Below are 276547 nucleotides of genomic sequence, written 5' to 3'. Positions count from 1 at the left end.
GGGTATCATAATTCCTTGGTGCGTTATCCTGGTTTGTAGCATTGGGAATCACTGCATCCCATTGGAAAAAAAACAGCTTTATTTGTCACATGTACATCTAAACATTGAAACGTACATTGAAATTCATCATTTGTGTCAGCGACCAACACAGTCCGAGAACGTGCTGGGGGCAGCCTGCAAGTGTGCTATTCTTCTGGTGCCCAACATAGCATGCCTGCAACTTACTAGCCCGAACCCGTACATCATCAGAATGTGGGAGCAAACCCACACGGTCACAGGATGAACATACAGACTCTTTCCCGACAGCGGTGGAATTGAATAGGGATCTCGGGTGCTGTAAAGCATTGCACTAACCCAACATGCTACCGTACATCCTATTGCTATCTGTCCACGAATTCCAGAATCAGAATCTGGTTTATTATCATCTGGCGTACCCTTGAAAGAAGTATTGGGCTAAAGCACAGACTTCCAAAGGGCACTGCATTCTCACTATGCAAGAAAGGTTCAGGGGTTATTGCACAACATCTTCCTTTCCTCACTATGCTTGTCATACTAAATCTCCATAAAGCTACAAAGAATAAGTGAGATACCCACCTTCCCTAGACTGCACCTGCTTAATGGCATCCATAACATTATACCCCACGTATAAAGATGAATAGACAACATGGTGCTCTTCCCTCACTGTCCCAGTATTCCCTAAGCCATTGGTGCATGGTTTAGAACGATAGGTATTGCCAGTACCATCTCCATAAGAAACACTTTACATTAGCCAACATTGGTAGAGCATAATACACCAGTCCCCAGTGTTGGCAACTGATCAGACTGTTGGGGTCTGAGGTCAATCACTGCTGATCCACAAGGTAACCCCCCCCCCCCCACCTTCACAGTGGAGCAGCCTCTGGATTTTCCAAGTCTATTGAACCTTGTGGAGCAGGTATAATTTTTCGCTGTGTTTGTTCAGAAGTAATCTATTTCATGGAGTGTCCTTGCAGGATCCCCCAAAAGTCAGCAACAGCACAATCCAATTTACCCATTTCCCAGCATTCCAGGGCCCTCCTGCGGGGGCGTGACCGTTGGCCTGTTTTGGTCAGACAAACCCACCCTCACACCGCTCGGTCCTCTCTGCTTCTGGGTCAGGAGAGCTGGAGTGGCTTCAGAACCCCAAAGGCATGTCTTAACCATCCAGTAAGGACCAATCTGATTCCTGGCCAGCTGTTGGCTTCTTTTATATCCCTGTATTTCATTCCATTTCCTTTCCTGCATCATCCTTTCAAAAAGGCACAAAGTTTTACCAAGTGTAAACAGGCCCTTTGGTCCAAGTCGTCTATGCTGACCAAGTTGCCAACCTGAGCTGGTCCCATTTGGCCCATCTCCATCCAAATCAGGGGTTCCCAACTTGGGGTCCACAGACCCCTTGGTTAATGGTAGGAGTCCATGACATTAAAAAGGTTCAGGACCCCTTTCTAAATCTTTCTTATCCATCTACCTGTCTAAATGTTACTTAAACATTCTGATTTTACCCACCTCTACCACTTCCTCTGGCAGTTCCTTCAAAATACTTGCCATCCTCTTTGTGATAAAGTTGCCCCTCGGGTCCCTTTTAAACCCTTTCCCTCTCACCTTAAACCGTGCCCTCTTATTTCAGACACCCCGGGTTGGAGGGAAGCCCCAGAAATGGAACTTTGTTCTGCCCAGGCTGAGCTTGCCCCAGAGCTCCTCATCAGCAATGGAGGCAGGAGCTCCCTCAGCAGATCCAAAAGTAAGCCCTAGGTACCTGAGAACAATGAACAGGTGGCCTACATACACTGGCTGGGAGAAAGAGGCCCCTTCAGCCCCTGCTCTTCATTGCCGAAATATGCAGAGAATTTCAGGGCAGACGTATCCACAAGTATTGCTGGCTTCTAAGGCAGAATGTGGAACAGGAGCATAAAGGCCCTTGTTTTTTGATTAGAACCTGTTCGATATGTCTAGTAGTTTTGCTTCATTGAATATTGCTGGTTCAAACTTCTTGAGTCGCCCTTGCAGAGGTGATGGTAGAGGTAAATAGATTAGGGTTACACATGGATGTATGAAAATGGAGAGCGACATAAGAACGAAGGGTTAGATTGATCTTGGAGTAGGTTAAAAGATCAGCACAATATCATGGGCCAAAGGGCCTGTATTGTACAGTCCTGTTCTATGTTCTGTGTTCTGTGAAAAACGCAGAGCTGTGGACCATGTTGGGCAGGTCAGGTTGTGCTAATGGAAAAAGGGAAACTTTGCCTATTGCACAGGTGGACTGTCCAGTTCTGATACTGGCAGAGCAAGCGGGTTAGCTGAAATTGATATTGAATCCAGAGGACTGAAGTATGCCCAGATGGGTGATGAAGTTTTCCTCAAGCCTACATTTGGCTTTGTTGTAACAGGAAGCTCAGGGTCACTCCTGCACACCAAATGTAAGTGCTCTGGAAAATGGTCACCTAATATGGGTTTTATTTCTCCAGTGTAGAGGAGACCACTTTGTGAACACCAAATGCAGTACACTAGACTTGGGAGAAATGCAAGTAAATCTCCTTGTTACCTATTGTTTAGTATGCTCTTGCACTCTTGAACTTATTTCTTCCTGACCTGACTCTGTTCATTCTCCCCCAGTCCAGAGTCTAAAACAGATAAACTGGGTCGTAAGGTGACTGCAGTCTGCTCCCATGAGATTGGCTCTTCTTCTGACACCCCAAACCCTTTCCAGCATCTTCAAGGAACTTGCCACTACCCAGAGCAATCAGTCTTTCACCTCTACTAAACACTCACTCTTCCCACTATCTGCATGCACTTGCTGTGCAGTTACTGTCAACAAAGGGGGGGAGGAACACACAGAAATTCTTCAAGGTTTCTTTAATAACACCTCTCAAGTGCAGGAATGACATTGCTAATCAAGGATAGCAAGCAAGAACACCTCCACTGTGAGCTCCTCTCAAGGTTCATTTTACCCAATATAGAATCGTATCATTCTGTCTCCATCATCTCTGGATCTGGTCCAGAAACTATTGATTTATCAGGGATGTGCTGGTGCTAGGGTTGTGGTAATTCAGGAAGATAGCTCATCTGCAAAGGTGCTATCAGCAAAGTCCATAAAATAAACAAAAACTTTACATTTATTTCCTTGAAGAATTACTTATACAACTACAGGTAAGAGCATCTGTTTCTTGAAACCATAATGGTGAACCCCAAGAACTGTTTTTTAAAATAGAACTACTGTTAGTCAACAGAAGGCAACGGTGTAAGGCTCACTTGTCTGTGGGAAGACTAGCACTTTGATGTGCAAAACATTTCATTCTATAAAGCCAAGATTAGGCTAGAAATGAGTTTCTTGATCGTTAGGTACAACTCTATAGTTTGTGGTTGTGCAGCAGTGCACAATGCGTTTGCATGGAACTGAAGAGAGACCTGCAGAGAGTGTGTATTGTTTAGTCAAAGTTAGGCACTGACTGCAAAAGTTTTGTTTGAAGTATGAATTCATTTTCACTATTTATAGGGCTTGTGTGTCGCTAACCTGATATATTTTGTTTTCTGTGAGTTCAGCATGAAAAGAATTAAGTGTTAAGACTTTGTATACTTTTTCACTTCGAGCTCTCAGAAGCATTCTACATCAGTAATTTGGCACTTCTCTAGGCCATCAAAGCGACTTCCACCACACTTAGAAAAGAATTTTCTGCTAAACAAATGAATGCTATTTGCATTTCCACTCCAGCCTGTCAAGGGCTGTTTACTTCTTAAATGCATTCAAAATGTGACTTACACAGCCTTCTGTGATAGAGAATTCCAAACATTCACCACCCTCTCTCAGTGAAGAAATTGCTCCTCATTTCATCCTTAAATATCTTACCCAGTATCCTGTATTGTTAACACTCCAGCCATGGGAAAAACCTTCATCAATTCTCGTCCATCTATCCCTGTCGGAATTTTGAAAATTTCAATGAAGTGCCTTTTCGTTCTTCTAAACTCAAGTGACTATGGGTCATCAATTTAATCTCTCCTCATACAACATTCCTGCTATCCCAGCATCTGTCCAAGATATTATTGCTGTATCCCCTATGAGAAATGCACTCATTGGCCACTTAATTAGATAGACCTGCTGGTTAATGCAAGTATTTAATTAGCCAACCATGTGGCAGCAACTCAATGCATAAAAACATGCAGATATGGTCAAGTGATTCAGTTGTTGTTCAGACCAAACATCAGAATGGGGAAGAAATGTGACCTAAGTGACTGATGGTGGAATGATTGTTGGTCCCAGAGTATCTGAGAAACTGCTGAGCTCCTGGGATTTTCATGCACAGCAGTCTCTAGAGCTTACAGCAAGTGGTATGAAAAGCAAAAAATAAAATCCATTGAGTGGCAGTTCTGTATGCAAAAATGCCTTGTTAATGAGCGAGATCAGAGGAGTGTGGCCAGACTTGTTCAAGCTGACAGGAAGGTTACAGTAACTCAAATAACCTTGTGTAACAACAGTGGTGTGCAGAAGAATAGACCACACGTTGAAGCTTGAAGCAGATGGGCTGCAGCAGCAGAAGAGCATGTGTGTCCTCCTCTCCTCCTTTTATTTTTCGTCTTTATCCTCCTCTCTGCATACTTTCCTCCTCTTCTTCAAATATATAACAGAGAACAGTACAGCACAAGAACAGGCCCTGTGGGCATGGTGTCTGCACTAATAAGACCATAAGACATAGGAGCAGAATTAGGCCATTTGGCCCATCGAGTCTGCTCTGCCATTCAATCATGAAGAAGAAGAAAAAGAAGAAAGCCCTTATCTCTGAGTGGAGTCATTGGAACGCCGTCATGACGGCGTTTTTTTTTAGCAGGCTTTCTTATTTTTACCATCAACCCAGCACGATGGAAAGCGTGCAAGGGAGCCGGCTGGATTCGAACTCGGGAACCTTCACTTCGATGTCCGGCGCTGATGCCACTATGCCACCAGATGGCACATTCAATCATGGCTGATCCCTTTCTTTTCTCCTCCTCAACCCCATTTCCCAGCCTTCTCCCCGTAACTTTTGATGCCATGTTCATCAAGAACCTATCAATCTCTGCCTTAAATACACCAAACGGCCTGGCTGCCACAGCTGCATGTGGCAACAAAATCTACAAATTCACCACCCTCCGGCTAAAGAAATTTCTCTGCATCTCTTTTTTGAAAGGGCGCCCCTCTATCCTGAGGCTGTGCCCTCTTGTCATAGACTCTCCCAGCATCTACTCTGTCTAGGCCTTTCAACATTCAAAAGTTTTCAATGAGATTCCCCCCACCCACAATCCTTCTGAATTCCAGCAAGTACAGACCTAGAGCTATCAAATGTTCCTCATACGATAACCCTTTCATAACTAGAATCATCCTTGTGAACCTCCTCTGGACCCTCTCCAAAGCCGGCACATCTCTTCTAAGATGAACCCAAAACTATTCATAATACTCAAGATGAGGCCTTATCAGAGCCTTATAAAGCCTCAGCGTAACATCCCTGCTCTTGTATTCTAGACCTCTTGAAATATTGCACTTCCCTTCCTCACCACTGACTCAACCTGCAAGTTAACCTTTAGGGTGTTCTGCACAAGGACTTCCAAGTCCCTTTGCACCTAAAACTTTTGGATTTTGATGCCAATTTACACTAATCACATCTGCCTGCAAAAGGTCCATATCCTTCAATTCCTTACTTTTCATGTGATATGTATCTACTTCTTAAATGTAGCTATCATATCTGTTTCTATCCCTTTGCCCGATAGCTTGTTCCAAGCATTTACCACTTTCTGTGTAAAAACAAACTTGCATTGTAAATCTCCATTAAGCTTCCCCACTCTCTTGGGTGGTGGGGTGGAGCTACATCTCTGCCAAAGGAGGTGTAAGACGCTTCTTCCCTCCACTCGCTTGCTGGTCACCATTGGTCAAGGTGTAGCATCTGCTTAGATCATCTCCGATCAGGGTCAGAGGAAACCATGGGAGCAGGAGGTGAATGGTTGCATGAGCAGCTGGTGCATATCACAAGTCCTGGTTACATGACCACTGACGCCAGGCAGACAATCTCTGAAGAGTATTGATAATGGCTGGGGTCACCCATATTGCAAAGACACTGCCCAGAAGAAGGCAAAGGCAATTTTTTTCTGCAGAAAAAATTTGCCAGGAACAATCATGATCATGGAAAGACCTCTGTCTCTGATGCTGTAATGAAAGCAATTCAATTTTTTCCAATCTCTCCTTGTAGCTAGTGCTTTCCAATTCAGACAACATCCTGGTGGACCTCTTCTGCAGTCTTCCTGTAATCCGTCCTGTAATGTGACAACCAAGATTGCACAAAAAATTCCAAAGGTGGTATAACCAAAATGTTATGCAGCCGCAAATTGATTTGCCAACTTTTATACTCGATGCCCCTACCAAAGGTGGCAAGACTTCTTTGCATCCCTTGTGCTGTCATTTTCAGGAAGCTCTAGACATGTACTCAAGCCCTCTCTGTAAATTAATGTTCCTATGCATCCTACCATTTACTTTCTTCTTGTATTTGACCTACCAAAGTGAACCACCTTGCACTTGTGCAAATTAAACTCTATCTGCTACTTCTCCACCCATATCTGCAGCTTATCTTTATCCTACTGTATCCCCGGACAATCTCTCATATCATCTGCAATTCTGTGTCCTCTGCAAATTTGCAATTAGACCACCTTTTCATCCAAGTCATTAGAAGTTACAGAGATCCCAGCATCAATCCTTGTGAAATACCACTGGTCACAGACCTCTAGTTCGAATAACCCTCATCAAGCACCTTCACTCCATCGGCAAAAAACAGGATCTCCTGGTGGCTAACCATTTTAAGGCCAATCACCATTCCCATTCTGACAGGTCAGTCCATGATCACAATGAGGCCATTGTCAGGTTGGAGAAGCAACACAGATTATCTTGGCTGAATAGCCTCCAACCAGATGCCATGAACAGCGATATCCCTAACTTATGGTAACTTGCCCCTCCAGCCCCTCTCTCTTCTTTCATTCCTCATTCTTGCTCCCCTCTCATCTCTTCACTGTACCTCGCCATCGCCTCCCTCTGCCACCCCTCATCCTTCCCTTTCTCCCATGGTCCACTACCCTCTATTATCAGATTCCTTCTCCAACCCTTTACATTTTCCACCTATCACCTCCCAGCTTATCACTTCACCCCCTTCTACATCCACCTACCTTCACCTATCACCTTTTGCTTTTACACCTTTCCCTCCTCACACCTTCTTATACTGGCTATGTTCCTCTTTCTTTCTAGTCCTGACGAATGGTTTCAGCCTGAAATGCTCACTCTTTAATACAATCCATAGATGCTGCCTGACCTGCAGTGCTACTCCAGCATTTTGTGTGTTATTCCTCCACACTACCTGCCGTCTTTCTTAGAGCACAGCAATTTTGAGCCCAATATAGTAAAGCCACTAGATTCCATGTGAGTTGATCTTCTGGATCATCCTACCATGAGAGATATTGTCAAAATCTTTACTGAAAACCACGTAGACAACATCCTCTATACTACCCTCAACAATCACTTCTGTTAGCTCCTCAAAAAAAAAATCAAGATTCATGATTATTTATTGTCATTGCTTACAAGTGTAAAAGGAAAAGAAATAATTGTCACTCTGGAGCACCAAAACACCCACTAAAGATATAGAACACAGTAATAATAAAATTAATAAAAACACAAATAATAGAAATACAGAACATATCTTATATACATAGATTGATTGTATATCCACAAAGTGGTAATAGGCACAGGAGTGCATGCATTTTCCCACCATTTAGAAAATAGTCAACCCTTTCATTTCTTCAGTCGATGCACATGACCATACACTTCCCAACACAAAGTTTGGCAGCTTTGGGCCTGTATTCACTAGAATTTAGAAGAATGCTTGGGGATCTCATCGAAACCTACTGAATGTTGAAAGGACTAGATAGGATGGATGTGGAGAGTACGTTTCGTATGGTGGGCGTATCCAGAACTAGAGGGCATAGCTTCAAAATTGAGAGACAACCCCTTTGAACAGAGAATGATAAGTCTGTGGAATGCTCTGCCACAGACTGCGGTGGAGGCCAAGTCTGTGTGTATATTTAAGGCAGAAGTTGATTGTTCACTGATCAGTCAGGGCATCAAAGGATCTGGTGAAAAGGCAAGTGTATGGGTTTGGTTGGGAGCCGGGATCAGCCATGATGGAATGGTGGAGCAGATTCGATGGGATGAACAGCCTAATTCTGCTCCTATATCCTATGGTCTTATCGTATTCCATCTGCCACTTCTTTGCCCATTCTCCCAATCTGTCTAAGACCTTCTGTAGCCTCTCTTAGCCCTCAAATCTACCTGCCCCTCCACACATCTTCATACCATCTGCAAAACTTTGCAACAAAGCCATCAATTCCGTCATCCAAATTATTGACATTTTAAGTAGAAAGAAGAGGTCCCAACACAGACCCTATGCAACACCTCTAGTTAGGAGGCAGCCAACCAGAAAAGGCTCCTTTTATTCTCACTCTTTGCATCTTGTCAATCAGCCACTGCTTTAGCCATACTAAAATGCTATAATATCATGGTCTCGTAACTTGTTAAGCAGCCTCAATTGTAGCATCCTATCAAAGGCCCTCTGAAAGTCTAAGTACACAACAACTGATTCTCCTTTGTCTACCCTGCTTGTTATTTTTTCAAAGAATTCCAACAGATTTATCAGACAGGATTTTCCCTTGAGGAAACCATGCTGACTACAGCTATTTTATCATGGGCCTCCAAGTACCTGAAACCACATCCTTAACAATCAACTCCAACATCTTCCCAACCGCTAAGGTCAGACTATCTGGCCTATAATTTCCTTTCTTCTGCCTCTCTCCCTTCCTGAAAAGTCAAGAGGCATTTGCAATTTTCCAGTTTTCCAGAACCATTCCAGAATCTAATGATCCTTGAAAGATCACTACTAATGCCTCCACAATCTCTTCAGCCACCTCTTTCAGAACCCTGCGATGTAGTCCATCTGGTCTAGGTGACTTATCTACCTTCAGACCTTTCAGTTTCCCAAGAAATGTCTCCTAGTAATTGCAAATTCACACACTTCTGTCCACTGACAGTCTCAAACTTTGGGGATAGACAATAGACAATAGGTGCAGGAGTAGGCCATTCAGCCCTTTGAGCCAGCACCACCATTCACTGTGATCATGGCTGATCATCCCCTTTCCTGCCTTCTCCCCATATCCCTTCACTCCACTATCTTTAAGAGCTCTATCTAACTCTTTTTTGAAAGAATCCAGACAATTGGCCTCCACTGCCTTCTGAGGCAGAGCATTCCACTGAACCAGAACCCTCTGTGTGAAAAAGTTTTTCCTCAACTCCGTTCTAAATTGTCTACCCCTTATTCTTAAACTGTGGCCCTGGTTCTGGAATCCCCCAACATCGGGAACATGTTTCCTGCCTCAAGCATGTCCAATCCCTTAATAATCTTATAAGCTTCAATCAGATCCCCTCTCATCCTTCTAAATTCCAGTGTATACAACCCCAGTCGTTCCAATCTTTCAACATATGACAGTCCTGCCATCCCGGGAAATAACCTCGTGAACCTATGCTGCACTCCCTCAATAGCTAGAATGTCCTTCTTCAAATTTGGAGACCAAAATTGTACACAATATTCCAGGTTGTTCTCACCAGGGCCCTGCACAACTGCAGAAGGACCTCTTTGCTCCTATACTCAATTCCCCTTGTTATGAAGGCCAGCACGCCATTAGCTTTCTTCACTGCCTGCTGTTCCTGCATGCTTACTTTCAGTGACTGATGAACAAGGACACCTAGATCTTGTTGTACTTCCCCTTTTCCTAACTTGACACCATTCAGATAGTAATCTGCCTTCCTGTTCTTGCCACCAAAGTGGATAACCCCACATTTATCCACATTAAACTGCATCTGCCATGCATCTGCCCACTCACCCAACCTGTCCAAGTCACCCTCCATTCTCTTAACATCCTCCTCACATTTCACACTGCCACCCAGCTTTGTGTCATCTGCAAATTTGCTAATACTGCTAGAGTCTTCCATAGTGAAGATAAATGCAAAATACTTACTCAGTTCATCCACCATTTCTTTGTCTCCAATTATCACCTCTCCAGCATCATTTTCCCACTCTCCAATATCCACTCTCACTTCTCTTTTACACTTTATGATTCTGAAGAAACTTCTGGTATCCTGTTTAATGTTATTGGCTAGCTTACTTTTCTCTTCAATCTTTACTATATGAATTACTTTACAGTTGCCTCCTGCTGGTTTTTAAAAGCTTCCCAATCCTCTAACTTCCCACTAATTTTTGCCCTATTATATGCCCTCTTGTTGGCTTTTATGTTGACTTTGACTTCTCTTGTTAGCCAAAGTCGTGCCATCTTGCTTTTAGAATAATTCTTCCTCTTTGGGATGCATGTATCCTGTGCCTTCTGAATTGCTTACAAAAATTTCAGCCATTGCTGCTCTGTCATCATCCTTGACAGCACTCTTTTCCAACCAATTCTGGCCATCTCCTCTCTCTCTCATGCCTCTGTAATTTCCTATACTTCACTGTATTACTGATATTATACATCTGAGTTTAGCTTCTCCTTCTCAATTTTCAGGGTGAATTCAATCATATGATCACTGGCCCATAAGAGTTTCTCGATCTTATCAATTCTGGTTTATTGCACAACACCCAATCCAGAATAGGTGATCCCCCTAGTGGACTCAACTACAGGTTGCTCTAATAAGCCATCTCGTCAGCATTCTAGAAATTTCCGCCTCTTGGGATCCAACGCCAACCCGATTTTTCCGATCTACTCGGCCTTTTTTCCTTGGAGCGACAGAGGATGAGAGGTGACCTGATAGAGGTGTATAAGATGATGAGAGGCATTGATCGTGTGGATAGTCAGAGGCTTTTTCCCAGGGCTGAAGTGGCACCAGAGGGCACAGTTTTAAGGTGTTTGGGAGTAGGTACAGAGGAGATGTCAGGGGTAAGTTTTTTTACGCAGAGAGTGGTGAGTGCATGAAGTGGGCTGCCAGCGTCGGTGGTGGAGGCGGATACAATAGGGTCTTTTAAGGCACTCCTGGATAGGTACATAGAGCTCAGAAAAATAGAGTTCAATGAGTACCCTAGGTAATTTCTAAGGTAAGGTCATGTTCGGCACAGCTTTGTGGGCCGAAGGGCCTGTATTGTGCTGTAGGTTTTCTATGTTTCTATACTGAAGTCCCCCATGACTATTGTAACACGACCCCTTTGGCATATATTTTCTATCTCCTGTTGTAATTTGTAAACCACATCCTTTCTACTTTTAAGGTTTGGTATACAACTCCCATCAGGTTTTTTTACCCTTGCAGTCCCTTAGCTCTATCCATAATGATTCAACACTTTCCAAACCTATGTCACCTCTTTCTAATGATTTGATTTCACTTTTTACCAACAGAGCAATGCCACCCCATCTGCCTTCCTGCCTGTCCTTTTGATACAATGTGTATCCTTGGACACTAAACTACCAGCTATTATCTTCTTTTAGCCCTGATTCAGTAATGCCTACAACATCATACATGCCAATCTGTAACTGTGCCAAAAGTTCATCTACATTATTCTGAATACTGTGCGCATTCAAATATAACACCTTCAGTCCTGTATTCAGACTTTTCAATTTTGTCTGTCTTTTACGATGCATCTCATCCTGTTTACTGTAATTTTACCCTATCATCAACCTCTCCTTGCTAGGAGTCTCAGTACACATTGCCTCTGTTTGTAACCCAACCACCTCATCTTCAGCCCTATCACTCCGGTTCCAATCCCCCTGACAAATTAGTGTAAACCCACCTGAACATCTAGCGAACCTGCCCTCAAGGATATTAGACCCCCTCCAGTTCAGGTGTAACCCGTCCCTTTTGTACAAGTCATATCTTCCCCAGAAGAGATCGCAATGATCCATAAATCTAACCCCCTGCCCCCTGCACCAGTTCCTTAGCCATGCATTCACCTGCCAGATCATCGTATTCTTACCCTCACTGGCACGTGGCACAGGCAGCAGTCCAGAGATTACTAACCTGAAGGTCCTGTTTATCAGCTTCATTCCTAGCTCCATAAAATCTCTCTTCAGGACCTCCTCTCCTTGTCTACCTATCTCATTGGTACCAAGATGCACCAAGACTTCTGGCTGTTCTCCCTCACTCTTGAGAAGGGCATGAACCCAGTCTGAAACATACCTGACCCTGGCACCTGGGAGGCAACATACCATCCAGGTGCCCAAGAAGAATAATGTGAGCTGCCTTAATGGCTATCGCCCGGTGGCACTCACATCTACAGTGTTGAAATACTTTGAGAGGTTGGTCATGACTAGACTGAACTCTTGTCTCAGCAAGGACCTGGACCCATTGCAATGTGCCTACCGACACAATAGGTCAATGGCAGACACAATCTCAATGGCTCTTCACACAGCCTAAGACCACCTGGAGAATACAAACACCCATGTCAGGATGCAGTTCATCGACTATAGCTCAGCATTTAACACCATCATTCCCACAATCCTGACTGAGATGTTACAGAACCTGGGCCTCTGCACCTCCCTCTGCAATTGGATCCTTGACTTCCTAACTGGAAGACCACAATCTGTGTGGATTGGTGATAACATCTCCTCCTCACTGATGATCAACACTGGTGCACCTCAGGAGTGTGTGCTTAGCCCACTGCTCTACTCTCTATATACACATGACTCTGTGGCTGGGCATAGCTCAAATACCATCTGTAAACTTGCTGATGATACAACCATTGTTGGTAGAATCTCAGGTGGTAACGAGAGGACGTACAAGTGTGAGATATGCCAACTAATGGAATAGTGGCACAGCAACAACCTGGCACTCAACATCAGTAAGGCAAAAGAGCTGATTGTGGACTTCAGGAAGGGTAAGACGAAGGAACACATACCAATCCTCAGAGGGATCAGAAGTGGAAAGAGTGAGCAGTTTCAAGTTCCTGGGTGTAAAAATCTCTGGGGACCTAACCTGGTCCCAACATATCAATGCAGTTATAAAGAAGGCAAGATGGCAACTATACGTCATTAGGAATTTGAAGAGATTTGGTATGTCAACAAATACACTCAAAAACTTCTATAGTTGTACTGAGGAGAGCATTCTGACAGGCTGCATCACCTTCTGGTATGGAGGGGCTAATGCACAGGACCGAAAGATGCTGCAGAAGGTTGTAAATCTAATCAGCTCCATCTTGGGCACTAGTCTACAAAGTACCCAGGACATCTTCAGGGAGCTGTGTCTCAGAAAGGCAGCTTCCATTCTTAAGGACCTCCAGCACCCAGGGCATGCCCTTTTCTCACTGTTACCATCAGGTAGGAGATACAGAAGCCTGAAGGCACACACTCAGTGATCAAGAACAGCTCCATCCCCTTGACCATCAGATTCCTAAATGAACATTGAACCTATGAACACTACCTCACTTTTTAATATATATTATTTCTGTTTTTTGTACGATTTTTAATGTATTCAATATACGTATACAGTAATTGATTGACTATTTATTATTATTTTTCTTCTTCTATATTATGTATTGCATTGAACTGCTGCTGCTAAGTTAACAAATTTCAGGTTGCATGCCGGTGATAATAAACCTGATTCTGACTCTGGTTCTGAGGTGTCTCTATCACGCCCACAGAACCTCGTCTCTGTTCCTCTGACTAAGGAACCTCCTATTAACACTGCGGTCTTCTTCACCTCTCTTCTCTTCTGAGCAACAGCACCAGACTCAGGTGTGGCTCCCCTCTGTAGGTCATCCCCCTCAATATATTTAAGTTGTATATCTACTGTACTGGCTGTGCATTTCCTCTTCTTCTCCTGACAGTCACCCAGTCACCTAGGAAGCAAAAATGATGACTGGGTTTCATTCCCTTTTCATGGGAATGTACCTATGTTGCACATCGGAGGGAATGAAAGATTGTTGTGTTCCATATTTGACCAAGACATGGCTTATTCCCAGCATGCCAGATGCAATGATCAGACCCTATGGTTTCAGATGGACCGCACTGCTGATTCAGAAAAGGCAATAGGTGGAAGTGTGTGTTTCATGAAAATCTCAGTGGCCCTCCAATGTGGTGGCTTTGTCGCACTCGTGTTCCCCTGACCTTGAACATCTAATGGTCAAATGCTGTGCATTCTATTTAGTTAGGGAGTTCTCCTCCATAATCCTGACCACAGTTCACATACCACCAGTGGCAGACCATAATCAAGTGCTTGAAATGCTGCATGAAGCTGTCTCCAAACAAGAAACCGTCCATCCAGACGCATTTCAAATGACAGTTGGGGACTTCAGACTGGCTTGTTTGAAGAAAACGCTGCCCAATTACGATCAGAGATTCCTCAGGCAACATCTTCCAGAAGGTCAATCATTTCAGTTTTTCTATGTCTTCTACTTATTCTTTATCGGAATTTTGATTGTGGAACTGGTGAAGCCTGTGACTTGCAGTTTGAGCGAATGAGCTAGCACTCTGCTGTCCCTGAGAAAACTCCAGATGAGAAATGCAAGCATGAGCTACCATGTAGAGAAGCTCAAAGATGAGATGAGGGGCAATATTCGACTACATTTTTTGCAGGTTAAAGCACTGAGGAAAATTGAAACATTGATGGAAATGCGGAAGAGAGCGAGCGGTTTTCGGAGGGGCCGCTGGGTTCGAGTCGCTGCCCTCAGAGAGGCCACTGGTTCGTGAATCACTGCCCTTGGATGGGCTGCTGGGTCCCGATGCTCTCAGATACTATCGAAATTCTGAAATTTATAGATTAAACTGCAGTTCATATTGGCCTCTTTCAGTTCTGCGTTTTTTGTGTTCTCGTCCATTCTTTCTTGTCGCCAACTGGTGGGCTGGGGATTTGGGGTTTGATGTTCTTGTTGTTTCTCCATGTGGGTGATCTGTTAGTTTTTGTGTGTGTGTGCGGGGGGTGTTGTTGGAGGTTTTTGGGGTTTGCAAGTTTTTGTTTCTTTTTCTTTTCATACGGGGGAAGGGAGTTTACAACTAAAGGGAGACAGAGGGATTGATGTCTTTCTTTCAACTATCTCTGTGGTTTTCTGTAATTTACGGCTAACTGGAGAACTCAAACATCTGAGTTGTATTCTGCATACTCCACCATCATGATCATCATCATCTTCGGTGATCACTCGTAGTCAAGTATGCTTCTTCTCCTGGTGGTTGATCTGGGTCTTGGGATGACTGAAGAGGCCGATTCGTGATCCACAAGTCCTATTGCAGTACTGGCAGGTGTAGGCCAAGGTGGATGTAGCTGGTCGGGCATTTCCCAGTCTTTACGTTGAAGCCACTTAGTCTCAGCAGCAGTGTTGAGGTATTGTTTGAGCTGTGTGGTCCCCTCATAGACAGTCTTTCTTCACCTTTCCCTATCCTGTGCTAATTTCTCCCATTCATTCAGGTTGTTGCAGCACTTCCTCCGGTAGGTCTTGATATTGTCCTTGAACCACTTTTCCTGCCCTCCAAGAGTGCACTTTGAGTTGGCTAAATAGGGGTAGTTAGGGAGGCGGGAGTTAGGCAGGTGGATGATGTGGCCGACCTATCAGAACTGGTGTTGAGTCATGATTGTGGCTATGGAGTTAATGATAGCTTCCTCCAGGATGCTGGAGTTAGTACGCCTGTTCTTCCAGCTAACTCTCAGAATCTTTCGGAGGCATTTTTGATGGGAAGTTTCTAGGATTTTATGTGCCTGCTGTATGTTGTCCATGACTCTGCTCCATATAGCAAGGATTGGGGGGGGAGGGGGGGGACAATAGCTTTATAGACCAGAAGCTTAGTGTTGGTCTTGATATCCTGATCTTCAAAAACCCTCTGTGCTGACCTGGCAAAAGCTGCACTCGCACAGCCTGTTCTGCAATTTATTTCAAGGGCAATGTTAGCTTTTGAAGAAAGACGGCTGCCAAGATATGGGAAATGATCAGTGTTCTCCAGAGGGATGTTGTCAACTTGAATGGTTGGAGTTTGATCTGGAGCAGGTTGATGCAGGACTTGTATGCTCTGGGAAGAAGTGTCTGTTATGCACTGCTGATCCTCCTCAGAGTGAGCTATGATGGCATTGTCATCTGCATATTGGAGCTCCATGATAGAAGCAGTTGACACCTTACTCTTTGCCTTGAACCCTGTTGAGGTTAAAGACCACCCCCCCCCCCACCCCCATCTGTCCTATAGAGAATCTGGACTCCTTGTGGGAGGTCTTGGCCTGTGAGATGAAGAATGGTTGCACTGAAAATGGCAAACAGAGTTGGGGCACCCCCGTTTGACCCTTAAAAGGTGCTGTTACAGAGCCGCTGTTGCACTCGTATCATTGTCTAAGAACTGCAGGTTCTTGAGGTATTTCTCCGAGTTCCTGATTTTGGACAGTACCTGCCAAAGGGCAGGATGATTAACAGAGTCAATTGCTTTTGTAAGGTCTATGAAAGCCATATGAAGTGGGAAATTTTGTTCCCGGGCTTTCTCTTGCTGTAAAAGTCATGTTAGATGTTCCTCTGGCTGGACGGAAGCCATACTGAGACTCAGGCAGGAGATCTTCTGCTAAAGGTGAAAGCTGGTCACATAAAATTCAGCTGAGTACCTTTCCTGTTGTAGAGAGGAGGGAGATGCCTTTATAATTTCCACAGTCAGCTTTATCACCCTTTTTGAAGAGTGTGACAATCAGGGCATCCCTAAGTTTAGCTGGAAGTTTCTCCTGATCCCAGATATTGACAAGCAGGTCATGAATATGATTTAAGAGTTCAGTGCCACCTTCCTTGCTGGAATTCCATCAGGCCCAGTGGCCTTGTTGTTCCTCAATTTCTTGCAAGCTATCTGCACCTCTTTGATACTTAGAGGCTTATTCATGTCCTCCTTCATGGGTTGTTGTGGGAGCTGATTGATGACTTCAATGTCAACAGTGGTGTTACGATTAAGTAGCTCCTGCAAGTGTTCCTTCCACTGAAAATTGATGGCACCATTGTTCTTTAGCAGCCTTTGTCCATCTTTGGAGTGAAGGGGGTTTAGGCCACGATGGTTTGGGCTATGCACTGCCTTGGTGGCAATAAAGAAACCCCTGATATCACCAGAGTCAGCAAGCTGCTGTATTTCCATGGCTCTCTCAGTCCACCACTCATTCTTTATTTCCCTTGCTCTATGCTGAACTATGGCCTTAGCTTTGGAGTGGGCTTCTCTTTTTGCCTTGGAGCTGACATCATTCTGCCAGGAACAGAACACTTTCCATTTGTTGTTGATTAGCTCTCCTAGCTCATTGTCATTTTCATCAAAACAATCTTTGTTTTTCCTGGTCTTGTATCCAATGATGTTTTTTTACCAGTATCAAGGACAATGGTCTTCAGTGTGGTCTAGTGTGCTTCAGTGTCCTCCATATACTGCATTGGAGTTGGGAGTCTTTCGGAAAGGGCAGCCTAGCGATGTTGTACCTTTGCTCTGTCTTTTAGGCTCTCGATGTTGAACCTGGGGCGTCCCAGCTTCTTATGCACTGTTCTGGGTCCACAGTTTCGATTCCTGTGGATGTCACGTGATATTAGTTTCATTTACTAAGTGTGATGTACCTATAGTCTTGTTTTGCTTGAAGCTTGTGGTTTCGATTCCTGGGGGCACCACGTGGATTACTGGGAATCCATGACTTTGCTTCTGTGAGAGTCACGTGATGACATTTCCCCGACGGTATAAAAAGAGTCGCAGTCGTTTAGTGGGCAGTCGCTCATTAGAGAGTCACTCGGTAAGGAGTCGTTAAGGAATCAACAGGAAGGGAGAGTGAGAGTGAAAACTGCAGGCTTCGAACGAACCCAAAAGATTTGGTTAGCCGGCAGCACTCTGTGCATTTCGAATGTGACTGACATTTTGTATAATCCATACGTGGATTGTGGCACACACTTTTGGTAAACCCCTGCATGGTCTTGGGTGTTATGTGGTGATCATTTTGGTGAAAGGGACATTCCCTGTCAGTTACTCTGTGAAATCTCGCTCTTCTTGGACTCTTCGAAAAAGGTACTTCACGGCTGCAAACTCTAGTAACTGTTTCTTCAAGATCGCCTCTCCACTGTATTGCGAATCTCCAAGATCATCTCTTCATTGCATGGTGAATATACAAGTCTCTCCTCTCACTTATTTCATGAATCACCTGGACTTCCTAAACTGCCACTCTAAGACTGTTTGAGTAAGAATTTGTTAAGAATTGTTTCTAAGTTTGACTGTTTGGGAACTATAGATGCATAATGCCGTTAACTTCTGTTTAAGTTTGTCGTCCGTTTACTTTTCTATATTTCTGCGTAAATGTTAATAAATCTGGTTGTTTTGCATTAACTCCCCGACTTCATTCTACATCTATTGTTGCTGGTCCGTAACAGCACTCTACTCTTCTACATAATTTTGATGGTCATTTGTGAGTGAATAAGCCGATGGTCTGTCCAGCCAATATCAGCACTGATCACGGCTCTTGTATTCCTTATGTCTCTCCAATCCCTCCTCCGAACAACAACATAATCTATAAGATGCCAAGTCTTTGAATAGGGATGCATCCACAAAGGTTTTGCGTTATGTTTCTGGCAAAACAGGGTGTTGGTGATGGCCAGACCATGTTCAGCACACTTGGAAAGTATGAGCACTCCACTGGAGTTGATGTTGCCAACACCTTCCTTCCCAATTGTGCCTTTCCAGGAGTCGCTGTCCCTGCTAACTCTAGCATTAAAGTCTCCAAGAAGAATGACCCTAGCTTCCTTGGGAATATCTGATAGTATACGGTCTAGGTCAGTGTAGAATCTCTCCTTAACATTGTCTGGTGAGTCTCGGGTTGGAACTTAGGCTCTCGCAGCTGTAGCTGAATCTTCCTCTATAAGCTTCCGGAACCAGTTCATACGCCTTCAGTATATGCTGCTTCACAATATCATAATCAAGTGCTTGTTCAGCAGTTAAAGCTGTATAAACTTGTTGTGCTTTACCTTTAGTTACGCTTTGTAACAGCACTGGCCATTTTTCTTTCAGCCACTCTGAAATCCGAGCCACTGTCTCAAAATGCTGGAAGTATTTATCAACTTCTGCCTCGTTAAATGAAGGAGCCAGTTTAACTTCCTGACTAGCAACAAACGGTTTCCTAGAACCAGAAGCTTGATTCTCGGATCTTAATTTTGCTATCACTAGCTCAAATTCCCTCTGTTTACCTGCTGCTCTAGCTTCAAATTCCCTCAGTTTATCTGCTGCTCTAGCTTCAAATTCCCTCAGTTTATCTGCTGTTCTTTCGGCTACCTCTGCCTTATATTGCTCTAAGTCAGCTTCGAATTGTTTTTGTTTTAACTCAGCTTCTACTCTAAGCTTCTCTCACGCTACCTGTTCCAGGTGTAAGTGGATTGCTTCTTTACTTACAGGGAACCTATTTAACTCCGCTTCATCAAAAACTCCTGAATTTATATAGCGTTCCATGATTTTCCTCTGAATTACTGGCTTAGTTGTAACCGTCGATATTCCTTTAAGGTCCAACCTTCTAGCAATCTCTAATACATCACCCTTTTTCACTTTCGCTAATGCTGCCAGGGTAGGCGATGCCAGAAAGTTGCCAATATGAATTGCTGCTGATTACCACACACACCAATCAAACAAAGAGGAATCGAATATATCCCTTTTTCAAATCAGATCGATAATTAAACAAGCACTTCAGCTCAAAATCGGAACAAATCGCAGACGAGCCCCCAATTTCTGTTACAAAGCAGCAGCAATGAATATAGAATTGAGTCAGGATTTTTATAAACAAACCACAATATTTATTAACCTCTACTCAAAACATAGAAAAGTAAACAAACAATGAACTTAACCAGAAGTTAACAGCTATATGGCAATTTAACAAACAGCCAAACTCTGGAACAGTTCTTAAAGTGGTAAATTTAAAAGTCCAAGTGATTTATGATGTATGCAAGAAGAGAGGAAGACTTCCTGAAGCAATCACTTAAGCGATTTCTTTGAAGAAATGACGTTTCTGCCGATGCAGAGTACAGCCGAGAAATACCTTCTCTGAGGCGATCACGAAGAAATAAAGTTTCTTAAAATAACTGACCATTCAAGGGAGTGATCATCGCACAAACTTCCCAACCTTTCAGGGGTTAATTCAAACGTGTGTGCCACTATTCCCGAATGACTCCAAAATGTCAGTTATGTCAAAGATGAACCAGACATCATTGACTTTGCTCAAATCCTTTTGCCTCAGGTAATGCTGGTAATGTCTTCACTCTCCGATCCTAGACTGTAAAGGTAAAACGAAGGTGCAACAAACAAAAACTGGCAGCGATTGGCGAAACTGCTGGCAACAACGTGTTTGCACCTTAAAATAGAAATTAAAACTGCGTCACACTTTGGCGGGCTTCCTTAAATACCGTAGGGAACATGCCATCACGTGACATAACATCACCCCACGGTCACAAGGCAATTACATCATCCTACTCACAAGACCATTACATCATCCCACTGACCTAAGGTCAAACTGTGAGCATGTAACATTATTTATTATTTGTCTTTCTTTATGTATTTACACAGTTTGTTCTCATTTGCTCACTGGTTGAATGCCCAAATTGGTGCATTCTTTCATTGATTATAGACCATAATGCACAGGAGCAGAATTAGGCCATTCAGTCCATCGAGTCTGCTCTACCATTCCATCATGGCTGATCCCGGATCCCACTCAACCCCATACACTAGCCTTCCAGCAATACCCTTTGATGCCCTGTTCAATCAGGAAACTATCAACTTCCGCTTTAAATATATCCATGGACTTAGCCTCCACTGCAGTCTGTGGAATTTACAGGGAATGGTGCGAAAAACATCCTGTGAGTGGCAGTTCTGTGGACGAAATCACCTCTTTAATGAGAGAGGTCAGAGGAGAATGGCTAGACTGGTGCAAGCTGACAGTAATATTATAGTTATTATTCTATTATAGATTTATTGAGTATGCCCACAAGAAAATAAATCTCAAGGTTATATATGGTGATATGTATATATGTACTTTTGAACTTTAAATTTGAACTACTAATATTTTCAAAACCTGCCTTTTTTTAATATGTTATGGTTTATTTATTGTTTAACTTAGCCTGCCTAAGTTATTCATTTTGCTCTGAATTCTACTGTCTCAAAGCTAAACTTAATCTTACCAATGCATTTTCTTGACATTGCCTTCCTAAGAATCGGGTGTAGCAGTCATAAACATAAGAAATTCTGCCGATGCTGGAAATCCAGAGCAACCCACATATAATTCTGGAGGAGCTCAGGTGGTCAATAAGCATCTATGGAAATGAAGAAACAGTCAGCGTTTTAGGCCGAGACCCTTCTTCAGGAATGCTTACTTCATTGTACTTACTTACTGCCCGTTATGCCTCTGGTGTTTAGGGCAGCAATGAAGGTCTTTCATCTCTGGTGGCGTTTAGGGCTTCCTTCATTGTGCCAGTAGCTTCCTCTCAGCTTTCACTACTGTCAGCCATGTAAGTCCTGGGTGGAGACTCAGGAATACCATTGCACTCAGATGTAGAAGGATTCTTCATTGCTGTTACCATAACAATTTTGATTTACCAGTCAGGGTTGTTAGCCCTGAGCTGAACCCCTGAAACTGGAAGACCAGTGCACCACTCTTAGTCTAGATTCTACCTTTTAACCTGTTTGGTATGGGTGAGTCTACCAAGGCATAAAGCCCTGACTCCAGCAAATGCTGCTCTCTGGCTCTTTGGGGCCTGTAAGCCTGCACACCAAGACAAGGTTGTGATCCTCTAGTGGGTTGTTTCAAAGTATTGGGGGCATAATAACTTAAAATAAGAAACAGGAGCAGAAGTAGGCCATCAGGCCTGCTTTGCTATTTAATAAGATCATGGCTGATCTGGCCATGGACTCATCTCCACCTACCTGTAGTTTCCCCATAACCCTTAATTCTCCTCCTATGCAAAAATCTATCCAACCTTGTCTAAAATATATTTACTGTGGTAGCCTACACTACTTCATCGGGCAGAGAATTCCACACTTTCACCACTCTCTGGGAAAAGCAGTTCCTCCCCATCTCCGTCCTAAATCTACTTCCCCAAATTTTGAGGCGATGTCCCCTAGTTCTAGTTATTATTGGGGAGAGTGCTTAGCTAGTGATTCTTTAGAAGCAGAGTCACTGATTGCATTTGAGTGAGACGTGAAGAAGGGCACTTGAATCATTGAAGCATTAAAGACTAAGGGCCCTCTGCTGAAAGGTGGGTTGGAGTAGATGTAATGGATCCAATGGCCTGTTTCCATATTGTGTGGCTCGATGACTGAGAAGTAATCTGCTTTGTTCAGTTTGTCCAAGTCAGTGGAGGTGTGTAACTAAATTGATGATTATAATAAAGGTCTTATTCTGCTTCAGCTTTGGTGAAATATTTTTTGTTTGCTAACATTTAAACATTTATTGCAGAACATGCAGAGCAGGCCAGGCAAGATCCATGGCAGAGAATAAAATTCTAAAACTTGCAGACGTTGGAGATTGAAAAGCAAACAATTGTGGGCGCAAAGTGTGAAGAGACACTCGACAAGCCAGGCAGCACCTGTGGAAAGAGAAAGTCAAATTCTTGTCAAGTAATGTTTCAAGTCAAGGACCATTTTTCAGAACTGGAAATGAGAGAAAATAAGTTTTAAATTGCAGAGATGTGGAAGGAATGAAAAGGGAAGCAAAGGGTTAATGAGGACCCACATCACATGGGTCTCCTTGTTAATATTACCATCAAGAAGATACAGGAATCCGAACACCACATTGTTTTAGGACCACCACCCTTCCCCCCACCATCAGGTTTCTAAATAGTCCATGAACTCATAAACTCTATTGTCCTATTTTACTTTTGCACTATTTGTTTTTTTTGTAACAATGTATTTTTTATTCATGCCCTGTACTGCTGCCACCAAACAACAAACTTCATGACCTATGTCCGTGGTAATAAGTCATGATGAAGGGCCTCGGCCCAAAACATCGCCTGTTTATTCCTTGCCTGCCGGACCTGCTGAGATCCTCCAGCATTTTGTGTGTGTTGTTCTGGATATCTGGCACCTGCAGAGTTGCTTGTGCCTATGATAATAAACCTGATTCTGGTTCTGACAAAAGGAATATCAGTGATAGGGTGAGACTTGGATTGCCATGAGGATAGATCATCAACCCATGGATTATTGTGGACAGTTGGAGGGAAAATTTGAATAAAAAGTATGAGATGAGGGTAGTTAGAGAGTGAACTATATAGACAAAAGAACATGAAGTGCAGGGTTATCAGACATACCCAGCAGGTCAGACTGCCGAAGTGAAAGGAGATAAATGGAGCCAATATTATAGATAGCTGACTTACAGCAGGAATGAGCAACTTTGGTACACACAGAGAAAGTGTGTTACCTGAAGTAGCAGAATTTGATATTGAGTCTGGAAGACCGCAATGTGTCCATATGAGCAGCTGTCCCTCAAGCTTACACAGGGCATAGTATTAAAGTACAGAATGCATTAGCAGTTAATAGTCTGAAGGCAGACTGGGACTTTCCACTTTGGCCTGTTTTGTTGGCTCCCTGCAGCTGCAAATGAAACATGTCATCTGTGAAAGCTACTTGATTCCTTTTATTAAAAGAAATCTTTGAAAAAGCCAATGACAGGAGCATAAATATTTCTTGCTGCTAGATTTTCTTTGCAGTCCTCCACCCCTAGATTATGTTACAGATTGGCTCTATCAAGGATCAGATCTGACCGCAGAACCTAGTGCCTGGCCTTTTTAGATGCAACAGCTTTCAAGCTTGATCTTTCTGACGTGTCAGAAACCCACATACTGGCGTCCCCAGTTTAGTTCATAAACAGGTTGCACTGTCCCTTATCATTCAGAGAGCTGCAATGAAACAAAGAAATTGGCTCAAACATGGTTATATAGTTCCTGTGCTCTGTGATCACACGAACAAAAGAATATCAGCAGGAGTAGGTCACTAAATGAATGGTAAGAACATGGCAGAAGTAATGTGAAAATGCAAACTTAATTATTTCTAAATGGTGAGAGGTTAAGTCTTGTTGAAGCTTAAAGGGTCCTTGGTGTTCTTGCAGACAAGGTCAGTGAAAGCTGAAAATTGTGAAGGCAAATAGTATGCTGGTCTTTGTTTCAGGAAGATTTGAAGTACACAAGTGAAGATAAAAACAAGTGTTGGAAAACCCAGCTGGTCAGGCAGCATCAGCAGGAAGAATTAACGTTTCGTGTGTAAGATCCTTGGAACATTCTGATGGTCCTGAAACATTTGCTCTATTCTTTTTTCCAGAGCTGCAGCCTGACATCCCAAGCATTCCCAGTAGTCTCACTTTTTGTTTGAGGTTTCCAGCAATCACATTGTTTTTTCTTAATGACATTTTGATGATATTTATGGCTTCAATACGATGAAGCAACCTCCAAGAGAACCAGAACCTTGTCATGGTTTGGAGGCCTATGTGCCTCAATGACCTGGAGAGCTGTGTTGGCTGGAGTCAGGGCCTTATGCTTTGGTTCTTGGTAGGGTCATCCATCCGAAACAGGTCAAAGGGTAGAAGCCAGACTAAGAGTGGTCCACCAGCCCTCCAGGTTTGGTGGGGGGGAGCGGGGGTTGGTGTTCAGCTTAGGACTAACAACTCTGACTGGTTACGGAAACTGCAATGAAGAATCCTTCAAAATCTAATGTGATGGTATTCCTGAGTCTCCGCCTGGAATTTGCACGGCTAATAGTTGTGAAAACCAAGCTACTGACAGGATGAAAGAAGCCCTGAATACCTCCAAAGATGGAGGACCTTCATTGCTGCCTTAAACACCAGTGACCTAGCGGGCAGTAGAGAGAGATTACAGGAGTGACAACATCTTACTACAGGCCTTGGTGACACTGCACCTGGACACGTGCGTGGTTTTGGACTTCTCATCAGGAAAGGATATACCTGCTCGAGAAAGAGTACAACAAAGATTCACTAATCTGGTCCAAAAATGCCAGATTTACTATCTGAGAAGCAATCGGGTCTACTTGGCCTGTGTTCATATGTGTTTAATAAAATAAGTGGTGATCTCATTATAATTTACAAACCTCTTATGGGACTCAATAGGGTGTTTGTAGAAAGGGTGTTTCTTCTGGCTAAGGAATCTAGGACCAAGGTTTATGGTCTTAGGGTAGGAATATGATATTTGGGACTGAGAGTAAAGGACATTTCTTCATTCAAAGGGCAGATTATCTTTTCTCTGGCTGTTGAGAAATCTGAGTCATTGAGTTCATTCAAAACAAATGAATGATTTATTTCTGGAAATTTAAGAGAATCGAGGGTTAAGGAGCTAGTGCAGGAAAACAGTGACACATTAAAAAATTAGCTAGGATTTTGATGGATGGCTGAGATATCTTGAAGGGCTAAATGGCCTACTCCTGCTTCTTATATTCTTGAAGTTCCCTTTAAAGTCTACCTCATGAAAAACTGGGCACAACTTGGGAGTAAGGCTGTCGTAGTTGAGTCAGTCTGACAAAGCCTTACTCATAGAATCAGAAAATACAGTCTCCTCCATCACAGTCAATAGGAATGACATGTCCCACTGACAGGAAAAGCTGAATGGGGAGCTGTTGAGTGTGACAGGAAAGTGCCCCTCAAATCTGAAATATCAAAGTTCAAAGTGAATTTAGTATCAAAATATGTATATGTCAGCATATGCTACCTTGAAATTCATTTTCTCGTGGGCATTCATAGTAGAATAAACTACAATAGAGTCAATGAAAAACAACACACAAAGACTGATAAGCAACCAATATGCAAAAGACAAACTTCAAATATACATATATATATATTTATATATATATATATACATACCTATACATATACGTACACACACACACACACACACACACATATATATATATATATATATATATATATATATATATATATATATATCAAATGATAACAGATAAATAAAAAATAAATAATACTGAGAACATGAGCCCTTGCAAGTGAGTCCATAGATGGTAGAATCAGTTTAATGTTGAGGTGAGTGAAGTTAATCATGCTGGTTATGTATGGAGACTGATGGATAAAGGGTAAAGTACTGCTGATAAAAAGTATTCACCCCCTCCCGGAAGTTTTCAAGTTTTATTATTTTACAACATTAAATCACAGTGGATTTAATTTGGCTTTTAGACACTGATCAACAGAAAAAGATTCTTTCATATCAAAGTGAAAACAGATCTCTACAAAGTGATCTAAAGTAATTACAAATATAAAACACAAAATAATAGATTGCATAAGTAATCACCCCTTTAATATGACACACCAAATCATCACTGGTGCAGCCAATTGGTTTCAGAAGCCACATAATTAGTTGAATGGAGTCAAGGTGTTTCAATTGATGGTAGTAAAAATACACCTGTATCTGGAAGATCCAATGTCTGGTGAGTCAGTATCCTAGCAAAAACTTACATCATGAAGACAAACAAGCACTCCAAGCAATTCTGCAGAAAGATTATTGAAAAGCACAAGTCCAAAAATGGATACAAGAAAGTTTCCAAATCACTGAATATCCCTTGGACTACAGTTAAGTCAATCATCAAGAAATGGAAGGAATATGGCACATCTGTAAACCAGACTAGAGCAGGCTGTACTCAAGTACTGAGTGACTGTGCAAGAAGGGGATGAGTGAGGGAGACCACCAAGAGACTGATGACAACTCTGAAGGCATTACAAGCTTCAGTAGCTGAGATGGGAGAGACTGCGCATACAACAATTGTTGCCCGAGTACTTCACCAGTCACAGCTTTATGGGAGAGTGGTAAAGGGAAAGCCACTGTTGGGGGAAAAAAGACTCACATGAAATCTCGGCTAGAGTTTGCCAGAAGGCATGTGGAATACACTGAAGTCAGCTGGAAGAAAGTTCTTAAGCTTTTTGGCCATCAGACTAAACAATATGCTTGGCATAAGCCAAGCACTGCACATCATCAAAAACACACCGTCCCTACTGTGAAGCATGGTGCTGTGGGGATGCTTCATTGCAGTAGGCCCTTAAATGCTTGTGAAGGTAGAGGGTAAAATGAATGCAGCAAAACACAGGGAAATCCTGAAGAAAAATGCAGTCCTCAAGAGAACTGCAATTTGGGAGATTTATTTTCCAGCAAGACGATGACCCCAAGCATGAAGCCAAAGCTACACAGGAATGTCTTAAGTACAACAAAGTTAATGTCCTGGAGTGGCCAAGTCAGAGTCCAGACCTCAATCCAATCAAGAATTTGTGGCTGGACTTGAAAAGGGCTGTTCGCTCATGATCCCCATGCAATCTGACAGAGCATGAGCAGTTTTGTAAAGAAGAATGGGAGAAAAATTGCAGTGTCCAGACGTGCAAAGTTGATAGAGACCTATTCACACAGTCTCAAGGCTGTAATTGCTGCCAAAGGTGCATCCACTAAATACTGACTTGGAAGGGGTGAGTAATTATGCAATCAATTATTGATTAATAATTGTAATAAATTTAGAACAATTTGTAAAAATTTCTTTTCACTTTGACCAAAAGAATCTGTCTGTTGATCAGTGTCAAAAAAGCCAAATTAAATCCACTGTGATTAAATGTTGTAAAACAATAAAATATGAAAACTTCCAAGGGGGTGAATACTTTTTTTTAAACAGGCATTGTATCTGTTCCTGAACCTGGTGCTATAGGACCAAACGCTTCAATATCTCCTTCCCGATGGCAACCATGAGAAGAGAGCATGGTGTGGATGGTGGGAGTCCTTGATAATGGATGCTGCTTTCCTTTGACGGTGCTCCTTGTAGGTGTGCCCAGTGGTGGGAAGGGCTTTCCCTGTGATAGCTTGGGCTGTATCCACCACTTTTTGTAGCCTTTTCCATTCTTATGCATTGTTGTTTCCATACCAAAGCGTGAAGCAACTAGTTAGGATACTCTTCATTGTGCATTTATAGAAGTTTGTCTAACTTTTAAATGACTTGCTGAATCTGCATGAACTTCTAAGAAAGTAGAGGCACTGCTATTCCTTCTTTGTAATGGCACTCACATGCTGGTCCCAGGAGAGGTCCTCTGAAATCATAACACCAAAGAATTTAAAATTACTGACCCTCTCCACCCCAGATCCCCTGATGATCATTGATTCTGCACCTCATGTAGTCTCATGGCATCAGACCTAACATGAGTAAATTCTCCTCCTCCTGATTACTACTCCCCTCAGCTGATGAACCTGTGCTCTGCCAGGGAGAACAACAGTGAGGGAAGCACTGGAAGTAAGCACAGAGTGCACACTGGGACAGGCTTTCGAAGCCCAGCACCAAAAAATGGCTTAGAAATGCTGACTGATGTGACTGAATCTTGAGGGACGCAGGTTCCAGAGTGGGTCTGCAGGTAAGGAATGAGCCAATGTGTGGAATAGCCCATCTGATCTGGTCCTCAACAATCTATCTGTTGCAGATGCAACTATTAGTGTTGGCAAGAGTGACCATTCATGTAAGGCAAAGTCCAATGATCACACAAAGACTGCCTCTATTGTGTTATCTAACACTTCAATCAGCTCAAAACAAATCTGGCCATCAAAGGTGCTCCAGAAGTGAAAAATCAGATTATAAATATTCTAAGCAGTAAAAACTTATTTCCATTCTTCCAAATTCAATCAAGTACAGGCCCAGAGCTATTAAACAATCTCACTTTAACAGTTTCATTCCTAGGCTCATTCTCATGAACCTTCTCTGGCCCCTCTCCAATATTAGCACATCCTTTCTTGGATATTGGACCCAAAAGTGCATTATAAAACCTCAGCATTACATCCTTGCACTTGTATTCTAGCCCTCTTGAAATGAATGTCAAAACTGCATTTGCCTTCCTTACTACCGTCTCAGTATGCAAGTTAACCTTCAGGCAGTGTTACACAAAGTCTCCCAAGTCCCTTTGCCCTTCTGATTTCTGAATTTTCTTCCTGGTTGAAAAATATTCTGTCTTTATTCCTTCTACCAAAGTTTCTAACCATACAACCCCCTACACTGTATTCCATAATGAATACTGTATTTGTAATACATACAAAGTCAGGAATCTAAAGGTTGAGCATAGTGGGGTTAGTGTTCTGAGCTGTGTATATTTCAATGCAATTATTGTAGGAAAGGCAGATGAGCTTAAGGCACCTAGAATTATGACATTATAGCCATTAGTGAGACTTGGCTGCAGGAGGGGTAGAATTGGCAGCTTAATGTTCTGGGATTCTGTTGTTTTGGACATGATAGAGTGGGATGGTTTTTAAAAAAGGAGGGGTGGAATTACTAGTCAAGGGAAAAAGTCATGGCAGTGCTGAGACAGGACAGACTGGAGAGCTCGCCCACTGAGGTTTCATGGGTAGAACTGAGGAATAAGAAAGGAATGACCATGTTAATAGGATTATATTACCAAAAGATCAGGGGAATCTCAGAGCAAGTTTGTACAGACATTGCAGACTGTTGCAAGAAACATAAGGTTGTGATGGTAGGTGATTTTAACTTTCCACATATTGATTGGAATTCGCAGACTACAAAAGGGCTAGATGGAATAGAGTTTGTCAAGTGTTTCCCTTATCAGTATAGATTTCCCAAATAGAGGGAGTGCAATACTAAACCTACCATTGGGGAATGAGACTCAACTGGCAACAGAAGGGAACACTTTGAATCTAGTGATCATAATGCCATTAATTTCAATAAAATTATGGAGATTAATAGGTCTGGTCCTTAGGTTGAGATTCTAAGTTGGAGAAAGAGCAATCTGATGGTATCAGAAAGGATCTGGCAAGTGTGAATTGGGACAGATTGGTTTCAGGAAATGGTGTACTTGGTAAGTGAGAGGTCTTGAAAAGTGAAATTTTGAGAATACAGGGTTTGTATTTTTCCTAACAGAATAGAAGGCAAGGATAATAGGTTTAGGTAACATTTTGGCTTTTAAAAGATTGAGTCACTGGTTAAGAAGGGGGTACATATCAAGTGTAGGCAAGAAGGAACAAATGAAGTATTTGTGGAGTACAAGCACACTTAATAAGGAAATTAGCAGGGCTAAAAGAAGGCATGAAGTTGCTCTAGCAGACAAGGTGAAAGAATCTTAAAGGCTTCTACAGATATATTAAGAGAAAAGGACAAAATTGGTCCTCATGAAGAGTAGTGTGGTCATCTATGCATGGAGTTCAAAGAGATGGGAGAGATCTTTAATGGATTTCTTGCATCTGTTTTACTTGGGAGATGGACACAGACTCCATAGAAGTGAGGCACTACAGTAGAGAGGTCATGGATCATATACAAATTATAGAGGAGATGTTTGCTGTCTTGAAGGCAAATTAGAGTGAATAAATCTTCAGAGCCTGACAAAGTGTTCCCTTGGACCTCATGGGGAAGCTAGTGCAGAAATTGCATGGGCCCTAGCAGGGATAATAGCAACAGGTGAGGTGAGGGAAGATTGGAGGATAGCTAATATTGATCTGTTGTTTTAAGAAAGGGTCTTAAGATAAACCAGAATATTATAGGTCAGTGAGCCTGACATCAGTTATGGACAAGTTATTGGAAGGTATTTTAAGGAACTGGATATGCAAGTATTTGGATAGACAGGGACTGATTAGGAATAGTCAACATAGCTTTGTGCATGGTAGGTCATTTCTAACCAAAATACAATTTTTCAAGGAAGATACCAGGAAAGTTGATGAAGGTAAGGCAATGGATGTTGACTACATGGACTTTGTCAAGGTCCCACATGGGGGGAGGGGTAGGTTGGTCAAGAAGGTTCAATTGTTTGGTATTCAGGATGAGGTAGTAATTGGATTAGGCATTGGCTTTGCTGGAGAAGTCAAAGAGTGGGAGTAAATAGTTACCTCTCTGACTGAAGCATTGGGCACATTGGTCTTCATAAATCAAAGGGATGTTATGTTGAAGTTCTATAAGATATTGGTGAGGCCTAATTTGGAGTATTGTGAGCAGTTCTGCTCACCTACCTACAGGAAAGATATCAATAAGATTGAAAAAGTACAGAGAAAATTTACAAGAATGATACCAGGACTTGAGGATCTGAGTTATAGAGAAAGGTGAATAGATTAGAACTTTATCCCCTGGAGCATAGGAGAATGAGGAGAGATTTGATAGAGCTATACAAGCTTAAGATGGGTATAGGTAGGGTAATTGCAAGCTGGCTAGTACTAGAGGTCATGGGTTAATCATGACAGCTGAAAGTTTAAGGAGAACATGAGATGGAACTTCCTCACTCAGGGTGGTAAGAATGTGGAACAAGCTGCCGGTGGAAATGGTAAATTTGGGTTTGATTTCCTTAATCTGATCTGTCAATGATATTTCATGCCCCTCTTTAACCTCCTAGTTTGCCTTCCTTCTACTATAAAAGTTCCCATAACTGGAGTCTAATAGTTTAAAGGTGATCCAAAGATATTTTTCACCCGTAGGGCAGATGGAATCTGGAGCACATTGCCTGAAGGGGTGATGTAGACAGGTAATCTCACAGGATAGAAAAACTATATGGTCAAATACTTTAATTGCCTTGGTATCGACTATGGACCAATGCAGGAAAAAGGGAATAACATTAGGTACTTGATAGTAAATATAGATATGGTGGCCTGATAAGACTTTTTGTGGTATATGACTGAATATTATTAAGTGCATTTAAGTACTGCATCTACCCTGATGAAATTTGAACTCTAAGATTTGAACTGTTAATTGCAGTCCTCTGCATTTGATTCTAATTTAGCCACACCAATCTTAAAACAACTAGAATTAATTTGGACACCCCGCTCTGGTCTTCTGCCTGCTCTGGATCTCTTTATCGCTAATTGCCGATGGGACATCAACCGTCTCGACTTTACCGCACCTTGTCCCCATTCCAACCTCACTCCTTCAGAACGCTCTGCTGTCCACTCCCTCCGCACTAATCCTAACCTTATTATTAAACCCGCCGATAAGGGGGGTGCTGTTGTAGTCTGGCGTACTGACCTCTACCTTGCCGAGGCACAGCGACAACTCGCGGATACCTCCTCTTATTTACCCCTCGATCGTGACCCCACTAAGGAGCACCAGGCCGTTGTCTCCCGCACCATCACCAACTTTATCCGCTCAGGGGATCTCCCATCCACTGCTACCAACCTTATAGTTCCCACACCCCGCACTTCCCGTTTCTGCCTCCTACCCAAGATCCACAAACCTGCCTGTCCTGGCCGACCTATTGTCTCAGCTTGCTCCTGCCCCACCGAACTCGTTTCTGCATACCTCGACACGGTTTTATCACCCCTTGTTCAATCCCTTCCGACCTATGTTCGTGACACTTCTCACGCTCTTAAACTTTTCGATGATTTTAAGTTCCCTGGCCCCCACCGCTTTATTTTCACCATGGATGTCCAGTCCTTATATACTTCCATCCCCCATCAGGAAGGTCTCAAAGCTCTACGCTTCTTTTTCGATTCCAGACCTAATCAGTTCTCCTCTACCACCACTCTGCTCCGTCTAGCGGAATTAGTCCTTACTCTTAATTTCTCCTTTAGCTCCTCTCACTTCCTCCAAACTAAAGGTGTAGCTATGGGCACCCGTATGGGTCCTAGCTATGCCTGCCTTTTTGTTGGGTTTGTGGAACAATCTATGTTCCGTGCCTATTCTGGTATCTGTCCCCCACTTTTCCTTCGCTACATCGACGACTGCATTGGCGCTGCTTCCTGCACGCATGCAGAACTCGTTGACTTTATTAACTTTGTCTCCAACTTTCACCCTGCCCTCAAGTTTACCTGGTCCATTTCCGACACCTCCCTCCCCTTTCTAGATCTTTCTGTCTCTGTCTCTGGAGACAGCTTATCCACTGATGTCTACTATAAGCCTACTGACTCTCACAGCTATCTGGACTATTCCTCTTCTCACCCTGTCTCTTGCAAAAACGCCATCCCCTTCTCGCAATTCTTCCGTCTCCGCCGCATCTGCTCTCAGGATGAGGCTTTTCATTCTAGGACGAGGGAGATGTCTTCCTTTTTTAAAGAAAGGGGCTTCCCTTCCTCCACTATCAACTCTGCTCTTAAACGCATCTGCCCCATTTCACGTACATCTGCTCTCACTCCATCCTCCCGCCACTCCACTAGGAATAGGGTTCCCCTGGTCCTCACCTACCACCCCACCAGCCTCCGGGTCCAACATATTATTCTCCGTAACTTCCGCCACCTCCAACGGGATCCCACCACTAAGCACATCTTTCCCTCCCCCCCCCCTGCATTCCGCAGGGATCGCTCCCTACACAATTCCCTTGTCCATTCGTCCCCCCCCATCCATCCTCACTGATCTCCCTCCTGGCACTTATCCGTGTAAGCGGAACAAGTGCTACACATGCCCTTACACTTCCTCCCTTACCACCATTCAGGGCCCCAAACAATCCTTCCAGGTGAGGCAACACTTCACCTGTGAGTCGACTGGGGTGATATACTGCGTCCGGTGCTCCCGATGTGGCCTTTTATATATTGGCGAGACCCGACGCAGACTGGGAGACCGCCAGAGAGAGCAGGATCTCCCAGTGGCCACACATTTTAATTCCACATCCCATTCCCATTCTGACATGGCTATCCACGGCCTCCTCTACTGTAAAGATGAAGCCAGACTCAGGTTGGAGGAACAACACCTTATATTCCGTCTGGGTAGCCTCCAACCTGATGGCATGAACATCGACTTCTCTAACTTCCGCTAAGGCCCCACCTCCCCCTCGTACCCCATCTGTTACTTATTTTTATGCACACATTCTTTCTCTCACTCTCCTTTTTCTCCCTCTGTCCCTCTGAATATACCTCTTGCCCATCCTCTGGGTTCCCCCCCCCCCCGCCCTTGTCTTTCTCCACGGACCTCCTGTCCCATGATCCTCTCGTATCCCCTTTTGCCAATCACCTGTCCAGCTCTTGGCTCTATCCCTCACCCTCCTGTCTTCTCCTATCATTTTGGATCTCCCCCTCCCCCTCCAACTTTCAAATCCCTTACTCACTCTTCCTTCAGTTAGTCCTGATGAAGGGTCTCGGCCTGAAACGTCGACTGCACCTCTTCCTACAGATGCTGCCTGGCCTGCTGCGTTCACCAGCAACTTTGATGTGTGTTGCTTGAATTTCCAGCATCTGCAGAAGTCCTGTTGTTAGAATTAATTCTAGTATCTTTATTTAAGAAAAAACGTAAATCTACGACATAGAGGATTTGGTTAAGAAAAAGGGAAGTATATGGGAGGTATAGAGTACTGAAAATTCATTATGTTCTTCTGGCATCATGCCTCTCAAATTTTGTATACCGTTATCACGGCTGCTCATCTTCCTCCACTTCAGGGAAAACAAATCCAACCTATCAAGTCTCTCTTTATAAATTGTTTGTTCCTGGAAACACCATGATGAATTTCCTCTGCACTCTTTCCAGTGCTATAACGCCCTTACATGTGTCAATTGGAACTATACACACTACTTCAGATGTGACCTGGACCAATAATTTGTATACTTGTACCATAATCTCCTTGCTCTATACTCCAGCTATAGACTATGATTAGAGTATATGCTCCTTAACCAACTTATCTATCTGTGCTGCCACCTTCAGGAATAATTATATTTTTACACTGAAGTTCCTCCTTTCTACTGTATTACATCAAACTGCACCATCCATTGTGTATGCCCTACCTTTAACCTAGTTCATTCAAAGTGCATTTTATCAGGAGTAAATTACATCTCGCATTGATCTATCTTTACATATTTAAAATAATTTCCTGTAGTTTAAGACCAAACTATCAACACCACCAATTTCCATGTCATCTGCAAACTTATTCATCATGCCGCCTTTATTCACATCAAAATTGTTAGCATAAACAAAACAAACAGCAAAGGTCCCTACCACCAATTTCCAACTCCTGGAAACCACTGGCCCCTGACAGCTTAAAGTGGAAATGGTCTTGGGAATCAAGGCCACCATAGAAGTCCCATGTAACAGAGGAAGGAGCACTCCATTTTGAAAACTATTCATCACCTGACCCTTCAGTTACTTCCAGTCCCATCTGTGGGAAGAGCCTGCTATTCCAATTAGGCTTTGTTAGCCACCTCAGAAGACAGAAAACCAGAATAGAAAAAAGTTGTTGTTAATGGCAAAGAACTGCTTAATAAAGATGAGTAATGCCATTGGATTGCATGGATTCATGGCAAGTTTGTCACTATCCAGTTGTGTTCTAAGTGGAATGGTCACACCTTACTAAATATGCCCCGGTTATAAATCTGCATCTTAACAATAATTTCCAATTCTGCACAAAGGTGATTAGTATGTCAGCACCTGGATGAACTTGTCACATTTTCCTGTGGAACTATCAATTTGCAGGTATCTAATATAGATTGCGACCAATCTACAACTTAGGGTAGCATTAACTGTCCTTAATTGTTTATAAGATCTGGCATCTCTTTGTGAATTCTTTTAGAAAAGCTGTTTGAATACAGTTGAAGCACTGCAGTATGCAAAAGCAAAAATTAACAGGTTAGTCACAGTATCTTGGTGACACCATCTATTGGAGTGACAAAATGAAAGATCTGCTTCATCTATGTCCATACAAGCTCTGACATCGATACTGTGCCTGTTATTCAATTCATTCAACATGTGAAATCACATGGATAATAGATTTCCTGTTGATAAGTTAAGGGCAAGCTTTTGACCCTGTTGCTATTGCAAATGCAACCAGTTTTGAATTTGGAAAAGAGAATGGCATATGATTTTTAAAAAAATACTCAGCTGCTATAATGAACCATGACAAAAGCATTGCCTCAAATATTGCAGCAATACTGTGATTTCAAATTTGTCATTTCTGAGAAAGTTAAGACTGGTTCAATTAAGACATTCACTGATATACTTAACTACATGCTTTAGAAATTAAGAATTTGAAAAAACTATCAATTCCAGTTGACAGCGTTGGAATGTTTTTAGTGCTGACTGTGAATCTGGATTCATTCTTATGAATTCGATAATATGTAAATCCAAAACAGACTAGAAATGGAACATTTGGATGATCTAATAAGGATTAAGATATCTTTTATCTGGATGCAAGATTAAACTGGGCAGTGTTAAGACAATGGATTTGTAATAAAGACAGACGAGAAAAAGTTTACAGAAGTGAAATATTTTCTTTGTACTGTATTTCATTACACCCTTCAATTAATATAATCAAGTGTGATTTTTCAATTTTCATTCTAAATATCCATAGTATGTGCATCACAAAAAAATCATTTGAAGTGCTGTGCAGTTTCAGGTACTGTAAAAAATTTACATTTAAATTACTGATCTTTGGGAGAGTATATTACATAAATGTTTTTTCCAGCTTTGTGTAGCTATCTAAAAATAGTAAATGGAAACAAGAGCAAAGAATCACAAAATAGAACCTTTGTTACAGTCAAACAAATGGTGATCTTGACCTCTGTTGGTGCATCATAGCACTTACTGTATTCCATCCACAAAATAAACGGCAGTTATTCACCAGGGCTACTTCCAAATGTAAAACCATCACCAGCATCTCTTCACCCTTCGGATACACCATCCTGACTTGGAAACATATAGTCATTCTTTCATCATGACTGTGCCTAATACCCATAGTAGTTCAAAGGTTCATTTATTATCAAAGTATACAACTCTGAAATTCTTCTCCAGATAGCCATGAAACCATGAAAAAACAGCAGCACGATCATCAGCCCCCTAATCCCTCTTCCCTGCACCAAAAAAACCCAGAAATGTAACAGGCACATAGACTCCCAAATTCCCCCTCCCCTGCACATAAAAAAACTGAGAAATATCAGGCGGAAAACACAGAATATAAAACAACTACAAGACTGAAAAAAAAAAGTCTATAGTCCAAGTCCATATCTGAAACACAGAAAACCTGGGTAACATTTTCCGGGCACAGCAGCAGGTCTTTCCCTCTCCACAGTGAGCGATCCCACTAGCAATCAAAAAGCAATCTCACCAGTGATCAAAAGGCGGTCTCCCATCTTTGGCAGCAGAGTGATTTCCCCCAGAGATTTTAAAAAGGCAGGCAGCCAGCGCTAACCTTCCATATTAGCCTCAATATTTCTTTTTTTTTTGTAATTTATTTTTTATTGAATTTCATCATCAAACATTTCCATAAGCTGTATTTCAGATATTGTACATATATCATATTTGTCACAAATCTCCACATAATTATCTGAGGTATACACTTATAGAAAGGAGAGGAAAGAAAGAACATTCGAAAGAAGAAAACTGTGTACAGAGTAGGGAGTGATTTTCTTTTACAACATATTCATTGACTTGTGAGAATAAAATCAGGCCTATGAGGTGTTATGTAGTTAAACCATTTTTTCCAGTATGAATAATGTTGTTCCAACTTATGATTAACAGATGCTGTTATCTTCTCCATTTTGTAAATGTCCACTGTAATTTCCATCCATACATTTAAAGTTGGGCTCTCCTGTGATAACCATTTCCTGGTAAGGGTCTTTTTACCAGCCAACAGCAGTACATTCATTAAATATTTATCTCTTTTCAACCATTCTTGAGGTATATACCCAAAGTATATGGTCTTACTCTCTAAGGATATTTCACATTTAAAGATGTCTTGTAGGGCATTATGTATCCCACTCCAACAGTCTTTGATAACTGGGCATTCCCAGAAAATATGATAACGATTTGCATTTTGATTTCCACAATTTCTCCAACAAACAGGGTGGTTAGTATCATAATGGGATTTCTGAGAGGGTGTAATAAAATATCTTATCAAGTGTTTCCACCCAAACTCCCTCCATTTCTGTGAACTGGTACACTTCCATTGATACCTCCATATTATTGTCCATTCTTCCTCAGATATTATTATCCCTCCTTCCTTCTTCTATTTTGTTTTAATGTATGAAGTTGAATGTGTTTGAAGATTTGACAAACCCTTATACACACTTGAAATTATTCTACTACTGTTGTCTGAATTATATGCTTTTCTAAATAGCTCTATCAGACATGTACTTGCCTTGGTTATATTTTTAACTGTCCTATTAACATACTGTCACATCTGTAAATACCGGTAAAAGTCTTGTTTCTCTAATAAGTGTTTCTCTTTGATCATTTCAAAACTGAACAATGTTCCTTCTTTCATTATATTGCAAATAGCTGTTATTCCTTTAGCTGTCCAGTCCTTAAATCTAGCAACCAGTTTATTTGGCGTAAAATCCGAGTCATATGCACACCATTTAAGAATTGCAAAGTCTCTCTCTAGTTTATGTTCTTTTATAATAGTTTCCCATATTTTAAGAGTCCATTTCACCCACAGGTTGTCAATATTATTTATGTAACTTTGTAGGTTGTTATCAGCCAAAATTGCCTGTATGGGGATGGAGAGTATCCTCTCCTCAATGTTTTTCCATTGAGCGTCATATGATGGGTTGCACCAGCATCTCACGGCTCTCAACTGTGCTGCAAAATAATAATCTCTAAGAGAAGGAAGGCCCCATCCCCCTCTTTTCTTTGGCTAATTGCAAAGTTTTGAGATGAACCCTCGGCCTTTTACCTTGCCATATATATCATGATAGCATCTTGTTCCATCCATTGAATTGATTTTGGTTAATCTCTATTGGTAGGGTTTGAAAGAGATATAGTAGTCTGGGCAGTATATTCATTTTAATGGATTCAATCCTTGAACTGAGACCAAGAAAAGGAATTGGGTTCCATCTTGTTATATCTTAATTTTTTTATAAATAGGCTGATAATTGCATTCTGATAATTTTGCCAAATCTTTTGGCATAATGATGCCCAAATATTTGATGGACTCTGTTTGCCATGCCCAAGGATATCTACTTTCAATTTCTCTTGGTGGGCTATAGTTATATGAAAGTAGTTGGGTTTTATCTATGTTGATCTTGTATCCTGATAATTGGCCATATTGTTCAAAGGATTGCATCAATTTAGGTAAAGAGTCTGTTGGTTGCCCTAGATAGATCAAAACGTCATCCGCGTCACAGGCCAGTTTATGCTGTCCGTTTAATAGTAATTCCCCTGATATCTTCATTTTGTCTGATGTATTGAGCTAATAGTTCCAGATATAATGCAAAAAGTAGCGGTGACCATGCACAACCCTGTCTGGTGCCCCTTTCTAGGGTAAAATTATTAGATGAATATCTATTGATTTTAATCCTGGCAGTAGGATTGTCCTATAGTGCCTATATAGTTTTAATAATTGTTTCATGTAGACCAAATCTATGTAAAACTGTGTAAATTCCAATTAACCGAATCAAATGCCTTTTCAGCATCCACACTTATCACTATTGCTTCAATTTCATTTTTTATATGATCCATAATGTGAAGTGTCCTTCTATATTGTCGTGTGTTTGGCATTGTTTATTCAGGAAGGTGTCAATTTGGGTTATGCTTCTCCCTGGAACTTTGGAATATAGAGTTTTGTAGAACATTTCAAAAGCTTCTTGAATTTCACTTAGCTTATTTTTTTTTATCACTTTTGTTCTTGGATCCCTAATTCTATGAATTGTATTTTCTGCTTATCTTTTTTTCAGTTTCCACACCAGTATTTTCATAGATTTAGATCCACTTTTATAGTGTCTGTTTCAGAAACATTAGATTTTTTCTAATTCCTTCTGTAGCCAAACTATTAATTTCATTCCTTTTTAAAAAAAATTTCCTTGTGTATCCTGTGCCAAACTCAATTTGTGTTCTTTTTCTAGTTCCTTCAGCTTATTTTGTAATTCCTCTAATGTTTTATTCCTTATTTTTTTCTTATATAAGATATCGCTATAATTTTCCCTCTTAAGACAGCCTTCAGCATATCCCATAGAATGGGAGGTGAAACCTCTCCATTATCATTGAATTCTAAGTAAAGACCAATTTCTTTTTTAATTTGTTCCTTAAAATAGGGATCATTGAGTAGACTTGCATTTAGTTTCCAAATAGTATTCTTTGGTTGTAGGTCAAAATCAACAGATAAATATATAGGTGCATGGTCACTTACATCTATTGTCCCGATTCCACAGGTGATTATTTTGTCTCTATCTTTTCCAAATGTTATGAAATAGTCTATTCTTGTATATACGGAATGGGGGCAGAATAATGAGTAATCCCTTCTGTCGGGGAAAAGGTCCCTCCATGTATCAATTAGACCAACATCCTCAAAAAGAGCGTTAATTTGCGTATGTAAGGACTTTATTTCATAAGTTTTTCTATTGGAAAAGTCTGACTTTGTTGTAATTGTAAATTAAATCTCCCCCACATATCAAGAGACTTTCTGTTTCTGTTACCATAATATTAGTAATTTTCCGGAAGAAACTAATATCACTTCCAGGGGGTGCGTATATATTCAATAAAGTAACTGGATTTCCATCTATATTCCCCCTTACCAGAATATATCTGCCCTCCTTATCTCCCATTTTGAATACTTTTTCAAAATTTAGCTTGCTTGAGATGAGAATAGCAACTCCTCTTCTATGTCCTGATTTATATGAGGAGAAAAACAAATTAGTGAAGCCCATTCTCTTTAATTTTCCATGCTTATTATCACTTAAATGAGTTTCCTGTAAATATACTACATGGGTTTGTTCTTTTTTCATTTTTGTTAAAATTTTATTGCGCTTAACTGGATTCAACAGCCCATTGGCATTAAAAGAAATGAATTTTACTTTGTCCTTAGCCATGTCTCTAGATGATCCTGGGTTAAGCCAGAAGAAACGTCTAGCCGTGGGGGTAGCTCCTCCTGCCTGCGAGTTGAGGCCCCCCGCTGCAGTACCTGTAAAAGTAAGTTTAAAAAAAATCTATGTCCATTACACAGAAATGATTTCCGTGTATTCCTCCCATGAATATATTCTCATTTAGGTGGGAAAAGGAATGAATGAATGAATTTTTAAAAATTGAGTAATATAAAATCCACATTATAATACGTACATCTCGAGATAGGTATATCACTGTCTATTTTTGCTTCCGTTTAGTTTATCAGCACCTTTAATGTTAGCCAAACCTTATAGCTCGTCTGGAGGAGGTGAGGGCTGCCCTCCGAGAACTCAGCCTCTTCCTAATATTCTTCTCTCGTCCTGCTCCCTCGGTTCTCTTACTATTTCCCAAGCAGATCAGGATAACTGCTCAGCCAGACTTTCCCTTGGTTTGACCACGCTAATGGGCAGTCCTGTTCTTCATGTCTGTAGTCGCCTCTTCCACCGTCTGATTTAGTCGTATCCCTTCTTGGTAAAATACCCTCAGTTTAGCAGGATACGGGGTTTGGAATTTAATCCTTTTTTGCTTTAATATTCGTTTTGCTTCGGAATATTCCTTCTTTTTCTGTAGGACTGCCGAGGGGGCGGGGGGTAATCATGATCGAAGTATATTAACTTCCCGTTCCAAAAAACCCTCCTCTTACTCCAAGTCCTTTGTAGAATCTCTGCCTTGCTCTTGAATTGAAGGGAACTAAGTACTATTGAGCGCGGCTTACTTTCTCTGTCCCCGGGAGGCCGCCGGACGAGCGAACGATGCGTCCTCTCGATTTCAATCTCCATAGTCAGGGGAATCTCCAGCGCTTCCTGCAGCAGCTTTTCTACAAAGTCTATCATCAACAATCCCTCTGCTCCTTTGGGAACATTATAAATCCTGATATATTTCCGTCGCAATCTTCCCTCCTGGTTAAGCAATTTATTTTCCTGTTGATTTAATATTACTTAGTATCTGTTCCACGTTTTGCACGCAATCTTCCATCTTCTTAATTAGTCTCTGCCACCGCGATTTTCTGATTGACGTTGGCGAGCTCTGACTTGATATCATTGAGTTGCTGTTTTATATCTTTTTGGACTTCCCTTATCTCCTCCAAAATCCTTATCATATTTGCCGCTTCACCTGCACGAGACGAGGCCCAGTGTCAGCCTCGCCACCACGCGCACGTATAGGAGAGCTGCTCGTTGTACCTGCCTCTCTTCTATAGGCTTCGCAGTGATGTTTTTTTAAATCTCCATTCTTTTTCCCCATTTTTGCCCCCCTTATCAATTCAGATATTTTCGAAAGATCTCACATTTGATGGAGTAACGGGGCAAAATATGCGTTTTTCCAGAGGAGCTATTGATTTAAGCTGCCATTCTGAACGATAAGGTCACCGGAACCCCTCACCTCAATGTTTCAATCGCCCTTGTCAGTTTAATCAGTGAGCGACAGAAGCTTTAATTGACAAAATGGAGTTGAACATTGGTTTGCATCCCGTCCTGCAGCCTTCTCGCTATAAGATTGCTGCATGCTGCCGCTGCCTCTGCCTCCTGGAATCCTCTCTGACACTGCAGAGCACTAAAACACCCGAATAATCTCCAAACTGTAACTCACAGTTCTAGGATCACATTCAAAATTAAAAAAAATAAAAGAAATGAAATATATGTTTTCATGATCTATTCAGAAGATACCAACTAAAGGTGCATTGTACACAGGTGCCATCTTGACTGAAAGTCACCAGTAGTTCAAGCTAGATCACCATCATCTTAAGGTCACTAAGAGAAAGGCTTGCCTTAATGAACCCATTTCCACCGAATGAAGTGCATTTTTAGCCCTTCAAAATATATCTGGGAAGGATGAAGCAATCATGTCTTTTAAATCAAAGTTTAGATTTGAGAATCTTGTACTAGTTATTTATCCTGAATGTTGGCAAGCTGATATTCTGGAAGTTCAAGGAACAGATATGAAACAAAATTCTTGGAGTTAGATGAACTTTGCTCATAAGCTAATTCCTAGTTAACATGAAATTTATCCAGAAAGACTGGTAAAAAAGTAGTTTTAATTAAAATTGCACCAGTATTCTTGAGTTGTGTTCCCTTACTAATATTAAAATTACATAAATTCTATTATTGAGAAAATTGGTGATCTAAACTAAAAATGCCATTTTTGCATCTGAGATATTTGGCATTTAATGCATAATGACAATATACAACTTGAATAACAGCAGTGATCTGCAACAAGGATGATGGATCAGGAGAAAACTTGTTAAGTTTCACAAGTATCAGAATTATACAAGCATTTCAGAACTCCTTTCCAAAGTACATTCTTTAGTATTACTTTATAATGAAGCAGAATGAATATATTCAACAGTAGTAATTAAAATTAAATTTCACCCTTCATTTAATACAACACAAATTAGACAACTCTTCAACAGAAGATGGTCTTCAACTCAGTGACAAAATAAATAAATGTTTGGTATACAATTTGTGTTTAATAAGATTTTTCAATTTTATAATTATGTATTGGACATGGTACCATACATGTAACTAAATTGTCTACATGAAGCAAAAATCATACACGCCTATCCTTCATGCACCGATTCTTCCCCCACGCCAATACTTTACTAATCCACATTCTATGCAAATGCTGTTTAAATTTACAAAAAAAAACTTAAATAAACCCTGGGAGCTTAATATATGCTCAGTCAACATTTGAGCTGAGCTTTACGTCAAATTTTGACCAAAAGAAGTGAAAATATATCAAAGCTACCTAGTCAAACCAACATAGAAAGGTATGCAAACATTACCAGTAGTTATTGTCTACTCATACAGTCAGTTTTTCTATATTTTTAAAGAATAAAAGATCACATTGATAACTTTAAAAAAAAAATCAAATTTAACTCATATAATGACAATATTATGAAGAGTCATATCAAATGCATTGCTCATTTGTGATTACATATTATTTTAAGTTAAAAAATGCTCTGCTAGTATTCTCAATATAAAATAACTGCATGAAATGGTGACTGCTGGTGTATCCACTTGATCAAATATCAAGATCAAGTTCAAAAGCCCTATTGCAACTAATTTATATCCAGTAGTTTTCCTTTTTTCTCCTTCTCAAATACACACCGGCATGTAAACACCGCTCTACAATTTAGTAAGCATTAGTCCAACAGAACAATAAACTGCTGCAGTTTGCACTGCCCGAAATTCCAAAGCCACTTCTCAAATCACAGTATCTTTAAAAGAAAATCTGCTTGGCATCTGCTGGTGCTTGCTCCATTGGACAGTATGGGCATTTTAACCTAGGAAGTAAACACATTGACAGTTCATTAGTAAAATCAGTTGAAGAAAATGTTAATCAAATTAACATGCAATAACCCAAAAAGCACAAATTTGATCATCTCACCCCATTCATATTGCAACAAACTCATTCTGAAATGAAATATTGTTTATAGAGTAATATTTCATTTTCACACTAAACAGTGAAAAATTTGGGGAACAGTGCACTATGTGGTTTATCAAATGCATTGCCTTCCATCATATCTATGGCCCAAATTCAGTCAGGATCAAAGAACAGCAGTAAGCAACACTCATCTATTGATTCAGTCAGCGCTCTACAAAATTTTGATCTTGCTGCAAAAGACTGATTGCTTCAATGTTATTCCTCATCCAGAATAATGCTGAAAAATAGGATACAATTTTAGCCCTTATTCTCTAGTTTAATCCTACTATTACATGCTTAACAAAGCATAATACTCTATCATCAGAGCACAAAGCTGTCACGTAACATAAAATGAAACAAAGATTAAAGCAATCAAAGATCCTTTTCATTATTCATTTTGAGATCTGGCATCACTTGCAATAGAAGTGTTATTGTCCATCCCTAATTGTTGTTAAATCAGAATTAGATATATTATCATTGGCATGTGATGTGAAATTTGATAACTTAGCAGTGGTTCAATGCAATACATAATATAGGAGAGAAAAAAATATCAATTACAGTATACGTATATTGAATAGATTAAAAATGTACAAAAAACAGAAATACTGTATATTAAAAAAGTGAGGTAGTGTGCAAGGGTTCAATGTCCATTTAGGAATTCTATGGCAGAGGGGAAGAAGTCGAGGATCCAATTGCAGAGGGAGGTACAGAGGCCCGGGTTCTGCAACTTCTCAATCAGGTTTGTGGGAATGATGGTATTAAAGGCGGGAGGAGAAGATGGCGGCGCGCCTGCGCGTGCACAGCCCTCAGGTGAAAAATGATATACCTGCTAAATAGGGACCGTGGACAATTCTGATTTGATAGAGAATAGACGTGAAAGCACAGAGGAACATCTGGAGAAATTTCTGAAACGCTTGTTTGCTGCTGTCGTTACTGTGTGGTCAGGAATCTTTCGGAGGGTAGGCCTCAAAATCCCCGGCCTTGCCTGCTTTTGGTGACCAAGAAGGAGGTCAAATCGTTCGGACAGAGATGGCGCTCAGTACTCGGTGTCGGAGAGCTGATCAGAGCTCGAAGTTTTCCGATGACTCAAGAGTTGGATTGTGGTCAGCATGGCAGGGAGAGTTTTTCTTCCTTCTCCAGTCTGCATGAGATGTGGGACATTTGAGAGACTTTGAACTTTACTGTGCGCATGGACTTCTTCATCAAGTTATGGTATTGTTGCACTGTTGTAACTATATGTTATAATTATGTGGTTTTGTCAGCTTTTTCAGTCTTGGTCTGTCCTGTGTTTTGTGATATCACACCGGTGGAAATATTGTATAATTTCTTAATGCATGCATTACTAAATGACAATAAAAGAGGACTATGTGTCTTCATAATCTAAAATGCTGAGCTATAGTCAATGAACAGCATCCTGACATAGGTGTTTGTGTTGTCCAGGTGGTCTAAAGCCTTGTGAGGGGCCATTGAGATTGCGTCTGCTGTTGACCTATTATGGTGATAGGCAATTTGCAATGGGTCCAGGTCCTTGCTGAGGCAGGAGTTCCGTCTAGTCAAGACCAACCTCTCAAAGCACTTCATCACTATAGATGTGAGTGCTACCGGGCTATAGTCATTAAGGCAGCTCACATTATTCTTCTTAGGCACTGGTATAATTGTTGCCTTTTTGAAGCAAGTGGGAACTTCCGCCCATAGCAGTGAGAGGTTGAAAATGTCCTTGAATGTTCCTGCTAGTTGGTTGACACAGGTTTCCAGAGCCTTACCAGGTATACCCATCGGGACCCTCCGCCTTGCGAGGGTTCACTCTCTTTAAAGACAGCCTAACATCGGCCTCTGAGACAGAGATCACAGGGCAGTGAGATGCTTTCTTGAACCATTGTAGCTCATCTGAAGGTCTTCTCTCAGTGCTTCTGGGTAAAGTTACAGGATTTAAACCCAATGGCATTTTCATTCCAATGCCCACATAATGGTGGAGGAACTCAGCAGGTCAGAGAGCCCCTAGCATTTTGTGTGTTCCCCAAATTTTTCAGCATATGCAAAATATGTCTTCCTTTTGATGTCCCTTGATTAGATTAAATTATGAGGACACGCAGTCCTCTTTTATTGTCATTTAGTAATGCATGCATTAAGGAATGATACTATATTCCTCCGGTGTGATATCACTGAAATACAGGACAGACCAAGACTGAAAAACTAACAAAAACCACATAACTATAACACAGTTACAACAGAGCAATAATACCATAACTTGATGAAGAACAGGCCATGGCACAGTAAAAAAGTTTAAAGTCTCTCGAAAGTCCCACATCTCACGCAGATGGGAGAAGGAAGAAATCTCTCCCTGCCATGCCCGACCACAGTCCGACTCTGAGTCATCCAAAAACTTCGAGCTCTGATCAGCCCTCTGACACTGAGTACTGAGCACCAACTCTGCCGAACGCTTTGACTTCAGCCTCGGTCGCCAGCAGCAGGCAAAGCCGGGGATTTTGGGGCCTTCCCTCTGGAGATTCTCGATCGCACAGTAGCAGCAGCAGCAAACCGGGCATTTCAGAAATTTCTCCAGATGTTCCTCTGCTTCTCACGTCTGTCTCCATCAAATCAGAATCGTGCACGGCATCCTACTTGCAAATACAATATCATTTCACCGGAGAGCTGCGCACGCTGCCATCTTCTCCTCCTGCCTTCTTGATTTTACAAGAACCCAAGAAAGTCAGACAAGTAGACCACTCCACCATTCAGAATGATCATGGTTGATTTATGCTGGCTTAAGTTCTGTGTTAGTTCCTCATAACCCTCAATTCTTCAATCTTTCAAACATTACAAGAGCCATGTTAACAGATTCCTTGATATCACACTCTGTTAAATTCTACCTTGACCATCCAATTCAGTCACTCATCCCATTCTGGAATTTAATTTATCTGGTCAGTGTTTGTCCATGGTCTGAGTTAATAGTTCAAACAAAGTTACACTCCAGTCCCCTTCTTCAATGTTTTGTCTGGTATGTTGATTACTATTGGCACTGCTTATTGTACTCACACAGAACTTAGAGAACTTAATTACATCTACTCCAACTTTGACGTTAACTTGGCCAATCTTTGGCTCTTACTTGCAACACACATCAAAGTTGCTGGTGAACGCAGCAGGCCAGGCAGCATCTGTAGGAAGAGGTGCAGTCGACGTTTCAGGCCGAGACCCTTCGTCAGGAACCACTGTCTTGTTACTCTTCTTAAACTTCACCTGAACTAGTTTGTATCTATTGAACACACTTTCATGGTAGGGCTCGATCAAGTATTTTCTCAGTTTTCAGTTTCAAATCATTTCTGCTCATCTGATATAGGCTGCCTAACCACACAGTCTATAGATTGAATGGTTAAGAGCTCTGATGCCCTGTTGTTTTGTGAAAATGTATATTGTGTTTTCAATTGATATCAGATAGGTGGCAGCATGTAATGGGAGGAATAGTCATTGTAGGTATTACTCTGGCTGTGACTGTATAGACAAAAATGGAACCAGCAGGCATCTGAGAAGAATGATGATGTAGAGAAGTTGCAGAGGATGAAATGGTCAACTGTGTTAGACTGTGTGGTCAAGGAGGAAAAGGAAGAAATTAAGGAAAAATTGTAGACCATACATGTTGATAAATTGTTTTTCATAAAAATTTGAGTTAACTCTTAAAATAAATGAGGATAAACCAAGATGCAGATATATGCAAAAAGAGAACGAGGTAATAATTTAGGTACTGGACCCTTCATCAGATCTGAGAAAGTGACAAAACAAATTGAAGTATGGATGTGGAAGGAATAGATAGGACAAAAAGGCTACCTCTGAGCTTAAGACAGGCCACCATGATGTATTGTAACAAGCTATGGGTTCATGGGAGTTGTTCACCGAATTCCCCAGTTTCAATTAGATTCTTGCCTCCCCCCACCCCCTGATTCTTCTAAACTCCAGCAAGTGCAGGCTAGGAACCATCAAGCGCACCTCATACATTAACCCTTTCATTCCCAGAATTCTTTGGAACCTCCATTGGACCCACTTTAATGCCAGCACATCTCTTCTTAGATAAGGGGCCCAAAACAACTCACAATACTCCAAGTGCAGTCTGACCAATCCCTCAAAAAGCATCAGTATTATATCTTTGCATTTAATATTCTACTCCTCTCTAAATGAACACTAACATTGCATTTGTTTTCTTTACCACCAATTCAACCTTCAATTTACCCTTTTGGAAATCCTGCAAGAGAACTCCCAAGTGCCTTTGCACTTCCGAGTTTTTGAATTTTTTCCTCATTTAGAAAATAGTCTATGCCTTTATTCCCCTACCAAAGTGCATGATCATACACTTCCCTATATTCCCATCTGCCACTTCCTTGCACATTCTCCCAATCTGTACAAGTCATTCTGCTTCCTTAACACTATCTGCCCCTCCACCTATCTTCGTATCATCCGCAAACTTGGCCACAAAGCCAGAAATTCCATCACCAAAATCATTGACATACAACCTGAAAAGAAGTGGTCCTAACACCAAACCCTGCGGAACACTAGTTACCGGCAGCCAACCAGAAAAGGCGCTCTGTATTTCCACACTCTGTCTCCTGCTAATCAGCCAATCTTATATCCATGCTAATATTTTTCCTGAATACAAGAAAACCTGCGGATGCTGGAAATGCAAAGCAACACACGTACAAAATGCTGGAAGAACTCAGCAGGTCAGGCAGCGTCCATGGAAAAGAGTAAACAGTCGATATCTCAGGCTAAGACCCTTCTTCAGAACTCCTGAAAAAGGCCCGAAGTGTCAACTGTTTACCCTTCCATCAATGCTGCCTGATCTGCTGAGTTGTTCCAACAATTTTTTTGTGTTGCTAATATTTTTCCTGTAATACCATGGGCTTTTATCTTGTTAAACAGCCTCATGTGTGGCACCACGTTAAAGGCCTTCTGAAAATGCAAATAAACAATATCCACTGACCCTCCTTTGTCTATCTGCCTGCTATTTCAAAGCATTCCAACAGGTTTGTCATGCAAGATTTCCCCTTAAGGAAACCATGCCGACTTTGGCCTATTTTATCATGTGCCTTCAAGTACCCTGAAATCTCATACTTAAAAGTGACTTCTGCATTTTTCCACTCCTCTGGAACCATTCCAGAATCAAGTAATTCTTGAAGATCATTACAAACGCCTCCGCGATCTCTTGATCTACCTCTTTCAGAACCCTAGGGTGTAGTCCATCTGATCCAGGGAGACATATCTATCTTCAGACCTTTCAGCTTCCCAAGCACCTTCTCCTTAATAATAGCAACTACACTCACTACTGCACCCTGACACTCTTGAATTTCTGGCATACTGCTAATGCCTTCCACAATTATGCAAAATACTAAAGTTCTTCCACCATTTCTCTGTCCCACATTACTAACACTCTTGTGTCATTTTCCAGCGGTCCGAAGCAACACATACAATGCACTACTTTCCAAAGGACCCATCCTCTCAGTAGCCGAGTCTGAAATCCCACATTGGTGATAAAACTCACAAGGATGAGTTTTTAGAACTCACATCATTAATCCTGTAGTACTGGGTCAGAAGAAACATAGAAAACCTACAGCACAATACAGGCCCTTCAGCCCACAGAGCTGTACGAACATGTCCTTACTTTAGAAATTACGTAGGGTTACCCATAGCCCTCTATTTTTCTGAACTCCATGTACCTGTCCAGGAGTCTCTTAAAAGACCCTATCATATCCACTTCCACCACCGTTGCCGGCAGCCCATTCCACACACTCACCACTCTCTGCGTTTTAAAAAAAAAAGAGAAAAACAGCAACTTACCCCTGACATCTCCTGTGTACCTACTTCCAAACACCTTAAAACTGTGCCCTCTCATGCTAGCCATTTCAGCACTGGGAAAAAGCCTCTGACTATCCACACGATCAATGCCTCCATCCTCTTATACACCTCTGTCAGGTCGCCTCTCATCTTCCGTTTCTCCAAGGAAAAAATGCTGAGTTCACTCAACCTATTCTCATAAGGCATGCTCCCCAATCCAGGCAACATCCTTGCAAATCTCCTCTGCACCCTTTCTATGGTTTCCACATCCTTCCTATAGTGAGGCAACCAGAACTGAGCATAGTACTCCAAGTGGGGTCTGACCAGGGTCCTATATAGCTGCAACATTACCTCTCGGCTCCTCAATCCCACGACTGATGAAGACCAATGCACTGTATGCTTTCTTAACCACAATACTAATTTTCTTCTGGCACTCTTACACATTTTTATTTATTTAGCAATTCAGTGCAACGTAGGCCCTTCAAGCCATGCCACCCCAGCAACCACTGACAAACCAATTAACCCTGACCTGAACAGTGACAATTTACAATGACCAATTAACCTACCCAGTGAGATGTTGATGGGTTGAAGGGGTTGAGGGTGGTTTTCGGACCCTTCTGAGGAGGGGTTGCTCGGACTTCTGTCTGGGTGATCTGCCTGTGTTGCTTTCAGACTGACAATTTTGCAGAAGTTATGTTTTGTGAATTGGTTTCCGCTTTTCTGTCTTTGTCTCGTAAGCTAGTTCTATAAATACTCAAGTTGGACAAAGGTTCAATATGACCTTGAAATCCTTGTTTCACCTGCAGGATGTGGTAATGTGGTAACTTAATTATATTCTGTCTAAAAAGTGTGGAACTGTGGTTGAAAAATGAGGAACTACTTCATCGTGCACATGTCTAAGTTTGATGGCTTTTGCCTTTTAAGGTAACCAAGGGATCTTTGTCTCAAAATACCACTATTGCTGGGCATGTGACTATGGGGGTAGCTAAAAAAAATTGTTTCCTGCTATGTGACAAAAAGGGTATAAAAAGACTGTGTGCTTGGGGAGAGAGACCACTGGTACAGACCTCGTGTGTGCCCCAGAGGTGCTCTCTCTCCAGTAGTGAGCTACTAATAAAGAAGCAGTTGCTTCATCTTCCATAGTACTGTGTGTTCTTGCATCGGGTAATGGGTAATAATTAGAAGTAAGGTTTAACACCAGCACATCTTTGGACTGTGGGAGGAAACCCAATGATCTGGAGAAAACCCACACATTTCATGGGGAGGCTATACAGAGACTCCTTATAGAACTGTGCTTGAATTGAACTCTAACATCCTGAGCTAAAATAGTGTGGCACTAACAGATAAGCTACTGTGGTGCACATCTAACCTCAATAAAATTCTATCTAAAATGCTTCTTCCAGTATTGAAAACTGCATTAAGTTACAGTCATTCATCAAATCTGAGCTTAGTGGTCTTCTTAAGGTCCTGGTTAAAATTCAAATTTAAAAAAAATTTTAAACTTTTCTTTCAAATCATTCCATGGCCTCATCTCCTCCAGCTCTACAACCCTCAAAATTTTTGTACTCCAACTCTAGACTCAAGATCATTCCCAAATTTAATTACTCCATTGTTGGTGGAAGAACCTTTCAATGATAAACTTTCCTTCCAAAATGTATTGCCATCCATGTCCTCCTTTAAGAATACCCTTAAAATCAAGTTTTCAATCACTGCACTAATTTCATCAAGTGAGGTTCAGTATTTAAAGAAACATCTTTGAAAGCTTTACCATTTTAAATGTTGTTACATTAATGCAAGTTATTGCTAGAACACAATGCAAGTTTCCTTACAGAATTGCTATTCTTTCTGCTGTTTTTGATATGACTATAAACAATCACCTGTCCAATGTCAGAACCAAAAAATAGTCAACTGATAAGATGGAGGAAGCTGCAACTAAAACAAAATAAAATGATGGATAAACATGCAAATATTCCAAAGTGGAGAAGTATAAATTGCACATAAACGTTAAAAAAAAATTAATAGGTATCAATAGCATGAATACAAATATTTCTCCAGTGTGGGATTCACATTTGGAAGGTATGATCTTAACTTTGCAGCTAAGCCATTTAGTAAAATCAGGATTTTCTATTTTCCAGAAAAATCAAACTTTCAACCAAATATCTGAGAAGGCTTGATAACAGATTTTTTTTTAAAAACTTGTGTTTAATATAGTTTTGTTCAATAAAATTATTAAATATTATAAATTAACCCAGATAAACAGAGACAATCAATAATTATATAACATCAAAATATAAGGGACTTGAAATGCTTCACTCCTTTACAGCAGAGATGCCTTGATAACAGTTTGTTTTGGGTGTTCATTTTATTTTAAAGGTTAAACAGAACAGTTTAATGGGATTTCTACCAACACTCACTTGCTTCCATTGATCATTTTGTTTAGAGCATCTCTGGAGATTATGTGGCCACATACAAGTTTCATTGGTGGATTGGATTCTGTAGTCTGTTGTCGAAGAATTGGGCAGGCAAATATTGAGTGATACCAACATTTTTTACCAAGGTCGACTTCAATCTATAAAGTAATCAGAAAAAGAAAATCATTAATATGACACTGCACAAAAGCAAAAATGTCAATAATTTAGAGTGTTTGGTAGGATAAAATGTAAAGCCACACATTGGGCAAACATTCTAAGCAACCTTCATGTCAAACTGAATGAAAGGTAGCTGAACTCTACTGGGGCACTCTTGTAGTGGCAAACTGTGGGGAAGGAAAACTTGTCTGTGCAAGGGATAAGGTAGCACTTCCTCCCACAAGAACTCACTTGTCTCCTGAACTCAAGCTGAACCCTGCTGGGACATGATTGCTGCGGCTACCTGAGGAAAAGAACTACCCCAAGACGTATAACTGGGGGCAAACACAACCACTCCACAACTTAAGAGGGGCTTCACCACCAGACCATGTTGTAAGCAAAGTCAGGACAGGAAGAGAAACTAAGGAGCTCCGCAGCAGATACAAGGCACGTGAGCGCCAGGTTAGATAAAGTAATACTTAGATTCCCTTGAGTACCGAATAAAATGACTAGTACACCCTCTTATTTCTCTCATCGCTGTTCTCTGAAATAGCCCAGCAAGCAACTCCATTCGAGGGAAAAAAAGGGAATGGAAAATAGATCCAGACTTGCCAGTGACATATGCATCTCACGAATGAACATACGAAACAATAATAACAGAAAACCACTGGAGTAATTGGGGGCATGGGGGGGTGGTGGAGGGGATGTGAGGAGTGGGCATGATCAAAGAAAATGTTAAGAGAATATTTGAAAACAGGGTTAAAAGGGGCCACATTATCAGGAAACTCTCCTTGTTTCTGGATATCATTTTGGCATTTGACACTAAAGTCAAAGACTTGTGATGAAATGATTATTTGTTAAAAAGCCTGTGTATATCATGGGTTTACATACAAAGTAAAAACAAATATAGGTGTACTTACTGGCAACTCATCTTTCTGGTTCCATACTCCAGTGCACTGTCTCTGTTCAATGACTGCCTTAATGTTTATGAGAGCTGGCAAAGCAATACACCCTGCTGAAAAACTAAATAAATGATTTTTAAAAGATAAGGATACAATTTAATACAAACATTTAAAATGTACAGTTTACTGCTTATTACTGCTGAAAAAAGTGCATATCGTTGATTGAGTTCAATAGTGAATTCAGAAGCAACTGCTTTATATGAAAGTGGATAAAATATAACAATAATACTTCTCAGGACAAATTAGTTCTGAGAGAATCTGAATTAATGACACAACCCTCAAGTCAATAGAAGTATTTGGGGTCCGGGTTCTGAAAGTAGGTAGACAAAGTTTGCATTTTAAACATTACAAGCTTTACTAATCATAGGACATGGAACAACAAATATTGAAAATACATTTAAAACAAGTTTTATACCAATGCTACTGAAATTTCACACATATGAACTAACTCATTTTTTGAGCATTAACATCAATCTGTATTTAGTGGATAATCCAGTCAGACTCAATCTAGGAGTCAAAAAGTCAAGAACTGCAGGTGCTGGAAATCTGAAATGAAAACAGAAAATGGTGATATACTTGATATATCAGGTAGCATACATGGAGAAAGAAACAGTATTTTTCAGCAGGCTGCAATATGCGATGCAAGGTTTAAAAAGAGCTTGGGTGCTTTTTGTCTCTTTCTTGGCAGATTGCAAACAGCACAAGGTCAATTTTAAAAAAAGGAAGTGTAAGCGAAGCAGCCATTGTTGGAGTGGAGCAGTATTAGAGTGTGCGGCTTTGGCTCAAAAGTCTTGGGCAACAACGGGCTTGGGAAAGCACAAGTGGAGGTTCTAAGTAAGTTCTGGGTAAGTTTTTTTTCTGTTATTCCATACCAAGTTAGTAGAGAATGGGTCAGAGGTAAATGGGATGCTCTTGTGTGGTGTGTCAGAACTCCAGGAGACCACCAGTCTCCCTGAAAACCACATCTACACAAAGTGCATCGAGCTGCACCTCGATGACCTTCACCTCATAAGGGAAAATAGGGAGGTGATAGATACAGAGAGGTAGTCACCCCTAAGTTGCAGGAGGCAAGTATCTGGGTGACTGTCAGGAGAGGGAAAGGAAATTGGCAGCCAGTGCAGAGTACCCCTGTGGCCATTCCCCTCAATATTATGTATATCACTTTGGATATCAGACCATAAGACACAGGAGCAGAATTAGGCCATTCAACCAATTGAGTCTGTTCCACCATTTCATCATGGCTAATCTGGATCCCACTCAACCCCATATACAGTACCTGGCTTTTCGCCAAATCCTTTGATGCCCTGACCGATCAGGAAACGATCAACTTCCACCTTAAATATACCCACAGCCTTGGCTTCCACCGCAGTTTGTGGCAGAGCATTCCACAGATTTACTACTCTGGGTAAAAAAAATTCCTCCTTACTCAAAGGTTGCCCCTTAATTTTGAGACTGTGCCTTCAGGTTCTGGACACCCCCACCATAGGAAACATCCTCTCCACATCCACCATGTCTAGTCCTATCAATATTCGGTAGGTTTCAATGAGATCCCCTCGCATTCTTCTAAATTCCAGTGATTACAAGCCCCCAAAGCATTATCTCCTTGCTTTTATATTCTAATCCCCTTGAATTCAATGCCAACATTGCATTTATGTACTTTACTACATTCTCAATCTGTAAATTAATCTTCTGGGAGTCTTACATGAGGACTCACAAGTCTCCCTGCACCTCTGATGTTTGTATCTTCTCCCCATTTACAGATAATAGTCCACACTATTGTTCCTTCTACCAAAATGCATTATCATACATTTCCCAACACTGTACTCCATCTGCCACATTTTTGCCCTTTCTTCCAATTTGTCTAAGACCTGCTGCAATCGGATTGCTTCCTCAGCACCACCTATCTTTGTATCATCCACAAACTTTGCCACAAAGCCATCAATTCCATTATACAAATCATTGACAGACAACGTGAAAATTAGCAGTACCAATACTGACCCCAGACGAACACCACTAGTCACTTGCAGCCAAACAAAGGCCCCTTTTATTCCCACTCACTGCCTCCTGCCTGTCAGCCATTCCTCTATCCATGCCAGTATCTTTCCTGTAATGCCATAGGATTTTACCTTGTTAAGCAGCCTCATGCGTGGCACCTTATCAAATGCCTTCTGAAAATCCAAGTAAATGACATCCACTGCCTCTCCTTTGTTTACCCTGCTTGTTACTTCCTCGAAGAACTCCATTTCCCTTTACAGAAACCATGCTGACTTTGACTTATTTTTTCATTAGTCTACAAGTACCTCAAAACCTCATCCTTAATAATAGAATCCAACACAATCTCAACCACTGAGGTTAGGCTAAATGCCCTATAATTTCCTTTCTTTTGTCTTCCTCCCTACTTAAGGAGTGGAGTGGCACTTGCAATCTTCCAGTCCTCCAAGACCATGCCAGAATCAAGTCATTCTTGAAAGATCATGATCAATGCATCCGTTATCTCTTCAGCAACCTCTCTCAGGTCTCTGGGATGTTGTTCATCTGGTCCAGGTGACTATCTAGCTTAAGACCATTCAGTTTGCCTAGCACCTTTTCCTCTGTAATAGCAATGGCACTGACTCCTGCTCCCTGACTCTCACGGACCTCTCTCACACTGCTAGAGTCTTCTACAGTGAAGACAGATGCAAAGTACTCATTAAGTTCATCCGCCATTTCTTTGTTCCCATTACTGCCTCACCAGCATTAGCTTCCAGTGGTCCAAAATCAACTCGCACTTCCCTTTTACTCTTCATATAACTGAAAAACTTTTAGTATCCTGCTTTATATGATTGGCTAGTTTGCCCTCATAATGTAGGTCGCATCCGGAATTTTTCTGGGTAGTGGAGATTTCCTCCCATGCCGTTCTGACGTAGTTGGAATTCACATGAGGCAAGTTACAGCAGTGGTTTGCCATTGCCTTCTGCCGGGTGAGTTTTTTTTTCCCTAAGAGATCACCAGCTCTTAACCCTGCAGAGATGGAAAACGTGCCGGGGGGAGCCGGCTGGGTCTGAACTTGGGAACCTCCGTCCCACAGTCCAGCGCTGATGCCACTATGCCACCAGCCGGCATTGCCCTCATATTTCATCCTTTCCCTTCTTATAGCTTTATAGTTGCCTTTTGTTGGATTTTAAAAGCTTCCCAGCTTCCCAATCATCCAAATTCCAACTCACTTTTGCTACCTTATGCGCCTTTTACTTGGCTTTTATGCAGTCTTTAACTTCCCTTGTCAGCCATGATTGCCCACTGTTGGTATTGTTGGTTTGGGGTGGGAGGGGTGGGGAGAAGATACCTACCAGAAACCAGGAAGGTGCAGCAACTGGGTGTCCAGCACTGCATCTGGCTCTGTGGTTCACAAGGGAAGAGGAGTGCAGTAGGGATAGGGGATTCCACAATTAAAGGAAGGACCATCCCTGCTGGGCTTTCCTAGTGATGAGCATAATGTGCTTGTTCACTTCAATGGTAGTCCCCAGGAATTTGAATGACTCAACCACAGACAGCCTGAACATTAACTTCCAGGGAGGAGGGGGTCAGGTAAGGGGCTGTCGGCAGAAGTCAATCCTCATTTCCACTGTCTTGATAACATTAGGTTGTTATGAGCAGATCATACTGCAAGACTGTCTACTTCCCTTTGATAGCAGGTCACATCATTATTACAGATTCCAAAGAAGAAGCATACAAATTAGCCAGAGAAAGTGGCTCACCTGAGGACTGGGAGAAATTCAGAGTTCAGCAGAGGAGGACAAAGGGCTTAATTAGGAAGGGGAAAAATACATAAAAATGGACTGTAAAAGCTTTTATAGATATGTAAAAAGGAAAAGACTGGTAAAGACAAATGTAGGTCCCCTGCAGACAGAAACAGGTGAATTGATTATGGGGAGCAAGGACATGGCAGACCAATTGAATAATTACTTTGGTTCTGTCTTCACTAAGGAGGACATGAATAATCTTCCAGAAATAGTAGGGGACAGAGGGTCCAGTGAGATGGAGGAACTGAGCGAAATACATGTTAGTAGGGAAGTGGTGTTAGGTAAATTGAAGGGATTGAAGGCAGATAAATCCCCAGCGCCAGATGGTCTGCATCCCAGAGTGCTTAAGGAAGTAGCCCAAGAAATAGTGGATGCATTAGTGATAATTTTTCAAAACTCGTTAGATTCTGGACTAGTTCCTGAGGATTGGCGGGTGGCTAATGTAACTCCACTTTTTAAGAAAGGAGGGAGAGAGAAACCGGGGAATTATAGACCGGTTAGCCTAACGTCGGTGGTGGGGAAACTGCTGGAGTCAGTTATCAAGGATGTGATAACAGCACATTTGGAAAGCGGTGAAATGATCGGACAAAGTCAGCATGGATTTGTGAAAGGAAAATCATGTCTGACGAATCTCATAGAATTTTTTGAGGATGTAACTAGTAGAGTGGATAGGGGAGAACCTGTGGATGTGGTATATTTGGATTTTCAGAAGGCTTTTGACAAGGTCCCACACAGGAGATTAGTGTGCAAACTTAAAGCACACGGTATTGGGGTAAGGTATTGGTGTGGGTGGAGAGTTGGTCAGCAGACAGGAAGCAAAGAGTGGGAATAAACGGGACCTTTTCAGGCAGTGACTAGTGGGGTACCGCAAGGCTCAGTGCTGGGACCCCAGTTGTTTACAATATATATTAATGACTTGGATGAAGGAATTAAATGCAGCATCTCCAAGTTTGCGGATGACACGAAGCTGGGGGGCAGTGTTAGCTGCGAGGAGGATGCTAAGAGGATGCAGGGTGACTTGGATAGGTTGGGTGAGTGGGCAAATTCATGGCAGATGCAATTTAATGTGGATAAATGTGAAGTTATCCACTTTGGTGGCAAAAATAGGAAAACAGATTATTATCTGAATGGTGGCCGATTAGGAAAAGGGGAGATGCAACGAGACCTGGGTGTCATTATACACCAGTCATTGAAAGTGGGCATGCAGGTACAGCAGGCGGTGAAAAAGGTGAATGGTATGCTGGCATTTATAGCGAGAGGATTCGAGTACAGGAGCAGGGAGGTACTACTGCAGTTGTACAAGGCCTTGGTGAGACCACACCTGGAGTATTGTGTGCAGTTTTGGTCCCCTAATCTGAGGAAAGACATCCTTGCCATAGAGGGAGTACAAAGAAGGTTCACCAGATTGATTCCTGGGATGGCAGGACTTTCATATGAAGAAAGACTGGATGAACTGGGCTTGTACTCGTTGGAATTTAGAAGATTGAGGGGGGATCTGACTGAAACGTATAAGATCCTAAAGGGATTGGACAGGCTAGATGCAGGAAGATTGTTCCCGATGTTGGGCAAGTCCAGAACGAGGGGTCACAGTTTGAGGATAGAGGGGAAGCCTTTTAGGACCGAGATTAGGAAAAACTTCTTCACACAGAGAGTGGTGAATCTGTGGAATTCTCTGCCACAGGAAGCAGTTGAGGCCAGTTCATTGGCTATATTTAAGAGGGAGTTAGATATGGCCCTTGTGGCTACGGGGGTCAGGGGGTATGGAGGGAAGGCTGGGGCGGTGTTCTGAGTTGGATGATCAGCCATGATCATAATAAATGGCGGTGCAGGCTCGAAGGGCCGAATGGCCTACTCCTGCACCTATTTTCTATGTTTCTATGAGACCAACTACATTGGTGTGATCTGTGACTCAACTGCTCAGTCTGGTGGATATATAATGTGTGTGTGTGTGATATATATCACACACATATATTCACCACCCTTTTGGAAGTTTTCTTTTTATTATTTTACAACACTGAATTACAGTGGAATTAATTTGGCTTTTTTGACACCGATCAACAGAAAAAGACTCATGTCAAAATGAAAACAGATCTCTACAAAGTGGTCTAAATTAATTACAAATATAAACACATTAATTACACATATACACACACATATGTAATGCCCTGGTTCATATTTTTTTACTGTTATGCTGTATGTATTTCATTTTGTGCTGTTCTGTGCAAACTGCTAGTTTTCAGCTTATGTTTGGGTTATTGTTGAAGATAAGCGATGAGGAGACATGTCTGCCATCCAATTAGGATGGTCGAAATGAAGGGGAGATTTCTCTGGTAATTTTCTTGGGGTTTTTTTTGGTTCAAGAGAGATGAAGGGAGAAGACGCCAGAGAGAAGAGGTTGTAGGATTCGATCCAGAGCAGGACCATGATTCGATGAATCCCAGAGTGAGATCAATTCAGGATCAGTGATTTGGGGAAACAGTGAGCTCCAACTTGTGCACATTAGGCTGTTTCATTAAGCTGGGCCCTTTTTTTTTTGTTTTCTTTCCTAACCCTTAAGTCAAATTAAGAATTATAAAGCTAAATCTTTTAATTGTATGTGTTGTACTGTCTGTTATTTTGTGGTACTCATTTGTAACAGGGTAATGAATCACACAGCATCCACACAAACGGGGTCTGGGGTGGGCTCGCACCTCAATCACACTGTTTGGCGGGGCCGGCGATGGTCTTCCCTACACTTACGCAGCCAAGGAAACCAGAGTGTTTCATATACATTTATACATACGTATACATATAGACAGACAGACAGACACACACACACACACACACACACACAAACACTTCTGAGGCCGACACTGGGAACCATCCAGGTGTCTGGGGTTCAGTTCCCGGTGGTGGTGGCCTGGTAGGAGTCTAAGGCTGGACCCCTCACGCCTACACTACATCTGCCCACAAAAACCTTCAGATGAGAGTAACAAGAACAAGAGGAGTTATGCCAGCTCAGAGGTTGCTCAAATTAACAAGGTCCGTGCCAATGGCTGGGGAACCGGGACCATCTGCTAAGAAACTGACTACCACAACAAACCATAAGTGTATGAGACAGGACAATATGGAATTAATGGAATGCTACTTTAACAGCAACCCACATGAAAGAGGATACATCAAGCACATGTATGGCCACTGGCAACAATGAAGACCGTCGTCCACATGCACGGAAAAACAACTGGTTACCCAATGATCAAACATTGTCAACTGAGGATTGCTATTACATCTTGAATTGGAAGACATACAATCACAATGCACCGCAGCAACATCACTGTGGAACTGATCCAATCAGGAAAAATGATTTCAAACCCACCTCCACAACTCACAGGTGGTGCAAAGATAATAGCATCACCTTGCACACGGGAAATGCAAATTCAAATCTCACCTTGAGACATATCAATCAATGCTGGCTGCTGCAATCAGAGAGAAGATCATAGCTAAACTGGTGACCGTCAATCAAAGAACCAGGCTCCCCAGACGTAGTGATAAAATTGCATCAAACAGCATGCTTGAAGCAGCCAATGAAGCACTACTTACAATTGCAATCTCCAACATAACTGCGACCGATAATCTGATATATGCATCAGCAGTCCTAGAAATGCTGGGCTACAGAATTAAAAACAGTGGAGAGTACTATTATAACCTCTGGAGATTGGAAGCCAAGATGAAAACCACAAGGGCAGAAGTCAGCAGACTAACTGAGCTGCAGAAAAATGGGAAGACCAAAGACTCATCTCGGCTACTAACGAAGTACAGAACCGGAGTCTTGGAAACTGCCAAGCAATGGCTAACAGCTCTGGCTACGAGACTACAGAGGTACACTAAGGACCCAGAAGCCAGGCGAATAAATGTACTCTTCCCCAAAGAACCAAGAAAAGTACTCGCACAGTTCCAGAGTAACAACATGCCAGTACCTGAACCAGCCAAAACAGCAAATGAGGAGTACTGGAAGAGAATATGGGAAAAAGAAACATCACATAACACCATTGTCCAATGGCTAAAAGACCTACAAACAAGCCTCTGCAATCTCCCGGAGGAAAAACCAGTCACCATCATAGCAGTAGATGTCCAGCAATGGGTAGCAAGTATGAAGAATTGACATGATCCACGCCTATTGGCTGAAGAAACTCACAGCATTACATACATGGCTGGCAGTTCAAATGAGCCAGCTACTTGAAGCAGGCTCACACCCTGAATGGCTAACACAAAGAAGGATAATACTCATAATGAAGGATTCTCACAAAGGAGCAACACCATCAAACTACTGGCCTGTCAATAACATGGAAGCTCCTATCAGGCATCATAGTCAGCAAACTGAAGGAATATGTGTGTAAATTCCTGAGCCCTGCTCAGAGGGGGATTGGTAATGGAACCAGAGGCTTCAAGCACCAACTACTGATAGACAAAACAGTCATGTGAAACTCCAAGACCAGGCAAACCAACCTGACCACAGATTGGATCAACTATGAGAAAGCACAAGGCTTCATGCCCCACACATGGGATGCCTGCCTCTGTACAAGGTCAGCAAGACACCAAGGACCTTCATCAAGAATTCAATGGGCCATTGGAGGACAATGCTCAAAGTTAACTCAAAGCCAGTAGCACAAGTGACCATCAGATGTGGAATATACCAGGGTGATGCTCTGATGCTCTATCCCCACTGCTGTGGATATGGGTAAAGGTTCAAGAGTGGAGTGACCATCAGCCACCTCCTGTACATGGATGACATCAAGGTGTATGCCAGAAATGAGAGAGACATTGACTCACTAATCCACCTGACAAGGGTGTACAGCAGAGACACTGGGATGTCATTTGAATGGGAAAAGTGCAGCCAGATGGTAGTGAAAAGAGGCAAACTCATCAAAAGGAGTCAAGCTATCTGAAGGCCACATATCAGGACAGCTACAAATACGTGGGGATCCTGCAGCAGGTGCATAGAAGCCACAATGAGGATACAAGGAAAGTTCTAACATCCAAGTACCTCCAAGGAGTGAGACAGGTCCTAAAAAGCCAACTGAATGGGAAGAACAACATCAGAGCCATCAACATATTCGCCCTACCAGTCACAAGATACCCAGCTGCAATAGTGTATTGGCCAAGGAACGAACTGGAAGCTGCTGACATGAAGACCTGGAAACTACTAACAATACATGGAGGATTCCATCCAAAGTTCAACATCGAGCGTAAAGACCAGCATAAAGGAGGACAGGGACTTGGAAGTGTGAAGGCCACAGTCCTGGAAGAACTGCAAAACATCCATATGTATGTCAGGAAGATGGTCCCCAAGGACGACGAGAGACAGAGAGACAGAGAGACAGATCACATAAACATATACATGCATAAATGGATGAAGGAGATTCTAAATTCTGTCTTGCTTTTTTAGGAATTATCAGTTTTTACAATGTTCATTCATACCTGACACTCAGAGGCGATTCTACCGAAAGACCAAGGAGAGAACAGGCATCCCTGGTGAAGATATCACAGATATCAGCCCACTGGTTAGAATCTAAGAGGTGCACATAGGGAGAGTTTGCTATTCCCTGCCTCAAGTAGACAAGGCTTCCCATTAACACTTGGATATCTGTAAGAAAAAAAAAATATCAAAATATATTTCTTAAATAAAAGGGCATAGACCAAAATCGAAAATACTTTTCCAACTTTGTTTCCAATTAAACTTGTACATGCACATCAATTGATTGCAATTTTGTGAAGACACTTTCCTCATTTCTTCTCACTACTCCAATCATTTTGATTGGGGTATACACCATGACTTGAATGTACATTGGCAATTAACTATATCCTCAGATTTCTAACATTAACAAAAAAATCAGGTGTCAGTCTTTCTTTTGATTTTTTTTAAAGCTGCATTAAACTTATCAGGCACATCTGCAATTCAATTCTCAATTCTTGCCAAATTAATAGGTTTTGTCAAGAACAGTGAAACACCATTGCTTCCTTTGTCTTAAGATGGGGAAGACAAAATTATCTACATTTCCTACTGCTTAGAAAAAAATTGCATTGTGTGAAGTAAAAACAGAAAATGCTGTAAGCATTGAGTAAGGGGGTGGGGGAGTGAAAGAGATGCTGTATGAAGACAAATACATAATTGGAACTGAAAGGGTGAGAAAACATGTCGATTAAGTGGAATTATGAGGGAGGAGATAGAGAAAATAAAGTCATGGCAGCAACTGCACAGCAGTTGAGAGGGTACAATAGTAAACAAATTGTGAAAGAAAGAGCAATGACAGTGAACAAAGAGGGTAAAGCTTGGTAAGGTTATTTGAAATTGTTAAATTGAATATTAAGTCTGTTATAATATGCACCAACAGAATATGAAGTTCTGTTCCTTAACTTTCTATTGAGCCTTATAGTATATTGAACATAAGAGGCATTGGAGTGGAAGTAGGATGAAGGTTTAAAATCACAGATCAAGTTCAGGATCACCCTTGCAGACTGAACATAAAGTGATCCGCACAACAATCACCAATCTGTGTTTGGCTTCACCGAAGTAGATGAGTCTGAATTGAGTCCTGAATGCACACACAAAACTGGAAGAGATCCTGCCTGCTCTGCCTTGTAAGACTATTTGGATTGCTGGATTACCACCAGATCATCTCCATCTCCCTCTCTCTACAGATGTACTTTATTCTTTCAATATGCTTTTGTCTCTAAATGTCAGCTTTTAAAGCAATTGTTCATTTGATAACTTTTGTCTGCATCCTGTCACAAATATCCCGTTTTCTGCAAACCACCTCTTCTACAATTTAAAACACACCAATTTTGCAGTTTTGAAGGACTCTCGAGACCCAAAATGACAAGGTTGTTTCTCCTCTGCTGATAGTACTTAACTTGCTGGCTCCATCCAGCATTTTATTTTTGTTTCAGGTTTCCTCATTAGCAGTTTTTTTTTGCCCACTTCAAGTTAAAGAGCTTGCAGGTACATACTTAAAACATATTTGTATGTTTCTATCTCAACTACAACCATTCAATATTTCCAAAGTTCTTTTGTCAATCTTAAATCTTCCAGACTTTTAAGCTTCAAATTAATTAAGACTATGCTACTTTTATTTTAAGAGACACTAAGCCCATCTCCAAATCCTGATTTATCTACATTGGCTCCAGTTCAGGCAATTGGTTGCTTTTTAATTATTCCCATTCTGTTCAATCACCTCCATTTTCAAGCTCCTCCCCTTTTCCAATCCTCCAGCCCACAAGTACTAATTTTTAATGCCTTGTTTCTTTGGCATCTGTTTACTAATACTGGCAATCACACCTTCTATGCCACGGTTTACTAAAATTCCTGCCATACACTTTGACTCACTCCCTCTCCCCCCCTTAAAACCATTTCTAAGTGTCTGGTATCTCTGCAAATGTACACTTAAATCATTCCTCAATGTAAATGTTTATCTGCTAATACCTCAAAGTAATTTAGCTCATATTTTAAATAAATGCAAACTATTGTTTCCAAATATTGTTACTTTGGGCAATTTGAGGCATGAAGAAAGTGTGAAAAAAAACTGTATTCTCAATGCCAAACAGTAAAATAGGGTTTTCACAATAATATTTTCTGTCTAACTTGCTTACCTTTCTGGTGATTTAAAGCAAATGGCTGAAAGTTCTTTGCATATTGAAGTGCTTCCCTCTGATTTTCTGTACCGCCCATTAACAGACTTATAAAAAATAGTCTGTGAAGTTTGAACTCTAGAGAACTGTTCTGTGCCATCAACATCTCACGGTTTGAAACTGCCCATCTTTAAAGCAAAATAAATTTATGTTCATTAGAAATCCTGTACGTAACCATAAAATTTTAGTATTGCAATAAATAAATGATAAGCTAACAAGTTGCTTCTAATTCAACAGTTTGAGAAAGATTCCCATTCTAATTCTAAAAAGAATCACAAAACAAAATCAGAAAAGCTTTCCAGAAAAAAAAACTTAAAAGAACTCAAATATCCTCCAATTTGATTAAATTTGTATTTCCATTTTGAAGAACACATTCAGCTTTTATAATCTCTCAATCTGCTGTGTTTGACTCAGTTACTGAAGACACATGACAATTTGAAATCATGGTCACAATCAAAACCTTACTGCCTTCTGGGAATGCAGCCCTCCACTAAAAGGAAACAGCCAATTCCAAAGACTTGCTTGTGTTCACCATCTATTATAATAATTATGAAATAAAATGAAACTTACTCTAATGCAGGCCTTAGATCTCTTATTCTGAGTGCCTCCAGAATTCGATTTAATTCCACAAAAGGTTCCTTTTGGTTTCCTTCTATACACAAGCCAGCTTCCTAATGGGCAAATAAAGACAGTGTTACTTAGGAGGTAGAATGGCTACCACGCCACCACTGAGGTCTTGTCACTAAGACAGCAAGCTGTTTACCATACTGCTTACCTATGTTGCACACATCATACATTTTGAATATTTCATTCATCTACTTATGGTAATACTTCATTTTATGTGCTGTGTGTGATATATGCTTTGTGGGCATACTGTGGTCCGGAGAAATAATGTTTCATTTGATGATATACGTATACAGTCAGATGGAAATAAAGTTGAACTTGAATTTGCCAAAAGAATTCTGCACAAATTGCTTGAAAGCAATGAAATTGATGCTGTGAACAAAATCTACAGATAAAATCAACTAAATAAATTTGTTATGAAAAGATTTAAGAATTCAAGAGATTCTACAAATGCTGGAAATCCAGAATGGCACACACAAAATAAAGGAGGAACTCAGCAAGTCAGACAGAGTCTATAGAGAAGAATAAAGAGTCAACATATCAGGCTGAGACCCTCCATTCAGATCTTTAAAAAATACCAATTCATCCTACATTTACCAACTACTTAGTAAAAAGACACAAGTAAAAGTGTTATTGTTAAGTGAAGGCAACAATATCCATTGATACTCATCATTTTAGCATCCTAAAGTCTCCTGCACTGCATCTAATTGTATTTGAAGAGCATGGCAACTTTTGTACCTTGAATTCCACATTATAAAGATGAAAGTGTGAAAAATAAATATTTAAACAATTATTAGCTAGTTTTCAGATTCTACTGCCCTATTGTACTCTGGAACAATATCTTGAAAGATAGGCCCTGCATTGCTATTTTCTTTAAGACCACAAAGGTGGAGCTTTCATAATTATTTTTTATTACCACATGATAATTCCAATACCTTTAATAGTACTGTACTACAAAATTGTGATTTTTTTTGTTCTGGCTTGATAATCAATACTGAACATAGTACTCTATTCTGAACAGTGCACAAGATATGAACTGCATTTTTGACCCAATCTTCAACATCCCATGCCAGGAACATTAAAATATAGATGACCATTTGGGGTATTTTAGATTTTAAAGCCAAGGTTGCCTCTCATCTCTTAAATGTATTCAAGAAAGCCTGTTGGAATTTTAAACAGCAGAATAAATATTCCCAGTTTCCTAGTCTTCATCACACTACTGCCTCAAGGAAAAAAGTGTTCAAACTGCTAGGGAGTTTACTTCAGTTCAAGACAGTACATTTGTAAAGCACTTAATTGGCTGCAGAGACTGGTGGGATGTCCCAAAGGGGCACCACAGAAGCATAGTGGTTAGTGCGACACTATTGCAGCTCAGGGTGTTCCTGGGTTCAGTTCTGATGCTGTTCTGCAAGGAGTCTCTGTACATTCTCCCCGTGAAATGTGTGGGTTTCCCCTCGGGTGCTCCAGTTTTGTCCTCCATACTGGGTAGGTTAACTGGCCATTGTAAATAGTCTCCTAATTAAGTGAGGATTAATCAGGCAGGTTTGTGGGATTGCCAGGGCAGAATGGCTTGAATAGCCAGAAGGGCCTACTCTGTGTTGTATCACTAAATATAACAAAAGTTTAGGTTATTTCTACTTTAATTGATCTGAGAAGGTGTTGCTTAAAACAAATGTTCTTGAGAAAAGTAAGCAAATAAATTTGTTTTCTGATATTTTTATTCCCTAGGAAAGAAATAATAAGGGCGTAATTAGTTTATTACGCTATGCTGAGTGAACAAATTGAAATTTCCACAATGACTACACAAAGCCTGTAAAACAATTTGAAATACAAGACCATAAGGCATAAGAGCAAAATTAGGCCACTCGACCCAGAGACTGTCCTGTCATTCAATCTACAAATTTGCTGACGATACAACCATTGTTGGTAGAATCTCAGGTGGTGACGAGAGGGCATACAGGAGTGAGATATGCCAACAGGTGGAATGGTCCCACAGCAACAACCTGGCACTCAACGTCAGTAAGACAAAAGAGCTGATTGTGGACTTCAAGAAGGGTAAGATGAAGGAACACGTACCAATCCTCATAGGGGGATCAGAAGTGGAGAGAGTGAGCAGCTTCAAGTTCCTGGGTGTCAAGATCTCTGAGGATCTAACCTGGTCCCAACATATTGATGTAGTCATAAAGGCAGGAAGACAGCCTTTATTAGGAGTTTGAAGCAATTTGACATGTCAACAAATACGCTCAAAAACTTCTGTAGCACCGTGGAGAGCATTCTGACAGGCTGCATCACTGTCTGGTATGGAGGGGCTACTGTACTGCAGGGGTCCCCAAACTTTTTTGCACTGCGGACCGGTTTAATATTGACGATATTCTTGCGGACCGGCCAACCCGGGGGGGGGGGGGGGGGGGGGAGAGGAGGGTTGTTCAAGTAGGGTTAAACTCACCTCGACATGTTAGGGTTGCCAACTTTCTCACTCCCAAATAAGAAACAAAAGAGCAGTCAAATCCTGACGAAGGGTCCCGGCCCAAAATGTCAACTGTACCTCTTCCTATAGATGCTGCCTGGCCTGCTGCATTCCACCAGCATTGTTTGTGTGTGTGTTGACAGGATACTTGTGTTTACCCCGAGAAAGACTACCATGACCACGAAGCCTTGCGTGGGCACCCGTGTGCACATGCGTGACGTGCGCGTACGTGCTGATTTTTTTTCCCCACAGATTGGATTTGGGTTAATCTTCCCAACTACACTGTACATACATTATTTCTACTTTATATAGGCTGTGTATTTATCATTTCATTACTGCTTTTACTGTATGTTAGAGTTATTTTAGGTTTTATGTGTTATTTGGTATGACTTGGTAGGTTATTTTTTTGGGTCTGGGAACACTCAAAAATTTTCCCGCATAATTTCCCGTAATTGCTTCTTCACTTTATGCCACTTCAACACGAAAGGTTTCATAGGAATGCTCTACCTTAGCGGGGGAAATACGGGACAAGGGCAGTCCCATATGGGACAAACCAATTTAGCCCAATATACCAGATGTCCCAGCAAATACGGGACAGTTGGCAACCCTATGTTCAAGTTCAACAGTGCGTGACAGGGAATGAGGAAAGGTGCAGCTGACTTATATCGTTTCCCCGCGGCCCGGTAGCACATGCTTTGCGGCCCAGTGGTTGGGGACCGCTGCTGTACAGGACCAAAAGAAGCTGCAGAAGATTGTAGATCTAGTCAGCCCCATCTTGGGCACTAGCCTACAAAGTACCCAGGACATCTTTAGGAAGCGGTGTCTCAGAAAGGTAGCATCCATTATTAAAGACCTCCAGCATCCAGGGCATGCACTTTTCTCACTGTTACCATCAGGTAGTAGGTACAGAAGCCTGAAGGCACACACTCAGCGATTCAGGAACAGCTTCTTCCCCTCTGCCATCCAATTCCTAAATGGACTTTGAAGCTTTGGACACTACCTCACTTTTTTAATATACAGTATTTCTGTTTTTGCACATTTTTTAATAATCTATTCAATATATGTAAATGACTTCCTTGTTTATTTATTGTTTTATTTTATTTATTATTGTTTTTCTTCTCTCTCTGCTAGATTCTGTACTGCATTGAACTGCTGCTGCTGCTAAGTTAACATGTCACATGCTGTTGATAACAAACCTGATCCTGATTGTTCTGATGGCTGGTTTATTATCCTTCTTAACCACATTCTCCTGCCTTTGATACCCTTACTAATCAAGAACCTATCAATCTACGCTTTAAATATAGAATAGAGTTAAATGTGATTCCTCCTTGGTATATGCTATAATAAAATGGAAGCCTGTAAGACAAAATGGTGTTAGCTTGGAGTGAGGTTGTTTTGAGAAGATACAACTGAACCAGTCCACAGCAATGTTTTGAGAAATTTAAGGGAGTATAAGTCTACAGCCATAATAGTGGAAAATGGTAAAAAAAAACAAAAAACGTTTGTTTGGGGAAGGTGAGATCATTGCGTAAGTAACAAATGTATGGGAACGCGTTAGTGAAAGGGGTTTGAAGGGTTTAAAAGGGGACAATTCCTTCGTGTGAGAAGTGAGAGATAGAATACCTTTAGCTCTCTTACAGCTAGGAGGGCACTTTTGTTTAAATGGAAAGATGTTTTTTCTCCTACTCATGCTCAATGGTTATTCAACATTATGTCATGCTTAGATTTAGAGAAGATTCGTTGTTCAATTTCTGAATCTCGTCAAGACTTTCAAACATTGTGGGGACCCTTTCTGAATTATTTTCAAAACTTTCAAAACCCTCAATTGGTTGTTTAAATTCAGATGTTGGCTATTATTAATTTTTTATTGTATGAGAAGGTATTTTACCTTTTTTCTCCTTAATAAAAGGTTTCAGTCTTGGTAGGGGTTAGACTCTTTTTGGGTTACAAAATACATGTGGACTAAGATGTTAACTGTCCTGTGCTATTACCAGTGGGATCAACAGTTGATCTGCCACCTGTCTTCAGGAGTTTCGCAATAAATTAGTATATTTCAATATAACTATTGACTAACTTACATGAATACGGGGTAATCAGATTGTAATTATGAATAGATATAATGTAATTGGTAGTTTTTTAAAAATCTTTTTTTGACCTTTTATATACACTTTCTTGTACTCTGTATTCTTCTACATAGAAACCAATAAAAATATTGAAAAGAAAAAAAAGGAGTATTGAGGGTAGTTTTAGGCTCTTTATACAAGAAGAGATGTGCTGACAATGGGGAAGGCCCAGAGGAGGTTCACAAGAATGATTCCGCAAATGAACATTGAAAAGCCTGGATAGAATGGATGCGCAGAGGACATTTCTAATAGTGGATGAGTCTAGGACCAGAGGGGGCACACCCTCAAAAGAGAGTGATGTCCATTTTGAACAGAGATAAGGAAGAATTTCTTTAGCCAAAGGGTAGTGAATCTGTGGAATTTATTGTCACAGATGGCTGTGGAGGTCAAGCCACTAGGTATATTTAAACGAGAAGTTGATAGGTTCCTGATTAGTAAGGGCAAAGTTACAGAGAGAAGGCAAGGGAATGCAGATAAGAAGGAAAATAAATCAGCCAGGATGAAATGACGGAGCAGACTCAATAGACTGAATGGCCTAATTCTACTCATACATCTTATGGTCTCATGAAAATAACCATTTAAGTCTTACCTTTTCTTTTTATGAAGAGAGAAAAAGAAAGAAGATTGGATGGGCAGGATTTTAAGTAGTAATGTTTTAGGTGGGAACTGTGTTTTGCAAAGAGGCCTTCTACTAATTTCCCCATCCGAACTACTTCGGAGGGAACATGGACATCACTGAATTACTGTGCACCTTATCTTTGCGCTCTACTCCACTAACACTTTCTATTTCTTTGGGCATCTCAGCCGTTTTACCCATCATTTAAAATCCAAATATTCCACCTCCCATTTAAACACAATGAGAATTCTCACCAAAATATCCTCAATGCTTTACACCCTTTAGACCTGGCAACTCTATGTCTTTGAATCTGATTTCCATTCTCAAAGCATTAATCTACCCACAACCCTGAACCCCTCTTTAAGCAAAGTCCAACCATCTTGCTGTTACCACTGCACTCTTAGACCTTTCTCAACGATCCCCACCTTCCTTTTGCAGTTGACAGAAGTTTATTTCCACCAATCTGCTGTGACCTACAGTATATTTCTTTCACTCAGTGATTTGGGGCTTGTGTCCAATAGAATATTATTGCCAAGAGGTCACAGAAAAAACTGGCGTAACACCCCACATCTTTTCACAGTGCTTTTTTTTTTATATGAGGCAGCTGAGGATCTAGAAGTGTGAACAGACTGAATTGATTGATGCAAACGTTTCTAGATTCAACATTGTATATCATTTCCAGTACACAAGTATAAAGGAGAAGAAATAATTGTTACTCTGGATCCGATTCAGCACATAAAAAACATATTAAGGCAAGGAACACAATATAAATATGTAATATAGCTTATATACATAAGTTATGTACATAATTCTATATCCATAAAGCACAAGAGTGTCAGTACATAAGGTGACTGACAGGAGATGATAAAAAGTAGTGGTGGGCAGTGGGTGGAGCTGCTGGGCAGCCACACTGCTTGGGGAAAGCAGAGCATGATAATATAGTTAGCACGTAATGTGAAGGAACAAAGTGCATAGTTGTGCATTAGCTGATTTTCAGATGATTGTGGAGAGAAAAAAAATTGGCAAGCATAAAGTTCAACCCATTTTGAAATAATTGAATTCAAAGAGCCAATTTAGGAACAGACCCCAATTACACACAAATGCAAACTACAACAGGACCAATTACCTTACCTGACAGAGCTCCTCTGCCACATCAAGCATCCCTTGTCTGAAGAAGTGTTCCACCATCACTTCACTGAGAAGTAGCTGGCTATCAGTTTGCCAGCATCCTTCTATTGCCATTCCACTGATATCAGCTTCAAAATTCTGTTTAAAAAAGGGCAAGTGGGAAAATTAGCTTTCAAAGAGAAATTGTTACTTTACTTTCGTAATTCTGCAATTGCCAGTAAATGTAAATAAGTTCAGAAGGGCAAGTGGGCCGAAAGGCTAGTTTCTGTACTGTATGGCTCAATGGCAGCTGAAATTTACAGTAAATAAGTGTAGTTGTTTTCATTTTTAAGACAAAACTCCAATATTCATTTCTACAGGACAGTGTAAGAAAGAACATTTTATGAACGTCTCCACATCAAATTACAGCATTGTTACATTACAGGCAACAGCTATTCAACTATTGAGTGTGTCCTTATTTTTTTAATATATACATAGATAACCCAACTCAGTATCTTCACTTATACAATTTCCCTTTGAGATCCTTTCAGATGGTACTCAGTGCAAAATACATTTTTCTTCACAAAAGCCCTTGATCTTTTGCCAATTTTATGTCTGTGTCTTCAGGTCTTACATTACTCCATTAATAGGAGCAATTCCCTTTCTATTTATCATATCTAAACCAATCAAGATTTTGTTGCTCCATTGTATCTTCAATTACTTTTCTCTGCTCAAAAACAGAATTTCTAGCTTATGCTTGTAAATGAAATAATATCTAACTAGAAACATTCTAATACATGTTCTCTACACACTTTTTAGGATAGTTACATCTCCCTACAGTAATGCAATCAATTATAAACACAATTCTTCAGTTATGGGCTAATAAAGACATTCTGTTCTTCAATGCAATGTATTAGAGACTACTTTCTCATCATGCTTTCCACCTTTAAAGGATAATTTAATTGTGTGATATAGCGTGTTCGTAAACAAACAGACAGCTGACATGTCAGTACATGCTTCAAGCATATTATGTGTTGTTTTGATTAGTGCCAAAAACATTAAGTAAAAAAGCTAAAATAAATAGCCTTGCTTTTTTTTGCAACTTCCAGAAGTTAACACTGAAGATGTCCAAAATGTAGGCTCCCCAAAAGCGATAATAAATACTAGAGAGATCAACAGAATATCTTTAAAGTTAAAATATTTTCATAAATTGCTATAACCAGATGATGTAAGAAAATCCAGCTTTCAAAATTGAATAAAACTAGCTCAGTATGTTTCTCCTAGTTGCAGTTGTTCTGGAGAGAAATATTTCGGTTAATACTACTGTTAAACGTGAGAAAGATGGAACAGAAATCCTGATCAAATAAAAACAATTCCTACAAAACAATGCAGTCATATGTTGACAATTCAAAGATTAGTGTGAAAACAAGATATAAAGAGGAATCAAAGTCTGCCAAAGAATGTAGATGGAACAGAAATCTTGATCAAACAAATACAATTCCTACAAGAAAACAATGCAGTCATATATTGACAATTCAAAGACTGGTGAGAAAACAAAATATGAAGAGGAAACAAAGTCTGCAAAAGGATACAGGGTAAATGAAGTATAATGTGGGAAACATGAAGCAATCCACTTTCATAAAAAGTAGACAGTTTTAATAAACTATTAAACAGCAGTGTTCCAAGGTACCAGCGCATCCTCATTCATGGAAAAATGAAACAAGTCATTGAGTCGTTTACAGTCAGAAAGTAGAGAAACAGTTCCTTCGACCCATCTCGTCCATGCCAACTAAGGTGTCTACCTGAGCTATTCCCATTGGACTGCATTTAGTCCATATCTTTCAAAATCTTTCCTATACACAAACATATTTAATGTCTTTTAAATGCACCTGCTTCATCATGAGCTCATTCCACATCCCCAGCATCCACTAAAAAACATGTCCCTCAGGTTGTCTCTAAATTTTTGTTCCCCTACCTCCAGTTTTCCCTACCTTGAGATGAAGATTATGACCATCCATCTTATCCACGCCACTCATGATTTTCAATACTTATACAAGGTCACTCACTGATCACCGTACTTTGCACAAAGGAAAACAGTCCCAGCCTATCTTGTTGCTTCCTGCAACTCAATGCCTTCAGTCTTGGCAACATTCCTCTGAACCTTCTCTGCACTTTCTCCTGCCCAATCACATTGGTAATTAAAATTAAAATAATCAGGTATGTTTGAGGAGAAGCTATAATTGTATTTATTATAGCCATACCCTCAAACTACTTTCCACACTTCCCAATATATAAAGTATTCTACAAGAGAAAGTTGAACTGTCTTCAAAATTCAAAGTAAATTATCAAAGTACATATATAATCACCATATACAATACTAAGATAAGTTTTCTCACAGGCATACTCAATATATCCAATAACCGTAATAGAATCAATGAGAGACTACATCCAACAGGGTAGACAACCAGTGTGCAAAAGACAACAAACTGTGCAAATACAAAGAAAAAAAGAGATTAATAATCAATAAAGATCAAGAACATAAGGTGAAGAGTCCCTGAAAGTGAGTCCATTGGTTGTGGGGCAAGTGAAGTTATCCCCATTGGTTCAAAACCCCGATGGTTGAGGGGTAATAACTGTCCCTGGACCTGGCTGCGTGAGTCCTTTGGCTCCTGTACCTTCTTCCTACAGGCCCAGCAAGAAGAGAGCATCACTTGTGTGGTGGAGGTCCCTGATGATGGATGCTGCTTTCCTCTAACAACGCTCCATGTAGATGTGCTCAATGGTGGGGAGGGCTTTACCCATGATGGACTCAGCTGTATCCGCTACTTTTTGTTGGCTTTTCTATTCAAGGGCACTGGTGTTACCACACTAGGCTGTGATGTAGCCAGTCAATAAGCTCTTCACCACACACCTATAGTTTGTCAGAGTTTTGGATATTGTGCCGCATCTTCGCAAACTTCTAAGGAAATAGAGGCGCCGCGGTGCTTCCTTTGTAAATGCTGGGCCCAGGCCAAGTCCTCTGAAATTATAACACTGAGAAATTTAAAGTTGCTGACCTTCACCTCTGATGAGCACTGGCTCATAGACCTCCAGCTTCCTCCAAAATAAGTCAATAATCAGCTCCACGGTCAATAGGTCAACAACATACTTCAAACAAACGCAGTGACTAAGTAAATTGGAATGCTGGAGGTCAACACAAAAAAAGCCACTTAGCAAAACAAAGATCATTAAGGGCAGATTTTTCCTAGTCATTCCTAAACGACAAGAGGAAAATCTCTTTCAAAACCAGCTTTGCTACTCCAGCATTTTTACATTTTACATGTTAAATTTTATCACTTAAAAACTTGCCTGAATTGCCTGCATTTTAGCGGACAGCAACACCAGAAAGGATAAAGTTTAATTGATCAGACTATATCCAGTACGTACAGTTTTGTTTGTCAATGGAATATTGACAGCTTTGGCGCCAGTCAAAATTACTTGTACTTTAATGGCTGCAAAACACAAACACTGTCAAAAGTGCTAATTTTTTCCAATTAAGATGTGCTGGCTTGCGTTGCATTGGATGCAGTAAGAAATATATTTAGATCTCACACTTGTTCAGAGCATCTAACCCCCAGAAACTTCACAGGAACATGTAAAGCAGTTCAGTACTGTAAAAAAAACCCAACAAGATTCTGGTATGAAAAATATGTCAGCAATAAAGGATACATTATGTCTGCATCACCTACTAACCTAGCGTATTATAATCTATTAATATATAGTAATTGTACAGTTAAGCAGTTTGAACTGAAAGACAGTTAAATGAACTCATTGGGCTTTAGCAAAATGCCGAACAAACCAATGACAAAATAAGATTTTACAAACACTCCTACAGAAATAAAACATTTTGGATGGGCTGCGGATAACCAATTTACCTGATTAGTAGCAAAATTCTGTCCCATTCGTGGATAAAAGGAGCTGTATTTGGCATCAAATGTAAGTATAAAGAATGGAGAAACATGCCGAAAGACCTGGAATTAGACAAAAGTAAAAAAGAGACCAATAAAATGATTTAAGTAGGGTTCTTTGAGTGGGCAGAGTGTGGTAGTAGCAAAAAAAAATTCAAAATAAACATTCATTTTGCATTTAGTTTTTCAAAATATGTACAAATTTAATTCTTCCTTGAGGAATGTATTTGCAGAACTCAATATAGCCTTGTACTATATAAACAACTATCCATTCTTTTTACCAAAATCCAGTTCCTACAACATGTTGGTAAAATAAAGAGCAAGCCTAAATGGATAACCTACACAAAATACTGTGCTAAATTAGCTGATACTAGTTGCACAAGTAAAAAATATCAGACAGATGTACATGTAGATGGGGTGTGGACATTACTGACAAGGCCGATATTAACTGTCAGTCCCTAAAATTAAGACTAAATTAAGATCATGGCCTATCAATATTTTAATATTGACTTTCCTACCAACAAGAAAGTAAGGGGACTGCATAAAAAGGACAGTCAGCCCATCTTATTAACACAATAGCTACGGGGCAAATAAAATTCCAGTTATTTAAAAAAACTGAGATTTAAACAAAAAGAGTCAAGGAGACATACAACACAGAAACTTTGATGGTAACTTTGGCCCACTGAACCAATGCTGACCATCAAATACCAAATAACACTAATGCTAGTTATTTTATTTTGTATAATAGTGACAGACTAACAATAGATCGTTGTTAAAAGATTCAATTCAAATACAGAAAATGCTGTAAACATGCAGCAGGTCAGAGAACATTTGTGGAATGAGAAACATATATGACTCTTCATCAGAAATGGGAAAGAGAAAATAAGTTGTTTTATGTTGCAGGGAGGGTAATGAACACTCCCATTAGAGCAAGGCCGGGTTGTCAAGGTGCAAGCTTTGATTACTGAACACTAGATGGAAACAGAATCCATTGAAGATGAACAAGACAAAAAAGCAAGTCTGAAATCCCTTCAGCAGAAGGAGCAGAACTTCTTCAAAGTTGGCATTCCTGACATTGAAATCAAATCTGCAGGTGCAGAAAATCTGAAATGGAAAATGATGAAAACACTCATCAGCTCAAACAGCATCGGTGGAAGAGTAACAGAGTTAATACTTCTGGTCAAAGATTCTTCATCAGAATTGAAAGTGAGAAAATGAGTTTCAAAAGCTAATTCACTAATGTCCTACCTGAAGAGAAAGCTTCCAAATTTACCTGGTCATACAATGGCAGACCCATAATAATCCAGTTGACTTTCACCTCACTTCAGCAACATACACAATCACATGAAAATCATGATGAAACACTAAGAAGACGGGACACACCACCTGCTACTGACCTATTCATGAGATACAGCCATAGTAAAGTTACCATCAGAGCAATCAATCATACAACTTTCTCATTAACATCTGGACATCTGGATCAAGATTAGGAAAACTATCCCATGGGATAGTCAAAGAAACAGCCAGACATAGAATCATAACTTATGGTCAATATACAGAATCAGGTACATCCTGACCCACCTACAGGAGACCATTCAGAGGTCATAACACAAAGATAGATAGGAGCAAATTACACTTAGGACTCCTGAACACTGGCTCTCTAAACTCCATGCAGTTACATGGCATAAACTCAGAGTTACAACACATGGAAATAGGCTCTTGGGCCAAGATGCTCTTGTCACTAATCCCATTTGCCTGCGTTCATCTCAACCATTCCTATCCATGTACCTGCCCAAGTGTCTTTTAAATATTGTATATAAATCTGTCTCTATCACCTCTATAGCAGCTCATTCTTTATATCACCTCTATTTATATGAAAAACTTACCCCTCAGATCCCCTTTAATCTTTTCCCTCTCACAAACTTAGGCCTCATATTATTTCTAATACGATCTCTGTATTATACCTCATTTACACTCACACTAAACCTCATTTGCTCCAGAGAAAACAGTCTCAGCCTATCCAATCTCAAGCCCTCCAAGTAAGGAAAAAATTCTATGAACTTTTTTCTGCATATTAACCCCAGTAGTCTGCATACATCAACATTGCTGAGGTAGAGAACTTCAAGTTCCTGAAGTGAACATTAACAGTAGCCTGCCCCAGTGCAATTACGTAGACGTCGTTGCCAAGAAAGCTCATCAGTACCTCTACTTTCCTCAGGATCTAAAGAAATATGGCATGTCCCTGTTGACCCTTACCAATTTGTATAAATGCACCATAGAAAGCATCTCATCCAGATGCTTAATGGGTTGATATGGCAAATACTCTACACAAGACTGCAAAAAACTGCAGAGAGTTGTGCTGAGTTGTGACATGATAGAAACCAGCCTCCCCTCTATGGACTCTGTCCATAATTCTCACTGCCTCAAATTAGCCAGCATAATCAAGGACATTTCCCATCCCCGACATTCACTCTTCTCCCCTCTCCCATCGGACAGAAGATACAAAAGCCTGATACCTCAATTTAGTTTCTATCCCACTGTTATATAGTTCCCTAGTTCGACAGGTTAGATTCTCAACCTCATAATCTGCACTACTATGATCTTTTACCTTATTTTCCTGCACTGCACTCTCTGTTGCTGTTATACTTTATTCTGCATCGCTACTATTTTACCTTGTTGTGCCTCTAAGCACTATGCAAAACAAGCTTTTCACTGTAATTTGTACATGTGACAATAATAAACAGATTCCATTTCCAACTACCTATCATTTACAGATATAAATATTGTGTCAGAATATCCTCAACCCATCAATTTGTTGCAACTACCATAATGCAATTAACAACCCACATAATCCAGGATAAAATTGATGAATTCAGTGGCATTTCACCCAGTACCTGGAATATCGACTCCCTACAAACGAGCACACTGTAGCCGCAGTGAAACATAGAAACACAGAAAACCTACAGCACAATACAGGCCCTTCGGCCCACAAAGTTATGCCGAACATGTCCCTATAGTGTGTACAGCTTATAGCCACTCACCAAGACCACTTTCAAACCCGTGAATGGGCAGCAGTGCATGGGAATATCACTACATGATTGTTCTAATCCAAGTTATACACCATAATGACTTGGAAATATATTGCCATTCTTTTAACTTTTCAGTCCAATTCTTGGATCTCCTTATCTGACAACATTGTTGAGAGTTCCTTCACCTGAATGCTTCCTTTACTAGTTTGAGACATTGGCACATCCCACCTTTCTGGCAGGCATTTATAGATGGGAAATTCTTGTTGGATTTGTCAGCCACCCACACATTTCTTAAAATATTTAAAAATCAAATGAATCCAAAAATATAATGAAAGCTTGATGCTCATACAACTTCAAAACTTCCTTTTAGGGAAAGCGCCAGAAAATAATTCAGTACCTCTGGAATTGTACCTTAATAAAGAATGCCATCAGAAAGCAACAAAAAGGACATTCAGTGTGGTCATTTATAAATTAATATGGCATTCCTTTGCTTACATAAAATAAGAAAAGTTAGAAGCAGTTTAAAAATTGTTACAGTAGTGGGCAAAGGAATTTTTTGTTTATACGCTAAAACTGTTAACATTCCTTATACGTTCAATGTTTTAACATATTTTGGAAAACACTTCTGACAAAAATTATACCACAATCAGCAAGTTCTTTAAATTGAGTGTAAGGTCAGTGGTGAAGAGCAGCTTGTACAGGGAAAATGAAAGAGCACTTAAAATAATCCAACAATTTATAAACATTTGGAACTCATAATACAATTCTTCCAACATTAACCTAATAGTCCATTTTTACTTTAATATCAAATTACGTCTTGAAAGCTATTATTTATCCAGAAAGATCTTGCCTAATATTTAAAACTAATAGCCCCAGTTTAGCATTTACTTATCACCATCTAATCTCACAGGAGTTAATATTTGTTCCCATATAACCATATAACAATTACAGCACGGAAACAGGCCACCTCGGCCCTTCTAGTCCGTGCCGAACTCTTACTCTCACCTAGTCCCACCAACCTGCACTCAGCCCATAACCCTCCATTCCTTTCCTATCCAATTTAACTTTAAATGACAACATCCAACCTGCCTCAACCACTTCTGCTGGAAGCTCATTCCACATAGCTACCACTCTCTGAGTAAAGAAGTTCCCCCTCATGTTACCCCTAAACTTTTTGCCCTTTAACTCTCAACTCACGTCCTCTTGTTTGAATCTCTCCCACTCTCAATGGAAAAAGCCTATCCACGTCAACTCTATCTATCCCCCTCATAATTTTAAATACCTCTATCAAGTCCCCCCTTGGAATAAAGACCCAACTTGTTCAACCTTAAACAACAGGAATTCTGCAGATGCTGGAAATTCAAGCAACACACGTCAAAGTTGCTGGTGAACGTAGCAGGCCAAGCAGCATCTGTGGGAAGAGGTGCAGTCGACATTTCAGGCTGAGACCCTTCGTCAGGACTAACTGAAGGAAGAGTGAGTAAGGGATTTGAAAGTTGGAGGGGGAGGGGGAGATCCAAAATGATAAGAGAAGACAGGAGGGGGAGGGATAGAGTCAAGAGCTGGACAGGTGATAGGCAAAAGGGGATACGAGAGGATCATGGGACAGGAGGTCCGGGAAGAAAGACGGGGGGGGGGGGGGGGGGACCCAGAGGATGGGCAAGAATGTGTGCATAAAAATAAGTAACAGATGGGGTACGAGCGGGAGGTGGGGCCTTAGCGGAAGTTAGAGAAGTCGATGTTCATGCCATCAGGTTGAAGGCTACCCAGACGGAATATAAGGTGTTGTTCCTCCAACCTGAGTGTGGCTTCATCTTTACAGTAGAGGAGGCCGTAGATAGACATGTCAGAATGGGAATGGGATGTGGAATTAAAATGTGTGGCCACTGGGAGATCCTGCTTTCTCTGGCGGACAGAGCGTAGATGTTCAACAAAGCGGTCTCCCAGTCTGCGTCGGGTCTCGCCAATATATAAAAGGCCACATCAGGAGCACTGGACGCAGTATATCACCCCAGTTGACTCACAGGTGAAGTGTTCAACCTTTCTATGTAATATAGGAGATGAAACCCAGGTAACATTCTAGTAAATCTTCTCTGTACTCTTTCAATTTTGTTGACATCTTTCTATAATTTGGGGACCAGAACTGTACACAATACTCCAAATTTGGCCTTACCAATGCCTTGTACAATTTCAACATTACATCCCAACTCCTATACTCAATGCTCTGATTTATAAAGGCCAGCATACCAAAAGCTTTCTTCACCACCCTATCCACGTGAGATTCCACCTTCAGGGAACTATGCACCATTATTCCTAGATCCCTCTGTTCTACTGCATTCTTCAATGCCCTGCCATTCACCATGTATGTCCTATTTTGATTAGTCCTACCAAAATGTAGCACCTCACATTTATCAGCATTAAACTCCACCTGCCATCTTTCAGCCCACTCTTCTAACTGGCCTAAATCTCTCTGCAAGCTTTGAAAACCTACTTCATTATCCACAACTCCACCTATCTTAGTATCATCTGCATACTTACTAATCCAATTTACCAACCCATCATCTAGATCATTAATATATATGACAAACAACATTGGACCCAGTACAGATCTCTGAGGCACACCACTAGACATCGGCCTCCAATCTGACACACAGTTATCCACCACTACTTTCTGGCGTCTCCCATCCAGCTACTGCTGAATCCATTTTACTACTTCAATATTAATACCTAACGATTGAACCTTCCTAACCAACCTTCTGTGTGGAACCTTGTCAAAGGCCTTACTGAAATCCATATAGACCCGGGGTCCCCAACCTTTTTTGCACTGTGGGCCGGTTTAATATTGACAATATTGTTGCGGACCGGCCGACCCGGGTGGGTGGGTGGGTGGGTGGGTGGGTGGGTGGGGTGGGGTGGGGTGGTAGGGTTGCCAACGGACAAGAGTAGCAGTCAAATACATTGTGTTTACACTGAAAAAGACTACAATGACCATGAAGCCTTGGCACAGGCACCAGTATGCATGCGCGTTGTCACCTGCCGATTTTCTTTGCCCTGCAAATCCTTTTTGGCGATTCTGTTCGGGGGGGTGGGGGTATTAATCACGACCGGAATATAGGTGATAAGTGGCTAATACTCTCAATTTCGTTTCTAAAAGGGTTTATCTAACGAAGTTAATATTAAACACACAGCGCATATTTTCCTCGCATGAATATAGTGATAAGTCAATTATCAGGGGAGCTTGAAGTAAGTGTTGAACGAACTTTCAGTAGAAGTGGCAGAAGCAGGTTCGATATTATCATTTGAAGAAAAATTGTACAGGTATATGGACAGGAAAGGAATGGAGGGTTATGGGATGAGTGCAGGTCGGTGGGACTAGGTGAGCGTAGCGTTCGGCACAGACTAGAAGGGCAGAGATCGCCTGTTTCCATGCTGTAATTGTTATATGGTTATATAAGTAAGTCAATAGCATCATAACATTTTAAGTAACGTTTGGATATTAAACACACAGCGCATATTTTCCCCATATGAACATATAAAATCAGTGCAACACATCAATATCGCTGAATCAGTGGGAGCCCTGGGCTTGTTTCCTGGCAACAAGACGGTCCCATCGAGGGATGATGAGAGACAGCGATACTCAAAGGGGGTTCCTTATGTCCAGTCTATTCCGCAATTTAGTTTTCCTTGCATTCATTGCAGAAAACTCCGCTTCTCAGAAAAATGTTGGAAATGGAAGCAACGTTTTCAGTGCTTTTGTGGCTATCTCAGGATACTTAGCCTTGACTTTGATCCAGAATGCCGACAAAGATGTTATGTCAAACATACTTCTCCGCCTGCCGTCATTTGCAAGCTCGAGGAGTTGATCTCTTTCCCGCGCTGACATGGATGACGCGCGGATAATGACCTCGTATGCGGAATGGCTCAACAGTGGCCGTGACCGGGAATGAGGAAAGGTCCAGCTGACTCCTATCGGCAAATCATATCGTTTCCTCGTGGCCCGGTAACACATGCTTTGCGGCCCAGTGGTTGGAGACCGCTGATATAGACAACATCCACCACTTTACCCTCGTCAACTTTCCTAGTAACCTCTTCAAAAAATTCAATGAGATTTGTCAAACATGACCTTCCACGCACAAATCCATGTTGTCTGTTCCTAATCAGACCCTGTCTATCCAGATAACTATATATACATCTCTAAGAATACTTTCCATCAATTTACCCACCACTGACGTCAAACTCACAGGCCGATAATTGCCAGGTTTACGCTTAGAACCCTTTTTAAACAATGGAACAACATGAGCAATACACCAATCCTCCGGCACAATCCCAGTTTCTAATGACATTTGAAATATTTCTGTCACAGCCCCTGCTAGTTCCACACTAACTTCCCTCAAGGTCCTAGGGAATATCCTGTCAGGACCCAGAGACTTATCCATTTTTATATTCCTTAAAAGCACCAGCACTTCCTCTTCTTTAATCGTCATAGTTTCCATAACTACCCTACTTGTTTCCCTTACCTTACACAATACCGAAGAAAAGAAATTGTTCAAAATTTCCCCCATCTCTTTTGGTTCCGCACATAGCCATCCACTCTGATTCTCTAAGGGACCAATTTTATCCCTCACTATCCTTTTGCTATTAATATAACAGTAGAAACCCTTTGGATTTATTTTCACCTTACTTGCCAAAGCAACCTCATACCTTCTTTTAGCTTTTTTAATTTCTTTCTTAAGATTCTTTTTACATTCTTTATATTCCTCGAGCACCTCATTTGCTCCAAGCTGCCTATATTTATTGTAGATCGCTCTCTTTTTCCGAACCAAGTTTCCAATATCCCAATATCCCTTGAAATCCACAGCTCTCTCAAACTTTTAACCTTTCCTTTCAACCTAACAGGAACATAAAGATTCTGTATCCTCAAAATTTCACCTTTACATGACCTCCATTTCTCTATTACATCCTTCCCATAAAACAAATTGTCCCAATCCACTCCTTCTAAATCCTTTCACATCTCCTCAAAGTTTGCCTTTCTCCAATCAAAAATCTCAACCCTGGGTCCAGTCCTATCCTTCTCCATAATTATACTGAAACTAATGGCTTTGTGATCACTGGACCCGAAGTGCTCCCCAACACATACCTCCGTCACCTGACCTATCTCATTCCCTAATAGGAGATCCAACACTTCCCCTTCTCTGGTTGGTACCTCTATGCATTGCTGCAAAAAACAATCTTGCACACATTTTACAAACTCCAAACCATCTAGCCCTTTTACAGAATGGGTTTCGCAGTCCATGTGTGGAAAATTAAAATCTCCCACGATCACAACCTTGTGCTTACTACAAATATCTGCTATCTCCTTACAAATTTGCTCCTCTAATTCTCGCTCCCCATTAGGTGGTCTATAATACACCCCTATAAGCATTACTACACCTTTCCCATTCCTCAATTCCACCCAAATAGCCTCCCTAGATGAGTCCTCTAATCTATCCTGCCAAAGCACCGCTGTAATATTTTCTCTGACAAGCAATGCAACACCTCCCCCTCCTGCCCCTCCAATTTTATCACACCTGAAGCAACAAAATCCAGGAATATTTAGTTGCCAATCACACCCCTCCTGCAACCACGTTTCACTAATAGCTACAACATCATATTTCCAGGTATTAATCCATGCTCTAAGCTCATCCACCTTTCTTACAATGCTCCTACCATTAAAATAGATGCATTTAAGAAACTCTCCACCTCTTACTCTGTTTATCCCTGATGGTGAAAACAACTTTATCTTTTTCTTCCTTCTCCCCTACATCTTCGGTCTGAGTGCTCCCATTCTCTGTCCCGTGCCTATCCTCCCTTACACACTGTCTACGAGCTTTCTCTATTTGTGAACCAACCTCCTCTCTCCTAGTCTCTTCAATTTGATTGCCACCCCCCAACCATTCTAGTTTAAAGTCTCCCCAGTAGCCTTCGCAAATCTCCCCGCCAGGATATTGGTCCCCCTAGGATTCAAGTGCAACCCGTCCTTTTTGTACAGGTCACACCTGTGCCAAAAGAGGTCCCAATGATCCAGAAACTTGAATCCCTGCCCCCGCTCCAATCCCTCAGCTGCGCATTTATCCTCCACCTCATTCCATTCCTACTCCCACTGTCGCATGGCACAGGCAGTAATCCCGAGATGACTACCTTTGCGGTCCTTCTTCTCAACTCCCTTCCTAACTCCCTATATTCTCCTTTCAGGACCTCTTCCCTTTTCCTACCTATGTCAATGGCACCTATATGTACCACGACCTCTGGCTCCTCACCCGCCCACTTCAGGATATCTTGGACGCGATCAGAAACATCCCAAACCCTGGCACCAGGGAGGCAAACTGCCATCCGGGTCTCCTGACTGCGTCTATAGAATTGCCTATCTGACCCCCTAACTATCGAGTCCCGTATTACTACTGCCCTCCTCTTCCTTTCCCTACCCTTCTGAGCTACAGGGCCGGACTTTGTGCCAGAAGCACGGCCACCGTTGCTTCCCCCAGGTAAGCTGCCCCCCCCCCCCAAACAGTACTCAAACAGGAGTACTTATTGTCAAGGGGCACAGCCACTGAGGTACTCTCTAGTACCTGACACTTCCCCTTCCCCCTCCTAACCGTGGCCCCAGTGTGACCACCTGACTGTAACTCCTCTCTATCAACTCCGCACTCTCCCTGACCAGACGAAGGTCATCGAGCTGCAGCTCCAGTTCCCTAAGACGGTCCTTTAGGAATTGCAGCTCGGCGCACCTGGTGCAGATGTGGATGTCCCGGAGGCTAGGAGACTCCAGAACCTCCCACATCTGACACAGAGAACAGCAAGCTGCCCTCACACTCATACTTCCCCCTTTCCTCAAATAACAGGGAAAATTGAAAACCAAACCTACTTTGCCTTGCCCGTTTCCACCTAAGCCCATTGAGCCAAAGCCCTTAAGCCTTCACTCTGCTCCCGGCTCACTCCGCAGCCCGCAAAACGACGCTGCCCACTGTATACGGCTGTGTTCCTTTTAAATCTTCCGCGCTTCACTGCCCAATGTCACATGCCTGTGCAGTCCCACCTCTCTTAACTCCGATGAGAAAAAGAAAAAATCAAAATGGCTTCCGCCACACTCCCACTCCGATTCTCAGACTTCCTCTTCCGAATTCGTTTCATGCCCTTGATAGAAACTAAAATCTCATTGTCCACAATTAGCAAAAGGTGGACAAAGGACCTCATGGGTGATGATACAAATACAGCTAATTTCAAGGTAGAAATGTCCAGCTGTGTCATTCCATTGGGCTAGCAGCCACTGCAGAAGTCATCAGAGTTCTTTTCAACAGCCACAGCTAAAAACCTGATCCCTAAATCAGTGAGAGTGCCATCCAACTAGAGGCACAGAGGATATGAACTTAACTGCACAACTAGAATTGAACACTACATTCCAAGTGTGGTTGAACCAGAGGTTTATAGAGCTGCAATATTGAACTTGTGGCTCGTGAACTCAATTCCAACTAATTTAGGACAACATACCATACACCTTCTTGATTTTGTTATCAATTTGCATGGCAACTTTGAGGGATATATGGATGTGAACCTCAAGATCCCTCTGTTCCTCCACATTATTAAGAAACCTGCCATTAACCTTGTGCCCTGCCTTCCAGAGTGTATCACTTCACACTTTTCTGGATTGAACTCCATCTGCCACTTCTCAGCCCAGCTGTGCAACCCACCAATGTCCTGCTGTAACATACGACAGCCTTCTACATTATCCACAACACCACAACCTCCATGTAATCTGCAAACTTACTAACCTACCCTTCCCTTCCACTTACTCATCCAAGTCATTTATAAAAATTACAAAGAGCCAACTTCCCAGAACAGATCCCTGCAGAATATCACTGGATCACATACTTTCATCCATTACCATGCTCTGCCTTCTACAGACAAGCCAATTATGAATCCACGCAGCCAATTTTCCATTGATCCCATGCCTCATGACACTCTGAATAAGCCCACCATAGGGAACACATTACTAAAATCCACATACACCACATCACCTGCTCGACCTTCATCAATGTGTTTTATCACTTCCTCAAAAAAAGTCAATCAGGCTCATGAGGCACGACCTGTCCCTCACAAGGTCATGCTGGCTATCCCTAACTATGCTTCTCCAAATGCTTGTTAGTCTTGTCTCTAAGAATCCTCTCCAATAGCCTTGTCCACTGCTGATGCAAGACTCACTGATCTATGATTCCCAGGATTATTCATATTACCGCTCTTGACAAAGAAATAAAATTTGCTATTCTTTCCTGAAACACTAACGAATTCTGCCCCATCTAATCCTCTTGCACCAAGGAGGTGCCAATCAGTATTAGAGAAGTTGATAACACCCATGACAACAACCCTATTACTCTATTATTTTTCCAATTTTCCAAAATCTGCCTGCTGATCTGCTCCTCAGTTTCCTTACTGCTATTGGGGGGGGGGGGGGGGGGGGAGGGGGGGTTGGGGGTGCTACAGAATATTTCAGGCAAGAGTGATTGCTCCCTTCCTGTCTTTGACTTCCACCCACACTGACTCAGTAGACAATCCCTCTAGAACGCCCTCCCTTTCTGTATCTATAATATCCCTGATTAGCAATGCCACTATCTTTTACCTTGTTCCCTGTCCCTTTTGAAACTTTTGTACCCTAGTACATCCAGTAGCCATCCCTGCCCTGTGACAGCTAAGTCTCTGTAATGGCCCCAATATTGTAGGTCCATATACTGATACATGCTCTAAATTCATCACCATTGCTCCTGATATTCTTGCTTTAAACACATTTCAATCTATACAACTGACTGCATTTATGCCCTACCCTCTACCTACCCTTCCTCACAGTCTCTCCAGTCTAGGGGTTCCTAATCTGGGATACACAGACCCCTCAATTAATGGTAAGGCTCCAAGACATAAAAAAGGTTGGGAACCCCTGCTTGACCTTTACACCAACTTCTCCATCACTTGACCTATCATACAATATTCATCAATATTAAACAATAGATCGACAAGAGAATCAATTCTAATGAAACTAGTTTCAATAAGGCTGCATCATTACCCCAAAACTTTCATTACTCATTTTCATCAAAATACTGCTAACAAATTTCAAGCAGGAATACAGCCAAATTTTAAAAATAATGGGGAATAGTTCAAACTGAAGTGACCAAAGTAACCAAAGGCACTCACAAATTTCCAAAGATGTGTAGAGTATTCTAATTGGCTGCATCACCATCTGGTATGGGGGTGGAGGGGTGGTGGAGGGGAAGATCACTGCACAGGATCAAAATAAGCTGCAGAAAATTGTAAACTCATTCACACCGTCATGGACACTAGCCTCCCCAGTATTCAGGACACTGTAAAGCAATGATGCCTCAAAAAGGACCCCCATCACTCTTCAGAAATAGCTTCTTCCCCTCTGCGTTCAAATGGCTGAATGGATATTGAAACCATGAATACTACCTCAACTTTTTTTTTCCCTCTTTTTGCAGTATGTATGTAACTATTTTATATATTTATTTCTTACTGTAATTTATAGTTTTTATGTATTGCAATGTACTGCTGCAATACAGAATGATAGCACGGCAGTTAGCATGCTTTACAATACAGGCGAGCCAGGTTCAATTCCTGCTGCTGCCTGTAAGGAGATTGTGTGTTCTCCCATTAACCGTGTGGGTTTTCTCCGGGTGCTATGGTTTCCTCCCACATTCTAAAGACATATTAGTTGGTCGGTTAATTGGTCATTGTAAACTCTCCTGTGATTAGGCCAAGATTAAATTGTTGGATTGCAGGGAGGCGCAGCTCAGAGGGCTGGAAGGCATAAGTCAGGTGTATCAGTATCGCAATGGAATAAAGGGAGTTACAGAGGCTTGAGAGAGGAGCTTGCCTAGGTGGATTGGAGGAGGATACTGGCAGAGATGATGGCACAACAGAGATGGCTGAAGTTTCTGGAAGTAGTTCAAAAGTGCATGATAGATATGTCCCAAAGAGGAAGTTGTTCTCAAATGGCAGGGGTAGGCAACCATGGTTGACAAAGGAAGTTAAGGACTGCATAAAAGCCAAGTAAAGGGCGTATAAGGTAACAAAAGTGAGTGGGATTCTGGCATGGTCCCAGAGGACTGGGAGTTTGCGAATGTCACTCCACACTTTAAGAAGGGAGGAAGGCAAAAAGAGAGGAGATTACAGCCCAGTTAGTCTAACTTCAGTGGTTGGGAAAGTGTTGAACTCTGTTATTAAGGATGAAGTTTTCAGGTACTTGGAGACTAATTATAAAATAAGTCAAAGTCAACATGGTTTCTGTAAAGGTAGATCTTGCCTGACAAATCTGTTGGAGTTCTTTTTACTTACTTTACTGTCGCCAAACAATCGATACTAGAGCGTACAATCATCACAGCGATATTTGATTCTGTGCTTCGTGCTCCCTTGAGCACAAATCGATAGTAAATATTAAAAATTTAAATTATAAATCATAAATAGAAAATAGAAAAGGGAAAGTAAGGTAGTGCAAAAAACTCGAGAGGCAGGTCCGGATATTTGGAGGGTACGGCCCAGATCCAGGTCAGGATCCATTCAGCAGTCTTATCACAGTTGGAAAGAAGCTGTTCCCAAATCTGGCCATACGAGTCTTCAAGCTCCTGAGCCTTCTCCTGGAGGGAAGAGGGACGAAAAGTGTGTTGGCTGGGTGGGTCGTGTTCTTGATTATCCTGGCAGCACTGCTCCGACAGTGTGCGGTGTAAAGTGAGTTTGAGGACGGAAGATTGGTTTGTGTGATGTGCTGGGCTGTGTTCACGATCTTCTTCAGCTTCTTCCAGTCTTGGACAGGACAACTTCCATACCAGATTGTGATGCACCCTAGAAGAATGCTTTCTACATCTATAAAAATTAGTGAATTTTTGAGGAAGTAACCAAGAGGGTGGACAAAGGAGAGGCAGTGGATGTCATTTACTTGGATTTTCAGAAGGCATTTGATAAGGTGCCATACAAGGCTGCTTAACAAGATAAAATCCTATGGCATTACGGGAAAGGTACTGGCATGGATAGCGGAATGGCTGACAGGCAGGAGGCAGCAAGTGGGAATAAAAAGGCGGCAAGTGCAATGTTGGCATTTATTTCAAGGGAAATAGAATATAAAAGCAAAGAGATAATGCTGAGCCTTTATAAGACTCTAGTCAGGCTGCACTTGGAGTAGTGTCAACAGTTTTGGGTCCCATATCTCAGAAAGGATGTGTTGTCATTGGAAAGGGTCCAGAGGAGGTTCACAAGGATAATTACTGGGAACGAAAGAGTGAACATATGAAGAGCGTTTGGCAGCTTTGGGCGTGTACTCACTGGAATTTAAAAGCATGCATGGAGATTTCATTGAAACCTACCGAACGCTGAAAGGACTAGATATGGTGGATGTAGAAGGGATGCTTCCTAGGGTGGGGGTATCCAGAACTAGAGGACGCAGTTTCAAAACTGAGGGGTGACCCTTTAGAACAGAGGTACGTACAATTTTTTTTAAAGACAGAGAATAGTAAATCTGTGGTATGCTCTGCCACAGACTGTGGTGAAGGCCAAGTCCATGCGTATATTTACAGTGGAAGTTGATTGTTTCCTGATCGGTCCGGGCATCAAAGGATATGGTGAGAAGGCAGGGTTGAGTGGGATCCAAGATCAGCGATGATAGAATGGTGGAGCAGGCTCGATGGGCTGAATGGCTTAATTCTGCTCCAAAGCCTTGTGGTCTTATAGTCTTATGGCTTGCTCCATGCAAATAAATAAACAACAACACATTTCATGATACATGCTGGTGACAATAAACCTGATTCTAATTTAAAAACAATATCACCCAATCCTCAGGAGATGAAATACAATATGCAGATGATGTTTTGCATTCGTGCAAGCTCAGAGATATCACTGACTGAAGCAAAGGAGAGGATGGGCCTTATGCTTGACATCTACAGGATGGAAACATCTCATCTTGCACTCCTCAGATAATAGAAATTCACAGATTCACATGGAAAATGTAAGCAGCTGCACATATCTCAAGAGCCACCTCATGACAGAGGCACATATCAATGTTGAAATTGCTTTCAATGTGTCTGCAAAGCCTTTGATCAATTAAGACACTATTTAGTACAAAAACCATTATCCGCCAGGTAGTAGTGTCATCAGCCCATCAATGCACCTTTGAGAACTTGGCTACCTACAGAAGATATTATATTTCCATCTAAAGGTTTGGCAGCAAAGCCAAATAAAGTAGTGAATGAAGCCAATATTTTCCAACTTTTGTCATACAAGGGGCCTCTATCGTATCAGGAGGTGAGGTTGATGGCAAAGTCAGCATCTCTTATCAAGCTTCCTTTACAAGGATCGTTTATTTTCTCAGACTAGCCACAGAGACATAAAAAGAAAAGCTAGCAATAGAAGGTGTCAGGTATAAAATACAGTGGATCCTGGTTAGTTTGGACACATGGGAACCAGTGCACTCTGGTCCAGTTAAGTGGTCGTCTCAGTTAGGTAAAGTTTCATGGAAATAGTTAAAACGGTACAAAAAAAAACACAAAATGAGTAAGAAATTAAATATTTAAATGAAATGCAGAACAAATTAGAACACTATCAATACTATAAAAGTGTGTATTAATTCCTAACAGTTATCAGAGAAATTCATCCAGTGTACGCTAGCTCATTCTTTTGATTTAGTGTAAATAAACAAAATCAGTGCATACACCTAGTGTAAGTAATGGACTGCCTTCAAACAGAGTTTTGATGATTCCATCCTTCAAATCTTCATTTTTACTGCAACATTCAAGATAACTGCTGATACTTTCAAATTCTTTGTAGTTCCTAAATGAAGTAGTGAAACAGTTTCATTTTCACGTCAAGCATCTCCAAGCCTGAATGCTTGAAGCAGCAGTGAAGAAAGCAGTTCTGAATTGTCTTACTGCATACTTCTCACCAACTATCAATGACAAAAAAAAATCACTTTTTGAACACAAGCACACTCAACTGAAGCTACTTAAAAACTTTGTAGTGTTTAATGGCAACACAAGTTCACATGATTGACATTAGTTAGAAACTATTTGGCAACAATCTCGTCTCAATTAAACACCATAGTATTGCCGAATAAACAAAGGAAATCTCAGCTATTTTCTAAATTAGTTTTTGTTCTTTAAGAGTTGTCCCAAATAAGCCGCTGTCCCAATTAACCAATGACACAAACGGAATCCACTCTATTATGCTCAAAAATAGGGAATGGCAACCTATAATGTGGCCATGGTGAGCAACACAGTGCTGGGAATCTTTAAATGCACTACAAGCGATCATTATCAGCAGTCATGCACATTCCCAGGAAAGGCTCTGCTCTCCCCAATTCCAGATGTAGAAGGTTACATGGTGATGAAAATGAATTCAGCACATCTGTGTTTTATGAATACAGTTTCTTCTAACTTTTTATTAAAATTATCTGCACGTAATACAGAATTCTGCATAAATATGATTTCTGCTCAATAAAGCAATATAAAAGACTGAGCCAAGAAAGAAGTCTTATAGGAAAGAACATTTCCAGGAAATAAATACTAAAAATATTAGAATATGATGATATTACTGGCAATGTAAAAATCAAAACACAGACTTAGCTGTTCTTAAAAACTAGTCATACAGACATAATTTCAGGTAGGTAAACTAAATTCTAACTGAAATTTCTATGACAAAACAATGGACAATCTCCACAAACCATGAACTTACCCGGTCAATGGCTTTCCCGACACGTGAAACACTGCAGTGAATGTCCTTGTGGTCAGAGGCCAGTTTTTGAACTGTGTCCTTTATTCTTTTGCAACACTGAGACAAAACAAGCGATAAGGTCCCCGATAACTCAACATCTTGACCTATACCATAAGGAAAATAAAAAAGAAACAGACATTTCAATTTTTATAAACTGGTAAGCTCATCCATTATTCTTATATTTGTAATTTAGCACTCATATATATGCACTACATATGCTTATCTTCTGAACAACTTCTGGAAGTTAGTGATCAATTATTATATCTAGTGCAAGTTATGGTTTAACAATTATGTCCAAATTAACTAACTCAATATGCATCACTTCAGTTAATTCTCAAAATGTGAATGTTGGCAACAAAGCTATTACTACTTGTCAATTATAAACCTCTGCCTCAAAGAACCATTGGACATAGGTTTAAAGTAATAAAGTACCGGTAGCAAAAACAATACAAGGATTTATTTTAAAAACATAGTTAAATAGTTATCTGGAAAACAATGTTTGAAAGGGCAGATTTAAATCAAGCCCTTCAAAAAAGTAACTGGAGTGAAGACTAACTGGATGCCTCTTATACATAGACACAACCAGCCTAATGAGTTGAATATTTCCTCCTTTGCTGTTATAATTCTGTGATTCCAGTTGCTCAATGTGGCATTAAGTTCAGTAGCCTTCCTGAACCACTGCAGTCTGTGAAAATATTGAAGTAAATGTTCCTACCAAATTGTTAGGTAGAAGTTCATCATCAAGGCAACAGTAATTATGCAACACACACAAAATGCTGGAAGAACTGAGCAGGTCAGGCAGCATCTATGGAAATAATTATGCTGGAATCATAACCCCACCCCTTCTCCCCATACTCTCAGCCCAACCACACCCACCCCATCCCTTCTCCCCATACCCTCTCACCAACCCCACCCACCCTTTCTCACACTCGGATCTGGGCCATACCCTGCAAATATCCAGACCTGCCTCTTGGTTTTTTTGGAATACCTTACTTTCCATTTTTCTATTCTATTTATGATTTATAACTTAAGTTTTTAATATTTACTAACTGTAATCCAGGGAGTGGGAAGCGCAGAATCAAATATCGCTGTGATGATTGTACGTTCTAGTATCAATTGTTTGGCAACAATAAAGTACAAAGTATAAAAGATGAAATAGCGGCATATTTGGATAGCAGTGGCAGGACAGGTCCGAGTGAGCATGGATTTACGAAGGGAAATCATGCCTGAATGGTCTTCTGGAATTTTCTGAGAATGTAACTATGAAAATGGACATGGGAAAGCCAGTGGATGTAGTGTACCTGGACTTTCAGAAAGTCTTTGATTAGGTCCCACATTGGAGGTTAGTGTGCAAAATTAGAGCAAATGGTATTGGGGGTAGGGTACTGACATGGATAGAAAATTGCTTGGCAGACAGGAAACAAAGAGTAGAGATTAATGGGTCCTTTTCAGAATGGCAGGCAGTGACTAGTGGGGTACCGCAGGCTCGGTGCTGGGACTGCAGCTATTTACAATATACATTAATGATTTAGATGAAGGGATTAAAAGTAACATTAACAAATTTGCAGATGACACAAAGCTGGGTGGCAGTGTGAAATGTGAGGAGGATGTTATGAGAATGCAGGGTGACTTGGACAGGTTGGGTGAGTGGGCAGATGCATGGCAGATGCAGTTTAATGTGGATAAATATAAGGTTATCCACTTTGGTGGCATGGACAGGAAGGCTGATTACTATGTGAATGGTGTCAAGTTAGGAAAAGGGGAAGTACAACGAGATCTAGGTGTCCTTATTCACCAGTCACTGAAAGTAAGCATGCAGGTACAGCAGGCAGTGAAGAAAGCTAATGGCATGTTGGCCTCCATAACAAGAGGAGTTGAGTATAGGAGCAAAGAGGTCCTTCTGCAGTTGTACAGGGCCCTGGTGAGACCACACTTGGAGTACTGTGTACAGTTTTGGTCTCCAAATTTGAGGAAGGACATTCTAGCTATTGAGGGAGTGCAGCACAGGTTCACGAGGTTAATTCCCAGGATGGCGGGACTGTCATATGTTGAAAGATTGGAGTGACTGGGGTTGTATACACTGGAATTTAGAAGGATGCGAGGGGATCTGATTGAAACATGTAAGATTATTAAGGGATTGGACATGCTAGAGGCAGGAAACATGTTCCCGATGTTGGGGGAGTCCAGAACCAGAGGCCACAGTTTAAGAATAAGGGGTAGACAATTTAGAACGGAGTTCAGGAAAAACTTTTTCCAGACAGAGGGTTGTGGTTCTGTGGAATGCTCTGCCTCAGAAGGCAGTGGAGGCCAATTCTCTGGATTCTTTCAAGAAAGAGTTAGATAGAGCTCTTAAAGATAACGGAGTGAAGGGATATGGGGAGAAGGCAGGAAAAGGGTACTGACTGGGGATGATTAGCCATGATCAGTGAATGGTGGTGCTGGCTCGAAGGGCTGAATGGCCTACTCATGCACCTATTGTCTATTGAAATGAAGAAACAGTCGACGTTTCCAGCTGAGACTCTTCTTCAGGACTCATATCCTTCATTATAGTGTGCAACTTTGCAGAGGAACTTGAAAGTGACAGTGTTCCTGTGACCAACTCTCCATATCCTCTACTAATATAGCTGTGAGCACTGTATTGTGGCTGTACGGTACAATACAATGCATGAATACCAAACTTGGATAAACTAAATTATGATATGTTGAACGGCTGGCTTGCATTTCCTTGAGCATAGATGACAGGGAAGTGATATGACTGAGGTGCTGGAAATATTTTTAAAACTTAGACATTAGGGACTTGAGCCAGAATAATCTATTCCTAATTTTGTTACCAATGTCAAGGAAAGAATGGTTAAACTCTCTCGTGCTAGATAGCAGTTTTGCTTGATAAGCTTAAGTGAATATTATTTGCCACTTATCTGCTCCAAGCCAGAATGTTGTTTGTCAGTGATAATAATAAACCTGATTCCGACCCTGAAAGCACAAGACAAACCAGAAGCACATTCTGGTTCCCCTCTTAATCCCTGCTCTTCTCTCTAGCCTATCATCTCCCTCTGGTGCCCCTCCTTCCATTTCTTCCGTGATCCACTGTCCTCTCTTATTTTCAGCCCTTTACCTCTTCCATCTTTCACTCCCAGTTTCTCACTTCATCCCCTCCCCTTCCCCCACCCATCCACCCTCCCCCTCACCTGCCTTCACTTATCACTTGCCGACTTGTACTGCTTGCCCTCCCTCCATTTTCTTATTCTGGATTCTTCTCTAATCCTGATTTAAGGGTCTTAGCCCAAAACATCAACAGTTCATTCCCTTCCACAGATGCTGTGTGATTTGCTGGGTTCCTTCAGCACTTTGTGTATGTACACATGTATACTTTAAGAGCATTTCAAAACTAATACCTTTATAGAACTATTTGTCTGTGCTTAGAAAATACAGAAATAGCAGTTAAAATGCATCCCAAGAAGGATTATTATAAAATCAGACAATCTTTCTCTTTTCTTCTGTAGAATGGAAATGCGCAGAAAAACTACTATAATTTGTGAACAGGTATTCTTTCAAATTCTCAAGATTTCTTTCTTCAAGACAGCTGGTGAAGCTGCCTTCTAGCTGACTGCACAACTGTGATTAAGGATTTCTTGTGATAAATACACTGTACCAACACACCTAACAAACATAGACGTTGCCTGATCTGCTGAGTTCTTCCAGCATATTGTGTATGTTACTCTGAGCTATGATGTTGTCTCCATTTGAAATAATGTCATAACCTTCCAAACTGGGGGAACTGTTTTAGAATCTAAAAAACTTTTGGTTGGTAATATCCACTGTCTACATTGACATCATCTTAAAAGCCCTATTATGCAAGGTTAGCAGCACCTGGAGGTTAACTATTTTTTAGTTCCGTGATTTTCTCCAATACACCCTATCTTCGTTATATGCGTCTTCAGACAATGCGGATTCACAGTTATGCAAGGAACCTATTTCTACCAACTTCTCCTTATATGCATCCAAGACGCAGTTATGCGAGGAGCACTGCTTTCCCGCCGATACAAGTCACGTGCACATGCCTCACAGTCTCACTGTTGAGACTAGAAGCACCGCTTTCCCACCAATACAAGTCACATGCGCACGCCTCAGTGTCACTCCTGCCAGTCTCGCATTGGTTTTGGCAATGTATGGATGTGCGATCTTGCACTCTTAAACTTTTGTTGTTTTTACCTATGGTGTAGTGATTTTGTGCTATTTAACTATGCCTCCTAAGTGTCTGATGTCAAGTCCTGGGCCATCAGCCAAGCCGCACAGAACGACTTTAACACTTGAAAAAAAGTTAGTAATTATAAACAGGGCGGCGTCAGGTGAAGATAACACAGCTCTGGGACGCCACCCTGTGCAGTTGCGGTCTGTTAGCTGAGTTAGGCATCACATCAAAGCAGGTGTTTAATGCAGACGAGACAGGGCTTTTTTGGAAGCGTATGCCGAAATGCATTTTCGTAAGTAAGGATGAAAGAACTGCATCAGGTTTCAAGGCAGTAAAGGATAGATTGACTTTGCTTTTGTGTTCCAATGCTGAAGGAGGCTGTAAGATGAAGCCTCTCTTAGTTTACCATTCACTAAACCCCCGTGCTCTTAGAGTAAGAAGCCTCTCAGTGGAGCGTGGAAATCAATTTGGGCGGAGTGTGTGCACACCCTCAAGGGGTTTCCTGCCTTCACTGCAGCTGTCCAGGATTGTGTGGCCCTGGGCTGTAAAGTTGGTGGGGAAGGATTCTCAGATCTCAAGACTGCTGACGTGGTAGAACCCCTCGGTTCTCATGAAGAATTAAGTGTGGATGACCTTCTGTGTTTAACTCAGACAGAAGGTGATAACAATGAAGAAGAAAGTGTTGAGTTGCAGGTGAAGGATTTTACGGTGAAGCAACTGGCTGAACTTAAGGCTGTGGAACACTTGGCACAAATGGCGATGGACTTGGACCCAAGTTTAAAACGGAGTCAGCATTTCAGTTGTTCCCTACAGTCAAGCCTTCTTCCCTACAAGCAAATTTATGCTGAGAAACAAAATGCCGCCAAGCAAACAACCCTCACCACTTTCTTCAAACCGGTGTCATCTCCTGCTGCCGGCAGTTCTGAGAGTTCTGAGTCTTCCTTCACCCCTTGCTGTCCTTGATGATCCTGATGACCCACAACCATCCACCTCATCCATGTAAAGCTGCCCAACACCACTGCACAACCACTCATCTCCCGGAGCCAACACACCTGCCACTGTTGGTGAGTACTGTACATCCTAGTATGTTAACTTTCTATAATTTATTACATTGAATATTACCTTAAATTGATGAAATATAATACGAAAGTTGCCTTGTGGTACTGCTTTTGTATCGTATTGGTATGAAAATGTGAATAAATTACAGATAAAACATACTTAGGAAGCCCTCCAGAATGCATCCCTATTTTCTCCATTTAAATAATTATTCACATTTATCGTCACACTGACTTTAGACCAGATATTCTTCACTATTTACAGGTTTTCACCTGTGAAGACTAATAATATGATTGTTTAATTTCTCTCTAACTTCTTGTTATAATTTATCCCAGCTCACATCAACTTAAAAAACATATTAAAAAGGACAATTTATGTAATGTTAAGGTGCCCCTGTGCTGAGGACAAATCGTGGCGGAAGTGTTGCTGCCTATCTGTATTGATCTGTTGGTCAGGAAGTCAAGGGAGGTGCTGTCTAAGCCTATTTTTATGTTCTCATTGGATTCTACTTTCTCCTTCAGTCATTTTTTTTTTAAAAACAGAAATTATAGTTTATATTGGACTTCAAAAGTTACACTTGCTCAATGTTAATCATACTTAAGCTCTAAAAGACACATATAAAGGAAAACAAACTGTATATAACAAATGAGCAGCATTCCCCAACCATTAAACATATAGTGGGAAAAAGAGATTACCCTCCTTGCTAAGAGCAGAAAAATAGAGTAGAAACCGATTCAGAAAAAAAATAAGAAAACAGTTTTTAAAAATGGCCATTAAAGGGATTAAATAGAAGGATGTTCCAAAAATAATAAATCTATTTATTCATTGCGAATCAGTCAGACTGCTATCATTCCGTAGGATCTTACAGTAGTTAAGTCAGCAAATACAGAACCACAAAATCTTGCAAGCTTAATTAAGGGTTGCACTATGGTTCACGCTCACTCTTACTGAACCCACACTAGAACAATGGCTGTGTGTAATAATTGGTTCGTTATTGTCATCTGTACTGAGATAGTGGAAAAACTTGATGTTGCACACCATCCATGCAAGTCACTCCAAAACATAAGTACATCAAAGTAATGCAGAAGAAAATATAACGTTACCATTACAGGGAAAGTGCAGCAAGGGTGGACGAATAAGGTACAAGGGCTATGACAAGGTTGACTGACAGATGAGAGTTCATCAGGTACAAAAGGTGCCACGGTACTGTAGTGGTTAGCGCAATACTATTACAGCTCAGGACATTGGAGTTTGGAGTTCAATCCATGTATGCACAGTAAGGAGTCCCTGTACATTCTCCCAGTGGAATGCGTGGGTTTCTCCGGGCCCTCCGGTTTCTTCCCACAGTCCAAAGAAATACCAGGTAGGTTAATTAATCAATGTAAATTGCCCCATGATTATGTTAGGGTTAAATCGGGATTGTCAGGGGTTGCTAGAAGGGCCAGAAGGGCTTATTCTGCACTGTATCTCTAAATAAATGAATAAACAGAGTCTGTTCAAGAGGCATAACAGTAAGATAGAAGATGATGTTCTTGAGCCTGGTAGTGTGTGTGTGTTTACGTTGTTTATATTCTGCTCTGGGGTGGGGGGAGGGGTGCGAGAGAGAACGGTTGAGATGGGAGGATCTTTGATTATGATAGCTGCTTTCCCTGAAGTAGTGGGGAGTGTAAATAGTCAATGGAGGGGAGACTAATTTTTGTGGCGGACTAAGCTGGGTCCACAATTTTCTGCACTTTCTTGCTATCTTGGGCAGAGCAGTTGCCTATCTGGATAGGATGCTTTTAATGGTGCATGCATAAAACTTGCTGAGGGCCAACAGAAACATGCCAATTCCTTGGTCCTTCGTCTTCAGAGGAAGAAGAGACACTGGTGTGCTTTCTTGGCCATAGCATCAATGTGGTTGGACCAAGACAAGCCACTGGTGATAACTACTCTAGGAACTTGAAGCTCTCAATTATCTCCACCTCAGAAGCATTGAGACTAGGCCTGTACTCCAGCCTACTTCTTGCAGCCAATAACTAGCTCTTTTGTTTTGCTTACAGTGAGGAAAAGGTTGCTTTCTTGACACTATAACACTAGGCTATCTCCTTAGTGTACTCCATTTTGTGTCTGAGATCCAGCCCACCGATGTGGTGTAATCTACAAACTTATAGATGGAATTAAAACAGAATCTCACCACACAGCAATGAGCATATAGGGAATTAAGAAAGGGGGTGAGAACACAGCCCTGCAGGGTACCAGTGTTGAGGACAATCATGGCGAAGATGCTGCTATTCTTACTAATTGTCGTCTGTTGGCCAGGAAGTAAAGGACCCAGTTGCAGAGAAAGGTGCTGACTCCAAGGTCTAGGAGTTTGGAAATAAGTTTACTTGGAATTACAAAATTGAGGGCAGAGCTTTATCAATAAGAGTAATTCACTGTAGGTCTAGTGGACAGAAAGGACATTTAATAATCATAAGATCATGTAACTTGCACCAAAGTAGTCTAGATACCAGGATTAAAATACTGGAAACAGAATATTTCTCTGAATGCAATAAGTTCATAAAAGATAATTTGTTACACTAGTCCACTGCCATGTAAAAAAATCTGCAGTTCCAATGTAATTAGCATTATTAGCAGCAACCTCAATTACATGATGGCCCAAAGCAATATTATCATAAATTACCCAATCAAAACTTGGAAGTGAACACTTACGTGCACGTGTACATACAAGTTAATTCTGCAGGATGTGAGACAGGAAGAGTTAAGTGAATAAAAGAAAAGAATATTGCAATGGAAACGAGACAGACTGCAGATGTTGCAAATCTAGAGCAACACACATACACACAAAATGCTGATGGAGCTCATCAAGTGGGGCAGTTTATATGGAAATAAATAAATGGTCAACATTTCAGTCTGTTGAGTGTTCATTTCCTTCTATAAATGCTGCCTGATTAGCTGAGATCCAGCATTTCATATGTAGCTCCAGAATCAGAATCAGGTTTATTATCACCAGCATGTGACGTGAAACTTAACTTGGCAGCAGCAGTTCAATGCAATACATAATCTAGCAGAGGAAAAAAAATAATAAAATAATAACAATAAACAAGTAAATCAATTGCGTATATTGAACAGATTAAAAAACATGCAGAAACAGAAATACTTTATATTAAAAAAGTGAGGTAGTGTCCAAAGATTCAATGTCCATTTAGGAATCGGACTGCAAAGGGGAAGAAGCTGTTCCTGAATCACTGAGCGTGTGCCTTTAGGCTTCTGTACCTCCTTCCTGATGGTAACAGTGAGAAAAGGGCATGCCCTGGGTGCTAGAGGTCATTAATAATGGACGCTGTCTTTCTGAGACACTGCTCCCTGAAGATGTCCTGTTGGGACCAGGTTAGATTGACACCCAGGAACTTGAAGCTGCTCATTCTCTCCACTTCTGATCCCTCTATGAGGATTGGTAATGTGTTCCTTCATCTTACCCTTCCTGGTCCACAATCAGCTCTTTCGTCTTACTGACGTTGAGTGCCAGGTTGTTGCTGCGACACCACTCCACTATTTGGCATAACTCACTCCTGTACGCCCTCTCGTCACCACCTGAGATTCTACCAACAATGGTAGTATCGTCAGCAAATTTATAGATGGTATTTGAGCTATGCCTAGCCACACAGTCATGTATATATAGAGAGTAGAGCAGTGGGCTAAGCACACACTCCTGAGGTATACCAGTGTTGATCATCAGCGAGGAGGATATGTTATCACCAATCCGCACAGATTGTGGTCCTCTGGTTAGGAAGTCAAGGATCCAATTGCAGAGGGAGGTACAGAGGTCCAGGTTCTGCAACTTGTCAATCAGGATTGTGGGAATGATGGTATTAAATGTTGAGCTATAGTCGGAAGAACAGCACCCTGACGTAGGTGTTTTAGTGTTGTCCAGGTGGTCTAAAGCCGTGTGGAGAGCCATTGAGAATGTGTCTGCCGTTGACCTATTGTGGCAATCACAAATTGCAATGGGTCCAGGATCTTGCTGAAGCAGGAGTTTAGTCTGGTCATCACCAACCTCTCAAAGCATTTCATCACTGTCGATGTGAGTGCTACCGGGCGATAGTCATTAAGGCAGCCCAGTTCTTCTTTGGCACTGGTATAATTGTTGCCTTTTTGAAGCAAGTGGGAACTTCCACCCGTAGCAGTGAGAGGTTGAAAATGTCCTTGAATACTCCTGCTAGTTGGTTGGCACAGGTTTTCAGAGCCTTACCAGGTACTCCAACAGGACCTTCCACCTTACAAGTGTTCACTCTCTTTAAAGACAGCCCAACATCAGCCTCTGAGACAAAGATCACAGAGTCATCAGGTGCAGCAGGGATCTTCACAGCTGTAGTTGTGTTCTCTCTTTCAAAGTGTGCACAGAAGGCTTTGAGTTCATCTGGTAGTGAAGCATCACTGCCATTCATGCTACTGGGTTTCGCTTTGTAGGAAGTAATGTCTTGCAGACCCTGCCAGAATTGTCGTGCATCCAATGTCACCTCCAATCTCATTCGAAATTGTCTCTTTGCCCTTGAAATAACGTTTGCAAATCATACCTGGTTTTCTGGTACAGGCCTGGGTTGCCAGACTTGGATACACAAAAAGTTACGATGCTGATCGATCCTATTAAAAGGAGACATTTATGTGGCTGCTTTTTAGTATCATATATCAATGTTACATCAGATATTAAGCCCATCTAATCTCACAGATGAATACAAAGGATCACAATGAAATATTTTGTTGACCTGGGAAGTTTTGCTCTTCAGAAGAATGTTTCTCCCTGAAACATTACTAAAAATGGATATTATCACAATCATATTGTGGTGAATGCAAAAATTGCCACCTGGGTTTTTCACATTATCACAGTGACAACACTTCCAAAGTGCTTCATCAGCTGTGAGAAAGTTTGAAATTTCCAAAAGCTAATGTGTTAAAAGACCAAGTGTTTACAGGTTTCTTTACATTTATAACATTTTCAATCAAATATACCTCAAATTTTATGTGCTACAATGCAACTGTAGTCATGTTTGGAAAGTCAAACTAGAAGGCAGAGTACAAGGTCAGAGGGAGGTGAATCTGTGGAATATGTTGCCATAGGTAGCTGTGGTGGCCAGGTCATTTGGGTGTATTTAAGGTGGAGGTTGATAGGTTCTTTATTAGTCAGGGCATGAAAGGTTATGGGGAGAAGGTAGGAGAAAGATTGACAGAGAAAAGGGATCAACCATAATGTGCAACACACACAAAATGCTGGTGGAACGCAGTAGGCCAGGCAGCATCCACTGGAAGAGGTACAGTCGACGTTTCGGGCGAGACCCTGCGTCAGGACTAACTTAAAGAAGAGATAGTAAGAGAAATGTCGACTGTACCTCTTCCAATGGATGCTGCCTGGCCTGCTGCGTTCCACCAGCATTTTGTGTGTGTTACTTGAATTTCCAGCATCTGCAGATTTCCTCGTGTTTGCGTTTTTAAATTCAACCATAATGAAATGGCAGAGCAAAGTTGATGGACCAAATGGCCTAATTCTGCTCCTATGTCTTATGGTCCAAGGTTAATAGTAGGATTCTTAACAGTGCAGAAGAACAGAAGGATCTTGAGATCCAAAACCATAGATTCTCCCAAAGCTGCCACACAAGTTCATTTGGGTGATCAAGAAAGCAAATGGGGTACCGGTCTTTATTAGTCAGGAGATTGAGCTCAAGAGACATGAAGTAATGTCAGAATCAGATTTATTAACACTGATGTGCTGTGAAATTTGTTTTGCGGCAGCAGTAGAATGCAAAGCATAAAAATATATTAAATAATAAATATATTAAAAATATATAGTGAAAAAAGACAGCAAAATTGTGAGGAAGTGTTCACAGATCATTCAGAAATGTGATGAAGGGGAAGAAGCTGTTCCTAATATTTTGTGTGCATCTTCAGGCTCCTGTACCCCCTCACTGAGGGTAATAATGAGAAAGCATGTCCTGGATGGTGAGTGTCTATAAAGATGAATGAGCCTTCCTGAGGAATCACCTCTTGAAGATGTCCTCGATAATGGGGAGGCTACTGCTCATGAAGGAGCTGGTAGAGTCTATAACCCTCTTGCAGCTTTATAAAGCTCTGGATGAACCTGATTTGGAGTACTGTGTTCAGTCCTGTTTGCCTCATTATTGGAAGGATGTGGAAGCCTTAGAGAGGGTGCAGAGGAGATTTACCAGGATAGGTTGAGTGAGCTGAGGCTTTCTCTTTGGAGCAAAGGACGATGAGAGGCATCTGAAGAGACTCGTATGGCCAGATTTGGGAATAGCTTCTTTCCAACTGTGATAAGATTTGTAATCCAGGGAGTGTGAAAGCGCAGAATCAAATATCACTGTGATGGTTGTACGTTCTAGTACCAATTTTTTGGCGACAATAAAGTATAAAGTATAAGTATATGAGATAAGAGACAGAGTAGACAGCCATCATCTTTCTCCCAGAGCAACAATGGCTAATGTGAGTGACCATACTTTTAAGGTATTTAGAAAGAAGAATGGGGGGGGGGGGGATAAATTATCAGAGGTATTTTTATTATATATGAACACAGAATGGAAAGTGCATAGCATGCACTGCCGGGCTGGTGGTAGCAGTAGATGCATTAGGGACATGGATAAAAGAAAGATAGGAGGGCTATGTAGGAGGGAAGGATCTTGAAGTAGGTTGAAAGGTCAGCACAAAATTGTGGGCCAAAGGGCTTGTACTGTTTTATGTTCAATGTTGTCAGACACTTACCCATCACAATTTTACGCCCATTACACTATGTGCAACTCTGCCATGGATGGTCCCAGGCCCAGCTGTGAAAGGAGGAGGGTTGGGCATGGGGCTAGCAACACCATCCCATAAAAACCCAGAGCTACAAAAACACAGCGCAGGACAGAGGATTCCTGTGAGCTGCTATCAGTGACCTATGCCCCAGAAGGGGTAGTGAGCTTAAGCACGTACACTGTGTCTGAATACAAGGGGTATGGCTATTGTAAACAATGTGACCATGTTGGTAAATAAATTAATTCTACTTCTTATTGGTAATTATGTTCTACCACAGTGCCAAACCTACAGCCCATGAGACCCAACTAAGCCATAGAAATCTGACCCTCAAGGGCCAAGTCAAGTCTCATTTAATCCATATGATCTATAATGGAACATGAAAAACATGAATCACTTTCCAAATTCTAGAAGCCATCTCTCGACAGTGCTTTTTATATTTTCAAAGATGCTGAACCACTTAATAACTTTCCTTATTTAATATTTCACACACTTTCTCCTGAGAAACATCTATTAGTCCCCAATTTTTTTTATTATAAATAAAGTCAGTTGAAAATAGAATTGTACAGCATAAAATAGGCTCCTTGGCCCACTGAACTTATTCTGACCCCCATGCTTGTCCATAATAATCTGATTTTTCTGCATTAATTCTACAACGAAACTTGTCAACATCCTACATCTCCACATTTAAAATTTGCGTTTAGGTCCCCAAGAGCAACTCTTGCATTCACAATTCCCCCCACTTTATCTTTATTTACATAAAACGATCTTTGGGTTTTGAACTATTACCCAATACATTTTTCATACTCCTTTAGATTTCCAAATACCATTTAATTTCACTCACATACCTTATATACATTTTGAGCTTTATCTTGTCTTTCATTTTTTTTGCCTTAGCAAAACTATTTGCAGCTTGCCATCAGGGTTTGTCTGACATAGTTGTGCCACTTTTTTATTACTGTGAGGACAAAACCATTCTGCATTGCTTTAAGACTCAATGACATTAAGTCACGTTTTCAACGTTCATTTATTTATTTTCAGCTTCCCATTTCAAAACCTTTATAAGAACATAAGAAATAGGAGGAGGAGTAGGCCACCTGGCCTGTCGAACCTGCTCCACCATTCAATAAGATCATGGCTGATCTGGCCATGGACTCATCTCCACCTACCTGCCTTTTCCCCATAACCCTTAGTTCTCCTACTATGCAAAAATCTATCCAACCTTGTCTTAGATATTTTTACTAAGGTAGTCTCCACTGTTTCATTGGGCAGAGTATTCCACAGATTCACCACGCTCTGGAGAAAGCAGTTCCTCCTCATCTCCATCCTAATTCTACCCCCTGAATCTTGAGGCTATGTCCCCTAGTTCTAGTCTCACCTACCAGTGGAAACAACCTTCCTGCCTCTATCTTATCTATCCCCTTCATAATTTTATGTTTCTACAAGATCTCCTCTCATTCTTCTGAATTCCAGCGAGTACAGTCTCTGGCAACTCAATCTCTCCTCATAGTCTAACCCCCTCATCTCTGGAATCAACCTGGTGAACCTCCTCTGCACTGCCTCCAAAGCCAATATATCCTTCCTTAACTGATACTATAATGTTATGTGAATTGAATTATAATCACTACCACAAAAATGCCCATTCAGTGATGCTCCTTCCATCTGCTTCATTCACCAAAATTAATACCAGAATTACCACTCCCTGTGAATCTTCCACTTCAAGTGTCCCAGTGCTTTGGCATCTGTCATATACACTCAGTAGCCACCTTATTGGGTGCAGCAGAGGAACCCAGTGTGATCATCTGTTGCTGTAGCCAATCCACTTCGAGGTTTGATGTGTTGTGTGTTCAGAGTTTTTAAAAAAAAAGTTAAAAGTCTGTCCCGAGCCTTGTGGCCCATCATGGCCCCTTATGCCTGTTCCTGTGGCGTGAAGCGACTGAGAGTACAAGACTCCCCCCCAGATAGGATACCAGTCTATTGCCAGGTTAACCCTCAGCATTGTGACGGTACCCATGGACTGGAGCAGTGTGTGGTTAAGTGCCTTGCTCAAAGACACAATATGCTGCCTTGGCTAAGACTCGAACTCATGACCTTCCTATCATGTGTTCAGAGATGCTCTTTTTCATACCACTGTTATAATGTGTGGTTATTTGAGTTACTGTCACATTCCTGTCAGTTTGAACCAGCCTGGCCATTCTTCTCTGACCTCTCTCATTAACAAGACGTTTTTTCCCACTGGATTTTTTTTGTATCTCGCATCATTCTCTGTAAACTCTAGAGACTGCTGTGCATGAAAATGTCGGGAGATCAGCAGTTTCTGAGATACTCAAATCACCCCATCTGGCATTCATTCCATGGTCAAAATCACTTGGATCATATTCTTCTATATTCTGATGCATGGTCTGAACAACCATGTCTACATGCATTTATTCATTGAGATAGAACATAGAATACTACAGCATAGTACAGGCCCTTCGGCCCACAATGTTGTGCCGACCCTCAAACTCTGCCTCCCATATAACCCCCCACCTTAAATTCCTCCATATACCTGTCTAGTAGTCTCTTAAACTTCACTGGTGTATCTGCCTCCACCACTGACTCAGGCAGTGCATTCCACTCACCAACCACTCTCTGAGTAAAAAACCTTCCTTTAATATCCCCCTTGAACTTCCCAGTCCTTAACCTTAAAGCCATGCCCTCGTGTATTGAGCAGTGGTGCCCTGCGGAAGAGGCGCTGGCTATCCACTCTATCTATTCCTCTTATTATCTTGTACACCTCTATCATGTCTCCTCTCATCCTCCTTCTCTCCAAAGAGTAAAGCTCTAGCTCCCTTAATCTCTGATCATAATGCATACTCTCTAAACCAGGCAGCATCCTGGTAAATCTCCTCTGTACCCTTTCCAATGCTTCCACATCCTTCCTATAGTGAGGTGACCAGAACTGGACACAGTACTCCAAGTGTGGCCTAACCAGAGTTTTATAGAGCTGCATCATTACATCGCGACTCTTAAACTCTATCCCTCGACTTATGAAAGCTAACACCCCATAAGCTTTCTTAACTACCCTATCCACCTGTGAGGCAACTTTCAGGGATCTGTGGACATGTACCCCCAAATCCCTCTGCTCCTCCACACTACCAAGTATCCTGCCATTTACTTTGCACTCTGCCTTGGAGTTTGTCCTTCCAAAGTGTACCACCTCACATTTCTCTGGGTTGAACTCCAACTGCCACTTCTCAGCCCACTTCTGCATCCATCAATATCTCTCTGCAATCTTCGACAATCCTCTACACTATCTACAACACCATCAACCTTTGTGTCATCTGCAAACTTGCCAACCCAGCCTTCTACCCCTACATCCAGGTTGTTAATAAAAATCACGAAAAGTAGAGGTCCCAGAACAGATCCTTGTGGGACACCACTAGTCACAACCCTCCAATCTGAATGTACTCCCTCCACCATGACCCTCTGCCTTCTGCAGGCAAGCCAATTCTGAAACCACCTGGCCAAACTTCCCTGGATCCCATGCCTTCTGACTTTCTGAATAAGCCTACCGTGTGGAACCTTGTCAAATGCCTTACTAAAATCATGTAGATCACATCCACTGCACTACCCTCATCTATATGCCTGGTCACCTCCTCAAAGAACTCTTATCAATATTAGACACGATCTGCCTTTCACAAAGCCATGCTGACTGTCCCTGATCAGACCATGATTCTCTAAATGCCCAGAGATCCTATCTCTAAGAATCTTTTCCAACAGCTTTCCCACCACAGACGCAAGGCTCACTGGTCTATAATTACCCGGGCTATCCCGACTACCGTTTTTGAACAAGGGGACAACATTCGCCTCCCTCCAATCCTCCGGTATCACTCCCGTGGACAACGAAGACATAAAGATCCTAGCCAGAGACTTAGCAATCTCTTCACTCACCGCCTGGGGAATATTCAGTCAGACCCCAGGGACTTATCCGTCTTAATGTATTTTATCAACATGCTCCAGAACATTCACCTCACTCATATTGTCCTCACCAACAAGTTCCCTCTCATTGGTGAATACCGAAGAGAAGTATTCATTGAGGATCTCACTCACTTCCACAGCCTCCAGGCACACCTTCCCACCTTTATCTCTAATTGGTCCTACCTTCACTCCTATCATCCTTTTCTTCTTCACATAATTGAAGAATGCCTTGGGGTTTTCCTTTACCCTACTCACCAAGGCCTTCTCATGCCCCCTTCTTGCTCTTCTCAGCCCCTTCTAGCTGCCACATGATTGGCTGATTAAATATTTACATTAACAAGGAGTACAGGTATACCTAATAAAGTGGCCACTGAGTGTAAATCTATCTTACAAAAGCATAAGGAGTGGGAGTATTTTAGGATCAGCAAAGAACAAAATAAAGGAAAAACAGAAGGTAAAGTTAAAGTAACAAGATCTACTTAAAATGCAGTAAGTCTTTTTAATGCATTCTTTATCGATTATATATTTTGCTGATACTCCAGAAACACCAGTGATGTTGTGGGAATGGAACTGGACTCTCTGACGGTGGTGTCTGAAAAGAGGATGCTGCCTAAGTTGCATGCCGTCTTGGACAATGTCTCCCATCCACTACAGAATGTACTGGGTGGGCACAGAAGCACATTCAGCCAGAGACTCATTCCTCCGAGATGCAACACAGAGCGTCATAGGAAGTCATTCCTGCCTGTGGCCATCAAACTTTACAACTCCTCCCTTGGAGGGTCAGACACCCGGAGCCAATAGGCTGGTCCTGGACTTATTTCCTGGCATAATTTACATATTACTATTTAACTATTTATGGTTTTATTACTATTTATTACTTATGGTGCAACTGTAATGAAACCCAATTTCCCCTGGGATCAATAAAGTATGACTATTACTATGACTATGATTATTTTCTTTCTGGATATAAATTACTGATTTAGAATCTCAGTCGCCATGAATAAGCTTCCTTTTCATTCTTTGATCAGTTCCATTTCTCTTCAGTACATCTTTCTTCCCGTTTATAATACTGCCCATGTAGCAGGCTCCCCACGCAGCTGATAAATCCAAAGAAATAGCAGAGACTGATACAGTTTGGTATCACAGGTGGTTGCCAGTCAACGTTGAACTCAACGTAGGACTGCGTTAGGGACTCCAGCTCCAGATTTTTCCTCAGGTTTTACTCCCAAAGCCTTCACCGTGAGAGGGTATAGCCGCAAGGCAGCAGAGGTTGTCCTTCTCCTAGATGAGGTGAAAACCACAGCTGACAAGATCCATCTGCTCAGAGGTGCCAGTAACCTGTCTTTCTCCTTCTGTCAGTAGAAAAGGTGCCACCAGGCTTAGTAGCTAATGTACATGTGAAGACCAAGAACTGAACTTGGTTGTCAGAGGCTATTTGAGACACATGCCATTTGCAGCATTTAATAGGCAGTGGGAGCTTTCTTATAATATAGTTTTGAAAACATAGTACAATAGGATTGCAAAATCTTAACTCAAATCACTAGACTTTGTATCAAGAAGGTGGCAATCATCATTAAAGAACATCATCATCTGGGGCATATCCTCTTCTCATTGCTACCATCAGCAAGGTGGTACAGGAGTCTGAAGACTCTCACTCAAACTTTTAGGAACAGCTTCTTTCCCTCCACCATCAGATTTTGAAATGGTCCATTCACACTATCTCATTATTTGATTTCTGAACTACTTATTTATTCTTGTAACTTACAGTAATTGTATGCCTGGCACAGTACTGCTGCAGCAAATCAACACATTTTGCAAAATATGAGTGATAATAACCCTGATTCTGATGTCTAAAATCAAAATGTCTAAAAAAAATGTCAGTGTAAAGTTAACTACATACAACAAAAAATTCACACTCAATATGCTATTTCAAAGTGAAAACATTTTAGCAGGTATGAAAAATTATAATCAGTTATACTTCCTATGAAGATCTTAACACTGTTATTGCAGAGATTAAAATTACAATTCAAGTTTTTACAACCTGTAGACTAGTCTCCACATTGGAACAGATGACTTGTCAAGCCTGTAAATGCCATCTTGTAATAAACACACCTTTTCCAATAGGTGCGCCAACGTATAATCAGCGTGCACACATGGGACCACACACACCCTCGCATGAGTGAAATTTTAGATCAGATAATGTGCACGGTAACACCAATAAAACTACAGTATCACTTCAATGGAATATGATGTAAAGTAGCTGTATTACACTCTGTTAAGGTGTGCTATTTGGTCTGCGGATAGTGCCCAGTAAAAAACACAGGCGCGGAAAGGTCTGATGTTCGTATTTTATAACATCACGCACTTATCTCCAGCTGTAGTCGTTAGTCCAGCCATTAAACCTCGTACTGTATTGTAGGGTAATACACATCACGTAGTGTAAAGTTCACACACTGAGCGAAGCTCTGATAAGCTGCCAGCGGTAATGCAATGGGGTCAAGTATACATCGTGGAGCCGAGGTGACAAACAGATCGGTCCCTGCACTATGTTCCTCAGAGTAATGCCAAAGTAAACAGACAGTATATGCATATTACATGTACAGGCCCGTGCTCTGTAAGGTTATCGCCGTGGCGACGTTCACTCACCACCGGTCTGGCTCAGCTCTTGCCTCAGACCGCTCGTGTATTCGATCAGCTCCTCCAGAGTCCGGTCGCAATGCTGCCCGTACGAGGTGAATTTCTGCAGAACTTTATCCAGCTCCCTCTCCACGTTGAGACATTGCTCCATTATAAGGCGACCGAAAGGGAAGGGAGGAAGGAGGAAGGAGGGAGGGAGGGAGGAGAAAACGGGAGGCGATCGAAGCTCGTCGCCCGACCGGTCACTGGGTCCCAGCCCTGGCTACACCCCCTCCCCCGCCCCGGCCCGGCCTGGCTGCGCCTGCGCCGTTACCGCGATCCGGTCCGAGCGGCGCCGCGCGCCCCGACGCTCGCGACTGTTTTTGTTTTTCTCGAAGCGGCAGCGGCGACTCGCGCAACAGGTGGAACCCAGCAACAGCACCAAACCGGAGGGGTGGGGGTATGTGCAAGGAACAAAGAAAACTCCTAAACTCCGCTGAATATGGGACAGGTTACCAACAACCCTTGTTTTAAATACTCTTGTACGTGTGAATAACATACTAAGGAGCTACTGTAGACCTAATGACACGTTTCAATTTATAACCGCCCACTGAACCTCCCCCTAGTTTTCCCCCTCCACTAGTGGATAGGACCGGAAATTGCGCACAACATTGGCCAGTGATTAGGTTTATTGAGGAGAAGATAAAACACTAAATTAACAGCGAACCGAGGGTCGATTAGATCGTTTTAGTCTGTTATAGATTTTAGAATATTCATTTAAAGCAGCACTGGCGCTTGTTTAGGTGGCAGGACTCCTTTAACCTTTGACCTGGTCTCACTGATTAATCTCTGTGGGGGCGTTTGTCGCAGCTTGGGTCAGTGCTCTTGGCGTCTGGTGCTATATGTTATTAAATTCTGTCTCAAATTATTCCTTCACGTTCGGACTGGCAATGCTAGGAGTGTCCCTGAACTAAAGAGGTCGGTTAGTGAACCACGTTGGGAGGTCAGACAAAAATACAGATCGCTGGAAGAGGTTATCGGGTTAGTCGGCATCCGTGGAGGCAAACGGGCTGAGAGGGGAAAACGAAAGATTGCCAGGCCTGGGGGGCAAGGATGGGCATGTGGAATAGAGGCTGGTAGGCAATGTACGAGTGATACGCCTCTCGTTGAATAGATAAGCGTGGCAGGTGTCTTTCCCCGTAGGAAATTAGTGAACCAGCAAAAGTTTTGCATCAGTGCTATTTTCGTAGTAGCTGTTAAAAAGCGGTACTTTTAAAATCCCCAGTATATTTGCATTTTAGTTCCTCCTCTGCTACAATAGGTTTCAAACTCGTGTATCAAAATCAGTAGTCCAAAACTACAGGTGCTGGTTCACCGTGCTTTTGTACAGCTTGAAAGAAAGAAAAATGTAAATGACAAGCATTGGAAGCAAATCTGTCAAAACTCTAGACTTAATAAAATTTGACTATTTAATTGTATTAATTGATAAGGATAGCTCCGTTTTCATTATGAAATGTCACTTAATTTATAATTAATTTTGTAATGTGGTAAAAGAATAGAAGCAGTTTATCAATTATTGTTTTGCAAGCTGCAATTCAGTTTCTTTCATAGAAAGATGCCAGCCTTTTAAATATTAAATTTTGCCAATCTTGGTCCACCAACTAGGCAGATGATTTTGTGTTAGTCCTGGCATGGTCAGTGACGATCCAATTCTCCTGTTATGTCAATGTGGTTTTCTTATATACAGCTGTATTTAATGTATGGTTATGCATTTTGGTAGAAGAAATGAAAGGGTTGACTTTGTACTAAATGGAGAGAAAATGCTAAAATCTGAACCACAAAAGGACTCAGGAGTCCTTGTGCAGGATTCCCTAAAGGTTAATTTGCAGGTTGTGTCTGTGGTGAGGAAGGCAAATGCAATGTTAGCGTTCATTTCAAAAGGACTAGAATATAAAAGCAGGGATGTAATGTTGAGTCGTAATAAAGCAGTGGTGAGAACTCACTTGGATTATTGTGAGCAGTTTTGTGCCCCTTATCATAGAAAGGATGTGCTGAAACTGGAGGCTGAAGTGGTGATAGATAGGACGTATAGAGGTACTTAGACCTAAGGAGCAGGACACAGGAAAATAGTTGACAGTCAGGAAGGGGAAAGAGGATAAAGAGCCAGTGCAGAGTACCCCTGTGGCATCCCCCTTGACAACAGGTATATCACTTTGAATGAAGTCACAGTGGTCGGGTCTCTGGCATTGAGTCTGCCTCTGTGACTCAGAAGGGAAGGGGGAGAAGAGGCACACTATAATGATAGGGGATTTGTTGGTTAGGGGAAATGACAGAAGGTTCTGTGGCTGGGAACAAGATTTTCCAGATGATAGGTTGCCTCCTGGGTGCCAGGGTCCAGGATATCTCGGACTGAGTCCTCGACATTCTTGTGTGGAAAGGTGATCAGCCAGAAGTCGTGGTCCATGTAGATACCAATAACGAGGGTAGGATGAGTGACAAGGTTCTACGTAGGGAGTTAGGTGCTAAGTTAAAACCTCCAGGGTTGTGAGCTCAGGATTGCTACCCTGGCCATGTGCTAGTGAGGCCAGAACTATGCAGATTATACAGTTTAATATGTGATTAAAGAGTTGGTTTAGGAGGGAGAACATAAAATTTTTGGATCAGTGGGCTCTCTTCCAGGGAAGGTGGGACCTGTATAGAAGGGATGGTTTACACCTGAACTGGAGGGGTATTAATATCCTAGTAGGAAGGTTTGTTAATGCTGCACAGTGGGGTTTAAACTAGATTTGCAGGGGGATGGAAACTAGAGTGCCAGAACAGGTTGTAGAGAGATTGTGGAGGCAGATGTTGGTAAGACTTCAGACAAAGTTAAGAATCAAAAGGTTGATCTTGGTGTGACTAGTGTCCTGAGCTGCCCATAGTTAAGTGCAAGAAGTATTGTAGGAAAGGTGGATAACAGTGCTGAAGAGGAGGTAGCTGGTTTACGAACAGAGACAATGTATAGTGTGGAGAGGATGTTGATAGGGCAAAATTAAAGTCAACAGGATGAGTTGCAATGTAAAAGGTGGACAAAATCAAAAAGGGTGAATACAGGACTGAAGGGATGTATTGGAATGTGCACAGTATGCAGAATAAGGTAGATGAATGTGTAGCACAGTTGCAGATTGATAGGTATGATGTTGTAAGCATCACTGAATCATGGCTGAAAGATTATAGCTGGGAGCTTAATGTCCAAGGATACACATTGTATTGAAAGGATAAGTGGGAAGGTAGAGGGGATGGCTTTGCTCTGCTGATTTATAAAAAAATGAACTCAAATCATTAGAAATGGGTGACATGAGGTTGGAAGTTATCATTGTGGATAGAGGTAAGCAACTGCAAGGGTAAAAAGACCCTGATGGGAGTTGTATACAGACCCCCAAACAGTAGTAAGGATGTGTACTCTCCATACGTCAGCCTCTCCACACTACACGTTGTCTCAGAGATCTGGATTTTTGCAGATGACATTGTCCTGCTCTCTGACCAGATGGAGGAAGCACAGCAGCTACTGACAAAAGTGGAAATTGAGTGCAATAAAGTTGGACTTCACCTAAATGCTAAAAAGACAGAGTGCATGGTGTTTAACTGCGACAAAGGTACTCTCAAGACCGTAAAGAATGTTACCATTAAGAAAGTCTTTGACTACAAGTACCTCGGGTCAAGAATGTTGAGTTCGGAGAAGGACATAAAGATACGGAAGGCGCTGGTGTGGAGGGCTATGAACAACATGAAGGAAATATGGAAGTCGAACCTGACCAGAGGGCTTAAAAAGAGGATCTTCATAAAGTCCATTCTCACATACGTATGTGAGAGGTGGACTCTCATCAAGACTATGTGAAAGTCCCTAGATGGTTGCTGTACACGATTGCTCCAGATGGGTCTTGACGTGAGTTGGCAACAGCACATGATGAATGTCGAGCTCTATGATGACCTACTGATGCTCACCACTAAAATCGAGGCGAGAAGACTGCAACTAGTGGGGCACTGTCTACACCACCCTGAGCTACCTGCCAGCCTAATCATCATATGGGAGCCCAAGCATGGGAGGATGAACCCTGGGCACCCTCCCAAGACTATGGTCAACACGCTCCTAGTAGACAGCGGTGCGGCTAATGTAGATGAACTGAATACACTGATAAGGGAGAGGGAGAAGTGGAGAGTCCGTCATCGTGCCCAACGCCAGCCCGCTAGGCCTGAGTCGACATAGTAAGAGTAGTAGACAATATGCAGGTAGATTGGTGCTGGATTCCAAGAGGAAAAATTTCAAGAGTGCCTAGGACAGGGGTAGACAACCTTAAGCACAAATGATTTTCTAGTATATGTTATTCATTAATTTGAGGCAAAACATGACTAGATGTATTTAAATGGATAATTCCCATATTTTAAGTTTTTATGGCATTTATCTGGCCACTGTCCGCTCATTAATACGTAATCCGGCCCACAGAGGCTAAAAGGTTGCCGACCCCTGGCCTAAGAGAGTTTTTTAGAGGAGCTGATGTTGAGCCCACTGGAGGATCAGCTATTCTGGATTCGGTGTTGTGCTATGAACTGGAATTGATTAGAGAGCTCAAGGTAAAAGAACCCCTAGGGCCAAGTGATCATAATATGATTGAATTCACTCTGAAATTTGAGAAGGAGAACCTAAAGTCAGATGGCTCTAGTCTGATATTGACTGGAATTCAGAAGAATGAGGGGTGACCTCAGTGAAACCTATCGACTGGTGAAAACCCTTGATAGAGTGGATGTGGGAGAGGATGTTTCCTGTTCTGGGTGAGTCTAAGACCAGAGGACAGAGCTTCAGAATAGAGGGGTATCCTTTGAGAATGGAGATGAAGGGGAATTTCTTTAGCCAGATGATGATGAATCTGGAATTCTGTGCCACAGGCAACTGTTGAGGCCAAGTCTTTATGTATATTTAAGGCAGAAGTTGATAGATTCTTGATTGGTCAGGGCAAGAAGGGATATGGAGAGAAGGCAGGACATGGGGGCGAAGAGGAAAATTGAATTAGCCATGATGAAATAGTGGAGCAGGCTCGATGAGCCAACTGCCTAATTCTGCTCCTATATCTTACAGTCTAAATGCCAGTTTTTATTTATGCTGTTTTAAAGCTGAACCCTCAAACCTACCCCCACTATTCAGTATAACCAGCCCCTGCCCTTAATTTACTGTGCTAGTTCCTCATTAGCCCTCAATTCCCTAATCTTTTAAAAGTTTACCTCTTTATCTAGCCTCCATAACTACCCATGGTAGAGAATAATAGATATTCTCTGTGCGCTAGGAAAAGAAATTCCCATGTATATCAGCTATAAATGACTGCTTCCTTCTCTTGTAACTATGTTCTCTTATTCAAGACTCTGCCACTAGTGAGATTCACCTGTCATACCCCCTTAAAGTCTCATATATTTCATTAAGATCACACTGCATTGTTTTAATCTCCAAACAGTAGAAATCCAATTTAGCCGTTTGTAACAAGACCCCCCTCTCACTGTAAGGAAAATAGCCTGGTGAATCTCTTCTAGATTGCCTGCAATGCTGCTAATATTTTCTCAAATAAAACTATCCAGTACAGTACTCCACGTAGGTGTAGCCTCAGCAACAGGCTGTGCAATTGTAACAATATTTCTCTATATTTAAACTTGACTCCCCTTGCAATCCAAACCACTTACTCACCTACTCGCTATCGTTTTGTGATACTGACACAAGACCACCTGGGTGCCTCTGTGCTTCATCATTTAACGATCAATCCACATTTAAACAATAATAGCTTTTCCACTGACTGAAGTGCATGAACTTGAAAATTTCCCTTTTGTGCCAGGTTTTCACCCACCTGATCAACTTTGATCTATTCCATGGAGCCTAACTATTCTCACTTCCTTTTGGCTTACTTTACTATTGCTGAAACTCTTGGATACAGTTGGTCAGTTGTACAAATAAATAACAGACACAAGACCTAATGCAGATGCTGAAAATCTAGAGCAGTGCACACAACGTTCTGGAGGAGCTCAGTAGGTCAGGCAGCAGCTTTGCATGGGAATAAGCATTCGACGTTTCGGGCTGAGACCCTTTATCAGGACTGGAAAGGAAGGGGGGGTGTAGGAGTGAGAATAAGAAGATGTGGGAGGGAGGAAGAAGTACAAGGTGGCAGGTGAAAGGTGAAACTGGGGGGAGGGTTGAAGTAAAGAGCTGAGAAATTGATTGGTGGAAGAGTGAAAGGGCTTGAGAAGGGGTAATCTGATAGGAGAGGACAGAAGACCATGGAAGAAAAGAAAGGGGAGAAGCACCAAAGGAAGGTGATGGGCAGGTAAAAAGAGAAGGTGTGAGAGGGAAACAAGAATGGGAAATGGTGAAAGAAAGGGGGGGGGCAATTACATCAGATTGGAGGCTACCGGATGACATATAAGGTGTTGCTCCTCCAACCTAAGTGTGGCCTCATCGTGGCAGTAGAGGAGGCCATAGACTGGCATGTCAGAATGGGAATGGGAAGTAGAACTGGAGTAGGGTGGCCACCAGGAAATCCTGTTTTTGTGGCAGACTGAGCGAAAGTGCTCGATGCAGCAGTCTCCCAATCTATGTCGGGAGGAGGCCACACCAGGAACACCAGATATAGTAGATGACCCTAACATGCTCATTGGTGGAGCGTTGCCTCACCTGGGAGGACTGTTTGAGGGAGGGGGGGTGCAGGCACAGGTGTAAGTGCCAGGAGGAAGATCAGTGGGGAAGGCCAAGTGGACAAGGGAATCATGTAGAGAGCGATCCCTGCGGAAAGCAGAAAGTTGAAAGGAAGGGAAGATGCGCTTGGTGGTGGGATCCCACTGGAGATGGCAGAAGTTATGGAGAATTATTTCACGTCACGTGCTAGTGATAATAAACCTGATTCTGGATGCTGAGGCTTATGGGGTGGTAGGTGAGGTCAAGAGGAGCCCTATCCCTGGTGTGGTGGGATAAGGGCATATGTATGCGAAATGGGAGAGATGCGGGTGAGGGCACTGTTGATGGTGGAGGAAGAGAAGCCCCTTTCTTTGAAGGAGGACATCTCAGTTATTCTGGAATAAAAAGCCTCATCCTGAGGACAGATGCAGTGGATGATGGTGCAGAGTGAGGCTCGGAGCTGTGGTAGAGAACGAGACAGTGTTTGCAGGTATCTTCGCATTGCAGCAAGGGTGATGCGTAAGTCCAGAGGGAGCAGTGGCAGGAGAAAGTCAATCAAATGCAGGCACCTGGGATCCTCATTGGGTTCAAACTGGGAAGCGTGGGTGGCCGTGATAGCAAGTCGGTGTGTGAGCAAATGGTTGAAGAGTCAGAGAGCAGCAGAAACCACAGTGAGGAAGCAATGAGAAACTGTCTCACTGAACCCCCATTGAAAAGAAGATTTAAACTTCTTTAAGGGTAGGCATGACTCGAAGAGGCCACAGTGGAGCAGTGAATCAGACACAGGGTACTGTGGATACTGGAAATCTAGAGCAATACACACAGTGTGCTGGAGGAGCTCAGCAGCTCAGGCAGGATCTATGAACGGGAGTAAGCAGTTGACATTTTGGGCTGAGACCCTTCATCAGGACTGGGAAGGAAGGAGGAAGAAGTCAGAATTAGAAGGTTGGGGGAGCAGAGGAAGAAGAACAAGGTGGCAGGAGATTGATGAAATGGGGAGGGGTGAAGTACAGAGCTGGGAAGTTGATTGGTGGAAGAGATAAAGGACTGGAGAAGGGGAAATCCTACAGAAGAGGACAGAAGGCCATGGAAGAAAGGGAAGGGGTGGAGCACCAAAGGGAGGTGATGGGCAGGTAAAAAGAGAAGGTGTGAGAAGAAAGCAAAAATGGAGAATGATGGAGAAGGGGGAAGGGCAATCACCAGAAGTTTGAGAAATCGATGTTCGTGCCATCGGGTTGGAGGCTACCCAGACAGAATATAAGATGTTGATCCTCCAACCTGAGTATGGTCTCATCGTGGCAGTAAAGGAGGCCATAGACTGACATGTCAGAATGGGAATAGGAAGTAGAACTGAAATGGGTGGCCATCGGGAAATCCTGTTTTTTGTGGTGGACGGAGTGAAGGTGCTCAACAAAATGGTCTCCCAATCTATATGGGGTTTCACCAGTATACAGGAGGCCACACCGGATGCACCGGATATAGTAGGTGACCCTAACAGACTCACAGATGAAGTGTCGCCTCACCTAGAAGGACTGTTTGGGGCCCTAAGTTATTATTTAGACACCCCATTAATTACATTCTTTCAGCCTGAAAAAGACCCCTGTATTCAGACTATATCTTTGTGGAAAGCAGTCCATAGAACATACAACAGTACAGCCAAACTAATCCCAGGTTCCTTCACGTGATCCTTATTCCGTCATTTCTTGCATTTTCATGCCTAGCTAAATGTATCAAAGCTATGTGTTAAAAGCTTGAAGAATTCCAGCCATGTTGACAGCTCGATTACATAAAGTTTTTATGAATGACTAGCTATTTCTTCCTTGATATATACACTTGATTCTTGCCATTAACTGACATTAAGCTGGGTGCCTGCAATTTCTCACTTATTGTCTCTCTTTCTCTTGAACAAGGAGTCATGATTTGCAATTTTCCAGTCTAAAGGTATCCTCCTAGAGCTCGACGAATTCGGAAAAACTTCAATTAATGGCTTTACTATCTCTTATCCATACTGGGTTGGGGGCTAGCCTCTGCAGGCTGGCTTTCCCATTGGTTCTGCTTTCTAGTGTTCACTCCCTGGAAGATAAACTGGATTGTCTTCATCTGCAGCTGCAGGACAAGAGCAACTGCTACATGCTTGTTCTTGCAGAAACATGGCTCCAGGACAACATCCCATGCACCATCAATCTTCAGGCCATGCCACTCAGGATCTTGTGCTAATGTTATTTGTGACTATCTGTGCTATGGTAACTATATGTGCTAAGTCTGACTGTATCTACCATCTAGGTAGTCTCCAGCCCCTTGGTATGAATATTGAATTCTCCAACTTCCAGTAATTCCCTCCCCCTCCCTTCCCCTATCCCAGTTTCACTCTGCCCCCTCCCCCAGCTGCCTATCACCTCCCGCTTGGTTCCACCTCCTTCTGCTACCCATTGTGTTTTCCCCTATTCCTTCTTCACCTTTCCTGCCTATCACCTCCCTGCTTCCCCTCCCCCATCCCTTTATCTTTCCCCTTACTGGTTTTTCACCTGGAACCTTCCCACCCTCCCCCCACCTTCTTTATAGGGCCTCTGCCCCTTCCCTCTTCTGTCCTGAGGAAGGGTTCTGGCCCGAAACGTTGACTGATTGTTTCCACGGATGCTGCAGACCTGCTGAGTTCCTCCAGCGTGTTGTGAGTGGTGCTTTGTCCCCAGCATCTGCAGAGTATTTTGTGTGTATGTACTGTGTCTTGCAGCTTGGCCCTGGAGGGATGATGTTTTGTTTAGCTGTATACACGTGAATGGTCAAATGACAATTCAACTTGAACTAAGGGATTCATGTCTTGTAAAACCCTTGGATACCGGCTGTCAGGTGGCAACTTATCTGCACTTCGTCCCACTCTTTTATTTTCCAAAGCTTTGTCCCTCATATTACAAGTTCTCAGTGCTGATTAAAACAAGCCCACCCATCAGCGTCTGGATATTTTCCGTGTTCTTTCTCCATCAATCACTTGATAATTTCATGTTAATTAAGGTTTCTGAAGTTTTCCTTTCTATGAGGTATGAAATTAACTTGGTTCTATCTTTTTGCTTATTCTTTCGTGTTGTCTTTGCACACTGATTATTTGCCCTGTTGGTGCAATCTTTCATGGATTCAATTACGCTTATTGGATGTATTGATACCCGCAAGAAGATGAATCTCAGGGTTTATAAATGGTGACATACATGTACTTTGATAGTAAATTTACTTTGAACTGTCCTATATTTTACTCCACACCCATCCTCATTTAAACCTTAAAAGGAATTACTATACAAAACTTTGTGATTTTCTTGCATTTATTCTGTGATCATCTGATGTGCTCCATTTCTTCACATTTTCCCTTCTATACTATCTTCTCAAACACTACATTTACTACATAACCAATATAAATTATGGCACTTCTTAGTAATCTTAACATGTCAACTCTTAGTTACACCTTGCAATCTTTATTCACCCCCTTTATCTTTTCCCTCATTTTGTTATTCTTCCAGTCCTGTATTCATCACCCTTTCAATTTTGGCCCACTGTCACACTTTAACTCATCCTACTGACTCCATTTGGCCCATTGAGTCTGCTCTGCCATTTCATCATGGTCGAATTCCTTTCCCCTTTCAGCCCCAATCCCCTGCCTTCTCTACCATATCCCTTCATGCCCTGACTAATCAAGAATCTATCAACCTCTGCCTTAAATACTCCAAATGACTTGGCCTCCACAGCTGCCTGTAGCAATGAATTCCACAGATTCACCACTCTCTGGCTAACGAAATTCCTCCTCATCTCCATTATAAATGGACATCCCTGTATCTTGAGGCTGTGCCCTCTGGTCCTAGACTTCTTCATCATAGGAAACATCCTGTCTAAATCCACTCTATCGAGGCCTTTCGATATTCGATTGGGCAAAATGAGGGGAGTTTTACTAAAACCTATCATCTGCCTGTCCTTCCTCACAGTCTCACTACACAATGCATCTTGTTGTATTCCAACTCCCCATCCTTAGCTCTGTCACTCTGGTTCCCATTCCCCACCAAATTAGTTTAAACCCTCCCCAACAGCTCTAGCAAACCTATCCAGAAGGATATTGGGCCCCTTATGTTCAGGTGTAACCCATCATTTTTGTTCAGTTTATACCTTCCCCAGAAGAGATCTCAATGATCCAGAAATCTGAAACCTTGCCCTCTGCAACAATTCCCATCAGGCCCTGGCTTGTGTCCCAGCAGCATTGGTCCACAGGTCACACCTCTTGATCCATAGCCATCTGGAGGCTTGTTCAGCAGCCTCTGACAATCCTGATAGCTCTTTTCTTTGCAAGCCCCTGTAATGCCCAGGAGAGAGTAGGTTCTACACTATGAGCAGACAGCAACAATATTGGTACATTCAAAAGAAATTAATGTTATAACACAGGAGAAGGATAATTCTGCACAATAATAATATAAGAACAGAAAATATTGGAAACATTCAGCAAGTTCCAACCATTCATCTTCACCATGAATATACTAATCCCTCTGCCTGACCTGGCATGTTTCTAACATTTCCAGTATCTGCAGGTTTTCTGATTTTCATTTACTCCATGTATTGTCTCCTCCCCTTTAAATGTAGGAAAGATAACTTGCACACATTCAAGTACTACCAGAGGATAACTAGAGAATCTATTTTTTGATGATGTTAATGTGAATAAACAAGGTGTCACTCTTTCAAATGGATGTAAAAGATCTCATTATACTTTTGGAAGAAATGCATGGAAGTTTCTCTTGTATCCTGAATAATATATATCTCAGAGCTAACACCAATGAAACATATTATTTAGCCATTAGCTCAGTGTTGTGGGATCTTACTAAGTTTATGTAAGAAGAAGAAGAAAGCCCTTAACTCTGAGTGGAGTCATTGGGACACCACCATGATGGCGTGTTTTTAAGCAGACTTTCTTATTTTTACGAGGCCGAGTTGCTAGCCCGACGCTCAATCCAGCACGGATGGAAAGTGTGCAAGGGAGCCGGCTGGATTCGAACTTGGGAGCCTTCGCTCTGAAGTCCGGCGCTGATGCCACTATGTCACCAGCCAGCTAAAGTTTATGTAAAGGTAGGTGAAATTCTGATAATCTGCTGTCGGAATGCTCAGAAATTGTTAAGGTTTGGCATTTGACTCACCCAGTGCTGATGCCTCAACACCTGGTTCCTGCACTCACTTTAAACTTACAAGTTGTCATCTTTTTTTTTCCAGTCCTGATGAGGGGTCTCGGACTGAAACATCGACTGTTTACTCTTTTTCATGGCCTGCTGAGTTCCTGCAACATTTCGTGTGTGCTGCTTGGATTTCCAGCATCTGCAGATTTTTAAGTTGAAACCTACCTGGTTCTATTTCTCTGTCTCCCTTTAAATTTACCAGATTTGATTTATTTTGTAAAACTTATATAATACCTTAAAATATGTTGCAGTACTAATTGGAGTAGTCCCAAGGTATCAGGATAATTTTTATTTTATCTGTCCCCCAATTTTAAAAGACAGCACTTCAAAAGCTGGTATTAAATGCTATGGTGCATCCGGAAGCAGTGAAAGCCACTATGTAAAGGCATAAAATATTTATAACCAGTCCCTAGTTTCTCACAGTTATATGAACTATTTCTCATTCCTCCCTGCTTCCTGTAAAGGACTTACACTTGCTAAGAATCCTTTGTTCTGATGGTGACACTTCTCAGAAGAGTACTTCTGAAATGACTTTCATTTTCTTTTACAGGTTTCTCTCTTCTTTTGTTGACGGGCTTCTGAACTACCTCGATTTCACGCACCTGCTCTTGCCCATCTTCTCCCCACTCAGAGCAAATATAGGGTTCCCCTTGCCCTCAACTTCTACCCCAGTGGCCTTCACAATCCTTGTAAATTTCTGCCCCCTTCAATATGATGCCACCATATTTTACCCTCATCTCCCATTTCAGCATTCCAAAGCACCTATCCCTTCCATGACTCTTTGACTCTGTCTCAGCTATCACCCACTCCCCACTGCACAGGCCTATCCCTCTTCCCTTCCCACCAAACACCCAGCAGTGATTCATTTTAGTGTACTCCATTCAGTGCTGCCATTGCGACTTCTGCATTGGAGAAACGGATGCAGACTCGGTGACTGCCTTACAGAACACTGTCATTCTGTCTGCAGAGTTATCCTGAGCATAATTCTGTCATTTTCATTCTATATCCTACACCACTCTGACCAATTTGTCTTTGGGCTTTTACATCGTTTCAGCAAAGTCCAACATAAGCTCAATAAGCAGCATTTGACTTTTTGGGCAGGCATATTAACAGCCCTCCAGGCTCAACACAGAATTCAACAATATCTGATAGCCATTTTGTACCAGGTGGTGTTGTGTAGCAGCAAAACCAAGCCAAAGTAATTGCCACTGCTGGCGGATTTGTTATACTTGCATGACATACCCTCACTCCTGTAATGATTGCTCCAAAAGTCAAGGATATGTATTCTGATCCTTTATTAGCAATTAGCAAACGTACAATCTTGAGGTGATGAAAATTAAGTGTACCCAAGTGTAAGCTAAGTATAATAAAGCATAGTTGAGCGGTCAGCAAAAGATATGACATCCGCCAGTCCCCAGCTACTACAAGTTGCCATGAACAATGCATGAAGACGTAACATATTTCCTTTGCTTTTAGCACGTCCCCACTCGTGACTAATTAATATAATAAACGTGCAACACAGAATCTAATGTAGATAGGGAACAAGTGCCTAATTATTATACTAGAATAATTACAACTACATGCTACCGGGACACAGGAGACATGAAATCTCAACATTTACACAAATGTCCTGTTCTGGTAAGTGGTCTTTCTTAGATTGCGATCTTCTCCTGACGAATCACCTGGTTCCTCTTCACTGCATTCATGCAAATCTGCCTTGAATTGCTGCTGCCAAAGCTCATCTAAGCACAAAACTGAAGTCTCATTAACTGTCAGCTCTGGCTGAGCCTAGTCTCTTCACCATCATGGTCTCCTTTCAATGGTCCATTAACAGTCCAACCCAGCACTGTTCTGATTGCTTAGGGTATATCATTAACACTGCAGATCACTTGCAATGGCCCCAAGGCCTTAGACACATTCACCCCTATCAGCAGCTCAATTTCTGGCAAATGAATATGCTTCAAGTGAGACCATTCCTAAAAACCTCGAACAAGGAATGTTCCTTATGTAGACAGGTTTACTCTACTGCATATAGATGTTAGGCAGTTCACAATAGTTTTCACTATCAAAGCTAGCCACTTCCAATCCTGGAGCAACATAGCTACTCACAACCATAGTGCATGAGAGTATGCATGTTCTTTTTCCTGTCATGTTGAGCTTGTTCATAAGGCTCACAATGCAGAACACTGCTGTAAAGCCTTGATCTACGAAAGCATAAGTAACCACTAACAGCAGGAATTCTGCAGATGCTGGAAATTCAAGCAACACACATCAAAGTTGCTGGTGAACGCAGCAGGCCAGGCAGCATCTGTAGGAAGAGGTGCAGTCGACATTTCAGGCCGAGACCCTTCGTCAGGACTAACTGTAACCACTGTCTTGTTACTCCTCTTAAACTTCACCTGAACTGGAATTACCAGAAGTTTACAATCATGATCACTGGTGAGCCCCATAAGGCTATTAGTTACCAGAGAAGTACTCGTTTGCTTCATTCATGGTTTGTTTCGAATCTGCACCCTTTTCATCAATTCTGGTCTCAGTTTTAGCTTCTCTTTCCACAGTAGCCACAGCAGAGACAAAGTGCTTCCTTTAGCTTGAAGACAAATTTGTGATCTAGTTGTGTTCATACCTTAACCTACTGTTGGTGTTGTAGTATTGTATTTTTTTCCCCAAACACTGGGTATGTAGCAATCTTTACTTGCCTTTCAATAAAATCAGTGACAGTGAAAGTAACCTTATGGTTGTGCCTTTTTTGCAGTTTATAGAACACTGATCTCCATTTTCCCAAAGTTTTATCAGGCAATTTATTTACAACAATCCTCATATTAGCTGGCATGTCCAACTCACACACATCCTGTATGTTTTCCATGTCTTCAACAGCCTCTAAGAAAAAGACTAATCTCAAAGAGTTGATGTGTGGCCAAGAAAGAGCCTTCATCATTTAGGCTGCAACAGTTTTGTGCTCATCACCAAAATGTTCCTGTAGTAAAGCTTGGGCCTTTCGATATCCTTGCTCTGGGCTGACCCACCGGCAGCTTTTGACAAGCTCTTTATGGTAACCTCCAGTGAACTGTTCAAGAAAATAGAGACAGTCACCATAATTCATACTCTCATCATATATACTCAGAATACATACTCATCATATATATGCTCATCCTATATCACATCATATATACTCAGAAGCACCTTGTGCTATTGTATAAGGAGAGTGCCTCCATGGTGCAGGCTGAGAGTGTCATAGGGAACAGACCCAAGTGCAAGACACAGACACTGAGATACTAGGGACAGGACTAGGATACAGGGCGAGGGCTAGGACATGGACATGAAAACCGGGAACCCGGAACAGGACAGGACAAAAGAGCTAGGAGCCCGGGCTTGGATTCTGAGCCAGAGACTGAACAAGGACCCAGAACCTGGGTCTTGCCTCTGGCTCGGATGCCAGAACGAGGCAAGGACGTGACTTGGCTGGCAGGCAGGACAAGGCCAGAGTCTTCAGACTTGAGGCGAGGCTGGAGACCAGAGACTTGAGGCTTGGGGTTTTAAAGCTTGGCTTGGGGCAAGGCTCGGCTGGAGACTTGGGGTCCTGAAGCTCCTCCTGGGCAGGGCATGGATCTCTAACCGGTGGAGGCAAGGGACAGAATCCACCACAGGGTAACAGCAATCTGTCCTGGCTTACCCAACGGAGGCAAGGAACAGGAAGGGACAGAACCAACCACAGGGTAACGGCAATCTGGCCTGGCTTACCCGACAGAGACAAGGGACAGAACCAACCACAGGGTAACCACAGTCTGGCTTGACTCACCCAACAGAGGCAAGGGGCAGGAAGGGACATAGATACAGGGTGGCTCCAAGACAAGACTTCAGGCAAGGTGAGGCAAGAGTTACCAGCAAGACAGGGCACAGCTTCAGGTGAGGAAACGAGGAAACAAGGAGTAAGGACAAGAACAATCCAGCAGCCATGCCCTGGTCTCTGGAGGTATTTGTGCAGCCAGCCCCAATGAGAATCAGCTGCCTCAATTAGTGCTCAACAGGAACAGAAACATGGTAGACAGGAAAACCTGGAGCAAGGGTCGATGGACCGGACCATGAACCGGAAAGCAGACTTCATGGACCAAACCGTGACAGGGAGTGAACATGCTGAACTACCCCTTGGGGTTCAGACTCATAGCTCATAGACATTTGTTCCTCAAATGTATCCACATAGATATTGAGTACACTGTACTTTTTATGTTTCATCTCAACATATGAACTCTCACCAGAGAACCATTCAGTTGGAGCAAGTTTAGCAGCCACTGGACTTTAACTTGGGCCATCTTGGCTGCAATTTCTTCCTCCATCTTTGTCCAAAGTTGCTCTTCCTGTTCTTCCAATGCGTGTTTCTCCCTCAATATTTGTTGTCTTGCATATAATTCAGCTAAATCAGCCTTCTTTCTAATGTATGGGTCACTCTGCCAGCAATAGAATGTGCTCCACACAAATTAGACAAGTCTGTTCTATGGCTTAACAAATATTTTAATTTCCTCCAGCAATCTGACCTTCAATATTGCATGATAATGAGCAGAATTAGGCCTCTTGGCCCATCAAGTCTGCTCCGCCATTCAATCATAGCTGATCCTTTTCTCCCCCTCCTCAGCCCCATTCCCGGGCCTTCTCCCCGTAACCTTTGATGTCATGTCCAATCAAGAACCTATCAATCTCTGCCTTAAGTACAACCAATGACCTGGCCTCTACAGCTGCCTGCAGTAATAAATTCCACAAGTTCATCACACTTCGGCTAAATAAACTTCTCTTCATCTTTAAATGATGCCCCTCTATCCTGAGGTTGTGCCCTCTTGACCTAGACTCACCCACCATGGGAAACATCCTTTCCATATCTACCTTTCTAGGCCTTTCAACATTCAAAAGGTTTCAACGAGATCCCCCCGATCCTTCTAAATTCCAGTGAGTACAGACCCAGAGCTATCAAATGTTCCTCGTATAATAACTCTTTAACTCCCAGAATCATCCTTGTGGACCTCCTCTAAACCCTAACCAATGTCAGCAAAGACTTGAAAAAGCTTTGCTATCTACTTTGATATTGTTTGCTAGATTATGTATTGCATTGAACTGCTGCTGCTAAGTTGACAAATTTCAAGTCACCTGCCAGTGATAATAAAGCTGATTCTGATTCTGATGCTGCTTTCATATTTCATCTTTTCCCTCCTAATGATTCCTTTACTTGCTCTCTGTAAGTTTTTTTTAAAGCTTCCCAATCCTCTGTCTCCCTGCTAAATTTTGCTTTGTTGTATGCCCTCTCTTGCTTTTACAATAGCTTTGACTTCCCTTGTCAGCCACGGTTGTACTATTCTGCTATTTCAGTATTTCTTTGTTTTTGGAATGCAGCTATCCTCACCTTCCACATTTTTTCAACTCAGCATTTCAACAGAACCAAAGGTTGAACTACTCGGGTAAACACCACTATACAGCTTTCGGTCCCCAATTGGACAGGCAGTGCCGGCCATTCAAAACTGAGTTTCTAACCCAAACACACAGCATGAACAACAAAAAGTTGTTACTTGCTACAGCTGCTCTAGGCTGCAGTGCATTTAATGTCACAGACACTCCATTTGCTGATGTTCTTTTGGTATAACCGTTCAAAAGGTTTGCTGATGGAATTTAGTGACAAAACCAAACCAAAACAATTGCCCTGCTGGTGACCCTATGGATTTGTTATACGTGCATTATGCACCCTCACTCCTGTAATAATTGCTCCAAAAGTCGTGGATGTGTATTCCGATCCTTTATTAGCAATTAGCATACATACAATCTTGAAGCAATAACTTTTATGCGTATTGAAGTGTAAGCTAAGTGGAATTAAGTGGTCAGCAAAAGATATGACCTCCGTCGGCCCCCAGCTACTACAAATTACAATGAACAAAACATGAAGACGTAACTTATTCCTTTTGCTTTTACCGCACCCCCATTTGTGTGACTAGTTACCATAATAAACATGCGACCCAGAATAGAAAGCAGATAGAGAACAAATGCATGGCTCCTACAAGCAACACACACAAAATGCCTACAGCAGGCCAGACAGCATCCACAGGAAGAAGTACAGTCGATGTTTCGGGCCAAGACCTTTCGTCAGGACTAACCGAAAGAAGAGATAGTAAGAGGTTTGAAAGTGGGAGGGGGAGCGGGAGATCTGAAATGATAGGAGAAGACAGGAGGGGGAGGGATAGAGCTAAGAGCTGGACAGGTGATTGGCAAAAGGGGATACGAGAGGATCATGGGACAGGAGGCCTAGAGAGAAAGAAAGGGGGGGGGGAGTGCCAGAGGAAGATGGAGAGCAGGCAAGGAGTTGTTGTGAGAGGGGCAGAGAGAGAAAAAAAAGGAAAACATAATAGATAAATAAATAAATAAACAAACAAACAAACAAGGGATGGGGTAAGAACGGGAGGAGGGGCATTAACGGAAGTTAGAGAAGTCAATGTTCATGCCATCAGGTTGGAGGCTACCCAGATGGAATATAAGGTGTTGCTCCTCCAACCTGAGTGTGGCTTCATCTTGACAGTAGAGGAGGCCATGGATAAATGTCCTATTCCCATTCCAATATTTCTATCCATGGCCTGCTCTACTGTTAAGATGAAGCCACACTCGTGTAATGACCACTATTTCCTCAGTCACCAGAAAATCTGCAGATGCTGGAAATCCAAAACAACAGACACAGAAATTTCTCTAGTAATAGCATTGAAAGCCAACAGGATGACAGGTTTATGAAATGTGATTCCAGGGTACAAGATGGGTCAAGTGCACTATGTTTCAGTAGGGGATTATTGAGGAAATAGTAACACACACAAAATGCTGGAGGAACTCTGCAGGCCAGGCAGCATCTATGGAAAAGAGCAAGCAGTCGATGTTTCGGGCCGAGCCCCTTCATCGGGTCTGGAATTAAGTCTTGATGAAGGGTCCTGGCCCGAAATGTCGACTGGTTACTCTTTTCCATACATGTTGCCTGGCCTGCTGAGTTCCTCCAGCATGTTACGTGTGTTGCAACACTTTCTATTTTATTTAGGTGAATATACAGCTGCGCTGTTGTTCTGTAAACCAGCGTTGAAGGAGCGTTGCAACATTGCCTCACTTGCAGTTGCCCACATCTCCGGTTCTGTCAGCTTCGGTGCGCGTCAGGATTATAATTAACATTTCGTGCAAATGAGCTGGTCACGCATTGTCCGATTAGAGGAGTTGTGCGCAGGCGCCAACTCTTAGAGTGCCGGCGCTGTGTCGATCGCGGCCGCGGAAAATGGTGCTGCGCCGTGGCGAAGGGCGGGCCTGAGCCCTGAGGTGATAAACATCGGCCTGACAACAATAACAAAAGCGAGCGGCGGTCTCCCTTGCTGACAAATTGGAGAGAGAGATACATTATAATTCGGATTGTGACGACAGAAGTATTTCAGATAAGGCTGCAGTCGGACTGAGATGCCGGAGTGCCCCGTTTAACAGCGCAGTCCGTTTCTCCCCGCCCCAAGATGTGGCTCAAGCTGTTCTTCTTGCTCCTCTACTTCCTGGTCCTCTTTGTGCTGGCCCGGTTTTTCGAAGCCATCGTCTGGTACGAGACCGGAGTCTTCGCCACGAAGTTGGTGGACCCTGTGGCGTTGAGCTTCAAGAAGCTGCGGACGATCCTAGAGTGTAGAGGCATCTGCTACGCCGGCCTGCCCGAGAAGAAAGATGTCAGGGAGCTGGTGCAGAAATCAGGTATAAAATATATTCGCCTCCAAAGAGTGTTGATGCAATACCACCCACACGAAAACCTGAGTTGTTTTCTTCACAGACACTGACTGACCTGTTTTCAATTATTTTGTTTGTATTAATAATCAGGTGATGGGGTGGGGACAAGTGTGTTTTTTAAATCAGTTATACATTCTATCTCCAAGGTATCCATCCACTAGGAATTGATATTTCAAAGACACTTATCATTGGGGGAATTCTATATTATGTCACCTTATTCTGAATTTTTTTTGCTTTATTTCTTAGATTAATGTTGCGACTTGAGTTGCAGGATTTCCAAACCCCTCATGCAGTAGGTTATTTGCAAATTGTTAAAAAGAGCTTATGTTGAAAGTATTTTGCAAATTTGCCTCTGTTTTATAGGAGGAGGAGTTTCGACGTTTCATCCATAGTGACATTCTTGGTTTTAATATATCAATATTTCCCTATGTGTTTTTATTAAACATACACTTAGTAGCCACTTTATTAGATACACCTGTATACCTCGTTAATTCAATATCTAATCAGCCAATCCTGTGGCAGCAGCTCAGTGCATAAAAGCTTGCAGACATGGTCAGGAGGGTCTTTTGTTCAGGCCAAACGTCAGAATTGGGAAGAAATGTGATCTAAGTGACTTTGTCTGTGGAATGATTGTTGATGCCAGACAGGGTGGCTTGAGTATCTCCGAGAACAATGGGCTTTAGAGTTTACAGAGAACGGTGCAGAAAGCAAAAGTCATCCAGTGAGCAGCACTTCTGTGGGCAAAAATGTCTTGTTAATGAGAATGGCCAGACTGGTTCAAGTTGACAGGAAGGCGATAGCAACTCAGGTATCCACATGCTGCAGCAGTGGTGTGCAGAAGAGCATCTCTGAACTATCAACGTGTCGAACCTTGAAGTGGATGGGCTGCAGCAGCAGAAGACCATGAACACGCTCTCAGTGGCCACTTTATTAGGTACAGGATGTACTGAATGAAGTGATAACTGAGTGTATATATCAACAACTTTAAAAGAGTCAGACTTAATGGGTGAACTTGAATGTTGATTCACAGAGTAATGTAGAAAGGATATAGAAAGGCCTTTTGGTCAAACTTGACTATGCTGACCATGTTGCCCCACCAAGCCAGAACCATTTGCCTGCACTTGGCCCATATCCCTCTCAACCTTTCCTATCCATGTACTTATGCAATTGTTGCTATTGTACCTGTCTTGACTCCTTCTGGCAGCTCACTGCATACACACACTATCCTCTGCATGAAGAAGTTGCCCCTCAGGCCCCTTCTAAATATTTAATCTTTTATGTTGAACATGACATGATTGCCTTGAAAAATGCACCAATGTTGTGCAGTTAAGAGAAAGTGAACTTCTAATCTGTTTGTCGTATTAAATCAGAAACAGTATAATGTATAATCTATTCAAATACTAGAATGTTTGCATCTGTTACTTATTTAAAGTGCCTTTTTCAGTTTTTCCAAATTTTAAAACATTTAACAGCTAATTTGTGAGCATTCAAACTTGGTTTTCTCATTATTAGTTCCAGGCCTCCAAATTACCTCCGCACTAACAGCTGCACAATCACTGTTCCCTAAAGGAAACCATATTGTCTATTTAAATGATAACCTGATCAAGCAGCTTGTATATAAAAAATGGACAATCAGAAAGGTTATGTTAAAAAATAAAAATGACAGTAATAGAATAAATATGTTCATATGATTCCTGTATTGGAGTAGACACATTGTCTGCTGGATCTCTATTCTAGGGGAGAACTTTTACTACTTCTAAACAATTAAATTTATTTGAAACATGTGAAAAAGGCAATATCAGATCAGTGTGAATGCAAAGGTTCTGATCAAAATACATTTGAATTTGATAATTGGGAAAGAGTGTTGGCTGAAATCAGGTCTTCTATTGTTGTGCATATTTAGCAATAAAGCATATGGCTAACTCAGTGGGAGTGGATTTAGTCTGATTTCAGCAGGAGTGTACAAGCTTTGCAATGTTGATTTTTGAGGGGAAAAAAGTACTTGCATTCACTTTGCCTTTTGCTATATCGGTATACCCAAAGAGCTTTTGGATTGAAGTCACTTTAGTAACAGAAGAAACTCTGCAAGTAACTGTACACAATGAGATCCCATTATTAATAATATCATGATCGACTCTACTGTTGATGATGAATAAATATTAACACACTAGAGATGAAGCTCATTGTAATGTGAACAGGTGGAAAATTGTAGCAAAATAGTTAGGGCAAAACATTGGTGCATTTGTTGATACTGGGATACTCTTCTAAAGAGACTTACTTTCAACTATGCAGAACTCCCTTAGAGTGCAGAATGCCGAACCCCTAGGCTTCAGTTGTATCTCAGAAGTTGGTCTTTAACCCATAACATTCGGACAAAAGTGCTACACCTAAGTTACTGTTGACAGCTACAAAGTAGCTGTAATGTTTCCAATATTTTTCCTGCAATCCTGTAATCCCTTTTCCCTAGCACCTGTTCAAAATCATATTCCAAATAATTGATATGTATTTTACTTCTAAGGTAATGTTTTGTCAGAAGGAAATAGTTAGGTTACTTAAACTTTTCTATGGGGAAAATATAGTCTTGTGTATAAAAGAAAATTTAAGACCATAAGACGTGGGAACAAATTGGGCTATTCGACCCATCAAGTCTGCTCCTTAATTCCATCCATCATGGCTGATTTATTATCCCTGTCAACCCCATTTTCTCCATAACTTTTGACGTCTTTGCTAATCAAAAACCTATAAGCCTCTGCTTTAAATATGCCCAGGCAGCTGTAACTAGAAATAATGACGAGTTTAGGTTCAGATTGGTTTATTGTTGTATACATGAGGGTACAATTAAATGACTTGCTCCATGAAGATCACAGTAAACAGTATACATGGTAATAATAAGCACAGTGACCAGGGCACAGAGAATGAAATGGTGCAAAGTATAGTATTGCAGACTGAGGTGGTGCAAAAAGAAGTACTGTTTTCTTTAGCCTTTTCCTTGCATTTTGAGAACCCTGAAAATGTTTTAAAATTTCAACAATTCTTTCTCAAAATGCAATATTATTGAAACATCCTTTAATGATACTACACCCTATCCTCGTTATATGCAAGGGATATGTTCCTCGAAGTTGGCGTATAATGTGAAATTGCATACTGTAATGTGAATAATTATTTAAATGGAGAAAATAGGGATGCGTTCCAGAGGGCTTCCTAAATATGTTTTATCTGTAATTTATTCACATTTTATACTAATACGACACAAAAGCAGTACTACGAGACAACATTTATGTTATATTTAATCCATTTAAGGTAATATTCAATGTAATAGATCATAGAAAGTTAACATCCTAGGGTGTACAGTACTCACCAACAGTGGCAGGTGTGTTCGCTCCAGGAGATGAGTGGTTGTTGTGGTGTCAGGCAGCTTTACACAGATAAGGTGGATGGTTGTGGTCGTCAGGATAGTATCAAGCACAGCAAGGGGTGAAGGAAGGCTCACAGAACTCTTAGAATTGCCGGCAGCAGAAGATTACAGTGATTTGCATAAAATGGTGAGGGTTGTTTGCTTGGCAGCATTTTGTTTTAAATTTGCTTGTAGGGAAGAAGGGTTGATGGCAGGGAACAACTGAAATGCTGACTCCATTCTAAACTTGGGTCCATGTCCATCACCATTTGTGCCAAGTGTTCTGACTTCCACCATTCCCTCACCGTTGGTAAACTCCCGGGATTTTCAAAATCGTCTGTTGCTTGCAGCATCTGAGAGATAGTTCGCCGTAAAAAAAAATATGTACGTCTTGAATGTGGATCGCACCAGTCGAGTGGTTGAATCAGCGATGTTGTGTTAAGCGGCAGGAAACGCACTGTTATGTTAGGATGAATGCTAGCCAAATGTTTAGGATGGGCTGGCGCATTGTCAAGCAACAAAAAAAAACTTTAAAGGGAAGATTCTGTTCCGGGCAGTCGCGTCCCAGAGCTGTGTTACCTTCAGCTGATGCCGCGCTGTTTATAATTTCCAACTTTTTTTCAAGTGTTGAAGCGGTTCTCTGCTGCTCGGCTGATGGCCCAAGACATGACATCGGATACTTAGGAGGCATAGTTAAATATTTCAAGCGCAAAATCACTGCACCGTAGGTAAAACCAACAAAAGTTTAAGATCGTGTATCCACACCTTGCCAAAACCAATGTGAGAGTGGCGGGAGTGAAATTGTGAGGTGCGCGCACCTGACTTGTATTGGCGGGAAAGCGGTGCTTCTCATCCCAACAGTGAGACTGTGAGGCGCGCGCACCTGACTCGTATTGGCGGGAAGGCAGTGCTCCTCGCATAACTGTGAATTTTGGATGCATATAACGAGGCGTTGGTAGAAATAGGTTCCTCGCATAACTGTGAATCCACATAGTCTGAAGACACATATAACGAGGATAGGGTGTATTCCAAAATTCCTTTTATTGTCATAATAACCATTTGGGTGGGATTTTAGTCCCCGTGTGTTCTTGGTTTTTTCTCTTTGGTGTATTATTGTTGCATTACATTCCATACAAGATTAATTTAATTAATTTGCCTGCTCAAGCTCTACATTCTGAGGAGTGAAAAACTATAAACAGGTTTTCCCATGGCACTCAAGATTCCCAGATATTGGAGGAAATGAACAAGAACATTTTGATTTCCATCTCCATATTAGAATGTGGGAACTGGAAAGAGGTAAATACTGTATTAATCTTGGAAAATGCTGGAATACGCACAAAATGAGGCTGAGTGTCAAGGGAAACAGTCTCTGACATGACTTGACCTGAAAAACTTTCAGTATTTTCTGTTCAGATTTGCAGAATCTGCATTTTTAAGAGTTAATGTTTGTAGGAGGTATAGTCCAAGGATCGTCATCTTTTCATGGTGGAGAGGGCTGTGAGTTCTGGAGATCTTAAGAGCGATGCCTTCTGAAGTTTATTCATTTGGTGCTTAGCTCTTGGTAGGGTCACCCACAGCAGGAAAGTCAAGGGGGAGGTTCAAAACAAAGATTGTTCCAACCAAGACCTCAATAGTGGAGCTGGCGGAAGATGATCCATCACAACGGCAGAGAAGGCAAAGAAAGCCTGCATTATCGTCATGCACTCCATGCCACTGGACCCTTCCCCGATCAGTCAAGGACTGCGTGGTGGCTGCACATGCATCAGCCTCCCCATGTTAAACAAGGTCACTTACAGGTGTTCTCCATTAAGGGAATCTACTCTAACATCCCAGTTATGTAGATCCGGATCAGCATCTACAACCACCTGAGGACCCACTAATAGGCAAACCCTCTGAAGAACATCATACTCAACTAAAGTGATTGTATTACTAGTGTGGTAGGGTTTAAAGGTATGGATAGGTAGTTCTCTTCATAACATAGTTTGAGGAGCAGGAGTACTCCCTCCCCCATTTGTTAAACCTTGCAGCACCATTACCATATGGTTTCCAAGCCAAAAAGTCACAGAACTGGAATCAGGAAATCCAAGTCAGGATATTTAACTTTCTGCCAAATCATGTTCAGGAAAGTGAAAGAAGAATTTAGACAGGGTAGGAGAGAAAAGGATTATTTACAACATCCTGAAGGGTTAAATGTTTGAAACTCGCCAAAATAATTTGAGAGATTTGGAATTAAGATTTAAAATACTGTTCACTTGCACAGCGATATAAGCTCTAAATGGACACAAAATGAACTAATTCTCTCCCGCATCTTTAGTGTGTATCTGTAACACCAGCACTAAACCTTTTGCCTTTATATTTACATATGTTAACGTTCTTGCCGGGATACTACGGAGGTGACTTGTGAATGGGCAGAGCAATTCCAAGGGTATCAAGTATTTAATTGGACAGGTACATTCACAGATGTTGCTGTCAAAATTACTGTTTTAATAATTACAAAACTTAGGCACTTGTGTGTATTTTTTTCAGTGTTTTCCTTTTCAATATTCACATTTATATTTAGAATATCGCAAGAAATTTCTATACTATCAATGGTTACGTAGATACTGCAAACTAGTGACAAGAAAGATTAATTACAGGAAAATGGTTCTATATAATATATACAGTATTTATAAAGATAGACAAGAACAAAGATACACTTTCTATTGAAGATAACCCAAGATTCATTTTGACATAACAAGGCATCATGATTTCCACTGTTCTCTTTCAGTAATGGTTAAACCATCGACCATCCCTTTGCCTCCACAAATGCTGTGTGACCAACTGAGTTTTTTCAGCAGTGTTTGTCTTTCCACTCCAGATTCTAGCATCTGCAGTCTCTTGTGTCTCCAGTGGTCCTGTAATGTCTTGCAAAGCAAAAGCAAAAATATTAATTTAAATAAAAATCCTAAGCAACTTGAGAACTGATATTGAATGAGTACTGCGTTTTCCTTTTCTAAAAGTCTTTAGTGATCAGGTGGGTTTTTTATGTTTGCCTATTTGAATCTGGTTACTTTTATTTCACCTATTTTCTCCATTTAAAAAAAAAAATTAAGTCCAGCACCTTTAGCAGTTTAGCCAAGTTGTAACATGGAAGTGCTTAGAAATATCTGTTGAATTATTCAAATATTATGATAACTTTATGAGTAATGTACAATGTATTAAGCATTAGAAAGATAAAAGGGTGTATGATTTAAACTTTTCACAGACTATCATTCAAATTTCTGTATTCTGTTAATGTATTCAAAATGCAATATTGATAGAAAATTTTCACTGTTTTCATTGATTGTCAGATGACATCTGATGCAAAAAAACAGGGATAGCATGTTTAATGGAAGTTAAATATGAATGTTTTAAATTCAAAAGTTGGAGGTCACAAGGTTTCAACTACATAGTTCCTTAAAAGTAGCAGTTTATTAAACAAGAGTTTGAGGCGCTTAGTTTTCTAAGGGAAAGAAAAATTCTAAATGATTTGGCCTAATCAATTTATTTTCTAATTCTGGGTACCCTTCTTTTGGAAGACATTTTAAGCCACCGGAATAATGAAGAAATTTACCACAATAATGCCTCATTGGTAGGAGTATAGAGTCCTGCAGGTGGATAAAACGTTAACCGGACTGCACTCAGAGTATTGTCTACGGTTTTGGTCGCCCCATTTTAGGAGGGATGTGGAGAGTGTGCAGAGAGGTTTACCAGGATGCTGCCAGTATTAGAAAGTATAAGCTATAAGGAAAGGTTGGACAAACTGGGTTGTTCACCCTAGAGTGTCAGAGCCTGTGGGGAAACCTGATAGTTTTTTTTTAGAAATTGAGAAGCGTAGAAACTATAACCAGTCAGAATCTTTTCCTTAGGGTAGAAATATCAAAAATCAGAAGACATTTTGTTCAGGTTAGAGGGAGAAGTTTAAAGATGATGTGGCTGGAAACGATTATGACTGACCTTTCACCTTGATATCACTTTACCATGTTCTGTTATTTCCTTAAAATTTTAAATATTGGTGCTTCTGTACTATTTTCAGTGTATTTTTATTCAGGTGATTTGATGGAGGGCGAGCTTTATTCTGCACTTCGTGAAGAGGAAGCATCAGAATCTACTGCCAGCACTAACTTCAATGGCGAGATGCATTTCTATGAGCAGGTGGAAGACACTAAAGATGGAATATGGCTGGTCCAAGTAATTATTTCTGTATTTTTTTTCAAAATGCTTTAAGACCTCAATAATATTTTAAACTAGTTATTCTTTTAAAATGTCTGTAATGAAATTTGTAGGAGGGAGATATTTTAACAACAGTAATGATTGCTATTTTAAAAATTATAGTCACAGAACCTGTATGTTGTTCTGTTTTAGTCATAAATGACAGTCATTTTTATGGCTGAGTTGTCAATGTTAATTGTTCGACAGCATTAAACTCACTACTATATTTGTTGATCTACTTACCTTTTGGAGTTTGTTGTAGTAAGTAGTAAATGCTAACAGCATTTAAGGTATTTTTAGACTATAATTAACACAAATCTAACATTGAGAACTAGTGGTAATTGCATCGTAAGGTTCATTTGTTGCTTATCTATTAGAATTCTATTTGGGCTTGAAAAGTGAATATTGATTTCCGTGCTGAAAAGGGGGCATGGGAGTCTCTGGTGACATCCAAACCCCAAGCTGTTGATAGATGTTGTGGGATGATTCCTCCCTAGCACTGAGGACACCTTCAAAGGACGATACCTCAAAAAGCCTTCATCCATCATTAAGAATCTCCTTCACCCAGGCCATGCTCTCTTATTACTACCACTTGAGAGGAGTTACAGGACCCTGAAGAGACGCACTTGATGTTTTAGACACAGCTTCTTCCCCTCCGCTCAGATTTCTGAATGGACAATGAACCAACTCACAAACACTACCTCACTATTTTTGTTGCACTACTTTATTGATTTTAAAATATATTATTGTAGTTTATATTATTTTTCATGTATTTCACTGTACTGCTGCCACAAAATGACAACATTCATGACATAATGTGCTTTGAAAATGTATTCAGCCCCCACCCTTTGTTCACATAAATGAGTATTACAATCTGGGATCTTGTTCAGTTCAATTGAGAATTTTTATTTGTGAATCACATGCTCCTTTTTTCCCCCACAGTAGAGTCCCAAGAAACAAGGAAAAATTGTAAAGAATGAAAATCTAAATGCAAAAACTGACATGTCAGCATTTCAGAAGTACTCACCCCGCCCCCCTTTGCTCAGTACTTAGTTGAACCACCTCTGCAGCTATTATAGCCAGTAGTCTTTTTGGAGAAGTCTCCATCAGCTTTGCACAATGTGATTTGTCTATTCCTCCTTGCAAAATTGCTGAAGCTCTGCCGGGTTAGTTAGAGAGGGGCAAGCTTGAGGTCTTGATAGAGCTGTTCGATCTGGTTAAGGTCAGGACTGTGACTGGGCCATCAATTTTTTCATTTGAAGCCACTCCATGGTTGCTCTGGCAGTGTGCTTTGGGTCATTATCCTGCTGAAAGATTAACTTCCTCCCCAGTTTAAGCTTTCTGGCAGATGCTAGCAGGTTTTTGTCCAAGATCTCTGTATTTAGCAGCATTCATCTTCCCATCAATCCTGACTAGGTATCCAGTCCCTGCTGCTGAAAAGCATCCCCACAGCATGATGCAACCTCCATTATACTTTAGGGAGGGTGTTACCTGGCTGATGCACTGTATTAGATTTACACCACACGTTCCACTTGGTGTTGAGGCCAAAATGTTCCACTTTCGTCTCTTTTGACTGCAAGACCTCCTTCCACATCTTTACTGTATCTTTTAAGTGACACTTTGCAAAGTCTTAACGGGCAAGGATATGTTTTTTTCTTGGTGTGGCATAAATCTTCATACCGTGCATCAGCCAGGTAACACCATCCCTGTTGTAAAGTATGATGGAGGTAGCATCATGCTATGGGGATGCTTTTCAGCAACAGGGACTTGAAATCTGGTCAAGATTAATTGGAAGATGAATGCTACTAAATATAGAGAGGTTCTGGAAAAATGCAGATTGGAGATTTACAGACAATGTTGGAAGTTAGGGTTAAATTGAGAAGATTTTTTGGTTTACAGAAGCACATTGGGCATACTGTTTATAAACTTAATTTGGGTCATAAATCATTTAGCTTGGTGTTTAAAGTCAAGGCATGATCAGGATTACAAACACAATACTGGAAATACTTAGCAGGTCAGGCAGCTTTTGTGGGGAGAGAAACAACCTAAAACATTCCAGGTTCATTAACTTTTGTCAGGGCTGAGAATAATTATTATTCTGAATAATAACTTACTTGTTTTCAAATAACCACTGACATTATTTCACAGGTTGTGGCTAAAGATAAGGATCCTTTATTGGGCAAGGATCAATGGCACAAGATGGTGAAGAAAGTGTCGCAGTTTGGTATACGTACAGGAGCTTTCAATTGTTCCAGTGACCCCAGGTAAGCTTTTTAGAGTACTTCTATTCTAAAACACTTCACAGTATGTGTAGTTAAACTGCAGAAATTGTTCGCTATTGTAAATGGCCTGACCAAACATTTTTTTGCAGAATTAGACAGAAACAAATGCTTTTAGTGTATATGCATTATGATATTTACGCAATGATTAAGACCTTTAATAACGAAGAAGGGAAAGTCTTGTATAGAGAGTAAATATTTAAAAGCACCTCTTTGGCAATAAGCTGTCAGAGGGACCATCTGTCTTGTGAATTTTTTAAAATGATGGACATGTCACAGTGCTAGTAATGCCTTTGTTTCTCCCCCACAGGAAGAGCTGTGGCAGCAGCTAAATCATCTTTCACCTCAGCGCACACCTTAGTGTTTGAATAATAGGAACTAATGAATAAAAATTTAATTTTCAGTGCAGTTTAGATGTGTAAACTGTATATACAAGGCATATTCAGCATATCCTTCCATTTTTGTATTATAGCTACAGTTTTAATTATAGATCAAGAGCAAAAGAAATACTGATCAATACAAGCATTAAATCGAACTCATTTGAAAACTAGAATATGGCTGCTGGCCAGATAAAACATTTTGCATGGTTGTCAAAAGTAAGCAACATACTTAATAACAAATGGGCACACATCAACATAAATTGCATTCTTCAAGATTGTGGCTTTGCCTTGTAGTACTCTAAGTGTATGAAATAATCAACCTGCTTTTACTAGTCTAGATCTTTGGGTTTATCCCAAGGGGCACTGTTCCTGCATAGTTGAATAAGGGCACCTCACCTCCAGCAGTAGCTTCCCTTCCTTGCCTTTAAAGCAGTAACCTCACAGAGCCAGCTCATCCACATGCACAGCTTGAAGTTTTGTCTCTCAGTTACAAACACCCTCACTGTCATTGTTCTTCCAGTTTTTGGGTTCACGGTTTGAAATTTGATAAACTTAACAGTAATGTAGGAATAGCATCACCAGTGGGGCTGCAGTGGTTCAGGAAAGCGCCCAAATCACCCTGTGCAGTAGGGGTTAGATTATAAGCTTCACCTAGCCAGTGGCTTCCATCTTCTGAGCAAACACCACTACCTGGCACTTGTCCTGTGGACCACACCAACCTGACTTCACTGAGTCAAAATCCTGGAACTCTGTCCCTGGCAGCATTCTGGGTATGCCCATGTCTTAAAGACCATAGCAGTAAATGAGGGCAGCTCATCATCACTTTCTCAAGGCCATCAGGGATGGGTAATTAAAAGCTGACTCAACATACACAATGCTGGAGGAACTCATCATCTATGAATAGGAATATGTTTTGGACTGAAATCATCAAGAATCAAAGCACCTGGGCCTTGAATAAATAATAAAAGATGATATTTTCCAAAAAGTATTGTGAAAGTGATTGAATGTGAGGTCAGAGTTAAATTTTAAAAAGAAATTTAAAGATGCCTGTGAAGGGGAGACTTGGAGTGAAATCTGCTGAGGGAGCATAATTGCCAAAAGTAGAGAGATTTAAAATGGGGACTGCACAAGAGGCCAGAATTGGGTGAGTGCCAAAATCTGTGAGGGTGAAAAGAAATTAGGGGTAGTGATACTGCAGTACTTTGAATCATGTGGAGGACTCTGTCAAAGTTCAAGACCATTGGAGGGGCTTAAAATCAAAAGGAAAATATTTGAATTTGTTATCTAAGAGGGAATCTGTTTTTAGGCTGGAATCACAAGTGTAAGGGTGAATAAATCCTGGAATTAAATAAGATGCTGAACTAAAGTTTTAATGAGCATGAGTTTCTGCAGGTTTGTCAGTAGGGTGCTGGAATAGTCCTGTTTGATACTGATGAGAGAAAACTGGCTTTTGTCAGCGTACTAGTAGAACCCGTTGTTTCTTTAAATAATGTCATAGAAAAATCAGCCATTTGCTCTCCAGCTCACACATCAGCATGAACTAGTTATTTTGTATCAGCTCTCCATCAGAATGTGTCTCTTTTACTTCCCAAAAGTTTCATCGGATTCTGTCTTTAGTCCAATTTATGTGATAATTTCACTGCTGAACCAACCTTCTACACTCAGTGGCCACTTTATTAGGTACCTCCTGTACCTATTAAAGTAGCTACTGAGTGTATCCTCATGGTCTTCTGTTGTAGCCTTTCTGCTTCAAGGTTTGACGTGTTGTGCATTCACAGGTGCTCTTCTGTACACCACTGTTGTAACACATGGTTATTTGAGTTACTGTTGCCTTCTTGTGAGCCTGACCCAGTCTGGTCATTTGCCTCTGATCTTTTTCATTAACAAGGTGTATTTGCCTACAAAACTGCCACTCACTTTTTAATGTTGTTTTCATACCATTCTCTCAAAACTCAAGAGATTGTTATGTGGGGAAAATCCCAGGGGATCAGCAGTTTCTGAGATACTCACACCAACAATCATTCCATGGTCAAACTCACTTAGATCACATTTCTTCCCCATTCTAGTGTTCGGTCTGAATAACAAATGAACCTTGAGTATGTCTGCATGCTTTTATGCATTAAGTTGTTGCCACCTGATTGGATATTTGCATTAATAAGCGCGTGTACAGGAGGACCAAATAAAGTGGCCACTGAGTGTAAATATGCAGTGTGGTTCCTGGAAGGGTGTGGCATTTACAGACAACTTGGCCGATAACTTGATGTTTCTCTGTGTGAGGTGTATAGATAATTACAACATGTATTTATATTTAATCTGCATTTTTTCCTACAGATACTGTAGCAAACGAGATTGGTTGAAATCTACACTCATAATGTCCATTCCACAAACCAACACCTCAAAAGGGAAAGTAATGCTTAAAGAGTATCATGGACGAAGGATTGAAGTTGAGCACATTTTTAAATGGATAAACACCCATGTGGCATCTCGGATTAAAACAATCAGAAGTCCCGATCAGTTAATGGAAGAATGGAATAAAAGTGATCGATACCATGTAAAGATATATTTGTTTGCAAGCCTCGACCAGCCACCTGCTTTCTACTCTGTTCTCAGTGTAAAATTTACAGGACGTGTGGAATTCATTTTTGTTGATGTTCAGAAGTGGAACAGTGACAGGCACGTGAAGGAGATTGGTGTTGATCAATTCCCAGCATATATCGTGAAAACTCCTGAAGGTATCTATAAATATGGAAACACGACAGGGGAGTTTATATCACATCATGCAATGGATGTATTTCTTCGATCGTTGCAGCCTGAAGTAAATGATCTCTTTGTCTTGAGTCTAGTTCTTGTTAATTTAATGGCATGGATGGACTTATTTATAACACAAGGTGCCACAATAAAGCGATTTGTGGTTCTTATAAGCACACTAGGTACTTATAACTCCTTATTAATAATGTCCTGGCTACCCATAATAGGATTTTTGCAGTTACCGTATTTGGAAAGCTTTTATGAATATAGTTTAAAGTTTCTGCGGTATGCCAACACAACCACTTTGGCTTCTTGGGTTCGAGCTGATTGGACTTTCTATTCATCTCATCCTGCTCTATTTCTCAGCACATACCTGGGCCATGGTTTGTTAATAGATTACTTTGAGAAAAAGCGAAGACGTAATAATAATGAAGATGAGGTAAATGTGAATAACCTTGAATGGCTGTCAAGCCTGTGGGACTGGTATACAAGCTACTTGTTCCATCCAATTGCTTCATTTCAGCACTATCCTCATAATTTAGATTGGGAGGAAGATCCCGATTTGTTGCTGGAGAGACTCGCATTCCCGGATCTGTGGCTGCATCCATTAATACCAACAGATTACATAAAGAACCTACCAACATGGCGATTTAAAACGATTGCAGGGCATTCTGAAGATGAAGTAAGTGAAAGCTGGCATGAGACTGACAGTGATTCTGAAAGTGAAAGCCATGATGTGTGCAATAAATCAGGGGTAAATGATAGTGAAGAGGCAAGTAGGCTCCAGACACTTGCAGAAGGAAAGGTGCAAACTAGTGAAGAAACCAATACCTGTGAAGTAAATTCTGGCAACGCATGTCAGTGCACACCAAAATCACACAGAAACACAAACATCACTGAGGGTGATGAACCAGATTGGTCTACCTGGCCCAGTAACATGCTCCATTGCTCAGAATGTGTGGTGTGCCTGGAGAATTTTCAGAATGGTTGCTTAATAATGGGACTACCCTGTGGTCATGTGTTCCATCAACAATGTATTGTGGTCTGGCTGGCAGGAGGACGACACTGTTGCCCTGTATGCAGATGGGCTTCATACAAAAAGAAGCATTGTTTCGTCAGATAAGGACAATGGCTCAGCGATATTTTCAACCAATATTTCAGGCTCTTAAATATCTAATACTTAATATGCATTGTGATGTTTGTTGTTCATGTTTGTGCTTTTATGTGATTTGAATTTAGGTTTTATGTAGAATTTATTTTGAGCTGATCCACAATATAACTACACTACATTTATTAATGAGTCTACTACCAGTCTTGTTAATTTCTGGATGCTTTACAACAATAGCACAATAAATCTTGTTAATTCTGTTTTGGTATGTTCAACCATTAAACTATCACCAAACAGAGAATGTAGAAGACCTCCTGATTTGAGATTTTGTTAGAAGAATATTAAATTTAAAATATTTGTCTTGTTCTAAATAATTTCTTTATCTGGTTGCAGAACATTGGGCGGTATTTCATTACCTAGATCTGGGAACAGCTCATAGCTATTTTGAAGTGCAAATCTTATTCTAAAAGGGCGTCAATAAAAAGATGTATAATCATTCATATTGAAGCATTTTTGCAGACATTTTGAATAGCATTCAAGACATCATTTGAAAATGGAAGAAAAACATGGTTCAATAAAACCATTTCACGCACACAACCATTACTAAGATGCTTAGCACTTTATTCCCAACTTTATTGGATAGTTCATAAACTGAATGTACCTTAAATAGATGTAGCTTGCTGAATCACTGTATTTTGTGCTAGGGAATAATTTTTTTATTCAGATTTTTTTAAATGAAGGCCAAAGTCTCAATACATATAGCACTGAGGTTAAAACAATGAAGTTCATGTAGCAATTGTGTTAGCCATTGAAAAAGCCAAGATTGTCAAAGTGAAATGAAGAAGTAAATATATATTATAGTGTGTATGTATATACAGATATATAGAAATAAAATAAGGACTCGGGGGGGGGGGGGGGGAATAATTGGCCTAAGATGCTGATTTGGATTTGGCAGGAACAGCAATTTCCATAAATAGATCCTTTGGTCCTTGCAGTCTGGAAGTACTTCTACTGCATATTATATTAAACAATAGCAAAATCCCTGGTACTGGATTTGATGATGTTATGTGCAGTGATGTATACTTCTGTCTTTAAAATGGTGAAATTATGCTGTAAGGTCAAAGGGTGAATTATAAGGCAATGAATTGGCTTTTGTATGGAATGCTAATAGCAAACCATTTTCACAACAAGCTGTATTTATTTTCTTTTATTCCTTGTAACAACTGAACAATAAACATTTTCCTTTGAAGGTCTACTTTTTTTGCAAGTTGGCAATGTTTTAAAAGAAAATGAGACTAATAGATCTTTGTTTTAGGCTCAGTCCTTTTGCAAAGAGGCTAATTGACTTCCAGTAGACACTCACCATCATCATCATCATCATCATCATCACCAGTATTTGTTGTAACATGGTCCGTGACCACAGTTGTTATTGGCAAATCTTTCTACAGAAGTGGTTTGCCATTGCCTTCTGGGTGGTGTCTTTACAAGATGGGTGACCCCTTGTGACATGCACCAGCTGCTCGTAGGACCATCCACCACCTGCTCCTGTGGCTTCACATGACCCTGATCAGTGGGCTAAGCAGATGCTACACCTTACCTAAGGGTGACCAGTAAGCTAACAGAGGGAAGGAGCGCCTTGCATCTCCTTTGGTAGAGACATATCTCCACATCGCCAGCTGTTGTTTCCATTTAAGTGACTATTGATTAAAATTTTAAAACTTGAAAGCAACTTATTAACCCAATTACATTAGGGTAAGCAGTACAAAAAATGTTTAGATGATAAGAAACTACAATTATTCGCAAGGTTTCTGAGTAACAATTGGGGAATCACAATGCAGATAGTAACATATTAACTGGTATTAAGGAACCACTTCACTAAAAGTGCAAAAATTTTGTAAACTTTCACACAAAAGCAGTAAGTGCAAAGTACCCAGCTCCTTCTCGCCATTGTGTGTCGTCTAATTTTAAAATCAACAATCTGAAAATATTAATATGGTTTCTTTCTCCTCAGCCTCTAACTGACCTATTCTGTATCACTTTTCTTGGTTTTAATCTCTTCATTGTCTTAAACTTTTAGCTCAGTTTCTCCTTGTCCCTCCATGTCCTTTCACATGAACTGTCTGCCTCTCTAGATCCTTCGAAGTTGCTCCTTGAAACCTACCCTATTTTTTTACCGAACTTTCACACACCTGCAGATTTGGTGAATTTGAGACCTTAAGATCAGAGCACACACCCCCAATGGTGGAATAATTCAAATTGGGGATGACTGAGAGTCTAGAAATGGAGGAACACAGCTATTTCAAGATTGAAGCAATAGGTAAATTCCAATAATATCAAATAGCAAAGTCACGGAAAGAGAATTAAAATACAAAGTTTACAATTTAGACATTGTGACCACTATAGTTCTGTAAACACAAGGATAATTGAATAGGATTTAGTGCAAGTTGAAGCACGAGTTGGAAGTTGGACAGAAGAGTGTTGGAATGGTTGCTTTGTGATGAGGATTTCAATTGACAGGAAAAGACTTATGAAAATAGAAGCAGGGTTTCTGGAGATTAGTGGTTGCAAGCTTATCCAGTTGTATACGATAGAAAAGCACCAAACTGACCTTTGTTTAAATGTTTCAAGGTCAGGAATGTAGTTGATAATCAGAGAACTAAATTAACAGCAGGGATTGAAAACAGTAGTCTTGGATTGTTTAATGGAGAAAATTCCTGGTGGAAGGAATATTGATGACGAAGTAAAGATAATGGAAAAGAAATGACTGAGATAGATGCAGCATGTGTACATATGGATACTGACTGTTTTCAGAGAATGAATGAGCATATGTCAATGAGAAATAGTGTGTGGAGATTGGCCTAACAAATCCTTGGGATGCTGGAGATAATGCATGTTATTGCAGGTAATTATTGATGACGAGGTATCAGACGTTGGTCTGGTCAGTGGTGAGAGGTTGAATGTGTTTCTCAGTATTTGGGAAGTCAGTATAGCTTTGTCACTGTCATCTGTGATTTGATAACAACTAAATGATTACCTCTGCTTTTGTGTATACTGTTTGACAGCTGAAGAATTCTGAGTCAAAATGCAATGGAATTTCAAGGTTGACTAGAATATAAAAGCAAGACTGTAATGTTCAGACTTTAGAGCACTGGTGAGGCCTCACTTGGAGTATTTTGAGCAGCTTTGGGCCTCTTATCTTGGAAAGGATGTGCTGAAACTGGAGAGGGTTCAATGGAGGTTCACAAAAATGATTCCAGGATTGAATGGCTTGTCATATGAAGAGTGTTTAATGGCTCTGGGCCTGGATTTACTGGAATTCAAATGAATAAGGGGTGACCTCATTGAAACCTATTGAATAGTGAAAGGTCTTGATAGAGTAGGTGTGGAGAGAACATTTGCTGTGGTGAAAGAATCTAAGATCAGAGAACACAGCCTCAGAATAGAGGGGCATCCTTTTAGAATGGAGATAAGGAGGAATTTCTTTAGCCAGAGAGTGATAATTCTGTAGAATTCTTTGCCACAGGCATTTGTAGAGGCCAAGTCTTTATGCATATTTAAGGCAGAGGTTGATAGATTCTTGATTGGTCAGGGCAGGATGGGATATGGGGAGAAGGCAGGAGATAGGGGCTGAGAAGAAATGTGGATCAGCCATGGTGAAATGGCACTGAAGTCCTCAACCTTTAACTCTTTGCCTCTGGTGAGACTGTTGCCACTGAGTTCTGGATGATTGGAAGCACAATGGTTGTTTTAGAGTTCCAGAATTTTGACCTAGTGAGGGTGAAGAAATAGCAATATATTTCCAAGTCAGAGTAGTTTGTGGCAACTTTCCAGTTGCTGGTGTTTCCATGCTTTTGCTGACATGCTCTTCTAGCCAGTAGAGGTATTATGGGTTTGGAAAGTGCTGTCTAAGGAGACTTGCTTGGTTGTTGCAATGCATTCTGTAGGTGGTACACATAGCTGCTACTGTGCATCAATTCTGTATCAAGCAAGCTGCTATATCCTGAATGGTGTCAAACTTCTTGAGAGTTGAAGGTTTACTCATCCAGTTTTGTCATGAAAAATGCAAAATACAATAAATGCAAGTTTTTTTTTACTGAAATAGGTGAAGCTGGGTCCTTAATGTAGAAGTTATTGAAAAGAACTTGGATATAAATAAACTAAAGAACAAATATTAAGTGCACTGTGAAGCTAGCAATAGGTTATGCAAGGTAAAAAACCTAAGAAAGCCACTGGGCCTTTCTAGGGTATGGATCAAAGAATATTGAAGAATGTGAAAATGGAATGCTTACAAAAATTTCAATGCAACAATGGTTGTAGTTTAATGGAATTATAATGAACAATATTGTATAAATGAAGGTTCTATGAACTCTGTCTTTTTGAATCATTTTAAATGTTAAGATGGATAAGGCTTCAACTCTGTTTTGGATGTCATTTATATGACATCACCTTGACTTCCTATTTCTAGCCAGATTCTGTGCCTGTCTTAATTATTCACTGCTGAAACTAATCTGTGCCTTTGCATATATACCTTGATAATTCTAACACACATCTGATAAGCTTACGTTTAATAAGCGTCTGAAAACTTGAGCTCATTCAAGACTTTGCTGCCTAGGTCTTAGACTACACAAACCCTGTTCACCTATCACTATAACGGTTTCTAATGGTGGCAGTGTTGATCTACACTTTCTGCTAATTAAACATCAACTTAGAATCATAGAACACTATAGCACAGAAACAGAACCTAGTTTGTGCCAAACTCTCAATCTGTCCAGTCCCATCAACCTGCTCCGTACCCCTTCCATCATGTACCTATCCAAATTTCTCTTAAATGTTGAAATTAAACCTGCATCTACCACCTCTGTTGGTAGGTAATTTATTTATATCCACTCTCTCACCATCCTCTGATCGAAGAATTTCTCTCAGGTTACCCCGATAAACATTTCATCTTTACTTAAACATTACCCCTCATAATTTTATGTACCTCTTTCAAGTCTCTCCTCATTCTCCTATGCTGTAAGGAATTAACTCCTAATTTATTCAATCTATCCCTATAACTCAGATTCTCAAGTCCTGGCAACATCCTTGTAAATTTTCTCTGCGCTCTTTCTATCTTGTTATCTTTCCTGTAGTTAGGAGACTAGAACTGCACACAATACTCCAACTTAGGTCTCGCCAATGTCTTATCATCAGTTTCTAAAAAGTTTGTACATTCTCCCCGTGACTGCATTGGTTTCCTCCCGCAGTCCAGTTTGGTAGGTTGTAAATTGTCCCGTGATTAGACTACGGGTAAATCAGGGATCGCTGGGTGGCGCTGCTCGAAGAGCTGATAGATCCTACTCTGTGCTGTAATCAATAAATAAAAATAAAGACTTCAACATACGGGGGGTGATTGATAAGTTCATGGCCTAAGGTAGAAGGAGTCAATTTTAGAAAACCTAGCATATTTATTTTTCAACATAGTCCCCTCCTACATGTACACACTTAGTCCAGCGGTCATGGAGCATACAGGTCCCTTCTTAGTAGAAGTGGTCCACAGCAGGGGTGATTGATAAGTTCGTGGCCTTTAACTTCAAACTTTCTGCATTATCACTCAAAGAGTTGAACTACACATGCATGTAATGACAGGGTCTTGGACCTCCAGGTGGTCCACAGCAGGGATAATAGATAAGTTCGTGGCCTAAGGTAGAAGGAGATGAGTTATACCGCTCTTGTTACATGCCCATGCAGTTCAACTCTGAGTAAAAATGCAGAAAGTTTGAAGTCTCTCCTCATCTCCTTCCACATTAGGCCACGAACTTACCAATCACCACTGCTGTGGACCACTTCTGGAGGTGCAAGACTCCGACTTCTACAAAGAAGGGACCCGTATGCTCCACGACCACTGGACTAAGTGTGTAAATGTAGGAAAAATAAATGTGCTAGGTTTTGTAAAATTGACACCTTCTACTTTAGGCCACGAACTTATCAATCACTCCTCATAACATCCTCATCCAGTGACACCAGACTGTATGTAGATTGGATCTGTTGTGTACCCAGTGATCAAGCCATTGTGAAACAGACAGCACAATGACACAACTTCAAGAGTTGCTGCTGCAGAACAACCGAAACTTGGCTTCAATTCTGACCTCTGATGCAGTCTGTGTGGAGTTTGCATACTCTCCTTGGATGGTCTTGTTTCCTCTCACATACCAAAGATATATGAGGTGTAACTTGCCCCTGGTGTGTCCGTGACTTGTCAAATGGAGGAGAAGTTGATGAGATTGTAAAGAGAATAATGGGTTAACATAGAATTATAGATGTGTGTTTGAAGGTCAGCACAAACTTAGTGTGCTGAAGAGCCTATTCTGTATCTCTATGATTCAAAGACATAACCTGGAGACATGTTTGGAAACACGGGAGACTACAGATGCTGCAAACTGGAGCAACAGACAATCTATTGTAGGATCTCAGTGGTTGAGTAGCACCTGTGGGGGGAAAGGAACTCTCAGTGTTTTGGGGTCAAATTCCTACATCAGGACTGGGTTGCAGATGCTGCCTGAATTGTTGAGTTCCTCCAGCAAACAATTGTTGCTTTGGAGATGAAGTTTGTGGGTAACCAGTTTATAGAAGGATACTCCACAAGGATCACAACCCTTTGATGTGGTCAAAACTGCCCTGGGCTGACATGGCTTCCCAAGCAGTAAGAATGATCAACACAGCACCCACTAATTCCACCACTATTTTATTATTTCCCATAGGTCACCTACAATCAACCTATTTATATAAGTTATCTTATGTATTTATATTGTGTGATTATTATTGTGTTTTCTATATTTTTTGATTTTTTTTTGTACTGCATTGGATCTGGAGTAACAAGTATCTCGTTCTCTTTAGGACAAGGGTCCCCAACCTTTTTTGCACTGCGGACCAGTTTATTATTGAAAATGTTCTTGCAGACCGGCCGAACCGGGCGGCGGGGGGGGTTAGGGTTGCCAATGGACAAGAGTAGCAGTCAGATACGTTGTGTTTACCCCGAGAAAGACTACCATGACCATCAAGCGTTGCGCGGGCACCAGTGCGCATGCGTATACGTGCCGATTTTTCCCCTACAAATGGTTCTTGGCGATTCTGTTTGGAAGAGCGGGGTGGGTGTTAATCACGACCGGAATATAGGTGATAAGTGGCTAATACACTCAATTTTGTTTCTAAAAGGGTTTATCTAACCAATTTAATAGTAAACACACAGCGCATATTTTCCTCGCGTGAATATAGTGATAAGTCAATTATCAGGGGAGGACAGGGGAGCTTGAAGTAAGCGTTGAACGAACTTCCAGTAGAAGTGGTAGAGGCAGGTTCGATATTGCCATTTAAATAAAAATTGGATAGGTATATGGACAGGAAAGGAATGGAGGGTTATTGGCTGAGTGCAGGTTGGTGGGACTAGGTCAGAGTAGCGTTTGGCACGGACTAGAAGGGCAGAGTTGGCCCGTTTCCGTGCTGTAATTGTTATGTGGTTATATAAGTCAATAACATCATAACATTTTAAGTAACGTTTGGATATTAAACACACAGCACATATTTTCCCCGTATGAACATATAAAATCAATGCAACACACCAATATCACTGAATCAGTGGGAGCCCTGGGCTGAATACTTGTTTCCCTGCAACAAGACGGTGCATCGAAGGGTGATGGGAGACAGCGATACTCGAAGGGGGTTCCTCATGTCCAGTCTATTCAGCAATTTAGTTTTCGTTGCAATCATTGCAGTGTATGTTGGAAATGGAAGCAACATTTTCAGTGCTTTCATGGCTATCCCAGGATATTTAGCCTTGACTTTGATCCACAATGCCGGCAGAGATGTTATGTCAAACATACTTTTCAACCCGCCATCATTTGCAAGCTGGAGGAGTTGATCTCTTTCCCGTGCTGACATGGATGACGCGAGGGTAATGACCTCGCGTGCATTCAAGCTCAACAGTGCGCGTGACAGGGAATGAGGAAGGGTGCAGCTGACTCATATTGCCAAATCATATCGTTTCCTCGTGGCCCAGTAGGACATGTTTTGCGGCCCGGTGGTTGGGGACCGCTGCTTTAGGAGGTAAACAATCTTGAACCTTTTGGCATTTCCACATGGCCATTGTAACTTTCCACCCTGAGACTTGAGCAGAAGCAGCAACAATCTGCTTGAAGAACTCAGTGGGTGGAGCAGCATCTGTTTGGGGTGAAGGGGAGAAAAGGAACGTCAATGTTTGGGTCATAAACACAAAATACTCTGCAGATGCTGGGGTCAAAGCAACACTCACAACATGCTGGAGGAACTCAGCAGGTCGGGCAGCATCGGTGAAAATGTTTCGGGCCGGAACCCTTCGTCAGGACTGACGAGGGAAGGGGCAGAGGCCCTATAAAGAAGGTGGGGGGAGGGTGGGAAGGAGAAGGCTGGTAGGTTCCAGGTGAAAAACCGGTAAGGGGAAAGATAAAGGGGTGGGGGAGGGGATCCGTTGAGTTCTTCCCAGCAGATGGTTTATTGTTCCGATTCCCACCCTTGTATCGCTGTCTGCAGCGACTTCACTGGGAGGAGATGTTAGGAAGGGCCGAGGCAGACAGCGTGATTGGAACCGCAAACACTTCTCTCCCCAAGCCGGCCAGCAGCGCCTCTTGCGGCAGCGGAGCGGAGTGCCGAAGGCGCGGTGAGCTGACGTAACTGCACTGAGAGCCAAGAGGCGGGACGGGGTGGGGCGACAGCGAGCGCCTCGGTGACGGCAGCGTCGGCAATGGGGCTGTTCGGTAAATCACAGGAGCGGCCGCCCAAGGATTTGGTAACCAGCGCGCATTTTCCTTTTTAAATATCCGACTGCTGCGCGAGTAATGTACAGCCGACAGTCCATGGGGTTGGGGCAGTGTTTACCAGCCTCGGTTATGCGCCGCACAGCCGCCTTCGTCTAACCGGCGCCCGCCTTCCGCTGTCACCTATTGGTCCCTTGGAGCAAGGGCTCCTTAGTGATTGGATGACTGGCCTGCCACACGGCGCAGGGAAGGGTGATCTGCCTGCCAATCCTGCGCCAGTGCTTTAATGTTACTGAAAGTCGGGCCTTCCTTGAGATGCGCTGTGTTGTGCCAGGGCCTTAAGAAATTGGGTTATTATTGTTACATGTACCGAGGTATAGTGACAAAACGTCTTTATACTGATCATTTGATTATACAGTACATTGAAGTAGAACAAGGTAAAATAATAGCAGAAGGTAGAATAAAGTACTGTATAACAACTACGAAGAAAATGCAGTGTAGGTAAACAATAAGGTGTGAGGTCATAACCAGATAGATTGTGAAGTCAAGAGTCTATTTTATCGTATCAGAAAATCATTCACTAACTTTATAATAGCGAGGTAGAAGCTGTACTTGAGTCTGTGGTACGCCCGATAAAGGGGGGCGAGGAGAAGAGAGAATATCTGGGTGAGTGGGTTCTATGAATATGCTGACAGCAAGAATTATAGACAGAGCCCATAAAGGGGAGGCTGCTTTCCCTGATATATTGAGCTGTGTCCATAACTCTGCAGTGTCTTGTGATCACATTCAAGATTGCTTAATGTCGGTAAAATGAGAAACACAATATAATACAATTTAATTTTTTTAAAAAAACCCTAATGTGCAAAAGTCTTGGGTACATATGTCTCGCGAGGATGCCTAAACTTGCACAGAACTGTCTTTCCAGTTACCAGATAGCACTTAATACTACTGAGCAAGCTAAGTATTGATCAGAATCTGATGAAATATCACCAGCATATGTCATGAAATTTGTTAACTTTACATCAGCAGTAAAATGAAATACGTGATAAATAGAGGGAAAAACCTGAGTTATATAGTTAAGTTAAAATAAGTAGGTGCAAAAAAAAAACTAAATAAAATAGTGAGGTCCAATGTCCATTTGTGTTTGTGTGTTTATGTGTGATGTCCCTTGCTCGTGATGAGGACCACTGACGTCCTTTGGATGTTGTGACTTGCATGTAAGTTTGATTAAAGTGAGGGAGAGTTCCATAGGTCGTCAATCTCACTCTCTCGTCCTAGTCTGTCTGGATTCAGTGGCAAGATGAGAGTCAAGATGACTAGAGATTCCATTTAGGAGTCGGATGGCAGAGGGGAAGCAGCTGTTCCTGAATCTCTGAGTGTGTGCCTTCAGGCTTCTGTACCTTCCTGATGATAACAGTGTGTAGAAGGCATGCCCTGGGTTGTGGGGATCCTTAATGATGGACGCTGCCTTCCTAAGGCACTGCTCCTTGAAGATGTCTTGGATACTACGGAAACTAGTACCCATGATTGAGCTGTCTAATTTTACAACTTTCTGCAACTTACTTTGATCTTTTGCTGTAGCCCCCACCCCCATAACAGATGGTGAGGCCTGTCCGAATGCTTTCAATGGTACATCTGTAGAAGTTTTTTAATGTTTTAGTTAATCTCCTCAAACTTCTAATGAAATATAGCTTCTGTCTTGCTGCCTTTATAGTTGCATCAATATGCGGGTCCAGGGTAGGTCTTCAGAGATATTGACACCCAGGAACTTGAAATTGCTCGCCCTCTCCACTTCTGAACCTTCTATGATGACGGATCTCTGCCCAAAACTTTTTTTCCATGGATGCTGCCTGGCCTGCTGAGTTTCTCCAGCATTTTGTGTGTGTTACTTTGGATTTACAGCATCTGCAGATTTTCTTGTGTTTGTTAAGTACTCTTATTTCTATTTCCCAACCACCTTGCTATTTTAATCAATATATAGTCCTGTGCAGAATTCTTAGCCACTGCTATATATATGTGCCTAAGACTTTGAACAGCTCTGTATAAATATGTAAATTAGCATACATTCATTGTATGTCCGTTAAGTAGTGCTAGGCACAGGAGTGTCAGTACATAAGGTGACTTATAGGAAATAATAAAGTGGTGGTGGGTCAGTGGGGAGAGGTGTTGATCAGCCTTACTGCTTGGAGAAAGTTACTGTTTTGAGTCTGATGGTCTTGGTCTGGATGACATGTATCCTCTGCCCTGATGGAAGTGGGACAAACAGTCCATGAGCAGGGTGGGGGTGGGGGGATCCTTTATGATGTTACTGGACCTTTTCCGGCACCTTTCCGTATATACGTCCTTGATGGCGGGTAGACCGGTGCCAGTGATGCGTTGGGTAGTTTTGACTACCCGTTGTAGTGCCTTACTGTCCTCCACAGTGCAGTTTCCGTACCGAGCAGTGACACAGCTTGTTTGAATGCTCGCTACTGCGCCTCTGTAGAATGATGTGAGTATAGATGTGCATTGTCTCGAGCAGTTCCCACACCAAGCCATGATGCTTTCAGATAGAATGCTTCCTGTAGTGCAGCTATAAAAGTTGTTAAGGTCTTTTAGAGACATGCCAAATATTTTTAACCTTTTGAGGAAGTAGAGGCATTGGTGAACTTCCTTGGCTGTTTCATCAATGTTGTTGGACCAGGGCAGGCTGTAGGTGATAATTCACTTCTAGGAATGTGAAGCTCTTGACCTCGGCAGTGTTGATGTCAACAGAACACTGGGGTTTATTGTAAAGTAAAATCAAAACACTAGGTCAAGCAGCATCTGTAGAGGGTAAAACAGAATGTTCAGTAAGTGTTTAATATACTGTATTTACCAGGTTTGTCATGCATTGGTGTTTAACCTACTGTTGCAGATCTGTGGCATTTTAATGTATTGATTGGTTAATCCCTTTTGGTTGGGAATCAGTTGCAGGACTTCAGTTAGTCCTGACGAAGGGTCTCGGCCTGATACGTCGACTGTACCTCTTCCTAGAGATGCTGCCTGGCCTGCTGCGTTCACCAGCAACTTTGATGTGTGTTGCTTCTGTTTAACTGTCAGTTTAGTAATAAATCAGACTGCTTTAGTTTCCATTTTGTTTGTTTTCAATGGTAATGGTGGAACAATGTCACTTGGGTCCTGTATGTTGTTTGCCCTCTTAACAGGATCAGTACAAGTAATGGAAGACTGAGGACAGATTATCTAAAGTTGAATGCTGAGGTTTAATAGTTAATGACAGCCGAGGAGAGTGAATTGATTGCTTCAGGCATCCCCATCACTATAACAACCATGGCAGCATGGGTTCATGACGGATCAAACCAAGCTAACCTCTTTTTAATAGCAGATGATTCAAAGACTAAGGGACAAAATTGTAAAATTATACAGCATGGAAATGAGTCATTTGGCCCAACTCATCCACACCAGTCAGCATCCTTCCATTTGGTCTGTATCCTTCTCTGCCTAATTGATTCAAGTGTTCGTTGAAACCAACAACCAAGCTTCAACCTTTCTCTTAGGAGCTTACCGCTCTCTGGGTGAAGAAGGTCCACCATGCATTACCTCTGAATCTCTTTCTCCCCAGCCACCTTGTTCTAAACCTGTGTTCTCTAGTTTTATCTACCTCCGATATAGGGAGAAGTTTAGTATAGTCTACTCCAACTATTACCCGCGTAATTTTATATATCTCAGTTGTGTTCCTTCTTACTCTCTTCCACTCAGGGAGAAAAGACCGTCATCTGCAATTTCTCCTCATAACTGAACAGCTCCATCCCAGATAACATCCTGGTGAATCACCTCTCCACTGCCATCATATTCCTCCTATGCACAGTACTCCAGCTGAGGTTTTATAAAGTTGAAGCGGAGCCTCCTTCTTTGTGTATTTAATGTCCTAATTAACAGAAGCCAATATCCTGTGTGCCTTTCTAACCACTTTTTTTCTCCTGCATTGCTGTGCTCAAGCATTTATGGATTTGTACAGCAAGGTCCCCCTGTTCCTTGATCCACCCTGTCATTTATGGTATTATGTCCTAGTCTCATTAATGCTCCCAAAATATGTTCCTTCACATTGGTCTGTATTGAGCTCGAGCTCCATCTCCATCTCCTCAAAACATTGATATCTCTCTTCAGCATGTGCCTTCTACAATATAAACAAGTCTTTATCATTTGTGTCATCTACTAACTTGCCTCCCCACATCCACATTCGAATATTACAAGCAAGAAATCCCAGCATCTATTCCTGTGAGTCACTACTAGTGACAGGCATGCCGTCACATAATCAGCCCCGTACCATCATCGATTACCTCCTCTTGCCAAACCCATTTTGGATTCGGTATGCCAGTTTGCCCTGGATCCTGTGAGCCCTAACCTTTTGAAGCAGTCTCCTATGTGGAATCTGGTGAAGGCCGTGTAAATTTCATCCACTGCTGTGCCTTCACAAAACACCTTGATACCGCTTCACACAATTCAATCAAATAGTCTGACAGGATTTACCCATGGCAAAAACCTATTGGCTATCTCTGATTAGTCCATGCCTTCACAGATCTGAATCAGGTGCATTATCACTACCTTAGACGACTTGAATTTGTTGTTGTGGTGCTCATTACAGTCATCGTTAGTTGTCCCCCCAGAACTTTTTTCCACTGGTGTTAGATTTACAGATCTATAGTTACAGGCTTTTCTCAGGTGCCTTTGTTGAAAAGAAGTGTGATCCTCCTGTTAATGGTATCTCGGATCCAGTGAAAATTTAAAAAAACTCAGCCAGACCCCCTGCAAGCTCTTTTCTACCCTCCTGCAGCACCTGGGAAAATCTCTTCTGGCTCTGGGTTTCTCTTTCCACAGAGGCTGCTCAACTGACTGGCTGAGATTTTCCAGCGTTTCTGTTTTTGTATCCAGGGCCCTGGCTGCTTTTGGGAGTTAATATAAATTACAGCCCCCCCCACCCCCCCCCAGCACTTCTTGAAGAAGAATGGGAATGTTCTTCTATTTCCTGGCCAATATTTATTGTCCAATTGACATCAAACTTAAAAAAAAGATCTGACATAATTATTTGTACGACTTTGCCATGTTTCACCTGAAAACTGGACCTATTGTTCAAAAAACACTTTGGCTTGTAAGTGTTGAGGATTCTGAGGTTGGTAGCTGTGTGCTAGAAATGCAAGTCCATACTACATGTCTTTCTTCTTGTAAATTCACTAAATAACTTCAAGTAAAAATGAAATGGAGCTTTAAAATAATCTGTTATTTGATGTCATTCCTTGTGATAGAAAGGCTCGACTGGGCTTCAGCTGTTCTGACCTCTGACAGTAGTGGAGCAGGATTCCTGTTACCATCTGTCTAGAATCTGGGTCAGCAATTGTTTCCATTTTGACAGAGTAGCCCATTCTGTCTAGAGTTCCACTAAAAGAAGTCAAATCCTTGGACTTAAACTGCTGTGTTTGGTAACAGAGCATCTCAACGGACATGGCGTGAATTCCTTTCTGGGGCAGAGTACTGTGCAGCCATTTTGCAGTAACACTGTCCCATAAAGGAGGCCTGAAACAGGGAAACAAAATACACTAGCTGATATGGCATCTGGTGACAGAAGGGACTGCAGAGTTAGACAGAACTCAGGCCTGACTCCTCAGTAAGGATATCAGATTGTAGCGATGTTTATCAACCAGAGAAAGTTCATTACCTTGCTTTGAAATGAGGGGATTTAAGAAAAGTTTCAGTGGGTTGGGCCTATATTGTTGGAGGAGTGAGAGGTGTGACAGTAAGATGCAAGGATACAGACAGATAGCAGAGTTTTTGTTGAGGTGAATGGGCAAAATATTGACTAATGCAGTATAACACAGGAAAATTTGTTTATTTTGGAGGGAAAACATTATTTAAATGTAGAAACAAAGGGATTTGGAAGACCTTGTTCATTAAATGCAGGAAGCCGGAACATAAGTGTAGTGTGATGGCGAAGACTAATGGGATGTCAGCTCTTGGATAGTATTGAAATCTCACTCCAGTTACATAAGGTGTTAGGCCACCTACAGCTCTGCCATTTTCATCACTCTTTTTAAGGAAAGTTGTATTTCATTGGAGTTGGTTCAGAGAAGGTTTACAGCTGTGGGGGGTGGGGGGGGGGCAGTCCCTTAACATTCAGGTCCAGAACCTAATCATTGGATTCTGGAAGAATGAAAGGGGATTTTATTGAAATGTATAATGTTCTTAGGAGGGTAGTTGGGTAAACGCTGAGCTTGGAGAAGTCCAGAACAGAAACCGTGGTCTCAGAATAAGGGTTGCCCATTTTAGACTGATGTGAAGGATTTCTTCTCTCTGAGAGAGACAGATGTGAAAAGCTGTTTTGGGGGTGGGTAATGAAGGTGTAAATATTCAAGATTCTGATTGATTCTTAATCAGTAAGGGAATGGGAATCTATGAAAAGCAGCTAAGAAATTGAACTTGTTAGATGAGTTGTCATCCTTTTGAATCATACATTAGCCTGTTTTCTTGTGGCCTTTGCTCTCAATTCATCCATTACAGATGTGTTAAGAGCAGTGACTTGAAATATGAAGATGGTGTGGGAAAAGTCATAGAAATTATCAAGTATGTTTGTTTAAGCAGGAAGAACCATTGACAGTTCAAAATGTTAATTACTGGAATTTGAAGACTAGTCTTGTTATGCATAACTATTGTACTGGGGGTTATTATTAGCTTGAATAGCTTAAAATAGGCTTGTAGAAAAGCCAAAGCCTTTCATTCCTTTTCTTACACAAAGCAGATGAAATTTAACACAGGAAGTGTAACGTTGCAGTAACAAGGATGAGAAATCTATTGTTTCTGGGAAGTTTTCTGGGTCTTCTGTGAAGCCAAACTCAAAATAGTGTTTAATTTCTTTGTCACTTCGTTATTCCGCAATATATTTTCTCTTTTTGATGATCTTCATAGAGTGTATTTTCACACAGTTTCATCGCTGTGTTATTGTTGCAAAATATTTACAGATTGGTTGGATCCTCATTAAAACAAAAATTATTCTGGCTGCCCAATATTGCCTAAAAATAGGCTTGTTGATTGAAGTCTTTGGAATAGCAATAAAATTAATATGGAAAAAATAAACATGGATCTTGAAGCAAATGGGAAGATACTGGGAAAGGCGTAGAAAAATTTACACTAGTTTTTATGAATGGGAACTTACATGCTAATCTTAATTTTCCACGATTCTGGTGAAGAGTTCTGAAATGTATCAGTTTATTCCCATTTATGTGTTTAAAAATGGATTCTCCATCCCATTAATGCAATATCTGAAACGTGTTAATAATGTTCCAACTTGTTTTTATTATTAGGTCTCAGAATGGTCAATAAAAATAAGAAAGGAAATGAGAGTGATTGACAGACAGATTCGGGGTGAGTAAAAGATTTTTCTGTTTATGCAACAGTGTGGAAATATTTGACGGTATACTACAGAAACCCTGAATAACATTGTGAAAACCCAGGTGTACTTGAGCTGTTTTTCACAGCGATAAGAGTTGGTTAATTAAGAAAGCAGGCAAAATATTATTGCTTATTATAAACACGAGATTCTTCAGATGCTGGAAATCCAGAGCAACACACACAACATACTGGAGGAACTCAGCAGGTCAGGCAGCATCTATGGAAATGAATAAACAGTTGATGTTTCAAACTTAGACCCTTCTTAAGGAAAGAAGGTGATAGTTGGAAAAGGTAAAGGGCTGGAGAAGTAGGAATCTGATATGAGAGGACAGTGGACCATGGAGAAAGGAAAGAAGGAGGGGCACCAGGGCAGGTGAGGAAATAAGGTAAGAGGCCAGAGTGCAGAATAGAAGAAGAGAGAAGGGAGAGGGGTAAGATTACCAGAAGTTGGAGAAATCAATGTTTATGCCATCAGGTTGGAGGCTACCTGGATGGAATACGAAGTGATGCTCCTCCTTCCTGAGAGTGGCCTCATTGTGGTAAAAGAGGAGCCTGTGGACCGTCATGTCGTAATGGGAATGGGGATAGTAATTAAAATGGTTGGCCACTGGGAAAGTCTGCTTTTTGTGGATGGAGCAGAGCTGCTGGTCAAAGTGGTCTCCTATTTTATGTTGGATGTCACCAATATAGCAGAGGCCACATCAGGAGCACCGGATAAATAGACAACCCCGGCAGGTTCACAGGTGAAGTGTTGTCTCACCTGAAGGACTGTTTGAGGCCCTAAATGGAGGTAAGGGAGGAGGTAAATAGGCAAATGTAGCTTAGCTGTCACTTGCAGGAGGAAGGTTGGGTGAGGAGGAACAAATAGACAAGGGAATCACAGAGGGAGCAAACCCTGCTGTAAGAGAGAGTGGGGGAGGAGTTAAAGATGTGTTCAGTGGTAGGATCCCGTTGAAGATGGCAGTAGTTGCAGAGAATGATGTGTTGGATGTAGAGACTCATGGGGTGGTAGGTGAGAACAAGAGGAACTCTATCCCTATTAAGGCAGTGGGAAGATTCAGTGAGTGTGGATGTCTGGGAAATGGAGGAGATGCGGTTGAGCGCATCATCAATGGTAAATCAATGCTTTTGTTTTTTTTGGTCGTAGAAGTTAATACAAGATTAGTGAGGTTATGCTTCAGTTGTATAGGTCATTGGTGAGAGCATATCTGGAGTGCTGTCTGTAGTACTGATCTCCTTACTTATTGAAAGTAGTTCAGAGAAAGTTTTATTAAATTGGTAGGTTCTCTTTAGAGGAAGGATTGGATAGAGCATGTTTGTATCCAGGAGTTTAGAAGAGTGAGGGGGATGATTGATATACACAAGATCTTTGACAGGATGGACATGGAAGAGATGTCTGCTGTTGTGGGAGAACCTAGGAGATCGGTTTTTAAAATTAAGTGATCAGTCTTTTTTTTTGATCAAAGTAACTTTATTAACAAAGAAAAATAGCAGAACATGTGTTATTATACAACCAACCATTTTATACCAGTTACAAAAAGAAATCCCCACCCCTCAGTAAACAAGAACAAATAGAACCAGCCAGACCAGTCAAAAATAGATACAAAGGCCTAGTGTACATACAAAGATAGAGCACCTTACACATTCAAATAATTTTTTCAGCATCCATATCCAACGCTTAAAAAAGGTTGCCAAGTGGTGTTAAATCTTGCAGAATGCCTCCTGATCGAATAGCGGATCTTCTCAAATTTTATAAAGTACATGATATTTTTGATCCAATGTCCATATGTTGGAGGGGAAGAGTCTTTCCATTTGCACAAGATGAGCCTTCTGGCAAGAAGTGAACAAAAAATGATGAGATCGGTTTGGAATTTGCTGAGGTTAATATTCTGAGAAGACACTCCAAATAGTGCTATTGACCAAGATGGTGTAATTAATTGTACAAAAATTTTTGGAAAGTTCCAAAAATCAAACCCCAGAAATTTACCAATTTTGGACATGACCAAAACATATGGCAGAGTGTAGCTGGGAATTGTTTACATCTCTCACACATTGGGTCAAGATCTTTATTAACCTTAGCCAATCTAACTTTAGACCAATGACAACGGTGTACAATTTTAAACTGAACAACAACATCTCCCAGACACACAGAGGATGAAAAAATTTTATGAATTGTTTTTTGCCATATGTCATCTGGAATTTGTTCCTCAATATCCTCTTCCCATTTATGTTTTAATAAATCCTAATTCTCAGGATTAACTACATTAAGTAGCTCATAGATTTTGCTTACAGATTGTTTCACATCAATTTTGCATTTAAGGACTGAATCTAAGAGCGATGAAGGGGGGGCAGTGGGGAAAGCACTCAAGATAAGAGGCCATAAAACTTCTGAGTTGTAAATATCTATAGAAGTGTGTCCTAGGGATATCAAATTTCTTAACTAGCTGTTCAAAAGAGGCTAAATTGCTGTCAATGTAGAGATTATACAATGAAGTGATACCATGTTTAGACCAAATATCAAACACTGCATCCATTATTGCTGGGGTGAACATGTAATTTTTTGCTACTGGTGCAGCGAGAGGTTATTAAGTGCAAAATGCCGTCTAAATTGGAACCAAATTTTAATGGAACACATTGCAACTGGATTCAGTGTGAAACTAGATACAAGTTGTGACAGTGGTAGTTTAGCATATATTACCGACGAAGAGGTAAATTGTAAGGATGACTTCTCCATAATCACCCAGCTAGGAGCAGCAATATCATCTCTTGTCCAATATGAAATTGTTCTTATGTTAGCTGACCAGTAGTAAGATAGAAAATTTGGAAGTGCCACCCTCCATCTTACGAGGCCTCTGTAGTATTTTTTCCTTTACTCTGGGCTGTTCTTTATTCCAAATAAAACTTGAAATTTGACTATTTAGGGTATTGAAGAAAGTCTTTGTTAGAAAAATTGGGGGGCTTTGGGACATGTATAAGAATCTGGGCAGGACAGTCATTTTAATTGTATTAATCCTCCCACTAAAGGAAAGAGATAAAGAATTCCAACGTTCAAATTCCTGTTTAAGATTGGAAAGGAGATGTTGATAGTTGGCTTTATAAAGGTTCTTGTAATTATGTGTTATCCAGACCCCCAAGTATTTAAATTTCCTATAGCTGATTCTAAAGGGGGTCACAGAAAAAGAAATATCCAAACATGTGGTCCCAATTGGCATTAGTTCACTCTTTTGAAAGTTAACTTTATAACCAGATATTTGACCGAATTTAGTGAGCAATATTGATAGACTTGGGAGACTTTGAATTGGATCTGAGATATACAATATCATATCATCCGCGTACAGAGACACTTTATGTTCCAAAGCTCCCCTGTGGATGCCTTTGATACTAACCAATGTTCTCAGGGCTACAGCGAGTGGCTCAATTGCCACAGCAAAAAGGAGTGGAGATAAAGGACATCCCTGTCTTGTGCCACACTGAAGTTCAAAAAAGGACGATATACAGTTATTAGTACGCACTGCTGCCAGTGGGGACGAGTAAAGTACTTCAATCCATGAGGTGAATGTAGAACCAAAACCACATTTTTGGAGAGTATAGAAAAGAAAGTCCCATTTCACCCGGTCAAATGCCTTTTCAGCATCAAGTGAGAGAATAATCTCTGGGGTACTAGATGCAGAGGAATCATATAGTATATTTAGAAGACGTCTTATATTAAAAAAAGAGTACCAATTTCTTATAAAAACCTGTTTGATCAGGTGAGATAATAATGGTGGAATCTTCTCCATTCGGTGTGCCAGAACTTTTGCAAGGATTTTGGTATCCGTATTTGAAAGGGAGATTGGTTGGTAGGAACTACATTCAAAGGGGTCTTTGCCCTTTTTCAAAATTAATGAAATAACTGCTTGACGCATTGTGGGAGGTAGGGAGTGGGATAAAGAAGACTCTTCAAAAACAGATAATAGCAATGGGGAAAGTTGAGTGGAAAACTTTTTAAAAATGCAGAATGATATCCATCTGGGCCTGGAGATTTTCCACTCTGCATACCCCTAATTGCTGAGTCTATCTCCAGAGTCGTGATTGCCTTCTCCAGATCAGCAGCTACATGTGGATCTATATGTGGAATGTTTAGTTTTTTAACAAAATCATCTAGATCTGATGGGGTGGTGGATGAATCGGAGGAGTACAATGATTGGTAAAAGCTATGGAAGCATGAGTTAATTTCTACATTATCTGTTTGTTTTATGCTCTGTACATCCCATACCTCAGGTATACCGTGACTGGCTGTTTTTTGACGCAGTTGATGGGCTAGCAGCCTCCCTGCTTTTTCTCCATGTTCATAAAACTCACATTGCGACTTGGAGATAAGATATTCAGCCTCTTGAGTTGTTAATAGATTGTATTCGGTCTGAGGCAATAAACGCTGTTTGAGCAAAGCAGGTGAGGGCGCTTGGCTATACATTATCTGATCTGTCAGTTGTTCAATACGTTCAGTCCTTATTTTTCTCCCATGTGCACAGAATGAGGTTTTTTGGCCTCTTAAATATGCCTTTAGCACCTCCCACACAATTGATGGAGACATCCCTGGTGTTTGATTAATTCTCAGAAAAGATTCTATTTCGGAGTAAATATACTTCACAAAACATTCATCTGAAAGGACAGTAGGATTTAGCCTCCAAGGACGGTAACCTGGTTGTGTAGTAGGGATACGTAATATTAAGGTCAGCGGACGATGATGAGATATAACTATGGCTTCATAATCACACTCTGTTACAGAAGAGAGAAGGCTGGTGTCCATAGAAAAAACCTATAGGCGAATAGGAACCGTATACTGGGGAGAAAAAAAGAGTAACTCCGAGAGGTAGGGTTACAAGACCGCCATACATCAGGCACTCCGTGTGTTTCAAGGAAATGTCTTATAGACTGTGCTGACCTAGAGGCAGGGACATTCCTCGCAGCACTGCGGTCCAAAATTGGAGAGAGGACAATTAAAATCACCTCCGAGGATGAGCTTATGTGTGACCATGTTTGGCAACTTGGAGAAGAAATCACTAAAAAACATATGGTCATCCCAGTTTGGTGCATAAACATTGGCAAGAATAACGGGCAGCCCATATAGCCGCCCAGTTACAATTAAAAACAGTCCAGCTGGATCAGATTCAACACTCGTTGCCACGGACTGCGTATTTTTACTAAATATTATAGCTGCTCCTCTGGCCTTTGAATTAAAATTAGAGTGAAATACTTGACCAACCCCATCCCCCTCTTAGTCGACAATGATCAGAGATACGCAAGTGGGTCTCCTGTAGGAATGCTATATTAGTCTTAAGGTGTTTCAAATGAGTAAATACCTTTTTACTTTTTACAGGGTGATTAAGAGATTTAACATTCCAACTCACTAATTTAGCAGAGCAACCGTTTGTCTGAGATGAAATGTTATCATTAACCATATGGAACTGAAGGAATTAGAACATCACATAGGTATCTCCCAATATACATAGATAGAAACAACGATAGGCCTAAGTATGAAACAAAAAGAAATAGTCTGGCAATTTCCCTACCTTCATCACCTATACAAACATGGTGAACCCAAAACCCTTTACCACCATATCCACACATTAAATGTTGACTTGGGTGCCTTCTGAGCTAACTCAGGTTGAACTCCTGCCCAACCCACTCTAAAATAAGAAACCAGGAAAAAAAGAATCGCACCAGAAATTCCCCCAGCTTATAAACATCAACATTGTTTTGGATTTTAACATAGTATGTGTGCGTTTGTGTGTGTGTGTGTATATATATTAACATAGTATGTATGTATATATATATATGTATGTGTGTGTGTGTATATATACATACACACACACACACACACACACACACACACACACACACACACTTACAGCTGGTATTATGAATTTGCTAATTAACGAGAAATGAATCCAATTTGGTTTAAGCATATTGAAGGATTCAAGATTAAACCTAATCTTGAAAAGATTCCCCCCCCCCCAAAAAAAAGCTTTAACATCTTGACAGTGACCACAAAGAAAACATATTTCCATGACAAAAGACTCCATGACAAATGACAAAAGACTGGGACAATAATAATACTTTTCCTGGGCACTGCAGAAAACTATCGATTCTGCAACTGTTTATGAATAGCCCATCGGAGTCCCACATGTGAAAAAATGCATTACTGGTCCGTAATCATGTTCTGTGTTTTGCAGCCGTGACGATATGCTTTGTTACATAGACCATGGGTTTCTCCAGATCCAGAAATTCTTTCTTCATCCTGTTCTGTGTAATGCAGAGTCGAGCAGGGCAGGGTATACCATATTGGATATCCGGCTGGTCATGCAGCAGTTTCCTGACGTCTGTGAATGCAGCTCGAGCTTTGGCGACCCTTGTGGTGTAGACTGGAAAAATAGCGATGGGTTTCCCATTGTAGTTAAGCGGAGCCTGGTTTCGAGCTCAATGTAAAACATCGACACAGTCCTGATAATAATGTAGTTTAACTATAATTGCACGCAGTTTACCGCTAGGTGTTTCTGGTGTGAGACTCCAATTGGAGCGGACGATAAGAATGTTTTTGTCCAGTTTAAGCACCTCTGACAGTAATTTAGAAATGGACTCCGCGGAACTTGACCCGGGCCCCTCAGCAACCCCCAAAATACGGATGTTGTACTTCCGCATTCTTCCCTCCATGTCTTCACATTTATCACTTAAGTCCTTCAGCTCTGACTTCAGGGCGTTTACGATGGTTTGAAGCGATACCATTTCATCTGACCACGAGGATATGCCGTTTTCCATGTCTTTAACATTAGCCTTTACTTGGTCAATCTCAACTTGGGTCCGTGCCTCGTTGTTTGCTAACTCGGTTCTTACTACCTACAACTCGTTTTTCAGGTAGTTTAAATTTTCGGCTAGGGCATTCCCCATTTCGTTTTTCAGGTAGTTGAACTCTTCGGTGAGGGCGTTTTTCATGTAGTTGAAATCTTCAGCGAGGGCGTTTTTCAGCTCTGCTCTTATCACCACAGAGATGGCCATTTTTAGCTCCGAGAGGAGCTGCATCTTTAGGTCTTCTGTATCTATTTCGCCTGAGTTCGTGTGGGGTAGGGTACTTGCGCGGTCAGGGTCAGCACTTAAACGCTGCGCCAGCGAGTCGGTCGTCTTGGTGTTAGTGAGCCCAGTGTATTTATATTTTCAAAGCTTAGATACCATTACCACATGTCAGAGAACAAAGTAACTCTTGCTATATGTACTTAATGACTTATTTACTTATTTTGATAAGATTTGAAAGAAAGCGCTGTTCTAAATATGTAACAAAGGTTAGGCAGGAGCCCGGCCAAACACGCCTTACTCCATTGCCTGCTCACGTTGTCATTTAATGATCAGTTATTTAAGAGTAAAATGAGGTGGAGTTTTTGGAATTCTTTCACCATGGTGTATTCTTGTGGCAGATTGCACTTTGATAAACACACGGAAGATGGAAAAATGGAGGGTTATGAGGGGAGGAAGGGTTAGATTGATCATAGAGTAGGTTAAAAGGTTGGCACAATGTTGTGGGCTGAAGGTCCTGTACTGTGCTGTAATCTTTGATATCCAGAAGTACATAGGTACTAAATAAGCAAGGGTGAAAGGTTACCAAGGGTACAAAGAAATGCCGATTGAAATGATCTTATTAAATGGTGGAGGAGAGCTGAGAGGCTGATGAGCCTGTATTTGTCCCTAATTCATGATTATATATGTTAAGTAGAAGCTTGTGCTCTAAAGGGAATTAGCAGTTTCCTTTTCTTCAAAGTGATGCTCTGAAGAAGCCAGCAATCAGAATGTAAGCACAAGAAATAGGAGAGACAGTAGGTGGAACAAACACAAAGTTTACTTTGCCTTGAGCATTTTTCTAATTAATCCTCATACTACATCAGTGCCAGAAATACTAGTTCTGAGTATTCTCAGCAGCTGAGCATTCACAAATTCAAGGTCAAGTTTAATTGTTATTCAAACATACATATGAAACAGGCAGACAAAACAAAAAGGGTGGGTAATGTAGCAGGATCCTCTTTTCAGTCAGTATGGGTGGAAGTCAGGAACAGGAAGGGAGCAGTTACTCTATTGGGAGTATTCTATAGGCTCTCTGGTAGCAGCAGAGATACAGAGGAGCAGATTGGGAGGCAGATTTTGGAAAGGTGCAAAAATAACAGGATTGTTATCATGGGTGACTCTAACTTCCCTAATATTGATTGGCACCTGATTAGTTCCAAAGGTTTAGATGAGGCAAAGTTTGTTAGGTGTGTCCAGGATGGATTCCTGTCACAGTATGTGGACAGGCCGACCGGGGGAATGCCATACTAGATTTAGTACTAGGTAATGAACCGGGTCAGGGCACAGATCTCTCAGTGGGTGAGCATCTGGGAGACAGTGACCACCGCTCCCTGGCCTTTAGCATTATCATCGAAAAGGATAAAATCAGAGAGGACAGGACCATTTTTAATTGGGGAAGGGCAAATTATGAGGCTATAAGGCTAGAACTTGCGGGTGTGAATAGGGATGATGTTTTTGCAGGGAAATGTACTATGGACATGTGGTCGATGTTTAGAGATCTCTTGCAGCAGCAGTCCCCAACCACCGGGATGTGGACTGGTACCAGGCCGCAAAGCATGTGCTACCAGACCACGAGGAAACGATATGATTTGGCAATATGAGTCAGCTGCACCTTTGCTCATTCCTTGTCACGCACTGTGGAGCTTGAACGCATGCGAGGTCATTACCTGCGCATCATCCATGTCAGCGCGGGAAGGAGATCAGCTCCTTGAGCTTGCAAATGACGGTGGGCTGAAAAGTATGTTTGACATAACATCTCTGCCGGCATTCTGGATCAAAGTCAAGGCTGAATACCCTGAGATAGCCACGAAAGCACTGAAAACATTGCTTCCATTTCCAACATCGTATTTCTGCAATGAATGCAACGAAAACTAAATCGCTGAATAGACTGGACACAAGGAACCTCCCTCGAGTATTGCTGTCTCCCATCACCCCTCAATGCACCGTCTTGTTGCCGGGGAACAATCCCACTGATTCAGCGATATTGTTGCGTTGCAATGATTTTATATGTTCATACGGGGAAAATATGCACTGTGTGTTTAATATCCAAATGTTACTTAAAATGTTATGATGCTATTGACTTATAAGTGACTTACATAACCATATAACAATTACAGCACGGAAACAGGCCATCTCTGCCCTTCTAGTCTGTGCCGAATGCTACTCTGACCTAGTCCCACCGACCTGCACTCAGCCCATAACCCTCCATTCCTTTCCTGTCCATATACCTGTCCAATTTTTCTTAAAATGATAATATCGAACCTGCCCCTACCACTTCTACTGGAAGTTCATTCAACACTTACTTCAAGCTCCCCTGTCCTCCCTTGATAATTGACTTATCACTATATTCATGCGAGGAAAATATGCGCTGTGTGTTTAATATTAAACTCGTTAGATAAGCCCTTTTAGAAACGAAATTGAGTGTATTAGTCATTTATCACCTATATTCCGGTCGTGATTAACACCCCCCCCCCCCCCCCCCAGAACAGGATCACCAAAAATGATTTGTAGGAAAAAAATTGGCACGTACACGCGTGCGCACTGGTGCCCCCACAAGGCTTGATGGTTGTTGTCTTTCTCGGAGTAATCACAACGTATTTGACTGCTACTCTTCTCCATTAGCAACCCAAACCCCCCCCAGTCGGCCGGTCCGCAAGATCGCAAGATTATTGTCAATATTAATCTGGTCCGCGGTGTAAAAAAGGTTGGGGATCCCTGTCGTGCAGGATGTTAAGGATAAATTTGTCCTGGTGAGGAAGATAAAGAATGGTAGGGTGAAGGAACCATGGGTGACAAGTGAGGTGGAAAATCTAGTCAGGTGGAACAAGGCAGCATACATGAGGTTTAGGAAGCAAGGATCAGATGGGTCTATTGAGGAATATAGGGAAGCAAGAAAGGAGCTTAAGGAGCTGAGAAGAGCAAGAAGGGGGCATGAGAAGGCCTTGGCGATTAGGGTAAAGGAAAACCCCAAGGCATTCTTCAATTATGTGAAGAACAAAAGGATGACAGGAGTGAAGGTAGGACTGATTAGAGATAAAGGTGGGAAGATGTGCCTGGAGGCTGTGGAAGTGAGCGAGGTCCTCAATGAATACTTCTCTTCACCAATGAGAGGGAACTTGATGATGGTGAGGACATTATGAGTGAGGTTGATGTTCTGGAGCATGTTGATATTAAGGGAGAGGAGGTGTTGGAGTTGTTAAAATACATTAGGACAGGTAAGTCCCCGGGGCCTGACGTAATATTCCCTAGGCTGCTCCACGAGGCGAGAGAAGAGATTGCTGAACCTCTGGCTGGGATCTTTATGTCCTTGTTGTCCATGGGAATGGTACCGGAGGATTGGAGGGAGGCAAATGTTATCCCCTTGTTTAAAAAAGGTAGTAGGGATAGTCCGGGTAATTATAGACCAGTGAGCCTTATGTCTGTGGTGGGAAAGCTGTTGGAAAAGATTCTTAGAGATAGGATCTCTGGGCATTTAGAGAATCATGGTCTGATCAGGGACAGTCAGCATGGCTTTGTGAAGGGCAGATCGTGTCTAAGAAGCCTGATAGAGTTCTTTGAGGAGGTGACCAGGCATATAGATGAGGGTAGTGCAGTGGATGTGATCTACATGGATTTTAGTAAGGCATTTGACAAGGTTCCACACAGTAGGCTTATTGAGAAAGTCAGAAGACATGGGATCCAGGGAAGTTTGGCCAGGTGGATTTAGAATTGGCTTGCCTGCAGAAGGCAGAGGGTCATCGTGGGGGGAGTACATTCAGATTGGAGGGTTGTGACTAGTGGTGTCCCACAAGGATCTGTTCTGGGACCTCTACTTTTCGTGATTTTTATTAACGACCTGGATGTGGGGGTAGAAGGGTGGATTGGCAAGTTTGCAGACAACACAAAGGTTGGTGGTGTTGTAGATAGTGTAGAGGATTGTCAAAGATTGCAGAAAGACATTGATAGGATGCACAAGTGGGCTGAGAAGTGGCAGATAGAGTTCAACCCCGAGAAGTGTTTGTAAGGACAAACTCCACGGCAGAGTACAAAGTCAATGGCAGGATACTTGGTAGTGTGGAGGAGCAGGGGGATCTGGGGGTACATGTCCACAGATCCCTGAAAGTTGCCTTACAAGTAGATAGGGTTGTTAAGAAAGCTTATGGGGTGTTAGCTTTCATAAGTCGAGGGATAGAGTTTAAGAGGCGCGATGTAATGATGCAGCTCTGTAAAACTCTGGTTAGGCCACACTTGGAGTACTGTGTCCAGTTCTGGTCGCCTCACTATAGGAAGGATGTGGAAGCATTGGAAAGGGTACAGAAGAGATTTACCAGGATGCTGCCTGGTTTAGAGAGTATGCATTATGATCAGAGATTAAGGGAGCTAGGGCTTTACTCTTTGGAGAGGAGGAGGATGAGAGGAGACATGATAGAGGTGTACAAGATAATAAGAGGAACAGATAGAGTGGATAGCCAGCGTCTCTTCCCCAGGGCACCACTGCTCAATACAAGAGGACATGGCTTTAAGGTAAGGGGTGGGAAGTTCAAGGGGGATATTAGAGGAAGGTTTTTTACTCAGAGAGTGGTTGGTGTGTGGAATGCACTGCCTGAATCAGTGGTGGAGGCAGATACACTAGTGAAGTTTAAGAGACTACTAGACAGGTATATGGAGGAATTTAAGGTGGGGGGTTATATGGGAGGCAGGGTTTGAGGGTCGGCACAACATTGTGGGCCGAAGGGCCTGTACTGTGCTGTACTATTCTATGTTCTAAAACAGTATTCCTCCAGAGCCAAGGTGCAAAGTACAGCACCAATAGTCACATACAGCATAGAGCAGGTATAGTAATGACAGCAGAAAAAACATAGTCCAGAATATAGCCCAAGTTCATGAGTGGCATTGCCTGTAGATTGATGGTGCATGGGATATTGTCCTGGAGCTAAGTTTCTGTAAGAACCAAGTACACAGCAGTTCCTCATCACGCACTGGTGCAGCCACAAACGTAATCCAGCTTGTCTTCCACAGAGTGAACACTAGATGGCAACAGCAACAGGAGAGGCCAGCCCCCAACCTGGCACGGACTCCAGCATGCCTGCCGTGCCTCTGCTCTCTCCCACACCACCTCTGGTGTCTCTTCCCCTGGGCAGCTGCAGCACACCACACCACAGCACAAGGATCTGGTCTGTGCAATAACTGGGGCCACATAGCTCCCCTGATGTCAGTATCGCCGGAGAACTGGACTTGCAGAATTCTGCATTACCAATGTCCAACAGGGTCTTGTAAACACAAGAAAAACGTCCAAGACAATAATTTGCACCATTTGTTGGATCATACACTGCCTCAGCTGTAGCAAGCACAACTCACTGGTAAACATTTCTGAAGACTTGTAATGATGTCAATGCATAAACTCATCGGTTCTGAATGCTTGACCCTTATTCTGAGACTCCCCGGAGGGCATGGTGCTGAGTGTAAAGAAAACACTCAACCAGTCAGCTGTTGGTTTGTACCTAGCTCAGGATAGCACACACAGCCTTCAGTTAGAAAGTGTCACTCTTGGCAATATAACCTAAACAAACAACATTATGATGGTTGTTGTCCTGTCAAGCTTCAGCCATACTTAAGCCGATACTAAGTATAACACAAAGAACAAGAACTTTAGAAGCCGGATCATTGACAGCATTTAAGATGCATTTAGACAAACGTTTGGTTTAGGGCGTCATGAGAGTGTAGTGGTTAGCATGATGCTTTACAGTGCCAGTGACCAGAAAATCTCGAGGTTCAATTCTGGCCACTGTCTTTAAGCAGTTCATACTTCATACATTGTCCATCACTGTGTGCGTTTCCTCCAGGTGCTCCAGTTTCCAAAGACATGTGGTTGGGGTTAGTAAGTTGTAGCATGCTCCGTTGGTACCAGAAGTGTGGCAACACTTGTGGGCTGCACCCAGCCCGTCCTCAGCCTGAGTTGGTTGTTGATGCAAATGGCGCATTTCTCTGTACATTACGATGTCCATGTGACAAATAGAGCATATCTTTATCTTTGGTTTGCCTTGGCACAGAAGGCTATGGGCCAAATGCTGGAGGTGGGATGAACAATGGATGGGTCCCCACTGGTCACTATAAGATGATGGGGCTGAGTGATCTGTTGCCACACTGCAAATTCTGGACAACACAACACCCTCATTAAAACTAGACAATTATCTCTGTTGTTTAAGGGATCCTGTGTGTAAAAATGCTCATTTTGCTTCAGTATATCCACACAAGTTTCATTTCCATCTGGTATGGGAGCAGCCGAGCATCAGACTAGAAATCCTACAAGGGACTGAGAACAGCTAAGAGGATCATAGGGACCTCCCTACCATCCATTGGCGACATTTTTCAGGAGCACTGTGTACGCAGGGCCCTTAGTATTATTAAGGATCCCACCCATCCATCCAGCATCCTCTTTGACTTAACACCGTCCAATGCGTAAAAACAAGAACGGTCAGGATGAGAAACAGTTTCTTCCCGCAGGCCGATAGGCTTCTGAACTTCCTGCTGCATTGCATTAAAAGTGTCACCAGTTAATCTGTTCTGTACCTGACAATATTTAATTTATGTGCTTTACTTTGTTTATTTATGCATAATTCATCTGCAGGTTTTATCCTTACTTCCTTAGTTATTGTGTGTTACATTTACTACTGTGCTTTACATCCTGGTTTTGAGAAACTTTGTCTTGTTTGACAGTATAGGTGCAAACATTTAAATGACAACAAACTTGACTTCAGTGTGAATGAAGCCTACAGAGACATTAGGAAAGACAGCAGTTGGTAATAACACTTTCTATTTCCAATAGATATTGGAAGAGAAGAGGAAAAAGTAAAGAGGTCTGTGAAAGATGCTGCAAAGAAGGGTCAAAAGGATGTTTGCATCATATTAGCAAAAGAAATCGTACGGTCAAAGAAGGCTGTAAGCAAATTGTATGCATCAAAAGCACAAATGAACTCTGTCCTTATGAGTATGAAGAACCAACTAGGTAAGGTGTTTATGCTGTCCATGAATTACGGTAATATGCCATGACTCCTCTGTAAAATATTGTTTTCTGATGCTATTCTTTGACTAGGAGCCATAGCTAAACTGAGGTGAGATTACACCATCAATGATTCCATTGCCCCTGTCATTTGGGTGGTGATTTGGATTCTGAGCATTAGGGGGTAGTTTACTCTCCTTGCTCCCACTCTGCATCCTTCCTTTACTTGGAAGGTAGAAAGGGGTAGTGCAATACCTTCAAATATGGGGGTTAGTGAGAACGACCTCTGAAGCAGGTGGGTGATTAATTCATTTTCAACAGTATAGCATAGTACAGGAGATTCGGCCCATAATGTTGTGCCAACCCTTTAGCCCACTCCAAGATCAATGCTTCTCTCCTTCCCACATATCCCTCCATTTCTCTTTTATTGTTGTGCTTATCTAAGATTTCTTAAAATATCCCTGATATTTTCTACCACCACCCCTGGCAGCATGCTTCACGCAGCAACCACTGTGTAAGTAAGACTACCTGACATCCCTCCAATCACGTTAAAATTATGCCCTCTCATCTTAGCCATTTCTGCCCTGGGGCACAGGCACTGGTTGTATATTCAGTCAATGCCCCTTATCATCTTGTACACCTATTGAGTTGAATTGAATTGTATTGATTTGAATTGACTTTATTCTTTACATCCTTCACATACAGGAGAAGTAAAATTTTTATATTACAACTCTGTCTAAATGTGCAATCATAGTAATTTATAATAAATTGAACAGTCAATGTAATATAGAGTACGCGCAAATCAGAGTGAGTTAATCAGTCTGATGGCCTGGTGGAAGAAGCAGTCCTGGAGCCTGTTGGTCCTGGCTTCTTTGCTGGGGTACCATTTCCTGGATGGTAGCAGCTGGAATAGATTGTGTTTGGGGTGATTCATGTCCCTGATGATCCTATGGGCCCTTTTAACACACCTGTCCTTGTAAATGTCCTGAATAGTGGGAAGTTCACAACTACAGATGCGCTGGGCTGTCCGCACCACTCTCTGCAGAGTTCTGTGATTAAGGGAGGTACAGTTCCCATACCAGGCAGTGATGCAGCCACTCAGGAGGCTCTCAATTGTGCCCCTGTAGAAAGTTAGGATTTTGGGGCCCAGACCAAACTCCCTCAACAGTCTGAGGTGAAAGAGGCTCTGTTGTGCCTTTTTCATCACCCAGCTGGTGTGTGCAGACCACGTGAGGTCCTCAGTGATGTGGATGCCGAGGAACTTAACCCTCTGTTTACCTTCTTAACCACAGATCCATTGATGTCAATAGGGGTTAGCCCATCTCCATTTCCTCCTGTAGTTCACAACCAGCTCCTTTGTTTTTGCGACATTGAGGGAGAGGTTGTTTTCTTGACACCACTGTGTCAGAGAGATGACTTATTCTCTGTAGGCTGCCTTGTTATTGTTTGAGATAAGGCCAATCAATGTAGTGTCATCAGCAAATTTAATTAGCAGATTGGAGCTGTGGGTGGCAACAGAGTCATGGGTATACAGAGAGTAAAGGAGGTGGCTACGGACACAGCCCTGAGGGGCTCCTGTATTGAGAGTCAGAAGGGTGGAGGTGAGGGAGCCCACTCTTACGACCTGCTGGCGATCTGACAGGAAGTCCAGGATCCAGCTGCACAAGGCAGGGTCAAGGCCGAGGTCTCTGATCTTCTTGTCGAGCCTGGATGGAATTATGGTGTTGAATGCTGAACTGTAGTCCAAGAACAGCACTCTCACATGAGCATCCTTCTTCTCCAGGTGTGTGAGGACGTTATGTAGAGCTGTGGCTATTGCATCGTCGATTGACACAAGTCGATCAGCTGTGTCGGCAGGCGAATTGTAGGGTGTCCAGTTTTGGTGGTAGCAAGCTGCAGATGTAATCCTTGACCAGCCTCTTAAAGCATTTGCTTATCATTGAGATTGAGTGCGACCACCTCTTATCCCCCGTTGCTCCAAAGAGAAAACCCCTAGCTCACTCAACCTTTCCTCATAAGACATGTTCTCCAATCCAGACAGCATCCTGGTAAATCTACTCTGCATCCTTTCTAAGGCTTCCACATCCTTCCTATAAGGCAACTAGAACTGAACACAATAATCACAAGTGTGATCTAATCAGAGTTTTATAGAGCTGCACCTATTACCTCAGCTTTTGAACTCAATCTCCCAATCAAAAAAGGCCAAATATTGCAACATTTTATTGGAACAAAATAAAAATATTTAACCAGAATAAACAGCAATGTAAAAATGAAATCATACATTCCAGATATTCTCCAGAAATACAAGTGCCATTGGACGAGGTTGTGATATTGGTGAACAGTTTGTAATATTGTGCACCATTTCAGATGTGCTGCGGAAAGCACAGGCTGTAAGATCTGTGTTGTGGCCTGCTTCTTAAACAAAACAGCAATGTTATGATGGACTATATGGAAATGCAGTAGTGTATTGGCTTGATTTTATTGGATAGGAAGATTTTCTGTTCCCCTTGACAAAATTTCTAACTGAACCAACTGCATACACATACATACAGGAACAGATCAGAGACAGTATCTTGTAGTGATTAACTTGCCTTCAAGTCTTTCCAATGTCTGCAAGACAGGGTCAGGAGTGTGACAAAGTACTCCCCATGTGCTTGGATGTGTCCAGCTTGAACAACATTCAGAAATTTCAGCACCATCCAGTCCAAAATGGCTCATTTAATTGTTTAATCTGGGAGCTGAGGTGCCATTTTCCCCCTTCACAAATACACCTTGCTGTTGTGCGCATGTTGACTCCCTAAAGTGATTTTTGACATCACCACCATGCTCAAGGACAAAGATGAGGTAATGGACACAATGAAACATCAATTTCACCTTCTAAATCATTCACCATCCAATGTTGTTGGATCAAACTCCCACGGCTCTCTGACTGCAGTGTGGAGTTTCTCATCACACACACGCACAGGTCAAAGTAGTGATTCAAAATCATTTTCCAAGGGTAGTCAGGGTGAACGGTAACTGTTAAACTTGTCAACAACATTCACATTCACCAATATAAACAGTTGTGCACAAAGGACAGTTTACTTAATAATCAGTATTGAGGTAAACAAGTGTACAACTTCCTCACTTCAAAGTTTTGCCTGACTTTTTAAAGCCTTCTTGACCCAGGAGCAGGGACCACCACATTATTTCTCTTCAGTAATAATTCAGGATTATTACTTGTACGTTTACTTTGGCCAAGTTCTCCAAACACTTTTGGAATTGTACTGCATACACCTTTGAAGGGTAATCCATTTCTTGGCTCTATCAGAGCTAACTGATTGAATTACACTCACAACACGCTGGAGGAACTCAGCAGGTCAGGCAGCATCCGTGGAAAAGATAGGTTGACGTTTTGGGCGGTTCCGGCCCGAAACGTCGACCGATCTTTTCCACGGATGCTGCCTGACCTGCTGAGTTCATCCAGCGTGTTGTGAGTGTTGCTTTGACCCCAGCATCCGCAGATTATTTTGTGTTTATGATTGAATTATGTTGAGCTGCCACGGATTTATTGCTCTTTCCTTTATTTTAACAAAGCCAATGAAGCTTAATCTACAGCTGAGGTTTTGTGCGGCAGCCTTTGCAGTGCTGTGTAAGTCAAAATGAAATGGTCATATGTTTTCTGCTTTTAATTTACTATTTTTCCTTCCCTTCCACAGCTGTAGCGAAAGTCACTGGTGCCTTAGAGAAGAGCACTGAAGTGATGAAAGCCATGCAGAGTTTAGTAAAAATTCCTGAAATTCAAGCCACCATGAGAGAACTGTCTAAAGAAATGATGAAGGTGTGACATTACTGTTCTTGTGGCTGGAGCCTACTTAGGTTGTAGGTGTTTGCTTTAATCTGTCATGAGAACAAATCTCTAACTTGTCAAATTTAATGAACTGGAGAAACCAAATGTTTAGGAAAGGGCTGCTAATAGTTATGCCTTAAATTGTCAAACAATGAACATCACCCACAGAAGGAATCCAAATCATCTCACCCTTAATATTCAATGATATTGCTATTAAGTTCCCCGCCACGAGTATCATAGGGATCACCACAAAACACATATGCCAGCAGGTCAGAGGCTGGATATGCTGCATTGAGTGATCCACCTCTTGAACCTGCTGTTCCACTAACTACAAGTCAAAATTGCTGAGATATATAACCCTACAGCCTGAATCATGGTAAATAGGATTAATGTAGTTGGACACGGTGCAATGATGGGCCTATATGTGTGTTCTCCAATTCTGGCAGGAGTGTAATGGAACTGTTTCTCAATTGCCTAGACGAATTAGTGTCAACTCTCAAGCTTGTTGTCATTCAGGATGGAACAGGCTGCCTGACTGGTACATCAACCTCCAGAAGCAGTCGTTCTCTCCACTATGGGCAGCACCTACAAAATACATTGCAATTACTCACCAAGGCTGCTTGACCATTAAGATCAAGGGCAGCAGGTGGATAGGAATACCACCACCTTCACATTCCCTTCCGTCTTGAACTGGAAATATAGCCGGTCCTTAATCTGAATTCTGGAATTTCCTGCCCAGCAGAATGTGGTAACTCAAGGAGGCAGTTTACCATACGCCTTTCCAAGTGATTTAGGGGTGGGTTATAAATGGCAGCCTTGTAAGCAAGGCCAAAATCCCAAAAAATTAAAGCATGAGAAATCTGAAACCATTATACATTGTTGGAGATAAATCAACATCCTTACTGAACACCTGACAGTATTTCAGATGTACATTTTATAGAAACCGCCAGAAATTAGGGCAGTCTTGGGTCTTGTTAACTGCAAAAAGTAGTTACGTACTGTGTTGATTTTTAATTATTTTTTAACATGTACTTTCTATATGCAGGCAGGGATTATTGATGAGATGCTGGAGGATACTTTTGAAAGTATGGAAGATGAAGAAGAAATGGAAGAGGCAGCAGAGATGGAAATTGACAAAATACTATTTGAGGTTACTGCAGGTAAATTAAATCCAGTGTTTTTAATTATCTTTATAGATTTTTATAATGTCTAAAATTTTTAATAGCACAGAATCTCCTTTTGATCCTTTTTGCAAGTGGTATTCTCAGAAATGCCCTCTTTAAAATGAAAATGAAAGATTCATTTCATTTTGAAAGTTAATGTTCTGAGGAAATGATCTTAAAGAAAATTCTGTGCTCACATAGCCAGTATATTAGCGACTGAGATAGCCCGTATATCATAGATTGCTCATAGCGCTGGCTTGCTGTGGCTAAATACCTTTGTGATTAATAATTGTTTTATTGTGGACAAATGCATGAAAACTAGTGGTAATTCTTGTAACTTACATTCTACATGTGCTTCTGGGAAAGGTTGCTGATAGCCTTGGACAGTGTTGTTGCATTCTCAGATCGCTGCAGAAACACAATCAGATCAATATTGGAAAAGACAGTTTGTATTTGTGCCTTCTGCTTTAGCACCAAATATTGCCAAGTCACAAAAGCTATTTGGCTATTTTTATTTTTCAGGTGCTCTGGGGAAAGCTCCCAGCAAAGTCACGGATGCTCTCCCAGAGCCAGAACTTGCAGGGGCCACAGCTGCATCAGATGAAGGTGAGGCAGAGGAAGATATTGAAGAAATGCAGTCACGGCTAGCCGCACTCAGGAGTTAATCTGTGTAAATAAATTGGATATATAGTTCCCACGAGTTTATAAAAGAATTATCTTGCTGTGGTGTTCCTATACTCCTTTACTCTCACCCCATGCAAATACCAAAGTAAATACTTTCTGTGTTAGAGATGGGTACTGCTAAATTGTACAAAATAAACTTCCCAAAACAATAAGGTTACACTTACAAGTTATTTCTCCCATTGTACTAAACTGTCATATCTAGTTTGTTAATATAATTCAGCACTGCTGTCGTACTTACAGTAAATCCCTGTATGTAATAGGGATTCCAGTTCTTGTAGTTACAATTGAAATTTTTTATATATAATATAAAGCTGTTAAGAGAATGTAAAAATAACTTTTTTTAAAGTGGCCTTGTTATAGTGAAAGGATCTTCCACAAACTTTGGTAAGACCTTATAATAAACAGCCAATTCTAAGAAAATATTCAAACTATCCTTTATATTACCTAACAAATGTATATTTGAGTTATAAATGTTTTGGTCAGTGCAAACAAAAATTGTCTATTTAAGTGGTGACTGCCTCTGCTTTGTAATATGGCTATTTTTGGCTTTAACGGCACGTATGGATGGGTAGGTATTGGGTTTGTGATTATCCGAGACGTACTGTCTCAGATAAAAGCAACAGGAATTCTGCAGATGCTGGAAATTCAAGCAACACACATCAAAGTTGCTGGTGAACGCAGCAGGCCAGGCAGCATCTCTAGGAAGAGGTACAGTCGACATTTCGGGCCGAGACCCTTCGTCAGGACTAACTGAAGGAAGAGCTAGTAAGAGATTTGAAAGTGGGAGGGGGAGGAGGAGATCCAAAATGATAGGAGAAGACAGGAGGGGGAGGGATGGAGCCAAGAGCTGGACAGGTGATTGGCAAAGGGGATATGAGCAGATCATGGGACAGGAGGTCCAGGAGAAAGATAAGGGAGGGGGGAACCCAGAGGATGGGTAAGGGGTATAGTAGTATTTTTATTCACACTTTCTCTCTCACTCTCCTTTTTCTCCCTCTGTCCCTCTGACTATACCCCTTGCCCATCCTCTGGATTCCCCCCCCGCCCCCTTGTCTTTCTCCCCGGGCCTCCTGTCCCATGATCCTCTCATATCCCCTTTGCCAATCACCTGTCCAGCTCTTAGCTCCATCCCTCCCCCTCCCACTTTCAAATCTCTTACTAACTCTTTCTTCAGTGAGTCCTGACAAAGGGTCTTGGCCTGAAACGTCGACTATACCTCTTCCTAGAGATGCTGCCTGGCCTGCTGCGTTCACCAGCAACTTTGATGTGTGTTGCCTGTCTCAGATAAAGGTTATTTGCCTTGTTCTTTAATAACTGCAGTCCATTCAAGCTCTTCAGACTAAAATAATCCCATTTTAGTATTGTCTTTGGGTTGGATTTGAAATTGGAGATGCATCACATACTGTATTACTGTCATTTACAACCATCTTATTAAACACTTTTCAAATGTTTGTTCACTACTAGCACTTGAGTTTTTGTACATATGGATAACTGAGCTCCTTAGCATCATTCAAGTATAGCTGTGATTTTTGCTTACCTTTAGTAATAAAAATGAATAAGACATGACTTGAATTGTCCTAGAATGCTTTCTAACCAGGTAAATACTATTTTACAACCACTTCATTGCAGGTTCTTAGAAGCATCTTGGTACTTTTTTTTTAAGTGGACTACCAGTCAATTCTGGATCATTTTAATTATTAGTTACCAGTGAAATAGAAATTATCAGAAGGATTCTCAGCAGAACAAACCTATAATCTAGTGTTTTTTTCATGTAAAACAATAGGATTAGTGGAGAGATTTTGACAGCTATTTTAAGTGCCAGTTGACTTACCAATATAATATTAATGTCCATGTTAAACATAAATTTGACTCACAATACAGGTACAGAGGAGATGTCAGGGGTAAGTTGATCTTATTTAAAAATGCAGAGTAATGAATGCATGGAATGGGTTGCTGGCGACAGTAGAGGAGGCGGATATGATAGGGTCTTTTGAGAGATTCTTGGATAAATACATGGAGCTTAGAAAAACAGAGGGCTATGGGTAACCCTAGGTAATTTCTAAGGCTAGGACATGTCTGGCACAGCTTTGTGGGCTGCAGGGTCTGTAGTGTGCTGCAGGTTTTCTACGTTTCTATTAATATTTAAATAGGGATGCAAAAAAAACAAAGAATATACCCCAACTTGGTTTCTCTATCCAAATGGTTTTGCATCATACTGAAACTGTACAGTCTGTTTCATGTACCTTCAGATGTACTTATTACACCAAAACTGAAATGTTGCAATGTTTAATGAGTTGCCTAGCTTTCACTTTTATTCAACAGCTTACTGCTTCAAGAACAAGTAGGAATATAAATGTGACCAATATATTCTGAAAGGATTAAATTGGGATCCAAAATGGATTTGCAAGGATATGATGAAATAAATTAAGGGAAAGCACTGTGAATGAGCTCACTTACCAAAGCTTTACCTGTAACTCTCTTGCTCAAGAACAAGGCTTTATTAGTCTCCTGTTACTTTCTGAACCTGTGAACAGACTTTGAGAAATAAAAGATTCTGGGTATCTACAAGAACAAAGGGTCAACCACTCATGACTAAAATATTATTTAATATCTTAGTGGATGACCTCATCCTCCACACATCACTTGCCATAGTTGTTATTCGAACTTCAAAATCAATGGAGCTTTCATCAAGTGCCAAAACAGTGAACACAGACAATGGATCAAATAGTCTCCTTGTATTATGGTTTGGAATAGATCAGCCTAAATCATGTTTTTGTTTATTGCATCTGCTTCGCTTGCGATTTCGGAAGAACTTTCTAACCGACCACTTGAAATCACTCATCCAAAACGGCATCTAGAACCAGGGACCTCGGCTGGAATGAAATGCATTTAAAGGCACAACCATGTTTTTTTTAAAACAGCATGTTGATATATTGTGTAAAAATCACATTGTACAAATATTGCCCAACCATCTGAACAATTCTATTAACTTGTCATTTTCAGACTTCAACTTTGATGCTCTGCATTTAAACCACAGAACTAGTAAAATGTACAAAGCAAACAAAACCCACACAAACATTCAACATAGCAGTTATGTCCTGAGTAATCAAAGTTACTGAAATACCAACAATTGGGATTTCATTTACTTTGAAAGTTTTATAGTAGTTTTACAAAATAGTTCAACTAGAATAGTCTTCAAATTTTACAGCCAAAGAAACAAGGCCATTCTCCACTGATACACCAACCAAAAAACTTGCACTCAATTTCAGCAACATTTTAAAACAAAAAGTGGATGAAAATTAGTCAAGCTGAACCAAATAACACAGGATGGGGATGATTCTGAACTTGCAATCAACTGTGTAATAACATAGAAAAAAGTTTATTTCTCTAATAATGCAATTTGTTTGCATAGTGTATTGCCTACATTGTTAAGGAAACCTACACATCAGAAGCTGTAGTACAGCACAGTGAATGCCAATTAGAATTCTTATCCATGCACTTGTGTATTTCCCAACAAACACTTCTTGCAGCATAATGGCAAAAAAATCAATTAGGAAGTACTTCGCTCACAGGAGTCCTGGGTTTGTAAATGTGCTGGACAAGTTAATAGCTCCAGAAGACTGGGAGATGATTTTTTTTACCAGCTCAAATAGAAAATTTACAGCAGCAGTATGTAAAATGTGCCTCAGTCTGTAAATAATTGGTTCTGTGAATCTGATTCCTGGTGGGGTTTCGACTCATCTGTGTTTCAGATCATTAACTCCTGCTAAACACAAAACATTTCTCCAAATGATAAGTACAAAACTAGCACAATTCACATTAACAGAATGATCAAATATCATGAACTGTTGGATGTCTTCCATTTAGAACTCTGTAGATATCCAGGTACAGACAAACATGGAAACTATATTAATGGTGAAGTGCTGTAGAAGAGCTAAATCCACTATGACAATGAAGATCAAAACCTCTGATCTCAGGCTTGAGTTTATCTTGTTTTAGCACTATAAATATCTGGATATTTTGTTTTCCAACTAGACATGAAACACCTAAGATGTTGCCAACTATGCCAGGCTACAGCTAATGATCTTCAAAATAGGGAAGATTAGACTTTCTTTATTGCTTCCCTGGTCTTCTGTGGGAAACCACAAACAAGTATTCCTCACACAATTCCAAGATAGACTAAGAATCATGAGAGTAAATATAGGGTGGGCAGAGCAAAACTAGTTTGGAATTGTTTAACTGGGAGCCTAAAAATATGTTTGCTTGTTAGCATTAGATATAACTTGAGACATCCTTGCTGCGCAGTTTTACAAACTATACCAGATAAAGTACAGGTTCACATCTCCTAATTTAGCCAGTGGAACAAGGATGCTGTATGGCCTCCTCAAATAAATCAGTTTCTGGAAGTCTGTGTCAGCAAAGTCCGGATTTACCACGAGAAGTCAGCCTTAAGGAGGAATTCCGGACATCACCCTTGGGTCTTCAGCAGGCTGGATTCATGAGCTCTTAACATCGCAACAGCATCTTTCACTGCATGGTAGATAATATTCTTCACCTGTGTATGAAAAATAAATCAACACAGTATTGTGATTGGGAACAAGTTATACTGCTCCTCAAAGCAAAAAACATTGCAAGGAATAAATGAGTTGGCATCAACCCTTGTCCATCACAGGCCAAGCTCTCCCCACCATTGAGCACATCTACAAGGAATGCTGCCATTAGAAAGCAGCAGCCATCATCAGGGACCTTCCACCACCCAGGCAATGCTGTCATCTTGCTTCTGCCATTGGGAAGGAGGTACAGGAGCATTAGGACCTGCACCACCAGGTTCAGGAACAGTTATTTCCCCTCAACATCAGGTTTTTGAACCAGAGATAACTTCACTCATACCACTGAAATGGTTCCACAACCTATGGACTCACGTTCACTACAACTCATGTTCTTGATATTTATTGCTTATTTTTTGTTTCTATTTGCACAGTTTGTCGTCTTTTGCATACGATTGTCTTTGTTGTGTGCATTTTTACATTGCCTCTACTGGGTTTCTGTGTAGTTACTGTGAATGCCCACAAGAAAATGAATCTCAGGGTAGTGTATAGTGAAGTACATGTACTCTGATCTTTGAACTAAGATTCTCATTGACTCTATCAACTTTCTTTATTCTACTGTGAATGCTTGCAATAAAATGAATCACAGGGCAGTAAATGGTGACCTATGTACTTTGAAGTATCGTTTGTTCAAATTGCTTAAAAGATGGAATCTTAAGACATTACTGACCAAAACTTGTAAGTTGAAAGGGTGTAGCCACATTCACTTAAGTACCAGTCTTCACATTGCGAAGTGTTTCTCTTAATGATTTTTGAATATAAATGTCTTCACAACATTACTCACCAGTAATGCAGTGGCTGAGATTCATACAATACTGTTTGATTGCCATTACTACTGACTAGTATCCTCTGTAATTTCCAGTCTAGAGGAGTTGTGATAATGGGTGAGAGGGTGACAGAGTTAGGAGTTTCCATTGTGATGGTGAAGTGTTTGGGATTATTATCCATGTTCATATCTAACGCAATTTCCTCATAGGAGGATTACATACATACTATTCACTTTGTTTTCCCACCCCAAATATTTTCCTTATCCATTTATTTTATTTCTGTGAAAGACTGAACTTTATCAACAATGCATGACGCAAGTTCACATGACTCTCCTCTTTCCCATCTACAACAACTTGAAAGTATATTATTCAATTACACAATTAACTATGAATGAGCTATATTTCATTGTAGTGCAGAAACTAAGAGTGGTTCCCAGAAAGCATCAACCTGAACAGTAAAATCACAATGTGGATAGAGTGAATTCAGATACCTGGAGTTTATCTTCATGATTGGTGTGCGTGTTAGACAGGTGTCGAAATTCCTGCGTGAGCCGGAAGCAGTGTTTGACGTGCTCAGTGGAAACAAAATCCTCTGCAACTTTGATACAGCTGTACAAGTTGTGAACCTGTAGCAAGCATCAGAATACTTAGTTAGCCTATTAAGAACAGAAAAGTATGGGCCCTTTGGCTCATGATGTCGTGCCCACCTTTTAAAGTGTTCCATGATCAAGCTAACCCTTCCCTCCCACGCAGAGTGGACCACACTTGGAGATCTACTAGATTTACTAGAATGTTACCTGGGTTTCATCTCCTAAGTTACAGAGAAAGGTTGAACAAGTTGGGTCTTTATGAAGGTTGAGGGGGGGACTTGATAGAGGTATTTAAAATTATGAGGGGGATAGATAGAGTTGACGTGGATAGGCTTTTTCCATTGAGAGTGGGGGAGATTCAAACAGGACATGAGTTGAGAGTTAAAGGGCAAAAGTTTAGGGGTAACATGAGGGGGAACTCAGAGTGGTAGGTGTGTGGAACGAGCTTCCAGCAGAAGTGGTTGATGCAGGTTCGATGTTGTCGTTTAAAGTTAAATTGGACAGCTATATGGACAGGAAAGGATTGGAGGGTTATGGACTGAGTGCAGGTCGGTGGGACTAGGTGAGAGTAAGAGTTCGGCACGGAAGAGAAGGGCCGAGATGGCCTGTTTCCGTGCTGTAATTGTGATATGGTTATATCTCGCTGTTCCACCACACTAACAATCCTGCTTAGTACTCTACCTTCATGTTCAACCTTCCATCACTTCACACTTGATTGAACTCTGCCAGCTCTGCATCTTATCAATATCTTGTTGACAACCTTTTATACTATCCACAGTACCCCAACCTTTGTGTCATCCTCAAACTTACTACTCCACCCTTGTACTTCTTCATCCAACTCAATTGTAGAAATCACAACAGAGCAGTGGTCCCAGAACAGATCCCTGCAGAAAACCACTGGTCACAGACCTCTAGGTAGAACACGCTCCACCTACTACCGCCATCTTTCTTCTGTGTACAAGCCAGTTCTGAATCCATGCAGCCAAGTTTCCCTGGACCTCATGCCTCCTGACTTTTTGAATGAGGCTACCATGGGGAATCTTGTCAAACACCTTAAAATATATACACATCTACCACTCTACCTTCAAATTATTTTGTCACTTCCTTGAAAAAGCCAAGCAGACCTACCCCTCACAACACCATGCTGATCCCTAATCAGACTCTATTTCTCCAAATCCTGTCTCTAAGCATCCTCCCCAATAGTTTGCCCATCACTGATGTGCCCATTATGGGGAAACTTGTCAAATGCCTTACTAAAACCATATACACCATATTCAATATATTTTGTCAATCAGGCTCCTGAGGCATGACCTGCCCCACACAAAGCCATGCATACAATCCCCATTAAAAAACATTGAAAAATACAAACCTCCATCCGGAAAGTACACAGGGACGGCATGACAGATACCACATCTTTCCTTCTCCACTCGACTGTACTCCCTCCCACCCTACTCATCCTGAAGGCAGCAATCCCAGAGGATCTGTTTCCTACAGAGAGGACAACTACTTTCTACGTCGACAACCTCTACCAGCTAGAAGGGCTCAGAGTGTCTATTTCAGCTAAAAATAGTACAACACTTTACATACAGGCAAGCCGAGTTCAATTCGTGCATGCAAGAGGTTGTACGTTCTCCCTCTGATAGCATAAGTTTCCTCCGGGTGTTCCAGTTTCCTCCCAGTCTAAAGACGTACTGGTTGGTTGGTTAATTGGCAATTGTAAAGTGTCCCAAGATTCGGCTAGGATTAAATCAGGGGCATTGCTGGGCAACGTGGCTCGAAAGGCTGGAAGGGCCTGTGCCACATTGTATCTCAATATAAACTAATCCCTGCTTTTCCCCCAATGTCCACATCTTAAGGTTGGACCACTCTACATGGTAAGGGCAGTAAAACAGGATTCTAAACGTATGGCACTGCTGAGACATTCCTTTCAAATCTCAGGTACAGGGTGACGTACACAAAGGAAACCAATGCCCATGTTGTTTTATTTTCTTGCCGGGTTGGGGTTGGGGTGGAGGTTCTACTTCAGGGGGACTATTGCAGCCAAACCAGGCATGCTGCTTCACCTCAGGAGATAGATGTTCAGCCAGCAGACCCAGGTCCCTGATCACATCCTCAAGTTACAGCCATCTCCCAAACACACTGTAGCATCACACACATTACAGGATCTGCCAAGAGAGGCCTGAAAACGATAACCATTTCATCTGCCATTCCCATTCACACACAAATATGCTGCAGACACAGATCAGGCCTCATATCAGAGTGTTGAGAGAAATAGAAAAGACATTTACACAGCTTACTTTGTTCATTTCCCGGTGCCTAGATCCACAGGGGTTTCATAATTGTTCAACATACCGATCCAAGTAATGGAAATAAGCACCGAATTACCCGGTATTCTACGTATTAACGGAGTGATGCATAAATACATTTCGCCATGGATCAGACGCACTGAACACTAACCTGGTGAGGAGCACCAGCGGGTATGAAGACCACATCACCGAGGTACTGCACAATAGCCCAACCCTGAACTCCATATTCCTGATAGAGCCTCTTGCGCAGGGTCCTATCCAGGTACCAGCTTTGGTCATGAATGGGATCGTGGTCCAGAGGATTTTCCTGACCTTGCTCTTCTCCAACCTGAAAATGTTGCGCACAGTGTAAATAACATTCAGAGCTTGGATTATTCACAACTAGGTTTATCTGCTACAAAGAGTGCGTGTAAATAATTTTATTTCCAAACATCAGATACAACTAATCGAGTGTAATAATTTAATCTCTTCAATTATTTTTATCTAGTTCAATAATCCTGTTCAATACAGGGGATTCTACTAGCAAGTCAATTCTGAAGTAATAACCATAAGTTCAAGAATGATTTTAAGCATCCTCAAGCTGTAGGGAAGGTAGGAATGGGGGAGGGAGGGAGAACTGTGAAAGATTGTTGGATCTGTGATTCCTCTGGTATTGTGCAGATCAGGAAATTGAGTGGAATAGTATTATTTTGTTTTCTATCATCTGTTTTTATTTCTGCATTGTAAACTTCATATAATTCTAATAAAATGATTTCTTGTGGCCTTTAACCCATGTACAACGCCTCCTTTGAAAAAAACTTGTCCCGCTGAATCAGAAAAGAACACTGAATGAATTTTAAGATGTTTTTGGTTCAAGGCGGCTGGATAAAATGAAGAGCTTTGAAACATCCTGCGGTCAGGGTTTAAATGCAATATCTGGTAAACTGTCTAAAATGGTAAACTGTAAATGCAAAGAAGCAGGTGATCGGTGTTTGGCAGGACTGGAGAAGACTGAACAGCAAGTGAGGAGAAAGAAGAAAATAAAGCAACATCAAACCACACAGAACAGCAGGTACTGTGATCCCAGTTACCTTCTTCAGCAGATCTCGGATCTTCTCCGCATCCTTGGCGGAGTAAATGTGCCACAGAGCACCGGGCCTTTCACTGGATTCCGTGAAGCGTTTTATTGTTAACTCATCCACATCCCCCTCCTCCATGGTCTTCAGAATTTCTGTGAAAAGATAAATAATCAAAGTGGGGCAAGAGAATGACCAGAGGCAATGCACAGCATTTCTATTTTAGTTTTATTCAGTTATGAAATGAAAATAGCACTCAAAACACATCACCCAATCAGACATCCTTATACATGTCACAACTATGCAAGTCTGATGTGATAGGTTTGCCCCAAGAACAGGACAGCTGAAGGGTTTTGGCCCAAAACATCGACTATACTCTTTTCCTAGATGCTGCCTGGCCTGCTGAGTTCACTTTCTGTGTCCGCTGCTCGGATTTCCAGCATCTGCAGATTATCTCTTGTTTGAGCTTGACCTAATATCAGATTCACTGGTTCTTCCCAAATTTTAAACTAAAGCAAAAAAAATTGCACAGCAGCATTTGAAAGCAAATTATTACTACAGTCTGCAATTTTATTTATTTTTTTTTAAAAAGATGGCACCAGGCTGCAATGCCCACTGGGTTCATGGCTCAGGCTTAGCTTTTTAAGGTTCATAAGGATGGTTTTTGGGGACAATGTGGGAAGTTAGGGGTAGGGATACGGATGAGGATGAGGGGAATGCTAGGTCAGGGGTAGTAAATGAAGAGTACGGGGAAGGAGGTCAGAGCGCTCTGAGATCTGTGGGGTCACAAGACTGAGGGTTGGCAATCCACAAGGTCGACGAGTCTTGGGAACTGAGGTCCAAGGTAGGCTAGTCTTGAGATTGGAGGCCCTGATAGGTGAGCCTTGGGGTTGAGGCCCAGATGTTAGTGAGTCCAGATATCAAAGACTAGAAGTCCAAGCCCCAAGGTCGAGGGGTTCCAGGTCACAAACTGGAAGGTGAAGGCGGCCTGCCCTAGGTCAGAGGCCCAGCTGCGTGTGCTGGTGGGTGTTTGTTAGGCTGTTGCTGTTTGTTACATGTCGGCTGTGGGTTATTTCTGCTGAACACTGTGAGCAGGTTATGTTGGTGCCGGAATGTGTGATGACACTTGCCTAGCTCTTCCCAGAACGTGTTGGTTGTTAATGCACTTTACTGTGTTTATTTTAGGAGTGGGGATGCTACAAGTGAGATGAATGTTAAAAACCATGCAGCCTCAGACTAATACAGTACTGAACTTTAAAGCACTAACTTAGGAGTACTGAATCACCAGGTACTCACCCTCTTCATGATTTGGCTGGCCGCTGGGGATCCCAACATAGACCATAACGTTAGCAGCATCGGAGACATCCAGGTGAAGGTTTGTCGTCCCAACCTTTCTGTCCTCTGCTGATAACAGACCTAAACAACACACAACAGACCTACTTGCAGCAGGAACTTCCAACGTTTGCAAATCCTTCCGCACTCCAGGCAAATATTTTGGGACAAAAGGTTTTGGGTAGCACAGCAGTGTGTGCCTCAAGATGTGTGTATACACTTATGTATAAATACACATACATACAGTTACAAGTGTATACACCTTTATAGACTTTTGCACAATATTGTATTTGTCACAGAGCAGCGAGCAAGCTTTGAAGATCAAGCAGAAGTATAGGATGTTGGGTATGGCGAACGAGTTGCAGGTGGGGTATGGGACAGGTGGCAGAGGAGTGCCAGGGGTGGGGTGTTGCATGGGTGCAGACACACCATACTGAGACCCCAGGCAAGATCATTTGATTCCAAAACAATTGATTTATTGATCATTACAGAATGTCTCTCTGGTGCTTCCCGCTCCCTCCCCTCTTCCCCAAACATGATTCCCCTCTCCCTGCACCCTTCCCACTTGCACTCCACAATAGAGACCCATATCAGAATCAGGTTTATCATCACTCACACACAGAATGCCTAAATAAATAAAACACAGTACACTTACCATAAGCATTGTACATCTTTGGTCCCAAATCAGGTCTCACAAAGAAGTCTGGCAGCCTGGAAGCCAGGTTCAACTTGCCGTCTCTCTTGGTGTATTCAGGCAGAGGTAGGTTATTCATCAGGTCCTCAAACCTGAAGGAGTAGTGCAGAGCAGAAGAGACCATTGATTGATCTTGCTCCCATGCTCAAAGCTACATCAGATCTTGAGAGTTCTTAGTGGATTCACTACATCCAATATCAAATTTCAACAGTAACATACCTGCAGTACAGTATAACCAATTCTTTGACAAGCAACCCACATAAAATACTGGAGGAACTCAGCAGCTCAGGGAGCATGTATGGATGGAAATTCATGAGCACTGGCCCAAAATATCAGGCCATACGCCCACACCATCAGTTTCAGGAACAGTTATTACCCTACAACCATCAGGTTCCTGAACCAGTGTGGATAACTTTACTCACCTCAACACTGGACTGATTTCACAACCTACAGACTCACTTCAAAGGATGCAACAACTTATTCTCAGTAATATTTATCTTTACTTGCACTTGCCTTACGCCCTTAACTCCGGGTGGAGTCGTCAGGGCACTGTCATGACAAGCTTTGCACCAGTCTGTTCCATCTGTTGCGGTTGTGTGCCAGAGCCTGGGTCACCGCAAATGTTCTCCCTGTCCATTCTTTAATGTTGTCCATCCATCTTTTCCTCTGTCTACCTCTCCTCCTTTTCCCCTCCACAGTTCCTTGTAGAACGGTCTTTGCAAGGCCACTGGAACTTGTTATGTGGCCATACCATCTCAGCTTTCTTTTCTTCACCGTGGTGAGAAAGTCTTCATGGGGGCCAATGTGGTGCTGGACGGTCTTGCGGATCTGCTCGTTTGTGATGTGGTCCAAGTATGAGATGACCAAGATATTGCAATTGTATCTCATTTCCAATGCCTGTATCTTCCTCTGTAGCTCTGCTGTGAGGGTCCATGTCTCACATGCGTAAAGGAAGATGGAGAATACCAATGCACGCAGGAGTCTGATCTTGTACTTCATGGTGATGTTGCTGTCCCTGTCCCTCCATATTGTCTTGAGTTTGGATAGTGCAGTCATTGTCTGTGTGGTTCTTGCCAGGACTTCTGGTCTTGATCCTTCATCACTGATGATTGCCCCCAGGTATTTGAACTGCTGCACTGTCTCAAGTTTCTGACCATGGACTGAGATGTCTGTTGTGATGTCACTGTTGGCATTTGCCATGAGTTTGGTTTTCTTGGCACTTATTTCCATTCCAAACTTTGTGGAGGCTTTATTTGCACTGTGTTTTCTTTTGCTCATTGGATGTTTGTCAGACTTCGTTATGTATAGTTTTCATAAATCCTATTGCATTTCTTTATTTTCCTTGAATGCCTACAATAAAACGAATCTCAAGGTAGTATATGGTGACATATACTTTGATAATAAACTTACTGTGAACTTTGGACTATTTATTCCCCTTCAAAGATGCTGCCAGATGTGCTGAGTTCCTCCAGCATTTTGCGTGGGTTGCTGAAGATTTCCAGCATCTGCAGAATCTGTGTCTTTGGCAAGCACACCTTTAGCTGACGGAAGTGCATACCTCGAAAGCATCATATCTCTGAAGTCCTCTCCTGGAGGCCAGTCCTTCAGTTTCAAAGCCATTGGCACCCTCTCTTTTGTCGCAAGCCGACCTTAAAAAGAGAAAAAAAAAGATAGGGTTAAACATCTGAAATAAAGACCTTAAATGTGAAAAGTGCAGCCAGCCTTACGTTACAAACACCCAGTGGCCACTTTATTAGGTAGACCCGCTCATTTAATGCAAATATTTAACCAGCCAATCATGTGGCAGCAACTCAGTGCATAAAAGCATGCAGACATGGTTCAGAGGTTCAGTTGTTGTTCAGACCAAACATCAGAATGGGGAAGAAAAGTGATCTAAATGATTATGACCATGGAATGACTATTGGTGCCAGACAGGGTAGTTTGAGTATCTCAGACTCTGCTGATTTCCTGACAATTATTATTATTTATTTATACACAGCAGTCTCTAGAATTTACAGAAAATGGTGTGAAACACAAAAATGAAACATCCAGTGAGCAGCAGTTCTGTGGGTGAAAACACCTTGTTAATGAGAGAGGTCAGAGGAGAATGGCCAGACTGATTCTAGTAGATAGGAAAGCGACAGTAACTCAAATAACCACATGTTACAACAGTGGTGTGCAGAAGTGCATCTCTGAATTCACAAGTCGAATCTTGAAGTGGGTGGGCTACAGCAGAAGACCACCAACATGTACTCAGAGGCCACTTTATTAGATACACAAGGTACCTAATAAAGTGTCCATTGAATATAGAATGCAATAATCTTCATTCTGTTGTGAACAACTCACTAGCCACTGATGACTCTCTCCAAGTTAAGAAGTATCCCAAGGCAACTTGCTAACAGGTACAAGGTGATGGGAAAGGATGCCAGCAATAAAAGCAAGAGTCCTATTCCAGCAACAGGATATTCCAGGCATCCACTTGCCCATCAAAAGCAATACCGCTGATCAAGAAAAGCTGAAGCGAATCAGAAAATGCCGGAGAAACTCAGCAAATCCAGCATCTGCAGAATCTTTGGTGTTCAGAAATTGCTGGAAATACTTTATAGCTTCAGAAGGAGGAAAAGTTAACATTACTTTGTTTTTCTGATCTCTCTCTGCAGTAATTTTTATTCCTGTTCACTTACTTCACTCATGCAAATTTGCAGCATCCACACAGAAAGTTATCTGATGGAACACAGGTGGGGAGCAAAGAGTCGCCAGGACCCAGCTCTCATCACCACCTCCTCAACCAGCACCTTTTACCACTTTTCTACTGCATAGCTAACCACCTGGGGTTTTAATTTTATCTGGAGAAACAGCACAGTAACTGCTGCTTCTGGCCCTACAAACCTGCGCCGACCAATTAACCTATGAACTTGTACGTCTTTGGAATGTGGGAAGGAACTGGAGGAAACCCATGCGGTTACGGGGAGCATTTACAAACTCCTTGCAGACAGCCGTGGGATGTGGGACAGGTAGCAGAAATGTGCCAGGGCAGCAGGGTGACACGGGTGCAGACACACCCTGCCCTGAGTCACCCAGCAAGATCATTTGATTCTAATTAATTAGTTTTTGATCATTACAGAAAGTCTCCCTGATGCTTCATGCTTCTTGCTCTCTCCCCTCTTCCTGCACCTCTCCCACTCTCAGTCCACAACAGAGACCCATTATCAGAATCAGGTTTGTCATCACTCACATATGTCACAGAACATAGAATAGTACAGCACAGTACAGGCCCTTCGGCCCACAATGTTGTGCCGACCCTCAAACCCTGCCTCCCATATAAGACCCCACCTTAAATTCCTCCATATACCTGTCTAGTAGTCTCTTAAATTTCACTGGTGTATCTGCCTCCACCACTGACTCAGGCAGTGCATTACACGCACCAAACACTCTGAGTAAAAAAAACTTCCTCTAATATCCCCCTTGAACTTCCCACCCCTTACCTTAAAGCCATATCCTCTTGTATTGAGCAGTGGTGCTCTGGGGAAGAGGCGCTGGCTATCCACTCTATCTATTCCTCTTAATATCTTGTATACCTCTATCATGTCTCCTCTCATCCTCCGTTTCTCCAAAGAGTAAAGCTCTAGCTCCCTTAATCTCTGATCATAATGCATACTCTCTAAACCAGGCAGCATCCTGGTAAATCTCCTCTGTACCCTTTCCAATGCTTCCACATCCTTCCTATAGTGAGGCAACCAGAACTGGACACAGTACTCCAAGTGTGGCCTAACCAGAGTTTTATAGAGCTGCATCATTACGTCGCGACTCTTAAACTCTATCCCTTGACTTATGAAAGCTAACACCCCATAAGCTTTCCCCATAGGCTAACTACCCTATCTGCCTGTGAGGCAACTAAAAGGGATCTGTGGACATGTACCCCCAGATCCCTCTGCTCCTCCACACTTCCAAGTATCCTGCCATTTACTTTGTACTCTGCCTTGGAATGCGTCCTTCCAAAGTGTACCACCTCACACTTTTCCGGGTTGAACTCCATCTGCCACTTCTCAGCCTGCTTCTGCATCCTATCAATGTCTCTCTGCAATCTTCGACAATCCTCTACACTACCTACAACATCACCAACCTTTGTGTCGTCTGCAAACTTGCCAACCCACCCTTCTACCCCAACAAAATTTGTTTGAAATTCATGAAATTTGTTTTTTGTGGCAGCAGTCCAGTGCAATACATAAAATTACTGCAGCACTGTGCAAAGGTCTGAGGGACTATATCTAGAAGGGCTACTTTTGTATAGGAAATGAGCTACTTTTGTATAGGAAATGAGCTGCCAGAGGACGTGGCTGAGACAGGTATAACAGTATGATTTAAGCTGCACTGGATAGACACATGGAGGAGTTCTGAGGGATACAGTCTGAATGAAGAGGACTGGGACTAGTTTGGTGGCCAACATGGTCAGCGTAGCCTAGTTGGGTCAAAGGGCACTGAGGCAGAGGCAGCAAATACAGGAAAATATAAAGTATTCAGGGTAACACACATCAAAGTTGCTGGTGAACGCAGCAGGCCAGCAGCATCTCTAGGAAGAAGTACAGTCGAAGTATTGGGCTGAGACCCTTCAGCCTGCTGCGTTCACCAGCAACTTTGATGTGTGTTGCTTGAATTTCCAGCATCTGCAGAATTCCTCGTGTTTACGTTTTTAAATATTCAGGGTAATTACCACTGTGGCAGTGCAGGTGTATGGCTGGATGCCAACCTCATTACTGCATGAGTATGCATATACATTACCAACACGACTGGACCCCACTTTCCTCAAGCATCCAAAGATGTGCTGAGAGAGAACCCATCACAGGGAATTTACAACGCCAGTGACCCGGCTACATTTCCTGCTGCTGTCTGTAAGGAGTTTGTACGTTCTCCCTTGCCACGTGGGTTTCCTCCAGGTGCTCTGCTTTCCCGAGACAAAAAGGTCAATTGGTCACATGGGCGTAATTGGGCGGCACGGGCTCGTTGGGCTGGAAGTGCTGTATCTCTCAATCAAAATAAATGAATTGTACACTGGTTTGCATGGCTTTAGGTCAAAGGCTCTGCTTTCCACGCTCAAGATAGATGGGTTACTCTGAGAGCTATCGTAGAGCTTGAAAGGTCGAGCGGACCCCCTCTACGTCGTATCAAAACATTCCCAGATGATAATCCTCCCACTGCACAACCCATCATCGCAGATTGTGAACAGTTAATACACTTTCTTGGAGAATCCAGGTGACCTGCTGGTTACCTCCAAGGTTAAATGGTTCAATTTAATGTTAGCGAATGTGTGCAGTATTCAACCTGAAATCCTTACTCTTCATCTTGGGTTTCCAAGTGCTTGCTCCACAATATGGTACCAGGCGAGAATCTACCAGCAACTCTTGGTCAAGCTCTCTTCTACATTACCACAGAGTTTTCAGCTGGGACTAACAGACTGGCCATTCAGATGAAGTTTGGCCCGAAACAAATGACTGACCCATTTCCCTCTGCAGGATCTCCTCTGGCAAAGTCAAAGAACTGTTTACCTGGCTATGGTTTCAATGCTGTCTTTATATCATCAGCCTGTCACAATGCAGAGACTATCTCAAATGCACTTGGTCAGCTGGAAAGGGCCTTTCAGAAAATATGAGGAAACTTACGCGAGAGGTCTTCAAATCCGTCCCAGAAGTCTCGGATTTTTGCACCAGCGATAATAGTGTTGGTTCTACAGTCGACCAGGTCTGCATCTTGCTCCCCGAACTCTTCCCCAAAGGCCTCAGGCTTCCACAGCTCCTCTCGGAGCTTCGTGTGGACACCGGATACAATTACTGGCTAAACAAGGGCAGGAAATAAAGACAAAGGAATAAGGAGCTGTTCAAAGGAATAAAGTCAGTGGAGTGGTGATCAGAGCAAATAATTCATAGCAGAGTTGGTACTCCCACTGCCACTACAACAAACTGTGCTTATATAACACCTTTAACAAACTTCTAACATCTGCTTCACAGGAGAATTATAAGACAGGGAGCTTTAGGGCAAGTGATGAAATGCCTGCTCAAAGAGGAGTTAATCAAGAACACAAAGATTAAAAAGCCCAAGCAGCTAGGCAAAACCGTGGCAACTACATTTCAGCAGGGGTTGGCCACACAGATTCAAGAATTTTACTGATGATGCACTCAGACGTATAAATTGAATCATTAAAATGAAATCAGGCTGACAATGTTAGAGTTTGACAGTGAGGGTGGTAGCAGAAGCAGCATTGAGTACAAGAGTCAGGAAGTCGTGAATCAGCTGTACCAAACTGAAGTACATGCACAGCTCTGGTCATGCCATTACAGGACGGGTTTGGAGATCCTCAGGTGCAGAACAGGTCCACCAGGATTGTGTCTGGAATAGTGTTTAACGAGAAGTTGGACAACCTTTAGTTGCTTTCTCTGGAGTGTCCGAGGCAGAAGGGAGACTTGATAAAACCACAGCAATTGGCAAGTGGTTTTACATTGTTACATGTACCAAGGTGCTGGGAAAAACTATTTGGCATGCACATGCCATCCATACAGATTATTTCACAGTACAGGACATGGAGGCAGTACAATTACTGGAGTACAGCACAGGGGGTGGTACAATGACCGAATACAGAATAAGGCAGAGACAGGGTAGAGCAGGGGTTCCTAACCTTTTTTATGTAAAGGACCCCAGGTGGGGAACCCCTGGTCAGAGCGTGAGAATCATCTTTCTTGGTGTAGATATGTCAAATGCTAGAGGATAAGCAATACGGGTGAGAGGGGGAATGTTTAAAGGAGACGTACCGGGGAGGTGTTTTAAAAATGTATACACAGTTATAGGTACTTGGAACATGCTACCAGGGGCTGTGGTGGAAGCAGGTACAGTAGTGGCATTTCAGAGGCATTCAGACATGTCAACGTGGGGAATGGAGGGATGTGGATCACGTGTAAGCAGATGCAGGAGGTTTAGTTCAATTTGGCATGACGGTCTGCACATACATGGTGGGCTGAAGGGCCCACTCCTGAGCTGTGTGTATTCTGTGCACAAAGGCTTGCAAAGTGCTGGTGAATTGGCTAGAACCCTAAAAAGCACAACACATTCACCTATAAAAGAGCACAATGCAGAATTTAGCTGAAACGCATCATAGCACCAATGATAGCTGTATGTAGAGAGATTATATCAAGATAATGCTTGCTCCCAGAAATAGAAAGGGAAAACTGATTGTGGGGTTGAAGAATTCAAAGAAATGAAAGAGGTACATATTCCTTTGGAGAGCGAATCAAGGAAAACAAAAATATCAGAGAGGTGTTACTGTCTCCTTCCTGTCAGTTTGAACCAGTCTGGCCATTTTCCTCTGACCTCTCATTAACAAGGCATTTACAACTACCAAACTGCTGCTGACTGGATGTTTTATAAACTTCTATCAAGGCTCTGCAGCAAGATAATAGGCTCACTTTAAGCAAAGGATCGTCTAATTAAGGCTGATGGATTCCTACCAGAAAATACTGCACCAAGGCAGGTGGCTGCTTCTGGTGACGCACAGCAAGTTACGAGTTACAAATTTAAAAACCACTTCACCTTTCAGCAAGAACTATTGGGGGGGAGGGGAGAGAAAGAGGTGCTCAGATTGTGTAATGAGAGGTCTATGGGCAAAGCTTGGCACTCTGAATGATCATTAAATGATTCCATAGGTGACTCATAAAATTGATACAAGTGCAACTCTGCACCAGGTTCACCAAGACAGCAAACCGGAGCTGAAAACAACACACTCCCTGGCCACTTCGTTAGGTACAGCTGCTTGTTAATGCAAATATCTAATCAGCCAATCATCTGGCAGCAAATCGATGCATAAAAATATGCAGACATGGTCAAGAGGTTCAGTTGTTGTTCAGACCAAATATCAAAATGGGGAAGAAATGTGATCTAAGTGACTTCGACTGTGGAATGACTGTTGGTGCCTCAGAAACTGCAATCTCCTGGGATTTTCACGCACGACCGTCTCTAGCTTACAAAGAATTGGGTGAAAAACAAAGAAAAACATCCAGTGAGCAGCAGTTCTGTAGGTGAAGACACCTTGTTAATGAGGGAGGTCACAGGAGAATGGCCAGACTGATTCTAGCTGACAGGAAGGCAACAGTAACTCAACTAACCAGGTTACAACAGTGGTGTGCAGAAGAGCAACTCTGAATGTACAGCACATCAAATCTTAAAGTGGATGGGCTACAGGAGCAGACCACCACAAACATACACTCAGTGGCTACTTTATTAGGTACAGGAGGTACACAATAAAGTGACCACTGCGTATTGAAAATACAAGAGGTAGAGCTTATGATGGTGGCTGAAGGAAGACGATCAGGAGGAACTTGGTTGAGGTTCTACAGGGGGGCTGGTTAAACACAGCCAGCCCCCTTGTACAGATTGATAAGCTAGATTTTATATATATATATATAGATATTAGATAGACATATAGATAGATATAGATATTAGATAGATATATATAGATATAGATATTAGATATATATATAGATAGATATTATATATATAGATATAGATATATATATAGATATTAGATATATATATAGATATTAGATATATATATATAGATATTAGATATATATATATATATATATATATATATATATATATACACATATACATACATATATACATATACATACACATATATACACACACACACACACTTAACAACATAGCACAGAGTCAGCCCTTGGAGCCACGCCGTCCCAGCAACCCGCAACAATCCCGATTCACCCTAACTTAATCCTGGGACATTTACAATGACCAATGAACCTCCCTGGTATGTTTCTGGACAGTGGGAAGAAACGGGAAAATCCAGGCATCTCACAGGGAGGATGTACAGAAACTCCTTACACAGGATGCCAGGAATGAACTCTGACACCCTGAGCTGGATTAGCGTGGCGCTAACTGCTACGCTACCGTGGCAATGTCAGCTGCATTATTCCTTTGCAAGATTGAATCACAGGAGGCCATTCGGCCTAGCTAATCGATGCTGACTTCTCACACAGAAGTCCCACTCCTCACCCACTGCTCTGCAGAATACCTTACTTCGAGTGTCTGCCCAATTCTCCTTTGAAGGTCCTTGTTGACTCCATTTCCACAACCCATATAAGCAGCGACGTCCTCTTCATCAACACTTCTCCCTTGTAGTCCTGCTCTGTCCCACTCTTTGAACCACCTGTTAATGGGAGCAACCTCCCTCCATAACTCTATAAATCTCTCCATCTCATACAGCTCTCTATCACATCTTTCAACCTTTTACACACTGTAACTATCTATCCTCTTCCCAGGGACCAACCTAGAACACAAAGCATAGAGCACAGTACAATCCCTTCAGCCCATAATGTGCCGAGCTTTTAACCTAATCAATCTATGATCAATCTACCCCTTCCCTCCACATCGGCACACAGACAATAGTAAAGTGGAGGGCTATCTCTGAGTTTCTCAAATACCCCTAATGTATCTGCCCTCCACCACCACCCCTGGCAGGACGTTCAAAGCATTCACCACTCCGTGTAAAAAAAATTTAACTCTGGTATCCCCCTACACCTTCCTCTGCTCACTTTAAAATTATGCCCCTTCATACTAACCATTTCCACCCTAGGAAAAAAGCCCTTGGCTATCTACTTGATCTATGCCTCTTATTATCTTAGACACCTCTACCAAGTTATCCCTCATACTTCTCTGCTTTGAAGAGAAAAGCTCCAATTTGCTCAACCTCTCCTCATACGACATGATCTCCAATCCAGACAGCATCCAGGTAAATCTCCTCTGCATCCCCTCTAAAGCTTCAACATCCTTCCGACAATGAGGCAACCAGAACCGAACACAATTCTCGAAGTGTGAGTCTAGTAATTCATAGTAAATTCCAATAAATCCAATCATTCATTGCTCAGAACTCTCTAGAGGCTCCATTCAAATTCTGAGTCAATCAAAAACCAAAGTCACAGGTTCCCCCCCTCCAGAGCTTACACTGTCCTCTGATTAGATTTAATGCATCTTCTGCGTTAACAACCAACACAACCTGAGGAAGAGCTGGGGTCAGCCTGCAAATGTTGCCACCCATTCTGATGCCAACAGAGCATGCCCATAATGTTCAGTAGAATACACAGCCGACATGCAATAAGCAGCAATAGTGAAAAAAAAAACACTTTTCCTCGTCACACCCACACACAGAGACAAGCCTCCAAGTCCAGGGCAGGCCCTCTCCATTCTCCAACCTCCAGGCCATGGCCATGGAGTTTCCCTGTGAGGTGTTCTCCTCCACACTTACATGTCCTTGCTTCCAGCATTCTCGGAAAATATTCCAGTTATTCTTGTTTCTGGGATCTTGCAAGCACAGAACACGACCACCGCAGTACCAGGTGTGAGGAGTGTCCGAGCCCAAAATGGTCCCCTTCCCCGACGAGGCCTTCAACAGCTCCTTGGAATCGCTCACCATGCCTGGCGGCTTTGAGCCATCGCTGGGCAGTTTGCTCTGCACCAGGGAGGCAAAGATGTCATCCAACAGGTTGGAAGTGCTTTTTGTTCCTGTTTCAGACTGGGGGAGGAAATGGGGACATTTTAAAACCCAGGTCTTCCAAGTTATCTTAGAGGATCCAACACTGTTATTAAAAATATCCATAGTGTAACACAGTTAGAACTATAGAGGATTTACAAGTGGCACATGGATAAACTTCTCACCAACACAACAGAATTTCACTGACGAATAATCTCTTCTCAAGCTTCCAGCCAGGTACAGGTATTGATTATAACTGATGTTTTCATTGCCTTTACTGGTTTATTCTAACGATCAGAGTACTGACTGCCTAACCCCCATCCCAGGCTTTTGCAAGTATTGGAAAACCCCAAGGCATTCTTCAATTATGTGAAGAACAAAAGGATGACAGGAGTGAAGGCAGGACCGATTAGAGATAAAGGTGGGAAGATGTGCCTGGAGGCTGTAGAAGTGAGCGAGGTCCTCAATGAATACTTTTCTTCGGTATTCACCAATGAGAGGGAACTTCATGATGGTGAGGACAATATGAGTGAGGTTGATGTTCTGGAGCATGTTGATATTAAGGGAGAAGAGGAGTTGGAGTTGTTAAAATACATTAGGACGGGTAAGTCCCCAGGGCCTGACGCAGTATTCCCCAGGCTGCTCCACAAGGTGAGGGAAGAGATTGCTGAGCCTCTGGCTAGGATCTTTATGTCCTCGTTGCCCACGGGAATGGTACCAGAGGATTGGAGGGAGGCGAATGCTGTTCCCTTGTTCAAAAAAGGTAGTAGGGGTAGTCCGGGTAATTATAGACCAGTGAGCCTTACGTCTGTGGTGGGAAAGCTGTTGGAAAAGATTCTTAGAGGTAGTATCTATGGGCATTTAGAGAATCATGGTCTGATCAGGGACAGTCAGCATGGCTTTGTGAAGGGCAGATCGTGTCTAACAAGCCTGATAAGAGTTCTTTGAGGTGGTGACCAGGCACATAGATGAGGATAGTGCGGTGGAAGTGATCTACATGGATTTTAGTAAGGCATTTGACAAGGTTCCACACGGTAGGCTTATTCAGAAAGTCAGAAGGCATGGGATCCAGGGAAGTTTGGCCAGGTGGATTCAGAATTGGCTTGCCTGCAGAAGGCAGAGGGTCGTGGTGGAGGGAGTACATTCAGATTGGAGGATTGTGACTAGTGGTGTCCCACAAGGATCTGTTCTGGGACCTCTACTTTCCGTGATTTTTTATTAACAACCTGGAAGTGGGGGTAGAAGGCTGGGTTGGCAAGTTTGCAGACAACACAAAGGTTGGTGGTATTGTAGATAGTGTAGAGGATTGTCGAAGATTGCAGAGAGACATTGATAGGATGCAGAAGTGGGCTGAGAAGTGGCAGATGGAGTTCAACCCGGAGAAGTGTGAGGTGGAACACTTTGGAAGGACAAACTCCAAGGCAGAGTACAAAGTAAATGGCAAGATACTTGGTAGTGTGGAGGAGCAGAGGGATCTGGGGGTACATGTCCATAGATCGCTGAAAGTTGCCTCACAGGTAGATAGGGTAGTTAAGGCGGCTTATGGGGTGTTAGCTTTCATAAGTTGAGAAACAGAGTATAAGAGTCGCGATGTAATGATGCAGCTCTATAAAACTCTGGTTAGGCCACACTTGGAGTACTGTGTCCAGTTCTGGTCGCCTCACTATAGGAAGGATGTGGAAGCATTGGAAAGGGTACAGAGGAGATTTACCAGGATGCTGCCTGGTTTAGAGAGTATGCATTATGATCAGAGATTAAGGGAGCTAAGGCTTTACTCTTTGGAGAGAAGGAGGATGAGAGGAGACATGATAGAGGTGTACAAGACAATAAGAGGAATAGATAGAGTGGATAGCCAGCACCTCTTCCCCAGGGCACCACTGCTCAATACAAGAGGACATGGCTTTAAGGTAAGGGGTGGGAAGTTCAAGGGGGATATTAGAGGAAGGTTTTTTTACTCAGAGAGTGGTTGTTGCGTGGAATGCACTGCCTGAGTCAGTGGTGGAGGCAAATACACTAGTGAAGTTTAAGAGACTACTAGACAGGTATATGGAGGAATTTAAGGTGGGGGGTTATATGGGAGGCAGGGTTTGAGGGTTGGCACAACATTGTGGGCCGAAGGGCCTGTAATGTGCTGTACTATTCTATGTTCTATGTGACAGATAGCTTGGTTTACCAGATCTCTCCCCCCCAATGGAAATTCAAGCCTTCAAGGTAGGATCAGTAAAATGTGCAGGGAGACAACAAGCTGGGGTGGCTTCCTGAATAACTTGCAAACAATGGTCAATACCCAATGCCTGATTTCAGCTGATGTACAGGGAGCACTCTAACTAGTTACATCACAGCCTGTTAAGGAGGCTCTGATACACAGACTGCAATAGGCTATGGCCAGCCTCCATTGCGGGCACAACTCAACAGCTATCAGCTGATGACGTCTCAAGAAGGAGGCGTCCATCATTAAGGACATGCCCTCTTCTCATTACTACCCTCAGGGAAGAGGTACAGCAGCCTGAAGGCCCACACTCAACATTTCAGGCACGACTTCTACTCCTTTGCCATCAGATATTTGAACGATCTATGGACACTACTTCACTATTCCTCTTTCACACTATTCACTTATTCATTGCAATTTACTATAACTTGTATGTCTCGCACTGAACCACTGCCACAAAGTAACAAATCTCACAAATGAGTGAACTCACCTTTTCTCCTTGGAGTGACGGAAGATGAGAGGTGACCTGATAGAAGTGTATAAGATGATGAGAGGCACTGATTGTGTGGGTAGTCAGAGGCTTTTTCCCAGGGCTGAAATGGTTAACACTAGAGGGCACAGTTTAAAGGTGCTTGGAAGTAGGTCCAGAGGAGATGTCAGGGGTAAGTTTGTTTGTTTGTTTGTTTTTTTACTCAGAGAGTGGTGAGTGCGTGAAATGGGCTGCTGGCAACAGTGGTGGAGGGAGATACAATAGAGTCTTTTAAGGGACTCTTGGATAGGTACATGGAGCTTAGAAAAATAGAGGGCTATGGTAACCCTAGGTAATATCTAAAGTAAGTACATGTTTGGCACAACATCGTGGACCGAAGGGCCTGTATTGTGCTGTAGGTTTTCTATGTTTTTACGACATCCGTAAATGATAACAATCCTGATTCTGAGAAATGCTTATTGCAATATTATTCGTCAGACAAATATTGTTGAGCTGTTGTGCATGGATTGCGACATTGAGCAATCAGCAGCGACGTCGTCACTTCAGTCCGTACAATGGAAGGTCAGCCATGGAAGTAGTAGTGGTTGGGCCTCCAAGGGCACTGTCCTGAGTTACTCCTAGAGTGACACCATGTGGGTGGGATGACTGACCTTCAACAATACACCGCCAATTAAATTCTGCCTGGGCATTGGTAAGGAAGGCTGGTGAACAAACTGTGTGGTTTGGCACTGCTCTTGACAAGTTCACTGGTTTGCTACTGCTTGGAAGTAGTCTGATTGGACAGTAATTTGCCAGTTTGGATTTATTCTGCTTTATTGCACCCAACTTGTATCAGGCACCAGGTGGAGGCTTGTGCAACCAATCACAGCCACACTTGGACAGCAAGATGTTTCTTACATGTTTTAATACACATACAAACAAGACAATCAGAATGAGGTTTAACATCAATATCTTTGGTGAAACTTGTTGTTTTGCAGCAGCAGTAGAGTGCAATACATAAAAAACTATGAATGACAATATGCAAAAAAATATATAATAAACAATTAATTAAGTACTGCAATAAAAAAGCCAAAAAATAGTGAGGTAGTGCTTGTGGGTTGATTTAGAAATCTGACTGTGGAGGAGAAGAAGCTGTTCCTAAAATATTGTGTGTACACCTTCAGGCTCCTGTACCTCCTCCCTGATGAGAAGATGAACAATGAAAAGGGGTCATGTCCTGGGTGGTGGGGGTTCTTAATGATAGATGCATCATTTTGAAGCATTACTTTTTGAAGATGTCCTCGTCGGTGGGTAGGCTGGTGTCTATCTGAGTTTACAACCCTCTACAGCTTTTCCCAACCCAAAACGGACTGTACAGTGAATGAGGCAAGGCTCACCTTCCCTGAGTTGGAGGTCAGCAGGTTTCTCAGCGAGCTGGGGGCACTGGAACTGCTCGGTGTCAGAGTTAACAAACTGTTGAAAGTTTGCAGGGATGATGAAGACTTCGACAACGTGCTCAGGGAATTACACAACCCAGCTGGTTTAGTCTCTTTATTCAAGGCAGGCATCTGTGAGCTTCCTAGTAGAAACGTTTAGTGGGGAAATAAAATATTAAGGCAACCACTGAGCAAAAAGAAAATTCAGATTTTATCATACCACCAAACAATTTTGAATCTATTCTGAGAATAAAGATTTTGATACTGAAGTACCAATTTAACAACTGCAGTTGTTGGAAATCAGAAACAAAAACAATAAAAAAATTCTCCCCATATTTTCACAAACTTCCCCGATTCCACCACTCCACTACAAACTACTGGTAATTCAGCATTGTCCCTTCTCCCCACCTCCCTTTCCATCAGGCAGAAAATACAATAACCCAAGAACACATAACACCAGGCTCAAGAACGGAGTCTATCCCACTGTTATAAGACTTTTGAAAAGAACTCTTACACAAGAAAGATGAACTCTCACTCCCTCAATCTATCTCATCATGGCCTTCACACCTTAATTACCTACCCGCACTTTCTCTGCAACGCTGAAGACAATGTTCTGCAATTTGTTACGGGTATTTTCCTTTTGGTACCACCTCAGAATGCTGATGCTTGGAATAATTTGTCTGGATCAAATAAATCTGAGTGGTGCCACCAACAACCTCTCAGTCAATGTCAGCAAAAGCAAAGAGCGAATCACTGACTTCAGGAAGGGGAAACTAGAAGTTCATCAGCCAGTGCTCATCAGGGAATCAGAGGTGGAGAGGGTCAGCAACTTCAAGTTCCTCAATGTTATCATTTTAGAACAGTGGTTCCCAACCTGGCGTCCCAGGGACCCCTTGCTTAATGGCTTTGGCTCACAGTATAAAAAAGGTTTAGAACCCGATTTAGATGATCTGTCCTGGGTCCAGCATACCTCCTTAGACGTTTATGAAGATTCAGCATGTCATGTAAAACGCTGACAAAATTCTATAGATGTGTGGTGGAGAGTGTATTGACTGGCTGCATCACAGCCTGGTAGGGAAACACCAATACCCTTGTAGTGAAAAGCCCAGTCAAGGGCCTCCTGCCACTGAGCACCTCTACACAGAGTGCTGTCTCGGGGAAAGTAGCGTCCATCAAGGACTTCCACCATCCAGTCCATGGTTTCTTCTAGCTGCTGCCATCGGGAATCTCAGAACCCATACCACCAAATTCAGGACCAGTTATTACCCCTCTTAAACCAGAGGGGATAACTTCACTTCATCACTGAACCAATTCCACAACCAATGGACTCACTTTCAAGGACTGATGCATTATTTATATTACTTTTCCTCTTTCTTTTTGTATTTGCACAGTTTGTTTTCTTTTCTTTTTGTACATTGATTGTTGATCGTATCCAACAGTACAGACTTTCTTTGATTCTGTTGTGCTTCCTGTACTTGCCCACAAGAAAAGGAATCTCAGGGGCATATATGTACTTTGAAAATAAAATTACTTTGAACTTTCCACGAATGTAATAGTACACGTGACAATAATAAACCAATTACCAAGTCACACCAGCCAATCAAACTACCAATCTATATATCTTTGGGGTGTGGGAGGCAATGCATGTGGTCACAAGGAGACCCTACAAACTCCACACAGACAGCACGAGGTCAGGACTAAACCTGGATTGCTGGCTCTGAGACAATGCCCCTACTAGCTCAACCACTCTCCTGTCTCTTTTTTTGCTCAACACAAGGCATAGGAGCAGAATTCAATCATTTGGCCCAAAGTCTGCTCTGTCATTGGATCATGGCTGATTTATTATCCCTCTCAACCCCATTCTCCTGCCTTCTTTTTCAAGTTGTTCAAATTATGAGAAGCAATTCTTTTTACATCCCCCTTTTCTTCAAGCCCTAGGAGGCCACTTTGAGTTAGTCCCACTTCCCCAGTTACATTTCCCCCCAACATTCCTATGACCTGCCTCCATATTCTACCACTCATCTACACATTAGGATATCCCACACATCTTGTTTGGGATGAGGTGTGAAACTAGAGCACCCAGAGGAAATACATGCAGTCACAGGGAGAACATGCAAACTCCACATGGACAGCAGAGGTCAGGATTGAGAACACTGTCACTGTGCTCCAGTTGACCTTATGGATAACCCCACACACTACACAGCTGCTCCAGGTCCAATCTGATACAGTGCTTAAACTCTAGGCCAATCCTGAAGTACTTTAATTGTGTCACTGTTGTTCAAATGTCTTAAAGTGACTCCTCTCTAGGTCTTGGTTATCTCAGATCTGCAGCTGGGCGTACTCAAGTTAGATTGTCATTTAACTATATACATGTACAGTCAAAAGAGACAATATTTCTCTGAACCAGTGTGTAAAGCACAGCAGAACACATAACACTGTCCTGTGGGGGCATGAACGTTGAATATTCTGAATGTTGAAAGCTGCTTCCATTGTGACTGGTTAGTTTCGAAACTGCAGCTGCTTTTCCCATTGGATAGCTGCCTGGTGTCCAGTTTCAAATATCCCAGGTATATAAAATAGCATGTGGAAGGGGCTGGCCCTCTTCTTCCTTTGTAGTAGGCAGGATGATTGGGAAGGGATGCTCTGCGCACACCTTTAACTAAGTATGTTTGTTGAATATTCAGCTTTGTATTGTCTGTAACTTGGGGAACATGAACGTTCGGTCGAATTTTTACTGTTTGCAAATAAATGGTTAATATACCTTTTCAAAGTCAGTGCATTTCCTGTCTTACTTGCCAGACGGCAAACTTGATTCAACATTTCAAACACACTTTACAGACGATAACTTAGGAAAGTAAGGATAAAATCTACAGATGAATTACATAAATAAAGTAAAATGCATAAATTAAATATTGTACGCTACAGAACAGATTAGCTGGTAACACTTCGAATGTGAAGCGGCAGGGAATTCAGAAGCCAAATGGCCTGAAGGAAGAGACCGCTTCCCATCCTGACCATTCTTATTTTGTGCACTGGAGTCTCCTGACTGATGGCATTCATGGGGAGTGGCTCCAACTAAATTTCACATCATTACTATGGACAGACCCAGCATCTTCTAAACAAGATCCTGTTTAGATTTAGCATTCAGCTGAAATTCATAGGAACACCCAATCTTCCCGAAAGCTTTGATATCACAGACGGTATTGTGGCTGCCGCTGCATCGTACCTCCAGCGACACAGGTTCCATCACGACCTACAGTACTATCTGTGAGGAGTTTGACAATACCCCTGTGATGGCATGGGTTTCCTCCAGTTACTCCTGTTTCCTCCCATATTCCAAAGGCTACTGACCACAGTAAATTGCCCCGAGAATGACAGAATCACAAGGAGTATGAAGTTAATGGAATAGGACAGGTGTAAATGTTCGACAATGGTCCTACTGAACCGTGCAGCTCCAGAAAAAAGTTGGACTGTAGCATTGGGAAATTAGTAAAGATACAAGAACTCTGGTGGAAAATACTAACGTCCAAAGAACACTGCCACACGGGAATTAGATTACAGAAGAATAAAAGCATTGAGGTGCAAACAGTTCCTAACCTGGCAAAGCCTTCCCCACCACCAAGCACATCTGCAAGGAGCACTGCCACAAGAAAGCAGCGCCCGTCACCAAGGTCCCCCACCACCCAGGCCCTGCTCTCTTCTCACTGCTACCATCGGGCAGGAGGTACAGGAACCTCGAGTCCCACACCACCAGGTTCAGGAGCAGTTATCACCCTTCAACCACCAGGCTCCTGAATCAGAGCGGATAGCTTCACTCACCACAACACTGAACTGACTCCACAACCTACAGACCACCTTCAAAGACTCTACAACTCAGTACATTTTATTTTAATTACTTGCACGATTTGTCTTCTTTGTCAGTCTTTATTTACAGGTTTTCATAAATTCAGTTGTATTTCTTTATTGTCCTGTAAATGCCTGCAAGTCAACAAATTTTAAGGCACTATACGGTGACATACATCTACTGTTGATAACACATTTATCTGGAACTTTGGACAGAAGTTTTATTTCCTAATGAACACATACCACATCCTCACCACCAGAGGCCCCCAGCGAGCAGTGAAATCTCCCACTAAATATTTTACCCTCCAAAAGGTGCACTGTCAACTCTTCTACGATTGAGAGCTGATACAATCAGGAAAAGTGCAGGCACATCGCTTCTAACCCCATTACTGTGTAAATTTTAGAATGCATCGTAAAAGTTATAGAGCGAGTTAACAGAAATCAGCAGTGGCTTTAAGTGCCAGCGTTGCTGAGAGATTTAATGCAGGGCAAAGTTTATACTGAATTAATAGCTGATGACTGTTACTGCAACCTTATCAAAAGAGTAAATTCCCCACTCCTTAAAGGAATACTTAGCAGCTCCACTTCATTTAGTTTCGAAAATTCCCTTTAATACCCTAATCAACCTCAGGTTGTGCAGCACTGCAGGGTGAAGATGGTCAGATGCTGAAGGAATCCGAAATTAATTGTAATGCATTGGTGAAACAAACACATCAGTGCATTAAACCAGACAGTGACAGCGAGTACTGGGCTTCCAGTGGGGATTCTGTTTTTTTTAAACCTCACTGTTCTATAAACGCTAAACAACTTCTTATAATACTGTTTACATTGTAAATGCATGCTGGTATTTACAATGCCTATAAAAAGTAATCATCACCATTGGAATCATATGGTTAACACTGAATCATAGTGGACTTAATTTGGCTGTTTTTTTACACTGATCAACAGAAAAAGATTCTTTTCACATTGACACAAAACAGATCTCTAGAAAGTGATCTAAATTAATTAGAAATATGAAACACAAAATAATTGATTGCATAAGTATTCACTCCCTTCAATATGACACACCAAATCATCACTGGTGCAGCCAATTGGTTTCAGAAGTCACATCATTAGTTAAATAGAGATCCCCTGTGTGCAGTCAAGGTGTTTCAATTAATTGTAGTAAAAATACACCTGTATCTGGAAGGTCCAACTGCTGGTGAGTCAGTATCTTGGCAAAAACTACACCATGAAGACAGAACACTCCAAGCAACTCCGCAAAAAGGTTATTAAAAAGCACAAGTCAGGAGATGGATACAAGAAAATTTCCAAGTCACTGAATATCCCTTGGAGTACAGTTAAGTCAATCCTCAAGAAATGGAAAGAATATAGCACAGTTGTAAATCTGCCTAGAACAAGTATCCTCAAAAACTGAATGATCATGGAAGAAGGGGACGAGTAAGGGAGGCCACCAAGAGACTTATGACAACTCTGGAGAAGTTACAAGCTTCAGTGGATGAGATGGGAGAGACTGCACATACAACAACTGTTGCCCGGGTGCTTCACCAGTCAGTTTTATGGGAGAGTGACAAAGACAAAGCCACTGTTGAAAAAAAACTCACATGTGGGAGACTCTGAAGTCAGCTGGAAGGCTTATGGTCTGATTCAAAATTGAGCTTTCTGGCCATCAGACTAAACACTACGCTTGGCTCAAGTCAAACACCACATATCACAAAAATCACACCATCCTGGTGGTGTGGTGGTAGCTGCATCATGCTGTGGGGATGCTTCACTGCAGCAGGCCCTGGAAGGCTTGTGAAGGTAGAAGGTAAAACAAATGCAACGAAATACAGGAAAATCCTGGAGGAAAACCTGATGCAGTTTGCAAAATAACTGCGACTTGGGAGATTTGTTTTCCAGCAAGACAATGACCCCAAGCATAGAGCCAAAGCTGCATGGGAATGGCTTAAAAACAAAGTTCATGTCCTGGAGTGGCCAAGTCAGAGGCCAGACCTCCATTCAACTGAGAATTTGTGGCTGGACTTGAAAAGGGCTGTTCACTCATGATCTTCACACAATCTAACAGAGTTTGAACAGTTTTGTAAAAAAGAATGGAGAAAAATTGCAGTGTCCAGATGTGCAAAGCTGATACAGACCCATCCACAGGCTGTAATTGCTGCCAAAGGTACATCTACTAAATACTAACTTGAAGGGGGTGAGTGATTATGCAATCAATTATTTTGCATTTGATAACTGTAATAAATTTAGACCATTTGTAGAAATGTGTTTTCGCTTTGCCACGAGTCTGTTGATCTGTGTCAAAAAAGCCCAATTAAATCCATTGTGATCAAATGTTAAACAATAAAACAGGAAAACTTCGGGGGGGGGGGGGGAGATACCTTTTATAGGCACTGTATATAATTATACACTTTTTATTTCATATCTGTACTTCTAACACTGTTTTTTATAAAATCCTCTAATTGTTGAAAGATGTAGGTTTTTGTTGCAAGTCACACCAACACACCACAGCAAATTCCCAATACGTTTGTACGTGTCAATGTGTTTGGCAAATAAAGCTGAGCTCAAGGCTGCAGTCCTAGTGGTGGGGTCCTGTGTAAGGTATTTGTCTGCGAGCACAGCTCTAAGAAGCCAGTGGTGATATGGAAGATAGTTTATTATATAGAGCTTGAATATTGGGGTCATAACCAGAGTTGTACTCTATAGAATACAGCCACTCAGAGCACCTTATCAAAGCTGTCCTATACTAATCCGGACTGCCTGCATTAATTTCATAGCCCTCTACGCCTTGCATATTCAGTTACCTGTCCAGGTGCCATTTAAATGTTCTTTCTGTTCCTTCCTACACAACCTCCTCTGGCAGCTCACTCCACACACCAACTGTCCTTTGTGTGAAATATTTAACCTCAAATCCTCTTTAAACTGCCACATTCTCACCTTGTACTTCTGCCCCCTGACTTTAGATACCCTCCCACGGGAAACAGAATGGCTATATCAATCCCTCTCAATTTTACATACCCCCATCATGTCACCTCTCAAGGAGAGATGGGACAGGTGGAGTCAGTTTTCCCTATGACTCCAATGCAGGCGATACCCTTGTAAATCTTTTCTGCACCCTCTTCCGTTTAACGACATTGTTCCTGCAGTCAGCGACCAGAATGATACTCAATACTCCAAGTGCAGCCTACCCAGTGTTGAATACATCAGTAACAGTGTGTTCTGACCTTTTGGTCAATGAAGATAAGCACGCTATACAGCTCCCTCACCACCATGCCCAAGTGTCATCACTTCCAGCCACGGCCAAGAAAGCTCACCTAAACCTGTTTCCCCAGGCAGCTAAAGAAATCCAGTGCACCCCCGTTGACTCTTACCAATTTTTAACTGATGCACCATAGAAAGCATCCCATCTGGATGCAAAACTGCTCTGCACGTGGCTGCAAGGAACAGAGGAGAATTGTGGAGATAACTCAGCACGTCATGGAAACTTGCCTCCCTTGGATGGAGTGCCTACACTTCACGCTGCCTCAGCAAGGCAGCCAGCACCACAGACCCCAACCAACCCAAACATTCTGTCAGGTCCCCTCGTCCATTGGGCAGAAGGTACAAAAACTTGAAAGCACGCGCCACCAGGCTCAAGGACAGCTTCTACCCTGCTGTTACAGTCTAGACTGATCAGGTACTCGACCTCATAATTTACCTCATTATGACCTCGCACTGTTACGATAAATAACTATTTGTTGCTATTTATTGTAACAAATGAATAAAATCAGCACTGTACTTTCTCTGTTACACTTTATTGTGCATTCAAAATCATTTATCATTGATATATATTGTGCAATTTGTTGTACGTCAGTACAGGACAATACATAAAATATTACTACAAGTTACAAAAAGAAATAAACAATAATAGTGTAAAAGGAGACCAAAATACTTAGGTGGTATTCATGGACCATTCTGAAATCCAATGGCCAAGGAGAAGAAGCTGTTCTTAAAAGGTTAAATGTGTTGCCTTCAGGGTCCTCAGAGCATTGCAAACTCCATCACTGGGCACGAGCCCCCCCGCCCCCCACCATCAAGAACATATTCAAAAGGCAGTGTCTCAAGATAGTGGTATCCATTACGGACCCCCACTATCTGGGACACAACCTCTTCTCATTACTACCACCGGGGGAGGTACAGGAGTCTGAGTATGCACACACCATTTTAGGAACACTTTCTTCCCCTCTGCCATCAGATTTTTGAACGGTCCATGAACACCTTTTGTATTATTTATTGTAACACAGTATTTCTTTTTACACTCTTACACTGTACTGTTGTCACAAAACAACAAATTTCACGACAAGTCAGTGATAATAAACCTGACTCTGCATAGAGATGAAGGCAAGGAAAGTACAGGCAGAACACCTGCGAGAAGCAGAACATGGCAGCATCACAAAAGGAAGAGGGGATTTGAAATAAGGAAATTATTAATGCAAACCCCAAACTCATCTGTAATTACCGTTACCAATTTCAATTTACCAGCACAGAGACTGAAAGTTAATATACTTTTGTGAATTTTATGAAAATACTCTCCCCAAAGGAAAACCTCTACACTAAAATTGGGCTTAAAAGCAATACTCAGCAGGTCATAAAATCACAGAGCACTACAGAACACAACCAGGTCGTTCAGCCCATCTAGTCTGTGCTGAACTTATTCTGCCTAGTCCCACCAACCTGCATCTATACTTCAGCCCTCCGTACCCCTCCATCCCTGTACTTATCCAATAACCCTACCTATACACCTCATAAATCTGTATACCTCTAAGATCTCCCTTCATTCTCACTGGCTCCAGGGGGTAACTCTATTCAACCTTCCCCTGTAACTCAGGTCTTCAAGTCCCAACAACATCCTTGTAAATTTCTGAAATGGACAGTCAACATTTTGGCTCAAGTCCCTTCTACTTCTCTCCACAGATGCTGCCTGACCCGCTGAGTTTCTCGAGCATTTTTATCTTTCCCCCTAGATTTCAGCACCTGCAGTCTCCTGTTTCTCTACAACTGGGCTTGAAACATTTGAACTGCTGTTATACATACAAGCACATCTCAGGGGAAGTAAAGGTTACCTGGACTTTCTTCTTTGCTTTTGGTCAGGCCCATCATCCAACCAAAGGGAGAATCCTCTTTCTTCCAGACTGGCGGAGCAGGGATGGGAGATGCGTCCGTCTTGGTGGCATGCACATTCACCGTTGAACTACCTTCAGAGTCTGCTGGCCTGTTACAGCTCTGCGCCTGGCTGGAGGATGGACTATTACTTTGCTGCTGCAACACAAATTTACAGCCACTTAAAACACAAGGTACTGACATTAGCAATATTGTTCCAAAACAACACCGCAAGGGAGATGAGACTTCAGCACTGGAGGTGTTGGATTTGAAATATGGAAGAAAATGTCAAACTCAAATGGGTCAAGGATAGTGGGATGGAGACATCCATTCTGTGGGGAGCTTCCCACCCATCCTCTGGACTCTGAACTGATTCTTCCTCTGGGACAATCTAATCAGAGCAAATGAATGTGGTCACAAGGAGCTTCAGGTAATGACCTGAGACCATTCTCAAATGGGTGGCTGTTTATTATGTAAAGTTGCAGTCTTACCAGAGAAGTGATCTGCAATCTCGTTACACTCAGTGCCTGGGTCACCTAGTTTTGACACAGCAGGCCATTCAGCCCAACTCATCCATGCTGATCAAGTTGCCTTCCTGAGCTACTCCCATCAGATCCAAATCCCAGTGGTTTCCAGCCTGGGTTCCACTGACCCCTTGCTTCATGGTACTGGGCCATGGCATTTAAAAAAAAAAAAAAAAAAGCTTGGGAACCCCTGTTCTAGGTCTTTCCTACCTACATATTTGTTTAAATATCTTTTAAATACAATTGTACCTGTCTCTACCACTTCCTCATCAGTTCATTCTGCACACTCACCAGCTCCTGTGTGGAAAAACTTGCCCCTCATGCCCTCTTTCAAATCTTCCCCTCCTCACTTAAAACCTATGCAATCTAATTTTAGTTCCCCTCTCCTGGGCAGAAAGGCCTGTCACCTTATTTCTGTCCCATTCATCATGTCTGTGCATGAAAAATTACATCTCATGAATTTCACCAAGACTTGAGCTGGCCAAGAGGACTGACATAGGGAGGGCAGTCAATGTTATGTACATGGATTCTACCAAGGCCTTTGACAATGCCTTGCACAGCAAGCTGGTACGGTAAACAACGAGGATAAAGGAAGTGCTGCAGGAGTTGTTCAATAGAAATTAGCTCGAGCATCTCAGTCAGTGTTGCACGTCTGCTGGTGCCTTGAGGTAGAGCAGGATGAAGCAAGGGAGTATTGTCCACACGCGCACCCCCCCCCCCCCCCCCCACCAGCAAGCAAACACATCTTCAAATGGTGGTGCCTCAGGAAGGCAGCATCCAGCATTGGAGACCCTCACCATCCAGGACCTGTCCTCTTCTCATTACTGCCATCAGGGAGAGGGCACAGGAGTGTGAAGATGCACACCCAACATTTTAAGAACTGCACCTTCCCCTCCATCATCAGATTTCTGAATGGTCCATGAACACTACCTCAATATTTCCCTCTCTTCTTGCACTATTCTGTATTTCCTATTGAAACTTAAATTGCTTATGCACTGCACTGTACTTTTGCCGTAAAACAACATTTCACCGCATCCAATAGATCAGTGATAATACACCTGATTCTGATTAGGTTCCATCCTTTAACTAACCAGTGATATACTACCTCTCACCTGAAAGACAAGTGGTTTAAAACCTCAACTGAAATGTGATGCCTCTGTTGTCATGAGGGGAGGGGCGTTCAGCCAGTCGAAGATTAACTTTGGTGGAATCCCACAGTGCCAGCTGTGCTTCTGCATTACCAACCATGCTTTGGGATCAGAACGCTTGAGACACCAACCATGGACCCAAGTACAAGCCAAGGCTGCCCTCTAGCACAACACTGAGGACATGATCACTCCCAGAGGCTTCCCCTTTCAGCAGGAGAGCATGGACTTTCTGTACACTCGCTGCTGTGATATGAGAAAGCAAGAAGCCAATTTACCCACAGCAAGATCCCACTGGCAGCTTGCAACTGGCAAACGGGCTTGGTGCTGTTAATTGAGGGATAAAAGCAGTTAAGACACTGAATAGTTTTATTCCAAAGCACAGCCACAGAATATACAGCTTTGACCTGATGTTGTACCCAACAAAGAGCAACTATTTGCCACTGGAGTGATCATGGGATCAACAGCCAGGTCCCGAATGGGTATTGAACCCCCAACCTCCAGGCCTGTGATGGAGACTGCACCTACTGAAATATCAGAGCAACACCAGAACAAAAAACAGAAAGGTATTATAGAAGAAACATTTCTTAAGCGTGACGGGAACGAATCTGGGGAATTTGTTGCCACAGAGGCCTGTGGAGGCCAGGTCACGGTGCGTAGTTAAGGCAGAAACTGACACGTTCTTGATTGGTAAAGGGGATAAGATGGGACAAAGGGGTTAAAAAAGTCACCCTCATTTTTCCCCTTGGATGAAATAGCTAATAAAAAGGAGCATAATTTTAAGGTGATTGGAAGAAAGTATAGGGCAGACATCAGAGGTAACTTTTTTTAAAAATACAGAGTGGTAGGTGCATTGAGTACATTGCCAGGGATTGTAGTAGAGGCAAATACATTAGGGGTTGTAAGAAACTCTTTGATAGACACATGGATGACAGAACAATGGAGGGGTATGTAGGAGGAGGGGGTTAGATTGATCTTCAAGTTAAAAGGTGGGCACAACATCGTGGGTCGAGGAGCCTGTTCCATGACTGAATGGCAGAGCAGACACAATGAACTGAATGGCCTAATTCTGCTCCTATGGCATTATTTAATAATATTTAATGGGTGCCACACTCAGCATGATGCTTTTACAGCTCCGGCCAGAGTTCAAAGTTCAATTTCAACGTCATCTGTAAGGAGTCTGCACATTCTCCTCATGGAGTGTATGGATTTTCTCTGGATGCTCCGGTTTCCTCCCACAGTCCAAAAACCTACCAATTATTAAGTTAATCAGCCATTGTAAATTGCACTGTGATTAGGCTAGGGTTAAATCGGGGGTGCTGGGCAGTGCAGTTCAGAGGACGAGAAGGGCCTGTTCTGCTCAGTATCTCAAACTAATAGAAGTTACTCTCAACACAGATGATTCAAATTTTTAAAATATCTGAAACTTTGATGAACTGGTATGTTACATACCTGAGTTGCCTCACTGGCAATGGATACCTGCCGATGGGGCAAGGGCTTGCTTTTCCTCATTGTACAAGGACAGTTGGCTTTGATTCCCCATTTTCCCCTCGCAGAATGCACAATACTTCCAATTTGATACAGAGCTGTACCGAAAGGAAAGAACAAGCAGTACCTTAAATGAATTGGTACAATATCATTGCCGAATTCATTCCTCCTCCCCCCCCCCCCCCCCCCGGTGCCCCCAAGTGAACATGGGCAGTAGATTGTTTGTGACAGGCAGGTAGTGGACAGGAGGGCACGGCAGTCCTACTGGACATTTCCTACTGTTAGATGTTTTAGAAATGCTCGCCTCCTGTTAGAAACAGACTGCAAAGAGGTGGCGAATTCTCTGCTCATCTAGCAGTCCATAGAGTCAGCAAAACTAGAACTCATAGATGATAGGCTGAAGGGCCTGTTCCTGTGCTTTACTGGTCTATGTTTCTATGAAATGCTGGAGCAGAACACATGAAAACAAAATCCACACATCATCATTACTAGGAAAGCATATTACCCCAATATCATTCACAGTAATCTAATGCAGCTCTTCAGAGTATGTTTATGTCACTATTTCATACCTTGAGATTCATTTTCTTGCAAACATTCAAGCAAACGAAGAAATACAACAGCATTTATGAAAACTCATACAAGAACAAGGTGGCACAGAGACACCTCCACTTCCTAAGGAGATCGAGACAAGATTCCACTCCCCCCCGCCCCCATAACAGAATTTTACAGGAGCACGACAGAGTGTTCTGAAAAACTACATCCCTATCTGGTATGGGAGCAGCCAAGCAATTGGACCGAAGGACTGCGAGAATGGCTGAGGATAACAGGGGTCTCTTGACCATCTATCAGGGGACATTTATCAGGAGCACTGTGCGCAGGGACCTTGGTATTATCAAGGATCCCACCCATCCATCCAGCGTCCTCTTTGACCTTCTACCATCAGACAGGGGACTATGATACATAAAAACAAGAACGGTCAGGATGAGAAACCGTTTCTTCTCTCACGCTTTTGAATTCCCTGCCATATCACATTCAAAATGTCACCAGTTAATCTGACAATATTTAATTTACGTTCTTTACTTTGTTTATTTATGCATAATTCATCTGTAAGTTTTATCCTTACTTCCCAAGTTATTGCGCGTTTTGTGTGGCCCAGAGAAGCTTTGTCTTGTTTGATGGTATACATACAGACACATACAAGGAACACGAGTTATAGAATCCTTGACAGTGAGTCTGTAGGTTGTGGAATCTGTTCAGAACTGAGGAGGTTCAGGAGCCTGATGGTTGTAGGCAATAACTATTCCTGAACCTGATGATGTGGGACCCAAGGCTCCTATACCTCCCCCTGATGGTCATAGTGAGACGAAGGCATAGCCTCTTCTGTTTATTGCACACACTGAACTGTGTATTAGAGGCAGGGTAAAACAGAGAGAGGAATTAACAGTATGCACATTTGGAAACACCTGCGCAGGGTAGATCATGCCTTACTAACTTGAGGTGAAAACAGGAATCCAAGTACAAGAGGTTATGGGTGATACATAATGTTAAGGCTTGTGCAAATAGTGTAGTGTTCCAAATATTGTTTCTTAACCAAGGAACTCCTCTCATGTTAAAAAAGCCTCACCAAACTGATTCATGAGCAGAGTCCCTGTAGAAGGTTCTATCCCTGGATCTTAGAATGAGAGCAGATCTCAGAAAAAAACCTTGACAGAGAGATCTGCTCAGGTTTATAACTAACACACAGACCTGCCTGCGGTTATAAGTGTTTGAGGCCTGGCTTGAACCTAACTCAAGTCAGGGGCCCAATCGAGCTCAGATCAAATGACCCAGCTCCAACTCTACGAGGCTTTGGCCAGTTGGATGCCAAAAAGCTATCACCCCCAGTAGGAGGCTTGAGGAGATGAGGAATTAGAATTGGTTTATGATTGTCACATGTACCAAGACATAGTGAAATGCCTGCTCATACAGATCAGATCATTACACAATGGGTTGAGTAGTAAAAGGTAAAACAATAAATGCAAAATGAAGTGCAACAAGCTACAGAGACCTTTCTTGTTAACTAACAACCAGGTGAAAGATCAAACAAGGTAGATTGTGAGGTCAAGAGCCCAATTTCGGGATCCTAGAGATGGACCACGTTCTGCCTGAAAGCAGAAGAAACCATTTTCCACAGCTGGGATCTCTCCAGAGATCTGCACAACCTGGTTCTTAAAAATATGCAAGACTGCAAATGTGCAAATTACTCAAAGCAATGGTAAACTTACTCACATCAATCATAAAGATAATACTTCAACCTCATGAATTTCCTAACAGACTGAATCACACATGCAGTTGTGCAAGGTTCATGAGCAATCACGTGCTTACCTGAACCAGGGATAATCTGGGTTGGCATCAACTTGTCCAGTTCGTGGGTCAGCCCATTAGCACACTTAAACCAAGAAAAGATCTCTTTGCCATCTGTGCAACAGTGAGAGGGGAAATAGAATCAGAGTTGTTCAGCACAGAAACAGGCCATTCAGCCCAGTGTGCCCATGCTAGCCTTTCTGCCCATCTACACCAATCCCACTTGCCTGCACTAGATCCATGTTTTTCTATGCCCCAACTATGCAGGAGCTCAAGTGAGTTCAACACCACCTATGCAAAAAGTTCCAGATAATCACCCACTCTCTGTGTAGAAAAACTTTCCCCTGAAATCTCCTTCCTCTCACCTTAAACCTCTGCTTTATTCATTTTTGGGACCCCCCCCCCCCCCCCAGCATTGAAAAAAGGATCCTTACTACCTACGATATCAAATGACACATATTTGTAGTATCTCTGTCAGGTCACCCTCAACCTCCTCTGCTTGTGAATGACCAGCCCAGCCTATCCAACCTTTCCCAATAAACAGAGTCCTCCAATCCAGACAACATCCTGGTGAAGCTCCTCTGTACTCTGCAGTGGAACAACAGTCTTCCTCATAAACAGCTGCATACATTACAATAAAGACATTTTTGTAATAACACACCAACAAAGTCACTAGTTCTCCAATGGTGCTACTATCCATAAGCCATCGAGCCCAGTAAGTTTGCCCTGCTTTTCAATTGCAGTTGATTTTTGTACCCCCAACCATGTTCAAGTTAGTACATATGTATGTGTGTGTGTGGTGAATAACTAACTTGAACATGGTTCGGGGAATAAAAATCAGCCACAATTGATTAGCAGAGCAAACCTATTTGGCTCAATGGCTTGTGGATGGTGGAACCATTAGAAAACTAGTGACTATATATATGAGTGAATGTCTCTCTGGTGTTTCCCGCTCCCTAACCCCCTCTGTTCCCATTTTCCGAACCATGATTCCCCTCTCCTTCCTCCCTTCCCACTCTCAGTCCACAATAGAAACTCACATCAGAATCAGGTTTACCATCATTCACATATGCCATGAAATTCAATTTTTTTTGTGGCAGCAGTATAGTGCAATACATAAAATTACTACAGCACTGTGCAAAAGTCTTGTGCATCCTAGCTATATACATGTGCCTAGGACTTTACACAGTACTGTACACACACACATACTGTTTGCAGAAAACACAAAAACTACAGCCTGCCCTGGATCATAAGGGAGCTACACCTTCCACTCCAATAGATCTGCGCCTGTCTGGGATTTGCCTGCTCTGCTAGGACTGAGCCCACTATACTCTCTTGACCTAGAGCAGGAGTTCCCAACCCTTTTTTATGCCATGGAGATGTACTGAGGGGTCAGTGGACCCCAGGTTGGGAACCCCTGCTGTCGATAACACAAGAGTATTTGATTACGATTGGGAGTGATCCCAGCAGCCAGAACATAAAGCAGTCTCAATTAGTGTAGTGTTCAGCAATTTTACACTGGGACCACAGCTGCCTGATCCAACATGGTGTGAACGCTACAAGCTGCAACCTTTGACCAAGTCCTTGACCACTGAGGGCCATGGTAAGAATCTTGCAGCTGCAAGAAAAAGAGTAGAAGACTTTGTCTGTTGAAACTCTACGACGCGATTCGGTTTGGCCGCCTTACCTTGGTGAGGATTGTTTTTTTTCATCTTGTAGCAATCGAGACACACCCCAAACCCGCACTTGGGGCACACCCAATGGAAGTTGAAGAGGGTCGTCTCACAGGCGTCACACATTTCCCGAATGCCTCGAACTGCCCGCTTCCAGGCTATTTTTTCTGTGGAGGAGAAATGGCAGGTTGGGGTTTACAGCATGGAAACAGGCCATTTGGCCCATCACATCCACAACTGCACACCCATCTGTACGAATCCCATCTTCTGAAACTAGCAAATCCTTAAATGCCTCTGACGTATCTGTCTCTACCACCACATCTGGCAGGTCACTCACTTCTATGAAAAAAGAATTACCTCCAACATCTTCCCTATACTTTCTTCCAATCACCTTGAAATTATTTATTTATTGAGATACAGCATAGCACAGGTCATTTGAGCCACGCCACCCAGCAATCCCCAATTTAATCCTAGCTTAATCACAGGACAATTTACAATGACTACCAACCAGTACCTCTTTGGACTGAGAGAGGAAAGCAGAGCACCTGGAGGAAATCCATACAGTAATGGGGAGTACACACAAGCTCTTTATCCCAGGTTGCTGGTACTGTAAAGCATTATGCTAACCATGATGCCACCGTGCCACCCAGGTATTATCTGTTATGCCCCTGGTATTATCCATTTCCACCCTGGGAGAACGTCTCTGGCTGTGTACTCTATCTATGCCCCTATTGCCTTGTATGCCTCTATCAAGTCACCTCTCATCCCCCTTCACTCCAAAGAGAAAAGCTCTGGCTCCTATTTTGTCAATCAGCAAGTGGGAAATAGTGTCTAGAATATTGAGGTGCAGGAATAGGTAAATGGGTGGCTTACAACATATTAAAAGATGTTAAACAGAGAGAGTAACAATTTGCTGGGGGAGCTCAGTAGGTCAAGCAGCATCTGGGGTGGGGGATAGGAAATGTTAATGTTTCTGGTTGAAATCCTGCAGCACAGTTAAACTCAGAGAGCGCAGATGGCCATTAGTAAAGTGGAGAGAGGGGAACGGCGAAACAAGGGCCAGTGGGTGATAGGTACGCAGATGTGAGGTGATGAATAATAGGTGGAGGCAGGCAAAAGAAAGAGGGACAAGGAAGGAGGATGGAGCCAGCTAGGGAAGTGGATTCCAGCACCTGAAGACTACCACAGCCAGAATAAGGCTTAATATCACAGGCATATGTATTGTCTTTGTGCAACAGTACAATGCAATACATAATAGGAAAAAACCAAACTACAGTAAACATATATAGTAAATAAGTAGTGCAAAACAGAAATATAAAAGTAGAGGTAGTGAGTGGAGGAAAAAAGTTGTGAGGTAGTGTTCACGGGTACAATGTCCATTCAGAAAACAGATGGCAGAGGGGAAGAAGCTGTTTCTGAATAGCTGTTCCTGTCCATTGCCCTCCCCCACCCACCCACGTGTAGGAGGGCAGTGGAGGGGAAACATGGAGAAATTAAAATGGGATCAGAATACTTTTAGGGCAATGCAGAAATGGAGGCTCAAAGGACTTGCTTCAATGCTGTATGACTCTAAAACTCCAATGATTACAAGTGTACTTAAAAACTTAAGAAATCACTTGTTGCATGAGCTGCTAACAATTTGAAAAAGGAGCAGGGAAAAGGCCTCTGAGCGAGTCAAGGCTGCTGAGAAAGCCGGTAATCAGAGTTAAACGAATCGGTGGATATAGGAAGCAGGGTGGAGAAGAGGAGACAGGAACATGGATTCAGGGTGGTGAGGTGGTAAATGTTTGGATGGACAGGTTACAGAATGGTCCAATATTAGTGATGTAGCTTCTGAACACTTCTATTAAATGCCTTGATTAAAGATCATGGCTCATGAGGATGGGTTGAGCAAGCTAAGGCTTTTCTCTTTGGAGACAAGGGTGAGAGGTGACTTGATACAGGTGATAGAGAAACAACATTGATAGGGTGGAGAGCCAGAGACTTTTTCCCAGGGTGGAAATGGCTAATATGAGAGGGTATAACTGTAAGGTGTTTGGAGGAAAGTATGGAGGGGTGGGGGAAAATGTGAAAGGTAGTTATTTTTATTCCTTCACAGAGTGTGGTAGGTGTGTGGAACACACTGCCAGGGACGGTGGTAGAGGCAGATAGATTAGAGAGATTTAAGAAACTCTTGGGCATATGGATGACAGAAAAATCAGAGGGCTATGCAGGAGGGAAAGGTTACATTGATCTTAGAGTAGGTTAAAAGATTGACACAACATCGTGGGCTGAAGGACCGGTACTGTGCTGTTTTGTTCGATGTTTTATTCTCTAAATGGAAGTTTACTCTTCATGATAAAACATCGTGTCGTCTCAAAGCCAAACAGCCGACACAATGACCGATGCAAATACAGACACGTTGATTTACAAACATTATAGCAAGTAATGGAATCCAAATCAGGTTGTCACGTCGTGCAATCTGTTTCTTTTGTAGCAGCAGTGCAGTGCAATACACAAAAACTATAAATTACAAAGAAATTAAACAGACAGTGCAAAAGAGGGTTTCGAAAGGTCTGGGGTTTAAAAGAAATCCAGCTTCAAATGAGCAATGCGATAGTCAAAGGACCGAAACACTTACTGCAAGGGTCCACTAACTTCAGTGCTTCTTTCTCAGACATGACCAGCTGGCAAAACTGATCACCAACATTAGCCAAGATATACTTGGAGGTATCGAGGTCCAAGCCTTCCACATCAGTGTCAGAGGGCATCCACAGCCGCATGGCCTCGGGGTCGCACTGGTTTGGTGAGAGGAACCCTTCTGCCCTCAGGACTCCATGTTTGTTAAAGTACAGTCTAGAATGACAAACCGTGCAGTGTTAGTCAGCTGCATGACTGCAGCAAGCAGCAATGCTTTCAATGCAAGTCTTCTGCCAAGGTATTTAGTCATAGAGCACAGCAGCACAGAAATAGGCCCTTTGGTCCATCTAGTCCATGTTGGCCTGGTCTGCCTAGTCCGCTTTACAAGCACACAGACATTTCCTTCCAAACCCTTCCCATCCAAGTACAATTAAACCCGCATCTACCATTCCCGTGAGCAGCTCATTACACACTCTTGCCACCCTCTAAGCTTCCCTTAAACATTTCACCTTTCACCCTTAACCTATCATCTCTAGTTCTAGGCTCACCCAACCATTTTTGGGAACTACTACTTAGCCAGAAACTGCAGGGATCACAAGCACTGCGCCTGTGGGGATCTTTGAAAAAGTGACTCGTTAGTCTGACTTACCAGCTATTTCGTACTTACCTTATTTAGTTATTTAGAGATAGAGCATGGAACTGGCTCTTCTAGCCCAATGAGCCACACCGCCCAGTAACCCACCTATTAAACACTGGCCTAATCACAGGGCAATTTACAATGACCGTTTAACCCGCTAACCGGAACATCTTTGGACCATGGAAGGAAACTGGAACACCCAAAGGAAACCCACACGCTCACGGAGAAAACGCACAAACTCCTTACAGATGATGCCGGAAATGAACGCCAAGCTGAAACATCGTTGTGCTAACTGCTACCCCACTGTGGTGCACATTCTCATTCAAAGGTTAATCGTGCATTACCCCAGTCATCTTTTTAGATCACAACTCACTAACTTGATTCATTTCTCTTCACCCATCTAATTCCCAATATTTTCCAAAAGGTTGAGATGAAATTTATTTCTAAATGTGGACCAAAAAAATATATAATTTTACACGTGAAAGATCTAATTACTGTTTCAGAAATACTGACTTGCACTTGGAAGTATTTTGAGCCTAAAATTGTAATTGAAGAATCTTTCTCTTTCCAAAAAACACCCTACAGATCCAGTGCAGTAGTACCTGCCTCATCTAATGATAGTGTAAAATGAACTTTGTTTTTCACATGTAGTTTGAAACAGTGAAATGAGTTGTTTGCATCAACAACAGTCTGAAGATATGCTAGGGGCAGCCCACAAGCACCAACACACCTCTGCCATCAACATACAGTGCCCACAACTCACTAACCCTAACCTGCACGTCTTCGGAATGCGGGAAGAAACCAGAGCACCTGGAGAAAATTCATGTGGTTACAGGGAGAATGTACGAACTCTTTACAGACAGTGGTGGGAATCCAACCCTCACTGGTGATTGCTGGTGCTGTAATGCATTGCACGAAGCACTATGCTACAATGCTGCCTGTATTCTTAGGATCAAACAAAAGTCTGGCCAACATCATTAATTCCAGCACCCACTGCAGCTTTTCCTCTAAATGTGGTCATACAATGATAAGAAATGCTCATCTATAAAGACACACACCATGGAAACACCAAAGCCCTTGAACAGAAAAGTAATGGATACGTCCCAGTGCATCACAGGCAAAGCTCTTCCCACCACTGGAGCACACCTACATGAATCTCTGTCACAGGAAAGAAGCAACCATCATCAGGGACCCCCACCACCCAGGACATGCTCTTTTCTCACTGCTGCCATCAAGGTGATACAGCAGCCTCAGGATTCACACCATCTGGAACAGTTATTACCCCTCAACCTGGAGTCAAAAGGCACAAAACTTCACTTGCCCCATCACTGAAATGCTCCCACAACCTATGGACTCAGTTTCAAGGACACTTCATTTCATGTTCTCAATAATTATTATTATTATTTTCTTTTTGTATTTGCACAGTTTGTTGTCTTTTGCACATTGATTGAACACACAAGCTGGTGAGGCCTTTCGCTGATTCCTTTATAATTATTATTCTATCATGGACTTATTAAGTATGCCTGCAAGAAAATGAATCATAGGGTTGTCTATAGTGACATAAGTACTGAGATAATAAATTTACTTTCAACTTTGAACCCACAGAGTATCTGGGTGAAGACAGCTCTGCAGTCAGGAAGCACCTTCACGCCAATGAAAGACGATAATCAGTGCCATGGCTCCCTCTGGAACTAGTCATTCAGGACAGGGATGAGAAGAGGTCACTTCACCCAAAGCAAATGTTTGAGAATTCCCTGTCCAATAAGGGCAGCAGAGGTTCAACCACCAAGTATATTTGGGAGGCTCTGCAGTAACGCTTTACTGTACCAGCGATTAGGGCTCAATTGCCATTGCTGTCTCTAAGGAGTTTGTACAATCTCCCCGTGACTGCATGGGTTTCTTCCCACGTTCCAAAGAACTCCAGGCCAGCGTTAGCCAGCTGCGGACACAACTCCGGGCCAGCGTTAGCCAGCCAGCTGCGGACACAACTCCGGGCCAGCGAGCTGTGGATACCATGTTGGTGCTGGTGTGCAGCAATGCTCGCTGGCAGTCCCCAGCACAATCCTCAGACGGTGTTGGTTGTTGATGCAAATGACACATTTCACCATAGGTATCGATGTACATGTGACACAGAAAGCTAATCTAATCTGCGGAAGAATTTGATAGATTGAGTCAATAATAGGCTTGACGCAGAGAAGTGGAACTGAAGGAAAGAATTTGCTGTTAAGACTCCTGAATGCTGGAGTCTGCACTTGGAGGATTGACCAACTCCTGCTCCTTGCCCGTTTTCAGGGAAGACAAGGCGTGATCATTGGATCTTGCTGCCTGTATTCCCCACCATTGTATATGATTCCCTCCTTTAACGCGCCCTCTGGCCAGGGTTTCGGTCCTTTTGCCAGACGTGTCTTTTTGTAACTTGGAACTGAACTGCTCCATAACACCCCCTTGAAGTTTTATGACATTTTTTAACTTTAGAGGCACTGCTGCTGTACAGGTCATTGTGATACGTGACAGCAAGTTTCAGTGGTGGGCTGGTGGAAAGGAGAATAAGCTGGAGCAGGTTAATGAATGACACACCACGGCAATAAAATAGAACGTTAAGGCTCACACGTGAAGGCACAGCTCACCTTCTGAAGTGGAAGAATCTGCAGAAGACAGTCGTGTCGTTCTCATCCCTGTAGCGGTGGTAGCTGGCCAAGCGGCACTCCCTGCACTTGCGCAGGTGGGGAGCAACACTTAAACAGGAGCCGTCCTGCAGGAAGGACTCGCCACTCTGCTGCAACGCACGGACCTTGTGGATGTCACTCAGCACCGACTGGGAGCCACTGGCTACAAAACACAACGACATTCACAAACACAGTGATGCTCCCCGTACAGAGGCACATAAAGAACAATCCAGAATCAGAATAGGGTTATTGTTACTAACATACAAGACCACAAGACACAGGAGGAGAATTACGCCATTCGGCCCACTGAGTCTGCTGTCATTCCATCATGGTTGATTTATTACTCCTCTCAACCCCATTTTCCTTTCTTCTCCCTGTAACCTTTGACACCCTTACTAATCAAAAACCGATCAAACTCTGCTTTAAATATACTCAATGTCTTGGCCTCCACAGCTGCCTGTAGAAATAAATTCCACAGATTTATCCTTTGGCTAAAGAAATTCCTCCTCACCTCTTTGCTAAAGGGGCATCCTCGTATTCTGAAACTGTGCCCTCTGGTCCTAGAGAAAATAGCTCTCCACATCCACTATGTAGACCTTCCAATATTTGATAGGATACAGTGAGATTCCCCCCACAACCCCACCCTTCTAAACTCCATCAAATACAAGACTACAATCAAAGACTCCTCATACATTAACCCTTCTACTCCTGGGTTCATTCTCATAAACCTTCTCCGGACTCTCTCCAAAGCCAGCACATCCTTTCTTAGATAGGGGCTCAAAACTGCTCACCATATGTAATGAAATTTACTGTTTTGCAGTAGCAGTTGAGTGCAAGACATGAAAAATACCTATAGTTAACAATAAGAGTTATGAAAATAAATAATTGTGCAAATGAAAGCTAAATAGTAAAGTACCATTCATGGAACCATTCAGAAATCTGACGGCGGAGGCGAAGAAGCTGTTCCTGAATCACTGAGTCTGTGTTTACAGGTTCCTGACTGTAGCAATGAGAAGAGGGCATGTCCCAGATGGCGAGGGTCCTTAATGGTAGATGCCAGCAACATGAGACACTACTTTTTGAAGGTGTCCTTGATGGATCCAGTGACAACAATCAGATTTGACTGCAAGACTTTTTATTGTGGCCAAGATCAGAGTGTCCTAACGCGTCAGTAGGGTGGGTATAGCCTTGAGGCAGGAGGAGGGGAAAGGAGACTTACAAGGCAAGTTGTATTATATTACATTTACAGAATGAGGGGGAGGGAATCTCACTGAAACCCGTTGAAACTTATAAGGCCTAGGGCCTGAGGGTACAGCCTCAAAATTCAAGGATATCCCTTTAAAACAGAGATGAGGAAGAATTTATTTAGCCAGGTGTGAGGGTGGCAAACCTATGGAATTTATTGCCACCAACAGCTCTGGTGACCAAGTCATTGAGTATATTTAAAGATTCTTGATTAGTAAGGGTGTCAAAGGTCACAGAGAAAGCAAAAGAATGGTGTTGGGGGGTGGGGGGAGCACGGTAGCATAGTGGTTAGCACAATGCTTCACAGTACCACGGCCCAGGTTCAATTCCCACTGCCATCTGTAAGGAGTTTGTATGTTCTCCCCGTGACTACGTGCGTGGGTTTCCTCTGGGTGCTCTGGTTACCTCCCACAGTCCAAAGATGTACCAGTTGATAGGTTAATTGGTCACTGTAAGCTGTCCCATGAGTAGGTCAGGATTACATCTGGGGATTGCTGGGCAGTGTGGCCTAAAGGGCTGATTCTACGCTGTAGCTCCATAAATAAATCGACCATGATGAAATGGTAGAAAAGACGCAAAGGGCTGAGTGGCCAAGCTCTGCTCTACAGTTGTTAACATCTCAAGTCAAAAACCTGCATCAGTCCTGCTGTTCATCGCTTCAGACAATGCCAGGATCTCTGTCCAAGCTCTAAGTGTATATCGGCTGCCTCTCCCCCACAGGACAGCCATTATTCTGAGAGGCATTTCCTGATGGTGCTCCCACATTAGTATAAAGCAGTGCAACAGTCAGCAGATAGCTAAAAGCACACAGCTGTTTGCTTGGCCCGGCTTAAATCTGGAGCCATACATGTCAGGAAAAGAGTCCCCAAGTAACTTGAAATTAAGGGAATGGAAAAAAAGTACAAAACTGCTTTGACTTGCACAGGGCTTTGCTCACAGGCAGGGAAGCATTGTAATATTAATTAGAAGCAAGTTACGCCAGCTGTCTCTCATGCTGAGCTGCTAAAATAAAATTCCTGGTATTTTCAATTCCCAGGACTGCTAATTAATAATTTTCCCAGACTAAACAGCACACTCACCTCTGCCTCTTCCTGCTTTCAACAGCGCATTCCTCAGCCGATCGCCTCCTTCCCCTTTAAGGCTTGGAGTGGAGGCCCAGATCTTTGGGATATCAGGGCCCAGTTCAGAACTCAGTCCGGAAGAGCAGCTCAAGTCACTGGTGGTACTTTCCGCATCACTATCATTCTCGTCAGCCTGCTGCTCAGGAGCAGACAGCACAGCCCGGTTGTTACCCCCGTCTGCAGGTCTGGGGAAGTCTAAAGGCATGGCAGGATGTCGACCCTTGGCATCAATGCCAAGGTCACTGGATGGGCTGAACGCCCGGGGTAAAGGCAACGGGGCGGCACTCGTCACAGCGGCCTTGCAGCTTGGAGTGGGAAGCGACGTACCACAGGCTGACAGACTGGTCAATGGAACAATCCCCACACTCTCTTGAAGGGATTTCCTTTCCTCGGCCTTTTCCAACAGCCCATTTCTGGAGGTCTGCAGTAACACTGCCGACTGGGAAGACAACTCGGAATGAGAGGCACAGCTAGTGGAAAGTCCAGACCACATCTCCTGTGTGTTATAACCACCTGCACCTGAGAAGTTTCCCTCCGAGGGTGCTTTACATGAAACTTCCACAGGTAACTTCAAACTGCTGAAACCCGGCCAAACAGTGTTAGTATTACCCCTGCTTGCTGGAATATCACGACATTCACCCAGTGACTCTACCATTCTTGTCTGCTCCACAGTCCTAAACATTGAAACAGAAATTTTAAAAGTAAACTTTATTTTATGCAGTGAAATAAATTGCCAGCCAAATGGAAATCACAAGGGCTGCACCCACAATCTCAACTCTCTTCTAAAAGAAGGAAATGGATGATAGAAAAGTGGAGGGTCATTTGGGGAGGGGGGGATTAGATTGATCTTAGAGTGGGTCCCATCTGTCCGAACACATCTTTGACCTCCTACCATCAGACAAAAGATATCGCAGTTTAAGAATAAGAACTGATAGATTAGGCAGCTGCTTCTTCCAGGCTGAGAAGCTGCTGACCGCTCTGCTACCACCCGGTACACATAGCTTATGACAGAGCCAGTAGCACTGTACTACTAAGGGCAGCACAGTAGCTAGTGGTTAACATAATGCTTCACAGTATAGGTGACCTGGGTTCAATTCCTGCCACCGTCTGTAAGGAGTTTATAGATTCTCCAGGTGACCGCGTGGGTTTCCTTCCACAGTCCAAAGATGACCGGTTGGTAGATTAATTGGTCATTGTAAATTGTCCCATGATTAGGCTAGGATTAAATCAGGGTTGCTGGGCGGCGCGGCTCAAAAGGCCTGTTCCGCACACTATCTCAAGGAATATACATAAATAAGTCAATGTATACATCTGCAGAATATTTTTTTAATGTTATTATTGTGTTAATTTTATTTTAAGTGCTGTGTTTTGCACCTTGGTCCCAGAGGAACATTGCTTCATTCAGATGTATACATGTGTACGATTCACAATAAACTTGAGTTTAAAAGGTCAGCACAACGACGAATGGCCTGTACGTAACTATAACGTTCTATGTTCTGGAACAAAGAGGAGAGTTGTGTTACTGACAACAAATGGAGAATCAGAGATGCAAGGCTGTGCTGCAGCCAGAGCCCCAAACTCACACCTCTGCCACCCAGGGTCAACCCTGGCCGTGTGGAATTTGTAGTACTTTATCGTTCTGACTGATATGGGTCTCCCCAGGTACTCCAATTCCCTCCCATATCCCAAAGACCTGCAGCTATCAAAAGAAGCAGAATCAGGCTGCAGTACTGTAGTAATTTTATGTATTGCACTGTACAGCAGTCACAAAAAAAAAAAACAAATTTCATGACATATGTGAGTGATGATAAACCCGATTCTGATATGGGTCTCTATTGTGGACTGAGAGTGGGAGGAGGGCAGGGAGAGGAGAACAATAGTTGGGAAATGGGGAAGGGAGCGAGAAGCACCAGAGACATTCTGTAATGATGAATAAACCAATAGTTTGGAATCAAATGGGCTGCACGTGTCTGCGCCTGTGCCACCCCCCCACTTCTCTGCCACCTGTCCCACACTCCTCCCATGGCACTCCACCCTCGCCATTCCCAACATCTTTGCTCCCACCAGATTTACAAACTCGCTCTCCACTTCATGTTGACAAATACAGTACTGTGCAGTAGTGTTAGACACCAAAGTTGTATAGAAGAAGAAAGTCCTTAACTCCAAGTGCAGTCATCGGGATGCCGTCATTTTTTACCGTGTTTTTTTTAGCAGGCTTTCTTATTTTTACCAGGCCGAGTTGCTAGCCCAACGCTCAACCCAGCACCGATGGAAAGTGTGCAAGGGGAATGGCTGGATTCGAATCCAAGAGCCTTCATTCCGAAGACCAGCACTAATGCCACTAGCCGGAGAACAAAGTTATATATCTGTGCCCAAGACTTTTGCACAGTACTGTATGTCGTAAAATTTGTTGTTTTGTGGCAGAGTTGGTGAGGGACAGACAAGAGTCTGAGTCTCTCCACCATTTTGTGCATTGCCTCAGATTTACAGCCTCTCTCATGTCTTACATAGAAACACAGAAAACCTACAGCACAATACAGGCCCTTCGGCCCACAAAGCTGGCAGAACATGTCCTTACCTTGAACTACCTAGGCTTACCCATAACCCTCTTATTTTTCTAAGCTCCATGTATCCATCCAGGAGTCCCTTAAAAGACCCTATCATTTCCGCCTCCACCACCACTGCCGGCAGCCCATTCCACGCACTCACCACTCTCTGCATAAAAAAGCCTACCCCTGACATCTCCCCTGTACCTAATTCCAAGCACCTTAAAACTACGCCCTCTTGTGCTAGTCATTTCAGCCCTGGGAAAAAGCCTCTGACTATCCACGCGATCAATGCCTCTCATTATCTTGTACACCTTGCTTCTATGCTTACAATTCTGTTTGCCTACATTCAAAATTCTAAAAAATCAATTAAAAAAATTTTCAGCTCCTTTCCTGTCATCTTATAGAAAGTTTCTTCTGAAATAATAATCAACACACACAAAATGCTGGAGGAACTCAGCAGGACATGACTGTCCACAGCCCACACAGCATCACCCTGGTTTATTGTCACCATCTTTAACAGATGAAGGGTCTCAGCCCAAAACACTGACAACTCATTTCCCTCCTTAGATGCTGTCTGACCTGCTGAGCTCCTCCAGCATTGTGTGTGTGTGTTAGTCAAGATTTGTAGCATTTGCAGAATCTCCTGTCTCTCAGAAATAACTATGTTCAGTTTAAAGCTGCAAACTACTGGATGAAATTTGAGAAGGATTACTCTTAAATACTCATCTTCATTGCGAAATAAATTTAACTCCAGAAGCTAATGATGCCCCACAGGACCACTTACCCTGAGGGTGCCACAGCGGTGATGGCTGGAGGGGAGTTTGCAGGCGGAGGTGTGGTGCGTCTCAGATCTTTGCTCCCAGGGGTTGTGGCAGTACTACCAAGCAACATGTCTCCCAGGGCTGAGTGAACAAACTGAGCCTGCAACAGGAACATAACAATGGATCAGCATTGGCCTGAGGGAAGACAATGAAGACACATCCTCACCATCAGCATGGTAAACCTTTGCAGTTGGAAGGATTTCTGATCATCTGCGGAGCACCGCACAAAGACAGCATGTATCACCACCCTCGACACCCACGAGAAACAGTTCACATTCTTGGTAGTCTCCCGCCTGACAGCATGAACATCAATTTCTCAAACTTCCGGTAATTTTTCCCTCTTCCCTTCTCTCTTTATTATCTTCCTCCATTGTTTCCCTGCTTGCCCTTCACTTCTTGCCTTTATCAAGTCACCTTTCATCATCTTTTGCTCCGAAGAGAAAATCCATAGCTTGCCCAACCTTTCCTCATAACACTTGCTCTCTAATACACACAGCAGCCTAGTAAATCTCTGCACCCTCTCAAGCTTCTACATTCTTCCTATAGTGAATAAGGCAACCAGAACTGGACAATGACACTACATTCTGTACAAGAACAACACTCTGTACCGAAACCTGTAAGCATGCAATTAAAAACAAAGGGGATTCTGCAGGTGCTGGAAATCCAGAGCAACACACAAAATGCTGGAGGAATCAAGATTCAATGTTTCGGAGCCGTATAATTAAACAACAATCTTAATATTTTACTTCACAACTTTAATGATACTCTTAGTACCACTTTGATCTCAAACTCAGCCCAACAACTCCCCCCACCCCCCCACGTTAATCAGTTTCCAAGAGAAAATCCACTATTAAAATACCAGACAGTGGATGTTCACACTTGTACCTATGGGTCAAAGCCTGACATCCGATTTTGTGAAGCAGTTTAAGTGCAGCTGCTTTCAAGCACTTGTTCCTTTTACCATCGGGGTACTTTGGCCAGGCAGCAGGCTGACATCAACAGACCAAATCCCATAAACCTGCACAACTGTGCCTGTGACCAAGTAGTTCTCCCAGCAAACAGGGAGATGCCTACATAAGCACATTTCATAGTTATCATCCTCTGCCAATGTACAACACAGGCTTTTTCCATCTTTGTCTCCTCCCACTTCACTTGCAATGCTTTCCAACTTTAAAATTTTTTTTTAATATCCTTTTAGCAGAACTTGTTCCTTTATCTCATAACAATATCAATGCTCTTCACTTCATCCTCCCTCCCCACCCACCTTCCCCCTCACCTGGCATCACCCATCACCTGCCAGCTTGTACTCCTTCCCCTGCCCCACTTTATTACTCTGGCTACTTCCCCCTTCCTTTTCAGCCCTTGATGAAGGCTCTCGGCCCGGAATTTCAATTGCTTATTCCTTTCCATAGATGCTGCTGACCTGTTAAGTTGCTTACTTAGCAATTCAGCATGAAACAGGCCCTTCCAGGCACTTGAGCCATGTTGCCCCAGCAACCCCCGACAAACCCTATCCTAACCTCAGGGCAATTTACAATCACCAATAAACCTACCCGGACTTTAGACTGTGGAATGAAAACCCACACATTCCATGGGGAGGATGTACAGAGACGCCTTACAGAATTGAACTTCGAACTCTGGAAAGCCCCAAGCTGTAAGTGTCTCACTTGGTGAGTTGTTCTGGACTCCAGCATCTGCAAATTCTCCTTTTTACCAGTGCTATTCCATTGAATTCTACCCTTGTGAAAGCAAGTTCTAAACTCTTACCACTCTTCAATTAGCAAGCTTGCAGAATTCACAAAAAATTATGAATTGTGGATAGTGAAGAAGGTTGCCAAAGTAAAGAGCTAGGCACTGTGGGGTGGGCCGAAAGACCTGTTTCTGTGCTGTAGTGCTCTGTGACTCGATAGATGAGTTGCAGGTATGGGTGGAGAAAAAGCAGATGGAGTGTAAACCAGGCAAATGTGAGATGTTGCACTTTGAGAGGGTCAGATGTAAAGGGGAAGATCCACGTAATTGCAGGACTCTTCAGGACATTTCACATACAGTAGAATCCTGGGTCTAAGTCTGCAGCTCCCTGAAAGTGGCAACACAGATAAATAGGATAGTTAAGGTGGTGTATGGCATGATCAGGACATCGAGTGTAAGAGTCAAGTATTGGTGGCGTTATGAGATAAAGGAACAGATCCTGCTAAAAGGAGAGCGAGTGCGCGCGCTCGTGTACGTTTGTCTAACTTTGCACAAACTTGGGATTATTTTGTCTGGAGTGTTGGAGGCTGAGGAGCAACTTGAATTGATACAAGTGTATAAAATTGTACAAGGCATAGACAAGGTAAATAGAGTCTTTTTCTCCAGACTAAAAATGTCAACTACTAGATGCCATAACCAAGTTGAGAACAGGGAAGTTTAAAAGGAGATGTGCAGGACAAGTTTATTTATGTGCCAGGAGTGCCAGTGGAAGCAGACAAGATGGTGGCATTTCAGAGCAATTTAGAAAGGCACAATGTGCACGCAGAGAATGAAGAGATAGGGATCAGATGCAGGCAGATACAATTCTGATTATCATGGCTGGCAACGACACCTGCTCCTGTGCTGCATTCTCCTATATTTACAAATAAATACCTTACACTAAAGGCCCTCAGCTTTGGCCTTGCTCAGAGGTGGAAAGAGCTCTAGAACTTTTTGAACTCATCATTATTTTAAAGATTCCCTCAGTCTTAGCTCTCAAGGCAAAAAGCCCCAGGGCTGTTTTAAGTACTGATGTTTTAGTCTTTCTTTCTCTTCACTGCACCATCTCCAATGCTTCCACATCCTTAAGATCTAGAGACTAAAAGTTTTCGAAGTATTTTAGATTTCCCAATTATTGCAATATTATGCAGTTCAGCTGTGCGAAGGCTGCAACTAATTAGAGAGCTAACAGAATCATAATTCGTAGCCAGGAGAATGAAATATAGAAGCAGGGAAATTACACTCTGTGGCTACTTTGAGGTACACCTGCTCATTAATGCCAGTATCTAATCACCCAATCAAGTGGCAGCAACTCAATACAAAAGCATGCACTCAAGGTCAAGAGGTTCAACTGTTGTTCAGAGCAAACACCAGGATAGGGAAGATATGTGACCTTAGTGACTGACTGTGGAAAGATTGTTTATGCTAGATGAGGTGGTCTGAGAAGCTCAGAAATTGCTGATCTCCTTGGATTTTCATGCAGTCCCCAGAGTTTATACAGAATGGTGCGATAAACAAAAAACAACATCCAGTGAGTGGCAGTTCTGTGGGTGAAAACAGCTTGTTAATGAGAGGTCAGATAGGAATGGCCAGAATGGTTCAAACTGACAAGAAAGTAACAATGACTCAAAAAAACTACACATTACTACAATGGTGTGCAGAAGAGCATCTCTGAACACACATGTTGAACCTTGAAGTGGATGGGCTACGGCAGAAGACAACACCGAGTTCCACTTCTGTACCTTGTACAGTGGCCACTCAAGGTACAGGAGGTACTTAGCTACTCGTGAGCCCGTATCTGGAATACCATGTATAGTATTGATCCTCCAGGCTTGACAAGAAGCTCAGAGACCTTGGCCTTCACCCTGCCTTGTGCAGCTGGATCCTAGACTTCCTGTCAGATTGCCAGCAGGAGATAAGAGTGGGCTCCCTCACTTCTGCCCCTCAGGGCTGTGTCCTAAGTCACCTCCTTTACTCTCTGTATACCCATGTCTGTGTTGCCACCCACAACTCCAATCTGCTAATTAAATTTGCCAAAAACACTACATTGATTGGCCTATCTCAAACAATAATGAGGTAGCCTACAGAGAAGAAATCATCACCCTGACACAATGTCAAGAAAACAACCTCTCCCTCAATGTCACAAAAAACAAAGGAGCTGGATATGGACTAGAGGAATGGAGACAGGCTAACCACTATTAACATCAATGGATCGGGTTGAGAGGGTAAACAGCTTTAAGTTCCTTGGCATACACATCACTGAAGATCTCAAGTGCTCTGTATATACCAGCTGCGTGGTTAAAAAAAAAAAGTACAATAGTGCCTCTCACCTCAGATGGTTGAAGTAGTTTTGTATGGGCCCTCAAATCTTATGAACTTTCTATAAGGGCACAACTGAGAGCATCCTGACTGGCTGCATCACTGCCTGGTATGGGAACTGTACTTCCCTCAACTGTAGGACTCTGCAGAGAGTGGTGCGGACAGCCCAGCACATCTGTAGATGTGAACTTCCACTATTCAAGACACTTACAAAGACAGTTGCATAAAAAGGGCCCGTAGGATCATTGGGGACCCGAGTCACCCCAACCATAAATTGTTCCAGCTGCTACCATCGGGGAAACAGTACCGCAGCAGAAAAGCCAGGATCGATTGGACTTACGGGTCACCAAGGGAATGGCGGCGAAGGAAAAGGTCTCTTGGCCAAAAAGAAGGTAAATTGCTCCAAAATCCAATTTAGACAAATACTTAATATTGTATAACTATATTAATAAAAGGGGCAAGGATGATGTCTAAGAACAAGATTAAAAAGTCCGCTCTGAAGGCTGATAAACATAAAGAGACGCAGCAAGGCGACAGGCCTAGCTCCCCCACAGCAAGCCAGGACGGAAATAATGAGCAGGAATCGGTGACTCTGTCTTTGATTCTCGAAGAGATTCGCGAGTTCCGACAAGGTAACAACAAACAGCTGGAGGATATTAAAGGAGAAATAGTAAAAACTAACTCAAGGATAGATGAAGCCGAAGTGAGGATTGTTGGAATTGAAGAGAAGCTACAAAACGCCGAGGAAGTGATAGCAGAAATGCTAAAGCTACAAGAGCAGCTCCAGTGGAAACTAATAGATCAAGAAGGCCGCTCAAGGGAAAATGTGAGCATTTATGGAGTTCCCAAAGGAATTGAAGGTAAACCCGGATTGATGATTCCCTTCGTGGAGAAGCTGCTTAGAGAGAACCTTGATATATCGGCCGCAAAAGACCTACAGATAGAAAGGGCTCACCGCGCATTGGCACCACAGCCTCCAGCAGGCGCCCAGCCCAGATCGATTCTGGTCAGATTTCTCAGTTACAGAACGAAGGAAGAGGTGCTTAAACGGGCATGGCAAAAGAAAGGTTTCATGTGGAGCAACTATAAAATCAATTTAGACCACGACTACGCACTGGGGATTCTTGCCAGACGGAAGGAATATGCGGAAACACGGAGGGTCCTGAAGGAAAACAACATCAGATGTCAGACCCTGTATCCAGCTCGGCTGAAAGACTTTTACGACGATGGGACAAAAACTTACGCTACGGTGGAGGAGGCAACGTTGGACCTGGCGGACCGGGGACTACCTATTAAAGTTATCACCCAACCGGAGTCGATACTGGAGAGGATTTGGCAGAAGTCGTGGCAGTCAGTGGGGCGAGGACGCTCCACACGAACCAGAGCGTCAAACTACAAGGAAAAGCTGCAAATATTCAGACGCGAATGTACAGAGAATACAGATTAATTAAGAGAAATGACTGAAAAGAGCAATTCGGACTTAAAGGTAAAATGAAAGCTGGTATCTGAAAATAAACTAGACGGAATAACTTGAATGATAGCAATATGGTCGAGACATAAATAGGAGAAAATTCTCTATGATTATTCAAACTGCTGAGGGCCCTCTAACACAGGGTGAAGATAGAGGTTATCCCTCTGAACTGAGGCGGGTCGGTGCTCAGGCCTCACTGTGGGAAGTCGGGAAAAATCTTCAAATGTTATACGTTCAAAAATGTCCAGGGTGTGGTTATATATTTTGGTTTACTGTTGAGAAGGGATTGCTTACTGTTTGGTTAGAAAAGGAGAGTGTTTTTTCTCTACTAGAGAAAAATGCAAATTGAATTGGTAAAAATAATTTCCTATAATGCTAATGGGGTTTTGAATCCAATTAAAAGAAATAAGATTATGTCTAAATTGAAAAAAGAGAGGGCACAAATAGCTTTCTTCCAGGAAACACATGAGCCAATCTGAACATGGAAAATTAAAAAGAATGGGCTTTAAGCATGTATTTTATTCATCATATAAAATGAGCCACAAAAGAGGGGTAGCTACTTTAATATCAAGTACTCTTAATTATGAACATATTTCAGAGACTAAAGGCAAAGATGGAAGATTTGTAAAAATTACAGGAAGAATAGAAGGTACAGAAATAACACTGCTGAATGTTTATGCTCCTCCAGGTAGTGAATGGTCATTTTATAGAAACATTTTTGACCTAATGGTCAGTTCTCAAGGGGTAGTAATTTGTGGAGGGGATTTTAATATTAGATTAAATCCTGTATTAGTTTCTTCAAGAATAGTTACTCAGAATAAACCTCTGACTCGGAAAATGAATTTATTGATGGAGGAGTTGGGAATTATAGATGTGTGGAGGGAATTACACCCCACTAGTAAAGATTATACACATTACTCTTTCCCTCATTCAGCCTATTCAAGGATAGACTATTTCTTTATCTTTAATACAGATAGACTCAGGATAAAAAACTGTAATATTGCAACAATTGATCTGTCGGATCATAGCCCATTCTCTATGTCTCTAATCCTGGAAAGGAAAATGAGGAAAACACTATGGAGGCTAAACTCACATATACTCAATAACCCGAAAGTAATGGAAAGATTAAGGGGAGAAATCAAAGAATATCTAGACCTTAATGACATGGGAGAAACATCACCAGTGATCTTATGGGATACATTGAAAGCTGTACTGAGAGGGAAAATTATTTCCATTACCACTCACATGAAAAAAATCAATGCACAAAAATTAGCTGACCTTCAAGGAAAATTAAAACAACTTCAAGTTGTAGATAGCAACAAAAGTAATTCAAATTTAAAAGAGGAAATTAGGAAATTGCAAAGTGAAATTGACGATATTTATACGTTGGAAACTCAAAGAAATTTTCTTTACCCGAGACAAAAGAATTATGAAGTAGGAGGTAAATTAGCTAGATTACTAGCATATAAATTATGAAAACAACAAGCAGACAATACAATTCATAAAATAAAGAATTCAAAGACAAAGCTTGTGGAGAGTACAATAGGGAAAATTCAAGAGAGTTTTGAAACATATTATCGAGAGCTGTACTCCCAACCCCGGGCCTCCAATGAACCCTATATAGACAGTTTATTGAATTCTTTAGATCTACCTAAACTTCCAGATTTACAAAATGAAACTCTATTAGAACCAGTAACTGCCAAAGAACTGAATGTGGCCATCTCTAGGTTAAAGGCTGGAAAGTCCCTGGGTTCAGATGGGTTTACCTCAGAGTGGTACAAATCCCTGAAGTCACAGTTAGCCCCATTACTACTTAACACCTTTAATTGGATCTTACAGAGAAGAGAAACTCCACCTGCCTGGAGAGAAGCGATTATTCCTAAAGAGGGTAAAGATAAACTAGAATGTGGCAATTATCGGCCAATTAGTGTTCTTAATTTAGATTACAAACTATTTACATCTATATTAGCATGCAGATTGGAAAAGCTCTTACCTGGCCTAATCCACTTAGACCAGACTGGATTTATTCAACAAAGACAAACACAGGACAACATAAGGAGAACTCTACACATATTAGAACAGGTTAATAAGAACGAGACAGAGACAATGGTAGTAGGATTGGATGCTGAGAAAGCTTTTGATTCGGTTAGTTGGGCATTCCTATAGAGTGTTAGGAAGATTCGGCTTTCAAGAAAAGTTTATTAAAGTAATCCAGACTCTATATGACAGCCCTATAGCTCGAATTAAGATAAATGGGGACCTCTCTGACTCCTTTATTTTAGAGAGAGGCACTAGACAGGGATGCCCAATTTCTCCTCTCCTTTTTGCGCTATATATTGAACCGCTTGCCCAACTAATAAGACAGAGCGAAATCGTAAGAGACATCAAAGTGGCAGGGATTGAACAGAAAGTGGCGTTATTCGCAGATGATGTTTCAGTCTATCTGAGTGAACCAGAAAAATCATTTATAGGATCGTTTACATTGTTGGATGACTTTGGGAAAATATCAGGTTATAAAATAAATGTAAAGAAAACGCAGGTTATGTCCCTAAATTATACACCATCCAAAAAATTGCAGAATACATATGATCTTAAGTGGGAAGCTAAATCATTAAAATATTTAGGAATAACCCTGCCGAAGGATCTTTCAACACTGTCACAGGTAAATTATGGGCCATTAATCTCAGAGATAAAAGCAGATATGCATAGATGGAATCTTATCCCCTTTTTAAGTTTAAATTCAAGGATAAATACTATAAAAATGAATATTCTTCCTCGGTTACTGTATCTTTTCCGTACTTTACCTGTGGAGGTGGATGATAATCAATTCAGGGAATGGGACAAGTGGATTTCCCGCTTCATTTGGCAAGGAAAGAAACCTAGAATTCGATATAACACCTTACAGTTAGGGAAGGAAGGAGGAGGTATGGTTCTTCCTTGTCTGAGAAATTATTTTTATGCCTCACAGATAACCCCTCTGTTATATTGGTGTAATAGGGAATATAAGGCTAGATGGAAGGAAATAGAATTTGGATTGGTTGACAGTTTTCCTCTACAGGCCTCAATAGCTGACAAAGGATTGATGGCCCAATTGGAAAAATTTAAAAACAGTAGGATAAATCTTACATTAAAAATATGGCAGAAGGTGGTTAATTCATGTGGAATTAATAACATGCTAAAACTCTTCAGATGGTGTGCATATGATACCGAATTCCTTCCCAACAGAGGAGATAAAAGATTCGAACTATGGATAAAGAAAGGTCTTATAACCTACCTTTCATTTATACTTAAAAGAGTATTACAAAGTTTCCAAATCCTGCAGGACAAACATGGCCTAGAACACAATGACTTTTTTAGGTACCTTCAAGTACGAAACTATGTTAACCAGAGTTGTAGATATACAGACCTATCAACAGTAGAATTAGAATTTTTCAAGGTTCTTAATTTGGCTTGCGGTTCAATACCTAGTAAATCAGTTTCTCAATTATATAATGCACTCTTCCATGCTAAAAATGTAAACACATTGTATATTAAGGAGAAGTGGGAGAAAGAAGCGGGGTTGGTACTTTCAGAGGAGGCTTGGGGGAAAATATGCAGTTTTCAGTGGTCTTCGACTAATTCTTTGACTTGGAGAGAACATTGTTGGAAAAAATATTATAAGATACTTTAAGACCCCATATCAGGAAAAATATAAAGATACAAATGTGACGTGTTGGAGAAGGTGTGGCTCCAAGGAGGCAAATCATTTGCATATTTTCTGGGATTGTCCTAAATTAAGTCTATATTGGTAAGGTATTCATAGAACATTAGTTAAGGTACTTAGGACCCAGATACCTCTGAACTTTGAAACGCTCTATTTGGGGCATGTATTGTTTCTTGAACAGAAGGAAGACATAAAGTTGCTGCAGGCCCTTTTAGCGGCAAGTAAGAAATCAATCACTAGAAAGCAGCTAAATCCAATACCACCTACATTAGAAGATTGGCACGAAATTATCTTGAAAATATTTAAAATGGAAAAGTTGACTTACTCCCTGAGAATTCAAAAAGAAAAATTTTGTCAAACCTGGAATAAATGGATTGAATATATAACCCCAATGCAAGCAGACTTTAGATGACTCTCCTAATGATTTATACTGTCCTTCTCACCAACACAGTAATATTGCTAATGTAAGCACCCCTAGTCTAAATGTTTACTGTTTTTGTCTTTGTTTTGTTTGGAAAATAGAGAATACAAGTAAAGGAAAAGATTTGGATAAGGGATAAAAAATGATCACATTAAGTAAATAAGTACATAGGGATCGGATAATCATGTTTGGGGGCAGGAGCAAGCATGAACAAGTTAGGATATAAGCACCTATAATGGTTGTTACATAGGCTTACACACATTTTGGACCAGAAGAAGAGATCCAGAAGAGATGTATGGAAACTTACTAATCCACTATTATTACTACTTTCCTTAACAATTAACACCATTACTTAGCCTAATAGATTAGAATTTCTACTGTACATTATCTAAGTGTCTAATTTCTTTTTATATCATCTCAATGTGTACTTAAGAATGTATAAATAATTATAGTTTTATACATATAAAATTGAAAAGGTTATACATGTGAAAAAAAATACATGATACTTGTGAATTCCTTATCCAAATAAAAATAAAATTTAAAAAAAGAAGAAAAGCTAGGATCAACAGGCTCCAGGAAACTTCCATCAAACTGATTAATTGACACCGATACAATTGTATTTCTATGTTATATTGACTGTCCTGTTGTACATACTATTTATTATCAATTACTATAATTGCACATTGCCATGTGAAAGATTATTACTCCTCATGTATATGAAGGATGCAAATACTAAAGTAAATTCAATTCCTTATTCAAGGGAAGATGTTAATGTGTTGGAAACAGCTCGTAAGTGGTTAACTACAGTAATATCAGAAATCAGGTTCTATTATGAGGCACGATCATCCAGTTTTGGTTTGTATCTGCTGGAGTTTAGTAAGAGTGAAGGAAAACTGAATGAGTCAGGAGTTACTGAGGTGACTTGACAGAGTAAGTGTGCATTTCCTCCTGTGGGAGATTTTAGTACTGTATGAAGAGGATGTCCAATGAATACAGAGACAAGACAGTTTTCTTCTCAGGGAGTCACGAGTCTTCAAAACTCTTTACTCAAAGTCAATACTTGGAATATTTCAAAGATGGGAACTGGAAAAGTGAGGCGGTGAAAGGTTACTACAGACAGACAGAACAAAGGAGCTGAGATTCCGATCAGATCAGCTGCCTGTAACTGAATGCATTTCCTCCGGGTGCTCCGGTTTCTTCCCATGTTCTAAAGACATACAGGTCAGTTGATTAATTGGTCACAGGGGTGTAACTGGGTGGCATCGGGTTGTTGGGCCAAAGGACCTGTTACCGTGCTGTATTTAAATGTCTAACTGAAAAGCCACCATTTTATTAGTTGGCAAAGCTAAGTAGCAACTTGCTCCAAAATCATGAAAATGTTCATAGATTTTTTCCATTAATTTGCAGTTACAGGATGTGGACATTCCTAGCATCATCTATTGTCTGTGGAAAGTCGGCCACACCGATGGGTCCTGCAGGTGTGGCCAAGTGCACCTTGGGCATTCGAGTACAGAGTTTGCATGTTTCCCGTGACCACATTGGCTCTCTCCACTTTCTGTCCGCAGCCTAAAGATGAGCGGGTAGATGAATAGGCAACTGGAAATTACCCTTTGTGTAGGTGGACAGCAGAAGAAAATGGGAGGAATCGATCGCCACGTGAAAGAGAATAGACAACAAGGAAGTCGAGGGAGGTGGGTAATGGAGCATGTGGAAATATTTTGAGGGTTAGTATAGATGTAATGGTCCAAATGGCCTCTTTCTAGTCAAAAGAATATGAAGGTACCACAGATTTCTTTCCTTGGATATCCATGCCCCATGCCTCACAACCAAGCTCAACAGAAATTGTGCTAAGCACCAGACGTCTCCCACATGATCACCAACCTCATTGACTGGAGATCTCTCATCCACTGCCACCAACCCAGTTCCCGTATACTGCACTGTGTGCTTCCACCTCCTCCCTTCAATAATGCTGCCCAACGTGCTGCATTTCTCCAGCATTTTGCGTCCGTGTGTTCCTCAAAATTCCCAGCATCTGCAGTCTCTTGTGCTCAAAATAAATTGATATTATGCGCACTGACTGTTAGCAAGAAAAGAACAGATCTGAAATAAGATATGCCTTACTTCAAAAGGAGAGCAGATCGTTGTTTCTTTACTTGAAAGTGTGAAGACAGACCGAGGTTTCTGAAGGTTTGAGGCCCCAGGAGCCGCATTCACTGATGGAACAGCATCTCGAAGGGTTGTGCGAAGGCTACTCCTGGGCTGGACTTTATCCTCCACCACTACCGTCCGCCCGTTATCCAGAGTCGAGAAAGCCAGATTAAAGCTACTCCAGCTATTGTTAAACCCAGACGAAGGCCTTGGCTTCTGAGGAACTAGAACATTTGTATCTTCAGGGACTTCCTTTGCAAGAAGGTCATTTTTAGGGCAAGTTCCCGATTCCAGAGATTGTTGCACCTCCTTGCCCTGCTGCTCCGTTAGTGCTGCCAGGTCAGAGAGGGCCAACTGACCACTGCTGTGCTGAGCAGCATTCACTGCAGGGATGTGCTCCTTCCTGCAGTACTCGTTCTTGGCCTCCGGCACACTCTTCACCCTTTTGATTAGATTGTCTTCCTGGACCTTAGTAGACTTCCTTTTTGTACAATGTGCTTTTGTGGATGTATCTGCATTTAAGACACATGAAATTAGTGCACAGAGCCAAACACTAAAGAATCCAACTCTGAAAACATGCTTCTTTGCTGTTTAACAGCACAGACTCGGGAACAATTGATGACCTTAGGCCTGTACTCAGTAGAGTTCAAAAGAATGGAGGGAGGGTTGGAAAATTTCTTAAAGCCTGCTGAATACTGAAAGGCCCAGGATAAAATGGATATGAAGGGATATTCTTTTAGAACTGAGATGAGGAAGACATTTTTCAGCCAGATGCTAGTGAATCTGTGGAATTTGCTGCTACAGAGGACAGTGGATGTACTCAAGGCAGGAATTGAGGGGTTTTTGATTGGTTGGGGGAGACGGCAGGAGAATGAGATTGAATGTGAAGAAAATAAATTAGCCATGAATGATTGGTAGTGCAGAATCAATAGGCCAAATGCCCTGATTTTGCTCCCATATCTTATGGACATGAACTAAGGTCACTGGTTAACCCCACAAACCAGGAGCTGTGCCTGCCTCAAGGCAAATATAAAGATTTAATCAAAATATCCACCTTCATCTGCAACTTTTAGTGCTTTTTCTTTGGAAGTCTAGAAAATGTATTCAGCACTGAAATCAGAGACTTGGATTCAACCCCACAAAGTTATTATGGGTTGCACAACTCTGCATTAGTTGGCTCACAGAATATGCTGCTTGATACCTGATGGATTCCTTTTCTTAAAGGTGGCGGGTTTTAAGAGGAGGGGGTTGAGGAGGACAGGGGTGCACCTTTCAACCCACCAAGTCAGCCACTGGCCTCCCAACCTCTGCACCAGGCTCAGTCTGTTACTTAACCACAAGCCTTTCCACATGAAAGACAATTACAGACTACTTAACCCTTTCTGAAGTAAGTTAGATCTCTAGATTGAATAGGTTATGTCTTTATTTCATGGAACGTAGAAGATTGAGAGGAGATTTGATACGGCTATATAAAATTATGAGGGTTATGGATAGGGTAAATGCAAGCAGGCTTTTTCCACTGAGGTTGAATGGGACTACCAGAGGTCACAGGGTAAGGGTGAAAGGTGAAAAGTTTAAGGGAACGAGGGGAAATTTCTTCACTCAGAGGGTTGAGAGAGTCTGTTGCACGCGAGCTCAATTTCAACGTTGAAGAGAAGTTTGGATAGGTACAAGGGTATGGAGGGCTATGGTCCTGGTGCAAGTCGATGGGAGTAGGCAGTTTCAATGTCTTGCCACAGACAAGATGGGCAGAAGAGCCTGTTTCTGTGCTATACTTTTCTATGACTCTAGTAAGATCTTAACAGTCTGATTACCTTTAAGTGACCTTGAACTTGCGATGCCAACTTTCGAGGGAAACACAAGAGGTAGGACTGTAGGGTAACGCTACAAGTTGGCTGCTAATTAAAATTGAACAAACACTTCCAAAAACATAAAAATGCTGGAAACACTGCACAGGAGGATCAGGGATCATGTTTCAGCTCGAGACCCTCCGTTAGTTTGTTCCCTGTTAACTTTCACAACTGTGCTCATCCCCTAAAACCTTTATTTATGCCATGCACCCTTACCATTAACCAAGAGGTCCAATTCTCTGCCCTAAAATAATCCAGCTCCCTAGAGATTGGTTAGGAGAAAAACAGGTAGTGAGAAGATGACTGAAACTCACCAGATTCTATTTCTACCTTGGTCAGTGCCTCAACATCCTCTTCATTAAGGAATGCCATGTGAATCAGAGCTGGGTCAACAACTTGCGTCTCCTGCAGCTGCAACAGTCAAACAAAAACAAAAGAAAAGTTCTGCAACTTCAGTATTGTCTGCACTTCTGGCGGCCTCAATAAAGCAGCAGGTACAATGAAAGGTCCCACCCGCCCCATACACTCTCTCTTCACCCTGCTCCTGTTGGACAGACGCTGCAAAAGCTTGAAAACACAGGACCAGCATGCTCAAGGAGGTTCCACTCTTTGGAATCAGAATCTGCTACTACTGAACTGTTCATAATATTTTCAATCAGTCAACCAGATCACAACGTCTAATAAGTATCCATCTGGACACCGGAGGAGTACATGAGCCAGCATTCTAATGAGACAACACCCTCAACAGCGCACTAATGATGGCTTTTTGACCGCAGCCCAAACTTCTGCAAACATTTTGCCAAGCTTGGCAACCAACCAAACTTCCAAATAGCCAACCTGAGCTACCAATGTTGCAAAAAGTTTACTCTGCTGTTATAAGACGACTGAATAGTTCCCTAGTATGAATGGACATTGACCTCACAATCTACCTCACATGACCTTGCACCTTGCTATCTATCTGCACTGTACCACTTTATTACACACTCTCATGGTTTTACCTTGTACCAGTTGAATGCATTGTTGTAATGAATTGTTCTGTTTGGCTGCAAGACAAGTTTTTCACTGCATCTGAGTGCACGTGACAATAATAAAACAATTTACCAGTTTACTCCAGGGCAAAGCTCAAGGAAGATTTGCACAAAGCAGGTTGCCACTGAAGAAGAAAAAAAGTTAAAAGACTCCAGTTTGAGCATCTGTTAAAGGGTCAGTCCTGCAGGGCATGGAGAATGAATTAACAAGAAGGTTCAGGGACGACTATACAGCTTCATTAGCACACAGGTTAGTTTAAAGACAGTGGAGTACAACTACAGAGTTAAGCCAGGAATGATCCATATTTTACTATCAGACACCTTCTACTTCAGCCCTTTACCTTTTCCACCTATCACCTCCTGGCTTCTCACTTCATTCCCCTCCCTCCTCCCCGCCATCTCCTTATACTGACTTCTTTCCACTTCCCTTCCAGTCCTGATGAGGGAAGCTGGCCAGACACACCAGCTCTTTATTTTCCTCCATAGATGCAGCCTGACCTGCCGAGTTCCTCCAGCATTTGGGTGTGCCAAGTCAAATGAAGGCATTCTGCACACAATTACCAACCTGGATAACTTTCAACTCCTGGGAGTTCAACTTTTCTTGGACTAAACATGCAATTTATAGAATCGTGCTTCCTTGACTGTTCTGGAAGTGCATTTCAAGAAGGAATACAGCATGCAATCTTACTGGAATATGTACCTAATACTAACTAGCCATCAACACTCTCCGAAAAAAATTAACAGAGCACCATACCTTTGTTATATTTCTTCACAGGAGGCCATTCAACTCTCTCACTATGCTAGCTAGCTCAGAGCATTCCAATCACTTCTATTCACTCAATATCTCTAAAGTGCCCATCTCTTCCTCCAGGTCTCCGGCCACCATCAACACTGGAGTCAGTTTTTACAACAGCCAACTAACCAGACCGCACATCTGTAGGAAGTATGAGGGAACAGGAGTGCCAGGGAAACCCACCCGCTCACAGGGAGATCATGCAAACTGCATTCAAATACCATCTGAAGTCAGGATATGGTTTGGCTTGGTGGTGATGTTCAACAGTCTTAAATGCATGCCAATTTGTTTCAGGAGCCTAAATTTTAAATTCAACCATCTTTAGAGGACAAATAAAACTGTCGCTCAAATTTTAGAGGGCAGCAAAGATCTTTATTACCTGCTCATTTCTGATCTGCACCAAACCAGTTGTTAAATTGTGATGAGTCACTGTGGCTGGACACCAATGGGTAGAAGTTTTCAAGTCATACACCTTAACTTTATAGCCAGTCAGGTTGCTTGTACCTGGTGAACAGAGGAACACAGGTCAAATGTAAGCACTGTAAAATGGCAACCAATGAGGTTCAGAGCTCCACTTTGCAGATCCACATTCTGAGACTTCATTTACTCTTTCTATTTCAAAAGTTTAAAGTTAATTTATTATCAAAGTACATTTACGACACCATATACAACAGAGATTTGTTTTCTTGCAGCAGTTCATTGTAGACCAGAGAAAGACAATAAAATCAATGAAAAACGACAAACAGCCTATATGCAGAAGATAAAACTGTACAAAATAAGTAAATACTGAGAACATCAGTTGATGAAACTTTGAAAGTGAGCCCACAGGTTGTGCAATCAGTTTGGTGTTGAAGTGAGTGAAGGTATCCACGCTGGTTGAGGAGCCTGATTGTTGAAGGGCAATAGCAGTTCCTGAACCTGGTGGTGTGGGGTCTAAGGCCCCACCCCAATAAGAGCAATGAGAAAAGAGCATGACCTGGCTGGTGGGGGTCCTTGATGATGCACGCTGCTTCCTTATGGCAGTGCACCTTGTTAATGGGCTCAATGATTAGGAGGGTTTTTCCTGTGACAGACTGGGCTGTATCCACCACTTTTCTGTTCGTGGTTCCATACTAGGTTGTGATGTAATCAGTTAGGATGCTCCTCACTGTGCATATAGAATGTCTAAGTTTCTGTGATCTTGAGGACATTGCAGTGAGGCAACGGTTAAGATAATGTGGAGGCAAAAATATTCTACAGATAGCATGCACTTGAAGTTTTAGATGACGTGCCAAATCTGTGCAAATTTCTAAGATAGTAGAGTGTGGTCGTGCCTTCTTTGTAATGGCACTTATGTGCTGTTCTTGAGGCAGATCCCCCGATATGATAACATTAAGGAGTTTCACGTTATTGACGCTCTCCACTTCCCATCCCCTAATGCGGACTGACTCACTGACCTTCGGTTTCTTCCTCCCATAGTCAATCAGCTCCTTGATTTTGCTAATGTTGAGGGGTTGTGATACAACTCAAGCAGATTTTCAATCTCTCTCCTATGTAGTGATTTGTCACCACCTTTGACTCAGCCAATGAACTACATGTTCAAGATTACTTTCATACCTTCATCAACATTGTGTACGCAAGAACCACAGGCTAGGATACATCAAGATGCCTGCCTCATCTAACTCTTAAGCAGATCAGAAACCCTCAAACTTGTGCCAAGGCAGAGAAATAAATGTTCCAAATGCTGGAGATACAAGTTCAGGTCAATTGTCAATCCATTCCTGGACTTAACAGCAATTTGTTCTATCAAATTAAATGAGTAGCAGGTCAGGGAACTCATTCACAATGATTGATATATTCAAGTACAATTGCATAAACCATAATAACAGCACTGTCTTATCAAAAGAACACAAGACTTCCTATTTCACAAGTGTTGCTTCAATCTCAAATATGTTCGAAGCACTCAAAAAAATTGATGTGAATGTAGATTTATTGAATTCGAAGTACATTTATTATCGAAGTATGTATACATTATAAAACCTTGAGATTTGTCTCCTTACAAGCAGCCACAAAAAAAAACCAACACCCAATGTGCAGAAAGGAAAACACAAATAGTGCATATATTAAAAGCAAATAGCAGAATGAAAGTGAGTCCTCAGACAGGAAACCTGGAGCAGGCCACAGCCTCAGTTCAGCATGTAGCGGAGTAAACGTCGCAGAACCTACAGGCACGACACTTCACCGATAATAAGATGTATTTCAAGCTGGAAGTGTGAAGTGGGTCACACAAGAAAGAGAAGCAGGACTTTCACCACTAGCCTATTTTGTTATTCAGCAAAGATCACAGGTAATCTTCTAGTCAGCATCATTTTCCTGTATCATCTCTATATTCTTCAATTCCCCTAATCTCCAAAAATCAAACATGGAACCTCAGATCAGAGAGTACAGAATCCCAATTATTCACCAGCTTTCATGTGAAGTAACATCTCCACAACTCAGTAATAAACATACTATCCCCTACATTTATGATACGTATACTATGTTTTGCATCTTGGTTCCAGGACACTTTCATTTAGCTATATATGTGTGTACAGTTGAATGTCAATAAACTTGAACTTACTGTGAGCTTTCCTTCCAAACCTCTCTGCTAAGATTAGCATCCTCCCAGTTGCAAGTTTCAGTCTAGGAAATTATGGACCTAGCCTACATCACCTCTGCCCAGAAGGAAAATCCACATCCCTAGGAACAGTCCAGTGAAACCTCACTGGACTCCTCCCCACGGCAAGTATATTCTTTCTTAGCCAAGTTCAAAGTAGATTTTATTATCACAGTACTACATACAACCCTGAGATTCACTTTACTACAGATTCACTTTACTCAGTAAATCTACAGACTAGTAACTATAACAGGATCAAATGAAAGATCAACCAGAGTGCAGAAGACAAAGTGTGCAAATATAAATAAATAGCAATAAATGAGAATATGAAATAACAAGAGTTCTTAAAGCGAGATCATTGGTTGTGGGAACATCTCAATGGATGGGCAAATGAATGTAGTTAACCTCTTCTGTTCAAGAGCCTGATGGTTGAGGGGAGTAATTGTTCTTGGACCTGATGGTGCAAGTCCTGAGGCACCTGTACCTTCTACCTGATGGCAGCAGCAAGAAAAGAACACGGCTTGGGTGGTGAGGATCTCTGATGATTTTCTACAACAGCATTTCATGTAGATGTTAAAACTGTATACAATACTCCTAGTGTGGTACATCAAGAGCCTACAGAATTACAGTATGGCATTTTCACTCCACGCACAATAACCCAAGGACAACAGACTAATTGCCTTCTTAATCTCTTGCTGTATCTTAATGTTGTTTCAGTGACCTGCGTACAACAAAAAGATTTACTTCGGTCCTTCAACATTACGCACTCCCTCATCATTTAACAAACACTATTTATACAAGAGATTCAACAGATGCTGGAAACCCAGAGCAACAAACACAAGATGCTGGAGGAACTCAAACAGGCTAGGCAACATCCATAGAGAAAAATGAGCAGTTGACATTTCAGGCCAAGCCCCTTCATCAGGATTGGAAAAGAAGGGGGAAGAAAAAGTTGGGGTAGGGGAAGGATTATAAGCTGGCAGGTGATAGGTGAAACCACATGAGGGGGAGGGAGATGAAGTAAAAAGTTGGAGGTGATAGGTGGAAGAGGTAAAAGGCTGTAGTAGTAATAATCTGATTGGAGGATGGACAATGGGAGAAAGGTGGTGAGGCATCAGAGGGAGGTGAGAAGAGACGGGGTTGGAGGAGAGCCAGAATGGGAACAGGAGGCAGGGAGTAGAAATGACCAGAAGCTGGCATCTTAAACATACACACCTGCTTGTTACTACAAATATCAATTCAGACCAAACTTCAGAATGAGGAAAAAATGTCATCTAAGTGACTTTGTGGAATGATTGTTGTGCCAGACTGGGTGGTTTATGTGTCTCAGAAGCTGATCTCCAACAGTCTCTGGAGTTTTCAGAGAATGGTGTGAAAAACAAAAGGCAGCCAGTGAATACACCTTATTAATGAGAGACTGGCTCAAGCTGACAGGAAGGCAACAGTAACTCAAATAACCTCGCAATACCCCAGTGGTGTACAGAAGAGCATCTGAACCTATAACATGTTGAACCTTGAAATGGATGGGCTACAACAGAAAGCCACACCAGGTTCCACTCCTGTACCTAATAAAAGTAGCCACTAATATTTGAGATCAAGTCCCTCTCCCTGAGCCACACAACCCATAATCCTGTAACATAATAGTCAGAATTACACAGAAAACCAGAACCATTAACTTGCAGAACCTCCCTGCAGAGCTCATCAGGGTTTGGCTGACTGGCTCTAACCTTTCCGTTTCCGATGGTGTATGAACAATTGTGCTTTTTTGAAAAAACTGATTTCAGATTTCTAGCGTTAACATTCCCTTTCTGTGATTTCCCCTTACAACCCAGTCTGCGTGACAACAGTAATGGCCACTCCCATTCCAAAGAAAACCTTAAACACAAATGAACTGAAAATCAACCACAATACAAATCAGGTAACTGAGTTGTCAAATTTTAATACTTAAATTATGGAGGTAAATAAAATCTTACTAATGGTAAGTAAAGACTTACCGCAGAGGAAGAGCTCTTGAGATGATTGCTTGATGAACCAGCTCTTAATCATTGCACTGACTTCTTTGTTATCCCGAAGAGGTTGGTCCCAACAGTCCGTGTTCTTCTATTCATAGTTACCGTGGGAATTTTATAAAGAAATCAAACTTATCAATTTCATTTTCAATGCATGAATATTATACACAATTTTCTATTATTAGTCAAATTACACAGTACTAGTCAAACACATTTTGTAGGAAGGAGTTAGCTTTGTGATAGCAAATTTAAAAAAAAGAATCACGTTTGAGAGAGGGAGGGAGATGCCACAGGCTCTTGCACAGTGTTTTGTTAGGCCATTTCAAACAGATTAGACTTGTTTGTCACAGGTACATTGAAACTAGTGAAGTTTGCATCAATAGCCAACACAGTCCAAGGATTGTGCTAGATAGAGGCAGCCTGCGAAATGTTGCTTCTGGCACCAACACAGCAACGTCCACAATTTACAAACCCTGGTTTGTAGGTCTTTGGAACGTGGGAGGAAACTGGAGCACTCAGAAGCCCACACAGTTATGCAGATAACATATGAACTCCTGACAGTGGCAGAAATTGAACCGATCTTAACGGTTGTGCTGTAAAGTGATTATGCTACTGTGCCACTCGAACGGAGGAAGGTCAAGACATAACTGGTACCATGCAGTGTTAAACTGGAATTAATTTGTATTTGTGATTTGTTCAGGATGTTGCTGGCATTGCCCTTGAATCAAGGAGGACATGCAAAAGTCAACGACCATGTTGAAGGATCTGGAGTCACACATCAGACCAAGGCTGGCAAATTTCATACCCAGAGAGACATGGGTAAAGTAATTGGGATTTTACTAGTTTTAACAATCCACTAGTCACCATTACAGAAACAATCTGTTATCACAAGATTAATTTTAATCACCTAAATTTAAAGTTGCCAGCTACCACTATGAGAACAAGACTCACATCGTTAAATTGTCTAGGCCTCTGAAGAGTAACCCACTAGTTTACAGCCACTGCACCGCACGTTGCAATTGAATCATCACTCACAGAAAACTAGTAATAAATTCAAGTCTTAACGCAGAAATCACCAATACCAAGGCAAGTTTCAGCGGCAACCCAATAGGATGGTGGGTAAGGGCCTGGACTGGCATTCAAGGGGAGTGGACTATGATCGAGAGAAACAAGTTCAAATCTCAGCGTGGTAATTAAGAAACGTAGTTGAATGAACCGAATTACACCAATAACAAAAACAAATTAAACTCTTGCAGAAATCACATTTTTGTTTAAAGATGAATTTTGTTTAGAAAATAACATCTCTTCCATATCTGTAAACACGAGGAATTCTGCAGATGCTTGTCAGACTCAGTCCTGACAGAACCTCGGCCCGAAACGTACCTCTTCCTAGAGATGCTGCCTGGCCGGCTGCGTTCATCAGCAACTTTGATGTGTCTTCCATATCTGAGCTATTTATCCGTGACCCACAGCAACGTGCCTAACTCATTTCGAATGTGACCAATGCTCAGTCCAAAGACATTTCAAGGTTCAAATTAAAAGAATCCAAGTGGACATATGAATGCCATCCTCTCTGTCAGCTTTATTCATGGGTATCTGAAAATACCCACTCTATAGGCTCAACACACTGAACCAATTTGCTGCCCTCAAGCAAACCAGTACATCCTCAAAATGTAGAACGGTATCTTGGTCAAGGACTGTACGTCGGTTCAGTGTCCGATAGTTAACACACATTTGTACCTCCCCATTCTTCCTCCTCACCACCACTATGGGTGCCGTACAGGAGCTCTCTGACTCTGTGATAATCCCAGCTTCCTTCAGTTTCTGCAGATGCTGCCGAACCTCCTCCACCTCCGCTGACGCTAACCCTCAAGACCTTTCTCTGAAAAGGGTGTCCTGTCACTCAGATGGTATGGCAAGTACTCTTAGAACAACCCAGATCAAACTAATCAGTAGAAAAGACATCTTCCAACTTTAACATCTTCTGTCAGTCTCCTTTTCCAAACCTCAGGAACTGGGGAATCACCAAAGGTGAATGACTTGGCTGTCAGCTGTCCAGATCCAGGAGATTGTCTCTCCTGGTTTTCTCACAGGAAAACTCGACATTACAGTCACTGGAGAAGGATGCGTCATCAGCATCCCCTGCCTACAATGCCCTCTTCTCTACATGTATGGATGGCCAGCGGTCCCACTGCTCCCGGTGCCTCAATCGTACCCGGCAGATCCACTCCCATCACATCATTGCTAGTCTGAACTAAAGTGACATCTTTGCCCGCTGTTTGGTAAAAATGCCATTCCTGAGTGAAACTTTCTCCAATACTGAAACCAAACTTAAAACTCTAATCAGCAATTCATCTGGGCTGCAGACACCCACCCTGCCCAGACCACCACATTGAATTACACATTCCAGTTGGCTCAAATCCTGCAGCCGGTTCTCTCAATTTTCTTCTCCTGGTAAAAAGGCCTCGACTCACCCCAGTGCCCGTCACAAAAGCCTCTCCACCCAGCTTTCTCTAGGCTGCCTCCCAATTCCACCATCCTATCTGGCTGATCAGACATTGCTAAACTGAACATTACAACCCCTCACCTTTAATGGGTAACCCAAACACTACCAGCAGAACACACTGCTTCTACAGAAAGCCATTAAATGAGCTACCCCACAGCAGTAAAATCTTAACCAGGGTGTTATACTTATCACATGTACATCAAAAGATACAATGCAATGCGTCATCTGTGCCAACAATCAACACTCCTAAGGGTGTACTGCACGCACGTGCCACCACGAAATTTGGTGCCAACACAGCATGCCCACAATGCTCGGCAGAACAACACAGAACACAAGGAACAGTAGGAAAACAAGACCCATTGCTCCTCCCATACTCCCCCTCCCCACACATGCAAAGTCCTCTAACGCCCCCAAGACAGGCCATATTGTTTAGCCTCCAGCAGACTCAGACTGGGATATGGATGCAGGCATGCAGACACTGGCCTTTCGATACCCCAGCAGAATTGCAAAGATTCGTGGGCCCAGGGCTCCGGCCAACAAGGATGAGCAAGGTCAGAAATAACCTTCTCCCCAGGGTTTACCACCAGTGAAAAGTGAACGTTAAAACACAATCGATCCCAACACGAGGAAATCTGCAGATGCTGGAATTTCAATAGGGATGGGGAGCAACACACATAAAAGTTGCTAGTGAACGCAGCAGGCCAGGTAGCATCTATAGGAAGAGGTACAGTCGACGTTTCGGGCCAAGACTCTTCTTCAGGAACAGTCCTAACGAAGGGTCTCGGCCTGAAACGTCGACTGTACCCCTTCCTACAGATGCCGCCTCACCTATCAATCCCAACACTGCCAGCGAGTGAACGAGAAACTCAACAGGCCCCGTGTTCCGCTAAGGTTTGTGAAGGAGGCCATGATAGAGTACAGTTTGTGAACTGGGCCAAATGGACTCCTGCTTCCTACGCTATATAGAATCAGTTACCTTCAAGGGCTGAAGAGGAACATCCTTTTGCAGAAACATTCGGCGCTTGTTGGCAAGAAATTCCACAGGAGTTAGTGATCCAATCCCAACCTTGTCGGTCAAGCATTTAAATGTCTGGAATAAACACAGAAGAAAACCATTTTCATAAGAGTGTTTAGAAAGGAAGTGTATACCTCCACATACAAGCACAGGTATACAGCAACATTGCATGGATACAGGCCCTTCAGCCCAGAGTCCGTGGTGTCTCAATTTCCTGCATTTGGCCCAAGTACCTCTCCAAGTGCTTAGAACATAGAACAGGAACAGGACTTACGGCCCACAATGTTGTTCCAAGCCAATTAAATTAGTAATCAATTGGCCAACTAAACTAATCCCTTCCGCCTACACTATGTCCATATCCTTCCATTTTCCTCACATTCATATGCCTATCTAAATGTCTCTTAAAACTCTAATAAAACCTCTACAACAGTCCCAGGCAGCGCATTCAGGTGTAAAAAAAACTTGCCCCACACATCCCCTTTGAAATTATCCTCTCTTATCTCATGCTCAGTTATTAGACATTTCAACCATGGGAAAAAAAGATACTGTCTGTCTACTCTATGCCTCTCATAATCTTATAAACCTCTATCGGATCACTCTTCAACCTCCCACTGAAGAGGAAAACAACACGAGCCTGTCCCATCTTCATTATGGCACATGGCCTCTAATCCAGGCAGCATCCTGGTAAAGCTGTTACACCTCATTTTGCACTGTTATTCTTTTACCTTGTTCTACCTTAACGCTCTGTGTAATGATCTGGTCTGAACAAACAGTATGCAAGAAAACATTTTCCCTGCGTATCAGTACACGTGATAATAAAAAACTACTGATAAAAAGTCCCAGCCCGCAATGTCAACTCCTCTCCACAGATGCTGCTTAACTTGCTGAGTTCCTCCAGCATCTTCTGTGTGCTCCAAGAATGAACCAATTCCAATTAATCTGAAAGGAGCCAGTTTGAAGTCCTTTGAGCCTTCAAGCCACAAACTTATTCAAACCTACATCAAACATCCAGCCCCATCCACCCTTCCTTTCTCCTTCCCCACCAGATGGGGATTCTACTGCTTGTGGAAACTAAACAAATACTGCAGGAAAAGACCCCTCTCTTTGGCTTTATTTCTGGCCTCCTCAGAAGTTACTTTCTCTGATTTCCACTAGCTCACACAGCGGGATAGAAGATCATTTGGATACTGTGAAGTATCCCTATAAATAAATCAGTCTTATCCTAGCTCTGTATCATCAGAATGCTAAAGGGAAAAGTAAGCTGTGTGGTTGATGCAAAGAGCTTGCAGGTTAAATATGCACGCAAAATAAATGCAGGATGGAGTATAATGCAGGAAAATAAGATCTTGCACTTCCATCAGAAGAATAGCAAAATATTTATTTAGAGATACAGTGCAGAACATGCCCTTCCAGCCCAACAAACATCTTCATTTACGCATTAACTTCATTATTTTAATACTGCAAATCTCAAGAAGACGCCACCTCAGGGCACAGCAGATATTCAAGATTGAGGCCAACAGATTTTGAACATGATTGAAGAGCGAGGGTGTAAAGCTAAAGGAATAGTGATGATCTTAATGAAGGGTAGAGAATACCAGAGCCACTGTATGGCCTGATTCTGTCCTGACAAAGCATCTCGGCCCGAAACACTGACACTTTATTCCTCTCTCTAGCTTCTGCCTGACCTGCTGAGTTCCTCTAGCATCATGTTTCTGGATTCTGGATTCCCAGCATCTGCAGAATCTCTTGTGCTTCCGTTTCTACACTCTTACCAGATAACAAACACAAAGGAAGAGTCCTTCATACCAGTACAGGCCACTGCAAAGCATCTGCGAGTTCTTCAGGCTTCCTCTCAGCCACAGCTAAGTGGTCTTCGACCAGGAAGACTCTCAGCTCCTCGTTGTTCAGCTTTATCCACTGACACCAACCATCATCAAACTCCAAAAAGATCTGCAGTAGGGCAAGAACAGATAGAACTTACTAATCCATCTCAACACGAAGCTTTACACATTGTAAACTTTACATGCAAGTTGTCTCCGTACAAAAAGTGAAAAGAAATGGGAAGGGGGAAAGAAAAGAATGTTCAATATTTACTTCTGCAACATTAGTAACTCTTTGCATTGACTGAGAATTCTACATACAGCATAATCATAGAACACCTCAGCCCAGAAACAGGCCCTTCAGCCCATCTAGTCCATGCCAAACTGTCATGTTGCTTAGTCCCATCGACTTGCAGCACCACCCCGAGTGAAAAAGAGATCTCCTCAGGTTCTCCTTAAACATTTCACCTTTAAGGGATGGCTTGAGTTCTAGTCTCATCCAATCTCAGTGGACACATTCTACTCGCATCTAGCCTATTTATACTCAATTTTGCATACCCCTAACAAAGTTGCAGAAACTGGACAAACTTTTTTGCCAATTTCTACAACTTTTGCTATAAAATATTTGCAGCAGATTCCAGCAACAGAAGCACTTAATGTTTTTAAATCTTTGGAATAAAATGCAAACTCCATCCATTGACTTGTCTCCATACAGCTTATTTCTCGACTAGTAGATACAAATCATTTACATATAACCAAACATGTCCCAGGATGGTTTGCACATTACCATTACTTGAAGTTTATGGTTTGTCCAGAGTCTTGCCCTATATGCATTAGATTAGATTAGATTATGAGGACACTCAGTCCTCGTTTATTGTCATTTAGAAATGCATGCATTAAAAAATGATAATGTTCCTCCAGAATAATATCACAAGAAACACAGGACAAACCAAGACTAAAACTGACAAAACCACATAATTATAACATACAGTTACAACAGTGCAAAGCAATACCGTAATTTGATAAAGAGCAGACCATGGGCACGGTAAAAAAGAAAGTCTCAAAGTCCCGATAGCCCCATCTCACGCAGGCAGTAGAAGGGAGAAACTCTCCCTGCCCTGAACCTCCAAGCGCCGCAAACTTGTCAATGCAGCACCATTGGAAGCACCCGACCGCAGTGGACTCTGAGTCCGTCCAAAAACTTTGAGCCCCCGACCAGCCTCTCCGAGCACCATCCTCTGCCGAGCGCTTCGACCCCCGTCCCAGCTGCCGAGCAACAAGCAAAGCCAAGGACTCGGGGCCTTCCCCTCCGGAGATTCTGGATCACACAGTAACAGCGGCAGTGAAGCAGGCATTTCAGAAGTTTCACCAGATGTTCCCTCGTGCTCTCACGTCCGTCTCCATCAAATCAGGATTGTGCACGGCACCCTACTTGACAGATAACAGACATCACCGCCGGAGTGGCCACTGTGAGCTGCATCGCGCTGCCATCTTCTCCTCCTGCCTCTCATTAGCTTTTTGATCAAAAATATTTTTGGAGCTGATTTGGTTAACTTGGTGGCACAGTGTTGGAGTAGCTAGCGTTTTCGAATAAGAATCACATCAGGTGACACCGTGAAATTTGTTTTTCAATTCCCACTGCTGGGGTTCAATTCCCACTGCTGTTTGTAAGGAGTGTGCAAGTTCATCCTGTGAACGCGTGGGTCGCCTCTGGGTGCTCCAGTTTTGTCCCACACAAGGGCAAGTCGAGTTGTGGGCATACTACGTTGGTGCTGGGAGCGTGACAGCACTTGCAGGCTGCCCCCAGCACAATCCTCGGACTGTGTTGGTTGTTGACGCAAACGACGCATTTACTGTATGTTAGATGCACGTGACAAATAAAAACTAAACAGGCAAACTTCATGAAGTAGTCCAACACACTCAATGGCTGCTTTATGGGGTACACCTGTCATTAACGGAAATATCTAATCAGCCAATCATCTGAAAGCAACTCTATATATAAAACCATGGAAACATAGTCAAGATTCAGTTGTTGTTCAGACCAATTATCAGGACGGAGAAGAAATGTGATCTAAGTGACTTTGAATGTGGAATGATGGCTGGTGACCCAAGCACCTCAGGAATTGTTGATCTCGCAGGATTTTTACATACAACAGCCTCTAGTGTTTACAGAGAATGGTGCGAAAAACACACAGAAGAAAAGATAGTCAGCTGCAGTTCTGTGGGTGAAAACACCTTGTTAATGAGAGTTCAGAGGAGAATGGCCAGAGTGGTTCAAGCTGACACTCCTCCAGCACTTTGCATGCATTGCTCTACAATCTACAATCAGTATGTGGGTATTTAAAGTATATTCGTTACACTGTCTTCCCCTAGAGAAGAAAACCACGCTTCTCTGCGCTGACTGAACAAATCTAAAGTGGAGCCTATACAAAGCAGATGTTTTCTTCCCCCCCAAACACCAGTTAGAATGCAAATCGTGCTTGGCAGACTTCAGCAGAGGCTAAAAATAGATGGTGAGCATCTTTCTCACCTGCAGGAACAGACCTCAGGAATAAGTGATCTGTGAAAGAGCCATTAGAGAAATTAATAACTTGTGTTCAAGAACGCAGTGAATGCCACTAACCAAGTGGAAATTTAATGATTACTTAACTCTTTGGTCAGCGCACAGCAGCGTGCTTGATCAGCAAAAGAGAATCTCAGAGGCAAAACAAAAGCTTTCTGCAGAAATGGTTAGACAGCCTGTGGACAGAACAGAAGTGCAAGTGTTTTATGGAATACTTTTTATCAAGAGGAACGGCACAGAACAGTCCTTGCTAGCCCACAGCCATGTCGCCCAGCAACGCACCAACCCCAGCCTAATCACAGGATAATTTACATTGACCAATTAACCCACTAACCCATAGGTCTTTGGACTGGAGCAACCGGAGGAGGCACACAGTCAAAGGGAGAAGGTACAAACTCCTGACAAATGGCACTGGAATCGAACTCTGAAGCCCCAAGCTGTAACAGCGTTGCACTGACTACCACCCCACCGTGCCATTCTTCGCGATCGCAATGAGCTCGAAGAGGGGCAATGGACGGCAAGCACAATTTAACCAGGACAAGTGCGATGTGACGAAATTTGGTAAGCTTAAGCTGGGCAAGACTTGCAGTGTTAATGATAATGTCCCAGGGAGTGCTGTAGAGACGTGGGGATTCAAGTACACAATTCCCTGTAAGTGAAGGCGTACATCATGCTTGCTTCAGTGGATGGGGCATTGAGTACAAGATCTGGGACATCATTTTACAGTTTTACAAGACTTCAGTAAAGCTACGCCTGGAACACTGCGTGCTTTTCTGGCCGCCACCCTCTATGAAGAATGCGATTCGGCCAGAGCACGCACAGAGACAATCTACTAGAATCCTGCTGGGACTGCAGGGTGGAATAGACTGGGATTGTTTACTCTGGAGCAGAGGAGGAAGAGGGGTGACCTTACTGAGGTTTACAACGTCAAGAGGGACAGAGGTAAGATGGGTAGTCACAGACTATTTTCTCAGAGCAATGGAGTATAGTTTTAGACACAAGTTTACAGTGAGAGGGGAGCGATTTAAAGTGGACCCTAGGTGACGGTTTCACCCCCACACAGAGGGTATATGGAAGGAGCTGCCCAGAAATGGTAGAGCCTGATACTATTTATACATATAAAATGCATTTGAACAAGTATATGAATAGGGAAGGTTTAGACAGAAATGGGACTAGCCCATGGAGGAGTTGGGTTGAAGAGCCCATTTCCAAATGATACAACTGTAAGGAAACAAAATGCCTGCTTAGTAATAACCGTGGTGAGGTGGCTTCCAATGTACTACACGTTTTTCAGGGTTTCAATGTGGATCTTCAATGTCCATAAGCATTGCTGTGTAGGTGAGGGCAGTCCATAAAAGACCTTGGTTTGCAGGTGTGATGTCCATAGTTTTAGTGAATGAATCAATGGTGTGACTAGGTGACTGAGATTACAGTAACCATGATACTACATTGGAAGTGATGCAGATTGTATCGTTTCCCCACTAGTCTGACAGCAAGTTCCTCTCCAGCAGGCAGCCTGCTGGAGGGGTATTCCAGCAAATCAGAGAAAAAGTTCGAGGAAAGTGTCAGAGCAGTGTCACAATTTTTCCCAGCCTGTAGCAAATCGGACTCATCAGCTCCGGACACTGTATGCAGAGCATCCCGAGTGGCAGAGCAGTTAGCGGGACACTGTTACAGCTCAGGGCACTGCAGAGCTCTATTTCACCGGCATCTGTAAGGAGATTGAGCATTCTTCCTGCGAACTGTGTTTGTTTCCTCCCACAGTCCAAAGACACACCCGTTCGAAGGTTCATTGGTCATTGTAAATTGCCCTGTGATTAGGCTAGTGTTAAAGGGGTGGGTTCTGGGGCTCATGGGGCTTGTTCCATGCTGTATCTCTTTAAAAAAAAGCGAAGCAGGCACCCCACAGATTCACTTGGCATTTGGGAAGGACGCTCCAAGGTCCTCCCTGGATAAATCTCCAGGCAAGCTGACGATTAAGACCAAATTGTATTGAGTGCACCTTTAGTTGCCAGAGGAACAGAACACACAGATCACAACCAGTCAGGCTGTGGTGATCCCTCGTGTTGAAACCTGGATGACCCAAGCAGGCATTTCTGGAGAGATACCACCAACACAGTCTCTGCACAAACCTCCAAATCTACCTGCCGGATAATTAACTGTGTTTGCCTCCCACGCCGACGTCCTTAACTTGAAGAGAACATGGGCAAGGAGATAAATAAGAACCCTAAAATGCATCACTAATCACGTCGCAAATGTGTTATATTGACAAGGTAATAAAATCGGAAGGTGGGGCCAATCGGAACCTGGTGGGAAATGCGACGGCCAAGCAGAAGCTCTCCTGAAAGAGCTGAGTGAGGGTCTTCCAGGCTCCTGTACTCCTCCCTGGGGGTGATGATGACAATTCTGGAACGGTCGAGTTTGTCACTTAGAATGCAGAGGAAGCCGTTGCAACAGCAAGCTACAGAAGGTCACTGGATCTCCACCTAATACAGGCAGGTTGTAGGGAAGCAGGGTTGCTTCCGAGAGTCTGTACAACCCCTGCCATTCAGTGGTGCCGAGCTGTCTAAACCAGACACAGTGCAAAGGGTCTCGGCCCGAAGTATCGACTGGTTTATTCTTTTCCACAGATGCTGAGTTCCCCCAGCATTCTGTGCACAGAGTTAGTTTCTAGCTACAGTCTCTAGGAAGCAAGTTCACGCAGCTTGCGGGAACACGCACTAGAAAACAAAGCCAATCTGTTGAAAGTTAGTTATCTGGGTCCGCTGCAGTACCAGTGTAAGTCAAGGCCAATGCATTGTCAGCCAACAGAATCAAGGAGATAAAACTCAGCAAAATAGAAAATGTCTCCAACCTCACTCTACTGATTAGCAAATTAAAACTTTTTTTTAAAAAAATGAACTGGATAACAACAAAAAAAGAAATCACTCAACCAGTAAAGATTTCTGTTCTACAGTTACTCCCCAAGTCCCAGTGCCTGTCACAACCTTTAAATAACCCAGCACTCAGCCGACCTTTCACTCACCTCTCTGGGCAGCCCAAAGCCTGCCAATCTTTGCCGGAAAACATCCCCTCAGCTCCTGGATGTCTGGGTTAGTTATTAAGTCCTAAACATTTCTGTGGCAGAACCATTTACAATCTTGTGTAAATTACGTTAGATTACACCATCTCTGGGGAAAACTTTAATTCATTAGGAATTGCACACTTTGTAAGGGTACGAAAGTGATAGCGGTACTCTCTGATTACATTATTTCCTCTTTTTTTTAATCGCTAAGATATCTTAACAGGAAGATAGCGTGTTTTTTTTTGGTATTGGCACCTATTTAATTCCCGACATTTTCTTATTCTCAAAGCAGCACCAAGTAGATCCTGAAAGCGGTTGACACTAACGTCTCCACAACACTGCGGGTCAAGTTACTGAAAACTAGCTCCACGCAAACCGAATCACTGTCGGGGTTTGTTTTCTCCTGCGAAGTTCACCTCGGTGAAACGATTAGAAATGTATCTACTGAAAAACGAGTTAATTTTGCAAACTGCTGATTTTGCAACCAGCAGGCGACAAAATATAAATTGCAAATCAGATTCGAGGTCTCGAAAGAAAATAGCAGCAGCATAATAACACTGACATCAGTGGGAAGAAGTGGGGGGGGGGAGAGAGAAGAGGGCGTACAGGAGAGGAAGTTGTATCAATGTATTTTTACTCCAATGACTTTGTAATAACCCAAACACATGCTTTTCTTGAAACTAACGGCCTGTTGCTTAGAAACTATGCATTACGTGTACCACATCACGAAATTATATTCCATGCACACAAAGTGCATATTAATTCCCGGGATTTTTCTATTGTCGGTCGGATCAGTACTTCGCCCGTTACCACAGTGCACATTTACATTACCCTTCTCCGCCCACCCCCCAAAAAAATGCAGTTAACGCTTCACATTCGATTTCACACGCGTTTCATCCGACTACTGTCCAGCAAATTGGCGGCTGGCTTCACTCACCACCAAATCCGGGTTGGCAGGATCTCTGTGGGAAACGGCTCTGACGGTGCCCGCTCTCCAGCCCCATTGTGACACCGGCCCGAGCTCGGGTGCCTGAGCGAAGCCGGACAGCACGCAGAGGAAGCGGCTGCCCGCCAGGGGCAGTGGCCGTGGCCGCGGCTGCGCTGCCAGCGGCGACATGCTCCGACATCCGATCCCCCGAACGCTCGCTCGCCCGCCGCCTTCCACTCGCCCGCGCCACAACTCGCATCTCGTGCTGCCCGCACACACAGTTGCAACAGTCTCGCTCCCCTCGCGCTCAACGCCCATTGGCTGCCCCGCGACTCGTCAACCGACGGCTCGGCCCCCACGTCAATCACCGTCCTCCCCGCTTCCTCCTCCGCGCTCCGCGAGGAGGTGGCCTCCCGTAGCCCTCCGCGCACCGGGGTGGTGGGTGAGAAGGGGGGGCCTCCGGCCTCACCTCCAGTCAGGAAATAGCTCCGCCGGCCGGGCGCCTCTAACTGCACCGGCACGGCCGGTGTAAGCGGGCGCTGGGCACGGCTGCGGCCGACACGCTATTAGCTGTTTACTGCGGGCGAACTCATTGCAGTGGGAGCCTCCGAAGTTATTCTGACCGGCGCGTGTAGACGGCAGGTGACAATGTTTTGGTGGGGAGTGAGCCGGCTCATGTACGTGCCGGTTTGTGCGTAGACACCGAGAGCGAGAACAGGTGGCGGTGGGCCCTCTGCTGGCCGCTGTGAGCACTGCAGCCTCCAGGTGCAGAGCCCCGAACTCGCCGTATTTCACAGCTGAGCCGAGTCTTCGCTCCTGGGCAGCCTCGGGACTTTCCAGTGCAATCGCATGGGCTCTGACGAGGCCAATGCAGGGCGGGATAGGAGGTACTTGGTGGGGCAGGTTACTTGAAATGCGCCAATGCCCCCATCATCCAGGAGATGTCCTCTTTTAACTACCATCAGGGAGGAGGGATGGGAGTTTTAATGACCCACACTCACTTCTTGCCCTCTGCCGTCAGATTCCTGAATTGTCCGTGAACTTTACCTCATTACTTTGTAATTTATAATAACTTTATGTCTTGCAACGTACTTCTGTCTCAAAGAAACAGGAGCTTCTGCAGATGCTGGAAATCAAGAGTAACACACAAAATGCTGGAGGAACTCAGCAGGTATGGCAGCATCAGTGGAGAGGAATAAACAGTTGACATTCTGAGATGAAACCCTTCACTTAATATAAATATACCACCTCTCCCACCTCATCCCACCTCTCCCGGAAGTTCCGGGAGTCTCCTGCATATCGATAGTGGCTCCCTGACGCCCGGAAATTATATACAATATCCCGGAAATAGACTTTTTTGAGAGGGAGAGCGAAAGCGAGCATCCTGTTTGGTCTCTCTTCGTGCTAAGAGTGGTCCCCAACCACCAGACCATGAGGAAACGATACGATTTGGCGATATGAAACAATATGAGTCAGCTGCACCTTTCCTCATTCCCTGTCACACACTGTTGAATTTTAACACACACGAGGTCATCATGTGACCCAAGACGTGCAAAGGAATGGGTCCGTGACCCACTTGTGAATGTCCCTGGTGAATCATCCATGTCAGCGCAGGAAGAAGATCAACTCCTCAAGCTTGCAAATGACGGCGGGCTGAAAAGTATGTTTGACATAACATCTCTGCCAGCATTCTGGATCAAAGGCAAGACTAAGTATCCTGAGATAGCCACGAAAGCACTGAAAACGTTGCTTCCATTTCCAACATCATACCACTGTGAAGCGGGGTTTTCTGCAATGAATGCAACAAAAACTAAATTGCGTAATAGGCTGGACATAAGGAACCACCTTCGAGTATCGCTGTCTCCCATCACCTCTCGATGGCACCGTCTCGTTGCAGGGAAACAAGCCCAGGGCTCCCACTGATTCAGCGATATTGGTGTGTTGCAATGATTTTACATGTTCATACAAGGAAAATATGTGCTGTGTGTTTAATATCCAAATGTTACTTAAAATGTTATGATGCTATTGACTTATAAGTGACTTATAATTCAGTGGTCCCCCAGCGTCCGGGCCGCAAAGAATACAGCGGTGGCCGGAACGCACCCAGCATATCTTTAAGAAAAAAGCCGAAATAAACAAGCTAATTAATTAGGTGCCGCCCAGCACGTAAATATCGGCCCAGATCAGAGGCGATTGCTTATTTCGGCCTTTTTCTTAAAGATGTGCTGGGTACATTCTGGCCACCGCTGTACTGCTGCATTCTTCACGGCCCGGAGGTTTGAGACCACTGTTATAATTGACTTATCACTACATTCATGCGAGGAAAATATGTGCTGTGTGTTTAATATTAAATTCGTTAGATAAACCCCTTTAGAAACGAAATTGAGTGTAATTAGCCACTAAAAAGTGACTTATAGTTGACTTATCACCTATATCTGGTAGTGTTTAACACCCACCCCCCCCCCCCAGGTCAGCCGGTCCGCAAGAATATTATCAATATTAAACCGGTCCACGGTGCAAAAAATGTTGGACACCCCTGATTTAAACTAGCTGGCTAGCTGCCAAGGAGCTACGCTATTGATGTCCTACGTGATGAGGCCAAACTCCCTGTAGACTTGCTTAAAGTTATAATAGAATAAACATGATAATATAATATAAGTACATACTTTAATGTCACATTTGCTGCAAATACCCAACTTGATTTACAGATTAGACAAAATCACTAAACAAAGTGTTACATACACCCTTGGAGGTCGACGGGGTGGGGGGTGGGATATGGGGCTGCAGGGGGTGGGGGGGTGCTACCTCCCTGAAGTGAGTTTTTGCAGGGTGGGATGTCTGATATAAACATAATTAATTTCACTTAATATAAGAGAGTGATAATAATTCTGATTCTAATCTCTGCCCTCCTCATGCCTCTGAACCCTGAAAACTGTACGTGTCTCAAGGTACTGGGGAAATACCTCCACTCAAGAGCAATGTGAAGAGTTGCAGAGGTGGGGAAGGGACTGAATCAAAGGGGCCTCCTCTACTTTAGTGATATGCAACATAAATTGGGGGATCATGTTGTTGAACACCTTCGTTCCATCCACAAAAAGCAGGATTTCGGTGGCCAAGCATTTTAATTCCAGTTCCCATTCCCATTCCAACATTCAGTCCACGCCCTCATTTCCTGCCATAATGGGGCCACTCTCAAGTTGGAGGAGCAACATTTCGTATTCCATCTACGTAGCCTCCAAACTGACGTCATGAACATTGATATCTCCAACATCTAGTAATTTTTCCCCCTGCCTTTTCCTTCTTCTTCAATTCTCCATCCTGGCCTCCCTCTTACCTCTTCTCCTCACCTGCCTATCACCTCCCTTTGGTGCCCCTTCTCCTTCCCTTTCTCCCATGGTTCAATCTCCAGACCTATCAGATTCCTTCTTTGCCAGCCATTTACCTTTTCCACCTATCACCTCCCTGCTTCTTACTTCATCCTCCCTCCCCCAAGCACCTGGTTTCACCTATCACCTTACAGCTTGTTCTCCTGCTGCCCTCCCCCCCCCACCCCCGCCACCACCACCTTCTTATTCTTTCTTCTTCCACCTTCTTTTCCTGTCCTGATGAAGGAAGGGTCTTGGCCGAAAATGTCGACTATCTATTAATTTTCATGGCTGCTGCCTGACCTACTGGTTTCCTTGAATGAAAGTCTAGTTTCAATTCAGCAGTGCAGGAGGCTATGGATAGACATGTTGGTTCAGGAATGGAAAATGGAATTAAAATGGCTGACACTGGGATCAACGCAGAGGAGGCCACACTGAGAGTGCCCGATGCAATCAATAACAGCAATGGATTCATATGGGAAGGACTACCTCACCTGGAAGGACTGTTTAGACTCTGAATAGTGTGAGATTCAAGGTGTAGAGGCAGGTGTAGCACTTGGCACAGTTACAGGAATAAATGTTGGGAGGGGCTCTTGCTCCACCCCTTCCACCCTTACTGGCTATCTCCCCTCGTATTTCCTCATCCCTCGCATTGGCCCCTAGTTCTCTCAGTTGGGGCCACCTTAGGCTGGTCGCATCATACCCATGCCCGGTACTTTCCTCACAACATAGACATTCGATTTTAAGTTCTGTATCGGAGAATTCAAGGATGTGCACAAACCCTACTCACAAAAACGTTGCGTCCCCACTGGCTCCTGAAAACTCACAGGAAACGGTTGTTCAAAGTGGAGAAGCTGGCATTCAGAATATCAAGGTATCAGGAGCTCACCAAAGCCCAAAGTTAACTCCTGCCTGAAGCCTGGTGCAGGAATCTCTGGTTCCTACTTTGGCCTCATCAGTCATCTCACATCCCATCTTCATACCTGAGGGGACTACCCCAGCAGCAGAGTTTGAGCATTGGTTCATTATATCCACTAGTTCTTCTGGGCTTCTGGGTGTTCAGAACAAATGGACCCAAAGTTCACAATGCCAAATCAAATATTCCCTTTCCATTTTAAAGAAAGTTTAGCTCTATTTGACTGTCCTTCAAGATGGTGCCAGCAACCAGTGCAACCAATGGCAATGTCCTTCTGACAGTTCACGAAACTACTTCTTCTGCTTTCAAATATGACAGTGCTACTAAGCTGCATGCAACTGCAACCTGTGAGTTATATTTTGATGCTATTGTTTTTTGGGCCGATTGAGTGATTTGGTTCTTTGCTCTTTCTGAGGGAGTTTGGCGAGGTTTGGAGCAGAGTTTTACATCCCCACTTAGAAGCCAGGAAGTTTGGGGATGGGCCATGAATCTATAATCAACTCCCAGCGCTTCTCTCCGATTTTGGCACCAAGCAAGGTTGATGAGAACAAGAGCAGAAGAGGAGTAGGGGTTCGGTGCCGTCTGCCTGCGTTTGACCAGTCTCCCTCTCCCTCTGGCTAGCTGCCGTCAGAGCAAAGTGCAGGAGTCTTGGGACCATGTTGCAAGGATTGATCGGCAAGGCTGTGCACTCATTTTGAGGGACTTGGAGGTTCATGTTACATGTGTTCCTGGATTCTGTTTTTCTTAATGCTTTTGAGCAGTTTGATCAGGGCGATCAATGTGGACTGGGGTGCTTCAGGGAAGAATGGTTCTGCGGCTTGCAGTGGGCCAGCGGCTCAGCACTGAAATGAGCTAAACTTAGTACTTCTGGACTTCTGGTTTGATTTTTGATATTCTAGGTGTTGCTCACTTGCTCTTTGCCCATTGCACAATTTGTTCTTTGTTTCGCATGTTGGGTGTTTGATGTTTTCTTGAACGGCTTCTATGGTGTTTCTTTGTTTCATGGCTGCCTGTGGGGGAATGAATCCCAGAGTTGCATTCTGAGTATGTGCTTTGATAATAAATGTACGTTGAACCTTTACCTTGAAACATACAGTGAAATGTACCATTTGCGCCGAGAGTGTGCTGGGGGAGTCCCACACTTCCGGCACCAAACATTGTGCGGCCACATTGCACTAACCCTAACTGTGCGTCGCGGGAACGCAGGAGGAAGCTGGAGCGCCCAGAGGAAACCCACGTGGTTACAGGGAAAACTTACAAACAGTGGCAGGAGTACAACTCTCCAACTGGTGATCGCTGGTACTGTAGGGTGATGCGCTAGCCCTTGGCTACCGTGCCACCCACAGTTGGTCAGGGATCCCTGTGAGTCGGTGGGGATGTAAAATTTTCTTAAGAAGGGTTCAACAACATCGCAGAATCATTACTGTATCTTTCTGGTGATGTTGTGTCATGATGGAGCTCAGAGTAGAGAGTTCGATGTTGAGCTTCGTGAGATGATTCAATGGAATTTTATACAACACGTCAAGGGTTAAAAAGGTTAAGATTTCCTTCTCAAAAACAAGTTACCTGAATGGATCAATGGGAGTTCTGAACCCCCATGAGCCAAGGAAACATGAGCCAATAGAGTTCAAAGGTCAACTGAAGGGTAGCCAATCAGGACTGAAGCAAGTGAACAGGGGCCTATATAAACACAAGCACTACCAAAGAGAAACACCAATGACTGAACACCGAGGATGTCATCTTGGCTGGTGATGAAACATCTGTAAGCTAGTTGCCAAGCTCGTCAAACACCGCAGCATCAAAGAGGTTTAAGAGGAATATGAGGGGCAACTTCTTCACAATGATTGTGGTAAATATACGAAACAAGCTACCAGAGGAAGTGGTTGAGACAGGTACAAAACAACATTTAACAAAGATTTGGGCAGGTACATTGTTAGGAAAAGAGGGATATGGACCAAATGTAGGTAAATAGGACCGACTTAGGTGGCCATCTTTGTTGCTATGCAACAGTTAGGCTGAAGGGCCTATTTCTATGCCATATGATTCTACTTCCTTGACAATATTCTATGAGAAGCAGAAGTTACTTGTGGAGTGAAATCTTTGACAAGTTCAGAATCTCACTACAACCACAGGGAAAAAAAATATGCCTGGATTAATTTCACACATATATTCCAAAATCTTTTTCTAAGTGTATTTTCACAATATAGACAGTTAGCATTATTTACTCAGAAGATGTTCTCAACAGGCATGAGAAGATGTCATCTAAAACTTTGACAAACTTCTATAGATTTACATTGGAGAGTGTCCTGACTGGTTGTATTACAGCCTGGTATGGAAACAGCAATGCCCAAGAAAGGAAAACCCTACAAAAAGTGGTGGGTATAGCCCAGCCCATCACAGTAAAAGCTCTCCCCACCATTGAGCACACCTACAAGGAACACTGCCACAAGAAAGCGACATCCACCAGCAAGGACCCCTACCATCCAGGCCATGCTCTCTTCTCATTGCTCTTATCAGGAAGGAGGTACAGGAGCCTTAGGTCCCACACCAACAGGTTCAGGAACAGTTATTATCCTTAAACCATTCGGCTCCTGAAACAGCGTAGATAACTTCACTCTCCTCAACACTGAACACAATATATAGACTCACTTTTGAGGATTCTACAGCTCACTTCTCAGTATTAATTAATTATTAATATTATCATTTGTTTTTCACTTCCACAGATTGTCTTCTTTTGCACCTTGATTGCTTATCAGTCTTTGTGTACAGGTTTTTCATTCATTCTATTGTATTTCTTTGATCTTCACTGAATGCCTACATTGGGGAGGGTTCAAAGGAGGTTCACAAAAATGGTTCCTGGATGATGCACTCCAGGTTACACAGCTGCTCCCGAGAAAAGGCGTCAAAGCACAGAGCAAGCAGCTGCTTGTCATATGAGGAGTGTTTGAGGGCTCTGGGCTTCTACTCATTGGAATTCAGAAGAATGACAGGTCACCTCATTGAAACCTAGTGAATGTTGAAAGGCCTTGATAGGGTTGATGTGGCGATGATGTTTCCTGTGGTGGGGGAGTCTGATACCAGAGGGCACACACTCAGGATAGAGGGGAACTCTTCTGGGGGTATCCCCGCTCATGTGGTTCCCTTGTCCTTGGTGGCAGAAGTCACACAATTGGGAGGTGCTGTTGAAAGCTAATGAGTACAAGCTACTCTTCTTGCCAATTTTCACAATTCAATGCCAAATAGCTATTGTACAAATGATTGAGAGCGTACTGCACTGTAAGTACTGTACCTATGTACACCATAAAAACTTTAGACTTAGAACAGATCCACATTAAACAGAAGTCAAGGAAGTGTGAATGACCCTACTTTGAAACATTTCTTTTCAACTGCTGAAGGTTAATAAGAATATTAAAATATTAGTTTTATTTGTCACATTTACATTGAAACATCCAAAAATACTGTGAAATGCATCAACAACCAACACAATCTAGGGACGTGCTCGGGGCAGCCCACACTTCCAGTACCAACATAGCATGCCCGTGACTTACTAAACTGACCCGTATGTGGTTGGAATGTGGGAGGAACCTGGAGCTCCTGAAGGAAACATATACAGTCATGGGGAGAACGTACAAACTCCTTGTAGACAGTGGCGGGAATTGAATCCTGATCTCACAGCTGGCCCTGTAAGGCGTAGTGCTGACCGCCACCCTATTGTGTGTGGGCAGAAATGAAAGTGCATAATCCAGTCCTTGATACAACAAGGACAAAGAGGACAATGGAAAGCCCAGAGCCAAATACAGAGAGTAAAAGAGTAACTGGTATATGTACAGGGGAAAAGATGACCAGGCAGTAGCAAAATATTGCAACCAATTACAAGAGTTACAAACAAGAATAGGAACCTAAGAAAGACTGACGTAATGAGGCAATCTCAGATAGAGGACAGCTGATTGGTGCCTGCAGGAGATAATTCCAAACTGGGCAGAGAGTAGGATGCAAATAAATTGCTGCAACTTGCAAAGCATGGGCCCTGCAGGCAGCAATTGCCCCGGCATTGAAAACAGAAGCTGGTGGAAACAGCCTCTCCACAGATGCTGTTTGGCCGGAGTGTTTCTGCTTTTATTCCAGATTTGCTTACACTTGGGAGCAGCAGGGTGGCATAGTGGTTAGCATAGCGCTCTAAAGTGCCAACGGCCCGGGTTCAATTCCTACCACTACCTGTACACTCTCCCCGTGACTGTGTGGGTTTCTTCCAGGTGCTCTCCCACAGTCCAAAGTGGTACTGGTTGGTAGGTTAATTGGTCATTGTAAATTGCCCCGTGATTAGGCTAGGATTAAATCAGGGGTTACTGGGTGGCGTGGCTCAAAGGACAAAGAATCTCAATAATTCAATAAATAACTTCACCTTCTAAGTTAACCTAATAGTTTTCTCTCTACTGGAATGTGATTGCAGTAAAAATTCCTCTTGTTCATGTTTCTAAATATATATTTTTTGTTTGTATCAAAGTCCCCATAAATTCGAATCTAGTGCTTTCCTAGCCATATGACGCATAAACTTTTCTTGGGCTCCCAGCCGAGTACAGGTATCGATTTTAACATTGACACCTGGACCTGGCTGGAAGCACGATAAGAGTTTATAGTCCCCATAAATTCAATTGCATCATTGATACAGCTGCATAAAAATTCAGTTAGGTTGCACGTGGATTATGATGTGCAATTCTGGTTGCCCATTACAGGAAAGTTGTTGAGGCTTTGGAAAGGGTACAGAAGAGGCTTACGGGAATGCCACCTGGATTAGAAGTTACGAGCTAAAAGGAGAGATTGGACAAACTTGGGCTGTTTACTCCAGGCTGAGGGAAGACCCAGTAGAGGTTTATAAAATTATGAGAACCAGAGAGAGGGTGGACAGTCAGAATCTTTATCAGGTGTAGGAATGCCAAATATTAGAGGGTATGCTTGCAAGATGAGAGAGGAAAAGTTAAAGGAGATTTGTGGTTTGTTTTTTTTTACACGGAGAATGGTGGGTGCCTGGGTTGATGGTGAAAGTAGTGGTGTTTAAAAGACTGTTAGTTCAGCATACATACATGCAGGGAATGGAGGGATATGGATCATTTACAGGCAGAATAGATTTAGTTTAATTTCCATCATGTACAGCACAGATGTTACAGGCCAAAGGGCCTATCCCTATGCTGTACTGCTCTATATTCCATGTTCTGTTGTTGAAAAAAAACACATTTTATTAGCAGGAATTTTATATTGTATGTTTAGCATCGTTAAGGTTCGACTGTACACCTGTCACCACACGTGATATCCCCAGTAGAATTTGCACTCCACTGAGGGACTGGAGTGACTTATTTTTGTTTACCCTTAAGCTAAATGGTATTATTTCATAGATTCAGCTGGGATAGGAGAGGGAAGTCTTGAAGGTTATTGAAAATGGGGCAGCATAGTAGCATAGCAGTTAGCACTATTATTTTACAATGC

General features: G+C 42.2%; 3 protein-coding genes across 10 annotated transcripts; 1 reads left to right on the top strand and 2 right to left on the bottom strand.

Moving 5' to 3' along the window:
- Positions 1 to 43175: 43175 nt before the first annotated feature.
- On the bottom strand, positions 43176 to 111656 carry LOC140196827 (E3 ubiquitin-protein ligase RMND5A). Of its 3 annotated transcripts, XM_072256660.1 has the most exons (10): positions 111289 to 111653; positions 92613 to 92755; positions 75796 to 75891; positions 71906 to 72040; positions 65515 to 65615; positions 64906 to 65072; positions 62737 to 62902; positions 53459 to 53561; positions 52386 to 52540; positions 43176 to 44011 (listed from the first exon to the last, which is right to left on the bottom strand). In XM_072256660.1, exons 1-10 carry the CDS (start codon positions 111428 to 111430, stop codon positions 43948 to 43950), a joined length of 1272 nt encoding a protein of 423 aa, XP_072112761.1. In that variant the 5' UTR covers positions 111431 to 111653; the 3' UTR covers positions 43176 to 43947. The 3 variants fall into 3 exon arrangements, with proteins under 3 accessions (XP_072112761.1, XP_072112762.1, XP_072112763.1); XM_072256661.1 differs by lacking the exon at positions 75796 to 75891; XM_072256662.1 differs by lacking the exons at positions 43176 to 44011; positions 52386 to 52540; positions 53459 to 53561 and adding an exon at positions 53607 to 54046 and having other exon boundaries at positions 111289 to 111656.
- Positions 111657 to 130373: 18717 nt separating this feature from the next.
- Positions 130374 to 181658, top strand: rnf103 (ring finger protein 103). Of its 5 annotated transcripts, XM_072256659.1 has the most exons (7): positions 130377 to 130872; positions 138354 to 138508; positions 161141 to 161201; positions 175123 to 175302; positions 178995 to 179116; positions 180171 to 180285; positions 180811 to 181658. In XM_072256659.1, exons 1-7 carry the CDS (start codon positions 130647 to 130649, stop codon positions 180951 to 180953), a joined length of 1002 nt encoding a protein of 333 aa, XP_072112760.1. In that variant the 5' UTR covers positions 130377 to 130646; the 3' UTR covers positions 180954 to 181658. The 5 variants fall into 5 exon arrangements, with proteins under 5 accessions (XP_072112757.1, XP_072112756.1, XP_072112760.1 ...); XM_072256657.1 differs by lacking the exons at positions 130377 to 130872; positions 138354 to 138508 and adding an exon at positions 153746 to 153841; XM_072256658.1 differs by lacking the exons at positions 130377 to 130872; positions 138354 to 138508 and adding an exon at positions 154090 to 154183.
- A 1848-nt stretch (positions 181659 to 183506) lies between these two features.
- On the bottom strand, positions 183507 to 267197 carry LOC140196823 (lysine-specific demethylase 3A-like). 2 transcript variants are annotated; one of them, XM_072256654.1, is made up of 25 exons: positions 266795 to 267197; positions 260217 to 260360; positions 258372 to 258485; positions 254875 to 254980; positions 250625 to 250749; positions 248739 to 248835; positions 246548 to 247086; positions 234748 to 234884; positions 231373 to 232088; positions 229010 to 229211; positions 225747 to 225961; positions 223141 to 223293; positions 221475 to 221567; positions 219075 to 219208; positions 215917 to 216109; positions 206933 to 207114; positions 202633 to 202899; positions 197981 to 198152; positions 193882 to 193972; positions 192285 to 192415; positions 191594 to 191713; positions 190313 to 190452; positions 189394 to 189570; positions 186838 to 186972; positions 183507 to 185527 (listed from the first exon to the last, which is right to left on the bottom strand). In XM_072256654.1, the coding sequence occupies exons 1-25, from the start codon at positions 267101 to 267103 to the stop codon at positions 185441 to 185443; spliced, it is 4779 nt and encodes a 1592-aa protein (XP_072112755.1). In that variant the 5' UTR covers positions 267104 to 267197; the 3' UTR covers positions 183507 to 185440. The 2 variants fall into 2 exon arrangements, with proteins under 2 accessions (XP_072112755.1, XP_072112754.1); XM_072256653.1 differs by having other exon boundaries at positions 183508 to 185527; positions 215917 to 216112; positions 266795 to 267196.
- Positions 267198 to 276547: the final 9350 nt, after the last annotated feature.

The sequence above is a fragment of the Mobula birostris genome, chromosome 4, assembly GCF_030028105.1.
Source record: "Mobula birostris isolate sMobBir1 chromosome 4, sMobBir1.hap1, whole genome shotgun sequence".
NCBI classification, from domain to species: Eukaryota; Metazoa; Chordata; class Chondrichthyes; order Myliobatiformes; family Myliobatidae; genus Mobula; species Mobula birostris.
This window is presented reverse-complemented; position numbering and strand designations above follow the sequence as displayed.

Bases quoted from the DNA above. Each gene is read 5' to 3' on its own strand.
- LOC140196823 (XM_072256653.1), bottom strand. From the start codon at position 267,103: ATGGGCGTTGAGCGCGAGGGGAGCGAGACTGTTGCAACTGTGTGTGCG. The intron at 260,361-266,794 runs GTGAGTGAAGCC...GCCCTACTGCAG, and splicing joins CTGCCAACCCGGATTTGGTG to ATCTTTTTGGAGTTTGATGA. The intron at 193,973-197,980 runs GTAAGTTTCCTC...TCTCTTTTTAAG, and splicing joins CGGATTTGAAGACCTCTCGC to GTCGGCTTGCGACAAAAGAG.
- rnf103 (XM_072256655.1), top strand. From the start codon at position 130,647: ATGTGGCTCAAGCTGTTCTTCTTGCTCCTCTACTTCCTGGTCCTCTTT. The intron at 130,873-138,353 runs GTATAAAATATA...TACTATTTTCAG, and splicing joins GGAGCTGGTGCAGAAATCAG to TGTATTTTTATTCAGGTGAT. The intron at 140,794-143,519 runs GTAAGCTTTTTA...TTTTTCCTACAG, and splicing joins AATTGTTCCAGTGACCCCAG to ATACTGTAGCAAACGAGATT.
- LOC140196827 (XM_072256660.1), bottom strand. From the start codon at position 111,430: ATGGAGCAATGTCTCAACGTGGAGAGGGAGCTGGATAAAGTTCTGCAG. The intron at 75,892-92,612 runs GTAAGTTCATGG...GTCTAATTCCAG, and splicing joins TCGGGAAAGCCATTGACCGG to GTCTTTCGGCATGTTTCTCC. The intron at 65,073-65,514 runs GTAAGTTTCATT...TTTGCTTTAAAG, and splicing joins GATCTAAGGCCTGCATTAGA to ATGGGCAGTTTCAAACCGTG.